The sequence below is a fragment of the Nycticebus coucang genome, chromosome 18 (assembly GCF_027406575.1).
Source record: "Nycticebus coucang isolate mNycCou1 chromosome 18, mNycCou1.pri, whole genome shotgun sequence".
Taxonomy (NCBI): Eukaryota; Metazoa; Chordata; class Mammalia; order Primates; family Lorisidae; genus Nycticebus; species Nycticebus coucang.
The window spans coordinates 10,813,564-11,101,921 of record NC_069797.1 but is presented as its reverse complement, the minus strand read 5'-3'; the positions used below and the strand labels follow the sequence as shown (position 1 = coordinate 11,101,921).

General features: G+C 44.1%; 3 protein-coding genes, 1 non-coding gene and 1 pseudogene across 8 annotated transcripts in view; 4 read left to right on the top strand and 1 right to left on the bottom strand.

Moving 5' to 3' along the window:
• Positions 1–179, top strand: part of RNF112 (ring finger protein 112) — a 5,707-nt gene extending 5,528 nt beyond the window's left edge. For both annotated transcript variants that reach the window (XM_053568603.1, XM_053568602.1), the window contains one exon: positions 1–179. This exon is cut by the window's left edge and continues 1,196 nt beyond it. The gene's annotated coding sequence lies outside the window, so the exon portion shown is untranslated.
• Positions 180–116,336: 116,157 nt separating this feature from the next.
• TRNAW-CCA (transfer RNA tryptophan (anticodon CCA)) lies at positions 116,337–116,408 on the top strand. Its single transcript has one exon. It is a non-coding gene; the product is annotated as a tRNA-Trp (tRNA).
• Positions 116,409–164,674: 48,266 nt separating this feature from the next.
• Positions 164,675–209,631, top strand: LOC128569911 (multidrug and toxin extrusion protein 1-like). 4 transcript variants are annotated; one of them, XR_008375482.1, is made up of 17 exons: positions 164,675–164,934; positions 176,467–176,568; positions 179,262–179,330; positions 181,738–181,886; positions 183,539–183,581; positions 185,266–185,310; positions 188,089–188,186; positions 188,431–188,528; positions 188,634–188,747; positions 188,831–188,898; positions 194,360–194,468; positions 194,578–194,653; positions 195,735–195,804; positions 196,041–196,173; positions 196,268–196,394; positions 199,635–199,729; positions 205,994–206,015. XR_008375482.1 is itself a non-coding variant. In XM_053568606.1 (17 exons), the coding sequence occupies exons 1-17, from the start codon at positions 164,800–164,802 to the stop codon at positions 208,929–208,931; spliced, it is 1,710 nt and encodes a 569-aa protein (XP_053424581.1). In that variant the 5' UTR covers positions 164,694–164,799; the 3' UTR covers positions 208,932–209,631. The 4 variants fall into 4 exon arrangements, 3 of the variants coding, with proteins under 3 accessions (XP_053424583.1, XP_053424581.1, XP_053424582.1); XM_053568606.1 differs by lacking the exon at positions 196,268–196,394 and adding an exon at positions 208,705–209,631 and having other exon boundaries at positions 164,694–164,934; positions 205,994–206,072; XM_053568608.1 differs by lacking the exons at positions 199,635–199,729; positions 205,994–206,015 and adding an exon at positions 197,888–198,161.
• Positions 209,632–225,386: 15,755 nt separating this feature from the next.
• LOC128569907 (multidrug and toxin extrusion protein 2-like) lies at positions 225,387–284,706 on the top strand. Its single transcript, XM_053568601.1, has 17 exons — positions 225,387–225,701; positions 225,853–225,954; positions 233,616–233,684; positions 235,032–235,180; positions 236,651–236,693; positions 237,331–237,375; positions 238,535–238,632; positions 246,173–246,270; positions 249,606–249,719; positions 250,707–250,774; positions 261,285–261,393; positions 262,523–262,598; positions 268,050–268,119; positions 269,739–269,871; positions 277,916–278,010; positions 279,319–279,373; positions 279,664–284,706. The coding sequence occupies exons 1-17, from the start codon at positions 225,501–225,503 to the stop codon at positions 279,900–279,902; spliced, it is 1,764 nt and encodes a 587-aa protein (XP_053424576.1). The 5' UTR covers positions 225,387–225,500; the 3' UTR covers positions 279,903–284,706.
• Positions 243,044–243,708, bottom strand: LOC128569932 (glutathione-specific gamma-glutamylcyclotransferase 1-like; annotated as a pseudogene).
• Positions 284,707–288,358: the final 3,652 nt, after the last annotated feature.

Below are 288,358 nucleotides of genomic sequence, written 5' to 3'. Positions count from 1 at the left end.
TCTGCTCTGCTGCAGAAGAAGCCCCTGATGCCGTTCCCCAGACACCACACCCTGAAGGAAACTCGGGGTGGGTTGTTTCTCTCCAGGGGACAGAAAGTCCTACTAGGAAGATTTGTAGGCTATTAAGCTGTGAAGGATAGGTGGGCACATTATTCTTTATTTTATGAAAAATAAAATATGTAAACGTGAATGTCAGTTTCCCAGTACATTATTGAAACAGGGTTCAACCCCCAGAGGGCTTCAGGGTCAGAGGACGTGAGCCGTGGAGTTCCAGCACTGGGTGGGGGAGACTGGCACTTCAGAATGATCTGAGAGGCTGAGTGTCAGGGGTCCACACTCGGTGGTTCAGAAGGGCTCAGGCCAAGACCAAGTGCATGGCCACCTTTGTACACTCAATCATGAAGATTGGGGGTTCTTTCCCTCTTGTCTCTGCTCTGAGAAACACCTGCAAAGACCCAGTCAACAGGCAGTCAGTGAGCACCTGTTCCAGCAAGAGGACAGAACAGAGGCGTGAAGGGGAGGCCCTGGTAAAGCTGTGGGGAAGGAGGAGCCCAGGACCAATTCCTCAGGGCTCAGCCAGCTGGGAGCTCACCTGGCCAGCTCAGAATTACAACAGCAGCCACTGCCACGGCGTGCAGATCCTGCATTTGTTTTATGAGGGGAAATCTTAGATGAGGCTATATAGCTGGCTGACGGCAGAAGCAGGGGAACCCCAAAGTCCTGGTCCCCAAGCTGCTTCTGTTCCACAGATCCCAGAGATATTTCATTGAGGTCAGCTGTGCTAAAACAGAGCCCCTGCTTCCCACCAATAAGCTCCAGGAAACAGTGTGTTGGGGGAAGGGCCACAAGTGGGGGGCCACAGTCAGGGACAGATGGTTCAACAATAGCAGTTAACAAGCTGGGGACAAAATACATATTGCAGAGAAATCCCAAAGCCAGGGTGAGGATGAGGGGGTTAAGGACAGATGAGAGTGACTCTCTTATGGGGACTGGGCCAAGGGTGGAGACAGGGTCTTAACTTTGTGTAGTGTTTGAGGAGAAAGGCTTTCTGAAAGTATCTTTCCAAGTCCTTCCATTGTCATCTGGTGAACACATGAGCTACACAACCTTCCAGACTTTGGGGCTAGCAGGCTCAGAACTTGGGGGCCAGTTTGTGTGGCACTGAAGGAGTATCCAGCTCTTCAGACAGGTGAGGAGAGGTTGGCCCAGCGGGGGCGTTTCTGTAGAGACAAGATGTTAAATGGTACTATCTTATACCTTATAGAGTTCAAAGCATTTCCCCAAACATCATCTCCCTTCGGCCTTAGAACCATCTCCTGTAGGGTGGCGCCTGTGGCTCAAAGGAGTAAGGTGCCAGCTCCATATGCCGGAGGTGGTGGGTTCAAAACCCAGCCCCGGCCAAAAACTGCAAAAAAAAAAAATAAATAAATAAATAAATAAATAAAAAATATATATATATAAAAAGAACCATCTCCTGTAGTACATAGAATGCACATTTTTACAGAAGATTCTGAAGCTCAGAGAAATTACTTGTCTCTGTTGAAACAACTGAGCCAGGATGTGCACTCAAGATTTCTGAGGCTAAATTCCCTTGCTCAGTCTCTCCAGACTGTACGACCAGGCCTTTGGGTCCCAAACCCACTTTGGTGGCATCCTGGGCTTCCAACATTGATTTTATAACTCAAAAAGCATGAGTGACTCTCTGACCAAGGTTAGCAGTGTGCTAAAGCATGGTGGCTTCCCTTTGTGACCTGTTAAAGGTCATCAACTGCAACATTTTGTTTTCTGGGTTAGAGATTTGGTAACTTACCTTGCGATTCCTATTTCTGAGGCCTCCATCCTGTTGAACTTGGCAGTACCACAAGACAAAAGGAGGCTGAATCCTGAAGCCCCTTGGCTGCTAGGTGTCCCCTGTTGTGAGCAAGAAATAAAATTCTATGACATTAAAAGTTTAGGAGACAGAAACATCAAAGTGAAGGAGACACCCCTGCCCTACCCTAGCTAACACAGAAAGGGGTTCCTCGAAATGGGGCGATGTTGTAACAAGCACCTAAAGTGTCTCTAGTTAAGTGGTGGGCAGTAAGCAAAGGGCTGGGCTCATTTTATGTCATTATGGAACATTTGCTAAAACTGTCACTTGCAATAACTTGGAAGGCAGATCTTGTGCTATTGAGGAAAAAAATTATACAAAATGTCCTACCAACCCAGAATTTTCTCTCCACAAATATGGAAAAGAAAGAAAATACTAGTTCTATTATTGAATAAGCATTAAACCAGACTGGGACGTATCACATGTAATCTGCTTGTGTTCTAAGAAAAGGGAGGGAAGGAAAGATTTCTTTCCCTTTTGGAAACAAGGAAAATGCAATTTTATTTTTATTTACCCTTACAGTTTCCCCCTCTTGTTACTATTTTATCATTACATTACAATTTATAATCTACACTGCTGTTTTTATCATTCTCTGGGCAGTTTACAGCCTTTTCTTTACATTTATTTTTTCTCTTTTTTTTGAGACGGAGTCTCACTCTGTCACACAGGCTAGAGTGCCATGGTGTCAGCCTAGCTCACAACAACCTCAAACTCCTAGGTTCAAATAATCCTCCTGCTTCAACCTCCCAAGTAGCTGGGACTACAGGTGCACACCACAACACCCAGCTAATTATTCTATTTTTTTGTAGAAATGGGGTCTTGCTCCTGCTCAGGTTGGTCTTGAACTCTTGAGCTCAAGGGATCCTTCCTCGTCGGCTTCCCAGAGTGCTAGGATTATAGTGTAAGCCACAGCACCTGGCCTGAAGCCATTTAAATGTTCAGCAAGACGAATATAACTCAAAGCTGCTATAATAACTTATAATCGTCCATTCAGACTATTATAGCAAAATACCATAGCCCAGGTGGCTTACAAACAATGGAAATTTATTTCTCACAGTTCTGCAGACTGGAAGTCCAAGATGGAGGCTCCGGTAGATCTGGTGTCTGGTGAGGGCCCCTTCCTCACAGGTCACCATCTTACTGTAAACATAGATGGGGGCAGGGTGAAGGGTCTCTCCGAGGTCTCATTTATAAGGGCACAAATCTCATTCATGAGGTCTCTGCTCTTCTGACCTAATCACCTCTCAAAGGCCCCACTTCCTGACAGCATCACTATGGGCTTAGGATTCCAACATATGAATTTGTGGACAAAAACATTCAGTCCATTGCAAAAGTGATGCTCAATATCCTCAAGGGATGAATTTCAAAAGTCAGTACAAGGCCAGGTGTGGTGGCTCACACCTATAATCCTAGCACTCTGGGAGGCCAAGCCAGATGGATTGCTTGAGCTCAGGAGTTCGAGACCAGCCTGAGCAAGAGTGAGACCCCATCTCTACTAAAAATAGAAAAAACTAGCTGGATGTGGTGGCGAGCACTTGTAGGCCCAGCTACTTGAGAGGCTGAGGCATGAGGGTAGCTTGAGCCCAGGTGTTTGAGGTTGCTGTGAGTTGTGATGACACCACAGCACTCTAGCCTGGGGCAATAGAGTGAGATTCAGTCTCAAAAAAAAAAAAGTTTTTTTTTTTCCCAGAGGTTTTCTTTTAAGGCCCAATACATTTCTCCCAATTTCCCATCAAACATGTAAGTGACCTCACTCTTTGTTAATTGTTCTACCATCCTAAATAATATTTCCCAGATGCAAAGTGCAAAGATACCCATGGCTGTTATTTAATATCAAAGCCTTCTCATGAGGCACTTGTGGAAGGGTACAGATTTGTTTCCATAGTTTAAAGTCCATGGTGCTAAATGTGTTAGGTCTTGAGGACAAACCCATCCATAGTCCGTTTTTCACAGTCTCCAAATCAATAGTTACATTATTATAGGAGTGTTATACATTCATGATAAACTGCTGATGAAATCTCAGAACTTTTTGGTAGCTAATTGCTAAGCTGTTTTATTGCTGAGTGCCTCTGAGAGCTTTATAGTGAGTTTTGGGGCATTAAATTACTTCCAACAGCATGATTCTGAATTTTTGACCATTTCCATTGCAATTGTATAATATTAGATGTCTTTTTTTTTTTTTTTTTGAGACAGAGTCTCACTATGTCACCCTTGGTAGAGTGCCGTGGTGCACAGCTCACAGCAACCTCAAACTCTTGGGCTTAAGCGATCCTCTTGCCTCAGCCTGTCAAGCAGCTAGGGCTACCGGTGCCCGCCATAATGCCTGGGGCTATTTTGTTGTTGTTGTTGTTGTTGTTGCAACTGTCATTGCTGTTTAGCAGGCCTGGGCCAGGTTCGAACCTGCCAGCCCCAGTTTATGTGGCCAGCTCCCTAGCCACTGTGCTACTGGTGCTGAGCCTAGCCTCAGACATTTTGTGTCAAATTTAGGGTGTGAGTATTGGTATGCATATTAGTTTAGGCTTACTTTAGTCTTACCAAAAATCACTTGTAAAGATGAACTTGCCTTCCCTCTGGTGACAGACTGTTGAGCTTGTGAGAACATAGATCACCTGGGAACACAATATGGAGTGGATGGGAAATATGGAATTGTGGGGTACACTGGATGTACGGAAATGAAAAGCAGTGTCACAAATAACACCTTTGTTTCTAGTAAATTTTGAGTCTTACAGTAATTGAAGTCATTACTACTGTGAATAGGCCACGGGGCTGTCCATGATAATATCAAGTTCATAGAATAGCTCTTTCCAGCTGAGTTCAGTACCAATGTCAGTGAACCAGAACATCTACGTTTCAAGTCCTTTGGGAACCCCAGTCCATTCTTTCTGAGGTGCTGGCTTCACCTTGAAAGCATCAACCCAGCTGGATTTTTCTTTTACTTTGATAGTCACATCAGAACACTTAAAAGGGTCCCTCCTGGTGTTGTGATAGTCATCCTTCCTTTAGAACACCTTTATGTACGTAAAATCTCCCAGTGGTCGATACGGGTGGTGGACTTGCTTTGGCGGTCCTTCTGGGTACTTATGACTTTATGTCTCTGGGTTTTCAGGGATGAGAGAAATCCTTTTAAGTATTGAACATTATTATGAGAGGGTTCAGCTAAATTGGGCACCGCAAATGGTGTCAGACCCAAATTCATAGGCCTGCCAAACAAAATCTCAAAGGGAGCACTACTGTGCATGCTTGCAGGGGTTGCTCTCAATGTTAGCATTCCAGCCTGACCAACCGAGCAAGACTCTGTCTCTCTCAAAAAAAAAAAAAGAAAGAAAAGAAAAAAGGAAATAATTGTATGTCTCAGGTTTCCAGCCATTTTCAAACTGGATTCCTGACATGACCCAAAAATCACACCCCCTGGGACACAGACACTGAGAATGCTCCCACGTGGGCATAAGGGAAGCTCTCAAGGACATAAAGAGGAGAGGGGAGCCACATCCAATTTTCATTTTGGGGGCCTGCAGCCAGTCTGATGGGAAGCTCAGAATGGACCAGTCTGCCTGGCTGGCTTGATCAGTGGGCTAATGGGTGTTCCAGGCTTGTTTTCTACCCTACAAGAGACAGAACAATACAAAAGGACAAAGAAAAGGAAAAAACTATTCAAGGAGGAACAGGATCAAAGATACGTAGATTTTACGAAAAAGTGCATAGAGTGGCTATGACCACACAAGTCCTTTTTGCCCAGTCATCACAACTTTGCAGAGGAACAGTAATTTTTACCATCTGCTGGACCGAATCCACAGAAGGAGGGGCAGGGAGTCTGGCTGGTACTCACTTCCTGCCCTTCTGCCAGCCTGTCTGGTCCTGGCCCCCTTCACTGCAGCTCCTAGAAGAGCAGAGTGGCTCTGGTGATCCTGCTCACAGCCCAGAACGTGGGGGCCAGTGCAAAGAGTCCTTTTTGCCCTCTGAAGAGTCACTGAAAAATTAACTCACAAAAGGAGATTAATTGGAGAAAAGACATGCAAATTTATGAACGTGCACACTGGGGAGAACAACAGAGGATTCCCCCAGTGGAATTCAGAAACTTATATACCATCTTGAGGTTACAGAAAGAACGGAGGCTTAGATCAAGTTAAAACAGGTTATGGGTGTTGGGGGTCTACACTTTTCCCCTTCCTCCTCTCTTCAAGTCCTATTGGACCTTGCCCCAAGAGTTCCATCGGAAAGACCCTAGCCCACCAGAAACTTCCACCAAGTTGTTTAACCTTCCTCCCCCTATGCCCAGTATAAAAACAAGCCTCCAACCACCCTCAGCACAGATGCCATCTTTGCCCAGATGGGTCTCTGTCCCCTTTCATTCAACTTGGCCTGAACCTCTGGCTACACCACCCAACCCCAGAGATGGTTATAGAGATGGGGGGTGGGGGAGGTGGGAACTTGCCCTTTTTCCTTAGCTTGGTTCACTGAAAAGATCAACTCACAGTTATGGTAGATTAGTAAGAGAAAGGTTTATGTCTAAATACCATGCATATGGGGGAGACTCACAAGAATGATTATCCAAAGTTTCAGATTTTTTTTTTTTTTTGTAGAGACAGAGTCTCACTGTACCGCCCTCGGTAGAGTGCCATGGTGTCACACAGCTCACAGCAACCTCTAACTCTTGGGCTTACGCGATTCTCTTGCCTCAGCCTTCCAAGCAGCTGGGACTACAGGCGCCCGCCACAACGCCCGGCTATTTTCTTTGTTGCGGTTTGGCCAGGGCTGGGTTTGAACCCGCCACCCTCGGCATATGGGGCCGGCGCCCTACTCGCTGAGCCACAGTGGCCGCCCTTTTCTTTTTTTTTTTTTAAAGACAGAGTCTCGAGCTGTCATCCTCGGTAGAGTGCTATGGCATCACAGCTCACAGCAACCTCATACTCTTGGACTTAAGTGATTCTCTTACCTCAGCCTCCCAAGTAGTTGAGACTACAGGTGCCTGAAACAATGCCTGGCTATTTTTTGGTTGCAGTTGTTGTTTTAACAGGCCTGGGCTGGATTCAAACCTGCCAGCTCCGGTGTATGTGGCTGGTGCCCTAAACACTGAGCAACAGGTGCCGAGACAAAGAAAACGGCCTTTTAATTTAAGATATTCTTTATACCAAGGAACCATATTTTGGGATGAAATTTCCTTTGCTCTTTCATTCCCTTCATCTGGAACTTCCTTAGAAGTTTTATACATTAAGAGCTGAGTTGTAAGGTGGAGAGAGTGGGTTAGTAATCTAGTAATAAGATGGTTGAAAGAGATACAAGAACATAAGCTAAGATGAGAATGAATAAGCAGAAAAGAATAGTTTTTTTTTTTTTTCTTTTTTTAGAGACAGAGTCTCACTTTGTTGCCCTTGGTAAAGTGCTGTGGCAAAACAGCTCACAGCAACCTCCAGCTCTTGGGCTTAGGCGATTTTCCTGCCTCAGCCTCCTGAGTAGCTGGGACCACAGTCACCTGCCACAACACCTGGCTATTTTTTTCACTGCAGTTTTTGGGGGGCTGAGTTCAAACCTGCCAGCCTTGGTATATGGGGCCAGCGCCCTACTCACTGAGCCACAGGCGCCACCCAGAAAAGAATTGATTTAAGCACATTTTTCTACATTTCATTAAACCAGTTTTCTATTCTTGGGAATAGATTAGTAAAAGAGTTTTATCTTCATGGTGTGGGTGCACAGATCACATTTTTTCCCCTCCTTTCCCAAAGTCTAAAGTCTAGAGTCTAATTAAGACAAGTCCTACAAGGAATTTTTTTCAGGTTTCAGCCATGCATTGATCAGCCAGCTCCCAGTATGTGGCTGGAGCAGGGCATGTTGACCACCTCAAAACTTATCTTGCAGGGGTTGGCTGGACCTGTTTTTGTTTCTCACAGCTCTCTTTAGCCTGTTGTGATGGATCTAGGTGAGGATCTCTTTTACTTTCGCTGTTGTGGGTGTGGTCTAGATGATGGTGTGGGGTTCTTTCTACTTTGGTTTGAGGGGGACTGGTTCTGACCTTTGATCTAGACTTGATTTTTGGAGAGAAAGGGTGTGCAGACACAAAAGACTGAACAGAACAGTTAATTACTTAAGTGGAGTTTGTTTTGTTTTTCTACTTAGGGCTTCTAACTGCCTGTTCAATTCAATCTCTCCCAGTTCTTTTAGGAGGCTCTGCTAAATTGCAGAGGATTGGTGGAGGCCTGTTATATATTATTTCATAAGGGGAGTATTTTAATATTTTTTAGAAGGGGTACATTTAATATTCAACAAGACTAGTGGCAAGGCCTATACTCGATTAAACTTTGCTTCCTGGAGAGGGGAATGTAGAAGTATTTTTTCATAAGTTTCTTAATTTTTTCTTTTATCTTAAGTGTATGTCTCATGCATACAACTTCTGTAATTAACCTTGGATTTTTACACAGTAAGCTTTGATATTCGGTGAGGCATAAGTTGGTCAACTAATGGTGTCTTTTGGTTTCCATAAGAGTGACCACTGCATACGGTACCTAGACTCTTGACTTTGTTCCCCAAGTCAACTTATCAGTCTCTTGCACCAGCATGGCAGTGTCTGGAAGTGTTTATCTGCTTTTGCAGTTCTGGCTTTCTTATACTGACACGGATGAAGTCAAGGTTAGGTCTAGGGCAAGAGAATACAACTATTTAGCAGTCACCAATATCTGCAAGTTCTGGATCTTAAGGTTGAGGCTTGTACAATGAGAATATTAGTATTTTTATTTACAGCTTTAGTATAGTTCTTAAGATAATACTTAGTTTTAAGAGTCCCTACAGAATTGATCTTAAAGTTCTGGGTAATTTAAGTGAAATATTTTTGAACATCAGTTGGGTGTGGGGCTACCTATGAGGCTTTGTTACAGTCACACCATTTACTGGGAAATTCTCCTTCAGGTTCTAATTTTTCTTGAGGTATCTATATAGAAACAGCAAATAGCATTTAATAATGCACAAATTTTCTAGTGTAGCCAACAGATGACCTTTGTTGAGCAAATATAACTACTGTATATAATTGTATATGTTTTTATTGGCCAGTCTTTTAGTTCCATTTATCATATTAGTCTAGTGAAACGGTTATGTTTCACTTTATGATCTGGCATTGCACATAAGGCTGGAATCTAATACAGGTGGGCCACAGTTTTTCTGGGGTGAGGGGGTTGGACTATTTTTCTTTCTCTAATTTTTTATTTTACTAAAAAGTAAATTATAGCAGAGTTAATTTAATTGCCAAAATAAACTGTATTTTCAGTATACTGAGTATGATTATTTGCATAAAATGCAGCAATAATAATTATTAGCCATCTAGGCTTTTTTTTTTCTTTTGAAATTAGTTTGTTAGAACCTTTTATAAGGAATGTCAGGTTAGACTTGAAAGCCTTTCACAAGCCCAGGTTTAATCTGTGCCATTATATACATTCTATGCATTGGTAAATTACTCTTCTCTTGAAGTTCCAAAGCAAATTGTCATTTTCAGACTTGTCAGAAAGGGACTCTTTCATCACTGCAGATCAGGAAATGTTATTGGTGAGGTATTTGGCCAGTTTTTCCAATGGGCTTTTTATTGGCCTTATAAAGTCAACTTTAATTCTTTAACACAGTCTGGACACTTCTGAAAAAATTACTTCAATCAAAGCCTCGGTAAAATAGCCAATATCTTTTATCATGTGTTATACAACAAAACAGATTTTTATTGAACTTATGCAAATAACTGTATTGTCAGAAATTAAGAATACTTACAAATGGTTTTCAAATTCTGGAGAAATCAAGGAGAGAGAAAAAAATAAATGTTTCAAATTTTGCTCATAAGTACATACATTGCTGAAAGCTACAAATAGCACAAGAGACAGAAAATGGTTTTCTTGAAGATGGCGGCCAAGTAACAGCTTCCCTGCAACTGGGCATGGTGAGTCTGGGGAGATAAGACTCCAGGCATCTCTGGCTGGTGGGAGCTGCCTATAATCATCCCTTTGAGGATACAGGGAGTCAGCAAGGGACTTCTGGACCCCAAGAGGAGGACAAAAACAGTGGAAAACTGGCAAGTGGTTGCGTGTGTTCGATCGACCTAATCCCGCCAGCAACCGTAAGTACAAGCAGCAGTGAGACTGCAAACCGGAAAGGCCTTACCTATGAACTGTTTCAGTGTTTTTGGACTTGGCACTCAGTTGAACAGCCTAGGGGAGAGCTTGAGTAGGAGAACTCTGGGCATTGTCTAGGACCCCAGACGGAGCCGCTGAGCTTGGCTGCAGGAAGCCATTGTGAGAGAACTGCCCCAGCAAGCTCTGCCCTCAGGATCCCAGAGCAAGGATCAGGCGGGAGCTAGTAACCTAGTGACTAAGCAGCCTAAAAGCGGGGACTGAGCTGCCTTACAGCCTTAACGCTTAGGGGCAGAGTGAGACTGGTTTTGGCAAACTGGAGCCTCAGGCTGTTGCCCTATGTAGAGTACCGTGGCGTCACAGCTCATACCAACCTCAAACTCCTGGACTTGGTGCCGCCCAGACCTCCATAAGAGCTGTGCCGTGACCCCTGACCCGTGACCCATGCCAGCCAGGCTTCCGCATGGCCTGACCAAAAACTGTGGGAGCCGCACAACCCTACTTTATAAACCCTTTTTATTGGCCTTATAAAGTCAACTTTAATTCTTTAACACAGTCTGGACACTTCTGAAAATATTACTTCAATCAAAGCCTCAGTATCCTCCCTGCCTCCACACTGGCCTGCTTGTCTGCCAGGGATACTGGTAGCCACATGCCCTCAGAGCCCTCCCTGCCTCTGCACAGAGCCCTTCTCCTGGCCAGAGACTGCTGGAGCCTTGGGCGCTCTGTGCCAAAGTTGCTGAGCACCAGGCACTCCCAGAACTGTGCGCACCACCTTCTGCCCTGTTGCTGGATCTGAGTGTGTCACACGCCAGCGCTGCTTCCACAACCAGAACTCCCTGGCTGGGTCAGCCCCAGAGGAACTACACAGGGTCACTCCAGCAACAATACAGTGATCCTGCTGGGGTCTAATCTTGGAGAGACACCTCCCCAACTCTGAGGATGGCCAGAGGCAATGGTGAAAAACAATCATGAGGTGAAATCAACAGAAAAATTCTGGCAATATAAATAATCAGAGTAGATCAACTCCCCCAAGGATCAATGGGGCAGACACAGCACAAGATCCCATGCACAAACAAATAGCTGAGATGTCAGAAATCGAATTCAGAATCTAAATAGCAAATAAGATTGAATTAGAATTTCAAGCAGTAACCCAAAAGATATCTCAAGAATTCAACGAATTCAAAGACCAAATGACCAAAGATTTTGACACATTGACACAAGAAGCTGCAGCCCTCAAAGATCTGAGAAACACAGTAGAACCCCTCAGTAACAGAATGGAACAAACAAAAGAAAGGATTTCTGACATTGAAGACAAAGCTTTCCAATGCTCCCAAACTCTCAAAGAGGAAGAGAAATGGAGGGCAAAAACAGACCACTCTCTCAGAGAGCTCTGGGATCATTCAAAGAAAACCAATATTCGTCTTATAGGTATCCCCAAAAGTGATGAAGAGGCTTTACAAGGCACAGAGTCTCTTCTGTATGAGATTATGAAGAAGAACTTTCCAAACATGCGAAGACATTCTGAAATTCAGATAGCAGACAGTTTCAGAACTCCAGCAGGACTCAAACCAAATAAGACATCCCCCAGACACATCATAATCAATTTCACTAAAGTTAATATGAAGGAGAAAATTCTGAAAGCTGCCAGATGAAAGAAAACCATCACCTACAAGGGGAAGAATATTAGAAGAACTGTAGATCTCTCTGCTAAAAACTTTCAAGCTAGAAGAGGATGGTCATCAACTTTTGATCTCCTAAAACAAAATAACTTTCAACCAAGATAGATCCTCCAAAAAGAAGCTAAGCAAAGAAATTTTAGATTTAAATTAAACCATTCAACATCTGGACTTAACAGACATCTACAGAACATTTCATCCCAAAAAAACTGAATACACATTCTTCTCATCAGCCCACGGAACATACTCCACATCCTAGGCCACAAATCTAACCTCAGCAAATTAAAAAAAAAAATCCTTAATGAATACTACGAGAAACTCTACTTTCAGAAATATGAAAATCTGAAAGAAATTGACCAATACCTGGAAGTACGCCACCTACCAAGACTTAGCCAGAATGAAGTGGAAATGTTGAACAGGCCTATATCAAGTTCTGAAATAGCATCAACTATACAAAATCTCCCTAAAAAGAAAAGCCCAGGACTAGATGTCTTTATGTCAGAATTCTACCAAACCTTTAAAGAAGAACTAGTACCTATACTACTAAACCTCTTCCAAAATATAGAAAAAGAAGGAATATTACCCAACACATTCTATGAAGCAAACATCACCTTGATCCCCAAACCAGGGAAAGACCCAACAAGAAGAGAAAATTATAGACCAATATCACTAATGAATATTGATGCTAAAATACTCAATAAGATCCTAACAAACAGAATCCAACAACACATCAAAAAAATTACACACCATGACCAAGTGGTCTCAAGGCTGGTTCAATATACGTAAATCTATAAATGTAATTCAGCACATAAACAAACTAAAAAATAAGGACAATATGATTCTTTTGATTGATGCAGAAAAAGCTTTTGATAACATCCAGCATCCCTTCATGATCAGAACACTTAAGAAAATTGGTATAGAAGGGACATTTCTTAAACTAATAGAGCCCATCTACAGCAAACCCACAGCCAATATCATATTGAATGCAGTTAAATCGAAATTATTTCCACTTAGATCAGGAACCAGGCAAGGTTGCCCATTGTCTCCATTGCTCTTTAACATTGTAATGGAAGTTTTAGCCATTCCAATTAGGGAAGAAAAGGCCATCGAGGGTATCCACATAGGGTCAGAAGAGATCAAACTTTCACTCTTCACAGATGATATGATCGTATATCTGGAAAACACTAGGGATTCTACTACAAAACTTTTAGAAGTGATCAAGGAATACAGCAATGTCTCAGGCTACAAAATCAACACCCATAAATCTGTAGCCTTTATATATACCAACAATAACCAAGCTGAAAAAACAGTCAAGGACTCTATTCCTTTCACAGTAGTGCCAAAGAAGATGAAATATTTGGGAGTATACCTAACGAAGGACAAGAAAGATCTCTACAAAGAGAACTATGAAATTTTAAGAAAAGAAATTGCTGAAGATGTTAACAAATGGAAAAACATACCATGCTCATGGCTTGGAAGACTCAACATTGTTAAAATGTCTATACTACCCAAAGCTATGTATAATTTTAATGCAATTCCTATTAAAGCTCCATTGTCATATTTTAAAGATCATGAAAAAATAATACTTCATTTTATATGGAACCAGAAAAAACCTCGAATAGCCAAAACATTACTCAGCAATAAAAACAAAGCAGGAGGAATCACGCTATCAGACCTGAGACTGTACTATAAATCAATAGTGATCAAAACAGCATGGTATTGGCACAAAAACAGAGAATTAGATGTCTGGAACAGAATAGAGAACCAAGAGATGAATCCAGCTACTTAACCGTTACTTGATCTTTGACAAGCCAATTAAAAACATCCAGTGGGGAAAAGAATCCCTATTTAACAAATGGTGCTGGGTGAACTGGCTGGCAACCTGTAGAAGATTGAAACTGGACCCACACCTTTCACCATTAACTAAGATAGACTCTCACTGGATAAAAGATTTAAACTTAAGACATGAAACTATAACAATACTTGAAGAAAGTGCTGGGAAAACTCTTGAAGGAATCGGCCTGGGTGAATATTTTATGAGGAGGACTCCCTAGGCAATTGAAGCAGTATCAAAAATATACTACTGGGGGGCGGCGCCTGTGGCTCAGTCCGTAGGGCGCCGGCCCCATATGCCAAGGGTGGCGGGTTCAAACCCAGCCCCGGCCAAATTGCAACCAAAAAATAGCTGGGCGTTGTGGCGGGCGCCTGTAGTCCCAGCTACTCGGGAGGCTGAGGCAAGAGAATCGCTTAAGCCCAGGAGTTGGAGGTTGCTGTGAGCTGTGTGATGTCACGGCACTCTACCGAGGGCCATAAAGTGAGACTCTGTCTCTACAAAAAAAAAAAAATACACTACTGGGACCTGATCAAACTAAAAAGCTTCTGCACAGCCAAGAACATAGTAAGTAAAGCAAGCAAACAGCCCTCAGAATGGGAGAAAATATTTGCAGGTTATACCTCCAATAAAGGTCTAATAACCAGAACCCACAGAGAACTCAAGTCCCTTGCCACGTGACCCCATCTCAGCGTGGGCAAGGGACTTGAAGAGAAACCTCTCTAAAGAAGACAGACACATGATCTACAAACACATGAAAAAAAGCTCATCACCATTATTCATTGGAGAAATGCAAATCAAAACTACTTTGAGATATCACCTAACCCCAGTAAGAGTAGCCCACATAATAAAATCCCAAAACCAGAGGTGTTGGCGTGGATGTGGAGAAAAGGGCACACTTCTACACTGCTGGTGGGAATGCACACTAATATGTTCCTTCTGGAAGGATGTTTGGAGAATACTTAGAGATCTAAAAATAGACCTGCCATTCGATCCTATAATTCTTTTACTAAGTTTATACCCAGAAGACCAAAAATCACTATATAACAAAGACATCTGTACCAGAATGTTTATTGCAGCCCAATTCATAATTGCTAAGTCATGGAAGAAGCCCAAGTGCCCATCGACCCACGAATGGACTAGAAAATTGTGGTACATGTATACCATGGAATATTATGCAGCCTTAAAGAAAGATGGAGACTTTACCTCTTTCATGTTTACATGGATGGAGCTGGAACATAGTCTTCTTAGCAAAATATCTCAGGAATGGAAGAAAAAGTATCCAATGTACTCAGCTCTACTATGAAGCTAAATTATAGCTTTCATATGAAGGCTATAACCCAACTATAGCACAAGACTATGGGGAAAGGGCCAAGGAAGGGGAAGGGAGGGGGGATGTTAGGGTGAAGGGAGGGTATTGGGTGGGGCCACACCTACGGTGCATCTTAGAATGGGTACAGACAAAACTTACTAAAGGCAGAATACAAATGCCTACATACAGTAACTAAGAAAATGCCATGAAGGCTACGTTGAACAGTTTGATGAGAATATTTCAGATTGTATATGAAACCAGCACATTGTACCCCTTGATTGCACTAATGTACACAGCTATGATTTAACAATAAAAATAAATTAATTAATAATAAGAAAAGAAAGAAAATGGTTTTCTTGACTTCCAGAAAACATAATACAGAAAAAAAAATCACTAATGTTTTATACAAAAGGCCATAACAAACTATCTCAGTTCCATGTAACTGATTTCTGTTCTGTTTGAAGTTAGGTTAGCAATACTCAATATGTTAACTTTTTAGTTAAAGTCTTGGAAGTTTGTTTTTAGTCTGATGGTATTTAATTTCTTTTCTTTCTTTTTTTTTTTTAATTGAGACAAAGTCTCGCTTTATCACCGTTAGTAGAATGCTTTGGTGTCATAGCTCACAGCAGCCTCAAACTCTTGGGCTCAAGCGATTCTCTTGCCTCAGCCTCCCTAGTAGATGGGACAACAGGCATTTGCCACAACACCCGGCTATTTTTTGTCTATTTGTTTAGCAGGCTTGGGCTGGGTTCAAACACATCAGCCCTGGAGCATGTGGCTGTCTCCCTAATCGTTGAGCCATGGGCACCCAGCCAGATGGTATTTGATTTCTAAAGTCATCAGAAATTTAAATTTGAGAGAATTCACTAGACTCTTCTACTATTTTCTTTGAAGGACAAACTTTAGATTCAGCCAGTTGCAAAAAAAATTTTTTTTCTGAGATGAATTAAAATTATTACTGATGATATACACTAAGATAGAACAATATTTTATAATGTTGGAACATATATAAAATGTAATTTACAGAAAATCAGCTACTATTTCATATTTACAGTATTTCTTATACATTTTTAACATACAAAATAAGCCTAATAATATGTCTTTCTCAGACTTTTAGTGGTCTTAATATTTCAAAAAGATCAAATTTAGAGTTTCGATTTTGGAAGGTTTGTCAAATATCAAAGGCTTAAAACATTTGTTCAAACAGGATTACAAGTGAAAAAACTTTAAAGGTGATACCTAGTTGACTGGATCACATGCAAATTCCTTTACAAATTTTTTTTTTGAGCTTTATTCAACCTGCACAGACAATTTACAAACATTCTAAACCTTTCATTTTTGCTCTGCCTTTCATTTTCTTAAATAACTATTTCATTCCAGGACAAAATTTATCACATAAGATCCTTTTGTACACAATGCCATTTTCTTTTCTGTCTAATTTTTCTTACACTCAAAAAAACACTTTTCACAAAACAGGATCACGGTTCACTAAGAAGTTAATTATTTACTTGGCTAAGCTGATAATTAGAAGGTTTAAAAGGTAATATTATTTTTTTTGACAGAGATTCAGTTTTCTAAACAATTGAAACAACTAAATTATTACATTTTACGGATGAGAGACATTCTATGGACTATAACATTGATACAGGATTTTCCTACTCAGGGCTGGACAGGGACCCGCCATTCTTTTTTTTCTTTTTCTTTTTTTTTTGCACAAACAGGCTGCTCTCTCCAGGCCACACACCCCCAGACTCTAGTAAGGTTATGGACAAAGCAGCCTGAAACACCTTTGGGCAGTTCTAACTTGGTTAGGGAACACATACTTCAGTCTTTTCCCCGAGGGGAAAAACTGCAAAGACTTAACAACCTTGCCCCAGGGAAGGGACTGCATTAATTTATTTGCTAAGACACTTATTAAGTTAGTAAAGGTGTTTTTCATCTACTATGTTTTGGCCAAAATGTAATATATATCTCCAGACAAGGATCTATGTAGACTTCCGACTTGGGTCTTCTCCTTTGCCAGAAGCTCCGGCACTTTCTACTACCTCTGCATTCTTCTCTACCTAACAAAATCTTATCTTATCTTATCTTATCTTATCTTATCTTATCTTATCTTATCTTATCTTATCTGTGGTCCATGGGCTCGCCCCCACCCCCAAATTCCTAAGACCAAGGACCCACCGAAGAAGAAATTTGGTAACAACATGACTTTAAGGTTTTAAGTTACTAAAAAACTTTTGAAACTAGAACATAGGCATCATTTCTGATGTCTTTTCATTGTCTCTCTAAGTCTTGCATGGCCACGTGGCAGCAAAGATGGCCACAAGAACAGGACCTGTGCCCTATACCAGGTGCTGAATTCAAGACAGAAAGCAGGTTTGGGGCCTGTGGCTCAAGCGGCTAAGGCGCCAGGCACATACACATGAGCTGGTGGGTTGGAATCCAGCCTGGGCCGGCCAAACAACAATGACAGCTGCAACCAAACAATAGCCAGGCATTGTAGTCCTAGCTACTTGGGAGGCAGAGGCTGGAGAATCGCTTGAGCCCAGGAGTTGGAGGTTGCTGTGAGCTGTGATGCTACGGCACTTTACCCAGGGTGACAGCTTGAGGCTCTGTCTTAAAAAAAAAAGGACAGAAAGCAGGAAACTGGAACATCTACTTTCTTTCAGAATAGCCGGGGGGGCAAAGTTAGAGCAGGGAAGAAGGGGCCATGTGGGCTAGACTGTGCCCTGCAGCTGCTGGCCTAAGTATGGGGAACATGCCCTTAGGCCTCACAGAATTCAGAGTCTTAAAATCAAGGCCATAAGCTTACAGTTGAATCTAGCAAACTTAGAAAAATATTACAGAGGTAGCAGTTTTATAATCTTCAAACACTTGAACTTTAATAATAGGTTTAAAACTAATTTTATCTCAAGGGATACCACAATCACCTCAACAAGGCATTTGAGTCATTTCTGCTCACACAAAGTTCTCAATCTCCCTGGAGACATAGTTACCACATAATCTCCTGTAAACCCTTTCTTAAAATGTTTCAGCACAGTTTCCAACAGGGTGGGCTTCCCCGTGTGTTTCCCATTTCTTTCCCTCAGACAAACCACAAACATGTCACAGATGGCATAAAAACAGGGGCCATAGCTGGGGTAAAAACAGGGATATAGACAGGGCCCACTCACACCATTGTTTTGCCTTGTGAAGGGAGGGGGCCAGGGCCCTGCCTATTGTCCAGATCTTCTGGAGGTTCAGGGACAGGTAATTGAGGCTGAGAGGAGTATAAATTGGTGGGGGCAGGGGCTGGGGATGGGCTTAAGGTCACACAGCTCACAGCAACCTCAAACTGCTGGGCTTAAACCTCCCAAGTAGCTGGAACCACAGGTGCGCTCCACAGCGCCCGGCTATTTTTTGTTTGTTTGTTTGTTTTTTTAGTGACAGAATATGTCACCCTTGGTAGAGTGTTATGGTGTCACAGCTCACAGCAACCTCCAGCTCTTGGGCTTAGGCGATCCTCTTGCCTCAGCCTCCCAAGTAGTTGAGACTGCAGGCGCCCACCACAAAGCCTGCTATTGTTTTTAAAGGCAAGGTCTCACTCTGGCTCAAGCTGGTCTTGAACCTCTTGAGTTCAGACAATCCACCTACTTCAGCTTCCCAAGTGCTGGGATTACAGGCGTAAGCCACCAGGCCCAGCCTCCTATTTTGAATCTTTTATTAGGTAATTTACAAATCTCTGGGGTTTTTTTTTTTGTTGTTGTTGTTGTTGTTTTTATTTTTTTGAAACAGAACCTCAAGGTATGGCCCTCGGTAGAGTGCCATGGTGTCATAGCTCACAGCAACCTCCAACTCTTGCCTGGGCTTACGAGATTCTCTTGCCTCAACTTCCCAAGTAGCTGGGACTACATACAGGCCCCGGCCACAATGCCCAGCTATTTTTTGGTTGTAGTTGTCATTGTTTGGCAGGCCTGGGCTGGATTCGAACCTGCCAGCTATGATGTATATGGCTGGCACCTTAAACCCTTGAGCTACAGGCACCACCTAAATCTCTGTTTCTTTGGAATTGGTTTTTAGAAATCCATTTTGTTTCTTTGATTTGGCCATATTTCCCTGTTTTATTGTGTGCTTAGTGATTTTTTTGCTGAGGTGAATGCATTTGAAAACACAGCGACCTCCCCCAGTCATTATAGATTAGCTCCATACTGGGTAGATATTCACCATCAGCCCAGATAGAGATTCTGGGGTCCTCTGAAATCTTTTTAAGGGGTGCAACTTCTTTGGGCTTTGCCTGTGATTTTCCAATCAGAGAGAGGTTTGTAATCTTTGTCTCCATCTGGTGTCTGTCTTTAGTACTGGGGCTCTCTAGAGTAGCAAATCACTGCACTCTTCTTTTGTGGTCAGTGCCTCCAAGGCATCAGAAGCCGCCTGCTGGCTCCTGGTCAGCCCCCTAAATCAGATGAAACAGATACCAGTCCTTGGGCAGCTCTCTAAAAATCCAGAAGGCCAAAGAGTCCACTCTTCTACCTCCCACCCAAGGGAGAGGCCACGAGTTGAGTGCCTTCTCTCAATTACACTGAACCACTCCAGCCTCTGTGTGCAGCATTTCAGGCCTCTGGTGCCATAGCAAGCCACCCCCACTCTCCCTTGCTTTCACTGCTGCCCAGACTAGACATCCAAACGTCAGTTCCATTACTGCTCTGAGTTAGGTGGGACAGAAATTAGTCCTTTGGGCAACCCTCTGATGAGCTGGAATGTTGAGTGCACGCTGCACTCTTTTACCCTCTCTGCCCAAGATAGACACCAGGAGCCATGCGGAGCTGTGCCAGCTTAGGAAAGGGGCAATTGTGGATAAAGTGAAATGGCTCCTCTTACCAATTTCAATATGTTGTGTTTAGCTTGGTCTCACTTGGGGGTAGTGCAACTTCTTCACTGGTTTCTGGAAGTGTCATAAAGATTTTTTGGTCTGTATGTTGTTAATTCAATGTCTTTATTGAGGATGAAGGCTGGGGGCTTCCTATTCTGACATCCTGCTGATGTCACTTTCTTCCCCTCCATTCTTTTTTTTTTTTTCTTCCTCTCCATTCTTTACCCTAAGATGTCACATTGGGTTGTAAGATGTATCAAGCCCAGTGTCTAAAAGGTGCTCAACAGGGGCAGCACCTGTGGCTCAGTGGGTAGGGCACCGGCACCATATACCGAGGGTGGTGGGTTTGAACCTGGCCCCAAACTGCTGCTCAGAAAGGTGGCACCTCTCCTTGTGTGCCAGAGTGCACACAAACAACAAACAGCAAAGAGGGGTGTCTGCAAGTTTCTGCCTCCAATATTGCAATTAGAACATGAAGGAATAATGAAAGATGAATTGAGGTGAAGACGTTTTACTTATTTTCCCATCACAACTAACCATTCTAACTCTATCTTTCTTCCTAACAGAGTAATGATGATAATAGCAGTAATCAAGGTACTGTTCTGAATACATTATAAAGATGATCTCCAAATGACATCTCTCTGAAGAAGGCTCTCTCATTAGCCTTTTTCTATAGTGAAAGAGTGTGGTGGGCGCCTGGAGTCCCAGCTACTTGGGAGGCTGAGGCAAGAGAATTGCCTAAGCCCAGGAGTTGGAGGTTGCTGTGAGCTGTGACGCTACAGCACTCTACCGAGGGTGATAAAATGAGACTCTGTCTCTAAAAAAATAATAATAAAAGGTGCTCAACAAATGCGGGACACAGTGACTCACCCCTGTAATCCTAGCACTCTGGGAGGCCAAAGTGGGCAGATCCACTGAGCTCATGAGTTCCAGACCAGCTTGAGCCAGAGTGAGACCTCATGTCTAAAAATAACTGGGTGTTGTGGAGGACACCTATAGTCCCAGCTATTTGGGAGGCTTATGCAAGAGAATCACTTGAGCCCAAGAGTTGGAAGTTGCTGTGAGTTGTGACGCCACAGCACTCTACTGAGGGTGATAAAGTGAGACTCTGTCTCCAAAAAAATAAAAAATAGGTAAAAGGTGCTCAACACAGATTTTTTCAATGAAAGGCCAACTGAGTGAGGCACATTGCTTTGTCCTTTCAATGTTGTTATACAAGAATTCTAAAACTGGGTAGTTTATAAAGGAATGAGATATATTTGGCTTAGGATTTTGTTGGCTGGAAAGTTCAAGATTGGGCATCTGCTTCTGGTGAGGGGCTCCAGCTGCTTCAACTCATGGCAGAAAGTGGAAGGGGAGCAGGTTTGTGCAAAGGGATCACACAGGGAGACAGGAGGCAAAGGAAGTGGGGGAGGTTCCAAGCTCCTTTAACAACCAAATTTCTTGGGAACTAATAGAGTAAAAACTCATTTACTTAGTCAAGGGTGGACATTAACCTATTCACGAGGGATCTGCAGAATCCACCCCCATATCCCAAACACCTCCCACTGTTAAGCCTAGACTAAAGTAGAAAAATACCAGTTAACTCCAGACAAATTTCTGGGTCGCAAGCCCTCAACAAAATGAAACAAGTCTAGTTCACTCCCAAGATAGATGGAAAAGTATTAATTTCTTGCTTCTAGTTTACTCCAAGTTTCTTGCTTGGCTAACTCCCAGGGAAACAGACCAGGAGGTACCAACTGTTCCTGGACTGACTTTTAAATAATACCAGGTGGGGAAAATACCGAAACTAAGATGTATGGGGAGAAAATATTAAAACAAAGATGTATAATGTATGACTAACCACAAAATTCTGCTTCTGTACAATGCTTGCTTACTACCTTACCCAGATGCACTTGGATAGCCTGCATGCCAACCAGGATGCAGACCAAGCCTTAAAAACCTGACCCCTTAAGCACTCAGGGCTGCTCTCAGAAACCCTATGTTGGGACACTGAGGCTGTTGCCAGCTGGCTCTTCAATAAAGGGACTCTGCTATGAATTCGGCTTGTTTAGCAGTGTGGTCTTTGTGGAAATCCTGAACACAACACCACCAGGCCATATTGCCACATGGGGGTCAAATTTTCAGCATGAGGCCATAGGGGACAAACACCCAAACCATAGAAGCAGAGCAGACAAAGATTACACCTTTATCTACTGAGAAAACTGAAGATCAGGCCAGGCCAGGAGAGGTGCAGTGGCTCACACCTGTAATCTCTTTGGGAGGCTGAGGCAGGTGAATTGCTTGAGCTCAGGAGTTCAAGAATAGCCTAAGCAAGCCTATCTCTACTAAAAATAGAAAAAGTAGTCAGGTGTGGTGGGTGCCTGTAGTCCTAGCTACTTGGACGCTGAGACAAGAGGATTGCTTGAACCTAAGAGTTTGAGGTTGCTGTGAGCTATGACACCACGCCACTCTATCCAGGGATGAGAGTGAGACTCTGTCTCCAAAACAAAAACATATTAAAGATCAAATCTGCTCTCATAGACCCAATACCAAAGTCCTTATTAGCAGAGCAGCAGAGAACCAGACACTGCAAATGGGAGATGAGTGGGTAGTGAGCTGTACAGTGTCCCCCCAAATACCATGCCCACCTCCAAATGTAAACTTACTTGGGAATAGTCTTTGGAGAGGTCATTAAGGTAAGAATCTCAAATGAGATCATCCTGGGTTTAAAGTGGGCCCCAAATCCACTGACTTGTGTCCTTATAAAGAACAGGAGAGGAAGACTTGGGAGACACAGGAGTAGAATGCCTTGTGAAGACGGAGGTGGAAACTGGAGGGACGTGCCTACATGGCAGGGAATGCCAAAAATTGCCGGCCACCCCCAGAAGCCAGGAGGGAGGCATGGAAAGAGTCCCTCTTAGAGCCTCCAGAGGCAAACTCTGCTGACACCTTGTTTTTGGATTCCAGACTGTGAGAGAATACATTCCTGATGTTTGAAGCAAGGCGGGACACTCATGCAGGGTGTAGCTCCACCTCTCAGAGCCATGACTTCCACCCCCAGTCATGGCAGGCTTTGAGAAGGGGCTCTAAGGACTCTTGCACCATGTTGATGGGGAAGGAAACTTATAAAGGCATTTTATAGGGCAATTTAACTGTACATGTGAAATGTAAATCTTAGTTTGTTTATTATAACCAACAATTCTAGAAATTTCATTAGATGCAACAATAAAGGACCCAGCTCTGCAGGAATTTTTATGAAATCATGTTCTGAACCTGTAGGCTGCCCAGACTTAGTGGGCTTGGGATTTCTCTGTCCCCTAGTTTTACATTTGAGGGGGCCTGCTCTGAAACTCGATCATTCTGAAATAGAGGCTGAATTTTGTCAAATTCAAGAGAAAAAAAATAAAAGTAGTGTTCCATCTTGAATTAACACCCTCTCTTCACAAGAGAAAGGTAGTAAAACTACAAAGAAAGAATAGTCAACAATGAACAACAAACAGAGAAATTGGTGTCAGAAAAGTAATCCATGCTCTAGTGTAGTCATAAATACTTGTGAAAATTGAAGACCTGCTCATTGCTAGTGGATTGTTTCATCATTAGATTAAAAACCTACGGCTCGGCACCTGTAGTTCAGTGGCTAAGGGCGTTGGCTACATGCACCAGAGCTGCCCAGACCGGGCCTGCCAAACAACAATGATAACTGTAACCAAAAAATAGCTGGGTGTTGTGGCGGGCACCTATAGTCCCAGCTTTGGGAGGCTGAGGCAAGAATCGCTTAAGCCCAAGAGTTTGAGGTTGCTGTGAGCTATGATGCCATAGCACTCTACTGAGGGTGACAAAGTGAGACTCTGTCTCAAAAAAAAAAAAACCAACCTACAGAGAGGCAAGACACGGGATGTGGTCTTCTAGGTAATGGCTCCATGGAAAACTATCTAGGGGAAATTTCTCTAACACAAATAATGCAAATATATATTTTCCATTAACAATTATATAAACAGATGTTTGGAAGAGTGAAAGTTTACCTCCCAGAACTATGTAGCCCTCTCTAGAGATACTGTTAGCATTTCTGTCTATATGACTCTGAGTCTCAGGGTGGAAAACTCAGTAGGTGCTCTATGTGGGATGAGAAAAGAATTTCCCTAGACCAAGATTAGGATATAAAAGTATAAAGTTTATTTTATCTTCTTAGAAGGAGCGAGGGCATGAGAAAGAGAATGGGAACAGAAAGCAGGGAGATGGTGTGGCACCCAAAGAAAGAAGGAAGTGCCCGCCACAAGGTCAAGCCAGCTGAAGGTAAGGAGGGCAAAGAAAAAAAATTAACTGCAACCAAATTCACAGGGTGTTGTGAAACGGGAACATCTGCTTTTCCTCCGCAGGAGGAGGAGCAGCTACCTTCTACCTTAGCAGCTGGCTGACGTCCTCAGAGTTTCTGATTCTCTTGTTGGTTCTGCCCTGAGGTGACAGTGTCTGCAGGATTTGAGGCCTAGAGTTTGTCCCCCTGCTGTCAGTCTAGGAGCTTTTCAGGAACCCCTTGAAGCTATGGGAACAAATTCTAAAAGGCAGATTTAGTCAACAAATCTAGTGATTATAAATGGACTTTACATTTCCTTTCTGTCTGCTCTTTACAGTGGTTTGTGAAAACAAAAACCCACAGGGGGCCTGCTAGCAACAGAGGGCAGAGCAAGAAAGCAGGCAGAGACTGATTCAGTCCTTATTGAAAAAGTACGAGTTAATAATTTTTCTGTCATTTCACTATAAAGACCAACCATCTTTACACTGATCATTTCCCAACATTTAACATACTTAAAACATTCATAAATACAGGCGGCACCTGTGGCTCAGTAGGTAGGGCGCCTGCCCCACATACCCAGAGTGGTGGGTTCAAACCTGTCCCTGGACGAACTGCAAAATAGCCAGGCGTTCTGGCAGGTGCCTGTAATCCCAGCTACTCGGGAGGCTGAGGCAAAAGAATCACCTAAGCCCAGGAGCTGGAGGTTTCTGTGAGCTGTGTGAGGCCACGGACCTCTACCGAGGGCGATAAAGTGAGAGACTCGGTCTCTTAAAAACACACACACACACAGATACATAGTTTAAAAGCAGCATATATTATATAGTTCTCCTCTAAAAAAATCTTTTTCCTTTTATTTTGGTAAGAACATTTAGTATCAGATCTATTCTCTTAACAAATTTTTAAGTATTCGGTACAGTATTGTTATCTGTGGGAACAAAGTTGAACAGCAGATCTTTACAACTAATTCATTTTGCATAACTAAAACTTTATGCTCATTGAATAGCAACTCTCTATTTTCCCCTTATCTCAGTCCCTGGTCCATGTTTTGCTGCTATCAAAGAATAAATACCATATATTAGGTAATTTATGAAGAAGAGAAGATTATTTGGCTCACGGTCTGAAGCCTGGAAAATCCAAGAGCACATCAGCATCTGGAGAGGGGTTGTGCTGGGGCAGAAGGCACCACATGGTGAACAAAAGTGAGTGTGACCCAGAGAGAGACAATGGGGCTGAACCCTTTTTATTAGAACCCCAGTTCTGGAGTGACTAACGCACCCCTGCAATAATGGCGTTGATCCATGAAATATTTTCCCATTCATTTAGTACATGTAAAACTGTACTGAATCACTTATTAAAAGTTCCACCATTTTTTTTTTTTGAGACAGTCTCACTATGCCACCCTCAGTAGAGTGCTGTAGCATCACAGCTCACAGCAACCTCAAACTCTTGGGCTTAATCAATTCTCTTGCCTCAGCCTCCCAAGTAGCTGGGACTACAGGCACCCACCACAACACCCGGCCATTTTTTTGGTTGTAGTTGTCATTGTTGTTTAGCAGGGCCAGGCTGGGTTCAAACCTGCCAGCTCCAGTGTATGTGGCGGGCGCCCTAACCACCGAGCTGCAGGCGCTGAGCCCTGCTTCCCTTTAAATTATAAATTCCATCTTTATGCTATTCTTGTCCTTTTACATCTCATTGTATGTGGTTAAAAGTAGCCATGCAGCTTTCAGCTTTCTGCTTGGAGGAGGCCAAGGTGCAACTTTCTTCGGTTGTCCCAAATCTGGGTTCATCTGATACCAGCTGCCTCTACCACGCTGCCTAAGTTCAACGTCAAGGACATCAAAATCGTGTGCCTGATGTGCACTGGTGGCGAAGTCGGTGCCACATTTGCTCTGGCTCCCAAGATCGGCCTCCCGGGTTTGTCTCAAAAAAAGGTTGGTGATGACATTGCCAAGGCAACTGGTGACGGGAAGGTGGATTACAGTGGAACTGACTCTGTAGAACAGACAGGCCCAGACTGAAGAGGTACCTTCTGCCTCTGCCGTCATCATCAAACCCCTCGAGGAACCACCAAGAGACACATTAAACACAACAGGAAAATCGCTGTTGATGAGATTGTCAACATTGCCAGACAGATGTGACACGGATCTTTTGTTCTTTTTTTTTTTTTTTTTTGAGACAGAGTTTTACTTTGTCACCCTCGGTAGAGTGCCCATGGCATCACAGCTTCCTGCAACCTCCAACGCTCGGGCTGAAGCGATTCTCTTGCCTAAGCCTCCCAAATAGCTGGGACTACAGGCACCTGCCACAGTGCCCGGCTATTGTTTATTTTTATTTTTCTATTTTTTGAGATAGAGTCTTAAGCTGTTGCCTTGGGCAGAGTGCCATGGTGTCATAGCTCACGGCAACCTCAAACTCTTGGGCTTAAGCGATTCTTTTGCCTCAGTCTCCCAGGTAGCTGGGCCTACAGGCACCTACCACAATGTCTGGCTATTTTTTATTTTTATTTTTATTTTTAGAGACAGAATCTCACTATGTCACCCTTGGTAGAGAGCCGTGGCATCACAGCTCACAGCAAGCTCCAACTCTAACTCTTGGGCTTAAGCAATTCTCTTGCCTCAGCCTCCCAAGTAGCTGGGACTGCAGGGGCCCGCCACAACGCCCTGCTGGTTTTTTTGTTGCAGTTATCTCTGTTGTTCAGCAGGCCCAGCCCAGGTTTGAACCTGCCAGCCTTGTTGTATGTAGCCTAACCACTGAGCTATAGGAGCCAAGCCATGGCTTTTTTTTTTTTTTCCATAGACAGAGTCTTGTTTTGTCACCCTTGGTAGAGTGCTGTGGTGTCCCAGCTCACAGCAACCTCCAGCTCTTGGGCTTAGGTGATCTCTTCCCTCAGCCTCCCGAGTAGCTGGGACTACCGATGCCCGCCACAATGTACGGCTACTTTTTTTTAGTTTGGCTGGCACTGGGCCCGAACTTGCCACCCTCAGTATATGAGACTGGCACCCTACTCACTGAGCACAGGTGCTGCCCAAGCCCCAGCTATTTTTTAGAGACAAGGTCTCTCTCTGGCTTATGCTGGGTCTCGAACCTGTAAGATCAGGCAATCCACCCACCTTGGCCTCCCAAATGCTGGGATTATAGGCGTGAGCTACCGTCCGGCCTGCTGCATGGATCTTTAGCCAGAGAACTCTCTGGAACCATTAAAGAGATCCTAGGGATGGCCCAGTCTGTGGGCTGCAATGTTGATGGCCATCATCCTCATGACATCATAGTGACATCAACAGTGGTGCTGTGGAATGCCCAGCTAGTTAAAATATACAAGGGAAAATGTTTCAATAAACTTTATTGAATAAAGGATCATTTGACATCCCCCCCAAAATGTAGCCATGCAGCAGCCTGTTACTTTGCTGTTTAGATATTTCCAGATATGCTAATATGCTCTTAAACTCTGCATTCCATAAAGTCCTAGGACCTGGACACACTTCCAACAAGTTCTTTGCAACTGTATAAGGGTGGCCTTTATTCCAGTTTCCAATACCTTGTTCTTCATTTCCATTTGAGATCTCACAAGATTGCCTTTATTGCCTTTACCAACATTCTTGTCATGACCACTTAATCTCTAAGAAGATTCAGACTTTCCCTACAGCTCTCTTTTTCTGAGCCTTCACCAGAATCACCCTTCATGCTCCATTTACAGTAATAAAGGGTTTTTCTAGCCCACTCCAACTTTTTCCAGCCTCTACTCATTACCAAGTTACAAAGCCATGTTCAGTTATTTGTTAAAGCAACAAACCCACTCTTCTATTGCAGTCCATTGTCTGCTGCAATTATAGAATATCACAGATTAGGTGATGTATAAGGAAAACATGCTTATTTGGTTCATGGTTCTGGAGGCTGGGAAGTCCAAGATCATGCTGCCCACATCTGGCGAGGGTCATGCCATGGCAGAAGGCATCAGATGGTGAGGGAATGTGAGTAGAAGACAGAGAAAGGAAATCAAGCCAAACCTTCTCCCATGATAACTAATCCACACCTGTGATAACAGCACTAATATGAGATTGGGGCCCTCATGACCCAATCACCTCTTACAGGCCCCAACCCTTAATACTGTTGCAATGACAATTAAGTTCCCAGCACATAAAATTGAGGGGCTACATATTAAAATCATAGCACATGATAACAACTATTCTCTCTGCTTCATTGAGTTTGGCATGATAGAAGTGGAGTCATGCTGGATTGGTCCTTATGGCTTGCTTTGTTTATTGCAATGTCTCCCAGATTCATCCATCTTGTCATATATGGCAGTATTTCCTTTTTTCTAAAGGCTGAGTAATATTCCACTGCATGTACATGCCACATTTTTTTCTTTTATTTTCTTTCTTTTTTTTTTTGAGACAGAGTCTCACTCTATCACTCTGGGTAGAGTGCCATGGCATTATCATAGCTCACAGCAACGTCAAACTCTTGGCCTCAGATGATCCTCCTGCCTCATCTTCCCTAGTAGCCAAGACTACAGGCTCCTGCCACAATGCCTAGCTAATTTTTTTTTTTAATTTTTAGTGGTGATGGGGTCTTGCTTTTGCTCAGGCTGGTCTTGAATTTCTGAGCTCAAGCAATCCACCTGCCTTGTCCTCCTAAAATGCTAGGAATACAGGCATGAGCCAATGTGCCTGGCCTTGAGCCACTGTACCTGGCCTTATACCACATTTTCTTTCCCCATTTATCTGTTAATGGACACTTGGGTGGCTTGCACCTCTTGGCTACTGTGAATAATGCTCCAATGAACCTGGGAATGAAAATATCTGATTTCAATTCTTTGGATAAATTCCAGAAGTGGGATTGCTGGATCATGTTAGTTCTGTTTATTTATTTATTTGTTTAGAGTAATCTCCGGATTGTTTTCCTTGGAAGCTGCATATTTTACATTCCCACCAACAATGCTCAAGGGTTCCAACTTCCTCAGATTCACCAACACTTATTATCTTTTGATTTGGCTATTCAAGGATTTTGTGTGTGTGTGGGGAGCTCCATATGAATTTTAGGATGGTTTTTCCATTTCTGTAAAAAATGCCATTGGGATTTTGACAGAGATTGCACTGAATCTGTAGATGGCTTTAGGAAGTATTGTTATCTTAACAACATTCAAGAACACAAGATGTCTTTCTGTTTATTTAGGTCTGCTTTAATTTCTTTCAGCAATGTTTTATAGTTTTTGAGATGTCTTTCACCTTCTCAGTTAAGTCCCAGAACTCTTCATTTTGTTAAATTGCAGCAGCTCTATACCCTTACAAAATAATTCTTCATTATGCCCTTTCTCCAGCCCATGGCAGCCATGTTTCTACCTTCTGTTTCTATATGTATGACTGCTGTAAGTTCCTCATGTAAGTAGAATCATGCAGTATTTGTCATTTGTGACTGGCTCATTTAATTTTGGTATAATGTCCTTAAGTTTCATCAGCGTGGTGATATGTCAAAATTTCCTTCCTTTTTTTTTTTTTTTTTTTTTTGTAGAGACAGAGTCTCACTTTATGGCCCTCGGTAGAGTGCCGTGGCATCACACAGCTCACAGCAACCTCCAACTCCTGGGCTTAGGCGATTCTCTTGCCTCAGCCTCCCGAGCAGCTGGGACTACAGGCGCCCGCCACAACGCCCGGCTATTTTTTGGTTGCAGTTTGGCCGGGGCCGGGTTTGAAACCACCACCCTCGGTATATGGGGCCGGCGCCATACCGACTGAGCCACAGGCGCCGCCCAAAATTTCCTTCCTTTTAAGGCAGAATTATGTCCCACTGTGTATATATAACACATTTTGTTAATCCATTCATGTGTCAATGGGCACTTGCGTTGCTTCCATGCTTTAGCTATTGTGAATGGTGCTGCTATGACCATTGGTGTACAAATACGTCTTTGACACACAAACACAACTGACTTTTGGTATCATACAACTTTAGTGAATTCATTTATTAGTTCTAATAGGTTTTTTAGTGGAATCTTTAGGATTTGCTACATATAAGATCATTTCATATGCAAACAGAAATGATTCCTTTCCAATTTGGTTCCACTGTTCTTTTGTTTGTTTGTTTTTAGACAGAGTCTCACTTTGTTGCCCTTGGTAGAGTGCTGTGGCATCATAGCTCACAGCAACCTCTTGGGCTTAAGCGATTCTCTTGCCTCAGCCTCCCGAGTAGCTGGGACTATAGGCGCCCCCCACAACGCCCGGCTATTTTTTTAGAGAAGAGATCTCATTCTGGCTCAGGCTGGTCTGGAACTCATGAGCTCAGACAATCAATCCACCCACCCCTGCCTCCCAAGTGCTAGGATTACAGGAGTGAGCCACTGTGCCCAGTTGGTTCCACTGTTCTTAAAAGCATGTTAGGTCTTAGGGATATCATTAGGAAAGGAAACACCTTATTTCAAAGTGATAGAGGTAAAGGTAATAATAAACAGTCACCTAAAAAAGCAAGAAAAGGAAAAGGTGGGGAAAGGGGTGAAGAAAAAAAGGAAATAACAAGAATAAAGCAAATAAATAAATAAATAATAAAGAAAAAAGCAAGAAGAAGAAAGAAAGCAGAAAGATCAAGATAAGTAAAAGAAGATTTTTTTTTTATTAAATCATAACTGTATACATTGATATGATCATGGGGTATCATACACTCGCTTCATAAACCATTTGACACATTTTTATCACAGTGGTTAACATAGCCTTTCCGGTGTTATCTCAGTTACTGTGCCAAAACATTTACAATCTACCTTTACCAAGTTTCGCAAATACCCCTGTAATATGCACCACAGGTGTGATCCCACCGATTCCCCTCCCTCTACCCACCCCCCCCCTTTCCCACTTCCCCCTATTGTTAAGTTGTACCTGGGTTATAGCTTTCATGTGAGAGTCCCAAATTAGTTTCATAGTAGGGCTGTGTACATTGGGTACTTTTTCTTCCATTCTTGAGATACTTTACTAAGAAGAATATGTTCCAGCTCCATCCATGTAAACATGAAAGAGGTAAAGTCTCCATCTTTTTTTAAGACTGTATAGTATTCCATGGTATACATATACCACAATTTATTAATCCATTCGTGGATCGATGGGCACTTGGGCTTTTTCCATGACTTAGCTACTATGAATTGGGCTGCAATAAACATTCTGGTACAAATATCTTTGTTATGTTGTGATTTTTGGTCTTCTGGGTATATGCCCAGCAGTGGAATTACAGGATTGAATGGCAGATCTATTTTTAGATCTCTGAGTGTTCTCCATATATCTTTCCAAAAGGAATGTATTAATTTGCATTCCCACCAGCAGTGCAGAAGTGTTCCCTTTTCTCCGCATCCACGCCAACATCTCTGGTCTTGAGATTTTGTGATATAGGCTAGTCTCATTGGAGTTAGATGATATCTCAAAGTAGTTTTGATTTGCATTTCTCTGATGATTAAAGATGATGAGCATTTTTTCATATGTCTGAAGGCCATGCACCTGTCTTCTTCGGAGAAGTTTCTCTTCAATTCCCTTGCCCAGCCTGCGATGGGATCCCTTGTTTTTTTCTTGCTGATGTGTTTGAGTTCTCTGTGGATTCTGGTTATTAAACCTTTGTCAGAGATATACCCTGCAAATATCTTCTCCCATTCTGAGGGCTGTCTGCTTGCTTTGCTTACTGTGTTCTTAGCTGTGCAGAAGCTTTTTAGTTTGATCAGGTCCCAGTAGTGTATTTTTGAAGCTGCTTCAATTGCCCGGGGGGTTCTCCTCATGAAATACTCACCCAGACCAATTTCTTCAAGGGTTTTCCCTGCATTCTCCTCTAGTATTTTTATAGTTTCTTGTCTTAAGTTTAAATCTTTAATCCAATGAGAGTCTATCTTAGTTAATGGTGAAAGGTGTGGGTCCAATTTCAGTCTTCTGCAGGTTGCCAGCCAGTTCACCCAGCACCATTTGTTAAATAGGGAATCTTTTCCCCACTGAATGTTTTTAATTGGCTTGTCAAAAATCAAATAGCGGTAAGTAGCTGGATTCATCTCTTGGTTCTCTATTCTGTTCCAGATATCTACTTCTCTGTTTTTGTGCCAATACCATGCTGTTTTGATCACTATCGATTTATAGTAAAGTCTGAGGTCTGGTAGTGTGATTCCTCCTGTTTTGTTTTTATTTCTGAGTAATGTCTTGGCTATTTGAGGTTTTTTCTGATTCCATATAAAACAAAGTAATGTTTTTTCAAGATCTTTAAAATATGACAGTGGAGCTTTAATAGGGAGTGCGTTGAAATTATATATTGCTTTGGGTAGTATGGACATTTTGATAATGTTGATTCTTCCCAGCCATGAGCATGGTATGTTTTTCCATTTGTTAACATTTTCAGCTATTTCTTTTCTTAGAGTTTCATAGTTCTCTTTATAGAGATCTTTCACGTCTTTTGTTAGGTAAATTCCCAAATATTTCATCTTCTTTGGTACTACTGTGAATGGGATAAAGTCCTTAATTGCTTTTTCAATTTGACTGTTGTTGGTGTATATAAAGGCTACCGATTTATGAATGTTGATTTTGTAACCTGAGACGCTGCTGTATTCCTTGATCACTTCTAGGAGTTTTGTAGTAGAGTCCCTAGTGTTTTCCAGATACACAATCATATCATCTGCGAAGAGCGAAAGTTCGATCTCTTCTGACCCTATATGGATACCCTTGATCGTCTTTTCTTCCCTAATTGCAGTGGCTAAAACTTCCATTACAATGTTGAAAAGCAATGGAGACAATGGGCAGCCTTGTCTGGTTCCTGATCTGAGTGGAAATGATTCCAATTTAACTCCATTCAATATGATATTGGCTGTGGGTTTGCTGTAGTTAGCCTCTATCAGTTTAAGAAAAGTCCCTTCTAGACCAATTTTCTTGAGTGTTCTGATCATGAAGGGATGCTGGATATTATCAAAAGCTTTTTCTGCATCAATTGAGAGAATCATATGGTCTTTGTTTTTTAATTTGTTTATGTGCTGAATTACATTTATAGATTTACGTATATTGAACCAGCCTTGACACCCTGGGATAAAACCAACTTGGTCATGATGTATAATTTGTTTGATGTGTTGCTGGATTCTGTTTGTTAGGATCTTGTTGAATATTTTTGCATCTATATTCATTAGTGGTATTGGTCTATAATTTTCTTTTCTTGTTGGGTCTTTTCCTGGTTTGGGGATCAGGGTGATGTTTGCTTCATAGAACGTGTTGGGTAGTCTTCCTTCTTTTTCTACATTTTGGAACAGGTTGAGTAATATAGGTACTAATTCCTCTTTAAAGGTTTGGTAGAATTCTGACGTGAAACCATCTGGTCCCGGGCTTTTCTTTTTAGGGAGGTTTTGTATAGTTGATGCTATTTCTGAACTTGATATGGGTCTGTTCAACATTTCCACTTGATTCTGGTTAAGTCTTGGAAGGTGGCGTGCTTCCAAGTATCGGTCTATTTCCTTCAGATTTTCATATTTCTGAGAATAAAGTTTCTTGTAATATTCATTAAGGATTTTTTTGATTTCTGATGAGTCTGTGGTTATTTCGTCTTTGTTGTTTCTGATTGATGATATTAGAGATTTTACTCTTTTTTTCCTGATTAGGTTGGCCAGAGGTTTATCTATTTTATTGACCTTTTCAAAAAACCAGCTTTTTGATTTATTGATCTGTTGTATTATTCTTTTGTTTTCAATTTCATTTAATTCTGCTCTAATTTTGGTTATTTCTTTTCTTCTACTGGGTTTGGGGTTGGAATGTTCTTCCTTTTCCAGTTGCGTGAGATGTCCCATTAAGTTGTTAACTTCCTCTCTTTCCGTTCTCTTGAGGAAGGCTTGCAGTGCTATAAATTTCCCTCTTAGAACTGCCTTTGCGGTGTCCCAGAGGTTCTGATAGTTTGTGTCTGCATTATCGTTTTGTTCCAAAAAATTGGCAATTTCTTTCTTAATCTCATCTCTGACCCAGCTATCATTCAGCATAAGGTTATTTAACTTCCATGTTTTTGTATGGGTATGCAGATTCCTGTTGTTACTCAATTCAAGTTTTATTCCATGATGGTCCGAGAAGATGCATGAATAATTTCTGTTCCTTTAAATTTACTGAGGTTAGACTTGTGACCTAAAATGTGGTCAATTTTGGAGTAAGTTCCGTGGGCTGATGAGAAGTATGTGTATTCGGTTTTGTTGGGATGAAATGTTCTGTAGATGTCTGCTAAATCTAAATATTGGATGGTTAGATTTAAATCTAAGATTTCTTTGCTCAGCTTCTTTCTGGAGGATCGCTCCAACACTGCCAAGGGAGTGTTGAAATCTCCGACGATTATGGAGCTGGAGGAAATCAAGTTACTCATGTCTGTTAGAGTTTCTCTTATAAATTGAGCTGCATTCTGGTTGGGTGCATAGATATTAATAATTGAGATCTCATCATATTGAATATTACCCTTAACAAATATGAAGTGACCATTCTTGTCCTTCCTTACTTTTGATGGTTTAAAGCCTACTGTATCTGCAAATAAAATTGCAACACCTGCTTTTTTCTGATTACCATTTGCCTGAAATATGGATGACCATCCTTTCACCCTGAGTCTGTATTTGTCTTTTAAGTTGAGATGTGACTCTTGTATGCAACAAATATCTGGCTTGAGTTTTTGTATCCAGTCAGCTAACCTATGCCTCTTTAGAGGACAGTTTAAACCATTCACATTGATGGAGAGTATTGATAAGTCTGGTGGAATTTTGGGTATCGAGTTTTTCAAAGGTCCAGTGGACATTTTTAATCCTTTCACCAGTGTGGAAGTTGGAGTTTGATCCGAAGTTTCTGAGTGAGTTTACTTTTGTGGTATAGGATTGGGTTGGTCATTGTGAAGGATAGGTCTGAGAATATCCTGAAGAGCTGGTTTACTTATGGCAAATTTTTTCAACATATGAATGTCATTGAAGTATTTAATTTCTCCATCATAGATGAAACTCAGTTTAGCTGGATACAAGATCCTGGGTTGAAAGTTTTTTTGCTTTAGGAGATTAAAAGTTGATGACCACCCTCTTCTGGCTTGAAAAGTTTCAGCAGAGAGATCTGCAGTTATTCTAATATTCTTACCTTTGTATGTTATAGTTTTCTTTCGCCGGGCTGCTTTGAGAATCTTCTCTTTCATGTTAACTTTAGTGAAACTAATTATGATATGTTTGGGGGATGACTTATTGGGGTTGAATCATGCTGGGGTTCTGAAGCTGTCTGCTATCTGAATTTCAGATTCTCTAGGCATGTCTGGAAAATTTTCTTTCATAATTTCATGCAGAAGGGCCTCTGTGCCCTTGGAGGCCACATCATCGTTCTCAGAAATTCCTATAATCCTTATGTTGCTTTTTTTCGAATTATCTGAGAGTTCTCTGAGTGAGTGATCCGTTTTTGCTCTCCATTTCTCTTCCTCTTTGAGAGATTGGGAGCGTTCAAAGACTTTATCTTCAATGTCAGAAATCCTTTCTTCTGCTTGCTCCATTCTGTTACAGAGGGATTCTACTGTATTTTTCATATCTTTGAGGGCTGTAAGTTCTTGCTTCAGTGTGTCTAAGTCTTTGGTGGTTTTGTCTTTAAGTTCGTTAAATTCTTAAGACAATTTTTGAATTTCTCCTCGGATTCCTAATTCCATTTTATTAATCTTGTCTGCCATCCAAATTATGAATTCGATTTCTGACATTTCAGCCAGTTGTTTATGAATGGGATCTTCAATCACATCTGCCGTATCTTTTCTTGGGGGGGTTGATCTATTCTGGTTATTCATGTTACCAGAGTTTTTCCGCTGATTCCGCCCCATGGTTATTTTACTCCCTTTGGTTTTTCCCCTGGGGTTTTATCGAGGGCCTGTACAGTGTTGTGGCCTGAGAAACTGGGGCCCTGTCTGGTGTGGTGGAGCAAAGTGGTTCTGTCTTATTTTCAGCTGGTTTCTGTTCGATCCTATTGCAACTTCTACTCTGGCTTGAAGTCTCAGCTTTTGTTTGCGTCCTTGTGATCGCAGCTTGCCTCAGCGGTGTTGATGTGCGTTCTTCAACCTTCTCTCTTGGTGAGGCTCAAGTCCACCAGGATACTTACTAAATTCCTGTCCCTTAACTCTCCTTCTGGACGGGAGCCTCTGTTGAAAGCTGGCTTCAGTCCGCCATCTTGTCTCTCTCCCCCAAGTAAAAGAAGATTATGTTGATTATTTGAAGATTGAAATTGTCCATTTTTAAATTAACAGATAAATTATAAGCTTTGCATGTACTTATGTCTATGTGTTTCTATATTTAGTAGCTAAATAAGCAAATGCTAGTGACCCAACATAAGGAGTTAGTAAGTTAATCATGGTACATCTGTAGTACCCAGCAAAAGGATCCCTAAAGACCCCAACTGTCTCAGCCTGCGTCCCCGCATGTCCCCCCACCAATGAAATGATAGTCTAGACACAAAAGACAAATACTGTGCAATTCCACTTATATGGGGTACCTTAGTAGTCAAATTCAGAGACAGAAAATAGAAAGTGGTTGCCAGGGATTGGGGGGAAGAGGGAATTGGGAATTGCTGTTATGGATACAGAGTTTCAGTTTTGTGAGATGAATAAGTTCTAAGGATCTCAGAATTAAGGGGTTAATTCTGTACACACCTTTCTAAACCAAGAATATCTTGTTTAGAGATAAACAACAATGGAGATGAACCACAAAGGGCTGGGGTGTCTGTTCTGTTTGCCCACTTCTATATATGATTAACTAAAAGTTTTTGTGTAAATAGAGGTGGGGGATTAAGTGCACCGGTCCATTGCCCGAGGCAGATCCTCTGTCTCCAGCTACGACTTGGCGAGAGCCCTCCAGGATATTCTTTCCTTAAAGGAGTGACTGCCTGCATTTTTTCAGCAAAGCCGCTTATGTGAGCTGGGGGAGAATATCCCCCAAAACTCACATCTAGCCCAAGTACTGGAAATGTCCCTTCTCAGGGTCTCGTAACTTCAAGGAGCACAAATGAGACTGATTGACCTACAAGGGTGCAGTGGACTGTGCTCCTTCAAAAGGCAGCCTGCTTTTCTCTCCAGCACCATTTGCCCTTCGGGGCTGCGACCCACCTGCACAGGTGTAATAAATCACCATCTGATTGATACCTAAAGTGGGGCCCGAGTTGTTCTTCAGGTGGCATGAATACAACACATCTGTGAAATAAAACACAACACAGCCATTAAATTCTACTCTCATCTCTACTCTAACAGTCGCCAGCCTTTTTTTTTTGAGACAGAGTCTCACCTGTCACACTCAGTAGAGTAATGTGACGTCACTACTCACAGCAACCTCAAACTCTTGGGCTGAAGAGATTCTCTTGCCTCAGCTTCCCAGGTAGCTGAGACTACAGGCACCGGCCAAATGCCTGGCTATTTTTTGTTTGCAGTTGTCATTGTTTTAGCTGGCCCAGACCGGGTTTGAACCCTCCAGCCTAGTGTACTGTGACCAGTGATCTAGCAGCTGAGCCACAGGCGCCAAGCCTGCCAACCTCATTTTAATGGAAGTGATTCTACATAAAGAATTTAAGTACTGTTAATGGGATTGTAAAATGGTGTAGCCACACTGGAAAACAGTATGAAGGTTCCTCAAAAACTTAAAAATAGCTCATGCCTGTAATCTTACCACTCTGGGAGGTTGAGGTGGGTGGTTTGCGTGAGCTCACAGGTTTGACACCAGCCTGTTAAGAGCAAGACCTCGTCTCTAAAAATAGCCGGGCATTGCAGACTGCACCTGTAGTACCACCTACTTGGGAGGCTGAGGCAAGAGATTGCTTGAGCCCAAGAGTTGGAGGTGTGAGGTGTGACACCATAGCACTCTACGGAGGGTGACAAATTGAGACTCTGTCTCAAAAAAGAAAAAAAAAAACTTAAAAAATAAAACCAGTATGTAATTCAGCAATTTCAGTCCAGAGTATATAGCTGTGTGTGTGTGTGTGTGTGTGTGTGTGTGTGTGTGTGTGTGTGTGTGTGTATGCATATATTCTGGATAATGCCAAAAAGATATATATACCAGGTATGTATCTTTGAAATTCATATACAAAAATGTATACCAGGGAGGGGAGGGGGGAGGATGGGCGGACGGAAGCTGATTGGTGGGATCACACCTATGGAGCATCTTACAAGGGTACATGTGAAACTTACTAAATGTAGAATATAAATGTCTTAACACAATAACTAAGAAAATGCCAGGAAGGCTATGTTAACCAGTGTGATGAAAATATGTCAAATGGTATATAAAACCAGTGTATGGTGCCCCATGATTGCGTTAATGTACACAGCTATGATTTAATAATTTAAAAAAATGTATACCAGGGAATATAGTTCAGCCTTTATTCATTTATTTTTTTATTTTTTTTAGAGACAGAGTCTCACTCTGTCACCCTTGGTAGAGTGCTGTGGCATCACAGCTCACAGCAACCTCCAGCTCTTGGGCTTAGGTGATTCTCTTGCCTCAGCCTTCCCAGTATCTGGGACTACAGGCACCCGCCACAACGCCTGGCTATTTTTTTTTTATTGTTGCAGTTTGGCCAGGGCTGGGTTCAAACCTACCACCTCGGTATATGGGGCCAGCACCCTACTCAGTGAGCCACAGGTGCCACCCTGATCAGCCTTTAAAAAGAAGGAAATTCTGGGCGGTGCCTGTGGCTCAGTGAGTAGGGCGCCAGCCCCATATGCCTAGGGTGTGGGTTCAAACCCAGCCCCTGCCAAACTGCAACAAAAAAAAAAATAGCCGGGCGTTGTGGCGGGCTCCTGTAGTCCCAGCTACTCGGGAGGCTGAGGCAAGAGAATCACGTAAGCCCAAGAGTTAGAGGTTGCTGTGAGCCATGTGACGCCACGGCACTCTACCGAGGGCGGTACAGTGAGACTCTGTCTCTACAAAAAAAAAAAAAAAAAAAAAAAAGAAGGAAATTCTGTTACATGCTATAGCATGAATGAAATTTGAGCACATTTTGCTAAATGAAATCATAGTCTAGACACAAAAGACAAATACTGTGCAATTCCACTTGTATGGGGTACCTTAGTAGTCAAATTCAGAGACAGAAAATAGAAAGTGGTTGCCAGGGTTTGGGGGAAAGAGGGAACTGAGAATTGCTGTCATGGGTACAGAGTTTCAGTTTTGTGAGATGAATAAGTTCTAAGGATCCCTTGTGCAAACATGTGAACGTAGTTAACACTACTCATGGCTCAGCGCCTGTAGCTCAGCAGTTAGGACTCCAGCCACATACACTGCGGCTGGCAGGTTTGAACCTGGCCCAGGGCTGCCTGCCAAATAACAATGACAACTATAACAAAAAAATAGCCGGGTGTTGTAGTGGACACCTGTAGTCCCAGCTACTTGGGAGGCTGAGGCAAGAGAATCGCTTAAGCCCAGGAGTTGGAGGTTGCCTTGAGCTGTGTCTACTGAGGGTGACATAGTGAGACTCTGTCTCAAAAAAAAAGAAAAAAACCACTGAATTGTACACTTAAAAATGGTAAATTTTATGTATTTCTTTTACTACAATTTAAAAAATTTAGTCAGTAGGCACTATTAATTAAACATATCGTTATTTGAAAAAGAAATTCAATATGAAGTTGTAAGTTATACTTTCATGTTATATTGGGAGTAAGTGATTAACAAACAATATAAAAGCCAACAATGGGCTCCATGCCTGTAGTTCAAGCGGCTAAGGTACCAGCCACATACACCAGAGGTGGCAGGTTCGAATCCAGCCCTGGATTCTGGATTATATACACCAAACGACAATGACAACTACAACCAAAAAATAGTCGGGTGTTGTGGCGGGTGCCTGTAGTCCCAACTACTTGGGAGGGTGAGGCAAGAGAATCGCTTAAGCCTGGGAATGAGGCTGTGTCTCAAAAAAAAAAAAAAAAAAAGCCAGGATGCTGGCCCCATATACAGTGGGGGTATGGGGGGGACGGGTTCAAGCCCAGCCCTGGCCAAAACTGCAAAACAAACAAACAAACAAAAAGCCAATAATGATCTCATTCTAATTAAATGTAAATTTCTCTCAAATTCTCACTTTCATAATTCTAGGGAAGAGCTTTATTTTAATAATTTCTAATAATTTTTAATAATTTTAATAATTTGTTTAGTTTGAAGCAATGTCCAATTTTTGTTAATGGTAAACATGAGAATTTGAACAATGTGTGATTTTTATTCTCATTTCTTAGTTTTTTTTTTGAGACAGAGCTTTGTTGTCTTGGGTAGAGTGTGGGGGAGTCACAACTCACAGCAAACTCTTGGGCTTAAGCAATTCTCTTGCCTCAGCCTCCCAAGTAGCTGGGACCCAGCACCTGCCCACAATGCTTGGCTATTTTTTTGTTGCAGTTGTCATTGTTGTTTAGCAAGCCCAGGCCGATTTCAAACCCACCAGCCCAGATGTATGTGGCCGGCACCCCAACCACTGAGCTATGGGTGCAGTACTTTGGATTATTACATGTAAAAACTGTTAAAATAAATCTGATCTCCCTAAAAGATAATCTCTAAAGATAAAGTTTGGCTGGATATAGTGTAGTCAATCCTTAGAGTAGATCTTCACATATTATCACTTGTTCCTAGGTCTATAATTGCTAAATGAATGCAACTCATTTGTTTTAAAAAAGGATTTTCTTTTGGCTTGGTGCCCAGAGCTCAGTGGTTAGGGCACTGGCCACATGCACCGGGGCTGGTGGGTTTGAATCCTGCCCAGGACGGCTAAAACAAAAAATAGCCAGACATTGTGGCAGGCACCTGTAGTCCCAGCTACACCTTGTATCAGATCATCTACTACCTTCAAATTAGATTTGAGTTCATTGGATTCTTGCTTCTCTGTTTTTCTGATGCTTTACTTAGAAGAATGTGTTCCAACCCAATCCAAGTTAATACAAAACATGTAAAGTATCCATCTTTTTTAGTGACTGAGTAATACTCTATGGTATACATATACCACAGCCTGTTAATCCATTCCTGGGTTGGTGGGCCTTTGTTTCCACATTTTTGGTGATTGTAAATTGAGCTGCAATAAATAGCCTAGTGCAAATGTCCTTATGATAAAATGATTTTTTTCCTCCTGGGTAGATGCCTAGTAATGGTATACAGGATGAAATGCGAGGTCTAGTTTGAGTTCTTTGAGGATTCTCCATATTTTCTTCCAAAAAGTTTGTATTAATTCTCAGTCCCACCAGCAGTATAAAAGTGTTCCCTTCTCTCCACAACCACGCCAGCATTTGTAGCGTTGAGTCTTTGTGATGGGGACCATCACATTGGGCTTAGGTAATATCTCAGGGTGGTTTTGATCTGCATTTCTCTGATGATTAGGGATGATGAGCATTTTTTCATGTTTGTTAGCCATTTGTCTTTCTTAGAGAAGGTTCTTTATTCATGTCTCTTGCCCAGTGACATATGGGATTGTTGGCTGTTTTTTTTGTTGTTGCTTAATTTGAGTTCTCTCTAGATCCTAGTTATCAAGCTTTGCTTGATTCATAATATGCAAATATCTTTTCCCATTCTGAAGGTTGTCTATTTGCTTTGGTTGTTGTCTCCTTAGTTGTACAGAAGCTTTTTGGTTTATTATTTTTTTTTTTTTAATTTTGAGACAGAGCTTGACTTTTGTCACCCTGGGTAGAATGCCATGGCATCATAGCTCACAGCAACTTTAAACTCTTGGGCTCAAGCGATTCTCTTGCCTCAGCCTCCCAAGTAGCTGGGACTACAGGCATCCCACCACAATGCCCAGCTATTTTTTGGTTGCAGTTTGGCCAGGGCCAGGTTCGAACCTGCCACCCTCATTATATGGGGCCAGTGCCCTACCCACTGAGGCACAAGTACACCCAGCCTTTGCCTTTCTCATTTGGGCAGTCTCCACTATGGCCACTCCTTCCTCCCACAGGTACTCCAAACTCAGTTGGAGCCACAGGGTAAAGATCCCACTGATGGATCCACAGAGGGGTCACGTGGGAGGGTCACATGCTGGGTCACACACACAGGAGGGCTATATATGGGGATGTCACAAACAGGGGACCCCTGAAAGAAGTCACATTAAGAAGGCTGAGCACAGGGTCAGAGACAGTGAATTTCACTCTCAGAGGGACCTCTGACTCCAGCACCTCCCCACAGAAGCCACCAGGAGCATCCCTTTCTGGAGCCCTTAGATACTGATGTCAGGGATGTTGTTCTAGAAGCCTGTTCTCTGCCTGTCCCTTTCAGGCTCACAGACACCTCAGTCAAACTCCTTGGTTCAAGTGATTCTCCTGCCTCAGCCTCCAGAGTAGCTGTGTCTGGAACTACAGGCATGACACCTGGCTCATTTTTCTATTTTTAGTGGAGATGGGATTGCTCTTAATCAGGCTGGTCTACAGGTACCTGCCACAATGCCCAGCTATTTTTTGTTATTGTTGTTGCAGTTGTCATTGTTGTTTCAGCTGACCCCGGCTGGGTTCGAATCTGCCAGTCCTGGTGTATGTGGCCAGCACCTACCCACGGAGGTATGAGCACCGCCTTCCCCACATATTCTTCAAAGATTTTTATTGTTTCAAGCCTTAGATTTAAATCTTTTATCCATCTTGAATCAATTTTTGCAAGTGGTGAAACGTGTGGGTCCAGTTTCAGTCTTTTACATGTGGTTAATCCAGTTCTCCCTGCACCATTTATTGAACAGGGATTCTTTCCCCTAGTGTATGTTCTTGTTTGACTATAAGGTGGCTATTAGATGTTAGTCTCATCTCATGGTTTTCTATTCAGTTCCAATTGTCTATGTCTCTATTTTTGTGCCAATACCATGCTGTTTGATCACAAGAGGCTGTTTGATGGCCTCTTAATACAGCCTAAAGTCTGGTAGGCTGATGTCCCTGGCTTTGTATCTATTACTAAGAATTGCCTTGGCAATACAGGTTTTTTTCTGGTTCCATACAAAATGAAGAATTATTTTTTCCAAATCCCTAATTTAATTTTTTAATTGTTCATTGCTAGTATATAGAAATACAGTTGATTTTTTAGATGCAAGATTACGTCATTATAGGCTCGGCGCCTGTGGCTCAAGCGGCTGAGGTGCCAGCCACATACACCTGAGCTGGCGAGTTCAAATCCAGCCTGGGCCTGCCAAACAACAATGACGGTTGCAACCCAAAAATAGCTGGGCATGATGGCGGGCACCTGTAGTCCCAGCTACTTGGGAGGCTGAGGCAAGAGAATCGCTTAAGCCCAGGAGTTGGAGGTTGCTGTGAGCTGTGATGCCATAGTGCTCTACCCAGGGCAACAGCTTGAGCCTCTGTCTCAAAAAAAAAAAAAAAAAAAAAGATTATGTCATTATAAATAGGGATAGTTTACTTCTTTTCCAATCTAGATGCCTTTTATTACTTGTTTTTGTCTAAAATCTCTACTATACTGTTTCATAGAATGGTGGTCTTTGTTTTGTTTTGTTGTTTTTTTGAGACAGTTTCAAGCTATTGGCTGGTAGAGTTCCATGACATCACAGCTCACAGCAACCTCCAACTCGGGCTCAAGCGATCCTCTTGCCTCAGTTCTTCTATTTTTAGTAGAGACAGGGTCTCACTTTTGCTCATGACCTCAATCCACCCACCTCAGCCTCCCACAGTGCTGGGATTACAGGCAGAATGGTGGTGCCCAGCCAGAATGGTGGTCTTTTATGTTCCTTATCTTAGAACTGGGATAAAGCATCCAGTCTTTCACCATTAAGTCTGATTAGTTCTGAGATTTTCTTACATGCCCATTTGTCATGTTGAAGTTACGTTCTTTCCTGAGATTACTGGGGTTGATTTCCCTTCTATTCCTGGATGTTGTTATGAAAAGATGTTGGATTTTGTCACATGTTTTTTTCTATGTTTATTAAGGCGATCATGTAGGTTTTGAAAATTCTATTAATGTATTACATTAATTGATTTCGGGTTGTTAAACCAACCTTGAATTCCTAGTACAAATCCCACTTAGGCATATTATACAACTATCCTTATCTGTAGCTGGATGTCGTTTGCTAATATTTTAGTGGATTTTTGCTGTATATTCATATTATATATTGATCTTTATCTCCCTTTTCTTGTAATATCTTTAGTTTAGTTTCAGTAGCAGGATAGAACTGGCCTCACAGAATGAGCTTGGAATTGCAAAAAATCCTCCTCCTTCTAGAAGGATTTGTAGAGCTTGTGTTAATTCTTCTTCTCTTCTTCTTCTTCTTCTTCTTCTTCTTCTTCTTCTTCTTCTTCTTCTTCTTCTTCTTCTTCTTCTTCTTCTTCTTCTTCTTCTTCTTCTTCTTCTTCCTCTTCCTCTTCCTCTTCCTCTTCCTCTTCCTCTTCTTCTTCCTCTTCTTCTTCCTCTTCTTCTTCTTGTCTCAAGCTGTCGACCTGGGTAGAGTGCTATGGCATCACAGCTCACAGCAACCTCCAACTCTTGGGCTAAACTGATTCTCTTGCCTCAGCCTCCCAAGTAGCTGGGACTATAGGTGCCCCACAACACCTGGCTAGGTGTCAATTCTTTATATGTTCAGTAGAATTTGCCTGAAAAGCCATCTGGGACTAGGCTTTTCTTTGGGTAGTTTTATGATTACAAATCATAGAAGATTATATTCCATAGTAATTTCTTATAAATTTATTCATATTTTCTTTATCTTGTGTCAGTTTGGTAATTTGTATGTCTCTGGGAATTTGTCAATTTCATCCAAGCTATCTAATTTATTAGTTCATAATATTCCTTCATAATCTTTTTTGTTGGTAGTAATGTCCCCTGTTCACTTGAGAAAAATATGTATTTTGCTGTTGAGTGTGGTGTTCTAGGTATGGCTGTTAAGTCTAGTTGGTCCACAGTGCTGCTCAGGTCCTCTTTGTTCTTACTGTTCCTATGTCTAATTGTTCTGTTAAGAGGAGGGCATTATAGTTTCCAGCTGCTATTAAGAGCTTTACATTTACCTCTTCAGTGTGCTAGTCTTTGGCCTCTTTAGCTAAGTTTATGTATACATATTTTATTCTTTTCATTGCTATTTTGCATGGAATTTCTTTCATAGTTTCCTTTTCAGATCATTGTGTATGGAAATGATTGATTTTTGTATTTTTTTTTTTTTGTATCTTGCAACTTTACTGAATTTTCTTATTAGTACTAACAGGTTTTTTGTTTTTGTTTTTTGAGACAGAGCCTCAAGCTGTTGCCCTGGGTAGAGTGCTGTGGCATCACAGCTCACAGCAACCTCCAACTCCTGGGCTAAAGCAATTCTCCTGCCTCCGCCTCCCAAGTAGCTGTGACTACAGGTGCCCACCACAACACCCAGCTATTTTTTGGTTGCAGCCATTGTTGTTTGGTGGGCCCAGGCTGGATTCAAACCTGCCAGCTCAGGTGTATGTGGCTGGCACCTTAGCTGCTTAAGCCACAGGTGCCGAGCCAACATGTTTTTTTTTTTTTTTTTTAATTGTTGAATCATTAGGGTTTTCTACAGGTACAAGACCTGACAATTAAGTTCATGAACTTGCCACTGTGGGCTTATGTTGGCAGCATTGTACAAACACCTTGGTAAAGTCTCATAACTTCAGTATATCAGTGTCTCACAGCTGTGTTCATATCAACGTGTGGTGGTGTCTTGCTGAGTGATGTTTATTATTGTCATTGCACATTTTTGTGTGCTATCTCAAGAAAACTGAAGATTAAATTAGAACAATGAGAAAGGCCGGGCGAGGTGGCTCATGCCTGTAACCCTAGCACTCTGGGAGGCAGAGCGGGGTAGATTGCTTGAGCTCACAGGTTCGAGACAAGCATGAGCAAGAGTGAGAACCCTTCTCTAAAAATAGCTGGGCACAAGAGTTTGAGGTTGCAGTGAGTTGTGATGCCACAACTCTACTGGGGGCAACAAAGTGAGACTCTGTCTCAAAAACAAAACAAAAGAAAATGGCAGTGTACGAATGGACTAAATGCTTTTCTAATGAAGAGAGGATGGCCAGTAATGAGCAGAACTGAAGAAAACATTGCAAAAATTTGCCCAATTATGCATGAGAAGCATAGCAGACCAAGTAAACATCAGTAGAGAAAAAGGAAAACCTTGGCCTGAGAAGGGTATGGGCAAAAATGGGCCCAAAATTGCTCACTGATGAAGAAAAGCAAAAGAGAGTCAGTTTTTCAAGACATTTTGAAGAGCCTAGATTACTTTTTGGTCTATGTTATCACTGGTGATAAAACATGGGTGTGCCAATATGACCCTGAAACAAAGCATCAAAGTGCACAATGGAGGTCAGCAAATTTTCCATGACCCAAAAAGTTCTATCCAAATCAGTAGTCAAAGCAATGTTGCTAACCTTTGTTTTGACATCAGAGAGATTATTCAGTATGAATTTGTACCAACTGGAAAAACAGTTAACCAAGTTGAAAGGGCTGAAAAGGCTGTGTGGAAAAGTTAAATGAAAACGACCTGAACTTTTCACCATCAGCTTGTGGCTCTTATATCTCAACAAAGCACCAGCTCACACGGCACTGTCCATGAGGGAGTTTTTAGTCAGTGAACAAATAACTTATTGGAACACCCTCCTTACTCACCTGACCTGGCCCCTAATGACTTTTTTCTTTACCCAAAGATATAGGAAATATTGAAAGAAAGACATTTTGATGACATCCAGGACATCAAGGATAATATGACAATAGCTTTGATGGCCATTCCATCAGAGTTCCAAAAAGTTCCAAAATTACTTCAAAAGGTGGACTAGGTGCTGGCATCAGTGCATAGCTTCCCATCAGGAGTACTTCAAAGGTGACTATGGTAATATTCAGCAATGATGTATGTTGTACTTTTTCTAGGATGAATTTGCAGACATAATTATCAGACCTCATATAATCATGCTGTCTGCAAGGAGAGATAATTATTTTTTCCTTTCATACTTGGGTGCCTTTTTTTTTTTATTGTCGGGGATTCATTGAGGGTACAATAAGCCAGGTTACATTGATTGCATTTGTTAGGCAAAGTCCTTCTTGCAATCATGTCTTGCCCCCAGAAGGTGTGGCACACACCAAGCCCCCCCCCGTCCCTCCTTCCCTCTCTTTGCTTTTCCTCCCCGCCCCATGTCCTTAATTGTCATTAATTGTCCTCATATCAAAATTGAGTACATAGGATTCATGCTTCTCCATTCTTGTGATGCTTTACTAAGAATAATGTCTTCCACTTCCATCCAGGTTAATATGAAGGATGTAAAGTCACCATTTTTTTTTAATAGCTGAATAGTATTCCATGGTATACATATACCACAGTTTGTTAATCCATTCCTGGGTTGGTGGGCATTTAGGCTGTTTCCAGATTTTGGCGATTGCAAACTGAGCTACAATAAACAGTCTAGTACAAGTGTCCTTATGATAAAAGGATATTTTTCCTTCTGGGTAGATGCCCAGTAATGGGATTGCCGGATCAAATGGGAGGTCTAGCTTGAGTGCTTTGAGATTTCTCCATACTTCCTTCCAGAAAGGTTGTACTAGCTTGCAGTCCCACCAGCAGTGTAAAAGTGTTCCCTTCTCTCCACATCCACGCCAGCATCTGCAGTTTTGAAATTTTGTGATGTGGGCCATTCTCACTGGGGTTAGATGGTATCTCAGGGTGGTTTTGATTTGCATTTCTCTAATATATAGGGATGATGAACATTTTTTCATATGTTTGTTAGCCATTCGTCTGTCTTCTTTAGAGAAGGTTCTATTCATGTCTCTTGCCCATTGATATATGGGATTGTTGGCTTTTTTCATGTGGATTAATTTGAGTTCTGTATAGATCCTAGTTATCAAGATTTTGTCTGATTCAAAATATGCAAATATCCTTTCCCATTGTGTAGGTTGTCTCTTTGCTTTCGTTGTTGTCTCCTTGGCTGTACAGAAGCTTTTCAGTTTAATGAAGTCCCATTTGTTTATTTTTGTTGTTGTTGCAATTGCCATGGCAGTGTTCTTCATGAAGTCTTTCCCCAGGCCAATATCTTCCAGGGTTTTTCCTATGCTTTCTTTGAGGATTTTTATGGTTTCATGCCTTAAATTTAAGTCTTTTATCCATCTTGAATCAATTTTTGTGAGTGGGGAAAGGTGTGGGTCCAGTTTTAGTCTTTTACATGTGGATATCCAGTTCTCAAAACACCATTTATTGAATAGGGAGTCTTTTCCCCAAGGTACGTTCTTGTTTGGTTTATCGAAGATTAGGTGGTTGTAAGATGTTAGTTTCATTTCTTGGTTTTCTATTCGATTCCAAGTGTCTATGTCTCTATTTTTGTGCCAGTACCATGCTGTCTTGAGCACTATGGCTTTGTAGTACAGACTAAAATCTGGTATGCTGATGCCCCCCGCTTTGTTTTTATTACTAAGATCTGCCTTAGCTATACAGGGTTTCTTCTGGTTCCATACAAAACGCAGAATTATTTTTTCCAAATCTTGAAAGTACGATGTTGGTATTTTGATAGGAATGGCATTGAATAGGTAGATTGCTTTGAGAAGTATAGACATTTTATCAATGTTGATTCTGCCCATCCATGAGCATGGTGTGTTCTTCCATTTGTTAAAATCCTCTGCTATTTCCTTTCTGAGGATTTCATAATTTTCTTTATAGAGGTCCTTCACCTCCTTCGTTAGGTATATTCCTAGGTATTTCATTTTCTTTGAAACTATGGTGAAGGGAGTTGTGTCCTTAATTAGCTTCTCATCTTGACTGTTATTGGTGTATACAAAGGCCACTGACTTGTGGACATTGGTTTTACATCCTGAAACATTACTGTATTTTTTGATGACTTCTAGGAGTCTTGTGGTTGAGTCTTTGGGATTCTCTAAGTATAAGATCATGTCATCAGCAAAGAGGGAGAGATTGACCTCCTCTGCTCCCATTTGGATTCCTTTATTTCCTTGTCTTGCCTAATTGTATTGGCTAGAACTTCCAGCACTATGTTGAAAAGCAAAGGTTGCAGAGGACAACCTTGTCTGGTTCCAGTTTTAAGAGGAGAAGCTAGGGCAGCACCTGTGGCTCAAGGAGAAGGGCACTGGTCCTGTATGCTGGAGGTGGCAGGTTCAAACCTAGCCCCGGCCAAAAACCAAAAAAAAAAAAAAAAAAAAGAGGAAAAGCTTTCAGTTTTACTCCATTCAGTAAAATATTAGCTGTGGGTTTGTCATAGATAGCTTCAATCAGTTTTAGAAATGTGCCACCTATGCCTATACTCTTCAGTGTTCTAATTAGAAAAGGATGCTGGATTTTATCAAATGTTTTTTCTGCATCTATTGAGAGGATCATATGATCTTTATTTTTGCCTCTGTTAATATGGTGGATAACGTTTATGGACTTGCGTATGTTAAATCAGCCTTGCATCCCTGGGATGAAACCTACTTGATCATGATGAATGACTTTTTTGATGATAAGCTGTGATCTATTGGCTAGGATTTTGTTGAGAATTTTTGCGTCTATATTCATGAGTGAGATTGGTCTGAAATTCTCCTTTTTGTTTGGGTCTTTTCCTGGTTTTGGTATCAGGATGATGTTTGCTTCATAGAATGTGTTGGGGAAGATTCCTTCTTCCTCGATTTTTTGGAATAATTTCTGCAGTACAGGAATAAGCTCTTCCTTGAAGGTTTGATAGAATTCTGGTGTGAAGCCATCTGGACCAGGGCATTTTTTGGTTGGAAGCTTTTTTATTTCTTTAATCTCAGTGCTTGAAATTGGTCTGTTCAGGAGCTCTATTTCTTCCTGGTTAAGTCTAGGGAGAGGGTGTGATTCCAGATATTGATCCATTTCCTTCACATTGTCAAATTTCTGGGCATAGAGTATTCAGTATTCTGGTAGTATTCAGAGATGATCTCTTGTATCTCTGTGGGATCAGTTGTTATTTCCCCTTTATCATTTCTGATTGAGGTTACTAGAGATTTTACTTTTCTATTTCTCATTAGTCTGGCCAATGGTTTATCTATTTTATTAATTTTTTCAAAAAACCAACTCCTCGTTTCATTAATTTTCTGAATGATTCTTTTGTTTTCAATTTCATTGATCTCTGATTTGATTTTGGATATTTCTTTTCTTCTACTGACATTAGGCTTAGATTGTTCTTCTTTTTCCAACTCCTTATGATGGCTTGTGAGTTTGTTGATGAGCTCTCTTTCTGTTTTTCGAATGAAGGCATCTAAAGCGATAAATTTTCCTCTCAAAACTGCTTTTGCAGTATCCCACAGGTTTTGGTAGCTTGTGTCTTCATTGTTGTTATGCTCAAGGAAGTTAATAATTTCCTGTCTTATTTCTTCCTGCACCCATCTGTTATTCAACAGAAGATTGTTTAATTTCCATGTCTTTGTGTGGGGTCGAACGTTTTTGTTAGAGCTGAGTTCCACCCTTAGTGCCTTATGGTCTGAGAAGATACAAGGTAAAATTTCAATTCTTTTGATTCTGTTGATATTTGTTTTGTGTCCCAGGATATGATCAATTTTGGAGACCGTTCCATGATGAGAACAGTCTTTATCTTTGGGATGGAGCGTTCTATATGTGTTTATCAAGCACAGTTTTTCTAGGGTCTTATTTAAATCTCTTATATCTTTGTTAAATTTCTGTTTAGAGGATCTGTCCAGCTCTGTAAGAGGAGTGTTAAAGTCCCCTGTTATGATGGTATTATCAGATATCATATTGCTCAGAATGAGTAAGGTCTGTTTCAAGAATCTGGGAGCATTTAAATTGGGTGCATAAATATTTAGAATTGAAACGTCTTCTTGTTGTATTTGTCCCTTGACCAATATAAAGTGACCATCTTTGTCTTTTTTGACTTTAGATGCTTTGAAACCACATGTATCTGAAAATAAGATTGCAACTCCTCTTTTCTTCTGAATTCCATATGCCTGAAAAATTGTCTTCCAACCCTTGAGTTGGAGTTTTAATTTGTCTTTTGAAGCCAAGTGTGTTTCTTGCAGACAGCAAATGGATGGCTTGTGTTTTTTAATCCAGTCAGCCAATCTATGTCTCTTCAGTGGAGAATTCAAGCCATTAACATTTATTGAGATAATTGATAAGTGTGGTAGTGTTCTATTCATCTTATTTTGTGAATGTCCATTGCTTAGTTTTATCTTTTGCATCAGTGTGGAGGTTAGGTTCTGTCCTTTAATTTCTGAGTTTTTACTTTGCTGCTGATCCATTGTGATGGTCAGTGTGTAGAACAGGTTGAAGTATTTCCTGTAGAGCTGGTCTTGTTGTGGCGAATTTCCTCAATGTTTGCATATCCGTAAATGATTTGATTTCTCCGTCAATTTTAAAGCTTAGCTTAGCAGGGTACAAAATTCTGAGCTGGAAATTTTTCTGTTTAAGTAGATTAAAGGTAGATGACCATTGTCTTCTTGCTTGGAAAGTTTCATTAGAGAAGTCTGCGGTCACTCTGATGGATTTGCTCCTGTAGGTCAACTGGCACTTACTCCTAGCAGCTTGCAGAATCTTTTCTTTTGTCTTGACTTTGGACGGGTTCATCACAATGTGTCTTGGAGAAGCTCGGTTAGAGTTGAGGCACCCTGGGGTCTGATATCCCTCTGAAAGAAGTGTGTCAGAATCTTTGGTGATATTTGGGAAATTTTCTTTTATAATATTCTCTAGTATGGCTTCTATTCCTCTGGGGCATTCTTCTTCCCCTTCTGGGATTCCTATAACTCGTATGTTGGAACGCTTCATAAAGTCCCATAATTCTGACAGTGAGTGTTCTGCTTTCTCTCTCTTCTTTTCCGCCTCTTTTACTATCTGAGTTACCTCAAAAACTTTGTCTTCTACCTCTGAAATTCTTTCTTCTGCATGGTCTAACCTGTTGCTGATACTTTCTATTGCATCTTTAAATTCCCTAATTGACTGCTTCAGTTCATTCAGCTCTGCTATATCCTTTCTATATTCTTCATATCGTTCATCTCTTATTTGATTCTGTTTTTGGATTTCCTTTTGGTTATTTTCCACTTTATTAGCAGTTTCCTTCATTGTTTCCATCATTTCCTTCATTATTTTCATCATGTGTATTCTAAATTCCCTTTTTGTTATTCCTATCATTTCTTTATTAGCTCTGTAATAGCTACCTCATGGTCCCCTGGAAGGGTTGTTCCGGACTGGTTCTTCATGTTGCCTGGAGTTTTCTGCTGATTCTTCCTCATGAGTGATTTCTTTTATCTGTTTCCTTGCCCTAATTTTCCTTTCACTTCCTCTTGCTCTTTAAGTTCCCATGCCTGTGGACTAAGGTTTCGATGAGTTCTTTTGGTATAGGACCAGAAGGATGAGAAGGTTGAAAAGCAAGAAGGGATGAAAGAAAGAAGGAAAGAAGGAAAAGAAAATAGAGAAAGGAGAGGGGGTGGGTAAAAGGAATATTGACAAAAAGAAGAGAGGCACAGAAAGAGGGAGACAGAGCAATATAGGTGTATAGTAGGGTACTTTGACACAACCTTAAAAAACCCCAACCTCTGGGGGTGCCTGGTTGGGTGGTTCCCTTGAGGTCAGCAGCTCTTTGCTAACCTGATCAGACACAGTATCCCACCTCCACCACGTAGAGAGGAAAGACAAAAAAGCTATAAATCAAACCAAGCAAACAGAAACAAGCAAAACAAGCAAACAGAAAACTTTACGGGATAAAATTGGGTGAAAAAACAAATAATAGGGGTAGAAACACTAGCAAAAATGAAGTTCTAGTTATTGGAAATGGCAGCAATAGGAAATTGTATTTATACTAGAAAACTGGAGAAAGAAAAGAAAAAATCTGTATGGAAAAGGTTGAAATTAAAAAACAAAACAACAGCAACATCAAAATAAACAAACAAAACAAAATAAAAAACAACCAAAAACAAAGCAGTGTATATATCCTGTTGAATATTGTCTGGGCAACGGGTGGTCTTCTGGAGTATGAGATGCTAATTACAATGCTGATACAACTGGAGGCCTCAGCTGATTTCTCAAACCCCACAGGGTAGACACCCTAAGTCTCTCTTCAGCCCTCTTAAAAGGCATTTTGAGCTTCTAAACTTGCTAAGCAGAAGCTTTCCCAGGAAAGTGCTTGTCACTGGAATCACTGCTGAAGTGGCTATCCACTTACCCAGTGTGCCAAAACCGGTCTCACTCTGCCCCTGAGGGTTAGGGCTGTAAGGCGGCTCAGACCCTGCCTTTAGGCTGCTCAGTCACTAGGTTACTAGGTCCCACCCGATCCTTGCTCTGCAACCCCTAGGGTGGACCTTGTTGGGGCAGTTTTCTCACAATGGCTCCCTGCAGCCCTCAGCCAAACACTATTAGCTCTGTCTGTCTGGCTCAGCAGCTCAGTCTGGGGTGCCAGACAACGCCCAAAGTTCTTTGCTCTCCCGCTCAACCTCTCCCCAAGGCAGTTCAACTGAGTGCCAAGTCCAAAAACACCAAAACAGTTCACAAGTAAGGCCTTTCCGGTTTGCAGTCTCTCTGCTACTGCACTTACAGCTGTCGGTGGGATTAGACCGATTGAACATACATGATTACTTTCCAGTTTTCCACTGTTTTTGTCCTCCTCTTGGGGTCCAGAAGTCTCTCGCTGACTCCCTGTATCTTCAAAGGGATGATTATAGGCAGATCCCACCAGCCAGAGATGCCTGGAGTCTTATCTCCCCAGAATCACCGTGCCCAGATGCAAGGAAGCTGTTACTCGGCCGCCATCTTGCTCTCCCTCCCCACTTGGGTGCCTTTTATTTCTTTTTCTTATTGCTCTGACTACAGCTTCTAATTTTATATTAAGAAGAAGTGATGAAAGGGGCATCCTTACCTTGTCCAGTTCTTAGAGAAAAACTTTCAGTTTTTCCTGACTAGCTTTTCATATATGGCCTTTATCCTGCTGAGATGAGTTTCTTCTATACCTACTATGCTGAGTATTTTAATCACGACAATATGCTGGACTTTGCCAAATGCCTTTTCTGCCTCTGTTGAGATGATCCTGTGGGATTTCTTTCTGTCATCTTATTAATGTGGTTTATCATTGATTTTATTTTGAACCATCTTTGCATTCTAGGGATAAATTGCCTGGTTATGGAGTATAATCCTTTTAATGTGTTGTTGAATTGGTTTGCTAGAATTCTATTGAGGATTTTTGCATCTATGTTTATCAGGAGTATTGGCCCGTAGTTTTATTTTCTTGTGCCTTTATCTGGTTTTGGAATCAGGATGATGCTTCTCAAAGAAGTTTCCTACTCCTTCTATTTTTTGGAACAACTTAAGAAGGATTGGTATCAATTCTCCTTTGAATGTTTGGTAGTATTTACCTGTGAAGCCATAGGTCCTTGGCTTTTCTTTGTTTGACAGTTCTTGATTATTAATTCTTTTTTTTTTTTTTTTTTTTGTAGAGACAGAGTCTCACTTTACCTCCTTCGGTAGAGTGCCATGATGTCACAGGACTCACAGCAACCTCCAGCTCCTGGGCTTCCGTGATTCTCCTGCCTCAGCCTCCTGAGCAGCTGGGACTACAGGTGCCTGCCACAATGCCCAGCCATTTTTTGGTTGCAGTTCAGCCAGGGCTGGGTTTGAACCTGCCACTCTCAGTATATGGGGCCAGCACCCCACTCCCTGAGCTACAGGTGCCACCATAACCTTTTCTTATCAATCTAGTTCTTCATGATTCATTTTTGTAGACCATTTCTAAGAATTTATCTTTGATTTGTACTATTGATTATGATATGTATCAGCAGTCTTCTTTGGGTTGATTATACATGGATTCCTTTGAGATTCATGAATCTGGATACCTATTTCCCTCTCATATTTGGGAAGACTGCAGTCAGCAAGATCTGTTTTTTCTATGCTTTTCTTTCTTGTTTCCATTTCTGAAACTTCCATGATGCAGCATATATTAGGTCACTTGATTGTGTTCTATAATCTTGTAGACTTTCTTTAGTCTTTGATATTCTTTTTTTCTCCTCTGACTGGAAAATTTCAAATGACTTGTCTTTGTATTTGTACATTATTTTTATTTTATTTTATTTTATTTTTTGAGACAGAGTCTCAAGCTGTCACCCTGGGTAGAGTGCTGTGGTGTCATAGCTCACAGCAACCTCCAACTCGGGCTCAAGCAATCCTCTTGCTTCAGTTTTTCTATTTTTAGTAGAGACAGGGGTCTCATGCTCAGGCTAGTCTTGAACTCATGAGCTCAACAATCCACCTGCCTCAGCCTCCCAGAGTGCTGGGATTACAGGCATGAGCCACCACACCTGGCCTGCAAATTTTTTATACTGCTTGAGTCTTCTGTTGAAGCGATTGATGTTTTTCTTATTCAATGTGTTCTTCAGCTCCAAAATTTTTATCTCTTCGTTGAACTCATTTTGCTCATGTATTTTTTTAAATTTTGTTGAAATGTTTGTGTTGACTTGTAGGTCAGTGAGCTTCTTTAAAACAATTATTTTGAATTTTTTTTTTTTTTTGGTCTGGCTATTTATATACATCTCTATTTGGGGGAAATTTATTGTGTTCCTTTGGTGGTGTCATGTTTCCTTGACTGTTTATGTTCTTTTGTAGCCTTGGATCAATGTCTGTGCATTTGAAGAAGTAGTCCCCTCTTCCGGATTTTACAGACTGGCTTTGATGGGGGGAAAAAAACCTTCATCTACAGGTTAATGTGAGGGTGCTGTTTTCTTGGGGTACAGTGGCTCCAGCCTTCTTTAGGGGAACACTGAAGGTTCATGGCCTGGGGGTAGGAGCAATGTATAGCTAGGGTCAGTGTTGGCAAAAACTGTGGGAGTTCTAAGTGTTGAAGGCTACAGGTGTCCTTGGCATTAGCCTGGGCTCCTGATGTCCTCAGTGATGTGTACAGCTATCTAGGGTCTTTCTGCTGCCTTTTCTCCTATGAGAGGGTATGGTAAAGAGGATCTCCCTTTGTGCTGAGCTGGGCTAGGGGATGGGGTAACACAGGTAAAATTCTTCATATGGTTTTCCATGTAGCCATCTTCAGTTTTTGTGCTCCACATGGTTGCTACAGATTCTCAGTTACATTCTGGAGTTCTCCCAAGGTTAATTTTTATTGGTAGATATTTGTTAAATTGTTTTGTTTTTTTTTAATTTCAGCTTGCTTGTTCATTCTTCTTCATTTGAAGTACTCTTTTTTCTTGTTCATTTTCTTCTTCCTCTGGCGATGCTGTTTTCCATTGTCTCCCCAGTAGCTGGGATTACAGACACCCACCACAATGTCAGACTGTTTTTGATGTTGTTAGTAGAGACGGGGTCTTACTCTGGCTCACTGCTGTTCATACTGGTCTCAAACCTCTGAGCTCAGGCAATCCACCTGCCTTGGCCTCCCACAGCACTGGGACTACAGGCGTGAGCCACCATGCCCGGCCAAATTGTTGCTTTTCTGGTAGGACAAAGGCTGAGTTCTCTGAGTCTGCCATCTTGTTGACGTCATTCTCCTACAGTTCACATCTTTCTTAATAACTTCCTTCTTGATATATTCCTTTTACTTGTAGCTCACTAGTGTACTATTTTGATTTTGCTTCTCATTTCTCTTTCTATACATTTTATAATTTTTCCTCCTTGATTATCTTGAGGAGTACAATTAATATTTTGGTATCATGTTGTAGATTGATACAAACTCAGTTTCAATATTATACAAAACCTCTGTTCTTTTATAGCTTCATTCCCCAATTCATTTTGTTAATGTCACAAATTATATCCTTTTACGTTGTGTACCCATTAACATCAATTTATAATTATTGTTTTATGCTTGTCTTTTAAATCTTACAAGACAAAGAGAAGTAACAATACAAATATACAATTCTACTATCTTAGTATATTTGTCTATATAGCTATTTTTTACCATTGTTCTTTATGTATTTACAGAATTCTGAGTTACAATCTAGTGCCCTTTCATTTCAGTCTGGAAGAACCCCTTTACCCTTTCTTATAGGGCAAAGCTGAACTGCCTTAACTTTTGTATATTTGCTAATCTTAATTTCATTTTCATTTTTGAAAGTTTTCTGACTATAGAATCCTTGGTTGACACTTAAAAAATTTTTCATTGCCAAGCACAGTGGCTCATAACCTGTAATCCTAGCATTCTGGGAGGCCAAGGCAGATGGATTGCTTGAGCCCAGGAGTTCAAGACCAGCTTGAGCAAAGACCCGTCTCTACTAAAAATAGAAAAACTAGCTAGGCATTGTGGAGGGCACCTGTAGTCCTAGCTAATTGGGAGGCTGAGGCAGAAGGATCACTTGAGTCCAAAAGATTGAGGTTGTTGTGAGCTATGATGACACCATGGCATTCAACCCAGGATGACAGAGACTGTCTCAAAAAAAGAAAAAAAAACTTTCAAGAGGGACTTTACCTAACAAAGGCATTCAATGTAACTTGGTTCTCTGTACCCTCAATGAATCCCCAACAGTAATAATAATAATAATAATAAACTTTAGCACTTAAGTATGTATGTCATCTGCCTTCTGCCTTCATAATTTCTGAAGAGAAATCAGTTGTTAATGTTATGGAGTATTACTTGTATGTGATGAATTGCTTCTCTCTTTGTTTTTATTTTTATTTTTTAATGATTAGAACAAAATATGTCTTGGTGTGGATCTCTTTGAGTTTATCCTATTTGGAGTTTATGAGCTTCCTGAATGTGTGGACTTACATCTTTCATCAAACTTGGGAAATTTGAAGTCAACATTTCCTCAAATAGTCCTTCTGTCTCTTTCTCTTCTCTCCTTCTGGAACTCCCATTATACATACATACTCTTATGTCCCATGGTTCTCATGGGTTTTGTTCATTTTTCTTTATTCTTTTATTTTTCTCCTCCACAGACTGGATAATCTCAATTGGCCTGTCTTGAAGTTCACAGATTATTCTCACCACTCAAAAGAGAAGAATCCCTATAGTGAATTTGCAATTTTAGTTACTTATTTTCAGCTCCAAAATTTTTATTTAGTTCATTTTTATACTTTCTGCCTCATTCTTGATAGTCTTTATTTGGTGAAATATTATTCCTCAGGCATCCTTTAGTTTTTGTTCATGGTTTTCTTGAGAATATTTAAGACAGCTGACTTAAAGGGACAGCTTCTTTTTTTTTTTTTTTTTTTGAGACAGAGCCTCAAGCTGTTGCCCTGGGTAGAGTGCTGTGGCATCACAGCTCACAGCAACCTCCAACTCCTGGGCTCAAGCAATTCTCCTGCCTCCGCCTCCCAAGTAGCTGAGATTACAGGTGCCTGCCACAACGTCAGGCTATTTTTTGGTTGCAGCCATCATTGTTGTTTGGCAGGCCCGGACTGGATTTGAACCCGCCAGTTCAGGTGTATGTGGCTGGCACCTTAGCCACTTGAGCCACAGGCACCGAGCCGAAGGGACAGCTTTTTACTGATTTTTTTCCCCCTATAAATTGTACTTCCTTATTTCTTTTCATTTTTCTTAATTTTTGGTGAATACTGAACATTTTGAGTATTATAATGTGTTAATTCTGGAAAACAGATTTTCCTTCTTCTCCAGGGTTTGTTTTTGCTGCTTATCAAGGCTGTTTTTTGCTTATTTATTGGCTTTTCTAAACTGCTTTTATAAAGTTTATTATTATTGCTTGTCGGACTTTTGAGTAAGATCAAGGGTATTAAATCTATCATTTTTCATATGGCCATTGAAGTCTGTCTTTCTTTAGTTTAATGGTCTATCGTGTTTTGTATAAAGTTTCCCTAAATGCCTGGAACCAAAGAAAGAAAAACCACAAAGGAAGGGAAAAAGTACTCTGTAAACCAGGTACATGTTGGACATGAACTTTCTCAGTGCTTAGTCAGGTCATTCCCAATTCTGTCTTAGCCTTCACTTACTGCTGTGTGGAGAGTCTGAAGGATAATCATAGGTAAATGCTTAGGGTCTCCTTAGGCCTTTTCTGAGTGTGCATCCAGCTTTGGGCATTCATGTGGTATTCTCAATTACCTGTTCTTATTCCTGCACATCTCTCCTTTCCCAGCTTCTCCTTTCCTAGGCTTTTCATTCTGTACATTGCTTGTCCTAAGTGTGTCGTGGCCCACTGTCACTGAAGCCAATACTTGTGCCTTTAAATGTTTTTAGCAAAAGCCACCCAGCCAGTCACCCTAACTCTGAGATGAGTAAAACAAAGGGAAGCTTTGTTTCTGCCCTTCATGAGATCCCAAGCAGGTTCAGACCCACAACCACAATTCTTTGAGAGTAAGATATGTATTTCTCTTTCTGTCTGCTGCAGATCTATGGTGTGGGCACTTGCAAATGGACAATTTAAAATGTATCAGCAATATCTCACTGCAAAGCAGCAGCTTTTTCCTGCACCAAGTCTTCCCTTGGTGATTTTGAGTTTCTTACTAGATTTCAGAGTTCTAAAAAACAATTTTGATGGATTTTGCTGGCTCATTGGCTACCTTTGTGGATGAAGGGAACCCTGAAGTTCACTGCTCTGTCATTTTCAGTGATGTTACCCTTTACACTGCTTTTTTTAAAAGAAGTTTGCTTTCTGGGCGGCGCCTGTGGCTCAGTGAGCAGGGCGCCGGCCCCATATACCGAGGGTGGCGGGTTCAAACCCAGCCCCGGCCAAACTGCAACAAAAAAATAGCCGGGCATTGTGGCGGACGCCTGTAGTCCCAGCTACCCGGGAGGCTGAGGCAGGAGAATCGCCTAAGCCCAGGAGTTGAGTTGGAGGTTGCTGTGAGCTGTGTTGACACCACGGCACTCTACCGACGGCAATAAAGTGAAACTCTGTCTCTATAAAAAAAAAAAAAAAAAGAAGTTTGCTTTCTGGTGCAGATCCTTTTGGCTGCCACTCAGCTGTTCTATTCATTGAGATAATTGCACCCACATGGTTTGGTGCTGCCAGCTGTTCTCCAGGACTTCAGGGCCCTCCTAAACGCATTGCACAGTGTGTAGAAAGACATCTCCCAAATCTGCCCTGGCCCACACAGGAGAGCTGCTCTGACACTCCTGTGGTTCTGAGATTCCTCCCTGGCCCATTCCCTGCTGCTTTGATAGGTGGTGAATCTTCTGGGACCTCTGTGGAGCAACATCATCTGGTGGGTTTTCCAGCCTTGCATATATTGTCCATGCGAATGTGCCCACGCTGCTGACACCATCTGACATGGCAGTCCAGGTCTTTTAAACCTCACATTGTTTGGGTTATTCCTTTTACTGGGTGCCACTATCACCACATTGCACCATCCTCCTGGAGTCCTTTTTAGGATGACAAAAATATTCTGGGCAAATGCTTCCAAACTGAGGAACTCTCATTTTCCAACTATGTTTCTCCTAGCTTTTGACTCAGACCCTCAGATTCAGTCCTATGAACGCTTGCCCAGTTCCCGTTGGTCCACGTGGTCTAGGTCCAGCATCCCCAACAGGGCATTGTCCCATTCCTCCTCTTCAGACTGGCACATGTTGTGGATCATGTAGACTATGTTGTGGCTTAAGCCCAATGATTGGCCCACTGACCAGACTGTAAAGTGGAGGAAGATCCTAGGAGGGTGAAGTGGCTCTGCAGGGGAGTGGCCTTTGTTTCATCTGCAAGAAGAGAAGAGTGATAGATCTTAAGCATGGAGCCAATTCTGCAGACTCAGAGGTTCAGGGAAATATGATGATTCAAGATTTGGGGGCATTCTAGCCCCACCCACGTGTCGTGGTCCCACTGTTTCCCAACAAGCCCATGACCTTGGAGTAGTAGACCTATTTACATGGGGATTCCCTTCTTTGGGCTCTGTTATGTGTAGGTGCTGGGCCTGGGCCTCAGCTTTCCTTGTCCTCCAGCCACATTATATGCTACCAAGGAGATCCTCTGGCTTTCTTATTTAGCTTTTAATTGCTGATTAATTATGCTCAGCTTAGCTGCAGGCACCCCAATCCAGTGTCCTGACAATGACTAACTCCCTCACATTCATCAGACACTTTCTGTGCATTCCCTCCTGCCTGGATGCCTCTGCACCCAGTGACAGTGGTGACAAATGTACCCTCCCCTATTGACCACCAGTGATGAGGTCCTTTGTGCCAGCCAGGCAATCAGTACCCAGAACCAGAATCCCATTTTCACATCTCTCTCAGAACCCTCCCTCCTGGAACCAGCTATCACAGGTTGGGTTTTCCAGAAGCAGTCTCTGAAATGGAGGTTAGTGTGCAGCCTTGCCAGGAATCCTCTGAGATCACCATTCACAGAAGAGAAGGGAAGGGGGGGGGAAGAGGGAGAAACTGGCTGCATTCAGCAAAGGCCTCAGCTGACCCCATAGGTTTCTCTGAAACCAAGAAGGCCCTTTGGAGTTGGCCTGAGTTGGTGGAAAGGGGCTTGGAGTTTATGGAGTTTATCCCCACACTGGACTTGTGTTGCTGAAGAAAACGAGTGTGTGGTTGGGTGGAGACACATCTGAAGAAGTCTGACAGTGAAGGCTGTCTGCCAACAGCATTCCCAGCAGCTCAGGCAAGAAATGCTTCTTTTCCAGATGGGGATCTGGATGGCATATAACAGTGTCCACTGTGGAGAGGGTAGAGGAAGAGTGATGGCCAGGACTGCAAGCAGTCACCTGAGACGGCAGCCAAAATCTTCCTGTCAGTACTTAGTTTGTGGAGGTCCCAGGGACTTCTAAGTATAATCGTGGGCTCAAGGAATTCCCAGGCTGGAAAAGCCCCCAACATGGGCTCGAGAGGACAGGCTGGAATTCAAAAACTGGAGAGTGCAGGACTTCTGATCAGGCTAGTGGGCCAGGAGAGGAGTGGGGCTCAGCAGGGGCTCAGGGAGAACAGCAAGACAGAAAGGCAAGGAGGGTGGTGTGAAGCAGGGAAGGGAAGTCCGATGGGGGTGTGGGGGGTGCGGGCTATGGCCCTGAAACCCCAGACAAAGAATTAGGGTTGTAAATGCGTTTGTGACTTGGACTGGAGTCAATGCGGACTTGTGGGCTTACAAAATGGCTTCTGGGGACAGGCATGGTGGCTGGGTGGATGGAAGGCTGAGGTTTGGAGTAAGAGAAAGGTGGCAGAGTGGCTCTGGTGTTCCACGAGGGCCCCAGTACTTTCAGAGCTATCACCAAGATTTGCTATATTGAAACATGAAGAGGAGGTCTGGTTTCTTCCCAAGATGGTGCATTAGCAGAGACTGCTGGCCTCTGCCCATAAAATCTGTGCCTGAAAAAACTACTAAAGAAACCATGGACCCCAGGGACCAGCAGACCCACAATTATGAGCAACTTCAAGAAGGAAGGTCATGTGTGCCCATGGGCATGTGCGTGCACGTATGTGTAGCTGGGGGGTATCCATGGCTCACAGCACAGGGAAGGACCCGAGGCCCTGAGGGGGAAAGAAAAGCAAAGCCCCCACCCCAGGTGCTGCTCAGTGGTGCCTTGGGACAGTCACTGCCTGCCCTCACCCTAGCAGCAGGAATCAGCCACACAGGGCCATGCCACTAGTGTGGTATCAAAAGGGATGACATCTGAGCAGCACCCAACCCCTGTGGGTGAAGGTCGAGGACAGCAGGCAGGACTGATGCTCAGAGACAGTGGTGTCTCCCTTCCCATCTCTGGGCCTCCAGGCCTGGTAGGCTCCAGCCTAATCCCAGGTGTTGTCCTTGTGGGATGCTCAAAGCTCCCAGCCCAGAGGCTCCCCTCCACCCGCATCTTCCTTATATAATTTGGTGTGGATTAGCTATAAATGGGGATAATAAAAAAAAATTTGGTGTGGGTTACCCTCCGAAGACCAGGCAAGTGTTGTGACGTTTTCTTCTTATGCTCATCCCTGTCTCTCATAAAGGCTTTCCTGGGACGTGTCATGGTCCTCGGTTGTCTCCTCATGTTGAAGAGAGGAACACACAGCTGGCTGGAAGCTTTGCATATGAGAAGCTATCAGTGTGTGGATTTCACCCTGGCCTTGAGGATCTTCTGATATAATTAGGCCTTGGGTTCCAAGGCCAATGCCCGGACATCTAGTGAGATGCACCTCCTGCCAGCCCTGCTCCCACCAGGGTCAGGCTCAAGTGATAGTCCATTGTAGGCAGGATGCCTTTGTTGTTTAAGCTCCCTTTTCACAAGAGAAAGGAACTAAATAAAGGAATAAATAGCACAAAGTAGAATTTCAGATGCCAAAAAGGTGAGGACAACTGTAGAAGTTAAGAGCATGAGTTAGAGACAGATGGATTTGAGTTCAGTCCTCAACACTGGTATCTAGCTACAGAAAACGCTTAAATTTATGTTATGGGCTAAATTGTGTCTCCCCATCCTCCAAATTCATATGTTGAAGCCTGAACTCCCAGTACCTCAGAAAGTAGCTGTATTTGGAGACGGTCCCTTTATACCTGTGGCCCTAATCCAATATAACTGGTGTCCTTATAAGAACATCATCCTGGCTTGGCGCCTGTAGCTCAAGTGGCTAAGGTGCCAGCCACATACACCTGAGCTGGCGGGTTCGAATCCAGCCCAGGCCAGCCAAACAACAATGACGGCTGCGACCATAAAATAGCCGGGTGTTGTGGCGGGCTCCTGTTGTCCCAGCTACTTCGGAGGCTGAGGCAAGAGAATCGCTTGAGCCCAGGAGTTGGAGGTTACTGTGAGCTGTGATGCCACAGCACTCTACCTAGGGCGACAACTTGAGGCTCTGTCTCAAAAAAAAAAAAAAAAGAACATCATCCTTCCACCCACAGAATCCACTACCGGAAAACCAGAATTGTATCAGAATTAGTGACATGGGATATGGACTAGAATGTGGGGAGGGGGATATTTTATTACTTAGTCTATCCACCTGTAGGGAAAAATTGATTGTCAGTGAACATATCACTCAAGAAAATATATTGTCTATAAAGAGATAGTTTAAAAAATGATGAATGTATCCCCCAAGTTCATGTGTTGGAAGATGGTCCTCAAAGCGGCTGTCATGAGGTGGGGCCTGATGAGAGGTGCTTGGGTCATGGAGGTGTTGCCCTCACCAATAGATTAATGCTATTGTATTGAGAGGGAAATTTTTTTTTTTTATTAAATCATAGCTGCTCATTAATGTGATCATGGGGCATCATACACTAGTTTCATAGACCATTTGACACATTTTCATCACTCTGGTTAACATAGCCTACCTGGCATTTTCTTAGTTATTGTGCTAAGACATTACATTCCTCATTTACTAAGTTTCACATATACCCTTGTAAGATGCACTGCAAGTGTAATCCCACCAATCCTCTTCCCTCTGCCCACCTCCCCCGTCCCTCTCCTTCCTTTCCCCCTGCCCCCTATTCTTAGGTTGTAACTGGGTTATAGTTTTCATGTGAAAGCCATAAATTAGTTTCATAGTAGGGTTGACTACATTGGAGAGGGAATTCTTTATAAAGAAATAAATTCGGGCGGCACCTGTGGCTCAAAGGAGTAGGGCGCCAGCCCCATATGCCGGAGGTGGCGGGTTCAAACCCAGCCCTACCCAAAAACTGCAAAAAAGAAAAACAACGAATTTGGCCCTCTCCTGTGCTCTCTTGCTCTCTTTTGCTCTCTCTTTGCTCTTCCACCATAAGACAACACAGGAAGAAGGCCCTCACCAGATCATTCAGGCCCTCCGGAAACACGAGCTAATAAATTTCTGTTCATTATAAATTACCCTGTCAGTTGCTTTCTGTGGTAGCAGCACAAAAAGGATGAAGACATATGAACACAATTATTTGAGGAGCGGAACATAAATTACAAATCAGAGCCTTCAATACAGAATGAGAAATACAACCTTGAAGGAATTATCAAATATGTAGCAAGATTCACCTACATGTAAAAATGGATGATGTAGAACTTGACAATATAAACTTTCTAACTCATTGTGGCAAGCTGAATGAGAGACCTCCCAAGATGTCCACATCTAATGCCCAGCACCTGTGGATGAAGAGGTTACCTTCCATGGCAAAAAGGACTTGGTAGATACAATTAAGAAGCTTGAGAAGGGAAGATTATCCGGGATTATCTGGATGGATAAAGAAATATGACCATGGAAACAGGAGGATGGAGTGATGTGAGGAAGGGACCACAAACCAAGCAACGAAGGGGCCTCTAGAGTCTGAAGGCAAGGAAACGGATTCTCTGTCCAAAGGAACCTAGCTCTGCCCATACCTGTTGGACTTCAGACCTCCAGAAAAGTATTAACTTGTGATAATTTCGTACTGTAGCAACAAAACTGTTGTTTAGCTGGCCGTAGTGTCACAGCTCACAGCAACCTCAAACTCTTGGGCTTAAGTGATTCTCTTACTTCAGCTTCCCAAGTAGCTAGGACTATAGTCACCCACCACAACACCTGGCTATTTTTTGTTGCAGTTGTCATTGTTGTTTAGCTGGCCCAGGCCGGGTTTGAACCCACCTTGGTGTATGTGGGCCACCGCCCTAACCACTGAGCAATGGGTGCCAAGCCAGCAGAATGTTTTCTAATTATTAAGACTTAAATATAAAACAGCATTCTACTTCAGTGGCTATTAAACTTGGTTTAACACTCGGAGAGCTTTTGGGACCTGTACTGGAAATGCTGCCTTATAGGCCTGGAATCAGAAATTTATTCTTTTAAATGTTTCCCAGTTATTTTATCTTGAAAGTGGTTGGCATTAATTTGGTTTTTCCACTCCTCTTTTCCCAAGTCCATTGAAAGCAACAAGGAAATTCAGAAACAAATGCAGATCCACAAGCTAAATGGAAAAGATGGAGCATAAAGTGAGGAAGGTAAGAGAGAAGATGTAGGAGACAGAGCTCAGAACATCCTCCAAGTTCACTGTTCCAAGAGGAGGCCTAGACATCCCACGCAGCAATCACTTGAAGGGGCAGGGGTGGAGGGAAGAGTGCCTTTGGACTCTGGCTCTGAAAGGGGAAATTAGGACAAATGTGAATCACACTATCAATCCATAGATGTAGGACATCTGTGCAGGAAACTGTCAGATACAGGAACAAAAAGACTTAGCACCAGTGACTGCGTAAGAAATAAAAGCCAAAAATAATCATCAAAACAGGATGCATATTCAAGGGCATGCAGGCAGCTCTCTTACTCTCAGATTTAGGTTGTATGTTGCTGGAAATATGTTGGAATGCATTTAAAAATAATCTACTATATGTGGGCATGCTCATCAATACACTCCTTTGTGCATACAACAGGACCACTCTGCTTAAAGAAGCATTGTTTTTATTGCCAAAAACTGGAAACCAACCTAATGTTCATTAAAAGACATGAAAAGAAGAAAACAACTTTTTGAGACTCTCTTGCCCTAAGGCAGTGGTTCTCAACCTTCCTAATGCCACCATGTATTTTTATTGTTACAAAGGGGTCGTGACCCACAGGTTGAGAACCACTGCCCTAAGCAGAATGTCCTGGCATCATCATAGCTCACAGCAACCTAGAATGCTTGGGCTCAAGTGATCCTCTTGCCTCAGCCTCCTAAGCAGCTGGGACTACAGGGGTCTGCCACAACACCTGACTATTTTTTTCTATTTTTAGTACAGACTGTGTCTCACTTTTTCTAAGGCTGGTCTCAAACTCCTGAGCTCAAGCAATCCACTCATCTTGGCCTCCCAAGGTGCTAAGATCACAGGCACGAGCCCCCAAGCCTAGCCCGAGAAGGAAATTTTGTTACATGTACTTCGTGCAGCAGTGAAAAGAAGAATCTCCCAAGTCTAAATCAGGAATAGAAACAAGTCCCAGGCTTAGCGCTTGTAGCTCAGGTGCCTAGAGCACCAGGCACATACGAATCCAGCCCAGACCAAAAAATAGCTGGGTGTTGTGGTGGGCACCTGTAGTCCCAGCTACTTGGGAGACTGAGGCAAGAGAATCGCTTGGGCCCAGGAGTTTGAGGTTGCTGTGAGCTGTGACGCCACGGCACCCTACCCAGGGCAACAGCTTGAGACTCTGTCTCAAAAAAAAATAAAAAGAAACAAGGCCCAGAAGTCATAAAGCATGAACCATTTGTGTTAATTTGAAGGCATATCAAAAAATTCAATGTATTGCTGTGTATTTTGTTGTGGCTGGTTTGTGTATGTGTGTGTGTGTGGGGGGGTTGGTCTTGTTTTTGAAACAGGGTTTTTTTGTTTTTTTGAGGTAGAGTCCCTCAGTAGAGTGCCAGGTGCCAGAGCATCATAGTTCATAGCAACCTCAAACTCCTGGGCTCAAACGATCCTCTTCATTTACAGGCTGGGACTACAGGCGCCCGCCACAATGCCTGACTACTTTTATAGACGGGGTCTCACTCTGGCTGAAGCTGGTCTCCAACCCATGAGCTCAGGCAATGCACCTGCCTCGGCCTCCCAGTGTTGACACAGGGTCTTGCTATTGCCCAGTCTGGTCTCAAATTCCTGGGCAGAAAAGATCTAATCGCCTCAGCCTCCCAAAGTGCTAGGATTACAGGGCTATTTAAAAATGATTACTTCTAAAAAATAGCAAGCAACTGATTCACAAAATTAAGGATAATGTGTGCACATGGAATGCGTTAAAAATACTGATGGGTTTGTTGTTGTTTGTTTTTTGTTCTTTGGGTTTGTTTTTGAGACAGATTGCTTTGTCACCCCAGGAAAAGCCCAGTGGTGTCATCATAGTTCACTGAAGCCACAATCTACAACCCTGTTTCCCCGAAAATAAGACATCCTCCGAAAATAAGACCTACTTACAGGAAAGATAAGGCGTCCCCTGAAAATAAGACCTAGCGCATCTTTGGGAGCACACCTTAAAATAAGACACTGTCTTATTTTCGGGGAAACAGGGTAGGATAAAGCAATTCTCCTACCTCAGCCTCTCTACCTCAGCTGGGACTACAGGCTTCCACCACCTCTCCTGGCTAATGTTTGTACTTTTAGTAGAGACGGAGTCTGGGGGTCTTACTCTTGCTCAGCTTGTGGAGCTCCCAACCAAGCGATCCTCCCACCTTGGACTTTCAGAGTTCTAGGATTACAGGCTGAGCCAAGCCAGGCTGTTGTTCTGTTTCTTAATGAGAATGAAGGAACTGTTCTTAACATTATTTTTCATATACTCGCTTGAAATACGTCAGAGCTGGGCTGAGGTTGTTTACCGTTACCATGGAAACGCAATCCCTGCTGGGTGGGGCTCTTGGAAGGGCGTGGTCTGAGATATGTGACAGTCCCCGCGAAGGGATTCCAGACTCTTCCAGACGAGGCTTCAAACGTTGGACCTCCGGGCTTCTTGGAAGCTGAAGTTCCTGGGAAGCAGCTCGGTGCTGGAGAGGGGACTTCGAGGAGCTACCCCCCCCCTCCAAGGGGTGGCTAGTGATGGCCAGGTCACTGTCTCAGAGTTCTAATGCTTTCCTGTGAGTCGTGGGACTTATGATTCCAAAATGGACAAAGGAGAGATGTGACCGGGTAGGAGGGAGACCTGGCGGGGGCTGGAGGCAGAACTGCGAAAGGATGAGCGGCTCCGCAGCCTGGCGTCAGGCAGGGGTAGGTCAGCGCCACTGCCGCCCCGAGCGCGTGGGCGGGGCCATGTACGTCACAGACGTCCCCCTGTGACGCAACCCTCCCCCGGCTGACGGAGATCGGCTCCTTCTGCTAGGCGCTTCCTCCCAGACGCCCACAACCCCGGACCTGGCCCAGGAGACCGAGTCCGCCTGTCCTGGGTCCTGTAATTACTGCACTTGCTGCGGGGATCAAGGATGCGGTGTGTCCCTGTCTCATTGCCACCGGTCACATGTCAGGAATTTCGGCGGAGTGAAAATCCCTCACTCTTGGGGTACTGGAAGAAATTCCTACGACCCACTGGACAGCAGGAAACAAAGATCAATGGAGTTGAACTGAAAACAGAGAATGAAATAAACTGGGCTCATTGCCCTGCGGAGGAAAAAATAAATACCAAATATTGAAGTTGCCTAAATTTCAGACTGAAATCTTTCTTTTCTTTCTTTCTTTTTTTTTTTTTTAGACACGAAGTCTCTCACTTTATCGCCCTCGGTGCTATGGCATCACAGCTCACAGCAACCTCCAGCTCCTGGGCTTAGGCGATTCTCTTGCCTCAGCCTCAAGAGTAGCTGAGACTACAGGCTACCGCCACAATGCCCGGCTATTTTTGTTTGTTGGTTTCAATTTGGCCGGGGCTGGGTTTGAACCCGCCACCCTCGGTATATGGGGCCGGCGCCCTACCCACTGAGCCACAAGCGCCGCCCATGAAATCTTTCTTATTTCTGGTGAAAAAATTCAGGCATTTGCCGAAGGATGGGCCTCCATTTGGTCCGATGGTGTCACCCGAGGTAGCCCCCTCTCAGAACTGGTTCCAAAGCAGTTCACCTATGAGGAAGAAGTCTTTGCTCTCCTAGAAGGAAGAGAGGCCTCAGGCTTGTGGCACACATCAAGCAAGACCTCACAATCCAGAGGATGTCCGCTTCCACCTGGACTATTTGGACCACCTTCCACCATCCCCAAGTGTATTACTACACCCCTTCTTTGAAAGATTCCGAACCCAAGGATAAAATCATACCGAGACGCAAGATGAAAGGAAAACAGAGATCCAATTCATGCAGTTAAAGTGACCTTTATTCCACCAGGAGTGCAGGTGGGGTGAGATTCCTAACCAGGGAGAAATCCACATGTGGGCTATAGAGGACAGGAATTTAAAGGGTTAGGGCAGCCAGGACTGGTAGCATTCCTGTCTCCCAGGAGAGACTTAGTCTGACCCTCTTTGGGCGGGCCATGAACCTGACCCTGTCTGGGCGGGGCAAATTTATTTAGGCAGGTACACCAGATCTATCATTTTTTTTTTTTTTTTTAAGGGACAGGGTCTTTATCGCCTTCAGTAGAGTGACAGCTCACAGCAACCTCCAACTCCAACTCCTGGGCTTAGCCGATTCTTTTGCCTCAGCCTCCCGAGTAGCTGGGACTACAGGCAGCCGCCACAACACCCGGCTATTTTTGCTTGCAGTTTGACCGGGCCCGGGTTTGAACCCGCTACCCTCGGTATATAGGGCCAGCGCCCTAACCAATGAGCCACAGGGTCCACCCCAGGTCCATCATTCTTGATTTGGGGTTTCATACTGAGTCTCAGTCTTACAAGTCTTTTCTCCCCATTAACATCAAATGTAGGACATTTTCCCGACCTAGATTGTACTTCAAGATAATCTGAGAGCTACATCTCTGAAAGTTGTGCTTAAAAACAAAACCTGGATTCTTTTTTTTTTTTTTTTTTTTGGTGTGTGTGTGTGTGTGTGGTTTTTGGTGGGGCCTGGGTTTGAACCCGCCACCTCTGGCATATGGGGCCGGTGCCCTACTCCTTTGAGCCACAGGCGCCACACAACCTGGATTCATCTTAATGAAAATTACCTCAAGGCCTGCTCTACGAATTGATCTGCATGTTTGGTTTATTTCTTGTTCATATAGTTATTACTATATAATTATATAATGTTTTGATTCTGTTTCCAGGCAGGATATAGAAAGTAGAAAGAGACTTACACTCTTATTATGAAACCATTATAGTAAAATCCACCAGAGAGCTGAGAACACTTAAGTTAAGGAATTTTAGAGAGAGGCCTTTCCTGGGAGGGAGGAGTCTCACCACTGCTTTTCTGTCTGGAGACACGATGGAAGAAGCAAATGAGGCGCAGCCATGTGCAAGGTCTCACTTCATCCTGAAGAGGTCTCTCAGTTCTGAGGATAAGTATGTGATTATACAGGGCTGAGGTTCACATTACTGTTGGACATTGTGGAATACACACACACACACAGCTGGCCCCCCGATTCTGTGGGTTCCACATTTGTGGATTTAACCAACTGCAGATTAAAAATACAGTGTTTGGAAGAAAGCATCTGTACTGAGCATGTACAAACTTTTTTCCTTGTCATTATTCCTTAAACAATACTGTGTAACTATTTACATAGCTTCTGTGTTGTATTTGGGCTTATAAATAATCTGGAGATGATTTAAAAATGCTATATATATAGGAGGATGTGCAGTGGTTGTGTGCAGATACTGTGCTATTTTATATCAGGGACTTGAGCACGCATGGATTTTGATACTTAAGGTTTGGAGTATCCCAGAACCAATCCCCGTGGATACTGAGGGAATGTGTGTGTACACAGTTCCTGACACAGAGTTCCTAAAAACACTTACAAATAGGAGCGCTAGAACATTTTGTTCTAATATTTGATCTTTGATCCTGGTTCCTAACACAGAGCTCCTAAATCCCTTGGAATTCTCTGAATGATAGGAGCATCTTTTGTACCAATGAAGTGGACTCCTGGATAAGAGCTGGCCACTAGAAAGACCAAGCATGATTAGAAGCTCCACAACCCTGCCTCTCATTCTCCAATGAAAATGGAGTTAATCAATGATGTCTACATGCTGAAGCCTCCATAAATTCCCCTGAACTGTGAGAGGCAGAGAGCGTCTCAGTTGGTGAACACGTTGATGTGCCAGGAGGCTGATGCAACATCCAACCCATGGGTAGGGAAGCTCCGGCACTTGGGATCCTTCCAGACCTCACCCTACGTGCTCTTCATTGGGCTACTCATTTGTGTCCTTTAAAATATCCTTCATAACGAATTGAACAATAGTAAGAAAACTGTTTGCCTGGCTTCTGTGAGCCACTCTAGCAAATTATCAAATCTGAGGAAGGGGGATCATGGGAAATTGGGATTTGTAGCCAAGCAGGACATAAATTGTGAGTAATCTGGGGACCTATTATTTGCGATTGATGTCTGAAATGGGAGACAGTTTTGTGAGACTGAACTGTGTGCGATTTAACTCTATAGTGTCAGAATTGAGCTAAATTGTAGGGCACCCAGCTGGTGTTGGAGAATTGCTTGGTGTGGGAAAAAACCCAACCATCTGTTTTCTTAAGTGAAGTGTGGAGAGTGGTGTGAGTATATAAGAAAAGCAGTTTGTTGGTCTTCTCCCCCATATGTGCATACCCCTAAGGCCACACAGTCCTGCCAAACTCTGATACCAACAAAACGGAACATCCCAAAGAAAGGAAATTACTTTTTCAAGGTAGAGGCTCAGAGTGGATCATAGAGGATGAGGCTGAATGCCACAACTCAGTTTCTGATCCTGGGAGGGTGGGGTGGGAAGTGTGGAAATAGACCCAGATACAGACAAGGATGAGGCAGAGGCAGGGACCCTTTAGATTCTGCCTACAAGGCTATTCCTGGCAGATGTTGTCATAGGGTACAGCCTGTAATTGACAGTAGGCGCAGCAGCCAGTGGACGGAATTGAAGGGACCTCATCTTGGGGCCTTAAAATCTTAGATGAAAAGCTTAGAGGTTTAAACACAATCAGGGATGAATTATAGGGAAATCGCAGGCTTGGGAGATCAAGTAAGTGGGGCATTTGAGCTGACTTTCACGGGATCCTTGGAGTTTTTGCTAGACTAGAATAAAAAGAATCCCATATGCCATAGGTGGTGGGTTCATATCCAGCCCCTGGTCAAAAACTGAAAAAAAAAAAAAAGATTAAATGTCAGCAGGATCAATGATTCATCTTAGATACTTCTTTTCTAAACTGCCTTTCTTCTGCCTTCTGTCCAATCCCAGTGGACCTCTGAACTCTGCCTCCTTATTCCTTAATATTATTGGAGGCTGAAGAAAAGGCCACACTTGATATGTGATGCCAAGAAATTTGGCAACACTATTGCATCTGGAAACACACGGAAAACAGAAAGGGGGCCGGGTGAAACCGTGTAACTAAATTTAAATGCAATGTGAAGGATGGGGACTTTCTGTGTATAAAACTACATAATGTCATTTCCCATCTCCAAACATCACAAGTCTCTCAATGTACTAAATATCCTTGGAGAAGACACTAAATATCCTCGGGAGGACGGGTATGGTGGCTTATGCCTATAACCTCAGCACTGTGGAAGGCAGAGGCAGGAAAACTGCTTGAGCTCAGGAGTTCAAGACCAACCTGAGTTCAAGAGTGAGACCCTATCTGCGAAAAATAACTGGGAATTGTGGTGGGTGCCTGTAGTCTCAGCTACTCGGGCGGCTGAGGCAAGAGAATTACTTGGGCCCAAGAGTCTGAGGTTGCTCTGAGCTATGATGTCATGGCATTCTACCCAGAGTGGCAAAGTGAGACTCCATCTAAAAAAATAAAATAAAGTGATATAAAATAAAAGTCCTCAGAGAAGATACTAAATTCAAGATACTACCTGTAATGCAGTGATTTTCAACCAGTATGCTATGGCACACCGGTGTGCCGTGAGAGGATCTCATGTGTGCTCCAAAAAATGTTAAAGGAAATTAGTAAATCATTTGCGAAAGTTCAAAGCACTGTAACTATATTCTTTTTATTAGTATTATTATTATTATTATTATTTTGAACAACATAATTTAAGTGTGACACAAAGGTTTAACTATAGGTTCAAGTGTAGCATGAGATAAAAAAGGTTAAAAAACACTGCAAATGCATGGCAGTGGCCACCAACGTATGGGTGTAAGACCTTTCACTGACACCCCAAAATGATGCATGGGTGTGACTAGGAGGGCTTTTAAGAATGCATAGGAGGCTCAGTATCCATAGCACAATGGTTATGGTGCCAGCCACATACACCTAAGGTGGTGGATTCAAACCCGGCCCAGGCCAGCTAAAACAACTGCAACCGAAAAAATAGCTGGGCATTGTGGCGGGCACCTGTAGTCCCAGCTACTTGGGAGGCTGAGGCAAGAGAATCACTTAAGCCCACGAGTTTGAGGTTGCTGTGAGCTGTGATGCAATAGCACTCTACTGAGGGCGACATACTGAGACTCTGTCTCAAAAAAAAAAAAAAAAAAAAAGCATGCAAAAGGAGTGGCATTGAAAATGGGAGAATTGAGAATTTCTTTTTTTTTGCCGGGGCCGGGTTTGAACCTACCACTTCCGGTATATGGGGCTGGTGCCCTACTCCTTTGAGCCACAGTTAGCAACATTAACCTGACAAAAAAACTATCATCATTTACTTTTTCTGAACTCTGTAATCTAATTAAAAAAAAAAAAAGCTTACAATAACAAGGGGGATTGCTTAATGAAGAAAGAAGATGCTAAATTTTGGTGAGAGGTATTATATAATAGCATCATATCTTTTTATTTTTTCTTTTGAGACAGAGTCTCACTTACTTGCCCCTGGTAGAGTACCATGGCATCACAGCTCACAGCAACCTCAAACTCTTGGGTTGAAGAGATTCTCTTGCCTAAGCCTCCCAAGTAGCTGGGACTATAGGCACCCACCACAATGCCCAGCTACTTGTTAGAGATGGCATCTGGCTCTTGCTCAGGCTGGTCTCAAACTCGTGAGCTCGAGCAATCCACCTACCTCAGCCTCCCAGAGTTCTAGGATTATGCTCATGAGCCACTGTGCCAGCCCAATAGCATTTTATCTTAATCTCCAACCACTGCCTAGTCCCAGCTCAGAGAGCAGCTGTGGAAATGGTGGTCCACATTCCTAGGGCAGTTTGCTTGTGCCAGAGGGGCTTATAATATCATTCTCAAATTGTGGTATGTTTTGATCGGTCTGGCAGCAACCTAAGGGACTAACTCAAAGGCTTGCCTTTGTTTCACTGCCTTGAATTTTTCAGAAACAGAGCAACCTTCCTAGCAGTGTTTGTTAAAAGGATTTAAAGGCATATACCAACTGTGGCCACCTGGAGCAAACATAACAGATGGGGCCAGCAGCAGACACACCAGAATACCTAAGAAGGAAGAGGCTGGAGAAAGAGACACGTGAGGGAATAAAGATTTTGATAAGTTCCTGCATGTACCAGGAAATCTAGGATAACTGTATAAGTAAGAAACATGCTCGGAAAAGACCTGAAAAGACACTTTTCCTTTGGGTGATCTTTAGACTCTGTTCCAGCAAGGGTAAATAAAGGCTAAGGCAGAGTTGTAGGTGGTCTGGCTAAGTGTTGAGGGAGTGCCTCAACTCACAGCCAATCTGCAAAGATGGGAAGAGTAGTTTTATTCTTTTCATTTGTGTTTTATTTTGTTGTTGTCATTGTTGTTGCAGTTTGTCTAGGGCCATGTTTGAACCCACCACCCTCAGTATATGGGGCTGGGGCGGGCGCCCTACTCACTGAGCCACAGGTGCCACCCTTCATTTGTGTTTTATTTCTTGGTTTTATGGCTATGATTTTTTTTTCATTGATGATTTTTATATTTATTATTAACTGTAGGATACCATAATAATTTTTTTGCATCTGTCAGGTTAAATAAAATACAACTCCATATGGCTACAATTTTAAAAAATTGTCAAATTACTGGTGCTGACCAGTAAGCTAAAGGAACAGAGACCAGTGACCACACCAGCAAAGAATATAGTCTTTACAAAAACTTTTTAGAAAAGGTACTGAATAGAGGCCAGGCATGGTGGCTCACGCCTATAATCCTAGCACGCTGGGAGGCCAACGTGGGTGGATTGCCCTAAGGTCATGAGTTCGAGACCAGCCTGAGCAAGAGCAAGACCTCATTTCTAAAAATAGTGGTGTAGTGGGCACTTGGAGAGAATCACCTCAGCCCAAGAGTTTGAGTTTTTGAGTTTGCTGTGAGCTGTGATGCCACAGCACTCTACCGAGGGCAACAAAGTGAGACTCTGTCTCAAAAAAAAAAAAAAAAAGAAAGAAAGAAAAGAAAAGAAAAGAAAGAAAGAATAGGCACTGAACAATTCCTATAACCCACCACAACAAATCCAGCTAAGGGAAGGAAATTGGATTTCCAGAGTTACCACATTACAATATTTAAAACATCCAATTTTCAATAAAATAAGAAAGTATGCTCCAATCAAAGAGAAAAGAAAAATTCACTGAGGAAACCCAGGTATTGGACTTAACAGACAAAATATATTAAATCAACTGTCTTTAATATGCTTAAAAAGCTAAAAGATCAGGCAGCGCCTGTGGCTCAAGGAGTAGGGCACCAGTCCCATATGCCGGAGGTGGCGGGTTCAAACCCAGCCCTGGCCAAAAACCACAAAAAAAAAAGCTAAAAGATCACTGGAAATGGGTGCTATAATTTCAGTGCTTTGAAAGGCCAAGGATTGCTTGAGGCCAGGGTTCAAGACTAGCCTGGCAACATAGGGAGCTCTATTTCTTAAAACAAAACAAAACAAAAAAAGCCAGGTACAGTGGCACATGCCTGTAGTCCTAGCTACTTGGGAGCCTAAGACAGGAGGATTGCATGAGCCCAGGAGTTCCAGGCTAGGCCACAGGGTGAGACCCCTGTTAAAAAAAAAAAAAAAAAGACTAAAGGAAACTATGAACAAAAAACTGAAGGGAACTAGGAGAATGATGCCTAACCAAATAGAAAATATCAACAAAGATAAATTATAAATATAGCAAAATAGAAAATCCAGAGCTGAGTTGTACAATGAGTGAAATTAAAATTCACTTAAAGGGCTCAACAACAGGTTTGAACAGGCAGAATAAAAGAATCAGACTCAAAAATAGGTTAAATGAAATTAATCAGTATGAAGGACAGAAAGGAAAAAAATAAAAATAAACGGAGTCTTAGGACTGGTGGTAAACCATCAAGTGTACCCATGTTATCATAATATAAAAAACAGAAAAGAGAAAGAAAATGGCAAAAAGATTATTTGATGAAATAATGACCTAAAACTTATAAAATTTGATAGATGACATGAATCTAACACATCTAAGAAGCTCAATAAATGTTTGGCAGTTAAACTCAGAGACCCATGCCAAGACACATTATAACCAAACTTTGTTAAAAGCTAAGGTAAAAAGAGAATCTTGAAAGCTGCAATATGTGACTTGTGACTTGTCATGAATAAGGGATCCTCAGTAAGATTAGCAGCTGATTTCTGTCAGGACCATGGAAGCCAAAACACAGTGGAATGAGATATTCAAAATTTTAAAGATGAAAAAAACCTGTCAACCAAGAATTCTAAATCTGGAAATACTATTCTTCAAAAATTTAAGAGAAAGTAAGATGTTTCTAGATAAGCAGAAGCCAAGGGAGATTGTAGAGAGTTTAACTGCTGTATACAAAACGCTGTGGAATCCTTCAGGCTACCATGAAAGGACACGACAGTACCTCAAAGCTATGTGAATAAATAAAACTGGCAAGGGTAATGACAAAGGTAAATGTAAACTTCAGTATTATTGTATTTTTGGCTTATAATTTCTTTTTTTCTATAGATTTGCAGTGCAGATATATAAAGCTATAATTATAAATCTGTGTTAATGGGCACAACATCTGTAGAGAGGAAATCCGTGTCCATACAATAGAAAGGGGGAGGATAGAAATGTATAGGAGCACAGTTTTTATATACTATTAAAGCTAAGCTGATATTCCTCAAACTAGCTTGTTACAAATTGTACAATGTCAATTATATACCAGTGGTAAACTCCTAATAACTAAAAAATATGCAAAAAAGAGGGAACAAATAAGGGAATCCAGGTGGTGCACTATAAAAAATATGATAAACACAAAAGACAATAATGAATTTGTTAAAAAAAAAAGAGAGAGATATAAGATACATAGAAAACATAGTAAAATAGAAGCTATAAGTCCTTCCATTTTAGTAATAACTTTATATGTTAATATATTAACCTCAAGAAAAAGGGCAGAAATCAAAAAGTCAGAAATTAGCCAAATCATTTTTTTAAAAAACACAATCCAACAATACTCTGTTTACAAGAGGCTCAAAAGACACAAAAGAGGGCCAAACATGGTGACTCATGCCTTTAATCCCAGAACTTTGGGAAGCAGAGATAGGAGGATTTCTTGAGTTCAAGAGTTTGAAGTTGCTGTGAGCAAGGCCCTAGTACTCTAGCCTGGAGGACATTGTGAAACTCTTGTCTCAAAAAAAAAAAAAAAAGTTCAAATCCAGAGCCAATCTTTTCCTCATCAGAACCTTAAAAAAAAAAAAAAAAAAAGTAAATCCAAAGCTAGCAGAGAAAGGCAATAATGATGATTAGAGCAGAAATAATGAAATACAGAATAGAAACATAATAATAATAATCAATGAACCAAAGATGTTTCTTTTTAAAAAATTGACACTTTATCTACACTAAGAAAAAAGTGGGAAGACTCAAATTACTAAAATTAAAATGGAAAGTGAGGGTACTGTTACTGACCCTACAGAAACAAAACATACAAGAATTACATACCTGGAGAATTCTGGGAAGATGGCTGACTAGTAGCAACCCTCGACAGAGGCTCCTGAGCAAAGGAAGAACAACTGGATGGAATCGGATTCTATGAAGCCAAAGACGGGGAGCTGAGCCAAGAAAGAAGTTCAGCAAGCTGTAACTCCAAGGAAGAGCATTCAAGAAAACAAATTACAGGTACAAAGCCTATCGACTAGAGGATGGGAGACCCCTTCCCCAAGCCAGGGGCCTGCTGCAGACTATCTGCAAACAAGAAGGAAACAAAAAACCTCTCATTTTACCTTGCTGGAGAGAACCACTAAATTCCAGGTCTCTCTCCGGGGAGGTCCCACTTATATACCTAGACACCACCCCACCAGGCATAAAATTGAACAGATATTTTACCCCACAAGTCCAAACTCCCAGTCCAGCCTTTCCCCCTCTCATGGCAATCTGAAGTTATGCCCCCTGCAGAGCACAGAGTGGTTCATCTTGTCCTGAAAGAACTGGCCATAGTGTGGACCGCCAAGCATCAGGACAGATTCTGTGACAAACAGGGAAGAAAGAGGGTGTGGGAAGAAAGGGACACTCAGCAAGAGGAGGAGCAGTCCCCTGGTTATGACTATGCCCAGCCAGTGGTAGTGTTGACCCTAGGTTTGGGCTGTGTCTGGCAGGATGGGGTGCAGAACCCCCAGCTCTGATAGCACCCACAGCCAGAGAATGGCTGTCCCACGTGGACTGAGTTCAGCAGACAGGGCTGGTCCCAGCCCCTGCTGGGCCTGCAAGCAGAGGCTTGATAGGCATGGACTATGACCTGAGAGCAAGGGCGTGGTCTCCTGATTCCAACAGAACCCTCCAGCAGTGGCTTACTGGGTGTGAACAATGACCTGAGGGCGAGGGCATGCTCCTCTGCCTGTAGTGGGGACTGGTGAGCAGAGGCTTACCAGGTGAGGACTGAGACCTGTGGGTGAAGTGCAGTGCCCTGACTCTAACAGAGCCTGTGAACAGAGACTTGACAGGCAGTGGACTGAAACTGGCAGGTGGGGGCATGGTCCCCTGACTCCAACTGGTCTGGCAAGCAGAGGCTAGCTGTGTGGCTGTGTGTGGATTAAGACTGGAGGGCAGGACCTGGGGCCCTGACTCCAACAGAGCCTGCAAACAGAGGGTTGCCAGACTGAGACTGGCAGGCGGGGGTGTGGTACTCTGACTCCAACTGGTCTGGCAAGCAGAGGCTAATTGTGTGTGGACTGAGACTGGTCGGTGGGGGTGTGGCCCCTGGCTCCAGCTGGGCCTGTGAGCAGAGAAGCAAACAACAGTGTGGACTGAGTCTGGCAGGCGGGAATGTGGATTCCTGGCTCCGGTTGTGCTGTTGGAGACCCTTGAATCCTTCTCAGTTGGGCAGGGTTTGCCAGAGACAATTTGGTTGGAACCCGTGTCTGGGGCTGTCCACTTGGGGACATTCTGAGGTTGACCTTTGAGTTCTGTAGTGGAAAAGAACTGAAGTGTAGGGGCTGGGTGCTGCAGATGTTTGTATCTCTTCACAGTTAAGATTTAAACCTAATACTGTGGTTTCTTAGGATAGGGTAGAGGTTGGCTGATATCAAACAGAGCTAGCTTATGCTATCTCACCAAGTAGGTCCTCAGAGTCTCTGGGTAAAACTCTGAAAGAGGACTTTGTAAGGTTGTAAGCCTAGCGCTTTGGTAACGTGCTATCTCTACTACATGGGAACCCCAATTCAATCTCACCCTACCAGTTCTAATAACCAAATGGTGGAAAATTAACATGGTGCAGACCCAACAGAAGAACTCTGGCAACATCAATAACCAGAGTAGATCAACACCCCCCACCTCCAAGAAATGACAAAGGAGATACAACTGAAGATGTCATGCATAAACAAATGGCAGCAATGTCAGAAATCAAATTCAGAATATGGATTACAAATAAAATAAATAGAATGGAAGAAAAGATAGAAATTGAATTCCAAAGAGTGGTTCTAAAGTTGTCGCAAGAAATTAATGAATTCAAAGCCTAAGTCACCAAAGATATGGACATAATGAGAAAAGAGATAGCAGAGCTCAAGGAAATGAAAAAGTTAGTTGAGGAGCTTCAAAATACAGTAGAATCCCTCAGTAATAAAGTTGATGAGGCAGAAGAAAGGATCTCTGAAACTGAAGACAAAGCTTTTGAATTGTCCCAAACACTCAAAGAGGCAGATAAATGGAGGGTAAAAATTGATCATTCCCTGAGAGAGTTGTAGGATCACTCCAAAAGATTAAACATTCATTTTATAGGAATTCCCAAAGGAGAAGAGGATGGTCCTAAGTGATTTTGGAGGAGAATTTCCCAAGCATTGCAAGAGATATAGAACTTCAGATAGCAGACAGTTTCAGAACTCCAGCAAAATTCAATCCAAATAAAGCATCTCCTAGACACATTGTTATTAACTTTGCCAAAGTTAAGACAAAGGAGATAATTCTGCAAGCAGCCAGATTCTTAAGAAAAGCATCACCGTTTTCGTTTCCTGATCTGGGCACTGAGCGGTTGTCTCAACTTCAGCAGTTCCATCTGGAGATACCAGTTGTCTCAGTAGCAGTCTCTGTCACGCTGTGAACCTGTAGGTACTGGGAGATCTGTAGGGAGGACACCGGGACATCTCTGAAGCTGGGAAATGAGGCGAGCAAGATGGCAGCCGAGTAACAGCTTCCTTGCATCTGGGCACCGTGAGTCTGGGGAGATAGGACTCCAGGCATCTCTGGCTGGTGGGAACTGCCTATCATCACTCCTATGAGGATACAGGGAGTCAGCGAGAGACTTCTGGACCCCAAGAGGAGGACTAAAACCATGGAAAACTGGCAAGTGGTCGCGTGTGTTCAATCCGTCTAAACCCGCCCACAACTGCAAGTTCAGTAGCAGCGAGACTGCAAACCAGAAAGGCCTTACCTGTGAACTGTTTTGGTGTCCTTGGACTTGGCACTGAGTTGAACTGCCTTGGGGAAGGCCTGAGCGGGAGTGCGGAGAACTTTGGCCGTTGTCTAGGGCCCCAGTCTGAGCCGCTGAGCCAGACAGAGCTAATAGTGTTTGGCGGTGGGTCACACGGATCCATTGTCAGTGATCTGCCCCGGCAAGCTCCACCCTCAGGGTCGCAGAGCTAGAAACGGGTGGGAGCTGGTAACCCAGCAACCAAGTAGCCTAAGGGTGGGGTCTGAGCCGCCTTGCAGCCCTAACCCTCAGGGGCAGAGTGAGACCAGTTTTGGCACACTGGGTAAGTGGATAGCCACTTCAGCAGCGATTCCAGCGAGAAAGCTGGGAAAGCTTCTGCTCAGCAAGTTTACAAGTTCAAAGTGCCTTTTAAGTGGGCTGAAGAGAGATTTAGGGTGTCTACCTGCTGGGGTTTGAGAAATCAGCAGCCTCCAGTCGTATCAGAACTGGGACTAATATCTCATACCCCAGAAGACCACATGTTGCCCAGACAATATTCAATAACATATACAAACTGCTTTGTTTTTGGTTGTGTATTTTTTTCTTTTTTTTTTTTTTTGTTTGGTTGTTTTTTTTGTTTGTTTATTTTGACGTTGCTAATGTTCTTTTGTTTTTTTAATTTCAATCTTTTCCACACAGATCCCTTTTTCTTTCTCAATTTTCCTAGTTTAATTATAATTTCCCATTGCTGCCTTTTTTAATAACTTCAACTTCATTTTTGCTAGTGTTTCTACCGATATAATTTGGTTTTTCACCCAATTTTATCCCTGTAAAGTTTTCTGTTTGCCTGTTTTGGTTTGATTTATAGCATTTTTGTCTTTCCTCTCTACTTGGTGGAGGTGGGGTACTGTGTCTGACCGGGTTAGCAAAGAGCTGCTGACCTCAAGGGAACCACACAACTGGGCACCCCCAGAAGGTGGGTTTTTTTAAGGTTGTGTCAAAGTACCCTACTGTACACCTATATTGCCCTGTCTCCCTCTTTCTGTGCCTCTCTTCTTTTTGTCAATATTCCTTATACCCACCCCCTCTCCTTTCTCTATCTTTCTCTTTTTCTTATCACTCGGTCCTCCTTTCTTTCATCCCCTTTTTTTTGCTCTTCAACCTTCTCACCCTTCTGGTCCTGTAACCCTTAGTCCACAGGCACAAGAACTTAAAGAGCAAGAGGAAGTGAAAGGAAAATTAGGGCAAGGAAACAGATAAAAGAAATCACTCATGAGGAAGAATCAGCAGAAAACTCCAGGCAACATGAAGAACCAGTCTAGAACAACCCCACCAAGGGACCATGAGGTAGCTACTGCAGATGATTCCACCAGTATAGAAATGTTAGGAATGACAGAAAGGGAATTTAGAATACACATGTTGAAAACAATGAAAGAAATGATGGAAACAATGAAGGAAATTGCTAATAAAGTGGAAAATAACCAAAAGGAAATCCAAAAACAGAATCAAATAAGAGATGAACGTTATGAAGAATATAAAAAAGATATAGCAGAGCTGAAAGAACTGAAACAGTCAATTAGGGAACTTAAAGATGCAATGGAAAGTATCAGCAACAGGTTAGACCATGCAGAAGAAAGAATTTCAGAGGTAGAAGACAAAGTTCTTGAGATAACTCAGATAGTAAAAGAGGCAGAAAAGAAGAGAGAGAAAGCAGAACGTTCACTGTCAGAATTATGGGACTTTATGAAGCGTTCCAACATACGAGTTATAGGAATTCCAGAAGGGGAAGAAGAATGCCCCAGAGGAAGGGAAGCCATACTAGAGAATATTATACAAGAAAATTTCCCAAACATCACCAAAGATTCTGACACACTGCTTTCAGAGGGATATCGGACCCCGGGTCGCCTCAACTCTAACCGAGCTTCTCCAAGACACATTGTGATGAACCTGTCCAAAGTCAAGACAAAAGAAAAGATTCTGCAAGCTGCCAGGAGTAAGTGCCAGTTGACCTACAGGGGCAAATCCATCAGAGTGACCGCAGACTTCTCTAATGAAACTTTCCAAGCAAGAAGACAATGGTCATCTACCTTTAATCTACTTAAACAGAACAATTTTCAGCCCAGAATTCTGTACCCTGCTAAGCTAAGCTTCAAAATTGACGGAGAAATCAAATCATTTACGGATATACAAACATTGAGGAAATTTGCCACAACAAGACCAGCTCTACAGGAAATACTTCAACCTGTTCTGCACACTGACCACCACAATGGATCAGCAGCAAAGTAAGAACTCAGAAATCAAAGGGCAGAATCTAACCTCCACACTGATGCAAAAGATAAAACTAAGCAATGGACTCTCACCAAATAAGACGAATAGAATACTACCACACTTATCAATTATCTCCATAAATGTTAATGGCTTGAATTCCCCACTGAAGAGACATAGATTGGCTGACTGGATTAAAAAACACAAGCCATCCATTTGCTGTCTGCAAGAAACACACCTGGCTTCAAAAGACAAATTAAAGCTCCGAGTCAAGGGTTGGAAGACAATTTTTCAGGCAAATGGAATTCTGAAGAAAAGAGGAGTTGCAATCTTATTTTCAGATACATGTGGATTTAAAGCAACTAAAGTCAAAAAAGACAAAGATGGTCACTTTATATTGGTCAAGGGAAAACTACAACAAGAAGACATTTCAATTCTAAATATTTATGCACCCAATTTAAATGCTCCCAGATTCTTGAAGCAGACCTTACTCAGTCTGAGCAATATGATATCTGATAATACCATCATAACAGGGGACTTTAACACACCTCTTACAGAGCTGGACAGATCCTCTAAACAGAAATTAAACAAAGATGTAAGATATTTAAATGAGACCCTAGAACAACTATGCTTGATAGACGCATATAGAACACTCCATCCCAAAGATAAAGAATATACATTCTTCTCATCACCCCAGGGAACATTCTCCAAAATTGATCATATCCTGGGACACAAAACAAATATCAACAGAATCAAAAGAATTGAAATTTTACCTTGTATCTTTTCAGACCATAAGGCACTAAAAGTGGAACTCAACTCTAACAAAAATGCTCAACCCCACCCAAAGGCATGGAAATTAAACAATCTTCTGTTGAATAACAGATGGGTGAAGGAAGAAATAAAACAGGAAATCATTAACTTCCTTGAGCATAACAACAATGAAGACACAAGCTACCAAAACCTGTGGGATACTGCAAAAGCAGTTTTGAGAGGAAAATTCATCGCTTTAGATGCCTACATTCGAAAAACAGAAAGAGAGCACATCAACAATCTCACAAGAGATCTTCTGGAATTGGAAAAAGAAGAACAATCTAAGCCTAAACTCAGTAGAAGAAAAGAAATATCCAAAATCAAATCAGAGATCAATGAAATTGAAAACAAAAGAATCATTCAGAAAATTAATGAAACAAGGAGTTGGTTTTTTGAAAAATTAAATAAAATAGATAAACCATTGGCCAGACTAACTAGAAATAGAAAAGTAAAATCTCTAATAACCTCAATCAGAAACGATAAAGGGGAAATAACAACTGATCCCACAGAGATACAAGAGATCATCTCTGAATACTACCAGAAACTCTATGCCCAGAAATTTGACAATGTGAAGGAAATGGATCAATATTTGGAATCACACCCTCTCCCTAGACTTAGCCAGGAAGAAATAGACCTCCTGAACAGACCAATTTCAAGCACTGAATCAAAGAAACAATAAAAAAGCTTCCAACTAAAAAATGCCCTGGTCCAGATGGCTTCACTCCAGAATTCTATCAAACCTTCAAGGAAGAGCTTATTCCTGTACTGCAGAAATTATTCCAAAAAACTGAGGAAGAAGGAATCTTCCCCAACACATTCTATGAAGCAAACATCACCCTGATACCAAAACCAGGAAAAGACCCAAGCAAAAAGGAGAATTTCAGACCAATCTCACTCATGAATATAGATGGAAAAATTCTCAACAAAATCCTAGCCAATAGATTACAGCTTATCATCAAAAAAGTCATTCATCATGATCAAGTAGGCTTCATCCCAGGGATGCAAGGCTGGTTTAGCATACGCAAGTCCATAAACGTTATCCACCATATTAACAGAGGCAAAAATAAAGATCATATGATCCTCTCAATAGATGCAGAAAAAGCATTTGATAAAATCCAGCATCCTTTTCTAATTAGAACACTGAAGAGTATAGGCATAGGTGGCACATTTCTAAAACTGATTGAAGCTATCTATGATAAACCCACAGCCAATATTTTACTGAATGGAGTAAAACTGAAAGCTTTTCCTCTTAGAACTGGAACCAGACAAGGTTGTCCTCTGTCACCTTTACTATTCAACATAGTGCTGGAAGTTCTAGCCAATACAATTAGGCAAGACAAGGAAATAAAGGGAATCCAAATGGGAGCAGAGGAGGTCAAACTCTCCCTCTTTGCTGACGACATGATCTTATACTTAGAGAACCCCAAAGACTCAACCACAAGACTCCTAGAAGTCATCAAAAAATACAGTAATGTTTCAGGATATAAAATCAATGTCCACAAGTCAGTAGCCTTTGTATACACCAATAACAGTCAAGAGGAGAAGCTAATTAAGGACACAACTCCCTTCACCATAGTTTCAAAGAAAATGAAATACCTAGGAATATACCTAACAAAGGAGGTGAAGGACCTCTATAAAGAAAACTATGAAATCCTCAGAAAGGAAATAGCAGAGGATATTAACAAATGGAAGAACACACCGTGCTCATGGATGGGCAGAATCAACATTGATAAAATGTCTATACTTCCGAAGGCAATCTACCTGTTCAATGCCATTCCTATCAAAGTACCTACATCGTACTTTCAAGATTTGGAAAAAATGATTCTGCGTTTTGTATGGAACCGGAAAAAACCCCGTATAGCTAAGGCAGTTCTTAGTAACAAAAATAAAGCTGGGGGCATCAGCATACCAGATTTTAGTCTGTACTACAAAGCCATAGTGCTCAAGACAGCATGGTACTGGCACAAAAACAGAGACATAGACACTTGGAATCTAATTGAACACCAAGAAATGAAACTAACATCTTACAACCACCTAATCTTCGATAAACCAAACAAGAACTTACCTTGGGGGAAAGACTCCCTATTCAATAAATGGTGTTGGGAGAATTGGATGTCTACATGTAAAAGACTGAAACTGGACCCACACCTTTCCCCACTCACAAAAATTGATTCAAGATGGATAAAGGACTTAAATTTAAGGCATGAAACAATAAAAATCCTCCAAGAAAGCATAGGAAAAACACTGGAAGATATTGGCCTGGGGGAAGACTTCATGAAGAAGACTGCCATGGCAATTGCAACAACAACAAAAATAAACAAATGGGACTTCATTAAACTGAAAAGCTTCTGTACAGCTAAGGACACAATAACCAAAGCAAAGAGACAACCTACACAATGGGAAAGGATATTTGCATATTTTCAATCAGACAAAAGCTTGATAACCAGGATCTATAGAGAACTCAAATTAATCCACATGAAAAAAGCCAACAATCCCTTATATCAATGGGCAAGAGACATGAATAGAACTTTCTCTAAAGACAATAGACGAATGGCTAACAAACACATGAAAAAATGTTCATCATCTCTATATATTAGAGAAATGCAAATCAAAACAACCCTGAGATATCATCTAACCCCAGTGAGAATGGCCCACATCACAAAATCTCAAAACTGCAGATGCTGGCGTGGATGTGGAGAGAAGGGAACACTTTTACACTGCTGGTGGGACTGCAAACTAGTACAACCTTTCTGGAAGGAAGTATGGAGAAACCTCAAAGCACTCAAGCTAGGCCTCCCATTCGATCCTGCAATCCCATTACTGGGCATCTACCCAGAAGGAAAAATATCCTTTTATCATAAGGACACTTGTACTAGACTGTTTATTGCAGCTCAATTTACCGTTGCCAAAATGTGGAAACAGCCTAAATGCCCACCAACCCAGGAATGGATTAACAAGCTGTGGTATATGTATACCATGGAATACTATTCAGCCATTAAAAAAAATGGAGACTTTACATCTTTCGTATTAACCTGGATGGACGTGGAAGACATTATTCTTAGTAAAGCATCACAAAAATGGAGAAGCATGAATCCTATGTACTCAATCTTGATATGAGGACAATTAATGACAAGGTTATGGGGGGGAAGCAGAAAGAGGGATGGAGGGAGGGGGGTGGGGCCTTAGTGTGTGTCACACTTTATGGGGGCAAGACATGATTGCAAGAGGGACTTTACCTAACAATTGCAATCAGTGTAACTGGCTTATTGTACCCTCAATGAATCCCCAACAATAAAAAATAAAAAATAAAAAAAAAAGAAAAGCATCACCTACAAAGGAGAAATTTCAGAATGACTGCAGATCTCTCAGCTGAAACATTTCAAGCCAGAAGAAGATGGTCATCAATCTTCAGTCTCCTAAAACAACTTCCAGCCCAGGATCTGTATCCAGCTAAACTGAGTTTCATTTGTGATGGAGAAATCAAATACTTTAATGACATAGACATGTTGAAGAAATTTGCCATAACTAAACCAGCTCTCCAGGATATTCTCAGACCCATCCTCCACAATGACCAGCACCATGCTCTACCTCCAAAGTAAACTCACCCAGAAATTTTTGAACAAAACCCAACTTCCAGGTGAAAGGAAGTGAAAGGATTAAAAATGTCCACTGGACATCCAAAATTCATGACACCCAAAATACAACCAGGCTTATCAATTCTTTCAATTAATGTGAATGGTTTAAATTGTCCTCTAAAGAGGCACAGGCTGGCTGCCTGGATACATAAACTCAGACTGGATATCTACTGTATACAAGAATCTCATCTTACCTTAAAGGATAAAAATAGACTCAGAGTAAAGGGATGGACTTGTATATTACAGGCAAATGGAAACCAGAGAAAAATGGGGGTTGCAATTTAAAGCCAAATACAATTGGCTTTAAAGCAGCGAAGATAAAGAAAGATAAGGAAGGTCACTACATATTTGTCAAGGGAAACACCCAACATGAAGAGATTTCAATAATCAACACTTATGCACCCTATCACAATGTTCCTCAATTCATAAAGCAGACCCTAAAGGATATGAACAACTTGATATTTTCCTGCACTGTAATAGTTGGAGATTTTAACACCCCTTTGACAGGATTGGATACATCCTCCAAGAAGAAACTAAACAAAAAAATATTAGACTTACACCTGACCCTAGAACAAATGGACTTTACAGACCTCTACAGAAAATTTCACCCTAATAAAACTGAATATACATTCTTCTCATCAGCCCACAAGTCATCCTCCAAAATAGATCATATCCTAGAACACAAGTCTAACCTCAGCAAATTTAAAAGTGCAGAAATTATTCCTTTTATCTTCTCAGACCACCAGGGAATAAAAGTTGAACTCAATAGCACCCAACAGCACTCAACAGTTCATACTCAAACAAAGTCATGGAAGCTAAATAATCTTAGGCTGAATGATAGCTGGGTCAAAGACTAGATTAAGAAAATTACCAAATTTTTGGAACAAAATAACAAAGACACAAATTATCAAAACCTGTGGGATACTGCAAAGACAGTCTTAAGAGGGAAATTTATAGCATTGGAGTCCTTCATCAAGAAAACAGAAAGAGGCTCGACGCCTGTGGCTCAAGCAGCTAAGGCACCAGCCACATACACCTGAGCTGGCGGGTTCGAATCCAGCCCTGGCCCACCAAACAACAATGATGGCTGCAACCAAAAAATAGCCAGGCATTGTGGCTGGCACCTGTGGTCCCAGCTACTTGGGAGGCAGAGGCAAGAGAATTGCTTGAGCCCAGGAGTTTGAGGTTGCTGTGAGCTGTGATGCCATGGTACTCTACCCAGAGTGACAGCTTGAGGCTCTGTCTCAAAAAAAAAAAAAAAGAAAGAAAGAAAGAAAACAGAAAGAGAGGAAGCCAACAACTTAATGGATCATCTCAAGCAACTGGAAAAGGAAGAAGAGTGCAACCCCAAACCCAGAAGAAGAAAAGAAATAACAAAAATTAGGGCCGAATTAAATGAAATTGGAAACAAAAGAATCATTCAGAAGATCAACGAAACAAAAAGTTGGTTTTTTGAAAAGATTAACAAAATTGATAAACCTTTGGCCAACCAAAGTAAAATAAAGATTTTACTTTATATGAAAAGTAAAATCTCCAATATTGTCTATCAGAAATGATAAAGGAGTGGGGCAGTGCCTGTGGCATAAAAGGGGTAGGGCGCTGACCCCATATGCCAGAGGTGGTGGGTTCAAACCCAGCCCTGGCCAAAAAACGCAAAAAAAAAAAAAAAAAAAGAAAGAAAGAAAGAAATGATAAAGGAGAAATAACAACAGACACTTTACAAATTCAAAAAATCCTCAATGATTACTACCAAAATCTCTATTCCCAGAAATATGAAAATCTGAAGGAAATGGACCAATACCGGAAAGCATGCCACCTTCCTAGACTCAACCAGAAAGAATTAGAAACCTTGAATAGACCTATATCACTCACTGAAATAGCATCAACAATACAAAATCTCCCTAAAAAAAGTTCAGGACCAGATGGCTTCACATCCGAATTCTAATCAAACCTTTCAAGAGGAACTAGTACCTATATTATACAATGTTTTCCAAAGCATAGAAAAAGAAGGAATACTTCCCAACACATTCTTATGAAGCAAGTATCACCCTGATACCCAAACCAGAAAAGGATCCAACAAAGAAAAAATTATTGACCTATACCATTAATGAATATCAATGCAAAAATATTCAATAAGATCAACAACACATCAAAAAAATTATACACCATGATCAAGTTGGTTTTATTGCAGGGTTACAGGGTTGGTTCAACATATGCAAATCTATAAATATAATACATCACATCAATAAAATTAAAAAAAGACCATATGATTCTCTCAACTGACACAGAAAAAGCCTTTAATAATATCCAGCATCCTTTCATGATCAGAATTCTTAAGAAAATGGGCATAGATGAGACATTTCTGAAACTAATAGAGGCCATCTACAGCAAACCCACAGCCAATATCATATTGAATGGTGTAAAATTGAAAACATTCCCACTCAGATCAGGAACAAGGCAAGGATGCCCACTGTCTCCACTGCTATTCAACATAGTAATGGAAGTCTTAGCCATCACAATCAGGCAAGAGAAGGTAATCAAGGGTATCCAAATAGGGTCAGAGGAGATCAAACTCTCACTCTTCACTGATGATATGATCCTATACCTGGAAAATCCCAGGAACTCAACTTCAAAACTCTTAGAAGTGATCAAGTAATACAGCCGTGTCTCAGGATCCAAAATCAATACTTACAAGTCAGTAGCTTTTATATACGCCAACAACAGTCACGCTGAAAAAAACAATGAAGGACTTTATCCCTTTTACAATATTGCCAAAGAAGATAAAATATTTGGGGATTTACCTAACAAAGGATGTGAAGGACCTCTATAAGGAGAACCATGAAACTCTGAGGAAAGAAATAGCTGAAGATGTTAACAAATGGAAAAACATACCATGCTCATGGCTGGGAAGAATCAACATTGTTAAAATGTCCATACTACCAAAGCAATTTACAGATTTAATGCGATTCCTATGAAAGCACCATTGTCATACTTTAAAGAACTTGAAAAAATAGTACTTCATTTTATATAGAATCAGAAAAAAATTCAAATAGCAAATATGTTACTCAGAAATAAGAACAAATCAGGAGGTATCACATTACCAGACTTCAGGCTGTACTATAAATCTATAGTGATCAAACACCATGGTACTGGTACAAAAACAGTGCCAGATTTATGGAACAGAATAGAGAACCAAGAGATGAACCCTGCTACTCATTGCCATTTGATCTTCGACAAGCCTATCAAAAATATTCAGTGGGAGAAAGACTCCCTATTTAACCAGTGGTGCTGGGTGAACTGGTTGGCGACCTGTAGAAGACTGAAACTGGACCCCCATCTTTCACCATTAACAAAAATTGATTCTCACGGGATAAAAGATTTAAACTTAAGACATGAAACTATAAAAATTCTAGAAGAGAGTGCAGGGAAAACACTTGAAGAAATTGGCCTGGGAGAATATTTTATGAGGAGGACCCCCCACCCCACAGGGCAATTGAAGCAACACCAAAAATACATTACTGGGATCTGATCAAACTAAAAAGCTGTTGCACAACCAAGAGCACAGTAAGTAACGCAAACAGACAACCTTCAAAATGGAAGAAGATTTTTGTAGGTTTTGCTTCGAACAAAGTCCTGATAACTAGAATCTACAGAGAACTCAAACTAATCAATAAGAAAAGAATAAATAACCCTATTTCTATGTGGGCAAGAGACTTGAACAGAAACTTCTCTGATGAAGATAGGTGCATGGCTTAGAAACACATGAAAAATGCTCCTCATCTTTAATCATCAGAGAAATGCCAATAAAACCACTTTGAGATATCATCTAACTCCAGTAAGATTAGCCCACATCACAAAATCCCAAAACTACAGATTGTTGGTGAGGATGCGGAGAGAAGGGAATGCTTCTGCACTGCTGGTGGTAATGCAAGCTAAGGTGAGGATATGGAGAGAAGGGAATGCTTCTGCACTGCTGGTGGTAATGCAAGCTAATACGACCTTTCTGGAAAGAAGTTTGGAGAACCTTCAAGGAACTAAAAGTAGACCTACTGTTCAATCCTGCAATTCCTCTACTAGGTATATAGCCAGGTGATCAAAAATTATTTTACAACAAAGACATTTGCACCAGAATGTTTACTGCAGCCCAATTCATAATAGCCAAGACATGCAAACAGCCCAGGTGCACATTGACCCATGAATGGATTAACATATTGTGCTATATGTACACCATGGAATACTATATAGGCATAAAAAGGAGACTTCACATCTTTTATATTTACCTGGATGAATCTGGAACATATTCTTCTTAGTAAAGTATCTCAAGAATGGGAAAAATAGTATCCAATGTACTCAATACTACTATGAAATCAATATATAACCACCTACACTCTCATATGAATGGCAAAACATAACAATAGTCCAGAAATTAGAAGGGAAGAGGAGAGAGAGAGGAGAGGAAGGAGGATCTGAAAGGAGGGAGGGTATTCAGGGGAACCTCACCTAATGTGCATGATGCAATGGTACATTTCAAAACAATTAAGAAATGAGTATAATTATGATGGATGTGTTACTTTGTTCAACATAATTATTTCACATTGTATACTGAAGCAGTACCCTGAACCCCATAAATGCATCAATGTACAAAGTTATGATTTAATAAAAAACAATTTAAAAAATAAAAAAATAACAACAAATGAGATCACCCTACATGAAATGGATAAATTCCTAGAGACACACAGATTGCCTAAACTGACTCAGAAAGAAGCAAAATCTGAAAAGACCTGTAATAATTGTAACAATTACCAGATTGTAATACATTTTTGTAATAAAAAAAAAAACAACCATCCAACAATCAGATGGTTTCACTGGTAAATTCTAATAAGGATCCAGCAGCATATTAAAAGTATTTATGATAGAACCAAATAAGATGCGTCCCAGGAATGCAAGGTTGGTTCAACATATGAAAATCAATTAAAAAAAAAAAAAAGGCTGGGCAAGGTGGCTCATGCTTGTAATCCTACAACTCTGGGAGGTCTAGGTGGGTGGATTGCCTGAGCTCACAGGCTGGAGACCAGACTGAGCAAGAGCGAGACCCTGTGTCTAAAAATAACCAGGCATTGTGAGAAGCACCTATAGTCCTAGCTACTCAAGAGACTGAGACAAGTGAATCACTCAAGCCCAAGAGTTTGAGGCTGCTGTGAGCTATGATGTCACAGCACTCAAGGGTGACAAAATGAGACTCTGTCTCAAAAAAAAAAATTAGTGTAATACACCACATTACTGCAATAAAGAAAAAACTAAAAACATCACCTCTGTTCATGTATAAAAAGGTTTTGGTATAATACAACAAACTGCACCTGTGGCTCAGTGAGTAGGGCGCCGGCCCCATATGCCGAGGGTGGCGGGTTCAAGCCCAGCCCCGGCCAAACTGCAACAAAAAATAGCTGGGCGTTGTGGCGGGCGCCTGTAGTCCCAGCTGCTCGGGAGGCTGAGGCAAGAGAATCGCTTAAGCCCAGGAGTTAGAGGTTGCTGCGAGCCGTGTGACGCCACGGCACTCTACCCAAGGGTGGTACAGTGAGACTCTGTCTCTACAAAAAAAAAAAAAAAACACTCAACAACTTAAGAATAGACTATCCTCAGCCAGATAAAACACACAGTTAACATCACACTTAGAATATCCTCAGCCAGATAAAACCCACAGGTAACATCACACTTAGCAGTTAAAAACAAAAGCAGCAAATGGGCTGGGTGTGGTGGCTCACACCTGTAATCCCAACACTCTTGGAGGCTGAGGTGGGTGGATTGCTTGAGCTCAGAGTTGGAGACCAGCCTTAGCAAGTGTGACACCCTGTCTTTAAAAATAGCTGGGTGTGGTGGCAGGAGCCTATAGTCCCAGCTACTCAGGAGGCTGAGGCAACAGGATCACTTGACACCAGGAGTTTGAGGTTTCTGTGAGCTATGATGCCAAACAGCACCCTACTGAGGGTGACAAACTGAGACTCTGTCTTAAAAGAAAAAAGAAAAGCAGCAAATACATATACAGAGATGTATTCTCTTGCTATTTAAAGTTCTAGCTGGAGCAATTAGGCAATAAAAAGAATAAAAGGGCAGGTACTGGTTCGGCCCCTGTAGTTCAGTGGCTAGGGCACCAGCCATATACACCGGAGCTGGCAGGTTTGAACCCAGCCTGGGCCAGATAAACAACAGTGACAACTGTAACAAAAAATAGCTGGGTGTTGTAGCGGGCACCTGTAGTCCCAGCTACTTGGGAGGCTGAGGCAAGATAATTGCTTAAGCCAAGAGTTTGAGGTTGTGAGCTGTGATGCAATGGCACCCAAGGGTCAAGGGTGACATAGTGAGATGCTGTCTCAAAAAAAAAAAAAAAAAGGAGGTGGAGCAAGATGGTGGCTGAGTAACAGCTTCCCTGCAACTGGGCCTGGTGAGTCTGGGGAGATAAGACTCCAGGCATCTCTGGTGGGATCTGCCTATAATCATCCCTTTGAGGCTACAGGGAGTCAGCAAGGGAATTCTGACCCCAAGAGGAGGACAAAAACTGGAAAATTGGAAAATGGTTGCGTGTGTTCGATCGACCTAATCCCGCCAGCAGCCTTAAGTACAAGCAGCAGTGAGACTGCAAACCAGAAAGGCCTTACCTGTGAACTGTTTTGGTGTTTTTGGACTTGGCACTCAGTTGAACTGCCTTGGGGAGAGCTTGAGCAGGAGTGCGGAGAACTTTGGGCATTGTCTAGGGCCCCAGACTGAGCCACTGAGCCGGACAGAGCTAATAGTGTTCGGCAGTGGGCCACAGGGAGCCATTGTGAGATAACTGCCCTGGCAAGCTCCACCCTTAAGGAGTTGCAGAGCAAGTAACCTAGTGACTGAGCAGCCTAAAGGCAGAGACTAAGCTGCCTTACAGCCTTAACCCTCAGGGGCAGAGTGAGACCAGTTTTGGCACACTGGAGGCTTGGGCTGTTGCCCTGAGTAGAGTGCCATGGCATCACAGCTCACAGCAACCTCAAACTCCTGGGCTTGGTGCCACCCGGACCTCCATAAGAGCTGCACCGTGACCCCTGACCTGCGACCCGTGCCTGCTGGGCCTCCACATGCCGTGATCAGGAACTGCGGGAGCCACACAACCCTGTGTCCTCCCTCCTGTACCCTCCCTGCCTCCACACGGACCCACTCATCTAGCCAGGGACTCTGGTAGACGCGTGCCCTCTGGAGCCCTCCCTGCCTCTGCGCAGAGCCCTTCTCCTGGCCAGAGACTGCTGGAGTCTTTGACTCTCTGTGCCAAACTCACTGGGCACCAGGCACTCCCAGAACCGTGTGCACCACCTCCCGCCCTGTTGCTGGATCCAGGTGTGCCACACTCTGGAGCTGCGTCCACAACCAAAACTCCTCGGCTGGGGCAGTCCCAGAGGAACTACACAGGGTCACTCCCTACAAAGATCCAGCAACAATAGAGTGATCCCGCTGGGGTCTAATCTTGGAGAGACACCTCCCCAACTCTGAGGATGGCCAGAGGCAACGGTGAAAAACAATCATGAGGTGAAATCAACAGAAAAACGCTGGCAATATAAATAATCAGAGTAGATCAACTCCCCAAATGATCAATGGGGCAGACATGGCACAAGATCCCATGCACAAACAAATAGCTGAGATGTCAGAAATCGAATTCAGAATCTGGATAGCAAATAAGATCAAATTAGAATTCCAAGCAGTAACCCAAAACAATCTCAAGAATTCAACAAATTCAAAGACCAAATGACCAAAGATTTTGACACATTGAGACAAGAAGTTGCAGCCCTCAAAGATCTGAGAAACACAGTAGAATCCCAGAGTAACAGAATGGAGCAAGCAGAAGAAAGGATTTCTGACATTGAAGACAAAGCTTTCAAACGCTCCCAAACTCTCAAAGAGGAAGAGAAATGGAGGGCAAAAAACAGATCACTCTCTCAGAGAGCTCTGGGATAATTTGGAGAAAACCAATATTCGTCTTATAAGGATCCCTGAAAGCGACGAAGTGGCTTCACAAGGCACAGAGTCTCTTCTCCATGAGATTATGAGCAGAACTTTCCAAACATTCCAAGAAATTCTGAAATTCAGATAGCAGTTTCAGAACTCCAGCAGGACTCAACCCAAATAAGACATCCCCCAGACACATCATAATCAATTTCACTAAAGTTAAAATGAAGGAGAAAATTCTGAAAGCTGCCAGATGAAAGAAAACCATCAACTACAAGGGGAAGAATATTAGAATAACTGCAGATCTCTCTGCTGAAACCTTTCAAGCTAGAAGAGGATGGTCATCAACTTTTAATCTCCTAAAACGAAATAACTTTCAACCCAGGATCCTGTACCCAGCTAAACTGAGCTTCACTTATGATGGAGAAATTAAATACTTCAATGACATTCACATGTTGAAGAAATTTGCCATAACTAAACCAGCTCTCCAGGATATTCTCAGACCTATCCTCCATAAAGACCAGCATAATCCTCCACCACAAAAGTAAACCCACCCAGAAAATTTTGATCAAATTCCAACTTCCACAGTCACAAAAGGATTAAAAATGTCCACTGGACTCTTCAAAGGCTTATCAATATTCTCAATTAATGTGAATGGTTTAAATTGTCCTCTAAAGAGACACAGGTTGGCTGACTGAATACAAAAACTCAAGCCAGATATCTGCTGCATACAAGAATCGCATCTTACATTAAAAGACAAGTATAGACTCAAGGTGAAGGGATGGTCATCTATACTCCAGGCAAATGGAAAGCAGAAAAAAGCAGGCCTTGCAATCCTATTCACAGACGCAATAGGCTTTAAACCAACCGAAATAAGGAAGGATAAGGATGGATACTTCATATTTGTTAAAGGTAATACTCAATATGATGAGATTTCAATTATTAATATTTATTCACCCAACCAGAAATTAATTAATATTAATTCTTAATATTAATTAATTAATATTAATTTATTTATTAATTCTAAATATTAATTATTAATATTTATTCACCCAACTTCAATTTATAAGAGAAACTCTAACAGACATGAGCAACTTGATTTCCTCCAGTTCCATAGTAGTTGGAGATTTTAACACCCCTTTAGCAGTGCTGGATAGAACCTCCAAAAAGAAGCCAAGCAAAGAAATTTTAGATTTAAACTTAACCATTCAACATCTGGACTTAACAGACATCTACAGAACTTTTCATCCCAACAAAACTGAATATACATTCTTCTCATCAGCCTACAGAGCATACTCCAAAATCAACCACATACTAGGCCACAAATCTAACCTCACCAAATTTAAAAAAAATAGAAATTATTCCTTGCATCTTCTCAGACCATCATGGAATAAACGTTGAATTCAATAACAACAGGAACCTGCATACCCATACAAAAACATGGAAGCTAAACAACCTCATGCTGAAGGATAGATGTGTTATAGATGAGATTAAGAAGGAAATCACTAAATTTTTGGAACAAAACAACAATCAAGACATGAATTACCAGAACCTCTGAGATACTTCAAAGGCAGTCCTAATAGGGAAATTTATAGCACTGCAAGCCTTCCTCAAGAAAACGGAAAGAGAGGAATATTAATAACTTAATATTATGATGGAGATTAATAACTTAATCGGACATCTTAAGCAACTGGAGAAGGAAGAACACTCCAACCCCAAACCCAGCAGAAGAAAAGAAATAACCAAAATCAGAGCAGAATTAAATGAAATTGAAAACAAAAGAATTATACAACAGATCAACAAATCCAAAAGTTGGTTTTTTTGAAAAATCAATAAAATAGATAAACCTTTGGCCAACCTAACCAGAAAAAAAAAAAGGAAAATCTCTAATTTCATCAATCAGAAATGGTAATGATGAAATAACAACAGACTCCTCAGAAATTCAAAAAATCCTTAACGAATACTACAAGAAACTCTACTCTCAGAAATATGAAAATCTGAAAGAAATCGACCAATACCTGGAAGTACGCCACCTACCAAGACTTAGCCAGAATGAAGTGGAAATGTTGAACAGGCCTATATCAAGTTCTGAAATAGCATTAACTATACAAAATATCCCTAAAAAGAAAAGCCCAGGACTAAATGGCTTTACATCAGAATTCTACCAAACCTTTAAAGAACTAGTACCTATGTTACTAAACTTCTTCCAAAATATAGAAAAAGAAGGAATATTACCCAACACATTCTATGAAGCAAACATCACCTTGATTCCCAAACCAGGGAAAGACCCAACAAGAAAAGAAAATTATAGACCAATATCACTAATGAATATTGAGGCTAACAAACAGAATTCAACAACACATCAAAAAAATTATACACCATGACCAAGTGGGATGTATCCCAGGGTCTCAAGTCTGGTTCAACATATGCAAATCTATAAATGTAGTTCAGCACATAAACAAACTAAAAATAAGGACCATATGATTTTTCAATTGATGCATAAAAAGCTTTTGATAATATCTAGCATCCCTTCATGATCACAACACTTAAGAAAATTGGTATAGCAGGGACATTTCTTAAACTAATAGAGCCCATCTACAGCAAACCTACAGCCAATTTCATATTGAATGGAGTTAAATTGAAATCATTTCCACTTAGATCAGGAACCAGGCAAGGTCGCCCATTGTCTCCATTGCTCTTTAACACTGTAATGGAAGTTTTAGCCATTCCAATTAGGGAAGAAAAGGTGGATCAAGTGTATCCACATAGGGTCAGAAGAGATCAAACTTTCACTCTTCGCAGATGACATGATCGTGTATCTGGAAAACACTAGGGATTCTACTACAAAACTTTTAGAAGTGATCAAGGAATACAGCAATGTCTCAGGCTACAAAATCAACACCCGTAAATCTGTAGCCTTTATATATACAACAATAACCAAGGTGAAAAAAGTCAAGGACTCTATTCCTTTCACAGTAGTGCCAAAGAAGATGAAATATTTGGGAGTATACCTAAGAAAGAACGTGAAAGATCTCTACAAAGAGAACTATGAAACTTTAAGAAAAGAAATAGCTGAAGATGTTAACAAATGGAAAAACATACCATGCTCATGGCTGGGAAGAATCAACATTGTTAAAATGTCTATACTACCCAAAGCTATATATAATTTTAATGCAATTCCTATTAAAGCTCCATTGTCATATTTTAAAGATCTTGAAAAAATAATACTTCATTTTATATGGAATCAGAAAAAAACCTCAAATAGCCAAAACATTACTCAGCAATAAAGACACAGCAGGAGGAATCACACTATCAGACCTGAGACTGTACTATAAATCGATAGTGATCAAAACAGCATGGTATTGGCACAAAAACAGAGAAGTAGATGTCTGGAACAGAATAGAGAACCAAGAGATGAATCCAGTTACTTACCGTTATTTGATCATTGACAAGCCAATTAAAAACATTCAGTGTGGAAAAGATTCCCTATTTAACAAATGGTGCTGGGTGAACTGGCTGGCAACCTGTAGAAGATTGAAACTGGACCACACCTTTCACCATTAACTAAGACTCTCACTGGATAAAATATTTAAACTTAAGACATGAAACTATAAAAATACTTGAAGAAAGTGCTGGGAAAACTCTTGAAGGAATTGGCCTGGGTGAATATTTTATGAGGAGGACTCCCTAGGCAATTGAAGCAGTATCAAAAATACACTACTGGGACCTAATCAAACTAAAAAGCTTCTGCACAGCCAAGAACATTGTAAGTAAAACAAGCAGACGCCCTCAGAATGGGAGAAAATATTTGCAGGTTATACCTCTGATAAAGGTCTAATAACTAGAATCCACAGAGAACTCAAACATATTAGCAAGAAAAGAACACATGATCCCATCTCAGGGTGGGCAAGGGACTTGAAGAAAAACTTCTCTAAAGACAGACACATGATCTACGAACACATGAAAAAAAGCTCATCATCCTTATTCATCAGAGAAATGCAAATCAAAACTACTTTGATATATCACCTAACCCCAGTAAGAATAGCCAACATAACAAAATCCCAAAACCAGAAGTGTTGGCGTGGATGTGGAGAAAAGGGCACACTTCTACACTGCTGGTGGGAATGCACACTAATACGTTCCTTCTGGAAGGATGTTTGGAGAATACTTAGAGATCTAAAAATAGACCTGCCATTTGATCCTATAATTCCTTTACTAGGTTTATACCCAGAAGACCAAAAATCACAATATAACAAAGACATCTGTACCAGAATGTTTATTGTAGCCCAATTCATAATTGCTAAGTCATGGAAGAAGCCCAAGTGTCCATCGACCCACGAATGGACTAGCAAATTGTGATACATGTATACCATGGAATATTATGCAGCCTTAAAGAAAGATGGAGATTTTACCTCTTTCATGTTTACATGGATGGAGCTGGAACACATTCTTCTTAGCAAAGTATCTCAGAAATGGAAGAAAAAGTATCCAATGTACCCACCCTACTATGAAGCTAAATTATAACTTTCACATGAAGGCTATAACCCAACTATAGCACAAGACTATGGGGAAAGGGCCAAGGAAGGGGAATTAAGGGGGGAGGTTAGGCTGGAGGGAGGGCAATGGGTGGGGCATCTTAGAATGGGTACAGGGTAATCTACGGTGCATCTTAGAATGGGCACAGGCGAAACTTACTAAAGGCAGAATACAAATGTATACATACAATAACTAAGAAAATGCCATGGAGGCTACATTGAACAGTTTGATGAGACTATTTCAGATTGTATATGAAACCAGACATTGTACCCCTTTGATTATACTAATGTACACAGTTATGATTTAACAAAGAAAAAAAATAAAGTTAAAAGAAAAGGCAGGTACTGATCTCTGAAACAAACAAACAAACAAAAACACACATAAACAACAAAAAATAAAAGGCATTATCAAGAAGAAATAAAACTACTATTTCTACTTGCAGATGACATAGTCATATATATAATCCTAAATAAAACACAAAAAACCTATTATATCTAATAAATTAATTCAACAAAATTGTAGGATATAAGATGAAAACACAAAAATCAATTCTATTTCTACACACTAGCAATGAGCAATCTGAAAAGAAAATTAAGAAACCAATTCTACTTACACCTGTATGAAAAAGAATTACATATTTAGGAATGCAATTAGCCAGGGAATTATAGGATTTGTGCCATTAAAAACGTTGCTGAATGGAATTAAAGAAGATCTAAATAAATGGAAAAAACATCTTATGTTTCCAGAGAGGAAATACCACCCAAAATGATGTACAGATCCAGTGCAATCCTACTAATATCCCAATGACCTACTCAGGAGGCTGTTTTTTCCCCCCAGAAACAGAAAAACTGATCCTCAAATTTATATGGGGCCTTAAATAACCAAAAATCTTGAAAATAATAACAAAGTTGAAGGATTCGTACTTTCCAATTTCAAAACTTATCACAAAGCTGCACTAATCAAACTTTTCTGATAATGACATCAGGATAGACATGGTATCAATGGAATAGAATTGAGAGTCCAAAAATAAACCTTTACATCTATAATCAATTGATTTTTGACAAGGGTGTTGAGACCATACAATGGGGAAAGAACATTCTCTTCAACAAATGGTGCTAGTACCACTAGGTTTGCACATGCAAAAGAATGAAGGTGGACCTCTACCTCATGTAATATACAAAAACAAAACAAAACAAAACTCAAAAAGGATCAATGACCTAAACACGAGTTTTAAAACAAAACTCTTAGAGGAAAACATAGGGGAGAATCTTCATGACCTTAGAATTGGCAGTGACTTTTGATGTGATGCCAAAAGCACAAGCAACAAAAGAAAAAAGTAGATAAAGCTTTACTTCATCAAAATAAAAAAGTTTGTGTATCTAAGGACACTATCAAAAAAGTGTAAAGACAGGCGGTGCCTGTGCTCAGTGAGTAGGGCGCCGGCCCCATATACCAAGGGTGGCAGGTTCAAACCCAGCCCGGGACAAACTGCAACAAAAAAATAGCTGGGCGTTGTGGAGGGTGCCTGTAGTTCCAGCTACTCGAGAGGCTGAGGCAAGGGAATCGCCTAAGCCCAGGAGTTAGTTGGAGGTTGCTGTGAGCTGTGTGACGCCGCAGCACTCTACCGTGGGCAATAAAGTGAAACTGTCTCTACAAAAAAAAAAAGTGTAAAGACAAACCACAGAATAAGAGCAAATATTTGCAAGCATCTGATAAGTATACAACACAACAACAAAAAGACAAAGAATCCAATTTAAAAATTGACTTCCAAAGAAGATACACAGATGACCATCAAACACATGAAAAGATGCTGAATGTCATTAGTTGTCACTGACTGAATTGTAATGCCCTCCCCCAGTTTATGCGGTGAATTCCTAATCCCCAATGTGACTGTATTTGGAGTTAGGGCCAGCCTTTAGGGAGGTAGCTGAGGTTAAACGAGGACCTGCTGTGAGCCAGGGACGGCAAGGCACTTCTTGTGTCTCCCCTTAAGACTTGGTATCTCCAGCTGGGCATGTGTGGCTCAAGCGGCTAAGGCACCAGCCACATACACCTGAGCTGGTGGGTTCGAATCCAGCCCTGGCCCACCAAACAACAATGATGGCTGCAATCAAAAAATAGCTGGGCGCCTGTAGTCTCAGCTACTTGGGAGGCGGAGGCAGGAGAATCGCTTGAGCCCAGGAGTTGGAGGTTACTGTGAGCTGTGATGTCACAGCACTCTACCTCGATGCTGTGTCTCATAAAAAAAAAAAAAAAAAAGACTTGGTATCTCCTACAGCAACCTTGTTTGTTCCCCTTCTTACATTTTGGTCTCTTTAATTCCCAGGCCTTCAGATTTCAAGAATCATTCTCAAGGAAATATCTTGAAGACCCTCTTCTGCACTTAGACTTAATTTAGATGATGATATCCTAAAGGTCAAGCTCATGATATTCAAGCCTGGTGCTTTCCTGGGATTAGCATTTTCACTGCCTTGGGAGAAGGTGTGTCTATCTTGCATGTGGAGAGAAAGTAAGTCATTTATGACCATAAAGTACTGTGGAGGATTAAAAATGGCCACACATTTTTCGATGTCTCCCATTGAGAGGTGGCAGTCTATGATTCTGCTCCTTGGCACTAGGCACTTTGCATCTGCTTTGACCAATGGAATAATGGGTCAAGCGATTCTCCTGCCTCCACCTCCCAAATAGCTGAGACTACAGGCTCCCAGCTATTTTTTGGTTGCAGCCATCATTGTTGTTTGGTGGGCCCGGGCTGGATTCGAACCCACCAGCTCAGGTGTATGTGGCTGTCGCCTTAGCCGCTTGAGAATAAACCCTGCCAGTTTCCAGGCATGAGACCTCAAGAAACTAGCAGTTTCCCTTTCTTAACTCTGGGACCACTCTGGGATCCCTGACCGAGCTTGTGTAAAGTCCAACTACTCTGAGACCACTGTGCTGGAGAGGACACACATAGGTGGTCTGACTGACACCCCTCCACTGTCAGACCCAGCAAAGGGCCTGACATATGAGTGAAGCTGTGTCAGACCCTCTGGACCTTCTTCTTGGCCTATCACTTAGTCAATACCATGTGACTAAGGGGTTACAGCTGCACAAATTTTGGCAGGTATTCCTCTATCTTTAGTCCCAAATGGATCATGGCATAGGCATCTATGGTTTTTGTCACTAGTAGGAACAAAAGTCATAGTCACTAAATCCCTCTCAATGTATATGTAGGTATATCTGTTAAATAGGGCTCATAATTCTTTTTTCTTTTTTTTTTCCTTGAGACAGTGCCTTAAGCTGTCACCCTGGGTAGAATGTCATGGCATCACAGCTCACAGCAACCTCCAACTCCTGGGCTTAAGCGATTCTCTTGCCTCAGCCTCCGAAGTAGCTGGAACTACAGGCGCTCACCATGCCCAGCTATTTTTTGGTTGTAGTTGTTGTTTGGCAGGCCCAGGCTGGCTTTGAACCCGCCAGCTCAGGTGTATGTGGCTGGCGCCTTAGCCCCTTGAGCCACAGGCGCCAAGCCTCATAATTCTTTCTTTCTAGGATGTTTGTGAGGATTCAGTTATCAAATGTAGGATAAGGGCCAGCCCAGAGCAGGACCAATTGATGCTATAGCTCTGCCTTCCTGCCTTTGTGCCCTGAATCCACAGACACAGACAGGGTTGAGTGGTCTTGGTGTGAGCACCTCCTCACATCCAGTGGCAGCCCACCCACTCCAGGAAAAGAGTCATTCAGGTCATTTTGGGGAGGACTATGTTTATTTACAATGTTTTTTTTTTTTTTTTTTTAGGCCAGATCTGCTTTTCCTATTACTTTTGCAAAAAGATAGCTTAGCTCCCATAGTACTGGTTTATCTTATGGTATATGGCAACCAAGGTTGTATGAGATTCAATGCAACATCCTTGAAAACTGTATATATAGGGTGAGGAGGCTCATGCCTGTAATTCTAGCACTCTGGGAGGCTGAGGTGGGTGGATTACTTGGGCTCACAAGTTTGAGACCAACCTGAGCAAGAGTGAGATCCTGTCTCTACTAAAAATAGAAGAACTGGGGCGGCGCCTGTGGCTCAGTCGGTAGGGCGCCGGCCCCATATACCGAGGATGGCAGGTTCAAACGCGGCCCCAGCCAAACTGCAACCAAAAAATAGCCGGGCGTTGTGGCGGGCGCCTGTAGTCCCAGCTACTCGGGAGGCTGAGGCAGGAGAATCTCTTAAGCCCAGGAGCTGGAGGTTGCTGTGAGCTGTGTGAGGCCACGGCACTCTACCGAGGGCCATAAAGTGAGACTCTGTCTCTACAAAAATAAAAAAATAAAAATAAATAAAAATAGAAGAACTGAGGCAAGAGGATTGATTGAGCCCAACAATTGAGGTTGCTATAAGCTATGACGCCACGACACTCTACCCAGGGCGACAGCTTGAGACTCTGTCTTAAAAAAAAAAACTGTATATATAATCCTTTAGGTTGTTTCTTATTTGGGACAGTACATTTTTCTAGTTTTTATCATGAATAACAGTTTGAAAACCCCACTTTTGACATCATCTTGGTTTTCTTTTAGTATGTAAAATAATGTGTAAGTATGATGTATAAACTCATTGTGACAACTCAATTAAAATACAAATAACCCAATTAAAAATGGGCAAAGGATCTGAATAGACTTTTCTCCAAAGATAAACAAATGGCCAAGCACATGAAAAAATGAAAAACATCAGTAATCATCAAGGCAATGCATTTTGAAACCACAGTAAAGTTCCATACCATACCCATTAGGCTTGATATAATAAAAATGACAGGCAATAATGTAGAGGAATAAACATCATGCTTACAGGGACAGTCACCGGTTCGTAACACATCAACGGAAACAGTAAGAGCAAGACATTCTCCTGGCAAGCCTACAGAAATCTTGCAACTTGGAGGCAAGCCCCAAGTAACTCAGTATTCCGGAATGAGATAAGATCAGTTACTCAATAGTAAGCAGGTGTTAAACCTTAAACATCTTATGGCACTTCATTGTGGGAGTTGTGGAGAAAGTCTATAGTTTCCTTTATGTGGTCTTTAAACATGTAGCTCCTGTAGTCATTACTCAGCACTTTCACACCTGTTATCCACTCAATAAATAGCCATTGCAAGGGTTGTTTGGGGGCTCTCCTGCACTTCTGGTGAGCCTCACCTCTTGCAAGCTTGTACTTTCAATCCGCATCCTGGCTGTTTCCTTCATGCAGCTCTGACACAGTAACAAGAAGGATGTAGAGAAACCGGAACTCTCAGGTTCTGGTGGTGGGAGTTCCGCCCCAGGGAAGACTGAGTGAGGCTCTGTCTCAAAACAAACAAACAAACAATAAATAAATAGTGGTATTATACAATGGAATATTATTTGGTAATAAAATAATACATACTTAGTTGGGTGTTGTGGCAGGCACCTGTAGTGCAGCTACTTTGGAAAAGTCTGGTAGTTCTGCAGAAAGCTAAACAAACTGAGCAAGAGCAAGACCTTGTCTTTACTACAAAAAAAAAAAAACAAAAAGAAAGAAAGAAAGAGGGCAGCGCCTGTGGCTCAGCGGGTGGGGTGCCGGTCCCATGTGCCGGAGGTGGCGGGTTCAAACCCAGCCCTGGCCAAATTTAAAAAAAAAAAAAAAAAAAAGAAAGAAAGAAAAGAAAAGAAAAAAAAAAGAAAAGTTAGGCAGGCATTGTGGTGGGTGACTGTAGTTCCAGCTACTTGGGAAGCTGAAGCAGGAGGATCACTTGAGCGCAAGAGTTTGATCTTTGATGATGCCATGCACCCAACCCCAGGGAGACTAAACATAGAATGACCCAATGGTTCCCCATTAGGTATAAACTCAAGAGAAATGAAAACTTATGTTTGCAACAGTGTTGGAAGATGGGAGAAAAAAAAAACAAACTTATGTCCAGACAAGAACTTGTACACAAATGTTCCTGGCAGCTTTATTCATAATAGAATATGGAAGCAACTCAAATATCTTACAACTGATGAATGGAAAAATAAATTATGGTAGGTGGCACCCATAGCTTAGTGGGTAGGGTGCCAGCCACATACACCAAGGGTGGTGGGTTGGAACCCGGCCCAGGCCAGCTAAAAAAGAAAAGAAAAGAAAAATAAATTATGGTAGGCCAGGCATGGTGGCTCATGCCTGTAATCCTAGCATTCTGGGAGACTGAGGCAGGTGGATTGCTTGAACGCAGGAGTTCAAGAATAGCCTGAGCAAGAGCAAGACTCCATCTCTAAAAGATTAGCCAGGTATTGTGGCGGGCACCTGTATTCTCAGCTACTGGGGAGGCTAAAGCAAGAGAATCACTTGAGTCTAAGAATTTGAGGTTGCTGTGAGTTATGATGCCATGGCACTCTGCCCCAGGGAAGACTGAGTGAGGCTCTGTCTCAAAACAAACAAACAATAAATAAATAAATAGTGGTATTATACAATGGAATATTATTTGGTAATAAAATAATACATACTTAGTTGGGTGTTGTGGCAGGCACCTGTAGTCCTAGCGACTCGGGAGGCTAAGGCAAGAAAATCACCTAAGCCCAGGAGTTGGAGGTTGCTGTGAGCTGTGATGTCACAGCACTCTACCAAGGGTGATAAAGTGAGACTCTGTCTCTAAAAAAAAATAATAATATATATATTTATATATATGATACTAACAACATGGATGAACCTTGAAAACATCACGCTGGCTCGGTGCCTATGGGCTCAAGTGGCTAAGGTGCCAGCCACATACACCAAAGCTGATGGGTTTGAATCCAGCCCAGGCCTGCCAAACAACAACTGCAATCAAAAAATAGCTGGAAGTTGTGGTGGGCACCTTGTGGTCCCAGCTACTTGGGAGGCTGAGGCAAAAGAATTGCTTAAGCCCAGGAGTTGGAGGTTGCTGTGAGCTGTGATGCCACAGCACTCCACCCAGGGTGATAGCTTGAGGCTCTGTCTCAAAAAAAAAAAAAAAAAGAAAAGAAAAGAAAAAGAAAACATCATACTAAGTGAAAGAAGCCAGTCACAAAAGACCACAAATTGTATACTTCCATTTATATAAAATACTCAGAATAGGTAATGTATCAAGGCAGAAAATAGACTAGTAATTGCTTAGGACTATGGAAGATGGGGAATACAATGGTTAATTTTAATGTCAGCTTGACTGGGCCACAAAGTTCCCAAATATTTGATCAAACAGTATTCTGGGTATTTTGGGAAGAGATTAAAATTTAAATTAGTGGACTGAGTAAAGCAGATTGCCCTCCCTACTGTAGGTGGGCTTCATCCAATCAGTTCGAAGGCCTGAATAAAACAAAAAGCATAACTTTCCCTTGAGTAAGAGAGAATTTTTCTACCTTTGTACTCAAACAGAAATGTCGGTTTTTCCCAGGTCTTGAGCCTACTGGTCTTCAGATGGAAATTACACCACTCTTCTACTTCTCAGGCTTTCAGACTTAGACTAAACCGTAAGCTCTCCTTGGTCTCCTCCAACTTGCTGACTGCCCTTGCAGGTCTTGGGACTTGCCCACCTCCATAATTACATGAGCCAATTCATCTATACTCATATATTTTTTCTTTACATATGTGAAATACGTTATTGGCTCTTTCTCTGGAGAACTCTATTACAAGAGAACTGGGAGGTAACAACTAAGGGATTTCTTTCTGGGGTGATGAAAATACTCTACAATTGATTTTAGTGATGGTTGCACAGCTCTGCGAATATATTAAAAGTCACTGAATTATATGGTCTATGAATTATGCCTCAATATAACAGTAGCTATTTTTGTATGGTATATGAATTTTCTCTCAACATTCGCTATATTTTTGTACAGCATGAGTTATATCTGTATGCATCTCATAACATATAGCATTTTTAAAAGTGTGCTTTTTAAGGCCTTTGTTATCAATATTGTATAAATTTCATTATGTGAAGATTAAGACAGATTTCTTTCAGCGTTCCCATTAATGCCTTGTATACAAACTTGTTGTGATGGAAATGTACACCACAATTTATTGTGAAGATCTTAGCATGTGTACATAAACTAAGTTTCCTTTTGTTACTTTATTCATTTTGTGATAAATTCCCTCCATGCCATATTTATTGTTCCAAAGTACACAGTTTTTGAAAGCGATGGGCATTTTATTGTCTCCAGCCGACCCTCATCAGGGAGACACATCTCTGCGTGCCCCCAGACCACCGTTCCCCAGCGTCTGCTTCTCTCACCTTGGGACTCAGTATCCCCTTGTTTTTTCACCACATCTGAACTTCTGATCTAGAACGTTACTCCTGGCCCTCTAGGTCAGCGAGGCATCGTGGGGCCAGCTCCGTTGGGGTTAGGACTACTAAGATTACTATAAAATTGGCTCGGCGCCTGTGGCTCAGTTGGCTAAGGCGCCAGCCACATACACCTGAGCTAGCGGGTTTGAATCCAGCCCTGGCCCGTCAAACAATGACGGCTGCAACCAAAAATATAGCCAGGCGTTATGGTGGGCGCCTGTAGTCCCAGCTACTTGGGAGGCGGAGGCAGGAGAATCGCTTGGGCCAAGAGGTTGGAGGTTGCTGTGAGCTGTGACGCTACAGCACTCTACCCAGGGCGACAGCTTGAGGCTCTGTCTCAAAAAAAAAAGCTTACTATAAAATCAACAGCCACACGCCCTGGGCGAAGCTTGGAGGGGGTAGAGGAGCCAGGGTCCTCACCCACCCGGAGACTCCCCGAGTCCTTCTCCTGCTAGGGTTCACGAACTCAGGTCATCTGTACGCTGGGGCCTCTTGTAGAGCGTAGCGGGTTTAGGACGTTTCTCAATTTCCAACTAGCGAGGTGATCCCGGGCAAGCCATTGTTCCCGGTCCCCAGTATGTCCCCGTAAAGTGTAGGACATCTCCTGGCTCTTCAGAGGACGGAGTATTTGGGCAGGTGAGGAAATCGATTGGTAGGAAGAATGGTGGCCGTTCCAGGGGCTGGAACTGAGACCCAGCAGCTAGACCCAGGTATCCCAGGACTAAGACTGTGGGGCGGAGCCCATACACGTCACAGGCGCCCCTTTGTGACGTCTACGGAGCCCCAACCCGGGTTGGCGGGTGGGCGCGGGGCGGGGTCAGAGCGCGGGCTCCGCGAGGGCCGAGTCTGCGCACTTGGAGATGGTTCCATCCCTGTCCTGGCTCCCGACGCCTTCCCGACGCCCCCGACGCCTGCCTGGCTGTGTTGGGTCGCTTCTGGAGCCGGGGAGGGAGCTGTGTTCCCGCTCTTGAGTCTCCCAGTCTCTGCCCCTGACTGCGGCCGAGGCCTCCCGCGGCCGTGTCGCTCCGAGTCCGGGTGGGGCGGCAGCCGCCTCAGGGGGCCCCGTACTGCGAGAAAGGTGGCTGCCGTGTTCGGTGCCTCGAAGCGACGCCATACCTCCAGCTCAGCTGTACTGCTAGCTCTAGAGCAGCGGTTCTCAACCTTCCTAATGCCGCGACCCTTTAATACAGTTCCCCATGTTGTGATGACCCCCAACCATAAAATTATTTGAAACTTCCACAACATGAGGAACTGTATTAAAGGGTCGCGGCATTAGGAAGGTTGAGAACCGCTGCTCTAGAGCCTTTGGAACAAATTTAGTCTGAAGCCTATGGAGCATCTAGGCAGTGTCATCACCGAAACTGAAACGGGGTGTAGGAACTCAGCTGTGCCTTCCAGAACCGTAGCAATGAGAATGAGGAACTAGGTCATAGAACAGAAGCATCTAAAGATAGTTTGAACAGGTGCAGAGGCTGTCTTCTTTTGACCTCGTGTTAAACACAGAATATCAAAATAAGGCATAGCAGGACGCTCCCTCCCCAAAGGTGAGGGCTACAGCTCTATCCTTTAAAGGTTCTCCTGGAGATAAGGGGTCCTAAATCCTGAGCAGAATTTCTTGAGATTGGAAGCCTATAATCAATGCTATTTCATTCTTAGGAACGTTTCCCATCAATTGACTGAACATGTTAAAATATTGAATATTTAAACATGTTGAAAAACATCTCCGTAAAGGTACGTGTACGAGAATCCTTCCAATGTTGTCAAAATATGAATGGAAGCCCAAAGCAGAAAATCTCTTGAGTGGGGAGTAGTGGGGCAAACCAAAGGCTCTTCAGAGGAATTGTTACATATACAAAAGAATGGAGGAAAATGAATAAAACCATAAAAGAAGGTGAAGTTACACAGCAAGTGAATTCAAGAGTAGATTCATTGCGAAGATTATATGAAACAACTTATGTAAAATACAGCACAGTGCTCAGTAAAAAGTAACTGATAAAATAACAAAAATCTGAGTTTCCAGACCACTCAGTAGGTTTGTGAATTATTTTTTTGTGATGATTCACCAATTTACAAATCCATCAAATACTATAAGAAGTTTTTATGAAATGTGGCTATTCTCGGTATGTAATTAGGGTGTTGATTGGACTCCAAGTGGCCTATTCAAAGAGGAACAGTATGTATTATAGAGAGGAGAAATGAGAACTGGAAAAAGAAAACCACAGTATTAGAAAGTAATTTAGAAAAAGGGACCCACCCACACTATGTTTGTTTTCTAGCTTATATGACTCTACTTAAGTATTAACAGCAAATTTAGTTCCTCCTAATGTTTGGAGAGAAGCTAGGATTAGGTTAAATTATATACCTTACTCCTACAGCACTGGTCAGCTGTACTCCCTGAAATGGAGGGAGGACTCCCAGGAAAAAGTAAAGTCTGAAAAAACAAAAGTCTTTTTACGAAGGCTCAAGGACACTCCTGCAAGGTCCTTCCCATGGTAACCCAGCCCTTAGGAATTTGTATAAACTTCTGGGTCCTTGAAACTACCACTTGCTGCTTACTTCTGCTTCTGTAAACCTTGCACATGCTTTGATGTTTCTAACGAGAGGTAATATGGTAATTCCTTTGCTTGGGAGTCCAATAAGGGGGCAGGGACAGAGCTGATGGGGGAACTCGGCCATTTTTGTACTAGCGTCCACTGTGGCTCCACTGGCTAAAATAAAGCCCTTCCTCTTTTAAACACTGGTATTCGGGTGTTTCTCTCTCTCCACCAGGCCTTGTTTTCCTGCATCAAAATTAAATTCTGACACATCTGTGGGTATGGTTTAAATGGGTCCCCCAAATTCCATGTGTGGTAAACTTAATTCCCAAATTCATATGTTGATTGGAATTGGGGCGTTTGCGAGGTGATTAGGATTACATAAGTCATCAGAGAATGAAACATTAGTGAGCATGGCATCATTACATATGGTATACATATTACATAAGTCATAAGAGAATCTCCCTTTATATTAATAAGAGGAAGAGAGACCTGAGAGAACCCCACCATCTGATGCCCTTCACCATGTTATGACACAGCAAGGGGCCCCTCACCGGATGCCATGCTCATTAACGTTTCAACTTCTGGAACTGTGAGCTAAAGAAACTTCTTTTCTTTATAAGGTACCCAGTGTCAGGTATCCTATTAGTAACAGAAAGCAGACTAAGGTGTCTGTGAAAGCCTAGTAGTCACACTAAATATTTGGAAACCACAGTCATTCTCTCTGGAACCTATTTCCATACATTAATTTCCTTAATCCTTACAGCAACCTTTTGAGAGAGGACCTTTTTTTGTTTGTTTTCATTTCTGTTTTTTTGTTTTCTTGTGACAGTCTTATGCTGTCACCAGGCAGTGCAGTATCATCATAGCTCATGGCAACCTCAAATTTCTAGGCTTAAGGATCCTCCTGCCTCAGCGTTCTGAGTAGTTGGAAATACAGGCCTGTGCCAGCACATCCAGCTAATTTTTCTGTTGTTTTTTCTTTTTTTAGAGATGGGGTCTTGATCTTGCTCAGGTTGGTCTCCAACTCCTGACCTCAAGTGATCCTCCTGTCTCAGCCTCCCAAAGTGCTAGGATTACAGACATGAACCACTGAGCCCAAGCTGAGCTAGGTTATGTTATAAACATTTTAGAGTTGAAGAAACTATGACAAAAGTTGGATAACCTATCCAACATCATAAAAATTTGGACTATCATATAAGTAACAAGGACAGGACTTGAGCTCCTGTCCTCCCAGTACCTTGTCACACACTTGCACACTCTCACATACTTGCTACTTCTTTCTTGGTAGAGTGTACCAGTAAACCTTCCCTACTTGAATTGCTGAAGACAGTTAAAGCTCATAAGTAAATTCTTATTAACAGTAAGGACCAGACTCTCCCTTTTACTACTGATCACACACCAGATTGGAAGACAGCAGTTGGCCAGAAAAACCCAGCTTCATATATTCATCTTGCTGCTCATGACAGAGCTGTCTGCCATTGAACATCTCTGTAAACAGCTCTAACCACTAAGCCATACTCATCATCTATGTCAAGAAACAAGCCTGGCCTTTGTGTTTAGAAAGTACTGAGTCTTGGCTGGGCGCTGGTAGCACAGTGGTTATGGCGCCAGCCACATACACCGCGGTTGGCGGGTTTGAACCCAGCCCAGGCCTGCTAAGCAACCATTACAACAGCAACAGAAAAATAGCTGGGCTGTGGCAGGCGCCTGTAGTCCCAGCTACTTGGGAGGCTGAGGCAAGAGAATCACTTAAGCCCAAGAGTTTGTTGGTTGTGTCTACCAAGGGCGACACAGTGAGACTGTCTCCAAAGAAAGAAAGAAAGAAAATGATAAAGGAGACAGGCAAAGGAGAGCCATAAAAATATGCATAATTGGAGTCCTAAAAGAAAAGAAAAAGAAGAAGAAGAAGGTGGTACTGAGTCTATATCTCTAGGGAAGAAGGAGAAAGAGAGAGAGAGAAAGAAAGCAAAACATTTCCAGAGAAAAGTTCAGCCAAAAGTGCCAAAGAGGATAAAGATAAACTCAAAAGATAACATTTATTGTCATATAGGGACTGGTTGTGTGTGGGGGGGTGTGTCCTTGTCCTTTGCTGACTGACAGAGAACCTGATCAGCTATAGCTGTTCCCCCAACAGACAACAGAACTTTCCACATTCAGCATTCCATTTCTCCGTGTAACAGGCATCCAAACTGCGCCAGTCTCTTTGGACCACTGAACATATGTGGCAGTCATCTCATCAGACAGACCATTGGAAAACTTTCAGGGCCCTCTATGGATTTAAACTCAGAACCACATCCTCAGAAAACCAGGTCACAGAAGGCTTCAAAGAGAGACAGACAGAAAAGGAAGAAGAAGCAATTGTCTCTACTTATAAACCTTTTGGATTTTCCCATTTAAAAAAAAATGTCTTTCCTATTTGAGGGTTTTGAGGCACAACACATGAAATGAATGAAAACCTGGGATCAAAATCATCATGAAAACCTAAATGCCTAAAGTTCATAAACTCCCTAAATCTGTTTTTGTTGTTGTTGCAGTTTCGCTGAGACCGGTTTCAAACCTGCCACCCTCGGTATATAGGGCCTGCGCCCTATGCCCCGAGCCACAGGTACCACCCCTAAATCTGTCTTTTTTTAAGTCCTATATAGTAGCCAGACTCCACCTGGCTCTCCCTATCACAGCCTTCTGAGTTGCTCCCACCACCCCTTTGCCAAGGGCTCCCGTGAAGCAGTGACTCCCAGGGAGTGTTTCTGTGGAGATTTAAAATATTTCATCAGTTTCCACAGTATTTTTCATTCTGAAGAGTGGAGTACTTAGTTGGTGTTGGGACTTAGAAGAAAGATTCTGTCATGGTGTGGAAAAGAAGTTCCTTTTATTTCCTTTGGGCTAAATTTCTGTCAGGAAGGAGTTCAACAGTGAAAGTAGGAGAAGCTGCTCCAAAGACTTTGTTCCCAGGAATATAGAGTTGTTTCTGGAATCTGGAGTTATCTGTTGGTTCAGCTCACTCACAGAGATTGGTGCTTGAAGTAAGACATCAGGGACTGTGTAAAAAACAAAGGGGGGGGGAACATGCATATGAGGTGTGTGTTGCACACGGTAGCAGACTGCAGATGCACTTCAGACCCTCCTCCAAGGGAGATCTGTGGGAAAGAAATCCTCACAGCCCTGACAAGAGTACAGCCATCTTGGAGGACAGCTAGCGATAAAAAACAGGTCAGGGGCCAAATATCATAACCACAGCCTCCCTCCCCACACTCCTAGAATGCTTCAGGGCCAGTGTTCCTGGGAAACATCAGAACAAACAATCTCCTACCCTGGTCCTGGCTGACAAGGTCCTGGTGCAAGATTAACACTTCTGTGGAAAGGAGTAATTCTAAGATCGGTCCCTGACACAGCATCATTCACTCTCCAGAATAAAAATGACTTCCCTCACCTCTCATAACCCCCACCCGCATTCCAGCTACACAAATGAAAGTCTTTTGAAACTGTATGAAATCCAGCTGACTCCTGGCCAGACTCCACTCTGCTGGTTTTCTCTCTTTTCTCTAACAAAGCTTCTCCAATGCCTGGACTGGCTGGACTGGCCTCTTCTCATTTTCACAGATTTTCTCCCCAATTCTATCCCTGGTCCCCCCAAGAACTTGCCATCCAACCACAGGAGGGAAGTTAGTGGTGAGCCTCCAGTTAGCTTCACTCACCTCAGCTTTCAAGCCAATGTCACCATCCTCTAAGAGTGGACCAGGCCTGAGACTCAGTAAGGCAGTGGTACGAGGTGCACCATTTCCCTGGGACATATTCCTCTAATCATACTCCCCACCAGCTGGCAGAGACTGGGCAGTGTCTGCGGCCCAGCCTGCAGGCTCCTGCTGCCAACTTGGCCACCTCCCATGTCCTCTCACATGAGTTATTCCCCAAATACACTGTTTCAGCAGATGCTTCCCAAGAACCCAGCCTGCAGTAGTACAGCTGCCCCCACCCAGTCAGCGTGGTGGTGTAGACAACCCACTCCACACAGAGGCTGTGAGCTTTCCCCACCTCAGGGTTTAGTGTTCAAGTCCCTGGTTGGAATTTGTCAGATAAGAAACGTGTAATCTGAATGAAAGGGCATCTTCCATAGGCTTTGGGGAGTTGGAACATTTTTTTGCCCTTTAGAAAATAAGAGCTGAGTAAAGACTTGTTCTTGACGAACAAATTCAGCCATTACCCAGGCACGAGATGATGCTAAACTAAGCAAAGATATACTGTGTGCTTTTCTCTGTGATGGGGCAGCCCGGTGAAGAGTCAAACCACAGGGGTGCGATCCCTGCATCTCGCTGCCTCCTCTGACTTCTCACCACCACACCCCCTTCTCCAGGAGCGATGCACGTTCATTCACACAGGCAAGCACTCACCAAGGTCAGTTTCCCCGCCTCACTGCCCTGGAAATCTAGATTGAACTTGTACAAAGATGGCTTGAGGCTTCATTATTCTAAACAAATTTTGTTAAAGCAAATAAACAGGCAATGTAGCAAGCGAAAAAATTAACAAAATGTTAATTATATGTTGTGTGCAATATAATCCCTTCTTAAAAGTGACTTTGAAGTTACTGGAAGGGTGTGTAAATGCTCTTGATCTGGAGGCTACATGCACCCATATTTTTCCATATATGTGCAATTCATCACTGGAAAATTCAGAACTATACTTAGGGCATATATATAGCCAGTAAAAATCCAGAAGGAGAAATACAGCACAACAAAATATCAGTACTCTCTGTGGAGGGCGGGATTGTCAATGATTCTAATTTTCTTCCTTATACTGTTTTGGCTTTCCTCAAAGAAATGTTTGCTTTTATAGTTAACAAAATTTGGAGGCGCGGTTCCTTGAGGGCTCAAAGGATTAGGTTACATTGATTGCATTTGTTAGGTGAAGTCCCTCTTATAATTGTGTCCTGCCCCCAAGAGCTGTGTCACACACCGTGACCCCCCATCCGCCTCCCTCCTTCCTCCTCCTCCCTCATTCTCCTGTCCCCCACTTTGATTTGAGTTTTTGTCTTATGAGGGTATGTCTTAGATCGTCTACTGCCTTCTTTCATATTAGAATATAGTTAACAAATTTTAATGGCTGCGTCTTTCAAGTTGGTTTGTCAGCCCAGCGTCTGTGCGGTTCCGGGAGAGGAGGACGCGGCCCGGCCTGGCCCCGCACCGCCGGGTCCGGCCGCCGAGTCCCGCAGACCCGGGCAGCCGCCATCTTCCGAGGAGAGGGCGGGGACCGCCGAGTCGCCACTGCTGCCCGCAGCCCGGCCCCACAGTGTCACCTCGCCCGCCTGCCCGCGCCCCGCCGGACCCCGCCCCCTCCTCGTCCCCCTCGGGTGTCCCCGAGCCCCCAGCGCCCCCTCGCCCAGTCACTCGGCGACACGGAGGAGGCGGTGCCCGAGTCGCTGCCACCGGGTGCCTGCTCTGCAGTAGAGGCTGAGGTTCCCCAGAGACATCGGTTTCCCAATACTCAAAAAGCGAGAGTTCGGAGCTCTTCCCCTTTTAAATCCGAGCTGCAGTGCAGGAAGGGGAGCGTCTTCCACCCTGTATCTCCGGAGCCGGGGGAACCGTACTGGCGCAGTGAGGTCTTTAAAAACGTACAGTTAGCAGCTCACTGTGACCTCGTGGCGCAATGGTAGCGCGTCTGACTCCAGATCAGAAGGTTGCGTGTTCAAGTCACGTCGGGGTCAACGTTGGTTTTTTTCTTCCTTGGCTATATAGAGAAATGGAATAAGCGGAATTAAAGTCATAAATGAGAAATTAGGCCTCATACAAGAGCTATCGTCCTAACTCACCTTTTGGGAATATAAACTGCAACGGCCAGTTTCTTTCTGGTAACCAACGGGAGGCTCCTCCTCCAGCCTCAGGGTCACCTCAGGGAGTCGGGACCGACCCACCCTCGCTCTCGGCCCCTCGAGGCCACGCCCACTCCTGCCCTTCCGGTAGCTCACCTGACCCTCGTCTGGAAGGGCTCTCTGTGGCCCCAGACGTGGGCTTCTACTGTAATCCTAGCCCTCTGGGAGGCGGAGGTTGTGGTCACAAGTTGGAGACCAGCCTGAGCAAAATCGAGACCCTTCCCCCCCCCACTCCCACTAAAAACAGAACAACTGAGCCAAGAGAATCGCTTGAACCCAAGTTCGAGGTTGTTGTGAGCTACGACATACAGCACTCTACCCAGGGCGACAGCTTGAGACTCTGTTTCAGAAAAACAAAATCTCTACTTATCCATCAGTAAAAGGATATATAAACACAAAAACATATTATATGTTAATAAATAGCATACTTAATATGTATCTATGTTAAAAATATGCATAACAATTATAGACACCAACTCTAGGATAGTGACTGCCTTTGAGGAGTGAAGAAGGGATGGAGGTGGAATCTTACTTTTGCACTTTTCATTAAATATAGCCAAAACGTTGACGTTAAATCTGGTTAGAGAGGTCATAGGATTTAATGTTATAAAACATGGCTTTCAGATCTGAATTCATTCCACCTGTATGGTTCAAACCCCCCAGGCAAAGAAATTATAGTTTTTTAAGTTAGTAGACCCGATATGACACAGAGAAGTTGAGGTAAATTCTCTCTGAAAGAAATACACCTTCACAACAGGCTTTCTAGTTTCCATATGTATATGAAGTTCCAATCCATGCCCGGCGCGGTGGCTCACACCTGTAATCCCAGCACTTGGGAGGCCCAGGCTGGTGGATCGCCTGAGCTCAAGACTTTGACACCAGCCTGAGCCAGAGTGAGACCCCGTCTCTAAAATATAGCCAGAGGTGGTGGCGGGGCCCTGTCATCCCAGCTGCTCTGGAGGCTGAGGCAAGAGAATCGCTTGAGCCCAAGAGTTTGAGGTTGCTGTGAGCTAAGAGGTCCCAGCACTTTACCCAGGGCAACAAAGTGAGACTCTGTCTCAAAAAATAAATAAAATAAAATGAAGTTCCAATCCAAATTAACTTAATTCCTCATTAGTATACTGGTGAGTAAAAAATATATAAAAAGTTCTTTCATAATACATTTTAAAACAAAATAAGACCTATGAGCAGAAACAGCAAAATAGTAGAAAGCAGATTCATACCCACAGACTTCAGATAAGATTATGAGATACAGAATGCATAATGATATGTTTAATCTATTTTTATAAAGAGAGGGACAAAAAAATGACCACGGAACCCCCCCAAAAAATTCTAGCAATGAAGGATTTAATATTCAGAATTAGAAACACGATAGCTGTGTTAAATAGCAGATTGGATAGCTGAAGAAATAAATGAATGAAATGAAATGTGGTGGTTCAAAATATGTCCATGAATTCTTTGGTACTTCCTTTGAACAGTGGAGCCTAATTCTCTTTGCCACAAACGTGGGCTGGACTTACTGATTTGTATGTAATAAAAAGCAGAAGTTGTGATGTGTGAGCTTAAGATTAGGTCATAAAAGTATGACCTGCTTGGTCTCTTGGATTGCTCACTCTGGAAAGACCCAGTTGCCATGCAGTGAGAGCACTTATGAAGTTCTTTAGAAAGTTCCCAACACCCAAAGAGTGAGACTTTCAAGCCTCTAGCTAAGAGTAAGCCCAATCTGAGCTTTCAGACTGTAGCCCCAGCCAACATTTTGTCTATATTCTCATGAGAGATCATGAACCAGAACCAACCAGCTAAGCTACACCCAAATTTCCGATCCTTAGAAACTGTGTAAATCATAGTGTTTTGCAACCTTTTTTATCTCCTGCACACTTGAACTTATAGTTAAACTTCTGCAGCACACTTAAACTGTGTTGATCAAAAAAAAAAAGAGTAAAGAAGGGGAATATACTTACTATGCCTTGAGCTTCTTTCAAAAATAATATAATTAATGATCTTTAAAAAATTTTCATAGCACACCTAGGATCCCCTCATGCCACATCATTGTGTCATGACACACTGGTTAAACATCAGTGGTATAGGGGCAGCACCTGTGGCCCAATGGGTAGGACACTAGCCCCATATACTGAGGGTGGCAGGTTCGAAACCTGCCCTGGCCAAATTGCAAAAAAAAATAAAAAATAGCTGAGCGTTGTGGCGGGCGCCTGTAGTCCCAGCTTCTCAGGCAAGAGAATCGCCTAAGCCCAGGAGTTGGAGGTTGCTGTGAGCTGTGATGCCATAGCACTCTATGGAGGGCCATAAAGTGAGATTCTGTCTCTAAAAAAAAAAAAAAAATCAGTATTGATGAATCAAGATTTTAGGTGAGGGGAGCATTTGTTATGTAGCAATAAATAACTAATACAAATATAGAATTTAAGAAGTTACATAGCAGGAAGATAGAGAGGCTCGGTGCCTGTAGCTCAGTGGTTAGGGCACCGGCCACATGCACCAAGGCTGGCAGGTTCAAACCTGGCCCGGGGCCTGCTAAACAACAATGACAACCACAACAAAAAATAGCCAGGCGTTGTAGTGGGCACCTGTAATCCCAGCTACTCAGGAGGCTGAGGCAAGAGAATAGCTTCAGCCCAAGAGTTTGAGGTTGCTGTGAGCTGTGACATCATGACAGTCTACTGAGGGTGACATAGTGAGACTGTCTCAAAAAAAAAAAAAAAGGGTGGTGCCTGTGGCTCAAAGGAGTAGGGCGCTAGCCCCATATATCAGAGGTGGCGAGTTCAAACCCAGCCCTAGCCAAAAACTGCAAAAAAAAAAAAAAAAGAAAAAAGAAACAGGAGATATAAAATGTAAAAAACTATTGATAAAATAGAATGTAAAGGTCTAAAATGAGGCTAAATGGAGTTCTCTGAAGGAGATAAACAGCAGTGGAGAGGTAATGTTTGAAGTGATGATGGGTAATAATTTTTCAGAATTGATGACAGGTGAGTCCTCACTCTGAAGAAGCATAATATTTCCCAAGCATGATATATAAGAAAAAGAAATCCACGCCTATATATGGCACAAGGAAACTGCACGATATAGAAAATGGTAAAAAAAAGATTTGAAAACAGTCAGAGGGGAAAAATATCAGATTATGTACCAAAAAACACCACTTAGCCTGAAGCAGAATTTTCAGCAACAGCAATGAGGAAAAGCATACTAATAATTTCAAAGTGCTCACAGTTGGCTGCGCCTGGTAGTTCACACCTGTAATGCTAACAGTCTGGGAGGCCCAGATGGGTGGATCACTTGAGCTCAGGAGTTCAAGACCAGCCTGAGCAATAGTGAGACACCCCCCCCCCGCATCTTTACTAAAAATAGAAAAACTGAGGCAAGAGGATAGCTTGAGCCCAGGAGGCCACCAGAGTGAGACTGCCTCAAAAAACAAACAAACAAGAAAAAAAAGTGGTCACAGAAAATTATTGCCCAGCTAGAAGTATATACTCAAGAAATCCTTTTTTAAGAATAGAGACAGTTTTTTTCTTTTTTTTTTTTTTAGAAACAGTCTCACTTTGTCACCCTCGGTAGAGTGCAATGACATCACAGCTCACAGCAACCTCCAGCTTTTGGGCTTAGGCAATTCTCTTGCCTCAACCTCCCCAGTAGCTGGGACTACAGGTGCCTACCACAATGCTCGGCTATTTTTTGTTACAGTTTGGCCAGGGTCAGGTTTGAACCTGCCACCCTTGATATATGGTGCTGGCACTCTACTCACTGAGCCACAGGCACTGCCCCAAGAATAGAGACATTTTCAAACAAATTAAATCACCAGCATGTTTCTCCCTGATGGACTGTCTAACGGATGTGCTTCAGGAAGAAGGAAAATGATCCCAGACACGTCTGAGATACAGGAAGGACTGGGAGGCAAAGAAAATGGTAACCATAGGCCAACCGCGGTGGATTACACCTGTAGTCTTAGCACTGGGAGGCCAAAGCAGGTGGATTGCCTGAGATCATAGGTCTCATGATCATAGATCATCTGAGCCACAGCAAGACCCACCTCTAAAAATAGTTGGGCATTGTGGTGGGCACCTGTAGTCCCAGCTATTTGGGAGGCTGAACCAAAAGGATCACTTATTGGGCATTGTGGTGGGCACCTGTAGTCCCAGCTATTTGGGAGGCTGAACCAAAAGGATCACTTGAGTTTGAGGTTGCTATGAGCTATGACACCACAGTACTCTACCAAGGGTAACAAAGTAAGACTCTGTCTCAAAAAAAAAAAAAGAAAGAAAGAAAAAGAAAATAGTAACCATGTGAGTGCAGCCAAACAAATCTTGACAGTTACAAACAATAATAATAGATAGGCCAGGCACAAGTGGCTCATGCCTGTAATCCTAGCACTCTGGGAAGCCGAGGCAGGAGGATCATCTGAGCTCAAGAGTTTGAGACCAGCCCAAATAAGAACAAGACCATGTCTCTACTAAAAATAGAAAAATTAACCAGGCCATTGTGGGGACCTGTAGTCCAGCTACTCAAGAGGCTGAAGCTGGAGAATCGCTTGAGCCCAAGAGTTTGAGGTTGCCGTGAGCCATGATGACACTATAGCACTCTACCCAGGGTGACAGAGTGAGACTCTGTCTCAAAAAATAATAATAATAATTACAAACTTGTTTTCATGTGTTTTGTGTTGCTACAAAGGAATACCTGAGGTTGAGTAATTTATCAAGAAAAGAAGTGTATGTGGCTCCTGGTTCTGCAGGCTGTGCGAGAGACATGGCTCCACCATCTGCTTCTGGTGAGGACTTCAGGCTACTCCACTCCCGGAGGAAGGTGAAGGGATCCACTGTGTGCAGAGGTCACATGATGCGAGAGGAGGCCAGGGAGAGAGAGGAGGGAGGTTCTAGGCTCTTTTTAACAACCGGTTCTTGGGAGAGCTCTGATGGGATCTAAGAGAGCAAGAACTCACTCATTACCACGAGAAGGGCACCAAGCCGTTCTTGCTCCTCCACCGCCACCCCAAACACGTTCCTTTAGGCCCTGCTTCCAACATTGGAAATCAAATTTCAACATCAGATTTGAAGAGGTCAAATTTCCAAACTGTATCACTTACAGAGTTAAAAAATAGAACTAAAATACAAATAAAATTTGAGAGCAAAGCTTAGCAAGCTGATTATATTGTTTAAAAGGAGGAGTGGGCTTTTTATTAACCTGAGACCACGTTAAGTATGTAAAATATAAACTATATCACTAAAAGAGTAGAGATAGTATCAGTGATTGATTACCTAAAGGTATCAAGATTTGAATATTAAAATTAACAGCATTGATTAAATGGACATATCATATGTAAAATTCCATATGTCACAATTAGAGAACAATGTTCTTGAGTTTACATGGACCATTTTATAAAAACTTGACCACATGATGGGCCTGGACTTGGTGACTCATGCCTATAATCGCAGCACTTTGGGAAGCTGAGATAGGAGGATCACTTGAGCCCAGCAGTTTGAGGTTGTAGGGAGCTATGATGATGCCACTGAATTCTAGCCAGGGAGACATAACAAGACCCTGGCCAGCCATGGTGGCTCATGCTTGTAATCCTAGCACTCTGGGAAGCTGAAGGAGGATCTATTGAGCTCAGAAGTTCAAGACCAGCCTGATTAAGAGCAACCCCATCTCTACTAAAAATAGAAAATGAGCCAGGTGTCATGCCTGTAGTTCCAGATACAGCTACTCGGGAGGCTGAGGCAGGAGAATCACTTGAGCCAAGGAGTTTGACTGAGGTGTCTGTGAGCCTGAAAGGGACAGGCAGAGAACAGGCTTCTAGAACAACATCCCTGACATCAGTATCTAAGGGCTCCAGAAAGGGATGCTCCTTGTGGCTTCTGTGGGAAGGTGCTGGAGTCAGAGGTCCCTTTGAGAGTGAAATTCACTGTCTCTGACCCCGTGCTCAGCCTTCTTAATGTGACTTCTTTCAGGGGTCCCCTGTTTGTGACATCCCCATATATAGCCCTCCTGTGTGTGTGACCCAGTGTGTGACCCTCCTACGTGACCCCTCTATGTATCCATCAGTAGGATCCTTATCCTGTGGCTCCAACTGAGTTTGGAGTCCCTGTGGGAGGAAGGGGTGGCCATAAGTGGAACCAGCCAAATGAGAAAGGCAAAGGCAGTTTGTGCAGAGTTTGCTCTGGTGATGGGGTCAGCCACAAGCTCTGGACATGACAGAGACCAACGGCTGGCGGAAGAATAGGGGAGCTTCATGGTGCGCAAGCAGCAGCATCAGGCAGGCGGCCCCCAAGTGGAGGCAGCTGATTGTTTCTGCTGGGCTTCTTGGGCTATCACTAGAGGTAGAGACCTGACTTCCAACAAGGCTGCCTTCAGGCTGGGTCCTAAAGAGGACGGTCAGCTTCCTGGTCTGGTTGCTGCAGATTGTGGGGCAGAGCTCTATTGGTATATGCAGTCAGGTCGTTGTCCATTTATATATTTAGTTTCGCTAAGAGTACCCGTAGCTGCCTCCTTACAGGGCCTCAACAGAGGTTGACAGTTCCTCTCAGGGACAGTGGCCTCAGGGCTGCTCTGCAGGCCTCCAAGTGGCCCCAGGGCATCGCACCATCCTGGCCACTCCTGGCAGGGCTTTCCCTATGGGGAGCTATCTGGTGAGGCCACGGCATTGCAGGACCCTTGGTTGAAGGTGAGGCCTGGAAATTCTCAGGGTTCCACTTATGGCCATCCCAGAGTGATGTGCCAGCTGAGCTCCAGTATGAGAAAGACTCATACTGGCATCCTTGGCTCCAGAGAGGTGGAATGAGCTTGGCGTTCAGAATTCAGAATGTTCCTATCAGAATCTGCTCCTCCAGAGTGCTAAAGCTGAGCGCGCATCTCCAAAGATGGAGAACTAAACAGCACAAGCCAAGATCTGGAAACTGCTTCTGTTTCCTCCCACATTGGCCATCTGAACTTGCTGCTCAGCACAGAAAACTCCTGACCATCAGACCCACCCACACCTCAATGGACAGGGAGATTTCCTGGGGGGCACAGATTTCAGCCCTGGGGGACATTGCCTGACTCCAGTCACCTCCTTGAGCTGCCCATAGAGAGAGAACTCTAGATGCTGAATGTTAGAAAGAAACCAAGTGATCCCGGCCTAGTTCATGCTCCAGGGGGTAACAAAACTGATAGTGGCTGAAAATAGAGATGAAAAGTGACCAGGAGGAATCTGGATATATCTTTAAGTGTCCAGAGCGGATTACAGAACTAGGAGATCTCCTTTGTACAAAACAGAACAATAGAGACCCACACACTCCTACCCACATACAGGACTAGAAAGGCATGCTCCAAAACATAAACTTTGATCATCTCCGGGTGGCCAGATAACAGATTTTTCTTTTTTACTTTTTTCCTGTGTTTTCTTGTTTTTATGCAACAAATGGTAAAGAATAATGGTAAATATACAACCTACGTGGAAGGGCCTGCTTCTAAATCCTGACTCCGCAGCTGATCTGTTACCTTGGACAATTAATGGAACCTTCCTCATCTGTAAAATGAGAATGACGGTTCCTATCTCACAGGGCACATGAGAGAATTCAGTGAGTGAATTAGTGTTCACACGAGTGAACGCAGGGCTTCAAACAGTGCTTGGCACACAGCAAACACCCGGGCCAGCAAGGTGATTATTATTGTTCTGCAGGAATTACTGATGTTTCCAAGACTGAGAAACTCCTCATTAACTCAATCAGTAAAAGAAGATGTGTATGCTCAGACTATGAATGTGTTCTGTCACCCACCCCAAGACTCTCTGACCCAGTCATTCTGTGATCTGCTTGCTGTGAAAGGACCGTTTGAATCCATGGCAGGTTGGGCTAGGGAGGCTCAGGCGGCTTGCTCTTGTCAGGCCCTCCCAAGTGGGGCGATTTTGACCACAGTTAGGGTGAGAAAAAAGGACAGTGTCGCCTTCTTAAAAGCAAAATCTAGGACTACCAGCAGAGGGCGCAAGCGGCCAACCCAGGAAAGACTGGGCTGTCCACTGGAACATCTTTTTCCTCTAACAGAGTACTAATAAACTTTGCTTGAGTAACCTGTAAGTGAATTCTAGAAAACTATGTAACCCTTACACATTTTCCAAGTAGACATATTTCCTGGGGTTGTATCTCCCAATCTTGTCAAGTGGGCATAGGACATTTTCACCATAATTAAAAATAGTTGCAAGGGCTGGCATATCGCAAACAGTAACATTTAAAAATAAAAAGACTATATCACATCTTAAATACATAAATTCTCTGTAAGTTGACAAGCCCAGGGACTGTAAAAACTGGTGACCTGGGGGGTGGTCAGCATAAGGAACTAGGCCCACTGTACTGATACGTACATGTGGTCAACTGAAGGAGGAAGTTCCTCAGTGCAGAGAGGAAGTCAGCTATGGAGGTTCTACTGCATAGTACAAGTTTTGATAATATATTGGAGGTTTTGAAATTGTCTGATAGGCACTTGAGAAATGTTTATACCCTGGGGCAAGGTGCTCTAGTAAAAGGCAATGTGGGTGAGAAGGTGCCTTTCTCTGATGACAAAGACACTGACGAGAGAAAGTGGAAGGAACCACCCACAGGCTCTTTCTCAGGCAAGGCAGTTTTAGCAAGGAATTTGAGGATCGGGAACATCCTGAAAACTACCCTTTTCACATATAGTATTCACTTGGAAAGTCTCCCCCTGTCCTGGGGTATGCTTACTCCAGTTAGAAGAATCAGTCAAAACCCACTGTGGGCCAGATACAGTGGGTCACACTGGTAATCCTAGTATTCTGGGAGGCAGAGGTTGGAGGATCCCTAGAGCTCAGAAGTTTAAGATCAGCCTGAGCAAGAGCAAGACCCCACCTCTACTAAACATAGAAAAACTACCTGGTTTCTCCGAAAGTAAGACATCCTCCAAAAATAAGACCTACTTACAGGAAAGATAAGACATCCCCTGAAAATAAGACCTAGCACATCTTTGGGAGCACACCTTAAAATAAGACACTGTCTTATTTTCAGGGAAACAGGGTAGTTGAGTGAGTTGGTGGGTGCCTGTAGTCCCAGCTACTTGGGAGGCTGTGGCAAGAGGATCTCTTGAGTTTGAGGCTGTTATGAACTGCAACACCATGCCACTCTACCCCAGGGCAACAGAGTGAGGGACTGTCTCAGAAAACAAACAACAACAAAAACAAATCCTCTCTATATAGAATGGGAAAGCTGACTGAACCAAGTGGCCACTGGGCTGACCAGGCAGAGGAACACATCCTAGAAGCCCAGGCAAAGTACACACTGGGGCTCTTTCATGGGCCCAGAGAGCAGGGCCAGAAATCCCTGATCAAAGTCAACCCAAAAGAGGCCTGGAGACTGACTCACAGATGGAATTCATGCAAAGGGATGAATAGAAATTCTAAAAAGATAAAAGACAAATGGATTCTCAAATGACGTAATTACTAGGAATAACAGAGCACAGTCAGCAGGTAGTGTTCTGTTTTAAATGTTCTATGTTAAATTGTTTCTATTTTAAGTGTTATATATGCCTATATTTTATTTGACTGCCTTGCTTTGCAATAAGACACTGAAATGATTTACAGCTCTTTAAATTCCATTGTTAGCAAGCCCTATAAAAAGAATTTGAATGTGAAAAAATTCAAATATTTGAAAACCACCTAATTGATTTTTAATTTAAAAACAAAACAGACCTAGTTTGTACTTGAATGCAGCTCATGTGGTCCGTTTTTGTTTTTTCCTTTGAAACAGAGCCTCACTTTGTCTCCCACAGTAGAGTGCGCTGGTGTCATAACTCACAGCAACCTCTAACTCTTGGGCTCAAGTAATTCTCTTGCCTTAGCCTCCTGAGTAGCTAGGGCTACAGGCACCTGCCACAATGCCCTGCTAGTTTTAGAGATGAGGTCTTTCTCTGGCTCAGACTGGTCTCGAACTTGTGAGCTTAGGCAAACTGCCCACCTCACCCTCTTGTGCTGGGATTATAGGCATGAGCCCCCATGCCTAGCTGAGTCCTTTGAAATGGCATAACATGAATATACCCTGGAAGAAAGAACAGGTTTTGAAGTTGGACATATTTACATTCAAATCCTGGTTTGGCCAGTTGCTTTTGTATAGGCTTCAGTTTTCTCATTTACAAATAATAATAAGAAGAAATAATAATGCCTATCTTGGGCAGTGCCCGTAACTCAGTGGATGGGCGCAGGCCACATACACCCAGGCTGGCTGGTTCAAACCCAGCCCGGGCCAGCTAGACATCAATGACAACTGCAACAAAAAAATAGCCAGGCCTTACGAAACAACTGAAGATGTTAACAAATGAAAAAACATACCATGCTCATGGATGGGAACATTGTTTACAGTGTTAAAATGTCCATACTACCCAAAGCAATATACAATTTTAATGCAATCCCTATTAAAGCTCCACTGTCATATTTTAAAGATCTCAAAAAAAGAATACTTCATTTTATATGGAATCAGAAAAAAACTCAAATAGCCAAGACATTACTCAGAAATAAAAACAAAGCAGGAGGAATCACACTACCTAGACCTCTGACTATACTGTAAATCAATAGTGATCAAAACAGCATGGTAGGAGGGGAGGGGCAAGATGGCCGACTGGAAACAGCCTCTGACAGAAGCTCCTATCCAGAGAGAAGAATAACGTCCAGAAAATATCCAATTAAGCTGAAGACAGGGAGCCCAGCCAAGAGAGAAGTGAGATAACTCCAGGTCACCCCTGCTGAGACAAACTGGGACTCCAAGACAACAATCTTCAGGTACAAAACTCAACCAAAAGGAAAAGTGCCCAACCCCTCCCCCAAGAAAGCTGCAGGTTCTTTTTTCCTTTTCCTTTCGCTCCTCATTTGCTCCTGTGGGTTTTCTACAGGGGAGCAGTGAACTGAGGATCTCTTGTCTCAACCCATGGGTGTGAGCAGTAGGAAGTGGGGACTACTTCCTCCAGAGGGACCCTGAGGTGACTCTGAACATTCTCTTACCAGGCAGAAAAAAATGAACTAACATTATCCCTGCCATTCTGAATTTCCAGTTCACCCTGCCCCCCTCACAGGATAAACCAGATCCCTAACACCTGCAGACACTGAGGGACGAGGCTCATGAGCAGTGTCTCCCCCTCCCAGCCTACCTGACCGAGTGCCCAGCCCTCCACCCAGACTCACCTGGAGCCCTGCGCCCGTCCCCTCCCCCACCCTCCCTTTCTCCAAGCCGCACCAGGGGCGCCGAGCTGCGTGCCTCGCTCAACCTGGCTGAAGACCAGCTGAAGCCATGCCCCGCCTGGCTGAAGACCCACTGAGGCCATGCGCCCAACCTCACCCAGCCAGAGACCCGCTGAGGCCAAGTGCCAGGCCCACCCTGCCTCTGTGCCAGGCCCCCAACTGACCAGAATTGCCAGTGGAGTAGTGTTCTCCTTGCTGAAGTCACTGGGCGTTGTACACTGCCAGAATTGTGCGCAGCGTACCCCTGCTGCCAGATCCGTGTGCAGCACACTCCTGGAACTGCTCCTACAGCCAGAATTCTCTGGCTTTGACAGTGGCAGAGGAGCTGTGCAGGGGCACTTCCCACAAAGATTCAGCAATACTAGAGTGATCACACTGGGGTCTAATCTTGGAGAAACACCCCCCCAACTCTGTGCACTACCAGAGGAAATCAGAACCCACCCTATAGGGATACTGGTGCTGCAGAATGGCAAGGGCAAAGGCATGGTGGGTGAGAGAGATAAGGATTTGCTGGCCTGGTACCCCCAGGATTAGACTGAGCCCAAGTGGAACACTCGCCAGTGGCTATTGAACGCCAAGCCAGGCAGGCCTCAGCTCTCCAGCTAGGTGGTAGCAGAGGGCAGTGGCCAGGCCTCAGGGACATTGACCTTCCTTTGACTCTGACAGGTGCTAAACCCTGGCGCTTCGCATTATTGGAGGGAGCAGGACTGCAGCCCTGCAGGGTCACCAGTGATTGGGTGTGAAAAAGGAACAAAGTGGAGAAAGAGACTCAGGCCCCTGGTCCTACTGTGCTACCAGGCAAGCCTTTCTGACTCCATAGAGCACTGGAGAGAGCCAAATCTGAGCAGCCAGTAGACCTCTGCTATCTAGCTGCTGGAGACATTTCAAACTCTCCCACCTAAGAGTTCTTACTGACTGGGTCAATTGGTTCAGAACCCCTAACTTGGAACAATCACCCAAGGACCCTCTCGGGTGATACCCTGGCTGTGTAATAACAGGAAGGGTCAATTTTCCCATTCCAGTTGTTGTCTGGGGAGGTGGGGTTTCTTAATTGCTTCTATTTCTTCACAGCTAAGACTTGACCAGAATCACTGATCCACCAGGATCGGACAAGAACCAGTTGTATACAAGACTGAACCACCTAACCCCACCACACCAAGCAGGTTTCCCCAGCCTCAGACTGTAATACTGTACAGGTCCTTTGCAAAACTAAAGGGGAAAAAGTTGCAGTCATCAGTCCCAGATCCTTTAACAAAGGGCTGGTTAACCACAACTCCAGGAAACCCCAATCCAATCTCACCTTACCAGACCACCTAGCCAACAGTGAAAAACAATCATGAGGCAGAATCAGCAGAAAAACTCTGGCAACATGAACAATCAGAGCAGATTAACTTCCCCAAGAAACAATAAAGCAGACACAGTACAAGATCCTATTCACAAACAAATGGCTGAGATGTCGGAAATCGAGTTCAGAATTTGGATAGCAAATAAGATCAACAACATGGAGGAAATGATGAAATTAGAATTTAAAGCAGAAATTCAAAAGATGTCTCAAGAATTCAAGGAATTTAAAGATAAAATGACCAAAGATTTTGACACATTAAAACAAGAATTTGCAGCCCTCAAAGATCTAAAAAATACAGTAGAATCCCTCAGTAACAGAATGGAGCAGGCAGAAGAAAGGATTTCCAATATTGAATACAAAGCTTTTGAACACTCCCAAACACTCAAAGAGGAAAAAAAGTGGAGAACAAAAACAGATCATTCTCTCAGAGAGCTCTGGGATAATTCGAAGAGGTCTAATATTCGCCTTATAGGAATACCTGAAAGTCATGAGCTTGCTGCAAAGGATACAGATGCTTTGCTTCATGAAATAATGAAAGAGAATTTTCCAGACATGCCCAGAGATTCTGAAATTCAGATAGCAGACAGTTTTAGAACACCGGCACAACTCAACCCAAGTAAAAATTCTCATAGACACATTGTAATTAATTTCACAAAAGTTAATATGAAGGAGAAAATTCTGAAAGCTGTAAGATGGAAGAAAACCATTACATACAAAGGGAAGAAAATTGGAATGACTGCAGATCTGTCTGCTGAAACCTTTCAAGCTAGAAGAGGGTGGTCATCAACCTTTGATCTCCTTAAACAAAATAACTTTCAACCCAGGATCCTGCACCCAGCTAAACTGAGTTTCATCTATGATGGAGAAATTAAATACTTTAATGACATTCACATGTTAAAGAAATTTGCCACAACTAAACCAGCTCTTCAGGATATTCTCAGACTATCCTCCAAGATGAACAACACAACCCTCCACCACCAAAGTAAAATCACTCAGAAACTTTTGATCAAATTCTAACTTCCATAGTGGTGAAAGGATTAAAAATGTCCATGGGACTTTCAAAAAATTCAATACCCAAAACTCTGCCTGGTTTATCATTACTCTCAATAAATATGAATGGCTTAAATTGCCCTCTAAAGAGACACAGATTGGCTGACTGGGTACAAAACCTCAGGCCAGACATCTGCTACATTCAAGAATCTCACCTTAATTTAAAAGATAAACATAGACTCAGGGTGAAGGGATGGTCATCTGTAATTCAGGCAAATGGAAAACAGAAAAAAGCAGGTGTTGCAATTTATTCTCAGATACAATAGGCTTTAAGCCAATCAAAGTAAGAAAAGACAATGATGGTCACTTCTTATTTGTTAAGGGCAACACTCAACATGAGATTTCAATTATCAACATTTTGCACCCAACCAGAATGCACCCTAATTTATAAGAGAAACTCTATCTGACATGAGCAACTTGATTTCCCCCAGCACCATAATTGTTGGAGACTTTAACACTCCTCTGGCAGTGTTGGATAGATCCTCAAAAAAGAAGCTAAGCAAAAATTTTTAGAATTAAACTTAACCTTTCAACATTTGCATCTAACAGACATCTATAGAACATTTCATCCTAACAAAATCGAATACACATTCTTCTCATCAGCCCATGGATCATCCTCCAAAATTGATCACATCTTAAGTCACAAGTCCAACCTCAGCAAATTTAAAAGAATAGAAATCATTCCTTGTATTTTCTCGGACCACCACGGAATAAAAGTTGAACTCAGTAACAATAGGAATCTCCGCACGCATACAAAAACATGGAAACTAAATAATCTCATACAGAATGATAGCCGGGTCATAGATGAGATTAAGAAGGAAATTACCAAATTTTTGGAACAAAACTATAATGAAGAAAGGAACTATCAAAACCTCTGGGATACAGCAAAGGCATTCCTAAGAGGAAAATTTATAGCATTGCAAGCCTTCCTCAAGAGAACGGAAAGAGAGGATGTCAATACTTTAATGGGTCATCTCAAGCAACTGGAAAAGGAAGAACGTTCCAACCTAAACCCAGCAGAAGAAAAGAAATAACTAAAATTAGAGCAGAACTAAATGAAATTGAAAACAAAAGAATCATACAATGGATCAACCAATCAAAGAGTTGATTTTTGAAAAGGTCAATAAAATAGATAAACCACTGGCTAACCTAACCAGAAGCAGAAGAGTAAAATCCCTAATTTCATCAATGAGAAATGATAAAGGCCAAATAACAACAGACTCCTCAGAAATTAAAAAAATCCTTAATGAATACTACATAAAACTCTACTCTCAGAAGTATGAAAATCTGAAGGAAATGGATCAATAAAACATGCCACCCTCCTAGACTTAGCCAGAAAGAAGTGGAAATGTTGAACAAGCCTATAAAAAGCTCTGAAATAGCATCAACTATAGGAAATCTCCCCAAAAAGAAAAGCCCAGGACCAGATGGCTTCACATCAGAATTCTACCAAACCTTTAAAGAGGAACTAGTACCTATATTACTTAATCTTTTCCAAAACATAGAAAAAGAAGGAATACTTTCCAACTCATTCTATGAAACAAATATCACCCTAATACCCAAACCAGGAAAAGACCCAACAAGAAAAGAAAATTATAGACCAATATCTCTAATGAATATTGATGCAAAAATATTCAATAAGATCCTAGCAAACAGAATCCAACAACACATCAAACAAATTATATACCACAACCAGGTGGGTTTCATCCCAGGGTCCCAAGGATGGTTCAATATACGTAAATCCATAAATATAATACATCACATAAACAAATTAAAAAACAAAGACCACATGATTCTCTCAATTGATGCAGAAACAGCTTTTGACAATATCCAGCACCCTTTCTTGATCAGAACACTTAAGAAAAAAGGTATAGATGGAACATTTCTTAAACTGATAGAAGCTATCTACAGCAAACCCATAGCCAATATCATACTGAATGGAGTAAAATTGAAATCATTTCCACTCAGATCAGGAATCTGGCAAGGATGCCCACTGTCTTCACTGCTTTTTAACATTGTAATGGAAGTCTTAGCCACTGCAATCAGGCAAGGGAAGGCAATCAAGGCGATCCAAATAGGACCAGAGGAGATCAAACTCTCACTCTTCACAGACGATGTGATTATATATCTGGAAAACCCCAGGGTATCAACTACAAAACTCCTAGAAGTGATTACGGAATATAGTAACATCTCAGGATACAAAATTAACACTCATAAATCTGTAGCCTTTATATACACCAACAATAGTCAAGGGGAAAAAACAATCAAGGATTCTATTCCCTTTACAATAGTGCCAAAGAAGATGAAATATCTGGGAGTATATCTAACTAAGGACGTGAAAGATCTCTATAAAGAGAACTATGAAACTCTGAGAAAAGAAATAATTGAAGATGTTAACAAATGGAAAAATATACCATGCTCTTGGTTGGGAAGAATCAACATCGTTAAAATGTCTATACTACCTAAAGCAATTTACAGATTTAACATGATCCCTATTAAAGCACCTCTCTCATATTTTAAAGACCTGGAAAAATTAGTATTTCATTTTATATGGAAACAGAAAAAAACCTCGAATAGCCAAGACATTACTCAGAAATAAAAACAAATCAGGAGGAATCACTCTTCCAGACTTCAGACTACATTATAAATCAATAGTGATCAAAACAGCATGGTACTGGCACAAAAACAGAGAGATAGATGTATGGAACAGAATTGAAAACCAAGAGGTGAACCCAGACACTTATCGTCATTTGATTTTTGGTAAGCCTATTAAAAATATAAATTGGGGAAAAGATTCCCTATTCAATAAATGGTGCTGGACGAATTGGCTGGCAACTTGTAGAAGACTGAAATTGGACCCACACCTTTCTCCTCTAACAAAAATTGACTCTCACTGGTTAAAGGACTTAAACTTAAGACATGAAATTATAAATATTCTTAGAGAGAGTGTGGGGAAAACGCTTGAAAAAATTGGCCTGGGAAAATACTTCTTGAGGAAGACACCTGGGCAATTGAAGCAACATCAGAAATACATTACTGGGATCTGATCAAATTAAAAAGCTTCTGCATTGCCAAGAACACACAAAGTAAAGCAAATAGACAGCCCTCAGAATGGGAGAGGACTTTTGCAAGTTATACTACCAACAAAGGTCTAATAACCAGAATCCACAGAGAACTCAAACTTATTACTAAGCAAAAAACAAGTGATACCATTTCATTGTGGGCAAGAGACATGAACAGAAGCTTCTCTGAAGAAGACAGGCACACAGTCTACAGACACATGAAAAAATGCTCATCATCTTTAATCATCAGAGAAATGCAAACCAAAACTACTCTGAGATACCATCTAACTCCAGTAAGAGTAGCCCACATCACAAAATCCCAAAACCACAGATGTTGGCGTGGATGTGGAGAAAAGGGAAGACTTCTGCACTGCTGGTGGGAATGCAAGCTAGTACGTTCCTTTTGGAAGGAAGTTTGGAGAACTCTCAGGGATCCTGCAATTCCTCCTCTAGGTGTATATCCAAAGGTCCAAAAATCATTTGGCAATAAAGATATTTGCACCAGATTGTTCACTGCAGCTCAATTCATAATAGCCAAGTCATGGAAGAAGCCCAAGTGCTCATTGACCCATGAATGGATTAATAAATTGTGATATATGTATGCCATGGAATATTATGCAGCAGTTAAAAAAATGGAGACTTTACCTCTTTTAATTTTACATGGATGGAACTGGAAAATATTCTTCTTAGTAAAGTATCTCAGGAATGGGAAAAAAATATCCAATGTACTCAGTACTACTGTGAACCAATTTATTATAACTCATACTTACATATGAAAAATGAAACACAATTTTAGCCTAAGATGAAGGAGGAAAGGGAAGGGAGAAGGATGGGGAGGGGGTTGGAGGGATAGTACAGGATAGTAGGGGGACCACAACTATGGAGCACATTGCAAGTACAAGTTGAATCTATCATGTCCTAATGTTATAATTGGGTAAATTAGGAGAAAGCTATGCTGATTAGTATGATGTAAACACTCCAATTTGTAGAAATAATCAACACACTGAAATTAGCATAAATGTATTTATGATCTATATGCAAAACACTTAATTAAAAATAGTATAATAAAAACAAAACAAAACAAAACAGGGCGGCGCCTGTGGCTCAGTAAGTAGGGCGCCAACCCCATATGCCGAGGGTGGTGGGTTCAAACCCAGCCCCGGCCAAACTGTAACAAAAAATAGCTGGGCGTTGTGGCCGGCACCTGTAGTCCCAGCTACTGGGGAGCCTGAGGCAAGAGAATCACCTAAGCCCAGGAGCTGGAGGTTGCTGTGAGCTGTGATGCCACAACACTCTACCAAGGGCGATAAAGTGAGACTCTGTCTCTACAAAAAAAAAAAAAAAAACAGCATGGTACTGGCACAAAAACAGAGCAGTAGATGTATGGAACAGAATAGAGAACCAAGAGATGAACCCAGCTACGTACCGTTGTTTGATCTTTGACAAGCCAATTAAAAACATTCAGTGGTGGCTTGGCGCCTGTGACTCAAGTGGCTAAGGTGCCAGCCACATACACCTGAGTTGGCGGGTTCGAATCCAGCCTGGGGCCCGCCAAACAACAATGACGGCTGCAACCAAAAAATAGCTGGGCGTTGTGGAGGGCGCCTGTAGTCCCTCTACTTGAGAGGCTGAGGCAAGAGAATCGCTTAAGCCCAGGAGGGTTGGAGGTTGCTGTGAGCTATGATGCCACGGCACTCTACCCAGGGTCACAGCTCGAAAAAAAAAAAAAAAATTAAGTGGGGAAAAGATTCCCTATTTAACAAATGGTGCTGGGTGAACTGGCTGGCGACCTGTAGAAGATTGAAACTGGACTCACACCTTTCACCATTAACTAAGATAGACTCTGGCTGGATTAAAGACTTAAACTTAAGACATAGAACTATAAAAATACTAGAGGAAAGTGCAGGGAAAACTCTTGAAATCGGCCTGGGTGAAGATTTTATAAGAAGGACCCACCGGGGCAATTGAAGCAGCATCAAAAATAAACTACTGGGACCTGATCAAACTAAAAAGCTTCTGCACAGCCAAGAACACAGTAAGTAAAGCAAGCAAACAGTCCTCAGAATGGGAGAAGATATTTACAGGTTATGTCTTCGACAAAGGTTTAATAACCAGAATCCACAGGTAGCTCAAATGTATTAGCAAGAAAAGAACAAGTGATCCCATCTCAGGCTGGGCAAGGGACTTGAAGAGAAACTTCTCTGAAGACAGATGCATGGCATACAGACATATGAAAAAATGCTCATCTTCCTTAATCATCAGAGAAATGCAAATCAAAACTACTTTGAGATATCATCTAACTCCAGTAAGATTAGCCCAATCACAAAATCACAAAACCAGAGATGTTGGTGTGGATGTGGAGAAAAGAAAACATTTCTACACTACTGGAATGCAAACTAATATGTTCCTTTTGGAAAGATGTTTGGAGAACACTTAGAGAACTAAAAATAGACCTGCCATTCGATCCTACAAGTCCTCTATTAGGTATATATGCAGAAGACCAAAAATCATACTTTAAGAAAGATATTTGTACCAGAATGTTTATTGCAGCCCAATTCATAATTGCCAAGTCATGGAAGAAGCCCAAGTGCCCATCAATCCATGAATGGATTAATAAATTGTGGTGGCGCCTGTGGCTCAGTGAGTAGGGCACCGGCGCCATATACCGAGGGTAGTGGGTTCAAACCCGGCCTCAGCCAAACTGCAACCAAAAAATAGCCAGGCGTTGTGGCAGGCGCCTGTAGTCCCAGCTGCTCGGGAGGCTGAGGCAAGAGAATCACGTAAGCCCAAAAGCTGGAGGTTGCTGTAAGCCGTGTGATGTCATGGCACTCTACGGGCGGCAAAGTGAGACTCTTTCTCTACAAAAAAAAAAAGTAAAAAAAAAAAATTGTGGCATATGTACACCATGGAATACTATGCAGCCTTAAAGAAAGATGGAGACTTTACCTCTTTCATGTTTACATGGATGGAGCTGGAACATATTCTTCTTAGCAAAGTATCTCAAGAATCGAAGAAAATGTATCCAATGTACTCAGCCCTACTATGAAACCAATTTATAGCTTTCATATGAAAGCTATAACCCAATTATAGCCCAAGAATATGGGGAAAGGGGAAAGGGAGGGGAGGAGAGGGGCGAGAATAGGGAGAGGGAGAGTAATTGGTGGGACCACACCCCTGCGGTGCGTCTTACAAAGGTACATGTGAAACTTACTAAATGTAGAATATAAATGTCTTAAAACAATAACTAAGAAAATGCCACTAAGGCTATGTTAACCAGTGTGATGAAAATATTTCAAATTGTATATAAAACCAGCACATTGTATCCCCTGACTGCGTTAAGGAACACAGCTATAATTTAATAAAAAAAAAAAAAAATAGCCAGGCCTTGTGGCAGGCGCCTGTAGTCCCAGCTACTTGGGAGGCTGAGGCAAGAGAATCGCTTAAGCCCAAGAGTTGGAGGTTGCTGTGAGCTGTGACACCACAGCACTCTACCGAGGGTGACATAGTAAAACTGTCTCAAAAAAAAAAAAATGCCTATCTTGATATTTTTGTGGGTTAGAAACCAAATGAGATACTATACTATCATTGTGAGATAAATGAAGCAATGAGATAATGTGTCACAGGGCCTGCCACATAGAGGTGTTCAAACACGGTGGTTGTTCTTGTGGTGATGTTGAAAAGTGGTATTTTCATACGTTGATTGCTCTGGGGACCATGTCTTTTAGGTCTAGCTTTTTTTTTTTTTTGAGACAGAGCCTCAAGCTGTGGCCCTGGGTAGAGTGCTATGGCATCACAGCTCACAGCAACCTCCAACTCCTGGGCTCAAGCAATTCTCCTGCCTCCACCTCCGAAGTAGCTGGGACTACAGGTGCCCGCCACAACGCCCGCCTATTTTTTTTTTTTTTTTTTGGTTGCAGCCGTCATTGTTGTTTGGTGGGCCTGGGCAGGATTCAAACCCGCCAGCTCAGGTGTGTGTGGCTGGCGCCTTAGCCGCTTGAGCCACAGGCACTGAGCATAGGTCTAGCTTTTGCCCTAAATTCCTGTGTGACCTTGGGCATGTCCCTTTACCCTCTTGGGCCTAGTGACCCAGTGTGTCCAGTGCGAGGATTACCCTGGATGCTCGGGAAGGTCCAGCCAGCTTGGCCACTGTCATGCTAACGTTCTCCAGCCCACCAGTCAGAGGTGGCCCTCAGACCCGCAGCAGACACATGTGGGGGGCAGCCGGGCAGACTCTCAGACCCCACCCAGACCTACTGACTCTGAAGCGTATTTCCACAAGATTTCCAGGTGACTCTCATCCACGTTACCACAGGAGACGTTCTTGAATCCTGATTACGTTGACTTGAGGCACCTTTGAGGAAGAGCCAAACAACCAGAATGACTAGAAATATGGAAATTTTGTTGACTCTAGTGGCTGGGCTGCTCCGAGAGTTTAGAGACAATGTCCTTCGCTTCTGGCCCCTCACATAGGAACACAGGGAATTTATTCATTTTGAATGTTTTGTTCCTGGGGATAGCAGATGCTCTCTGTGCATTTGCTATGAATGATGAGCAAATGTATCAAGCTGGATATTCCTGTCTCTTAATTATCTGATGTTAAATGATGACCTTTTATTCCCACTCTCCTTCTGAATCAGGCAGAAATAATTTCCAGTCCTCTCTCTGCCACTCGTTAGGCAGTGAGCTCTGGACTAAAGGAAAGAGAGTGTGAAGAACGAGAGTAATAATTCCCTCTTGGATGTGGTGAGGATTATGAGCTATAGTGGAACACACTTAGCACAGCCCTGAAAAAGGGCAGCAATTAATGATATTATAAAAAGGAAATGCCAGGAAGTGCCTGTGGCTCGATGGAGTAGGGCACCGGCCCCATATGTTGGAGGTGGTGGGTTCAAGCCCAGCCCTGGCCAAAAACTGCAAAAAAACCAGGAAATGTCACATTAATGGCAGGTAGATAATGCACAATGATATTGTGTTACCATGGTTGTCGCCTAGACTAAAAGTGTATCCAGGTGTTATCCCTCAGATAATACTCAGGTTATCTATTTCTGGAATGGTGAAACATTTGGTTCACAGATATGGCCATGCAAATGCTCTTCTCCAAAGACACCTTAGAATCTGAGAGTCTGGTGGCACCTGTAGCTCTAGCAGCTAAGATGCCAGCCACATACACCAGAGCTGGCAGGTTCGAATCCAGCCCGGGCCTGCCAAACAATGACAACTACAACCAAAAACAAAATAGCCGGGGTTGTGGCAGGTGCCTGTAATCCCAGCTACTCGGGAGGCTGAGGCAAGAGACTCACGTAAGCCCAGGAGTTGGAGGTTGCTGTGAGCTGTGACATCACAGCACTCTACCCGGGGCGATAGCTTGAGGCTCTGTCTCAAAAAAAGAATCTGAGAGTCCTTGTGATTCTTATGCACACAGTCCCTCAGGACTCCAGGCTGCCTTTGTAGCTGCACAGAACTTTCCGGACTAGAAGGGTCGACAATAGATATCCTCTGCCTTCATGGTCAATGCCATGTTTTCTGCCTCTTTCAAACTTCTCCCAAACCTGTGTGAAATTCTTCTGCCCTCAGGTGCTGACAATTTAAAGGGCGTGGAATTGTATGTTATATGAGAAGGTATCACCTTCCTTTTCTTGTAGAACTTACTTTCCATAAGCTTTGGATTCTTTGCCTTTAAAGCCAGCAAATCTACTAAATAAAGAGCATGAGAAGCAACCCTGAGAACAGGAGCACATGCTGCAACACACACACTCCACAAAGGATTTGTAATCAAAAAGAAAAACAGGTAGCATTCAACCCATCCAATAGAAATATATTCAGAAGAAAAAAATGCTCATCATCCTTAATCATCACAGAAATGCAAATCAAAACTACTTTGAGATATCATCTAACTCCAGTAAGATTAGCCCATATCACAAAATCCCATGGATGGATTTGGAGATGTTGGCATGGATTTGGAGAAAAGGGAACACTTCTACACTGCTGGTGGGAATGCCAATTAATACATTCCTTTTGGAAAGATGTTTGGAGAACACTTAGAGATCTAAAGATAGATTTGCCATTCAATCCTGTAATTCCTCTACTAGGTATATGCTCAGAAGACCAAAAATCACATTATAACAAAGATATTTGTACCAGAATGTTTATTGCAGCCCAATTCATAATTGCTAAGTCATGGAAAAAGCCCAAGTGCCCATCAATCCACAAATGAATTAATAAATAGTGGTGTATGTACACCATGGAATATTATGCAACCTTAAAAAAGATGGAGACTTTACCTCTTTCATGTTTACATGGATGGAGCTGGAACATATTCTTCTTAGTAAAGTATCTCAAGAATGGAAGAGAAAGTATCCAATGTACTCAGCCCTACTATGAAACTAATTTATGGCTTTCACATGAAAGCTATAATTCAGTTATAACCTAAGAATAGGGGGAAAGGGGAGGAGAGGGAGGGGGGAGGATGGGCAGGGGGAGGGTGATTGGTGGGATTACACCTGCAGTGCTTCTTACAAGGGTACATGTGAAACTTAGTAAATGTAGAATGTAAACATCTTAACACAATAACTAAGAAAATGCCAGGAAGGCTATGTAACCAGTGTGATGAAAATATGTCAAACGGTCTATAAAACCAGTGTATGGTGCCCCATGATTGCATTAATGTACACAGCTATGATTTAATAAAAAAAAATAAAAAATAAATTTGAAAAAGCAGACAAAAAAAAAAAGAAATATATTCAGAAGATTTGAATGTACCCTTTAGATAGAAGATTGTCAAGTGGTCAATTACATGAAAAGATGCCCACCTTTTTAGTCCACATGAGAATGCAAGTTAAAGGCACAATATAGGCTCCGTGCCCATAGCACAGTGGTTACAGCGCCGGCCACACCAAGACTGACAGGTACAAACCCGGTCTGGGCCTGCTAACCAACAATGACAACTGCAACAAACAATAGCCAGGCATTGTGCAGGCGCCTGCAGTCCCAGCTACTTGGGAGGCTGAAGCAAGAGACTCGCTTAAGCCCAAGAGTTTGAGGTTGCTGTGAGCTGTGATGCCAGGCACTCTACTGAGGGTGACATAAATAAATAAATATAAAAGCACAATATACTATCACTGTTACTACATACATACCAGAATGGCTAAAATGAAAAACACCAAGTGTTGGTAAGACGGTGTAGCAAATGGAAGTTTCCCACACTGCTAGAGGCTTGTCGGTTGGGACAACCACTTTGGAGAATTTTTGGAACACTCCATGTCCTAGGCACGTACTCCAGGATATATACCCCATAGAAATGTGTACATCTGGGCGGCGCCTGTGGCTCAAAGGATTAGGGCACTGGCCCCATGTGCCGGAGGTGGCAGTTTCAAACCCAGCCCTGGCCAAAAACTGCAAAAAAAAAAAAAAGAAAAAGAAATGTGTACATCCGTTTACTAAAAGACATGCACCAGAATGCTGGTAAGGCCACATTGATAAAATCCTCAAACTGGAAAGGACTCAGTGTCCCTCTGCAGAATGGTGCATGAATTCTGAGGCATAGCACACAGTGGGTTATGTGGTACCATGCAGCTATAAGGGTGAACAGTAACAAACTTCACCTACACATGTTAATTCGGATGAAACTCACAGTTGAGATAAGGTTAGAGAAAAGAAGCCACACACAAAACGTGTACTGTATAATTCCATTTGTATAAAGTAGAAAATAGGCAGAGTCAATTCTGCTTGTACCTGCTATGAGTTTCCTAGGGCCACCATAAAAATTGTCAACAACTTCATGACTTGGCTTGGCACCTATAGCTCAGCGGCTAGGGTGCCGGCCACATACACTGGGGCTGGTGGGTTCAAACCCGACAACAAGGACAACTACAACAAAACAATAGCCGGTGATACCTGTAGCTCAGTAGGTAGGGTGCCGGCCACACACACCAGGACACCCAATAGCTAAAACAGTTTATTCACAGAACCCAAGAGAAAATGTCACTGTGATGCTGTGAACAACACAGGAGATCTGGATTCAGAGGTAGCCAAGTTGGTGAAAGTCCTGGTGGTTGTTTGCTAGTGAATGACTATCTTTGGGTTTTTTTGTTTGTTTGGTTGTTTTTTTTGAGACAGAGTCTCACTTTGTCAGCCTCCGTAGAGTGCTGTAGCATCACAGCTCACAGCAACCACAAATTCTTGGGCTCAAGCAATTCTCCTGCCTCAGCCTCCTAACTAGGTGGGACTACAGGTGCCAACCACAACATCTGGCTATTTTTTTGTTGCAATTGTCATTGTTGTTTTAGCAGGGCCAGGCTGGGCTTGAACCTGCCAACTTCAGTGTGTGTGGCCGGCGCCCTACCCACTGAGCTGCGGGTGCCTCCTGAATGACTGTCTTTGGTTGAGCTGAGGAAGCATGTGAATGTGTCGAGAAAGGCCCCAGGAAAAGTGGAAGGAAGGGCTGCCTGCAGACACAATCTGTGGGAATACCTAACTCCAAGGATAAAGACAATGTCAATTATCTACTCATGAAGGGGGAAAAAAAAAATGCCTTTTATACCAGTTAGGGTGTTTCCCTCAGGAGGTAGGGTTTAAGAGGTGTGATTTCTCCAAGCTAAAGCTCTATTTTCCTCTGTGGAAACAAAACCACACTCGGGACAACTACCGTAACAACTACTGTAACAGCATACAACCACATCTCACAGGTAAGAAAAAATTACAGATCAAAGACTCTGGACCCTCAGATATGCTCAACCAAACAAACAAAGAACGCCAGCCACATACACCAAAGTTGACAGGTTCAAACCCAGCCCCGGCCAGCTAAAACAACAGTGACAATTGCAACAAAAAATAGCTGGGTGTTGTGGCAAGTGCCTGTAGTCCCAGATACTTGGGAAGCTGAGGCAAGAGAATCGCTTAAGCCCAAGAGTTGGAGGTTGCTGTGAGCTGTGATTCCACAGCTCTCTACTGAGGGTCACATAGTGAGACTCTATCTCAAAAATAAATAAATAAATAAAAACCCCAAGGTCGCTCTGTCAAGTTCTGGTATCCCAAATCAGTGAAACTTCAGTCCTGCCTGTAAACTGTAAACTTTCTGAGCTTATGAGAATTTTGCTGTTTTTTCACGTGGTGAACAGACAGACTTAGAGACTTTGGTATGCTTGCCTTTTGTTTTCCTTCAGAAACCTGTAGTGTTTTCTTGTTTGGTAATCCTCTCGCTGAAGTCTGACCTTGCAACTGTTTTGCAGATAACACTTTTTTCTTGTCTAAAATGGATCCGTGTCTGGGTTGTCTCCCGTTGCTGAAGGGTCCAGCAAGAGGGCCTGCAGGTACTTACCTACCGGAAACAGGAAGACTGTGCCTGGGGCTGGTTTATCCCGGCCTGCCCAGGGAACTTCATGAAGCAATAAAGTTCCAACTCTCACTGATTCTGTGTCTTTGTTATCTCTTGCCTGTGTTTGCTGTCTCTGCTTCTGCTTTTTTTTTCCTTTTCTTTTGAGACAGAGTCTCGCTCTGTCACCCTGGGTAGAGTGTCATGCCATCATCGTAGCTCACAACAACCTCAAACTCTTGGGCTCAAATGATCCTCCTGCCTCAGCCTCTCAAGTAGCTAGGACTTCCAGTGCCCACCATGATGCCCGGCTAGTTTTTCTATTTTTAGTAAGACGGAGTCTCACTCTTGCTAAGGCTGGTCTCGAACTCCTGAGTTTAAGGCATCCTCCTGCCTTCGCCTTCTAGAGTACTATGAGTATAGACACCTGGCCTGGTGTATTTTATTTAAAAATAAGAAAAAGAAAGTTTAGTATTTCTTCTGAGGACTTTGTTGTTGCTGTTAAGTCTTCTTGAGTCAGTTTTGGTCATTTATGATAAATATTTATAGAGTTAACAAATTGTGGCAATTTGTAGTTGTAACAAATCGCCACAAACTTACTGGCTTAAAACAATGTGAATTTACTATCTTACAGAGGCCAGGGTCTGAAATGGGGTTGTAAGGCTAAAATCAAGGTGTGGCAGGGCTGTGCTCCTGCCAGAGGCTCTGGGCAGAGTCTATCCCCAAAGTGGAATGATGCACTTTGAAGAAAAAGGAAGAGGCTGAGAGTCAAGACACATAATAAACAAACAAACAAATAAATAAAATACACCTTGGTCTCTCTTACCCCCAGGAGAGGACCATTTCCAACCCCCTTTGGAAGTGCTCTGAATTTTCTCTTTGTTCTTCCTAAATAAAATCTCTCTTTGTTACCCTGAAAAAAAAATACACCTCCCCAAACAGAATCACATGGTCTTCTAAGTAAGAGCATTCATATCTTCAAGGAATAGATCATTTTATCATAATTGAATAATTACAGAGTATAAAAACAGAAAGTTTCCCAACTGATCCCACAAGGTTATACATGACCTTCACAATTTAAGTTGGTCCAAGACAGTAAGTCCATATGCAAATTTGTCTTACCTAAGAGCATAATAGATACACAAAGCTTGAGTAAAATGGCAATAAATCAGCCGCGTGAGGTGGCTCATGCCTATAATCCTACCAGTATGAGAGGCCGAGGTGGGTAGATTGCCTGAGGGCACAGGTTCAAGACAAGCCTGAGCCAGAGTGAGTAGAGTATGCCTCTAAAAATAGTCAGGCGTTGTGGCCGGCGCCTGTAGTTCCAGCTACTTGGGAGACTGAGGCAAGAGCATTGCTTGAGCCCAAGAGTTTGAGGTTGCTGTGAGCTATGATGCCACTGCACTCTACTGAGGGTGACAAAGTGAGACTCTATCTCAAAAAAAAAAATAGTGATAAATGCACCAGTATATACCAATTACACCACATTACAACGAAGGTCAGTTTATAGCAGGAATCAGTGATGGCTAAACATTAGGAAATCTATAACAAACTTAAATTAGAATCCTTTATAAAGAGAAGAAAAATGTTATTTCAATTAATACTTTTTTTTTTTGCAGTTTTTTAGCCAGGGCTGGGTTTGAGCCTGCCACCCCCGGTATATGGGGCCAGCACCCTACTCCTTTGAGCCACAGGTGCCACCCTCAACTAATACTTTTTTAAAAATCTGTTAAAACTCGGCGGTGCCTGTGGCTCAAGGAGTAGGGTGCCGGCCCCATATACTGGGGGTGGCGGGTTCAAGCCCGTCCCCGGCCAAAACTGAAAAAAATAAATCTGTCAAAACTCAACTTCAGGGAGGCACCTGTGGCTCAGTTGGTAGGGCGCCGGCCCCATATACCGAGGGTGGCGGGTTCAAGCCCGGCCCCGGCCAAACTGCAACCAAAAAATAGCCGGGCGTTGTGGCGGGCGCCTGTAGTCCCAGCTACTCGGATGGCTGAGGCAAGAGAATCGCTTAAGCCCAGGAGTTGGAGGTTGCTTTGAGCTGTGTGAGGCCACGGCACTCTACCGAGGGCCATAAAGTGAGACTCTGTCTCTACAAAAAAAAAAAAAAAAAAAACTCAACTTCAATGCACGTTTTTAAAAATGTTTGTTGGCGGTAGCACCCGTAGCTCAGTGGGTAGGGCCATGGTCACATATACCGAGTCTGGCAGGTTTGAACCTGGCCCAGGCCTGCTAAAAGAACAATGACAACTGCAACAACAAATAGCCAGGTATTGTGGTGGGTGCCTATTGTCACAGCTACTTGGGAGGCTGAGGCAAGAGACTTGCTTGAGCCCAAGAGTTTGAGGTTGCTGTGAGCTATGATGCCATAGCACTCTACTGAGGGTGACATAGTGAGACTCTGTCTCAAAAAAAAAAAATAGATTCAGGTTCGGTGCCTGTAGCACAGTAGTTATGGCACCATGATGGGTTCAAACCTGGCCTGGGCCAGCTAAAAAACAATGACAACTGCAACCAAAAAATTGCTGGGCATTGTGGCAGGCACCTGTAGTCCAGCTATTTGGGAGGCTGAGGCAAAAAAATTGCTTAAGCCCAAGAGTTGGAGGTTGCTGTGAGCTGTGATGCTACAGCACTCTACAGAGGGTGATATAGTGAAACTCTGTCTCAAAAAAAAAGAAAAGATTCAGCATGTTAATGAGGTGCGTTCCTTCTGAATAAATTTGCAGATATGATGCAGTGTCACTCAAAATACAAACACTTTCCAAGTCAAACAGGTTTTTGTCACAGCCATTTCTGAGGCAATCCTTTTGTTCTTCATGAATCCCAATGAGTCTTCAGCATTACATTTTAGCAAAACATAAGACCTATCAATAGGGTCCTTTTTTTTTTTTTTTTTTTTTGTAGAGACAGACTCTCACTTTTCCACCCTCAGTAGAGTGCTGTGGTGTCACACAGCTCACAGCAACCTCCAACTCCTGGGCTGAGACGATTCTCTTGCCTCAGCCTCCAGAGTAGCTGGGACTATAGGCACCTGCCACAATACCAGGCTATTTTTTTGTTTTTGCAGTTTGGCCGGGGCTGGGTTTGAACCTGCCATCCTCGGTATATGGGGCTGGCATCCTACCCACTGAGCCACAGGCACCACCCAGGGTCCATGTTTCACTGCCTGCTGTTTCCCTGACCTAGCTGTCAGGCCTGGTGCTAACTACACATTGTTTTAAAAACTATTTATCAAGCTGGGCACAGTAGCTCACATCTGTAATCCTAGCACTCTGGGAGACCGAGGCAGGTGGATTGTTTGAGCTCAGGAGTTGGAGACCAGCCTGAGCAAGAGTGTGACCCCATCTCTATTAAAAATAGAAACAACTAGCCAAGCATTGTGTCAGGTGCCTACAGTCCCAGCTATTCAAGAGGCTGAGGCAGGAGGATCATTTGAGCCCCAGAGTTTGCGGTTGCTGGGAGCTATGACACCACAACCTTCTCCAAGGGCAAAAAAGTGAGACTCTGCCTCCAAAAAAATAATAAATAAATAATAAAAATAAATTTAAAAAAAATTATCAACCAATACAGCTACTTCCTACCTCTTTACTTTCCTTATTTGGATTTTTTTTTTTTTTCATATCTTTGCTTGTTTACACTCTCAAATGTTTTTGGAATAATTCTATTACCTTTTTTTTTTTTTTTAGACTATGTCGCCCTTGGTAGACAACCTCAAACTCATGGGCTTAAGTGATTCTTTTGCCTCAGCCTCCCTAGTAGCTGGGACTACAGGCACTTGCCACAACAGCCGGCTATTTTTTGTTGATGTTGTCATCATTGTTGTATAGCTGGCCCAGGCCGGATTCAAACCCTCCAGCCTGGGTGTTTGTGGCTGGCACTGAGCCACCATTTTCTTTTTGAGACAGAGTCTCACCCTATTGCCCGGGCTAGAGTGGCGTGGCATCAACGTAGTTCATAGCAACCTTAAACTCCTGGATTCAGGCAACCCTCCTGCCTCAGCTTCCTGAGTAGCTGGGACTACAGGTGACCACCAAAACACTCAGCTAAATTTTTGTTTTAATTTTCAGTAGAGACAATATGTTGCTCTTGCTCAGACTGGTCTCAAATTCCTGAGCTTAAGAGATCCTCCCACCTCAGCATCCCAGAGTGTTAGGAATAGAGGTTTGAGCCAATGCACTGGGCTCATTCTATTACTTTTTTTTTTTTGAGACAGAGTCTCACTTTGGGTAGAGTACTATGATGTCATAGCTGACAGCAACCTCAAACTCTTAGGCTCAAGCGATGCTCTTGCCTCAACATCTCGAGTACCTGGGACTACAGGCACCAGCCTATTTTTAGAGATGGGGGCTCATTCTTGTTAGGCTGGTATTGAATCTGTTTCCCTGATCTAGCTGTCTCTCCCAGCCTACCATTCTATTACATTTTAAAAGAATGAAAAGTAGCCTTTAACCAGTTGTTGTATTTCAAATTGTATGTAAACCCAGCACATTGTACCCCATAAATGCATTAATGTGCACAGCTATGATTTAATAATAAAAATAAATACAAGAATAAAAAATGTTGGGGCTGGGCATGGTGGCTCACACCTATAATCCTAGCACTCTCGGAGGCCAGCCCAGGTAGATTGCTTGAGCTCATAGAGTCCAGACCAGCCTGAGCAAGAGCAAGACCCTCTCTCTAAAAATAGTCGGGCATTGTGGCAGGTGCCTGTAATCCCAGCTACTCAGGAGGCTGAGGCAAGAGATTTGCTTAAGCCCAAGAGTTTGAGATTGCTGTGAGCTGTGACACATGACACTCTACCAATGGCAACCAAGTGAGACTGTCTCAAAAATAAGAATGAGGCAGTGCCAGTAGCTCAGTGGGTAGGGCACTGGCCACTACACTGGGGCTGGCAGGTTTGAACCTGGCCTGGGCCTGCTAAAACAACAATGACAACTGCAACAAAAAACAGTAGCCGGGCATTGTGGTGGGTACCTGTAGTCCCAGCTTTACTGGGGAAGCTGAGGCAAGATAATTGCTTGATAATTGCAAGGTAAGCCCAAGAGTCTGAGGTTGCTGTGAGCTGTGATGCCACAGCACTCATGAGAGGGCCACAGCTTGAGACTGTCTCAAAAAAAAAAAAAAAGAATGAAATATGTTGGAATTAAAACCTGATATATTAACTGAAAAATAGTGGACAACTGCAAGAATACATGTGCTCTGAACCCCTAACATATGTGCTTCTAATTCAAAACTTGTCTAAAATTCATAAATAAGTATCACATATATTTTATATTAAAAGTATTTCTAGGCAGGTGGCACCTCTGGCTCAGTGGGTAAAGTGCTGGCCCCATATACTGAGGGTGGCAGGTTCAAACGTCATAGATGGACGTTGTGGCAGGTGCCTGTAGTCCCAGCTACTTGGGAGGCTGAGGCAAGAGAATCCCTAAGCCCATGAGTTGGAGGTTGCTGTGTTGTGCGAAAGTTGCATGGTGCAGTACTGCATAGATTAAGACCTGCAATGAAATTGTATGGTGAATAAGGAAGGCTGTAGCTCTCTCATGGCATGCAGCAACTTTATTTCTTCCACCAAAGCTTATATAGGCAATATGACACGTACACCCAATTAATCAATAAACATATGACTCAAACCTTAGCCCCAGGCCTCTCACTGCCTGGTGCCTACAGGTCTATGGATTAACCCATAACCAGCTCATTTAACATTATCTAAAGTTATTCTTATGCTAAGTAAAACAAAACAAAACAAAACAACACAAAAACAAAACCACAAAACAAGGTTCTGGAGGAATAAGCTGTTTCAATGCTTGATCTTTAACAGACCATCTGGAGGCAGTCATTCATCTTAAGGGAGTAGTCTGGAAATTCCTGAGATATACAGGTACCTTCCTGCAGACCTGCTCCCACGAAGCCAGGCCCTTAATCACTTCCATGTGACCAGGCCTTTAGCTACATATGGAGTTTTATCCAGGTTTTTTTTCCTTTCTAACTCACCAAAGATTTCAAACTTGCCGTCACAAAATGGAACCATTTAAAGGCCTATTTATAGGCTTTCCACCTATAATTCCCCCTTTCTTTTTTTATTGTGGTTTTGAGCATTTATATCACTCATCATTAGTGTGAAAATCACAGCATGTCTTTCATTTTCCTGCTTAGCTTGATTAATTCTCTTACACACAATATATAAAATCAAACACAAAATTAATAACAACGCAAATGACCCCACGGAACTTCCAATTAGACCATTAATTTTTGGCAATGGATTTAACTGTTCTATTCCATCAGCAATTCCCTTTAAAATCACATCTCCATCCACTTCTTCCAATTTATGCTGAAAAGTGTAATACATTTCGTGTTGTAAATTAACAATATCAGTGGTTAAATTTTCGTGGTTTAACAAATGTTTTTTCACTTTTTCCCAAGGGAACTTAGTTTCATTGTACATAACAGGGGCAATACAAAAAGATGACATATTCCAATCACATTTCAATTTTATCTATTTTTTTAAACTGACCAATTCATCACCTGACATAACAACAGCTTGTTCTAACTCTGATAATTCATTATATATTTCAGTATCAATCTGTTTTGGGGCAGTCCATAATTTTCAGAGTTCTTATGTCAATTGGCTACAAAGTTTTGAATCTTAATATTTTCAGTTAATGCAACGCCAGCAGTAGCAGTGGCAGCAGTAACAGGGATAATCCCTAAGATGGCAGCAATCAGCAGACCAAGGAAACATCTGCTTCTTTTCAGGATCTTATGAGCTACAAGTTGCAGAATGGACAATGCTGGGGACTCCTGCCAAGGTCTGTTTAAGTTGATCGGTAGCCAGACTCTGTTGTGAGCTCTCAGCAAATACAATTGTTCCTTAGATGGATTAAAACTCAAAGAATTGTTAATACAAAGTGAACAATTGGCAAGTAGAACAAAATAATTCTCCTGTTACTTTATTCCAAGTAACATTTCCTTTTAGCCATACAAAAGGAAGTTATAAATAGGCTTGAATGTACTTGGTGTCATTTACCACAAACTTCATTTCAAATTCTTGGAGGTTGCTATGGAAAAATAATCCTCCAGTCCAAGCCTCAAGAGGTTGTAAAGCTACAGCAATTATCCACAAATGCATTTGTTTAGAACATGTGGCAATTCCAGGTTAACAGGGCGGAAAACCCTCTGTTCATCCATGAAATATACTCAGAAGCTGAAGCTGATGCTTTACTTTCATTATATAAAAATTTTAAAGACAGAGCTGATTCTAAGTCTGATCTTAAGTAAGCCTTAGGTCCCCAATCCATGACTTCTCCACCTGTGGTATTAATAAGCATATGTGCAAAATCTCCTTCACATTTGGTCCAATGTACCCATTCATGAATTTCTGAAAACATATGCATTTTACAAGGTGGTAATTCAGGATTGGAAGAAATCTTATCAATCTAGATCTTGTCTAGAAAGTAGGCATTTAACATAAACATTTCAGATATTTCTTCTTTGTTTTCAGGTTTGTGTTTATACAAACTAGCCCACATTTGAATAGACATGTTAAGGCAATGGGAGTGGTTTCCAAAACATGTGGGAGGACCAATCACTCCAGTAGTATAGTTAGAAATTCCCATGCCTTCTTTATTAGGCCAGAAAGGCCCGCTGGTGTCATAAGGACCGGAAAGCCAAGAAGAATCATTAACATAAATAGGAACGGTAGGCTCCAGCCAGCTAACACCTCAAAGTAAACCAATATTCATATTTTTTTCCTTGAGTCTGGACAGTCAAAAGGGCCATCATTACCAGAAATAGATTGGAGGTATTCATCTGCTGGTGGATGTAATTCACCAGTTCCTCTACTTGATGGCATAATTTCTTTACCTCACCCCAAGTCATCAGGGGTGCTTCCTTTGTCCAAGGAAGCAGTGATCATCTCTCCTTCCGTGTTGCTGCCAGTTTTAGTCCATTCAAGTGGGACATTGTTTGTTTCTCCGATTTCCGGGTGTGTGTCTGAGAGGCCATGTCAGAGTTTCAAGAGCCTCTTCCCCAATGTAAAACCATACATGAGTTTGTTAGAGTATCCTTATAATAAATAGGTTGATTTAACGGAGGAGAAATAATTTTGATCCAATGCTTATGAACTGGAGTCTCATTTTTGTCATTCCTATTCAAAAAAATTAAAGTAAAAAGAACTAAAGATAATCTATTTCCTGGGGTGAAATTATACTGTTCTTCCCCTTTCTTTTGTTTTAACAGCATTTCTTTTAAAGTTCTATTTTGTCTTTCGATAATGGCCTATCCTATACTATTACCAGGAATTCCAGTAATATGCTTTATATTATGTAATTTTTAAAAAGCTTGACATTTGCTAGAAATATAAGCAGAACCATTATCTGTTTTTATAGTCAAAGGTTTACCCATGACTGAAAAGGCTTCTAATAAATGAGAAATTATAACATCAGACTTCTCAGATGTCATTGCTGAAGCCCAAGAAAAATGAGAATAAGTATCTACAGAATGATGGATTTATTTTTATTTTCCAATTTCTTGAAATTGAGTAACATCCATCTGCCATAATTGATTAGATAATAATCCTCTAGGAATGACTCCCATAGGTAAATGTGGAGCCGTTAAAGTCTGACAAGTAGGGCAAGAGAATATTATAGCTCTTGCAGTATGCCAAGAAATGTCATGTCTTTTTTTTTCTTTTTTTTTTCAATCCACCACATCCTTTTTTAATAAGAGAAACATCATAGTCTCACAATTAACAATTGGGTGAGGGAAAGAAAAAAAACACATTGGGTGAGGCAGCATTCTAATCTGGGGAGGTCTAAAACCAGAAGCTGTGCTCTTGACCACAGAGCTATACAAACCACAAGATGAGGCTGGAAGGCCAGATGACAAAGGGTCTTGTCTCCTTGCTATTCTGTTGAGAAGCAAGGTTGTGCAGTAGTTAGAAAACCCGAATTCCATCCCAACTCTGCCACAGACTGGCAATGTGACCTGGGGAAAAACCATATCCAGCTGGTTTGCTGTTCAGATAAAAGCTTCAGTAAGTAAGGAAGATAGTAGCACCTAAGGAGTGCTACTATCCTATGAATTCATACCTGAATTGCCCTAAAATATTTGTGGAGCTGGGCACCCAGCCAGACCTACTCATGAGCACAGAAAAAGAAATCAGTTATACAGGAGCAAATCCTCCCAGCTAACCAAAGAACAGACACCACCAAGGAGGCCTGGGACCCAGGTAGAATTCCATTGACACAGAAGGCAAGGCCCATGAGCTATCAGGCTTTGCTGTACCTCAGCAGTCAGGCTTTGGGGGGCACTGCCAAAGAGTGCTGCCCAGCCAAAAGTTCAGGACACCCGCCAGAAGGTTTTGGGCAATTTCACACAGGAGCTGAGTCTGAGACCCTCTTATTGGAAGGTGTTCTGGTGCCACCTAGCATCGTTGGAGGAGGCATCTCATTGACAGTTCTTGCTGCAGCAGGACAGGGAAGATGGGCAGACTGAGTCATGTTTTCTTTTTAAAGCTTGAGCATTAGTATGATGTAATGTATACCCATGTTGAGCAGATAAAACTAAACCCACTAACTAATCAATAGTTTGATTGCCCAATGAAATGGGTCCTGGTAAATTAGAGTGAGCTCTACCATGAGTAATATATATAGGATAAGATCTATTTCTAATTAACTGCTGAAGGCATGAAAACAATAAGGTAAGTTCTTGTGAATTAAATGGCAAAGTAACAGTTTCAATAGTTTTTACAATATGAGTAGAATACTGTGAATCAGAAATAATGTTACGGGAACGATCAGGAAAATCTGTTAGAGGTAATATAATAGCAAATAGCTCTGCTTTTTGTACAGATGAATAAGGGGATTGTTGTACTTTATGAGTATGAGGACCTAAATATCCAGATATTCCCATTTTATTTGCATCTGTGTAAAACATTTCTGCATGTGGGATGGGTTCTAATCTTACTATTTTAGGTAAAATCCAAGTTTTAAGAAACTGTTTTAAGAAATTTAATTCTTTTATCTGGAGGAAAATGATTGTCTATTATTCCAATATAATCTGATAATGCAATTTGCCATTAAGTATTCAACATAAGTAAATCAGAAATTTGATTATCAGTTAGAGGAACAATTTTTTTCAGGATCTCTTCCTATTAATTGTCTTAAGTGCTGTCTTCCTTTTAATATTATAAAGGCCATTTTTTGTATGTAGGTTTCCATCCTTTTGGATGCTTTATTAGGTAAAAAGCACCATTCAACAAAAGCTGTTTCTTGCACAATCAGTCCTGTAGGAGAGTGCATTTATGGAAAGACATAGATATAAAAATTACGAATTTGAGAGATTCAGCTTAATTGAGCATCCTGAATATGTTCCTCAACCCACTGTAATTCTTTTTCAGCCTCAGGATTAGCTGTCTAGGGCTGCGAAGATCAGGATTCCCTTCCAAAGTGGAAAATAAATTGATAAGAGAATAAGTGGGGATTCCTAAAGTTCCATACCCAATTAATATCTCCTAATAATTTTTGAAAGTCATTTAGAGTTTGAAGAGAATCTCTTCTAATCAGCACTTTTTGAGGAACAATATCCTAATGCGATATCCTAAATATTACCAAGGTTCCTGAGTTTGAACTTTATCTTCTGCTAATTGAAGACCATATTCTTTGAATTTGGAACATGTTAATTGGTATAATTCTTGTAATTTATTAGGGCATGGATGAGCCAACAATATATCAGCCATATAATGTAAACACATGGCCTCTGGAAAAGATTTCCTAAGTTCTTCTATAGGTTGATCTACAAATAGTTGACACAGATGGGGCTGTTAAGCATACCTTGAGGCAATACCTTCCAGTGGAACCTCCAAGTAGGTTTTCCATTGTTTAAAGCAGAAACAGTAAAAGCAGCTCCTACCTGCGTTCCGCATCTTTTGGTTGCAAATGAATATTTAAAAAAGCAATCTTTAAAGTCAATAATAATTATAGGATAATGTTTTGGTATTAAAGTTGGATTAGGAATTCTGGGTCGCATTAATTTTTCTTAAATCTGTTAACATTCTCCATTTGCCTGATTTCTTTTTAATTACAAATATTGGAGAATTCCATGCACTGGTAGTGGGTTCTATATATCCAGCTTATAATTGTTCATCAATTAATTGATGTAGTGCTTCTAATTTTACCAAAGGAAGAGGCCACTGCTCCACCCAAACTGGTTTATCTGTTTTCCACTGCAAGGAAGCACTGGGCAGAGGCCCCTAAGAAAAATCCTCTGATAAAGAAGGAAGCCCCAGGTCTTTTTCATCATGGCCAATTCAAGTTGTTTCAGGCTCTCTAGAAGAGCTGGGCTGAGTTGGATTGTAGTCCATATTAAACATTATATTTTTAGCAGCCTTTGAAATTGGGGGATAGTGAGCATAGCTCCCCATTGTTGTAATAGATCTCAACCCCACAGGTAATGGCTGTGGGTGCCACATAAGGGCGGATATGAGCTGCTTGTCCTTCAGGTCCTTGACAATGGAAATCAGAAGTACTTTGTTCAATACTAGTCATTGTTCCAAGCCCAACAAAAGTAGCTTTTACTTGAGCTTTTGACCAACATTCAGGCCACATGTGACAAGCAATAATGGAGACATCTGCTCCTATGTCACTAGCCCCTCAATTTGAATATTATGTTCAAAAGTCCCCTTACATTGAGGGTGAGCATCATTTAGGAAAGTATGCCAAAATACATGTTTTCCTGTGCTTCCAAAACCACCTTCCTTGGTAACAGGAACTGTTTGACTTTATGATATGGTAAAATTAATATTTGAGCCATATGATGTCCTACAGACAATTGGATAGTTTTTGTGGCTGAAGCCATTATTAAAATTTCTTCCTTATATGTCAGAATTCATGTTTTTAACACTTTTTACATTTTTGGATGAAGGTTGAAATAAAGTGCTGTGAGGTTTTTGCAAAAAAAAAAATTATTTTTTTTCTTCCTTATAGTCTTCATCAATTATTCCTGGGTGAACGCAAAGTCCTTCCATAGTAAAACTGTTTCTTCCTAGTATTGATCCTACAGTCCCTGAAGGAATGGGACCATAAACTCCAGTGGGTAATTTTTTAGGAGATTCCCCACTGTTAAAGTTAACATCTGTTAATAAAGGGAGATCCAAGGCTGCACTTCCTTGAGTGGCATGAAATAAATCCTGGACATGGACTTTGTTAACAGAACCTACTTCTGATTCATTTGAGTGTGAACCTGGCCATCGCTCACCCGAAACTGCTGAAGAAGAGAGCTCGACTTGTTTGTTTGGGGGCCATGAGCTAGCCCCACATTGGAGTTTCCATGATTCTGGGTAGAAAGCAAAATACTGCTGCCTTTGTCCTTAATTGAGCAACATTCATTTGTCCAATGTCTGCCTTTACCACACCGGGGACAAACGCCTGGCATCTTGGTCTCAGTTTTAGTTTCACTTTTACCTTTTCTACATTCTTTCTGAATGTGGCCAAATTTTCCACAGTTGTAACATTTAGATCCCGTAGTACTGGGTTGCAAAGCTGAGGCTAACAGATTAGCTTAGACAATGCCTGATCCTACCTCGCAACAAACACGAATATATTGATCAATGGTGACATTATCCTGATTTTTGAATCTGGCCGTGGCTTTTTTGCAATCAGTGTTAGCATTTTCGAAAGCCAGCTGCAGGAGCAAAATTTTTGGGGCATCTTCTCCAGGCACTGATCTCTCAATTGCTGATTGTAAATGAGCAATAAATTCAGTATATGATTCATTGTTTCCTTGAAATATTTTTGTAGAAAATTATTTAATCTGCCCCTTTTCATTGAGATGTTGCCATACAAATAAGACAATTATCTCGAATTTGAGCAGTAATTCATTAGAATACTGTGAGCATTTATACCATCAAAGGCTCCAGTTCCTGTTAACTGATCAAAGTTAAAAGTAGGAGGATTTTCAAGTCTAGTATGGCAAGCTTGTTTCTTCACTTCCTCCATCCACTAGGACTTAAATTGAATGTATTGTCCAGGACTCAAAGTAGTCTGTGCTAGAGTATCCCAATCTACAGTAATAAGTCAATGGTTTGCACAATAGGATCTTAAAATCCCCATAACATACGGTGAGTTAGGGCCATAAGTATAAACAGCATCTTTTAATATAGTTAAAACTTTTAGTTGAATAGGAATATGGCTAGTTTATACCTGCCCATCCTCAAGCACTTCCTTAAGTAGTGGGAAGGCGAAAGCACTGGTGGATTGAGCATTAGAAGCTTGGGGCAGTGCTGAGGAAGACTCTGCATTTTGGACGATATTAAAAGTTGCCAGATCAACAGGAAAATGGAGTTTAGTAAAGAATTGAGAATCCAGAGGATTTGGTCACACGGGATAGCAACCTGGAGGAGCAGTGCGGGTCAAAGGTTTATCTTGTAAAGTCGGAAAATACTTACTTTTGGGAGGTTTTGAATAACATTTCTCAATGGCCTGGCAACACTGGGTTAACTTTTTCTTAATTTTAGTCATGTCCTCACTATCATAAAAATTGGTTATAGTACAATCTGAGTCACTTTCGGTTTGATCTTTCTCTGACTCTTTCTTAACTTCTGGATTTTCTGGTTCATTATACACAGGCTCTTCTACAGTCTGTCCCTCTTTCAGAGGCAGGGGAGGGAAATTTTCGAGATTTTCTGCATCAGAACTAGATTTTAAGGGTTTCGGTGCCGCAGTTACCAAGTGACAGGCTGCCCAAATATCTCTACTTATACATCCTCCCCTCTGATGGGTGTGTTGTGTGAAGTTCTCATATGTGGGCAGTACCACAGAGTATGGGTCATGCTTTTGAAATCGTATATTAATAAAGGGGGCCACAACTCTCTCTTGGTATGTGACAAACTATTTCTTCCCAGCTTATATAGCCGGTGCTGCACGTACACATTCTAATAATAATACTTAATTGGCAGCCAATGGTTAATATGATAAGAGTACAAAGAATCCATGCAGAGTGACCACAAAAACTTATTCATCCTTCTGTCTGGGAAAACAGGTGCATCACGTAACTAAAATGCACACTAACTTACCTTGTTTTCCACTTCCAAGGTCCCTTCCAGGACATTCCACAGACGACCAGACTCTGTTTGCAGAGTTTGCCTCCTGTTAGACTAGTTTGCTAATCCGCTCAGAGGGTCTTAAAGGAACATCCCTTCATATGGACTCTAAGAAAGCTTCTTTAAACGTAAGTTAATGGCACTTGAAGTTACATTGAGACTACATGGTTGCACCTAAGAGCTTTGCCTACACTCTTCCAAACTTTTAAATTTAATTGATTTTTTTTTTCTGGGGTAAACCAGAAGCAATATTTAGCTACTACCTGAAACAGTCCTTGCAAGGTTTTTGTTTTAACAGTGGTACCTGTAGACTTTAACAGGGCCACATAATGGTCCTGCAAGGACTGAGAATTTCCCATTATTTCTTTATTCTATTGCTGGAAGTCTCACGTACTTACGGCACGACAACATTCCTTTCAGTTTTAAAGTACCAGGCTTACCTTAAGCTGACAACCACTGAAACAGAGAAGCGATCCCAAGGAAGCAGGCCCATGCTGTCCTTGCGAAGCTCACCCTGCTCACTGCATCAAAATGTTGTGTGAAAGTTGCGTGGTGCAGTGCCACAGAGATGAAGACCTGCAATGAAATTGTATGGTGAATAAGGAAGGCTGTAGCTCTCTCATGGCATGCAGCAACTTTATTTCTTCCACCAAAGCTTATATAGGCAGTACAACACGTACACCCAATTAATCAATACATATATGCCTCAAACCTTAGCCCCAGGCCTCTCACTGCCTGGTGCCTATGGTCTATGGATTAACCCATAACCAGCTCATTTAACATTATCTAAAGTTATTCTTATGCTAAGTGACCAAAAACAAAACCACAAAACAAGGTTTTGGAGGAATAAGCTGTTTGAATGCTTGACCTTTAACAGACCATCTAGAGGCATTCATTCACCTTTAGGGAGTAGTCTGGAAATTCCTGAGATATACAGGTATCTGCCTGAAGGCCTGCCCCCACGAAGCCAGGCCTTTAATCACTTCTATGTGAACAGACCTTTAGCTACATATGGAGTTCTATCCAGGTTTTTTTCCTTTCTAACTCACAAAAGACTTCAAACTTGCCTTCACAAAATGGGTCCTCAAACTTTTTAAACAGGGGCCCAGTTCACTGTCCCTCAGACTGTTGGAGGGCCAGACTATAGTTAAAAAAAAAAAAACTATGAACACATTCCTATGCACAGCACATATCTTATTTTGAAGTAAAAAAAAAAAAAACAGAAACAAATACAATATTTAAAATGAAGAACAAGCAAAGTTAAATCAACAAACTTACCAGTATTTCAATGGAAACTATGGGCCTGCTTTTGGCTAATGAGATGGTCAATGTCCATATTTGTCACTGCTAGTCTTAACAAGTGATGCAAGTGTGCATCAGTTAGTCTAGATCTGGTTGAAGATTTCAGATGTTTCATTCTGGAAAAAGTCTGTTAACAGACATAAGTGCTGCCAAAGATGGTTGCGATTTTGAGTGCATAGTCCCTGAGATTAGGATATATCTCAGAGGGGAGAGATGCATAGAAATTAGGAAGGCTGCTTGACTTGAATACGTCTTTCAAAGAGTCACAATTCTGCAGTTCAGCCAGTTCCATTTGGTAAATTGTATCCACATTTTCAATGTCAATAGAAAATGGGTTACGGAAAAGCTGTATGTCCTGTTCATGGAGATGAAGCTCTTTAAATCTAAATTGGAACTCCTTTTGCAACTTTTCCAATGAATCCACACATGTTTTGTTTGGGAATGCAACAAATGGCTTTTCCGCTAACAGATTTTGAGTTGTGGGGAGATAGCAGAAATTTTCCTCCTTCACTTGTTTGATGAGGAGGCCTAATTTTACTTCAAATGCTTTAACATGTGATTGCATATCACAGATGAGTTTCCCTTTCCTTGAAGTTGCACATTGAAACTGTTGAGTAGCTCTGTTACATCTGTCAGAAAGGCAAGGTGCCATTTCCATTCTGCATCATTGAGCTCTGGTACTCCTTTGTTTTTTGAAAGCAGAAAAGCTGTAATCTGTGGAAGTAAGTCACAGAAATGTTTCAAAACTCTCCCTCAACTCAGCCAATGGACTTTTGTGTGCTACAGAACATCTTCATAGGCAACATTTAGCTCAGACAGAAATTCCTGAAATTCTCTGTGGTTTAGTGCATTAGCTCTGATGAAGCTAACACAAGATACCACAATTTTCATAACAGAGTCCCACTTCAGCGATTTACTACACAGTGCTTGTTGGTGGATGAGGTTTGGCAAACCTTTTCATAGATATCCTCTCCTGTAGTTGTTCCTTTGATGCTTTGCAGTACAGCAAGCTTTTCTGTGACTTCGAAATAGTCATTCGTCCCACAAATAAAAATTAGAAGCTGTGCAGAATCACGAACATCATTACTTTCGTCGAGTGCCAAGGAAAAATAGGAAAGTTTTTTTGCAGAGTTTTGCAAATGCTGATGCAAATTGTCTCCCATTTCTTCAATCCTTCATATAATTGAGGGTCCTGATAGACTCACTATACTAAATAAATTGGCCTTCTCTGGACACATCTCTTTGGCAACAGAAAGAAGGCATTCTTTAACAAATTCTCCCTCCACAAATGGTCTGCTAGTGCACACTATTAGCTTGGCAACTTGAAAACTTGCTTGCAGTGATGAAATATTTAGCTGCTTCCACTTCACGAAAGTATTTTTCTGAGTTGTCAATGTATTTTTCAGTTTTAATATTTTATCTTTTCTCACTTCTCTGACCAAACAATCATATTTATCTTTATGTTGAGTTTGATAATGTCAATGCAAATTGTATTCTTTGAACACAGACACTATATTCTGGTACATCAAACACACAGCTTTTTCCTTCTACTGCATGAAAAAGTAATCATAAGTCCACTGTTCTTTGACTATCCTACACTCCAACTCAATTTTTCTCTTTCTTGATATCATTGTTTCCTAGGGAGTCCAAATTGCTATTAGTAAAATACATATATATATATGTATACAAAAACAATATACCAGCAATAACTTTGCCCACACAGAGATATATAGACTACACTGCCCATCAATGCAGTCTGATTGGTGCCCATCAATGCAGCCTTACCAGTCCACATCATTTCAGCCTCACCAGTGCCCATATTGGTGGAAGTCCGCTTTTACCTCAGGCTCACACTGGTGCAGTGCGGGAACTGGTGTGATTACAGAGCCGGTTCCTCCACCACCTTTCTAGTTCACACTACCCTGTGCGAACTGCACTGCAATCTGTGAACTCACAGAAGACCCATGTGATCAGATTCCACTGCAGGAAAAAAGAAGGCACATATGCCTTTTTTCTTCTGAATCTAATGCGAGTTCAGCCATACAAGCATATGGCTGAACTCGCACTGCTCATAGATCGCATCAATGTGAACCGGAGCCTACACAGCACACAACATACAACATCATACACAACTGAATAGCATTCAGAATATAAATGCACTTACTATCAATTAAATTGGGTTTCCTACTCCTCGGCTGTCTGCAGAGCCAGATTAAGTTCCCATGGGGCCCTAGGCAGATTACCAGTTTGGGGCCCCAATGCAATAATACTGAGCACCAACCATTTGCTATAACACTGACCACTGACCATTTGCATTAACACTGAGCACTTACAATTATCATTACCACTGAGCACTGACAATTTGCATTACCACTGAGCACTGACTATTTCGTTATGACTGTGATGCAACCCCCCTAGAACCAACCAACTAACCAACTTTTAAAAAAAGGCTCTCATAACTTCATAGAAAAGGCACCCACTATCTGCAAAAGAAAAAAAGACCTCCTAACTTCAGGGAAAAAAGTCCCCCCTTAACTGTAAAAAAAAAGGCCCTACTAACTGCAAAATAAAAATAAAAAAAATAGACCTCCTAACTTCAAAAAAATAAATAAATCCTAACTTGTTCTTACCTCAGTCCTCAGGCAGCAGCAGGCTCTGCACAGGCAAGCTCGTGACTTGTCCGATCACACCCAAGACTGAGAGGAGGAGTCGAGAGACAGAGAGAAGGAGCGGAGTCAGAGAGTGCGGCTCACATTCCACACATGCGCACTGTGGGCCCGGGACAAGTCTGCTGCTAAGCAGGACAGGTGGCAGCGGCAAAAACACCCAGCGAGCCAGACAAATGTCCTCGGCAGGCCCTATGTGGCCCATGGGCCATAGTTTGAGGATCCCTGATTTAAAGGCTTATTTATAGGCTTTCTGCCTGTATTGCTGTGAGCTGTGATGCCATGGCACTCTACTAAGGGCAATAAAGTGAGACTCTGTCTCTACCAAAAAAAAAAAAAAAAAAGTTATTTCTAGGCATAATTTGGGGATCTGCCTGCACTGTGGCCTGACCACACTCAGATCTGATGTTTTTAATCCCAATGAAATGAAAATTTGAGAACACTAAAACACAGAAACAGTTCAAACACCTTCATATGCATTTAGTCCTTATTAAATATAACCTCCAGACCACACTTAAAGCTACAAGCATTGCTCTCACCCCTCTGCAAGTAAAAATGTCAAAGTTTTACAAAAATCACAAATTTCATATTGGTTTTGGTTGCTATGGAGTGTTGAATTGTTTAGTTATTTGTTCCAACAATTGGAGCCAGTTATATTTAAACAACTTTCAGAGAAAAAAGTAAATAACTTTCAGAAGCTGAATTGATATTGTTAGGTTATTACTAAGTGAAGCCCATACATCACTCAGATTTCCTTAGTTCTTACCTAATGCCCCCCACCATTTTTTTGGTGGTCCCAGGATCCCATCTAAATCACTACCTTGCATTTTATCATCATGTTTCCTAGGTTCCTGTTGGCTGTGACAATCTTTCAGAATGTCCTTGTTTCTGATGACCATGACCATTTGGAGAATCCTGGTTAGTTGTTTTGAAGGATGATCCTTAACTGAGATTTATCTGACTTTTTCTCATGATTAGACTGGAGCTGTAAGAGGAAGACCATAGGCATAAAGTGCCATTTCAATATATCAAATAAAGGGTACTGTGCTCTGTTGAACAGTGTCCCCTCCAAATCCCTGTCTACCTGGAACCTCAGGATATGACCTGATTATGGAAATAAAGCCTTTGTGGATGTAATGAAGTTAAGATGAGGTCATACGGATCAGGGTGGCTGTTGACCCATGACAAGTCATTGTCATGAAGGGTGAGGAGGAGAGGGGTGTGGGAGACAGGGAGAGAGGAACACCAATGTCTTGTCTTTTTTTTTTTTTTTTTTGAGACAGAGTTTCACTTTGTCCCCACCCTCCGTAGAGTGCTGTAGTGTCACAGCTCACAACAACCTCCAACTCCTGGGCTTAGGCAATTCTCTTGCTTCAGCCTCCCAAGTAGCTGGGACTACAGGCGCCTGCCACAACACCCAGCTATTTTTTGTTGCAGTTTGGTGGGGTCCAGGTTTGAACCTGCCACCCTCGGTATATGGGGCTGGTGCCCTACCCACTGAGCCACAGGTGCTGCCTCAATGTCTTGTCTAAATCCCGGCATCCAGGGACAATGGTTATATGAGCATGCTTCCTTATATGAAGGGTGAACAAAAGCAGACACAGAGGGAGCACCTCATGAAATGACCGAGGCTGAGACTGGAGTTAGGCTGCCACAGACAGAAGATTGCCAAGGGTTTTGTGGCAACCACCAGAAGCCAGGGGAGTCATGGAACAGAGTCTGTCCCTGAGTCTCCCCATCCTCCCCAGAGCCAACCCTGCCATCTGGTTGCTGTCAGACTTCTGGCCTCTAGAACTGTGAGAGAATTAAAGTTCTGTTGTTTCATCATCAGCTTTGTTAATTTGTTATGGCAAATTTGTGCCATAATTTGTTATGGCAGCCTTAGGAAACAAAGTCAGGCACATCCTATCAAGGTGATTCATCACCATTTGTATTAACCTGGGTCAGCTGGCTGAAGCAGTGTTCGTGAGATTTCTCTGCCATGAGTTACTATTCCCCACTTTCCATATAGTGCTCTTTGGAAGGAAATCACTGTGTACAACCTGACTTTCAAGAGTGAGGAGCTGTGCTCCATATCACAAGGAACTTTTACTTGTTGCTATTGTGAAAGAAATTTCTTTTAATATTTTCATAGACATTACTTCCCACATAAAGGACTTACATGATTTGTTAAAGAACTTGTATGCAGAAACTTTTTTTTTTAATTGAGACAGAGTCTCACCATGTGGCCCTTGGTGGAGTGCTGTGGCATCACAGCTCACAGCAACCTCCAACTCTTGGGCTTAAGTGATTCTCTTGCCTCAGCCTCCTGAGTAGCTGGGACTACAGGTGCCTGCCACAACACCTGGCTTTTTGTTGTTGCAGTTTTTACTGCTGTTTTAGCTGGCCAGGGCCAGTTTTGAACCTGCCACCCTTGGTATATGGGACCAGCACCCTACCCACTAAGCCAAGGTGCTGCCCCTTCTATGCAGAAACTTTACTAAACTCCTTTATTTATTCTATTAGCTTTTTTCCAATTTGATTTGTTTGTATTGCCTGGAATTATAACTCAGGCAGTCCCTGAGTCACAGACATCGACTGATGTACAACTTGTACTTATGAACAGAGGCTATTACAGTTACAATAATAGGTAAATGTACTTTTTCCAACTTACGTTCTATGTACAAATTGAACTTAAGAACAAACCTGTAGAACCTATCTCATTTGTAACCCGGGGACTGCCTTTAACGCTTTTGTCTTTTCTTTCTAAATATTTACACATTGCATTTCTGTTTCATATCTGATTACATTGGTCAGGATTTCCAGAAGACTGTTCAAGAAGAGCATGATGGGAGATCTAGTGCCTATCTTAGGGTGTTTGTCTGTTGGGGCCCTCAGTTCTTCTGGGTCCTTTCTCTATGCCATGCCTTCAATTCTAGTGTGACGATTACAGTTCAAGGATAGTACCTGGCCCCTTTGAGTGCCTGGTCCAGGTCCTGCCAAACATAAGACCCTGTTTCCCTGGCCAGGGTCATTGTTCCAAAGGTGGGCAAGAAACTGAAGCAGGGCCAATCAGGTTTTCTCCCAGTGTTTTGTTTGCTAGTTTGGAGCCAGAAGAGGGGAGGGTCTTATTTTCTGGCTTATCAGGTGGGAAAGACAGGAAGGAGGCTGTGGAAGAGAGAGGCTGCCTACAGAGGAGGAAGGAAATGAGGAGAGAATCACAAGGGTGAGAAGAAGCAGGGAGGGGAATACTAATGGTCTTGTTTTTAAATCCCTGCATCCAAACTTCCTGGTTATGTGAGCCAAAAACAATGTCTGTTTTCCATTTTCTCTGCTTATGTTGAGTCACCTACAACAGGATGATTTTGACTATTAGGGAAATCATTCTTGTCCCCATAACTAACATTGTTAGGCAATGGTCCCAGGCTGAAAGCGCGAGGCGTGACGCAGGCCCTGCACCTGTGCAGCCCCAGTCTCCACCACTGGCCATGTAGAGGACACTGAGGCTCTGGGAGGCAACCAAGTTGCCCGTGCTCCAGGTAGATCGCAGCAGACGTCTCTTGAACCCATACTCTCCCACACCAGGCTGATGGATAAACATCCGAGAAGACCAGGGAACGCCAGTGGTACTACTTGGAGAACGTGAGCTTCCTGTCCTATCCTTGTTGCTCTTGTAACGGGGTTTGATCCGGGTGCAGGCCGCAGTTGCGTCCTGGGTGTGCCTTCCCTGGGCGCTGCTTCCAGCCAACGAAGAAGTTATGTGAACTTCAGAATACTAGGAAACTTGGTTTCTTTGAAAATAAGCTATAAAGTCCAGGAGCTCAGGTAGCTAAACAAGACTGAGGCGAGGAGGTGGGAGGTGAGTAGTCTATGCCCATCCAGGGACATCCTGGTATCTGTGATGGAACAACGGGCGGGGTTAAGAGTATTCCCAACTCCAAACCAGTCCCCGAGCGCGTGCCGAGCGCCACCTGCAGAGCGCGGGCGTCAGAGACAGAGGACCGGTCCCCAGAGCGCTTCCCGTTAGTTTCCAGAGGTTTTTCAAACTTTGCCCTCCAAGTGTAGGAGCTCTCCGGCCTCTGCAGGCCCCGCGGGCTCCCGGCGCGGGGCGGGGTGGGGGCGGCGGCGGGGCGGGGACTGGAGCGCGGGCCGCCCTGCGCGGTCCCAGCCGCCGCGTCCGTGCCGCTCCGCACCGACACATGGAGGCTCCGCGGAACCCCGCGCCCGGGCCGGGAGGCCCGGAGGCCGCCCCCGGGCGTCGCGGGCCGCGCCGCCTGCGGCTGTCCGACATCCGAGAAGAGCTGCGGGCGCTGCTGGTGCTGGCGGGCCCCGCGGTGAGTACAGCGGCCCGAGTCGGAGGCCGGTCCCGGTGGGGTGGAACCCGGCGACCCCGTGTGACTCGGCGGAGGTCCGGGACCCGAGCGCCTGCCCGGGAGGCCGCTGCGGAGCGGGGACCCGAGCGCCTGCCCGGGAGGCCGCTGCGGAGCGGGGACCCGAGCGCCTGCCCCGGGGGGCCGCTGCGGAGCCGGACCCGAGCGCCTGCCGGGCGCGATCCGCTGCGGCTGCAGGTGCGCCCTGGGGGCCTCCTCGGGGGCGCTGACTCCAGCCAAGGAAGCCAAAGTCCCCTGAACTTCAAAGCGCTGGGGAACTCGGTTTCTTTGACAACCAGCGGTAAATCCGGGAGCCCGGGTATCTAAACAAGCCTGAGGCTGGAGAAGGGAGGCAAATTGTCTATCTTGGATTTAGATCTCCCAAATTATTTTCAGAAGCTAGAGCCAACTTTTTTACACACGAAGACAAAGGCACCCTTTGCCACATCCCCTCCCCGCCAATAATTATGTTTTTTTAAAAATGAGGTTTTTTTAATTTTTTAATTTTTAATGTGATTCTTTTGGGAGTTGAGGTGTTCTTATCTGTGTAATATTTGTTGATTTATCCTTAGGTTAGGGTTCTTTCTGCTTTGTCTCTTAAAAGTAATGTGGGTTGTTTAAACCACAAAAATATAATCTGATGCATATTTTGAAGCGGTTTGGGTGGTTTTCAAACCAAGGGGGTAGGAGAGCCGCTTCACTCGCCAAGAAGCAGCCAGTGTGTGTGTGGTTGTGAATAAGCTTTTGGGCTTGGGGGAGACATTCTGCACCTGCCAAAGCTAAGGTGGGCAACTGGGAACCGTGGCGCTATTGTCTGTGGGGTACTGCGATGCCCACAGTGGCGTGCAGGGCAGCTAAAATAATGCCCAGGTTAAAGCCACGAAACGGAAGTCCATCTAGAGTGCAGGACGTGGGGAACGCCATCTCACAGACTGAAAAGAACGCAGTTGGTCTCTCCCGATGCGGGTGCAGCGCCCCACTTTGATCTCCCAAGGTGTATTAAAAGACAGCTGGGAGAATTTGAGCAGTCTCTTAACCTCTCCTCTTCTCTGCTTATTCATCCATAAAATGAGGCTAAAAGGCTTCATAAGGCAGTTACTGCTTTGCTAGTACAAAGACAAAAAACAGGGAAGCTTTTCCAGACCCAGCCCCTCCCAGTAACCTGATCCCCTGATCCAGGGACACCGCCGTCTCCGGGGGAGCTCCCTTGCCCTCTCTGTGTGCTCACACATTTATATGCATTTATGAGATTGTGTGCAAACGCAGTGCATAGTCACTGCAGAAAAAATAAAAAACCTAGACCAGGGCAAGGTGCATGGCTCATGTCTATAATCCTAGCATTCTGGAAGGCCAAGGTGGATGGATTGCTCGAGCTCAGGAGTTCAAGACCAGGCTGAACAAGAGTGAAACCCCATCTCTACCAAAAATAGAAAAACTAACCAGGCAGGCTGGGCATGGTGGCTCATGCTGGTAATCCCAGCACTCCGGGAGGGTGAGGCGGGTGGATTGCCTGAACTCACAGGTTCCAGACAGTCTAAGCCAGAGCAAGGCCTCATCTCTAAAAAATAGCCAGGCATCGTGGCAGCAACCTGTGGTCCCAGCTACTCCAGAGGCTGAGGCAAGAGAATTACTTGAACCCAAGAGTTTGAGGTTGCCATGAGCTATGACCCCATGGCACTCTACTGAGGATGACAAAGTGAGACTCTGTCTCCAAAAAGAAAAAGAAAAGAAAAGAAAAACTAACCAGGCATTGTGGTGGGCACCTGTAGTCCCAGCTGTTAGGGAGGTTGAGGCAAGAGGATCATTGAGCCCAAGAGCATGAAGTTGTTGTGAGCTATGACTCCACAGGACTCTACCCAGGGTGACAGAGTGAGACTCTGTCTTCAAACCCTGTCCCTCAAAAAACCTCTAAGGCCAATGAAAGGAAAAAAACTCTGAAATCTCAATACTGGGAAGTAATTTGGGACCTTTCCTTCCAATCCTCTGTCTGTGACCCTGACTGTTTTGCAAAAATGTGATGTTAGAATTCTGGCACTTGTTTAGTCATTTATTAATTATATGTAATGTCTTTCTTGGTTTCTCTCCAATCTCCCGTCTGCCTGAGTTTTCTGTTTCCCCAGGAGCACATGGTAGCAGGGGATTACCACCTTCTTTTCCCATACTCAAAGTCCAATCATTTCTTCTCCAAGCTCCACCATAAAGTGAATAGGGCCCTGCCCAGCCCTCCTCTCAGGCTTTTTTTTTTTGAGACAGAGTCTTACTTTGTCACCCTCGGTAGAGTGCCATAGCATCTTAGCTCACAGCAACCTCTTGGGCTCAAGTGATTCTCTTGCTTCAGCATCTCAAGTATCTGGGACTACAGTTGCCCTCCACAACACCCAGCTATTTTTATTTTATTTTTACTTATATATTTTTTGAGACAGAGTCTCACTTTGTCACCCTTGGTAAAGTCCCATGGCATCAAAGCTCCCAACAACCTCAAACTCTTGGGCTTAAGCGGTTCTCTTGCCTCAGCCTCCTGAGTAGCTGGGACTACAGGAGCCTTCCACAATGCCCAGCTATTTTTTTGTTCCTGTTGTCATTGTTGTTTAGCAGGCCCAGGCTAGGTTTGAACCCACCAGCCCTAGGGCATGTGGCTGGCTCCCTAACTGCTGAGCTACAGGTGCCAAACCAACACCAGCTATTTTTAGAGATGAGGGTCTTGCTCTGGCTCAAGCTGGTATCAGACCTGTGAGCTCAGGTATCCACCTGCCTTGGCCTCCCGGAATGCCAGGATTACAGGCGTGAGCCAGTGTGCCCGGCTCTCCTTTCAGGCCTCTTGAGTTTCCCTAACCTTTGAGGGGTGATTCTCTCCCAGTAGGCTTTAAATGAGGCCTCTATAGAGAGAACAATCCATACCACAAAGTAAGGTGTGAGATGAACAGTGCTCCTTATTTTATCCTGCAGAAAGCTTTAGGGAAAAACAAATACCCAGCTTTGCGCCTTCCAAACATGTTTTCTCTTTGTCATTAACATCTCATCACAAGAATGGGAAGTCAAGCACCCCGTGTACTTAGTACTAAGTTGAACCTTGTAGATTAACAACAACATGCTCACATGCGAGAACTCAATTAAATTCAAGAGTGGGAGAGAGGGTTTAGTAAGCTGCCCCCTGAAGGGAACAATGCTCAGGGTGAATAGCACACTTTCTAGGTGAACATCACCACTACAGCTCGGACCTGACTTTATAAATGCGAGCAATGTAGCCTAGTTGTATGTACCCTCACATTAATCCCAAATAAGTATTTTTAAAAGACTCTTTTGGCGGGTGTGGTGCTCACGCCTATAGTCCTAGCACTCTGGGAGGCCAAGGCCGGTGGACCGTCTGAGCTCACAGGTTCAAGACCAGCCTTAGCCAGACTGAGACCCTATCTCTAAAAATAGCCAGGAGTTGTGGTGGGTGCCTTTAGTCCCAGACAGTTCCTCTGGGAGGCTGAAGCAAGAGAATCAGTTAAGCCCAAGAATTTGAGGGTGCTATGAGCTGTGACGCCACTGCACTCTACCAAGGATGACACAGTGAGACTCTGTCTCAAAAAAACAAAAAAGACTCTGTTAACTCTCATGCCAAAGAATATTTGTTCATGTCAATTATATTAATATTTACTGTATTGCACATTAAAATTGAGAATTAAGGCTCGGCGCCTGTGGCTCAAGAGAAAAAATGATCCACCAAACTTTCTAATTGAGTCACATCCTGGGTTTATCTTTGTCAACTGATGTTTATGTTATAAAATATATATTTATTTCAAATTAAGTAATCAGATATGCTAGGGAAGTGCCTTATTTCTGTATGGGTATCTGTAGCAAAGGCCAACCCTTGTATATCTGCGTGCAGTCAATGGCTGCCATTGTGACAGCTTGTCATTCATTTTTTAACATTCAACCACTTATTGTGCACCAGCTGATCTTGTTATACTGACCCGCCTTAGAAGTCCATATTACTCTGTAGTCTAAATGTAGCCAGCTGATCTTGTTATACTGACCCGCCTTAGAAGTCCATATTACTCTGTAGTCTAAATGTAGCCACATACACCTGAGCTGGTGGGTTTGAATCCAGCCCAGGCCCACCAAACAACAATGACGGCTGCAACCAAAAAATAGCCAAGCGTTGTGGCTGGGCACCTGTAGTCCCAACTACTTGGGAGGTAGAGGCAGGAGACCCGCTTGAACCCAGGAGTTGGAGGTTGCTGTGAGCTGTGATGCCACGGCACTCTACCCAGGGCAACAGCTTGAGGTTCTGTCTCAAAAAAAATGAGAATTAAAAAATAAATATTTTGGGCGGCGCCTGTGGCTCAGTCGGTAAGGCGCCGGCCCCATATACTGAGGGTGGCGGGTTCAAACCCGGCCCCGGCTGAACTGCAACCAAAAAATAGCCGGGCGTTGTTGCGGGCGCCTGTAGTCCCAGCTACTCGGGAGGCTGAGGCAGGAGAATCGCTTAAGCCCAGGAGTTGGAGGTTGCTGTGAGCTGTGTGATGCCATGGCACTCTACCGAGGGCCATAAAGTGAGACTCTGTCTCTACAAAAAAAATAAATAAATAAATATTTTTATTTAAAAAAATCTCATCACTTGGCAAAAGTGCAAGAGACATAAAAAATAACCCCAAAGATGGATTCCCACTTCCAGGGAGCACGGGCTGTGCATGGTGTTGTCTGGGGCATAACAAAGGCTAGGCCCCAACTCAGAGAACTGTTTTCCATCTACACAAGGGAGAAACACCTGGGAAGGGGCTCAAGAACCTTCTGGGGCTGTAAGGAATAAAGATCAAGGGTGAGGGAGTGGGGAGAGTGTCTGGAGAGACTGGAATGACCCGGGACACACAAAGAAAAACATGCAGACTGACCACTGTGTCCTGCGGGCAGTGGTGCAAATATTTATCCGAGTGGTTAGTGACATCAGGTAACTAACTAAGAGGTAGCTTAGGCCTAAGGTGAGGAAGACCAAGTGCAAGATGGTTCCTCTGGGAGGAAGGACGTGTCCATGGGTGGTGGCAGCTGGGCAGAGGAAGCCCCTCTTCCAATCCCTTTCTCACCAAGACCTTTCATTTTAGTGCCCTAAATATCTCCCAGCGGGATCAACTTCTTGGCATCTCCATCCTTAAAATCCATGCTGCCCGGATTGCTCCATGTGGAGCATGTCACTTCCTGCTCAAAACCCTTTCCTTGGCCCCAATAGGCCCCCCTATGTCCTGGCCCTGCCCAGCCCTCCATCCTTATTATGTTCTGCTATTTCCCGACTTGTGGCCTCCACCACCTGCATCTCAGTGCCTCCTGCTACACCTCTTCCCTCTGCCCGGAATGTCCTCCTGACAAGACGGCCACTTTCACCTGCCTGTTCATCTCAGGTTTCAGCTCAGCTTCATTTCCTCCAGGCACCTTCTGTGACCCCTATGCTGTGCTCTCACACTCCTCACATGGGTGAGCCATGTTATTTATTGCATCGTGAACATCTTTCCGTGCTCTGCAGATGAAAATATTAAGTCAAAAATGCACCTAAATGCTTCTACACTACCCAGAGAGGGTCCACACAGCATTGTTCTGGATTGCCGTAGTAACTTAAAGGGAAACTTTCACACTGTCCAAAGTGCTTGATGTCTTGCAAATGAAGGAGGAGGATGTCTTCAAATTCTTTGCAGCAGGAACCCACTTAGGTGGCACCAACCTTGACTTCCAAATGAAACAGCACGTCTACAACAGGAAAAGTGATGGGTGCCTATGTCAGAAATCTGAGAAGGTCCTGGGAGAAACTTCTGCAGGCAGCTCATGCCATTGTTGCCATTGAAAACCCTGCTGGTGACAGGGTCACATCCTCCAGGAATACTGATCAGCGAGCTGTGCTGAAGTTTGCAGCTGTCCCTCAAGCCAGTCCTGGGGCTGGCTGCTTTGCTCCCAGAACGTTCACTAACCGGGCACAGGCAGGGTTCCAGGAGCCTCTCGCAGAGGTGTCTTACAACAAGGGAGCTCAGTCAGTGGGTCTGGTGTGGTGGGTGCTGGCCCAGGAAGTTTTCCATGTGCCGGGGCCATCGTCCGTGAACTCCTGTGGACGGGCAATTGTCCTGAGCTTCAGCTTGAGAGTAATTGCCTTCTTCTTCCTCTCACCAGAAGCAGGAAACACAGATGGGCGCCCTATAGACCAGAAAGGACAGTGAAAACAACAAAACATATACCCCCAAAATGCCACCACACAGTGCACTGCAGAGTTCTGGGCGCTCACTGTGCCACCTCGGGGCCGACCTGGGGCTGTGGCAGACTCTCACTGCCCCTGCCAAGCACAGTGAGAGTCTGAGACTGCAAATGGCTGGGAAGAGACCCAAATTTTGAAACTCAAAGCGTAGCTTCTGAGGAATGCATATCACTTTTGCACCACCATAAGGTGGAGACTGTCTGCACTGTGGATTCCCCGGGGTAGGAACGGCGTGATGGTGTTTGTCTAACTCACATCTGTACCCCCACTGTGGGTGTACTTTGTGCTCCAAAGATGTTGGCCCTAACTGACCTTCTGAGCCAAGAGTCAGGTGACTGGGCTGGTTGCTACGCCTTGCAGCCTGTGCTTCCTCATGTGTAGAGCAACCTGTCCCACATGCCCCCTCTGGTTCCTGCCGGTGGTTAGCTTCCTTCAGGTGTCCAGGGCAGGGAGTGGGGCGGATAAGAAAGGCCCCTCCTGGAGGCATCCGGCTCTGGAGAGCGCTACTGCAGCTGTGAGGTGGTGAGAGTCTGTCTTTTTTTTTTTTTTTTTAAACAGTCTCACATCTCACTTTGTCGCCCTCAGTAGAGTGCGGTGGCATCATAGCTCACAGCAACCTCAAACTCTTGGGCTCAAGTGATCCTCTTGCCTTAGCCTCTCAAGTAGCTGGGATTACAGGTGCCTGCTACAATGCCCAGCTGTTTATAGAGATGCAGTCTCGCTCTTGCTCAGGCCGGTCTTGAACCTGTGAGCTCAGGCAATCCACCTGCCTCAGCCTACAGGAGTGCTAGGATTACAGGCATGAGCCATAGCGCCTGGCCTGAAAGTCTATCTGCCAAGTTTGTTTATTACTGCCCAAACCTGAGCAGGGTCCCTGTGACAAGAAAAAAGGACAAATCCAGTCAGTCTAGAAATTTCTGTCTGGCACTGTCCAAGCCTCTGCTAGTTCAAGCTGTTGTCCAGACAGCAGCCATTGAAACATATAGGGGATGGCTTGGCACCTATAGCTCAGTGGTTAGGGTGCCAGCCACATATACCTGGGCTGGCGGGTTCAAACCCAGCCTGGACCTGGTAAACAACAATGACAACTACAATTAAAAAAAAAAAATAGCTGGGGCACCTGTAGTCCCAGCTACTTGGGAGGCGGAGGCAAGAGAATTGCTTCAGCCCAAGAGTTTGAGGTTGCTGTGAGCTGTGATGCCACGCACTCTACCGAAGGCAACATAATGAGACTCTGTCTCAGAAAAGAAAAATCTAGGGGAACACGGCTTTTTCCAGGATCGTTTAGTTCCCTGAGTGCGGCATTATCCTCTGTGGTGGCATGCTGTGGTGTCGTCATAGCTCACGGTAACCTTAGTCTCCTTGCCTCAGCCTCCCTGGTAGCTGGGATTACAGGTGCCTGCTACGATGCCCAGATAGTTTTTTTTATTTTTAGTAGAGACGGGGTGTCATTCTTGCTCAGGCTAGTCTTGAACTCCTGAGCTCTAGCAGTCCCCCTGCCTCAGCCTCCCACAGTGCTGGGATTGTAGACGTGCGCCACCATGTTTGCCCGTAGCATTCTCAAAGCATGGTCTTCACTTGCATCTTACTAGGTATGTATGGGGGGGAGGGGGTGGTATTGAAATGTACACTCTTCAGCCCTGGGGCCTCGTGAGATGGGCCAGGACATAGGCATTTTGAACAACCTCCCCAGGTGACCCTTATGTACATAAACCACAGTCTATGGCCCAAGAGTTCAAACCCAAAGGGCTCAAAACCAAGAACCAAGAAGAAGTTAGCAAATCTGACCTCCAGGGCTGTGATCTTGAGACTGAGGCTCGGCACAGACTGGCTGTTTGGCTGCCCAACTCGGGCAATAGGAGCTCAGAGTTATCGCCATAACCCTGCAAAGCTGCAGCAGTCCTCACAAAGAAGCTGTTTTTGCTGGCACTGACTCGGAAGGTGGCTCTCAGATGGGTTAGTTTAACTCACATTGACTTCCTGGCCTTTTGTATCTGAGACATCTAACTATTCCCACCCTCTGCCTGGGCACTCACCCTAAGAAAATGGCCATCCCCCACCCAGGTGAAAAAGAGGCTCAGGGCAATGTGATTTGTGATAGTAAAATATGGGAAATTTTCCAGAGAATTTCCCCTATGTTCTCACATGAAGCTGTGAGAAAGGAGACAGGGACCTCTGACAGGGAAACATGATGGTCCAAGGGGAAGGAGAAATAGGCAGTGAACACGATGGTGTATGTGCACAGAGGCTTAAAGGACAGTGATCTGAAAATATTTGGAAGTGATGCTGAGTTTACAGATAAAAAGGATCCCACGGCTGTTAAAGGGACATTGAAGGTACAATTTAAAGAAACAGCAAGTTCCACTTCATACTTGGTTTCTGTGTGGTGAGAGAGGTACTCGGGTCACGGTTTGGGGGTTGATGCAAGAAAGGTGTGTCCCTTGCAACACACGAACAACCCCCACCCCACTGCCGCCACAACCCCCCCAAGGTTAGGAACAGGCTTTTCACGTGAAGGTCCAGGCACCTCAGAGGAGCTGAAAACTGTCTCCCCCCAGATAGAGATTCTAGGGAAGGAAAGAGGAAGGTCATGGGAACCATCTTAGCACAGAGGCCTGGCCAGATCCTGATGCAGCAATTTGAGGGAAGCTGCAACCCTGGCAGGTGGGCTGAGCACTGGAAGCCGTGTCACTAGAGCCCGAGGAAGAGGGAGCCCTGTCTGAGCCCAACACAGAAGAGTCCACTTCCCTTGAACGGCTGTGAGAGGTGGCATCAGGGCTGGCCAGTGGCAGCATCACCAGTCCAGGGCCCTTATGGGGCAGCAGTGGGTGATGGTGGTGGGCCCAGCAAATCCTTAGGCACCCGTTCTCTCCTTCTAGGGGAAGGAGGTCCAAGGAATCCACCTCTTGGACCACATATGGCTCCAAGGGGAGAGGGCTTTCCCAGGGGCAGACTGGCCTGCCTGGGTCTGGCAGGCACCCTACTCCTTGAGCCACAGGCGCCGCCCTGGAAGTGGTTTTAAATTAACCTCAAGAGGGTGGCACCTGTGGCTCAGTGGGTAGGGTGCCGGCCCCATATACGGAGGATGGAGGGTTCAAACCCTGCCCCAGCTAAACTGCAACAAAAAAATAGCTGGGCGTTGTGGTGGACGCCTGTGGTCCCAGCTACTTGAGAGGCTGAGGCAAGAGAATCGCTTAAGCCCAGGATTTGGAGGTTACTGTGAGCAGTGTGACTCCATGGCACTCTACCGAGGGTGACATAGTGAGACTCTGTCTCTACAAAAAAAAAAGTAAGGGTGGCGCCTGTGGCTCAGTCGGTAAGGCGCCAGCCCCATATACCGAGGGTGGCAGGTTCAAACCCGGCCCTGGCCAAACTGCAACCAAAAAATAGCCGGGCGTTGTGGCGGGCACCTGTAGTCCCACCTACTCGGGAGGCTGAGGCAAGAGATTCGCTTAAGCCCAGGAGTTGGAGGTTGCTGTGAGCTGTGTGAGGCCACAGCACTCTACCGAGGGCCATAAAGTGAGACTCTGTCTCTACAAAAAAAAAAAAAAAAAAAAGTAAATTAACCTCAAGAGGTAAGTTCATCGTCCAATCGTGCAGCAAAAACATTGTGGAGCAATTCATTGTAGTCACTAGAATTATGACAAGTGGCTCAGTGAAGCTGAAGTTGCCCACATATCTGAGGCTTCATAGAATTAAAAAATGCAAAGTGCAGCTCGGCGCCTGTAGCTCAGAGGCTTGGGCACCAGCCACATACACTGGAGCTGGCATGTTTGAACACAGTCTGGGCCTGCCAAACAACAATGACAACTACAACCAAAAAATAGCCAGGCGTGAGTGCCTGTAGTCCCAGCTACTTGGGAGGCTGAAGCAAGAGAATCACTTGAGCCCAAGAGTTTGAGGTTGCTATGAGCTGTGATGTCATGGCATTCTACCAAGGAGGACATAGTGAGACTCTGTCTCAAAAAAAAAAAAAAAAAAAATGCAAGGTACTCAGCAGACCACTAATGCTTCACCCAGAGAGTTCGGATCCTACCGGCCTTCCAGTGAGGTGAGTTCATTTCTGCCTCCACGCCTCCTTCCTGTGGCATTCCTTGCTGGCTGGAGTGAGTTCTGTCTGTGGAGGGCTGTATTCTCTCCAGTCCTTGCTAAGAATCACATGAAACAGAGCTGGGCACAGTGGTGGCTCATGCCTGTAATCCTAGCACTCTGGGAGGCCGAGGTGGATGGATTGGTTGAGCTCAGGAGTTCAAGACCAGCCTGAGCAAGAGCGAGACCTCATCTCTAAAAAATAGCTGAGCACTGTGGCAGGCACCTGTAGTCCCAGCTACTTGGGAGGCTGAGGCAAGGGGATCACTTGAGCCCAGGAGGTTGAGGTTGCTATGAGCTATGACTCCACAGTATTCTACCCAGGGTAACAAAGTGAAACTCTGTCTCAAAATAAATAAATAAATTTGCTCGGTGCCCATAGCACAGTGGTTACGGAGCCAGCCACATACACTGAAGTTGGTGGGTTTGAACCCAGCCAGGGCCCGCTAAAACAACAATGACAAGTGCAACAAAAAATAGCTGGGTGTTGTGGCGGGCACCTGTACTCCCAGCTTCTTGGGAGGGTGAGGCAAGAGAATTGCTTGAGCCTGAGAGTTTGAGGTTGCTGTGAGCTGTGATGCCATTGGACTCTACCAAGGGTGACATAAGGAGACTCTGTCTCAGAAAAGAAAAATCTAGGGGAACACAGCTTTTTCCAGGATTGTTTCGTTCCCTGAGTGCAGCAATATCCTCTATGGTGGCATGCTGTGGTGTCATCATAGCTCACGGTAACCTTAGTCTCCTGGGCTCAAGTGATCCTCTTGCCTCAGCCTCCCCCATAGCTAGGATTACAGGTGCCTGCTACGATGCCTGGCTATGCTCAAAAAAACAAAAATCACACATAACAAGGGGGTTATCTCTGAAGGCAGCTTCTGCAAATTTCAGAGGAAATTTAATGCAATCTATGGCATGAGAAATTGAAGTGAAAAAATAAACTGGAAAGGCTGGGAAGTTCTGAAAACCATGATTCTGACCCAGTGGTCACAAATAAACATTTTGATATCTCATGAAGCCCCCCCGGGATGGCACGATTCCCCCAGGAATGGTGGCCGAGGCTCGTTGAACACTGGGTCTCTTCACCTCCAACTGGAGTTGAGGGGAGGGTTTGCCCCCTGGCAGGGCCTGGATCCCTCATGGCAATGGTCTAGGGGGCACTCACCTCACCTCCTGTCACCCTCTCCTCCCAGTTCCTGGTCCAGCTGATGGTGTTCCTGATCAGTTTCATAAGCTCCGTGTTCTGCGGCCACCTGGGCAAGCTGGAACTGGATGCTGTCACCCTCGCAATCGCCGTATGTATTGGGCTTTCTAATCCTAATTCATTTCCTTCTGCTGCTGCAACAAATTACCAAAATGTAGTGGCTCAAATGCTGAAAGTCTATGTGCTGCTGAAGCAAGCACTAGTACTGAAAGTCAGAAGTCTGAAATAGGTTACACTGGGCTAAAGTCAAGGTGCCAGCAGGCTCACAGCCTTGCTGCTCCTTTGCCGTATAACCTCACAGGGTCCCATGTTCTGGGGATCAGGATGGGGACATCTTGTAAGGAGGCAATATCCTGTCTGCCATCTCATGTAGTTTATTTCTGTTTTTTGTTTTTTTTTTTCCAGACCTGCAAAGTCTTTTTTTTTTGGAGAGACAGAGTCTCACTTTATCACCCTCGGTAGAGTGCCGTAGCATCACAGCTCATAGCAACCTCCAACTCTCCAACTCCTGGGCTTTAGGCGATTCTCTTGCCTCAGCCTCCCGAGCAGCTGGGACCACAGGTGCCCGCCACAACGCCCGGCTATTTTTTTGTTGCAGTTTGGCCGAGGCTGGGTTTGAACCCTCCACCCTCTGTATATGGGACCAACACCCTACCCACTGAGCCACAGGCGCCGCCCATATCATTTAGTTTCTAATCCATGAAGCCTGGTTCTCACTCCTGGGCCCACATCTGGGAGTAGGGAATTGTAGAAATCTGACTTCATCAGGAGAAACCCAGTCTCCTGTGCCCCACCATCCTCAGCATCTGTCTCACTGACAGTCCTTCTTCCAGAAACGGAACTGGAAGGCCAAACCTAACATCCTGATGTCCAAGCCTAAAATTGGGCGGAACCCCGGATCCTCTCTCTATTGTAGCTGTAAACCCCCAAATCTCTGCCGTAAATTGTCAACTGGCCACGCAAGATGGAAGCATTTGTCCAGTTAGATTATTGCTAGAAAAATGGATTCAGTGCTCTGGGCAAGGGCGTGCGCTCCTGTCCCCAAAGCCTCCCCTCCCCTTATCTGCCGCCCTGGTGGAGACATTTTCTCTTTACCTGCCTTGTACCTTCAGGCATTTGAGTTTGCTACCCTTGAACTATACAAGACTTCTCGGAACTGATCACCAACTAAATACAGAACTAGTTTATTTTGCCTCAGGAAGCACTTAGGGAGCCTAGGCAGATTGTCTTTGGCTAAGGAATTGGAGGCTGTAGCCAAGATTTAGCAAAGCTGCTGCTAGGCTGGGCCTTATTTGGGCTGCTGTCCATGGGTTCCTCGCTGTAGACTTGGGGAGATACAAGGCTGCAGATGTGGAAAGGCACCAGATACTCTACGATGCTACTCTTGGTTTGGGGGGCATTGCTCTGGGCTCCTCCAAACTCTGGGAACTGCAGGATTTTGTGGCTGACCCCAGTTAAGAGGAATACCCCTGAAGAGGCTCTGGTACTAGCCTGGACTTCAGACTTGCCCCAGTGTCTTTTAGGATAGGGACACAGTCCTACTAGGTCTTGAGCAAGTGGCTTATCCAAAACTGCCATGTGCCACGTTGCATTCCCTCAGTAAGGGCTCCTGATCCACAAATGGAAGAGCAAAATAACTAAAACTTAAAAAAAGAGGGTAGTGCCTGTGGCTCAAAGGAGTAGGGTGCCGACCCCATATACTGGAGGAGGTGGGTTCAAACCCAGCCCGGGCCAAAAACTGCAAAAAAAAAAAAAAGAGAGAGAGAGAGAAAGAAAGGCTGGGCAGTCACCTGTGGCCTAAATTGTCTTTTTTTTTTTTTTCTTGAGATAGAGTCTCACTATGTCGCCCTTGGTAGAGTGCTGTGGTGTCACAGCTCATAGCAACCTCAAACTTTTGGGCTCAGTGATTCTCTTACCTCAGCCTCCCAAGTAGCTGGGACTATAGTTGTCCACCACAAAGCAGCTATTTTTTTTTGCTTGTAGTTGTCATCATTGTTGTTTGGCAGGCCCGGGCTGGATTCAAACCCACCAGCTCTGGTGTATGTGGCTGGCGCCCTAGCCGCTGAGCTACAGGTGCTAAGCCTGTTGTCTTTGTTGTTTGGCAGGCCAGGGCTGGGTTTGAACCCACGAGCTCTGGTGTATGTGGCTGGCGCCCTAGCCACTACAAGCACTGAGCCTGTTGTTGTCATTATTGTTTAGCAGGCCCGGGTCAGTTTAAACCCGTGTGTATGCGGCTGGCACCCTAACCACTGAGCTACGGGCACCCAGCTGCTGTGGCCTAAATTTTTCTTCCTCCTTTGAACTTGTGCATGTCCTTTAAGCTGGCCCAGCTTGTCTGAGCAGAGGGTTCCAGGCAGTTAACTGAGCTGATTTTTTTTTTTGGAGACAGACTCTTACTCTGCCACCTAGGCTAGAGTGTTGTGGTGTCAGCCTAGCTCATAGAAACCTCAAACTCCTGGGTTCAATGAATCTTCTGCCTCAGCCTGCCAAGTAGCTGGGACTACCAGTGCCCACCAAAATGGTTGGCTAATTTTTCTTTTTTTAGTAGAGACCAAGTCTTGCTCTTACTCAGGCTGGTCTGGAACTTTCGAGCTCAAGGGATCTTTCTACCTTGGCCTCCCAGAGTGCTAGGATTACAGGTGTGAGCCACCTCTTGTGTCCCTTAGTTGAGGTTAAACTGACTTGTGAATCCTGAAGGAGGAGCTTGACTCTGATCATCACAGAGAGATTGTCTTCCTTTCCTCATTTAACTCCGCGGAGCTTTACCTTTGGGTTTATTTACAGGTCATCAACATCACTGGTGTTTCCGTGGGGTTCGGCTTATCCTCTGCTTGTGACACCCTCATCTCTCAGGTAAATGGAAGCAATCACACTTTCACAGGGGTCCTGGATATCTCTCAAGCGTAGGTGGAAAAATGCCACTGGCAAGAGGGGGAGTCATTGCACAGAGGAGGAAATCCACGCCAGCGAGCGTTACTCCACCATCAGTTCCACTGCTCCTGGCTGCTGTGAACTGGTGCTGATTGGTGTGGCTGTCTAACACTATGCCTTGACCAAACAGGGAGCATTTTGTAAAAGTCCTTTCTGTCACCCACTGCATGTTGGATTCTGGTTAGTCCTGTGGTTCTCACACTTGAGAATGGCCTGGAGGACTTGTTAGCACACAGGTTGCCAAACCCCACCCAGTTGCATGCTAGTAATTATTCACCAACCAGTAATTATTCACCAACCAGGTCTTCAGGGAAGGGGAAGAGGGAAACATCTGACTTGGTAGTGTTTGCCAATTCCAGAGGTGTAAGCATTCCCTCTGTGGTTAATTTCAAGCTACTGAGGAGAATGTCACTGAGCACACAGCTGTGCACAATACACAATTTGGCTTTTGTAAGCCAGTGGGAGTGGGTTCCAGCACACCATTGTCCCTACCCCAAGAATTTATGCTTTACTAAGTCTGGAGTTTGTTCAAAGAATTTGCATTTCTAACAAGTTTCCAAGTTTCCTGACTGCACATTGGAGTCATACCAGGAACTTTTTTTTTTTTTTTTTTTTGTAGAGACAGAGTCTCACTTTATGGCCCTTGGTAGAGTGCCGTGGCCTCACACAGCTCACAGCAACCTCCAACTCCTGGGCTTAAGCAATTCTCTTGCCTCAGCCTCCCGAGTAGCTGGGACTACAGGCGCCTGCCACAACGCCCGGCTATTTTTTGGTTGCAGTTTGGCCGGGGCCGGGTTTGAACCCGCCACCCTCGGTATATGGGGCCGGCACCCCACCAACTGAGCCACAGGCACCGCCCCATACCAGGAACTTTTAAAAATTCTTAATATCTGGCGAGTTTGAATCTAGCTGGCAAGTTCGAATCCAGCCTGGGCCTGCCAAACAACAATGACAACTACAACCAAAAATCCAGCCAGGCGTTGTGACAGGCGCCTGTAGTCACAACTACTTGGGAGGCTGAGGCAAGAGAATCACTTCATCCCAAAAGTTGGAGGTTGCTGTGAGCTGTGATGCCACAGCACTCCATCCAGACGACAGCTTGAGGCTCTGTCCCCCCCCCCAAAAAAAATTCTTAATATCTGATAGGCCAGGCGAGGTGGCTCACACCTGTAATCTTAGCACTCTGGGAGGAGGACTGCTTGAGTTCCGGATTTGGAGACCAGCCTGAGCAAGAGTGAGACCCTGATGTTTACATGGATGGAGCTGGAACATATTCTTCTTAGCAAAGTATCTCAAGAATGGAAGAAAAAGTATCCAGTATCCCTACCATGAAACTAATTTGTAGCTTTCATATGAAAGCTGTAACCCAGGCTCTGCACCTGTGGCTCAAGTGGCTAAGGCGCCAGCCACATACACCTGAGCTGGCAGGTTCGAATCCAGCCCGGGCCTGCCAAACAACAACGATGGCTGCAACCAAAATTTAGCTGGGCATTGTGGCGGGTGCCTGTAGTCTTAGCTACTTGGGAGGCAGAGGCAGGAGAATCACTTGAGCCCAGGAGTTGGAGGTTGCTGTGAGCTGTGATGCCACAGCACTCCACCCAGGGTGACAGCTTGAGGCTCTATCTCAAAAAAAAAAGAAAAAAAGAAAGCTATAACCCAATTATAGCCCAAGAATATGGGTAAAGTGGAGGGAGGGTAATTGGCAGGACCACACCTAAGGTGCATCTTACAGGGGTACATGTGAAACTTACTAAATGTAGAATATAAATGTCTTAACACAATAACTAAGAAAATGCCACGAAGGCTATGTTAACCAGTGTGATTAAAATATTTCAAATTGTATATAAAACCAGCCATTGTACCCCATGACTGCATTAATGTACACAGCTATGATTTAAAAATAAAAAACAAACAAACAAACAAAAAAAGACCAAGACCTCTGTTGGGCGTTGTGGCGGGCTCCTATAGTCCCAGCCACTTCAGAGGCTGAGACAAAAGGATTTCTTGAGCCTAAGGGTTTGAGGTTTCTGTGAGCTATGATGCTACAGCACTCTACCAAGGGCAACAACAACAACAAAAAATTATTAATGTATGAGTCCCACCTTGGAACAATTAAATCCAGGAAATCTTTAGCGGTACTCTGTCATCAAAGTCTTAAAAATGTTCCCCCAGGTGACTCTTATGGGCAGCCAAGTTTGAGAATCCCTCACCCTTTTCACTATCTAAAGACTGTGGTAAAAATCTTTATGAGGCATGACTGGAGGTGTTGGGGGGACAGTGACGGTTCCGCATCTATGCTGATGGGTTTGTCTTGGCTTGTGCACCACAGACGTTCGGAAGCCAGAACCTGAAGTACGTGGGGGTCATCCTGCAAAGGAGCGTGCTCATCCTGCTCCTCTGCTGCCTGCCCTGTTGGGCACTCTTCCTCAACACCCAGCACATCCTGCTGCTCTTCCGGCAGGACCCTGACGTGTCCAGGTAAGATGGGGCCCGTCAGGACTGGGTGTCCATCCCCCCAGAAAGACCGTCTGTCCAGGTTCAGCCTCTGGGAGCTACAAAGGCCAGGGACCACACACCAACTCGGTTTACACTTTCTTTCTTTTTATTTATTTATTTTTGTAGAGACAGAGTCTCACTTTATGGCCCTCGGAAGAGTGCCATGGCCTCACACAGCTCACAGCAACCTCCGGGCTCAAGCGAGTCTCTTGCCTCAGCCTCCCGAGTAGCTGGGACTACAGGCGCCCGCCACGATGTCCGGCTATTTTGGTTGCCCAGCTATTTTTTGGGTTTGAACCCGCCACCCTCGGTATATGGGGCCCGCGCCCTACCGACTGAGCCACAGGCGCCGCCCCCTCGGTTTACACTTTCTTCAGCCAATGTCCTCGGAGCTCGGTATTCTCCACACCTGAGCTCTAGATCTCTCCTTTCCTGCTTGACTCCTGGGGTTAAGGGTTTTAAGTGCAATTACATTTGCAAACCTCCTCCCTTCGGGGTGGTGTAAGATTGTGGTGTTTGTTCATAGTTCAGTTATTCTTGAACTTGGTTGATAATAAAATCACCTGGGTGCTTTTCATTTTTTTTGAGACAGAGTCTCACTTTGTTACTCTTGATAGAGTGCTGTGTTGTCATAGCTCACAGCAACCTCAAACTCTTGGGTTCAAGTGATTCTCTTGCCCCAGCCTCCCAAGTAGCTGGGACTACATGTGTCCACCCACAGCACCCGGCTATTTTTTTTTTTTTTGAGACGTAGTCGGCTATGTCGGTCTCGGTAGAGCGCTGTGGCATCACAGCTCACAGCAACCTCAAACTCTTGGGCTTAAGCGATTCTCTTGCCTCAGCCTCCCAGGTAGCTGGGACTACAGGTGCCCACCAGAACGCCCGGCTATTTTTTGTTGCAGCTGTCGTTTAGCTGACCCAGGCTGGGTTCAAACCCACCAACCTCAGTGTATGTGGCTGGCGCCATAACCACTGTGCTATGGGTGCCGAGCCAGCACCTAGCTATTTTTAGAGACAGGGGTCTTGCTCTTGCTCAGACTGGTCTCGAATTCATGAGCTCAAGCAATCCACCCATCTCAGCCTCCCAGAGTGCTAGGATTACAGGCGCCAGCCAATGTTCTGGACGCCATCCCCTAGGATTCTGTTTTAATTGGTCCAGGGTGAGGCCTGGGCATCAGTAGCTCTCACAGCACCCCAGATGATTCCAATGTGCTGCCAAGTTCACCACCCACTGGTTGAATTCATTAAGACCTTTAAACAGTCCCTACCCTAAACCAGTGGCTCTGAGTGCAAAGGACTTTTGGCAATATCTGAGGACATTTCTGGTTATCATAACTGGTAGTAGAGGGGCTGCTCCTGGTCGAAGCCAGGAAGGCTGTGTGAGTCAGCTGGCTTTCATGCCAAGGTCGAAAACCCCTGTCCTACCCCTACAGACTTAAAAACTAAGAAAGTTCAGCTGGGGTATAAGATGACAAGCTCTACGTGCCAGTTTTTACATTTGCTCCAACAGTGTAAACCTGTTAATTTAGAAAGAGCTAAGAATGCAAAAGGCAGTTTTAGTTACTTTATTCTGCCTACCTTTCCCTTGAAACAGAGGCCCCTCTTACTGTTTTCCTTTTTTTTCTTTAATGCAGGCTGACCCAGACCTACGTCATGGTCTTCATTCCAGCTCTTCCTGTAAGTGTACAAGAGGAAAGAAGTTCCCTTCTTGGAGTCTGCCGCTGAGAAGTAGCTTCACTATCTGAGAACCCAATGTAGTGGTTCAGCCTTAGCTGATTCTAGGAAGTGTGGCCCATTAAGTTTGTCTCAAAGAAACACCAAGATCAAGGTGACTCAAAAGGGCCGAACTGTAGCTAGAGGGACCTCCAAGACTGTCTGTGAGGAGTGCAGACTTTTTGTTTTGTACAGGGGGAAAGTCTTGTCTTTTCTTTTCTGTTTTTTTTTTTTTTTTTTTTTTTTTTGAGACAGAGTCTCACTATGTCACCCTTGGTAGAGTTCACAGCTCATAGCAACCTCAAACTCCTGGGCTCAAGCGATTCTCTTGCCTCAGCTTCCCAAGTAGCTGGGACCACAGGCGCCCGCCACAACACTTGACCATTTTGTGGGGGGTGGTGGTTGCAGTTGTCATCGTTGTTTAGCAGGCCCGGGCCAGGCCATCCACCTTTGGTGTATGTGGCTGGTGCCCTACTCACTGAGCTACAGGTGCAGAGCCCAGGGGGAAAGCCTTAACCAACTCAGAACCCCTGAGGGTATCACCTTTAGACCACTTTTTGTCTGCTGAGTGTGATCACATGAAAACTGTCAGTTCACATTAATATTTGACAAAGCAGTGTGTAGTCAATGAACTATAAAGGCTAAGTGTTATTCAGTTGGAAAGTGTAGCTGAATTAGTCTGCTTGGGCTTCCATAACATAATACCACAGATTGGCTTAAACAACAGAATTTTTTCTCCTGGATTAAAGCGATTCTCTTGTCTCAGCCTTCCCAGTAGCTGGAACTACAGGTGCCCGTCACAACACCCATCTAGTTTTCTATTTTTAGTAGAGACAGGGTCTTACTCTTGCTCACGAACTCATGAGCTCAGGCTTTCTACCCGCCTCAGCCTCCCAGAGTGCTAGGATTACAGGTATAAGCCACCACACCGGCTCCCTAAACAACGGAAATTACTTCTCAGAGTCTGGAAGCTGGGAGTCCAAGGTCAAGGTGCCAAGAGGCTTGGTTTCCCCTGCAGCCTCTTTTCTTGGCTTGCGGATGGTCTCCCTCTTGCCACCTCTGTACACGGCTGTCCCTTGGCCCATGCCACACTCCTGGTGTCTCCTGTCTTCCTGGAGACACCAGTCCTCTTGGGTCAGGGCCCCACCCTAACGACCTCATTTTAATTTAATCACCTCTTTGAAGACCAGTGACTCCAGGTACAGTCACATTAGGGGTCAGAGCTTCAACGCAGGGATTTAGGGGACATAATTCAGTATTTGCCCTCCTCATTGGCACTGTGCTCTTTAATTTATCCTGAAACCTTTCAAGTGTGATATACTTTAATTATCTACCAAGGAGGGCTGTAGCCTGGTCTGCGGGGAAGTGCCCGCTTGGAGTTTGTCCCGGGACCTGCTTCCATGTCAGTGTCCCCAGAAAAGCACTTGCCATGCTCCCAAGGAAACTGCACCTCCTTTTGCTGGGTGAGGGGTTGCCTGGATTATGTTCGTCCATGAAACAGATGCAGGAAACACCTAGGCCATGGCTCCCCTGCCCTTGCCCCCACCCTGAGATAACGACCTCTGTGGCTCCCAGTTCTGGGCTATGTGACCTCACTGTTGTGTGGCAAGGCTGAACGTTAATATTTATCTCTCTTGTTCTCTTGTAGGCAACCTTTCTTTACATATTACAAGTTAAATATTTGCTCAACCAGGTAATGCTGTCTTTTTCTCTGGGAGGCTAATGGGAGTTCGTACCTTTCTGGGATGAGGGCCCCTGAAAACCTCCAGGGCCAGGGCTACTTGGCAGGGTAAGGGGACCTCACCTACCAGGAACCACTGGAAGACACTGTTTGGTGTTGTACACATAGGACTTTGATGTTGAAAGGTTTGTTAACTGATATCAAGGAAGGAACACATTTTTTTTTGGCTCTGGAAAATTCTTATCCAATTCCCACTTATAAATATTGTCATTGGCAGGGTGGGATCAGAGCCTCGGTGTTCTTTGGCTCTGCACTTGAACCCAGCTCCCCAGGAGGAAGGGTGCATCCCTGTCCACTCCCCAGACAGAATGGAGTGTCAGAGCGTCCTGTCTGGCTCCAGGGAGCTGACCTCTGCTGTGTTTTGTCTGAAAGGTCCCATTTTCCTCAGTGGGGACATGAAAGCTCAAATTGTAATGATGCCTAATGTTAACCAGAGCTCTTCACATGAGGTTAACAGTCATAGCCAAAGGCCCCAGCGTGGTTGCCTTGACTTGGTGGGTATGGACTTATGAGGCCAACATCTGTGGGACTGTCAGCTTCCTTCCAGGTAAATTCAGGCAAACAGGGCGGCTCCCAAGAGATGGGCTGGCCCCTGGTCAGTACATGTAGGGCCTTGTGTTCTCTGCTGGTGGGGAGGGCGTTAGTTTTGGAAACAAACTAATTAGCAGGGGGAAGACAGCCCCTAGAGAAACAGCTAAGTGTAATGCCTACGAGAGGCACCTGGGTTTTGGAGACATTTAGTACCCAGGAGAGGGTGTAGGGTGAGTAGAGAGCCAGGCAAGGCCTGGGGGCAGGGAATACTCACACTTGCGGGGGAGAGTGAAAGGCCTTGGAGGGACGGTGACTCCAGTGACTCACTGTGAGGTTGCCATCTCCTCACTTATCTTCAGATTCTGTCTTTGTGCCCTGACAGTCACGTTCACCTCGCTGACCCTCATCATTTTTTCCAGCCGTCTTTAGGAGATGCCCACCTTGTAGGCCAGGCCTCTCCGCTTGCCCTGCTCCTCTGCCCTCCTGCATTCCATCAAGGGGAGGGGCCTTGGCCCTCATCTCTCCCAGGCAACTGACCTTTTTGGCCCTGTTACTTCCATCTCTCCATCTTTCCTTCCCTCTGGTCCTGTGGCTTCTGCCTGGCCCTCCCCGCTCTGTGCATGGCCTAATTCACTTCCTGTCATTTGTCCCTCTGTGTCATTTCAGAGGCCTTTCATGCAGCTCCCTGCTGCCATCTGCCTGAAACACAAATCTGATCACAGACTCCCTCACTAAAACCGACCTGGGTCTCCTGGTAAATAAGTGGCCCACATGAAGGGTCGGCCAAGACTTTGGTCCCTGCCCCATCAGCCCGTGACCACCGAGACACACCTGCAGTCCAGCTGCGTAGGCAGCTGGGCTTATTGACCCATCGCACTGACAGAGATTGGAGTTGAGGTGGCTCAGCAGACAGAGGAAGAGGAGTTATGAGTCTGGAGAAGTGTGGGGTTCAGGTGACATTTAAGGAGGCCATGGCCGGTAGGTGCAGAGCAAGCCTGGAGTAGAGGTGTGAACATCAGGTCTGGACTGCAACGCAGACGCAGTTCCTCTTCCTTGGCAACTGGAAGGCTGAGTGGCTGCAGGAGGAGGAGAGAAGCAGAGCCCCGCAGCTCTGTGCCCAGCTGGAAGCGGAGGCTGCTCTTCAGTGCTGAAGTGACTTCCAGCCTCCAGCCAAGAGCAACATGTGTTCTTTTTACCAATATGATTTCAAACAGCAAAATTTCTTACCGTCCACGATTTTAGACGACAAAGTTTCTCAGTGAATAAGGAAGCTATGGTCATTCCAAAAGTGGGCTGGTGTGACTATGGGAGAAACAGCTGTTCCTCTTACCTTTGTAGCTGACTTTATCTGTGTCTGTTTTTCTACCCTGATGTGTGCTGGTCCAATGCAAGTTTACTCTTTTTCTTGAGTCAGAGTCTGACTTTGATGCCCTGGATAAAGTGCCATGCATCACAGCTCACAGCAACCTTAAACTCCAGGGCTCAAGCAATCCTCTTGCCTCAGCCTCCCAAGTAACTGGGACTACAGGTGCCCACCACATCACCTAGCTAATTTTTCTATTTTTAGTAGAGATGGGGTCTTGGTCTTGCTCAGGCTAGTCTTGAACTCCTGACTCAGGTGATCCACCTGCCTCGTCCTCCCAGCGTGCTGGGATTACAGGTGTGATCCACTGTGCTGAGCCTTACGTGATTTTACTTTCATGCCCTAAGTCTTACTTGGAGATTCCAAAAGGTCTGGATGTTTCTTCTGCCCCTGTACTCACAAGAGTCAGATCTGATGGGACCATTCCACACTCCAGAAAAAAACACGAGCTTCTTAAGATTTTCATACATCAATTTTCTGAATTTCAATTTTGTTCAAGAAAGTATTGTCATTTTCTCCCATCATCCAGTGCTGAAAATGGCTTACTGAACCCCTTTAATCTCTGCCAGTCCTCCCACTACCTGGGTCTGTGCCATTGCTCTTCTTTCCTGTCTGCTGTCTTCTCATTTTCTGCCCATATCTCACTGTGGCCAGAACTCTGCACTTCACACCTCAGAGAGAAGAGGATGGGTGGGGGTGGGAAGTGGGAGCAGCAAGGCTGTGTTTTCCCCAGTTGAGCCTTCCTTACAGGCCTGTGACACCAAATGTGTTTGGGTAGCCGAAAGGCAGGGAGGCTCTGCCGGTCTCAAGGATGGCCTGCCATGTCCTTGTTCCAGGGAATCGTACTGCCCCAGATTGTAACCGGAGTTGTGGCCAACCTTGTCAATGCCCTTGCCAACTATCTGCTTCTCCATCAACTGCATCTTGGGGTGATGTGAGTCCATCCTACTCTTGGGACAGGGAGAAAGGTGACTTGCATGTGGCTTTTCCAGGGGGGAGAAGAATGAGTGGGCCCTTTAGCTGGTTCTTGCACCACTCTGGAAAGCACTGTCAGGGATGGAGGGCGACGCTGCTCAGGGAAGAGGAAGACTTCAGGGCCTGCTGAGGATGGCATAGTCAAATGGCCCAGTCCCCTCCTCATCTAGGGAGTGCCCCCTCACTGGGACCGTTCTTTCCAGAGGCTCTGCATTGGCCAATACGATTTCGCAGTTCACCCTGGCTCTATTGCTCTTTCTCTACATCCTTGGGAAGAAACTGCACCAAGCTACATGGGGAGGTAAGGACTGCCTTTAGTCTTCCAACTTGGACATGGGTTTTGTCTCGGGTTGACTGTGGCCTGACTGCCAGATGGATGGGAACCGTGTGTGTTGCCCACCTGCAGGGTGGTCCCTCGAGTGCCTGCAGGACTGGGCCTCCTTCCTCCACCTGGCCATCCCCAGCATGCTCATGCTGTGCATCGAGTGGTGGGCCTATGAGGTCGGCAGCTTCCTGAGCGGTCTGTATGCACACGGATGACGGTGACTGGTGGGAGCATAGGGCCCTATCCAAAGGCAGGTGTCAGCTGTCTTTCTTCACCAGGTATCCTCGGCATGGTGGAGCTGGGAGCTCAGTCCATTGTGTATGAACTGGCTGTCATCGTGTACATGGTAAGGGTCAGAGGGCCAGGTGTGCAGAGACCCTAACTGTCTCCCTCGCTTGATACCCGAGAGAGTCCTATGGATGAGCACAAGGTTCATACCTTACGTGGTCATTTATGAAATGATGGATGAAAGTAACATCTCATCCTGGAGCCTGAGAGAGGGCTTCGGTGCAGTTGGATCTTCCCACTCAGCAGAAGGGGAGATGCTGGGCAGAAACTCCAATTGACCTGTAGGTCCCCTTTCTCCTAACAGCTCCAATTGGCAAGGTTTGATTTTCTTTCCATACTTCTAGAATCTCTTTCAGTTGTCACAACACGGATGTCTTGGGGGGACAGGTGGGCAACATAAAGGAGAGATGAGACCGGGTGTTTGGCAATAAACACCAAGCCACCTGCCCACATCGTCCTGCCTGTTGTGAACCCGGGAGAAGTGAAGGCAGGGTCTCAAAGAGGTATTTGTTCACCTGTGTTCACAGCAGCATTATTCACAACAGCCACAAGGTGGAAGCAACCCACTGGCCATGGATGGATGAATGGCTAAGCCAAATGGGGCATATGCATACAATGGAATAGTGTTCAAACTGGAAAGGAAAAAATTGATGTGAGAGAGGAGAACCCCTGTCATTAGAAGCTTTCCTTTGATTTTGTTTTACTGAAAAGGTCAACTGGAAATTCTGAAGGACTCTCTTCTATAAATGCCACTTGAAAAATATAAAATTGGGTGGCGCCTGTGGCTCAGTTGGTAAGGCACTGGCCCCATATACCGAGGGTGGTGGGTTCAAACCCGGCCCCGGCCGAACTGCAACCAAAAAAAAAATAGCCGGGCGTTGTGGCGGGCGCCTGTAGTCCCAGCTATTCGGGAGGCTGAGGCAAGAGAATTGCTTAAGCCCAGGAGTTGGAGGTTGCTGTGAGCTGTGTGAGGCCATGGCACTCTTACCGAGGGCCATAAAGTGAGACTCTGTCTCTACAAAAAAAAAAAAAAGAAAGAAAGAAAAATATAAAATTAAAGACAGAAAAGGGAATTTAGAATTTGTATTGTAGGAAGAGACTAAAGCCAGCAGATGTGGTATTAAAACTTAGATCTCCCGGGCGGCGCCTGTGGCTCAGTGAGCAGGGCGCCGGCCCCATATACCGAGAGTGGTGGGTTCAAACTCAGCCCCAGCCAAACTGCAACAAAAATAAAAAGCTGGGCGTTGTGGCGGGCGCCTGTAGTCCCAGCTACTCGGGAGGCTGAGGCAGGAGAATCGCCTAAGCCCAGGAGTTGGAGGTTGCTGTGAGCTGTGTGACGCCACGGCACTCTACCGAGGGCAATAAAGTGAAACTCTGTCTCTACAAAAAAAAAAAAAGAATGCTTAAAAAAATAATAATAAAAAAATAAAACTTAGATCTCCCTACTCGATATTGATTACATTTTAAAGGTACATACAGTGTACATTTCTTGTCTTTAAGAATAATTCTCTGGGAGGCCAAGGCAGGTGGATTGCCTGAGCTCATGGGTTCGAGACCAGCCTGAGCCAGAGTGAGACCTCGTCTCTAAAAATAGCCAGGCATTGTGGTGGGCGCCTATAGTCCCAGCTACTTGGGAGGATGAGGCAAGAAAATCACTTGAGCCCAAAGGTTTGAGGTTGCTGTGAGCTAAGATGCCACAGCACTCTACCGAGGACAACAAAATAAGACTCTTGTCTCAAAAAAAAAACAAGAATAATTTTCCTAAGGACCTGTGTTTTTTGTTTTTGTTGTTTTTTTTTTAAACCCATGGTGGAATTTTTTAACCTATATTTTTCACTTCAATGCTTTTTACATTTTGTTTTGGTAAGTTCAGTAACTACATCTAAAATAAATGTGTAACATACATAGCATTCCACTATATGAAAGACAATCTTTTTTTTTTTGAGACAGAGTTTCACTTTGTCACCCTGGGTAGAGTGCTGTGGCATCACAGCTCACAGCAACCTCCAACTCCTGGGCTTAGGTGATTCTCTTGCCTCAGCCTCCTGAGTAGCTGGGACTACAGGCACCCACCACAACGCCCAGCTATTTTTGTTGCAGTTTAGCTGGGGCTGGGTTCGAACCCGCCACCCTTGGTATATGGGGCTGGTGCCCTACCCACTGAGCCACAGGCGCTGCCCAAAGGACAATTTTTAAACCAATCTCATTGTTGAACATTTGGTTTATTTCCAACGTTTCAAAAAATATATATATATATTTTTTTTTTTTTGATGCAGTCTTACTGTGTGGCCCTGGGTTGAGTGCTATGATGTTATATCTCACAGCAACCTCAAACTCTTGGGCTTAAGAGATCCTCTTGCCTCTAGAGATCCTCTTGTCTTAGACTTCCAAGTAGCTATGGGACTACAGGCACCTGCCACAACACAGGCTAGTTTTTCTATTTTTAGTAAAGATGGGTTCTTGCTCTCGCTCAGGCTGGTCTTGAACTCCTGAGCTCAAGAGACCCATCCACCTGGGCCTCCCAGAGTGCTAGGATTATAGGTGAGAGCCACTGCACCTAGCCCATTTCAGTATTATTAATAGACTTCAATTCGAACCCAGCCCCAGCTAAACTGCAACAAATAACTTCAATGGACATGCTAGGATAAATATATGTTTGGTTATTTAATAAATTTTCTAAAAGTGAAAGAATTACAATATTATGTCTTTTTGCATGTTTCTACGTGATTATTTATTTATTTATTTTTGAGAGTCTGTCTGTCACCCTGGGTAGAATGCCACGGCAATATCATAACTCACAGAACCTCAAACTCTTGGGTTCAAGAGCTCTTCTTGCCTCAGCTTCCCAAGTAATTTTTATATTTTTAGCAGAGACGGGGTCTCACTCTCGCTCAGACAAGTCTTGAACTCCTGAGCTCAGGTGATCCACCTGCCTCAGCCTTGAAGAGTGCTAGGATTATAGGTGTGAACCACCATGCCCAACGCACATAATTTTTCAACAGACTCATACAAATTTACAATTAGGACAGGCATAGAGGCTTGAAACTGTAATCCCAGCACTCTGGGAGACCAAGGCAGGAGGTTCAATTGAGCTCAGGCACTCATGACCAGCCTGAGCAAAAGCCAGACTCTGTCCCCACTAAAAATATAAGAATTAGCCAGGTGTTGTGGCAGAGGTCCGTAGTTCCAGCTACTGGGGAGACTGAGGCAGGAAGATCCCTTGAACTCAGGGGTTTCAGGTTTCTGTGAGCTAGGCTGATGCCAAGACACTCTAGCCTGGGCAAGAGTGTGTCTCAAGAGGAAATTTATACTTTTCTCCTTTTTTTTTTTGTGGTTTTTGGCCGGGGCTGGGTTTGAACCCGCCACCTCCAGCATATGGGACCGGTGCCCTACTCCTTGAGCTACAGGCGCCGCCCTATACTTTTCTCCTTAATGAAAAGAAGAATATATACCTTTTCCTCAGATTCACCAGTCGTTTATATTTTGGCCAGCTGCTCTGTCTTACTATCTGTCCATATTCAAATTCTATCAATTGTTCTGGCCTTTATAACTATAAGCATTCAGGCTTTCCACTTGGGTTCCCCCCTTGGTGCTGGAGGTTCTCGTCCCCCTTTTTTGCTCATCAATCTTTCTGTCAATAAACTCTATCCTGTCACTTATTGGTTTAAAATATATATATATATAATATATATAACTATAAGCATTAAGATGTCAATGTTTCTTCAGTGCCCTTTAATCTGGAGCAGATCTTTAGTCTTTTTTGACCTTGGCAGTTCTGTATGCAGCATTTCCCTCATCAGGAAAACCACAGAAGTGACGCTGTGTCCTCCTTGGGGCCTCGTGTCAGAAGGCACATCATGTTGACCTGTCCCGTTATTGGGGATGTTGAAGTGGGTGGTTAGGGTGGTGTCTGCCAGGTTTCTCCCTGTCAAGGTACTGTCTTTTCCTTTGGCATGAAGAAATCACATGTTGGGAGAGCTCTTTGCTTTTCCCTACTTGTGGCTTTCTAAGCAGGGACTCAAGCTTTCATTTCTTTTATAATTTATTCCTCAGTCTGTATATCAGATTTTCCTAAAGCTGGTCCTTACCCATCCTGATTGTAAAGCAACATTCATTTCTCTCTCTCTTTTTTTGAGACAGAGTCTCAAGCTGTTGCCCTGGGTAGAGTGCCGTGGGGGCATCATAGCTCACAGCAACCTCCAACTCTCGGGCTCAAGTGGTCCTCTTGCCTCAGTTTTTTTTTTTTTTTGTAGAGACAGAGTCTCACTTTATGGCCCTCGGTAGAGTGCCGTGGCGTCACACTGCTCACGGCAACCTCTAACTCTTGGGCTTACGCGATTCTCTTGCCTCAGCCTCCCGAGCAGCTGGGACTACAGGCGCCCGCCACAACGCCCGGCTATTTTTTTGTTGCCGTTTGGCCGGGGCTGGGTTTGAACCCGCCACCCTCGGCATGTGGGGCCGGCGCCCTACTCGCTGAGCCACAGGCGCCACCCTTGCCTCAGTTTTTTAAATTTTTAGTAGAGACGGGAATGGGGGGCGGGGCAGAGGGGGCGGTCTCCCTCCGGCTCAGACTTGTCTGGAACTCCTGAGCTCAGGCAATCCGTCCATCTCAGCCTCCCAGAGTGCTGGGATTACGGATGTGAGCCACTGCGCCCGCCGAACATTCATGTTTAAATTGAGTGATGAGGCCGCCCGCCGTGGCTTACACCCGTAATCCCAGCACTCTGGGAGCCGGAGGCGGGTGGATGGCCTGAGCTAACGGTTTTGAGACCAGCCTGAGCCAGGGCAAGACCCTGTCTATGAAAAATGGCCGGGCGTTGTGGCGGGCACCTGTAGCCCCAGCTACTTGAGAGGCTGAGGCGAGAGAATCGCTTAAGCCCAACCGTTTGAGGTTGCTGTGAGCTGTGACGCCACCGCACTCTACTGAGGGTGAAAAAGTGAGACTGTCTCAAAAAGAAAAATAAATTGAGTGATGCATTCTTTCTCCTTACGAATGCTGACTTCTCCAGTAGCAAATTCTTTTTGGGTAATTCCTGCGCGTGAGGCGCTAGTCTAAGCAGTTAGTTTGTGTGACTCATTCACCCCCGACTGTGACCCGTGAGGTAGGTTCTGTAGCACACTCAGGAAACCCCTTGTAGGGGTAAAACAACATAAGAGAGTAAGTGACTTGCTCGGGGTCGTGCAGGCGGTTTGGCTTCTGGGTCCCGAAGCCCAAAGCGGCGCTGCTCCCCTCAGTTCCACTCCTCTCTAAACCGGGTTCCTCCCCCGTCTTTCTAGCAGACACGAGCGTAGGGTCCGGGCCCCACGCGACCCCCAGAGAACCAGGTGACGGAGCGGGAGCTCTGCGGAGCAGCGCAGACCGGACCCGCCTCGGGTTCCGCGGTGGCCCCGGCGCGCCCGGTGGACAACGCGGCTGCCGCACATCGTGTCTTTTAGCACCAAGTTTTACCACTAGGCGGGAAGCGGGAGCTGCTGCTCCGCGTTGCAGTCCCGTAGCGCAGGTTTCCTTTTCACTTTAGATCCCTTTGGGCTTCAGCGTGGCTGCCAGCGTCCGGGTGGGAAACGCGCTGGGCGCGGGAGACGCCGAACAGGCGCGGAAGTCGTCGGCGGTGGCGCTGCTGGTCACAGGTGCGCGGCCCCGCGTGCGACCCCGCCCCCGCGCGCGCCCCCCTCCGCGCGCGGCCCCGCGGCGCGTTCTCAGCTCACCGCGTTCCTCCCTCCACTGTTTTATCTGCAGCGCTCTTTGCTGTGACATTCTGTGTCCTGCTGTTATGCTGTAAGGATCTTGTGGGGTACATTTTCACTACTGACCGGTGAGTGCTGGGGGGTTTCTTGATAAAGAAATAGTTAATCCACGGTCGGGAGCGGTGGCTCACGCCTGTCATCCCAGCGCTCTGGGAGGCCGAGTCAGGTGGATTGCCTGAGTTCACGAGTTCAAAGCCAGCTCAGCAAAGCGAGACCCTGTCTCTATGAAAAATAGAAAGGGTCCTCAAACTTTTTAAACAGGAGGCCAGTTCACTGTCCCTCAGACGATTGGAGGGCCGGACTATAGTTTAAAAAAAAAAACAACTATGAACAAATTCCTATGCACACTGCACATATCTTATTTTGAAGTAAAAAACAAAACAGGAACAAATACAATCACACCGCCTCGTGTGGCCCGCGGGCCGCAGTTTGAGAACCCCTGATAGCTGGTTGTAGTCTGTAGTCCCAGGTTCTTGGGAGGCTGAGGCAGGAGGATTGCTTGAACCCAGGAGTTTGTGGCTGCTCTGAGCTAGGCTGAGTCCATGGCACTGTACTACCCAGGGTGACAGAGCAAGACTGTCTCAAAAAAAAACAAAAAAAAAGGCTAAGCACAGTAGCTCAGTGGTTAGGGTGCGGGCCACATGCACTGGGGCTGGTGGGTTCGAATCCAGCCTAGGCCTGCTAAACAACAACAACAACAAAAGTTGGGTGTTGTGGTGGATCCCTGTTGTCCCAGCTACTTGGGAGGCTGAGGCAAGAGAATCTCTTAAGCCCAAGAGTTTGAGGTTGCTGTGAGCTGTGACGCCAGGCACCCTACCCAGGGTGACAGCTGGGCAGGGGCAGACTATGTCTCAATTAAAAAAAATAAAATAAAAAATGGGTGAACAGGAAAAACACAGTGTATACAGAGTTGGCACTATCCGATTTCAGGCAACATATCCCCTGAGGATATGTCGGGGCTACTGCATATTTTTTATAAAAGTCGTTAGACACAACTGTGCAGTGAGATTCCTGGACAGGCAGAGCAACAGCGGGATTGTCTGTGAATGGGCTGGAGTGCACACCTGGGCAGGTCACACCCAGACGCAGTATCATTGTTTTTTCCACGTGTTTATGTTCTAAACACCACATGCTTTGTTTTCCTAACAGGGACGTCATTGATTTGGTGGCTCAGGTGGTTCCAATTTATGCTGTTTGCCATCTCTTTGAAGCGCTTGCTGTAAGTATTACCTGATTCCCCTAAGCACTTCTGTAATCTATGCATTTCTTCCATGGTCAACTTCACCCAGAAGAGGGGCTAGAGTAGGTGGTGATAGTGAATGTTATATTTAGTTAGAAGAATACTTGCACCTGGCCATGGGTTTTTAAGCCAGAGTCCCCCAGAATGATGAGTGCTCAGGAAATGAGCGTCTTCAGAAGCCAGGTTGACATGGATGGGATGTCATCTGCCCACAGTGCACTTGCAGTGGCATTCTGAGGGGAAGTGGAAATCAGAAGGTTGGAGCCATTGTGAATGCCATTGGCTACTACGTGGTTGGCCTCCCCATTGGGATTGCGCTGATGTTTGCAACCAAGCTGGGAGTGATTGGTAAGCTTCAACCCTCATCACCCCCATCCCACCCCAGCCTCTACCTCCTGCCTGGTAGTTTTCTCACTGTGTATCTTGTGGGTCTCTCCACAAGGGCATGGGTTTAAAGGGCATGAACAGCACAGAAGGAAGGGGCCTCGGACTTCTTCCCAGTCACCTTGTTGTAATTGGAAGAAAGAGCCACAGTATCTGAAATTACCAGAGCTAATCACTTCTTAAAAGTAGGGAAATAAATGATCCGCCCTGCTTTGGTTTCTAAAATAATAATTTGGAATATATTGGCAGTTAATAAATGATTATATTAAAACCAGGCCCTTATCTTTGGGGTGAAGTAGTGACCAACTTAAGGATGGTTTGTTAGGACTTGGCCAGCTTAGAAGTGGTGAGAAAATTGATATCTTAAGGGCACATAGAGTTCACTATGTTCCATTATGTTGCATGTTTTTCTCAATTTCAATAATATTTTAATTAAAAATACAGGAGTTCTTCAGTGAATTGAATTGCCAATGCAAAGTTCATTGGGCTTGCAACATGGTTCAGAAAAGTATTTAGCTGAGTTTCTGGTATCACTCATATTTTAGATTTTCCATGGTATTTCTAATAAAAATGTTAGAGGAATCTATCTTTTTTAAAAAGTATTTTATTCAGGGCGGCGCCTGTGGCTCAAGGAGTAGGGCGCCAGTCCCATATGCCAGAGGTGGTGGGTTCAAACCCAGCCCCGGCCAAAAAAAAAAAAGTATTTTATTCAAGATAATATATCTAAAATGTTATCATTGTGGCTCAGCACCTGTAGCTCAGCAGCTGGGGCGCCAGCCACATATACCGGAACTGGTGGGTTCAAACCCAGCGTAGGCCTGCCGGACAACAATGATAACTACAGCCAAAAAAAAAAAACAGCCACACATTGTGGTGGGCGCCTGTAGTCCCAGCTACTTGGGAGGCTGAGGCAAGAGAATCGCTTAAGCCCAAGAGTTTGAGGTTGCTGTGAGCTGTGACACCATAGCACTCTACTGAAGGTGACATAGTAAGACTCTGTCTCAAAAAAATAATAATAATAATAAATATGTGTGTGTGTAGATATAGGGGACACACATATATCTTCGAATGAGACACACACACATATATATCTTCATCCATCTCCAGTGACTCACTCATTCATTCACAAAGCACAAAGTATACACACACAGAGGAAGTTGAGAATCACTTAAGAGAAATGTCGGGGGTCCTGAGGAGGTGAAGGGTAAGGACTGTGAGAAGACTGAAGTCAATCACTCCACTCACCTCATAGAACAAAGTGTGGTCTGTGTCTGTTTTCAATACTATGTCTTTTCTGTTAGGGTCTCCCTGCATGTGTCCAGGAGAACAGCAGAATTCTGCAAGTTCTCAGGAGCAACCTCAGCAAATCATAGTGGCCATTGGAATTCCCTGGGAGGCTTTTCAAATACATAAATTCCTCTGGCCTCTCCCAGGGGAATCTAATGATCATCAACCCCAATCTAATGTTTGGGGTTCCTAAGTTGAGTGAAACAGAAATATTTTATGTGCTGTATGGTAAAATTAATGGAAATCTAACTGATGATCTTCAAATTTATAGCTAAAGGTAGCTGGTTATTTTCTGTTGAAGATGGTTTGATCGAGCTTGTAATCTGTATAAACTGGGGACACTGCCTTCAGATAAGGAAGCCAGTGGTTTGCTTTTACTAATTCTGTACAGGAATAGCCCTAATTTTACTATTCTAAAGAGTGGGCTGATCATATCTGAGAAGCATGATATGAGGATGGTTGGTACCAAGGAGCAGAGCTGTAAACTGCGCTGAATCTGGTCATTTGAACCTGTGAGCCAGGAACCCAGTCTGGTTACCTTCACCCTTACACAGACCTGGACAGCTTGGAAATAAAGAAGAGCAAGCAGATAAGGCAAAGGCTGTGCCTTCTGAGCCAGCAGGGCAAGGTTGTTGATCACCATCACATGCGTTTGGGCAGAGATTCAAAGGCAAGCAGAGGCATGGGAAAGCTTTACCGTGGGAAAAAGGGAAGGCTTCAGCTGTGCCCTGAATGGAAGCTGTTGGCCTGGGGACACTGGATGTAGCTGACTAGAAATGGGGCCTCCTGCAGGACTGATTAGAAATATGTATTTTACTTTTTCTGGTTGATCCTAAATTGGAAGTGGGGATCAAAATTAGGGAAGCTGTTGGTTGTTAATTAAATTCTGGCCATTTGAAGCCAATTGTTACAGAAGTTACTGTTTAGCTTACTGGATTATCAGTAGACACTTCCTGTAAGTCTGGTTTATAGCAGGCTGGCTTCCTGGGCTGTTTTTACCAGGTAAGGGGGTTGGCTTCCTGGGCAGGGTACTGCAGGTTATGGGTCAGAGATCTATTGTGTTTTGTGGTTTTTTGTTTGTTTGTTTTTATTTTTTGAGACAGAGCCTCTCTTTGCCCACGCTAGAGTGCCATGGTGTCATAGCTCACAGAAAGCTCAAACTCTTGGGTTCAAGCAATCCTCTTTCCTCGGCCTCCCGAGTAGCTGGGACTACAGGCGCCTGCCACAGTGTCTGGCTGGTTTTTCTATTTTTTACTGAAGATGAGGTCTTGCTCAGGCTGGTCTGGAAATCCTGAGCTCAGGGGATCCTATCTTGGCCTCCCAGAGCCCTAGGATTATAGGCATGAGCCACCACCATGCCTGGCCAGAGGTCTATTTTTATATATGCCTGAGGCTTTGTCCATCTGTATTTCAGTCTCTCTCAGCTACTGGTGGAGCTCTTGATTCTGTCAATAGTTCACTGTTGACAAAAAGGCTTCATCATTTGGAATCTCCCTGTCCCTGTGTGGATTTGTCAGGTGCTGTCTACACGGTACTTTGAGATCCATTCCCACTCACACTCCGTTGTTGTTGTCTGATTAGCTCTGGTTCATGACCCTGCTCTGGGAGCTTCCAGCACAGTCTGTGCCAGAAACAAGTCAAGGACCAAGGGCTGGCAGAATGCTCTAGAAGAGGGAGCATCACTACTTTAAAGGGCTAGTGATTCTGCCTTTAATTTAGTTTTTTGTTTGTTTGTTTTTAATGTTAGTCTCCTTCCTTGAGGAAAATAGGGCAAAAATAGTTTGTTCTGGGAAATTTTATTTCCTCCTTCCTTGAGGAAAATAGGGCAAAAATTGTTCTGGGAAATTTTATTTCTTTATGACTGTCACTACCAACGTATTATAATCACGAAGGCCAAAATAGCATCTGCACGTTTGTTCTGACATTCTGAACCAAAAGAGGTGGCTCCTAAGGGGATGGCCTCCAGAACTTTCTGGAAAGGCAGGGAAAGAGCAGAGAAGCAGTCTCTGGCACACTGTGGGGTCCCCCTCTGCCACAAAAACAGGTTTTCATGGCTGACAGAAGTGAGACAGGAGAAACACACTCCCCATGGGTGGCTGATTTTCCACTGAATTAACCTCTATTGTTTCCATTTCCAGGTCTGTGGGCAGGGATGATCATCTGTGTGGTCTCTCAAGCTGTGTGTTTTCTAGGCTTTATTGTTCGGCTAAACTGGGAAAAAGCCAGTCAACAGGTAACTCTACTCATTGCTGTAGAAAACAAGCAGGATCCACTGGCTCTCTCTCTCCTTTTGTAAGGTTCTTTGCTTTTTTTCTCCCTTCTTTCATCACAAATGCTGTTTTCCTTATTGTAGTTGTAAGTAGACTTAATTCAGATGTGAAGGGCTGGATGGCTTTGGCTTTATCTGTTGCCCTTTTGTTTATTCCTTGAATAGAAAAACAGGGACCCTTTCTGCCTATTAGGCCACCGGGCTATCACCCTTATGTAGGGAAAGACAGTTTCAGGGTAGGAATTGGAACTGGAAAGAAAGATGGGATGCATCAAATTCATCCTACTATTGCTTTTTATGATACCAGAATATTTCGTTAAGAGACTTGTGGGCAGACAGGGCCCCAGTTTCTCAGGCCACAACACTGTACAGGCCCTTGATAAAGCCCCAGGGGAAAAATAAAAGGGAGTAAAATAACCATGGGGCGGAATCAGCGGGAAAACTCTGGTAACATGAATAACCAGAATAGATCAACCCCCCCCCAAGAAAAGATACGGCAGATGTGATTGAAGATCCCATTCATAAACAACTGGCTGAGATGTCAGAAATCGAATTCAGAATTTGGATTGCAGACAAGATTAATAAAATGGAATTAGGAATTCGAGGAGAAATTCAAAAGTTGTCTCAAGAATTTAACGAATTTAAAGACAAAACCACCAAAGACTTAGACACACTGAAGCAAGAATTTACAGCCCTCAAAGATATGAAAAATACAGTAGAATCCCTCAGCAACAGAATGGAGCAAGCAGAAGAAAGGATTTCTGACATTGAAGATAAAGTCTTCGAACGCTCCCAATCTCTCAAAGAGGAAGAGAAATGGAGAGCAAAAACGGATCACTCACTCAGAGAGCTCTCAGATAATTTGAAAAAAAGCAATTTACGAATTATTGGGATTTCCGAGAATGATGAAGTGGCCTCGAAGGGCACAGAGGCCCTTCTGCATGAAATTATGAAAGAAAATTTTCCAGACATGCCTAGAGAATCTGAAATTCAGATAGCAGACAGCTTCAGAACCCCAGCACGATTCAACCCCAATAAGTCATCCCCCAGACATATCATAATTAGCTTCACTAAAGTTAACATGAAAGAGAAGATTCTCAAAGCAGCCCAGTGAAAGAAAACTATTACGTACAAAGGTAAGAATATTAGAATAACTGCAGATCTCTCTGCTGAAACTTTTCAAGCCAGAAGAGGGTGGTCATCAACTTTTAATCTCCTAAAGCAAAAAAACTTTCAACCCAGGATCTTGTATCCAGCTAAACTGAGTTTCATCTATGATGGAGAAATTAAATACTTCAATGACATTCATATGTTGAAAAAATTTGCCATAAGTAAACCAGCTCTTCAGGATATTCTCAGACCTATCCTCCACAATGACCAACCCAATCCTATACCACAAAAGTAAACTCACTCAGAAACTTCGGATCAAACTCCAACTTCCACACTGGCGAAAGGATTAAAAATGTCCACTGGACCTTTGAAAAACTCGATACCCAAAATTCCACCAGACTTATCAATACTCTCCATCAATGTGAATGGCTTAAACTGTCCTCTAAAGAGGCATAGGTTAGCTGACTGGATACAAAAACTCAAGCCAGATATTTGTTGCATACAAGAGTCACATCTTAACTTAAAAGACAAATACAGACTCAGGGTGAAAGGATGGTCATCCATATTTCAGGCAAATGGTAATCAGAAAAAAGCAGGTGTTGCAATTTTATTTGCAGATACAGTAGGCTTTAAACCATCAAAAGTAAGGAAGGACAAGAATGGTCACTTCATATTTGTTAAGGGTAATACTCAACATGATGAGATCTCAATTATTAATATCTATGCACCCAACCAGAATGCACCTCAATTTATAAGAGAAACTCTAACAGACATGAGTAACTTGATTTCCTCCAGCTCCATAATCGTCAGAGATTTCAACACTCCTTTGGCAGTGTTGGATCCTCCAACAAGAAGCTGAGCAAAGAAATCTTAGATTTAAACCTAACCATCCAATATTTAGATTTAGCAGACATCTACAGAACATTTCATCCCAACAAAACTGAATACACATACTTCTCATCAGCCCACGGAACTTACTCCAAAATTGACCACATTTTAGGTCACAAGTCTAACCTCAGTAAATTTAAAGGAATAGAAATTATTCCATGCATCTTCTCGGACCATCATGGAATAAAACTTGAATTGAGTAACAACAGGAATCTGCATACTCATACAAAAACATGGAAGTTAAATAACCTTATGCTGAATGATAGCTGGGTCAGAGATGAGATTAAGAAAGAAATAGCCAATTTTTTGGAACAAAACGACAATGAAGACACAAACTATCAGAACCTCTGGGACACCGCTAAGGCAGTTCTAAGAGAGAAATTTATAGCACTGCAAGCCTTCCTCAAGAGAACGGAAAGAGAGGAAGTTAACAACTTACTGGGACATCTCAAGCAACTGGAAAAGGAAGAACATTCCAACCCCAAACCCAGTAGAAGAAAAGAAATAACCAAAATTAGAGCAGAATTAAATGAAATTGAAAACAGAAGAATAATACAACAGATCAATAAATCAAAAAGCTGGTTTTTTGAAAAGGTCAATAAAATAGATAAACCTCTGGCCAACCTAATCAGAAAAAAAAAGAGTAAAATCTCTAATATCATCAATCAGAAACAACAAAGATGAAATAACAACAGACTCATCAGAAATCCAAAAAATCCTTAATGAATATTACAAAAAACTTTATTCTCAGAAATATGAAAATCTGAAGGAAATTGACCAATACTTGGAAGCACGCCACCTTCCAAGACTTAACCAGAATCAAGTGGAAATGTTGAACAGACCCATATCAAGTTCAGAAATAGCATCAACTATACAAAACCTCCCTAAAAAGGAAAGCCCGGGACCAGATGGTTTCACGTCAGAATTCTACCAAACCTTTAAACAGGAATTAGTACCTATATTACTCAACCTGTTCCAAAATGTAGAAAAAGAAGGAAGACTACCCAACACGTTCTACGAAGCAAACATCACCCTGATCCCCAAACCAGGAAAAGACCCAACAAGAAAAGAAAATTATAGACCAATATCACTAATGAATATAAATGCAAAAATATTCAACAAGATCCTAACAAACAGAATCCAGCAACACATCAAACAAATTATACATCATGACCAAGTTGGTTTTATCCCAGGGTGTCAAGGCTGGTTCAATATACGTAAATCTATAAATGTAATTCAGCACATAAACAAATTAAAAAACAAAGACCATATGATTCTCTCAATTGATGCAGAAAAAGCTTTCGATAATATCCAGCATCCCTTCATGATCAGAACACTCAAGAAAATTGGTCTAGAAGGGACTTTTCTTAAACTGACAGAGGCCATCTACAGCAAACCCACAGCCAATATCATATTGAATGGAGTTAAATTGGAATCATTTCCACTCAGATCAGGAACCAGACAAGGCTGCCCATTGTCTCCATTGCTTTTCAACATTGTAATGGAAGTTTTAGCCACCGCAATTAGGGAAGAAAAGGCGATCAAGGGTATCCATATAGGGTCAGAAGAGATCAAACTTTCGCTCTTCGCAGATGATATGATTGTGTATCTGGAAAACACTAGGGACTCTACTACAAAACTCCTAGAAGTGATCAAGGAATACAGCAGCGTCTCAGGTTACAAAATCAACATCCATAAATCGGTAGCCTTTATATACACCAACAACAGTCAAGTTGAAAAAGCAGTTAAGGACTCTATCCCATTCACAGTAGTGCCAAAGAAGATGAAATATTTGGGAATTTACCTAACAAAAGACGTAAAAGATCTCTATAAAGAGAACTATGTAACTCTAAGAAAAGAAATAGCTGAAAATGTTAACAAATGGAAAAACATACCGCTCATGGCTGGGAAGAATCAACATTGTCAAAATGTCCATACTACCCAAAGCAATATATAATTTCAACGCACTCCCTATTAAAGCTCCACTGTCATATTTTAAAGATCTTGCAAAAACAATACTTCGTTTTATATGGAATCAGAAAAAACCTCGAATAGCCAAGACATTACTCAGAAATAAAAACAAAACAGGAGGAATCACACTACCAGACCTCAGACTTTACTACAAATCGATAGTGATCAAAACAGCATGGTATTGGCACAAAAACAGAGAAGTAGATATCTGGAACAGAATAGAGAACCAAGAGATGAATCCAGCTACTTACCGCTATTTGATTTTTGACAAGCCAATTAAAAACATTCAGTGGGGAAAAGATTCCCTATTTAACAAATGGTGCTGGGTGAACTGGCTGGCAACCTGCAGAAGACTGAAATTGGACCCACACCTTTCACCATTAACTAAGATAGACTCTCATTGGATTAAAGATTTAAACTTAAGACATGAAACTATAAAAATACTAGAGGAGAATGTAGGGGAAACCCTTGAAGAAATTGGTCTGGGTGAGTATTTCATGAGGAGAACCCCCCGGGCAATTGAAGCAGCTTCAAAAATACACTACTGGGACTTGATCAAACTAAAAAGCTTCTGCACAGCTAAGAACACTGTAAGTAAAGCAAGCAAACAGCCCTCAGAATGGGAGAAGATATTTGCAGGGTATATCTCTGACAAAGGTTTAATAACCAGAATCCACAGAGAACTCAAACGCATCAGCAAGAAAAAAACAAGGGATCCCATCGCAGGCTGGGCAAGGGATTTGAAGAGAAATTTCTCTGAAGAAGACAGGCACACGGCCTTCAGACATATGAAAAAATGCTCATCATCTTTAATCATCAGAGAAATGCAAATCAAAACTACTTTGAGATATCATCTAACTCCACTGAGACTAGCCTATATCACAAAATCTCAAGACCGGAGATGTTGGCGTGGATGCGGAGAAAAGGGAACACTTCTGCACTGCTGCTGGGAATGCAAATTAATACATTCCTTTTGGAAAGATATATGGAGAACAATCAGAGATCTAAAAATAGATCTGCCATTCAATCCTGTAATCCCTCTGCTGGGCATATACCCAGAAGACCAAAAATCACAACACAACAAAGATATTTGTACCAGAATGTTTATTGCAGCCCAATTCATAATTGCTAAGTCATGGAAAAAGCCCAAATGCCCATCGATCCATGAATGGATTAATAAATTGTGGTATATGCACACCATGGAATACTATGCAGCCTTAAAGAAAGATGGAGACTTTACCTCTTTCATGTTTACATGGATGGAGCTGGAACATATTCTTCTTAGTAAAGTATCTCAAGAATGGAAGAAAAAGTACCCAATGTACTCAGCCCTACTATGAAACTAATTTGGGGCTCTCACATGAAAGCTATAACCCAGTTACAACCTAACAATAGAGGGAAGTGGGAAAGGGAGGGGGGGTGGTGGGTAGAGGGAGGGGGATCGGTGGGATCACACCTGTGGTGCATCTTACAGGGGTATTTACGAAACTTGGTAAATGTAGAATGTAAATGTTTTGACACAGTAACTGAGATAACGCTGGAAAGGCTATGTTAACCATTGTGATAAAAATGTGTCAAATGGTCTATGAAGCGAGTGCATGATGCCCCATGATCATATCAATGTATACAGTTATGATTTAATAAAAAAAAAAAAAAAAAGAGACTTGTGGGCATTGCTCTCTTCAGCTTTCCAGGGTCAATATGGAGTCTGAAAAAAGAGACAAAAAGAAAAAAGAGAAAAAAGAGGTGAAATAGAGGGTGGCACCTGTGGCTCAGTTGGTAAGGGGCCAGCACCATATACTAAGGGTGGCGGGTTCAAACCCGGCCCCAGCCAAACTGCAACCAAAAAATAGCTGGGCGTTGTGGCGGGCGCCTGTAGTCCCAGCTACTCAGGAGGCTGAGGCAAGAGAATCGCCTAGGAGTTGGAGGTTGCTGTGAGCTGTGTGAGGCCACAGCACTCTACCGAGGGCCATAAAGTGAGACTCTGTCTCTACAAAAAAAAAAAAAAGAGGTGAAAGAGAAAATTCTAAATGGTCTTGGTGCTTGTCTTCCTCATCCTGAATTGTTCCCATTCAACACCTTGCCCAACCCTCACTGACCCCATTCCAATCTTTATGAAAGATGGTTTCTTACCTGTGAACTAAAGAAGATTCAGGTACACATGCCAATGTGGGCTTTTCCTAGAGGGGGCAGCCTTTGTGAAATATCTAGTTAACACTATTGTAAAGCATGTGGACTTACTTTGGTTTCATTTTCTAGGCTCAAGTACATGCCAACTTGAAAGTAAATGTGGCTGAGAACAGGAACTCTGCTCTTTCTCCAGATGCGCCGTGCCCAGGTACGACAGGCATCCTTGCTCATGGCCAAGCCTGTCCAAGTGGGAGTGGGGGTGGCTGCCTCTGGGACACAGCCAGGCTTGCTGCTGAAAGACTTGGGGCAGGACCCCCGACTCTGCCCTGAGCTCTGACGACCCCCCAATCAACCGCAAGAGACGGCGCTTGATGCAAAACGCAAGAGGATTTTATTCCAGCATGCTGGGACTTGACTCACAACTCTTTTAGGAGCCGAGAAGTCAAGCCCTGAACAGCAGTTTTTACAAGCTTATAAAGGCAAAAACCATAAAGTAGGGAGGGGCAGCAGACATAGCAGGGGCTTTAGGGAGGGGTAGCAGATATAGGGGCTTTTCCAGATAAGAAGAACTCTGGTTCATTACTCATCTATCTTAAGACAAGATCAGCAGTCAAACATTTGCTTAGTTTTTTTCTTTCAGAACTAGTTACCGGTTATCTGCTTCAGCTCAGGGCTATTTCCTAGGACAGTTACAAAAGGTCACATTCTTATGGTAGGGGGGAGGGGTGCTGCTACATATCTGGTCCCCCTCCCCCTTTGGATTTGGTAGTACTTTCGTTCACTGCCATGAGCTCCCATTTAAATAGGGCAATATTGGGTAGCGCCTGTGGCTCAGTGAGTAGGGCACCAGCCCCATATACTGAGGGTGGCGGGTTCAAACCCAGCCCCTGCGGAACTGCAACCAAAAAATAGCCGGGCGTTGTGGCGGGCGCCTGTAGTCCCAGCAGTTTGGGAGGCTGAGGCAGGAGAATCGCAAAAGCCCAAGAACTGGAGGTTGCTGTTAGTCCTGTGACATCATGGCACTCTACCAAGGGTGGTAAAGTGAGACTCTGTCTCTACAAAAAATAAATAAATAAATAAATAAATAGGGCAATATGTAGCCGGTCATTGAGGCGGGCGCAGTTAGTCCCAGTTACTCTGGAGGCTGAGGAAAGAGAATCGCCTAAGCCCAAGAGTTAGAGGTTGCCATGAGCTGTGATGCCACAACACTCTACCGAGGGGGATGAAGTGAGATTCTGTCTCTAAATAAAGCAGTATAGTTCTGAGGCAAATGATACAGTCAAGGAACTCAATTCTGGGTCACTTCAAGCTTGTTCGCTTTAATTCTATACATAGCACATTGCTATGGATGACCACAAGGTCCCTAATTCCTCTGCTAACTCAGTGGCACTTCTACAAGCCTTCCACAGGCATTTCTGACACTTGGGTATCTGGTGCTTCCCAGAGTTGTGGTGAGGTCTTGGAAACTGATCATTTGTGTGTTTGTTTCCATGAAGTCCCTGCTGTCCATCAAACAGACACCTGTACACTTTAAACAGGTTCTTGGGTCTGACACAATTGCTCACACTTGTAATCCTAGCACTCCGGGAGGCCAAGGCTAGAGGATCACTTGAGCTCAGGAGTTCAAGACCAACCTAAGCAAGAGCAAGACCCCATCTCTACTAAAAATTGAAAATGAGCCAGGTGTTATAGTGGGTGCCTGTAGTCCCAGCTACTTGGGAGGCTGAGACAGGAGGATTGCTGTGAGTTAAAATGATGCAGCCACACTCTACTCAGGCCGATGGAGTGAGACTCTGTCTCAAAAAACCCACATACACACATAAAACCAAACAGTTTCTTGCTTGGGCCATTAATTCTGACGGTCATCATACAAATATGCTCATGTCTTTGTCTTCTGTCAGTTGAGTAACTGCTTGGTGTTCTGGGCCCTTGAGGCAGTTGGTCATGCACTCACAGTTATGTCTGGGTCCTTTGTGATTTAAACCCTTTGATGTCATGGAATGGCTACCCTGCAGTCAGTGGTCAATGCCGTGGCTCCCGCCGGGTTGCTTGATGTTGTCTCAACTCCTGTGAGACAACAGGACAGCTCCTGTCTGGTTGTCTTGGGTGTGTTCCAGACTTTATATTTGAAAATTGTTTGTAGAAAATAATTTGAGGGCTCAGCTCCCATAGCGCAGTGAGTAGGGTGCCAGCCACATACACTGAAGCTGGTGGGTTTGAGCCCGGCCCAGGCCTGCTAAACAACAATGACAACTGCAACTAAAAAATAGCTGGGCATTGTGGCAGGCACCTGTAGTCCCAGCTACTCGGGAGGCACAGGCAAGAGAATCACTTAAGCCCAAGAGTTTGGGGTTGGGCCATTACATTTGCTGAAAATGAATCGTCTATAGGCAATTTGCTGGGACTATAGGCACTGGCCATACAACACCTAGCTAGTTTTTTCTATTTTCACTAGAAACGGAGTCTTACTCTTGCTCAGGCTGGTCTTGAACTCCTGAGCTCAAGCAATCCATCTGCCTCAGCTTCTAAGAGTGCTGGAATTACAGGTGTAAGCCACTGCACTGAGCCCTCCCCGTGAATCTTAACTGAGAGAGCTAACATATTTCTGTATCTCTTGGGAAAACCCCCTGGAGCTCCCAAGCCAACAACAGTAGGATCGCCCAGTGTATGTGAGGGAGTGAATGGAGAGGCCCTCTGAGACGGGATTTCTTCTATGTATTTACTGTAGCAACTGCTTCCTGAATTAACTTTCTCCCAACTATTAGCACATCTGCATCACCTTTTATACCAAAGGGAAAAAATTCCTTTAATCTGCTAACTGAATTCCTTTTTTCTCTCAGGGGGCCCTGAAAACCATGAAGGAATTTTAATGGAAGATGTTGGGAAAAAAGGCCAGATTCAGTGGGATCAGCAGATGCACCAAGAAGAACCTTTGCCAGTCCATCCACAGGACAGCACTAGGTTGTCTGGAAAACAGCTGGTGATGCGGCGAGGGCTCTTCCTCCTGGGAGTTATTTTAATCTTGCTGCTGGGGATTTTTGTGAAATTATATGTCAGAATTCAGTGACATGACAAGAGAGAAAGAAAGTCACTTCCAATCGTACTTTTGAGCTTACAAACAAATAGGCCCAGTAGTGACGATTCATTTTCAGCAAACGTAATTCAGCTATGCCATAGACTTGAAGAATTGGGAATTCAAAGATATATTTTTCTTGTAACCTCACCACCACGAGTCCACTTGCTCCAGGCTTCTTGGGATTGGCTCCAGTCATGGTCCACAAATTTGGCTCAGAATAAACCCCTTCAAATTAAAAAAAAAAAAAAAAAGATATATTTTTCTAATGAAGAAAAGGAACTAAGGTAAAAGTATATTCTGTGAGAGGTTAAGGACTGAAAATGAGAGATTATTCCAAGACATGAACGAAGGCAATCCAAGTCCAGGCTCTGTGTGGGAGCATGGCCTGTATTCACTTGGTGAGGAGCAGGCTGAATATGAAAAAGAAATCAGCATGTAGGTTAAAGTGGAGGAGAATATAAGAGTTTGGAGGGGTAGGGATTGGTGCATTCATTCCTTCTTGGGCGGGATGTTTCTATTTGGGTGAGTCCCTACATTAGACCCTATCATCCTGATATTTTTTTTAGAGACAGTCTCACTTTGTTGCCCTTGGTAGATTGCTGGGGCATCACAGCTCACAGCAACCTCCAGCTCTTGGGCTTAGGCCATTCTCTTGCCTCAGCCTCCTGAGTAGCTGGGACTACAGGTGCCTGCCACAACACCTGGCTATTTTTTTTTTTTTTTTTTGAGATAGAGCCTCAAGCTGTTGCCCTGCGTAGAGTGCTGTGGCATCACAGCTCACAACAACCTGCAACTCCTGGGCTTAAGCGATTCTCCCCAAGTAACTGGGACCACAGGCGCCCAACACAATTCCCGGCCATTTTTTTGGTTGCAGCCGTCATTGTTTGGAGGCCGGGCTGGATTCAAACCTGCCAGCTCAGGTATATGTGTCTGGTGCCTTAGCTGCCTGAGCCACAGGTGCCGAGCATTTTATTTTTTTTTTTATTTGAGACAGAACCTCAAGCTGTTGCCCTGGGTAGAGTGCTGTGGCATCACAGCTCATGGCAACCTCCAACTCCTGGGCTTAAGCGATTCTCTTGCCTCAGCCTCCCAAGTAGCTGGGACTACAGGCGCCTGCCACAGTGCCCGGCTATTTTTTGGTTGTAGTTGTCATTGTTGTTCAGCAGGCCCAGGCTGGATTCAAACCTGCCAGCTCTGGTATATGTGGCTGGCACCTTGGCCGCTTGAGCTATAGGCACAGAGCCCAGCTGTTTTTTTGTTGCAGTTTGGCCAGGGCTGAGTTTGAACCCGCCACCCTCGGTATATGGGGCCATTGCCCTACTCACTGAGCCACAGGCACCACCCCATCCTGATCTTTTTAGTCTATTATAAGGAGGCAGAGTGGGGTGCCTGTAGCTCAGTGATTAAGTCAGTGGCGACATGCACTGGGGCTGGTGAGTTTGAACTGGGCCTGGCCCTTCTAATAAAAAAAAAAAAAAAAAACAGCTGAGCATTGTGGCAGGTGCCTATAGTCCCAGCTACTAGGGAGGCTGAGGCAAGAGAATCACTTGAACCCAAGAGTTTGAGGTTGCTGTGAGCTATGACGCTATGGCACTCTACCGAGGGCAACAAAGTAAGACTGTCTCAACAACAAAAAAAAGATAAGGAAGCAGAGTGATGGGAGTGTTCTCTTTGACTGCTTCCTGCAGATTGAGGGTTGGTGTGGGCTGCCTATAAGGAAAAAAAAAGGGTGGGGGAAGGGAGTGGTACAGGAACACTCTTGGGTCTTTGGTCTGAACTGGTTGATATCCAGGTAGGGCAAAGATATGAGTGGTTGTTTTTTGGGGTGACTTCCCAAATTAGAAGATGAGGTGGAGGACTACTGGTCCAAAACTGAGAATGACAAAGATCATAATTAGTGGCCCTAAAATAGGAAATAACCAAGGAGGCCAGGAGTCAAATGAGGACCAGGGATTAGATGATTCAAGATCTGTTTGTCTCTGTTTATTTCGTTCTTGGAGTTCATTTACTTTGTCCATGATTATTCCTGACTGAGTAGGAATAATCTTTGTTCACAAAGAAACAACATTCCTTTTCCACAAAACCTCATGTGCCGGCTCGGCACCGGTAGCTCAGCAGTTAGAGCACCAGCCACATAAACCAAAGGTGGTGGGTTCAAACCCAGCCCGGGCCTGCCAAACAACAGTGGCAATTATAACAAAAAAATAGCCGGGCTTTGTGGTGGGTGCCAAAGTCCCAGCTACTTGGAAGGCTGAGGCAAGAGAATCTCTTAAGTCCAAGAGTTTGAGGTTGCTGTGAACTGTGACACTGTGGCACTCCGAGGGCAACATAGTGAGACGCTGTCTCAAAAAAAAAAAAAAAACCAACCCAAAACAAAAAACAACTCATGTGCCTCCTTTTTCTGCTTTGATTAAATCTGAGGTTCAGTGATTTTGAAGGACTATTGCAGCTAAAGAATTAATTTGGGATTGTAGGGTGACTAAAGAGTCTGCTACTTTTTCCATGTCTTCATTAAGGTCTAGGGAGAGTTGGTGGTAAAGTGAGTTGATGTACTGATGCCTGCAATGCCCAGGCCAAGTCCAGCCACTATGCCTGTTCCCAGGAGTACAGGGAGGAAGGCGGCTCTTTTCTTGAAGTAAGGGGATGAGTCAGGACCTGAGTTAGGGAGAGTCATTCACAAATGAGACTTGGCGGGTAAGGAAAACTCAAGTGCAAAGACTGGAGTGGTTAGCATACAGGCACCAAAAGAAGGAGCGGCCGCAGAGGAAAAATATTCCCGAGAGGCACAGGAGGAGCCAGATAAGGGAAAAGTTGAGTTGAGGGAACAAAGATCAGGTTTTATAAACCCTACAGAGTCTCCTGTACTGGTGAGATTGAAGCTGGTTAAATTAGGGTAGGCTAGGGGTGGGAAGCCCATGATTATGGGGCCAAACAGAGCTGTGTTCTTGTCTTTTCTTTTTTCTTTCTTTCTTTTCTTCTTCTTTTTTTTTGAGACAGAATCTCACTATGTGCCCTCTGTAGAGTGTAGTAGCATCACAGCTCACAGCAACCTCTAACTCTTGGGCTTAAGCGATTCTCTTGCCTCAGCCTCCCAAGTACTACAAGCGCCCACCACAATGCCTGGCTATTTTTTTGTTGCAGTTTTCATTGTTGTTCATCAAGTCCACCTGCCTTGGTATATATGGCTGGGCCCCAACCACTGAGCCATGGGCACCGACCCAGAGCTGTGTTATTTTCTGCTAGCATGGAAGTTATATGTGTCAGGTACGGGTATGGGATTGAAAAGATTTTGGTATGGAGAAAGGCACATCCAGCACCCTGAGGGGGAGAGGAGAGAGAAAGAGTTCAGGGCAGCTGAGAAGGAGGTGTTTATTTATTTATTTTTTTGTAGAGACAGAGTCACACTTTATGGCCCTCAGTAGAGTACCATGGCATCACACAGCTCACAACAACCTCCAACTCCTGGGCTTAAGCGATTCTCTTGCCTCAGCCTCCCGAGTAGCTGGGACTACAGGCGCCCACCACAACGCCCAGCTATTTTTTTTTTTTTTTGGTTGCAGTTCAGCCGGGGCCGGGTTTGAACCTGCCACCCTCCGTATATGGGGCCCGTGCCTTACTGACTGAGCCACAGGCACCGCCAGAGAAGGAGGTGTTTAAAAGCTGGGGAATAGGAAGTATTGTAGGTCTTGCAGGACAGTGGACTCTAATCCTTTATAAGATGGAGGGGTTATGCTGGAATGTTACACATTTATGGGGAAGTGTTTTCTTTGGGGATCCTGCTGACTTTTAAGTTTGTAGGGGATAGTACTTGGGATTTCCAGTGGGGGGTCTTCCAGTGCTGGAAGTTTTTCTGTAGGACACAGATGTATTCGGGATTGGTGGATCCAGACTGGGGGTCTAAGAGGCGAATGGCCATGGGGGTGCTGTAGAGAACGGCGTGAGGGCCTGTCCAGGGAGGGGATAGCATCCTTCCAGGCAAGGGAGATTTGAGGAAAACTTGTCCTGCCAATTGGTCTCTGACTTTCTCTGCTGAGGGTGGGGGTAGGAGCTCATTCATTGTTTTTCTAGTTTGTCCCTGGTTTCCTGAAGGATGGGAAAATAGTTTCCCATGATGGGGTCTGGAGGGAGTCCAGGGCCCGGAATAATCATTCTGCTGTACATTATTTCAAAAGGGCTGTAAAAGAGGAGTTTCTGAGGGGTAGAGCGAATGTGGAGTAAAGTGATGGGGAGGAGCTTAATCCAATTTTGTTTGTGCTGGAGTACTAATTTGGTGAGATGTTGGTTTAAGGATGTTGTTCATTTCATGTTGTCCCTGATGATTGGGGCCTATAAGGCACACGTAAGTGCCACTGGACTCCTAGGGCTTGTGAGGTTTGGGAGGAGGTCTGGCTAATGAAAGCTGGGCTGGGGCGGCACCTGTCACTCAGTGAGTAGGGTACCGGCCCCATATACCGAGGGTGGCAGGTTCAAACCCGGCCCCGGCCAAACTGCAACAAAAAAATAGCTGAGCATTTTGGTGGGCTCCTATAGTCCCAGCTACTCGAGAGGCTGAGGCAAGTGAATCTCCTAAGCCCAAGAGCTGGAGGTTTCTGTGAACTGTGATGCCACAGCACTACCAAGGGCGACAAACTGAGACTCTGTCTCTAAAAATAAAGAGAAAAGTGGGCTATTATCACTCTGAATGGAGTTGGGGAGGCCGAATCTAGGAATAATGTGGTGGAGGAGGGTGGAGACAACTTCATGGGTTTTCGTGCCTGTTGTGGGGAAGGCTTTGACTCACCCTGAGAAGGTATTGACCCAAACCAATATAGTGTATACATACATATATATATATATATATATATATATACATATAAGGATGTATACACATACTAGAGAGCCGTGGCATAAAAACTCACAGCAACCTCCAGCTTCTGGGCTTAGGCAATTCTCTTGCCTCAGCCTCCCAAGTAGCTGGGACTGGAGGCACCTGCCACAATGCCTGGCTATTTTTTGTTGTAGTTTGGCCGGGGCTGGGTTCAAACCCACCACCCTCAGTATATGGGGCTGGCGCCCTACCCAGTGAGCCACAGGCACTACCAAGAAGAAGTTTGTATTTTCATACAGTAGGCATGTGGGTGAAGTCGATCTGCCAGTCTTATCCAGGGTTTGGGCCCAGGCCTGATGTGTAGAAAAAGGGGGTGTTTTTATGGCTCCCTGGGGGTGAGGCCTGGGTGCAGATTATGCAAGACTGGGTTATCTGTTTTAAAAGGAAAGATAGTTGTGGGTCAGACAGGAACAGAGGAAGAAGGGTGTGAAGAGCCCTGAAGCCAATGTGAAGGCTATTGTGGAGGGAAGAGAGGATATTCTGTGCTCGGGAGGAAGGAAGAATAAACTTTCCCTGTTGTAGGAACCATCCTCCCTGTGTGAGAAGGTGCCAGTCATTGTCCTGTTCCTAGCTTGTATATACCGGAGAAAATTTATCAAAGGACAAGTACTGGCCTTCTGGGGTGGGGGGTGGTGTAAGGGCTCTGAGCTGTTCCTTTGACTTCTATTCAGTTTTTTGGTTGCCTTTAGAAATTGGATCTGTTTTATTCTGGTGGCCTTTACAGTGGATGATGCTGCTTCCTTGGGGTTGTGCCTGCATTCGGGAGGATTTAATGAGTGTGGCGTTGACGATAGAGGAGCCTCCAGTGGTAACGAATCCTCTTTCTTGCCATGTGGCTGTGTGGTGATAGACTGTGTGGAAAGTATACTTAGAATCTGTGTATATGTTTTTTGTTTTTTTTTTTTGTACAGACAGAGTCTCACTTTATGGCCCTCGCAACCTCCAACACCTGGGCTTAAGCGATTCTCTTGCCTCAGCCTCCCGAGTAGCTGGGACTACAGGTGCCCGCCACAACGCCCAGCTACTTTTGGTTGCAGTTTGGCCGGGGCCGGGTTTGAACCCGCCACCCTCGGTATATGGGGCCGGCGCCTTACTGACTGAGCTACAGGCGCTGCCCAGAATCTGTGTTTATGTTAATGGAGCAGCCTCCTGTAAGTTGTAAGGCTTTAGTGAGAGCTAAGAGTTCCACCTGCTGTGAGGAGTGTCAGGGCAGAGTAGTAGAGGCGATCATGCAGGAAGAAGACAAAATAGCAAAGCCTGCCTTGGCCATGGAGTGGGCAGTGGGCTTAGAAGAACTGCCGTCTATAAACCAGGGGTCTTTGGGGTCAGGTAAGGGAAGGAGGAGGATGTTGGGGAAAAGGGTGCAGAGTTACTATGACTAAAGGCCAGCAATCATGGAATGCAGTCTGGGAAGTGTCAGGGTCATGTGAGTGGAGAGCGGCCAATGGAGATGAGGGGTTATATGTTGGGCCAGGAAGAAAGTGGAAGTCTGGGTTTTCTATAAAGAGGATTAGGAGCTGGAGTAAATGAGGTGCTGAAGGTAAAGATGGTAAGTATTGGTGTTTTAAAAGGGATGGAATGTTAGGAGGGGTAAGTAGATATGGGGGAGCGTGGCAGGTAAGTTTCTGGGCCTCCAGGAAAAGGAGGGATATGGCTGCCACTGCTCAGAGGCAAGGGGGCCAGCCAAGGGCTGTGAACTCTGTCTGTTTTGAGAGGAATGCTATTGGGAGGTGGTTATTGTGAGGTTTCTATGTTAGGACCCCTACTACACATCCTTGGTAGGCAGAATGGATACAGAGGGTCAGGGAGATGGAGGATGCATGGGATGAGAGGACTGTAGGGAGTGACAAGACCAAAGTCTGTACGGGTCTAGGAGGTTGGTGGGGGACCTTTAGCAGCAGTGTATAGAGGTTTAGCCAAGGCCACGAAATTGGGAATCCAGGCTCTAAAATATCCTAGCACTCCCAGGAAGGAGAGAAGGTCATTTTTGTTCAGGGATGGGGTAAGGAGAAGATGGCCTGAACGCAATCATCAGGGATGAGTTTTTCTCATTCCTGTAAGAGAATGCCGAGGTTTTGGACAGAGGGAGAGGTTAACTGGGCTTTGGAAGGGGACACTCCATACTTTCTGGGGGTGAAGAAGGAGAGTAAGTGAATGGGGTCTTGCTAGGAGGCAGTGGGGGCGGGGCTATATAAGAGAAGGTCATCTATGTACTGAAGAACTGTGGAATTTTTCGGTAAAGTTAACTGCTGGAGATCAGCCTGAAATGCCTGACCAAAGTAATGAGAACTGTCTCTAAATCCTTGTGGGAGAACTGTCCAGGTGAGTTGTTGGCTGGTGGAGGAATCAGGGTCGGTCCAGGTGAAGTCAAAGAGGGGTTGGGAGAGCTCCAGGATGGGGATGGTAAAAAAGGCGTCTTTGAGATCTGAAACTGTGTAGTGGGAGGTATTGGAAGGAATGGTAGATCGGAGGATATAGGGATTAGGGACTACTGGGTGAATAGGCTGAACAATTTCATTGATGGCCCATAAGTCTTGCACTAACCAATACGAACCATCGGGGTTTTTTACAGGAAGAATGGGAGTCTTATAGGGGGAGTTAGTAGGTTGAGAATACCGGCCAACAGGAGTTTGAGGATAAGTGGTTAAGGCCCCTGATGGCTGCTGTGGGGATTGGGGATTGTTTAAGGGAAGGATATGAATGTTGGGGTTGGAGGGCAATGAGAACGGGTGAATGATGGGAGGCTATAGAAGGAAGAGCTGTATCCCACACAGTGGGGACTAGGGGGACGTCGGATTGAAAGAACAGAGAGGGTGTAGGGGAGGGGTTAGAGAGGAGCAGGATGGGTACTGAGAGGTGGGAGCTGGTGGGAATCGTCAGGGTTGCTTGTAATCTTGAGCGGATATCTCTGCCTAGTAGGGAATGCTGCATGAAGGAATGATGAGGAATGAATGTGAAAAATAGTGTCCAGAAAGTGAGCACCACAAGGGTGGGGTAGCGTGAGGATATAGCAAATTGCCATCAATACCCACCACTGAGATCTCTGGTTATTGTACAGGAAACTTATAATATGGCAATGTAGAGTAGGTGGCCCCCATATCAGAAAAGAGATCAGCTTACCTTCCACTAGCAAAGACACCTGGAGTTCAGCCCTCATGATTGTCTAAGGTGCCTGCTGACTCTCTAGGGACCATCATTCTTCAGTGGCTTAAGCCCAAGAGGTCGAGGAATTCAACCAGCTCCCAAGAGTGACTGCAAACTAGATCCTCAGAAAGACCTGGGCAGTCAGACTTCCAGTGAGGGTTGACATGGCTTAGGCAAGGGGGGAAGTTTGGATTTGGGCACTCCTTGGCCCAGTGGCCAGATAGCCCTCACTTGAGCACTATGAAGCACAGTCCCAGAGGAGGTTTTCTTTTCCTTGACTGCCCAGAGAAGTTTCAAGAAGTAGCCAGGGTTTGTCTTATGGTAGAAGCCAATAATTGGAGCTCTAAGAGATGCTGCTGGTTAAAGGCCTCTTCTGGGTTGTTAAAGACCTTGAAGGCCAGGTCATGAGATCTTGTTGATGAGGGCGAGAGATTTTTGGAATTGTTTCCAGATATCAAGTACGACTGAGAGATAAAATGCATGTTGATAATGAGTCCGCCCTCATTTCTGTCTGGCAATAGAGTGGCATTGGGCAGGATTTTCATCCTGTTTCTCAGTTATTTCTTTTAATTTGTCATAATTGATGGCCTTACAGGCTGCTTTTTTTTAGTTTCTCTAAGAGACGCTGGACCAGGTAGTTACAGAGGCAGACCCCAGACATGTTAGTTTGGTAATTCCAATTGGGGTCTTGATGGGGGATGGCCCTAGTGCCCTCCAGCTGGGTGTGGTCTGTCCCCTATAGATCTTCAGCATGAACCTGGCCTGGGCCCAGACCTGCTCCCTCTCCTCTGAAGTTAGGGCAGAGGTGAGGATGACACATAAATCATGCCAGGTCAGATCATATGATGGGGTTAGATATCTAAATTCGTAAGAGTATTTTGATTTGAGGATTTGAGGAGAACAAATGTAGTTTCTGACTTATGTGGAACAGTCTGAGAGAGAAAAGCGTACATGAACCCTGACTTCTGTTCCCACAGCCTCTTGGAGGGGTTATAGGGGTTATGGTGGTCTGGAAGTAGAAGGTCCAAAGGTGTGGTCAGATCTAGTCCGAGGTGGGGAAGTAGGGTCTGCTGTCTTTCCTTTCCCACCACCCAGGGATGCCATCTTTTCTATTTTGCCCAAGTGTGGCAGTAGGCAGGTGTGGGGCAATGGAGAGCAGGGGAATGGGTGGAATTTTGCTGATATGGAGGAGATTGAGGGTGGGGGTGTTGTGGAGGAGCAGAAAGGGGGACAGTTGTCTGTTGGGTCAAAGAAAGAAAATGGATATTCAGGGGGCTCAGGGAGGGCTGGTTTGGCCCATGCAAGGAAAATTTGAGAGGGTTCACAAGACGAACAAAGAAAGAATGTTTCGGAGGAGGAAGGCCTGGATGTGAGGGATTTCCATTTGCCCAGTTTCTGACAGTGATTGTCAAGGTTAGTGAGGATGAAAAGGTCAAAGGTGCCATTTTTAAGCCACTGTGAGCCATTGTCTAGTTTGTACATAGGCCAAGCAGTGTTACAGAAAAAGATGAGACGTTTAGGTGTAAGATCAGGATAAAGGTGCAGAGGCTTGAGGTGAGTTAAGAGGCAGCTTAAAGGTGAAGAAGGGGGGCCGGGCGTTGTGGCGAGCGCCTGTAGTCCCAGCTACTGGGGAGGCTGAGGCAAGAGAATCGCTTAAGCCCAGGAGTTGGAGGTTGCTGTGAGCTGTGTGAGGCCACGGCACTCTACCGAGGGCCATAAAGTGAGACTCTGTCTCTACAAAAAAAAAAGAAGAAGGGGGAATCCATGAGTGAGCAGTTCCCATATCGGAAACTGGAGGTAGAAAATAAATGAGGTTAAAGCAAGGATGTAAAAGGAACTTACAAGGGGGAGGAGGATGTAAGTGGCTGAGGCTGGGGTGAGGAGGTTACTGGGCCTCCCTGAAGGACCTTTAACCAGCCAGAAAAGAGTGGTCAAGGCCCACAGGAGGGTATCCCTGAAGGGGTCTTTCAGAAACTTGCCCTGTTCCCGTAGGTTGGTTTTGCTGAAAAGATCAACTCACAGTTATGGTAGATTAATAAGAGAAAGGTTTATTTCCAAATACCATGCAAATGGGGGGGAACCACAAGAATGATTTCCCAAAGTCTCAAGAGATAGTGGCTTTTAAAGATGCCTTTTAGAAGGGAGCGGGGAGAGTGGGGAAAGTGTACGTGCAGAATTTGGTTGCTAGAGGGAATGTGTGTTGATGGGTGGAAACAGATTGATTTGCAGATTAACCTGAGACAGGTCTCATGCTTCATATGACCTTCAGATGACCAGGTCTATGTGATAAGGAGTCCAGCAGCCCCACTTCTGATTCTAAATCAGGTTACTCAGGTTTTATAGAGGAGAGGCTGGTCCTTTCTAATCAAAAATGGCCTTTTCACTGAAAATATTCTTTATACCAAGGAATCATATTTTGGGGTAAGATTTGCTTAGCTCCTTCATTCCCAGGCACGAGGCACTGAACGGGTGAGTCTGACTGGCAGGGCTTAGTCTGTGACTGGCACCGGATTTAGGAGGCACAGACTTATCAGAGTTTTTTGGCCCAGAGTGGAGAAAGAGAAGAGAAAAAAAATTGCTCAGAGAAGAGTTATGTATGAATACTTAAGAGGCCTAGAAATGGAGAAAGAGGGAGAGAGCAGTTGGAGTTGGGAAAGGGAAGAGAAGTTAAAAAAAAGCTCAGTAAAGAGTTCTAGACAAATGCTCACCTCACTATTTAATGAATGAATTCTGGGGAGGTAGGGGTCAGAGGGGTTCCCCCCTTTTCCCTTCATGTTGTCATAACAAGATTCTGTCTAGCTGAGGGTGGGTCCCACGGGGGGTATCTCAGCCTCCCAAGAGGGCTTCTCCCTGTCCCAGGTTCTCAGCACCAAAATGAGAGGTTAAGGACCAAAGATGAAAGATTATTCCGAGACGTGAAGAAAGGAATTGGGAGTCCAGGATCTGCATGGGAAATGTGGCCTTTATGTCACGCAGGTGCAAACAGGGTGAATCCGAAAAAGACGTCAGCATGTGGGTTAAGGTGGATGGGAATACAAGAGTTTGGAGGGGTAGGGATTGGCATATTCATTCCTTCCTGGGTGGGTCCCTACATTTGGCCCTATCATTCTGGCTGAAGACAATGTCTGAAGGATGACATTTAAATAGTAATTCGTGTACCACTGCGTTGGCCAAGAACCACTGTTACTGACTGACTGCATTGACCTATGGCCTTGATATTTCTTCTGCTCATTGTTTTTTTTTAGAGACAGAGTCTCACTTTATGGCCCTCAGTAGAGTGCCGTGGCCTCACACAGCTCACAGCAACTTCCAACTCCTGGGCTTAAGCGATTCTCTTGCCTCAGCCTCCCGAGTAGCTGGGACTACAGGCGCCCGCCACAACGCCCGGCTATTTTTTGGTTGCAGTTTGGCGGGGGCCGGGTTTGAACCTGCCACCCTTGGTATATGGGGCCAGCACCTTACCGACTGAGCCACAGGCGCTGCCCTGCTCATTGTTTTTTTTTTTAAGACACAAACCAATAAACTGGGACCTTAAGGATCCTTACTATCTGAATTAATTAAAATATATTTTACAATATAATTTTCCATATGTTTTAGATTATTATTCCCTGAGCAAAGGACATTTGTCAATCTTCATTTGCAGTCTAGATCTCAGGCCCTGTGGCCACCTGGAAAATTGCTGGGAAGTCTTTGGAGCTGTGAAAATGCTGTAGGGATCATGGCGAAACCTGCCCTTTTCCCTTGGTTGGTTTGCTGAGAGATCAACTCATAATTTTGGTAGATTAATAAGAGAACGGCTTATTTCCAAATACCATGCTCATAGGGGGAACACCAAGAATGATTTCCCAAAGTCTCAGTGATGGTCAGGGGCTTTCATAGATCCCCAGAAGGGAGGGGGGAGAGTGTGGAAAGTATAGGTACAGTGGGCTCAGTGCCCGTACTCGGTGGTTAGGGCACCAGCCGCATACCCCAGTGCTGGTGGGTTTGAACCCAGTCCAGGCCTGCTAAAAACAACAACAACAACAACAATGACAACTACAACAAAAAAATACCTGGGTGTTATGGCAGGTGCCTGTAGTCCAGCTTCTTCGGAAGCTGAGGCAAGAAAATTGCTTAGGCCCAAGAGTTTGAGGTTGCTATGAGCTGTGACACCTCGGCACTCTACTGAGGGTGACATAGTGAGACTCTGTCAAAAAAAATAAAAGAAATAAGGGGCAGCGCCTGTGGCTTAAAGGAGTAGGGTGCTGGCCCCATATGCCAGAGGTGGCGGGTTCTAACCCAGCCCTGGCCAAAAACTGCAAAAACAAAAACAAACAAAAAAGAAATAAGTGTAGGTGCAGCAAGTGTTTGCTAGGGGAGTGTGAGGATGAGTGGAAACAGATTGATTTATAAACTAACCTGAGAGACAGGTATTGTGCTTCAAATGACTTTTCAGCATGTAAAAAGGAAGTCAGCAGCCCCTTTTGATTCCCAATCAGGTTTTATGTAGAAAGAGGAAAGGCCTTTTTCAATGTGTCCTCATCATGAATGGTCTTTAATTCAAAATATTCTTTATACCAAACAGTCATATTTTGCGGCAAAATTTCCTTAGCTACTTCAATGCAAACAAGAACCTGCTGATTGTCAGGGGACAAAGTTTTTTTTGTAGAGACAGAGTCTCACTGTACTGCCCTCGGTAGAGTGCCGTGGCGTCACATGGCTCACAGCAACCTCTAACTCTTGGGCTTACACGATTCTCTTGCCTCAGCCTCCCGAGCAGCTGGGACTACAGGCGCCCGCCACAACACCCGGCTAGGGACAAAGTTTTAACAAAGCTTTAGATTAAGTAGGGACCCTACTTCAGTAAGCCTCCCGTTGGCTAAGTATACTGTTTAGCAAGGTGCAGTGTACACTAAGTATGCCCAGTGCTGTGAAAGTTGATCATTCCAGTTGGGTCATCTTGTATACCTAACTAATACAAAGTCAAGAAGCCACAGGAGTGGGTGGGTAGGTGAGAGCTATCAGGACACACAGTATTGCTTTAAACTGCAAACGTGAGAACTGCGACCAGTTTTCTCTGCTGAAATAACTTGCTGCAACTCTAGGATTGCAGTGTGCCAGCTCCCAAGAACGTTACCAGTGCCATCTGATGGGTGTGGAATGCTCAGATGGTGCTGCTCTTGGGTCAAGAAAAGAATTTCTCTAGGCCAAAATTAGGATTTAAAAGTATAAATTTATTTCATGACTGGGCGCGGTGGCTTATGCCTGTAATCCTAGCACTTGGGTGGCTGAGGCAGGTGGATCGCCTTGTTGCAGGAAAACGAGGCCCAACAGAAAGAGCACCCAAACACCATGTTTATTAGAAGAGGGGCTTTATTTCCGCTGGTGGAGCAAACTGCATAGAAGAATTCGAAGTGGCCACACTCCCTGACTGGTTTGGTCTTTCCCTTTTTATCTCTAGTCAGAAAGTTCCAACCCACAGGTACCTTTCTATTGGTCAGTTTGAATCAAGCGGGAAAAGCTGTTCCAGCCCCCACAGAACTATAGGATTACACAGAAGCAGAAATTTCCAGGTCCCAGGAAGTTAAGTTTACAAAATCCTAACAGCTGAGTCACCATGGAGAGGACCCTGCAGGTGTACCCTTGAAGTCTCCAGAGAAGACCTCTTTTCTCCTAGACCTCACCCTTCCTGGGTATCCTTGCTCAGCCTGAGCTCACAGGTTCCAGACCAGCCTGAGCCAGAGCGAGACCCCATCTCTAAAAATAGCCAGGTGTTGTGGCGGGCTCCTGTAGTCCCAGCTACTCAGGAGGCTGAGGCAAGAGAATCACTTGAGCCCAGGAGTTTGAGGTTGCTGTGAGCTATGATGCCACGGCACCCTACCAAGAGTGACAAAGTGAGACTGTTTCAAAAAAAGAAAAGAAAGGGGAAGAGTGTGAGTTAGAGATGAGAGAAGAGAGCAGAGACTGACAGAAAGAAAGATGAGGTGGGAGGGAGGGAGAGAAGGGTACCATCCCAAAGAAAGGGAGAACACCAGCACTGAGGTCCAGTGGGAAGCCAAATCTGAGGTGTGTGGCGGGGAGGTAACTGCAACTGAATTTACAAGGTGTTGTGAATGTGAATGCTGTGTCCAGTTTTTTTCTCAGAAAGGTTGAAGACAGACATTATTCCAGGTGTTTGCAATTCTGAGGCCTAATTGTTTATATTCCATTGTTTGTTAGTCCAGGACACTCAGAGATCACTTGAAGCTTAAAGGAACAAATTCTAAAAGACAAAGGAGCTGGGGAACTGGAAAGAGAATTTACATTTCCTTTTGGTCTGTTGAATCCCTCAATGGTTTGTGAAATCAGAAATCCTGACAGTGGAGGGCTGCTGGCAAGACAAAGAAAGTAGGCAGATTTAAAAACTATGCATTATTAATTCTTTTTTATTATTTCACTATAAAGGTTGATCATCCTTATACCAATGAACTTTCTCAGAGAGCCAATACATCGTAACCATTATGTTAGATAGCTAGAAATCTGGCTCTCCTAGGGAAAAAGGACAAGAGTGGGTCCCCAGCCCCCATCTCCCTTAATCCTATCTGTGATCGCTGGGGAGGAGGATACATTCCATCAACCTACTACCCAGAGTTCAGTGTCCAACTGCAGGAGGAGGTAGGAGATTCTCTAGTCCAAGGGCTTAGCCCCAGGGACAATAAGTCCTGAAGGTGACTGAGAATGCCTTTAAGACTATCGTTAGTTTAAATCTACATTGCCGTCCACACCCTCCCCCACGGGCTCTCCGAGAGGCTTCTGGGAAGTCCACGTGTGCAGAATTCTGGTTCCAAGGTGACCTCTCCACCTTGAGGTAGGCCTGATCCTGACATAAAACAGAAGCACCACCTTAACACAGGCCTCTTTGCCAAAACATCAGGGTTAACAATAGGGTTGACAGTTGCCCGTCTATGGCCAATATATCTTGCTCTGTAAGCCTGTTTTTTTTTTGTTTGTTTGTTTGTTTTTTGCAGTTTTTGGCCGGGGCTGGGTTTGAACCTGCAACCTCTGGCATATGGGGCTGGCACCCTACTCCTTTGAGCCACAGGTGCCGCCCCAAGCCTGTTTTTTTACTTCCTCAACAACCTTCGTTTCAGGCTTGGGGTGTCTGGCTAGTTTTGGCCAAGAGTACCTCTAAGAACCAAGGACACAGACAGCTTCCTGAAATTCAGACATTCTTAGGGTGCAGGCAGCCTGCAGAAAGCCCGACAATAACATTTTCTTTTTTATAAAATCTCCAATCTCCTGTGTTCTTGAGGCCCACCCCAAAGACCTGCGTGTATGCCCTGAATTGCAATTTTCTTCCCAAAATGTTACATTGAGATATTCAGCTGTACACATTGTATTTTGACTTCTACAGCATGAGGGTGGATACAAGGTCTGAGAAATAGTCTTTGCCCTGAAAGAACAAGATAAGAACACCCAATTGCTGATTTTGGTGAAGGCCACTTTAAGGCATTTCCATGGCGGGGGGGAGGAGGAGAGGGCATAAATTAAATCTTCTTTTATTTATTTATTTATTTATTTATTTTGAGACGGAGTCTCATTTTGTTGCCCTCAGTACAGTGCCGTGGCGTCACAGCTCACAGCAACCTCAAACTCGTGGGCTCAAGCCATTCTCTTGCCTCAGCCTCCCAAGTAGTTGGGACTACAGGCTCCTGCCACAACGCCCGGCTATTTTTAGAGACCGGGTCTGGCTCTGGCTCTGGTTCGGCTGGTCTAGAACCGTGAGCTCAGGCGATCCATCTGCCAGGGCCTCCCAAGTGCTGGGATTAGAGGCGTGAACCACCGCGCTGGGCCAATTAAATCTCTTTCTCCAGGGAGGCCGCTAAAGGCTTGGGCTGGCTGCCCATGTGGCCTATAAGATTGAGCCTGGGGGCAGGACACAGTCCCCCAAGCTTAGGAGGGAAGCCCTCAAATCCTCTCCTCATTCCCTGCCACCCTGGACGTCCCCAGCTTTCCAGAGGTTTTTCACACTCCCTACCCTTCCTCTAGCCAGGTAGGAATCCCAAGCATAACGAAGTTCCTTCAGCCACCAGTCCCAAATAGTTGCAGCCCTCGAGCCTGGAAACCCTGGGAGCGCCCCCCCCAACCTAGGAGGAAATACCTGAACACCCCCTAAACCCAGGCCAGGAACAAGCCAGACAAGTGCTCTGCGGGGCGGGGGTGAGGTTGGGACCACCTCTATCCTCTCTGCCCACCCTGCACACTTTTGCTTTTCTGACCTACAAAGTCTCCTTATAAAAAAAAAAAACACCATTTTATCCCAGAATGACCCCGACGAGGCGTCCGCCCCCAGCCCACGAAGACCCCACGTCTCCTGCCACCCGGGTCCCTCCGAGCACCGCCCCCAGCTTCTGAATGCGGTGTCGGTTGGAGGGGGCGCATTTGGGGCGGGGGCAAGGGCGGGCGGGGGCGGCCTGGGGGCCGTCGGCGGGTGGGGCCAGGCCTCAGCCGCCTCCCCCTCCGCCTCCGCCTCCGCCTCCGCCACCGCCTTGCACTCCAGACCCAGCCACTGAACCCCTCCCGGCGCCAGCATGGAGACCCCGGCGGTCGCCGTCGCCCATGCCAAGCCCCCAGCTGCTGCCCCAGACAGCCCGGGCGCCGCCGCCCTCGAGCAGTCCCCGGAGCGGCCCCGCGGCCCCGGCTGGCTGGGCGGCCTGCGGAGTCTGCGGGCCGCGCTGCCCCCAAACTTTCGGCGGGAGGCGGTGGAGCTGGCGGCTCTTGCGGGCCCCGTGGTGAGTGCGGCGCTCCCTGTGCCCCCCGACGGCCCTGCAGCGCTCCGGTCCCGCCGCGCCGAGCGGGGCGCGCGTCTTCTCGTGGCGGCGCGAGCGGGGCGCAGCGGCGAGGGCTGGGGTCAACTCGCTTTGCTTTCTCGTCCCCCTGCAGTTCCTTGCACAGCTGATGATCTTTCTTATCAGCCTCGTCAGTTCCATATTCTGTGGCCACCTGGGCAAAGTCGAGCTGGACGCCGTTACTCTCGCTGTCACGGTAGGTCTTTAATTTTATATTTTTGTTTGAGCAGACGGCACAGTCAAACCTCAGAAATTGAACTGTATCATGTCAGGTATAAATTCCTTTAGGGTCTGGGCTTGACCTACAGGTTACCATGATCTGTCTGATGTTTAGATTTGGAAGGAGATTGTGTCTTGTTCTGTGCCTGCGCTACTGACGCAGGTTTACAAGGAGTCTGTAGATACCTCGTGTGTGCCTGGCTGTGAAAGTAAAAGAACTGCACTTTTTTCTATTATGAAATTAAGCCAACAAACGTTTCGGTAATTTAAGTTTGCCATTAATCTAATTACCTACTTACTATTCAGCTCAAACTTTCACCTTAACAGTAAAGCCTCTCCTTTCTGCTATGGGTTGAAATTACACCTCTTTTGAAGTATTTTGTCCCGGGGTTCTTGTTAGTGATATAGTGGAAAGTCGCTTCTTGCATCTCATCTAAGCTTTCAAAGAAGGAGAAAAATACTTTTGCTGCTGGTGGTGGTGTTAAAATACTGGTTCAGGCTGGCACAGTGGTGCCCACCTGTAATCGTAGCACTCTGGGAAGCCAAGATGAGAGGATTGCTTGAGGTCAGGAGTCCTAGACCAGCCTGACCAAAAGCAATAGAAAACAAAGTTGGTGGGTGCCTGTAGTCCCAAGTACTTGGGAGGCTGAGGCAAGAGGATTGCTCAAGCTCAAGAGTTTCAAGTTGCCTTGAGCTATGATGATGACTCCATGGCACTCTACCCAGGGTGACAGCAAGACTCCATCTCCAAAATAAATAAATAAGAAAATGTCTCTTCTGTGCCCCTGTGAGGGCTCTCTTAAGATCATGGAGGGACACAGAAGTTGCCCGTTCAGCTCTGTGGAACAGGACGTTTTATTTACAGTCCTGTTATTTGGTGAACTAATTCAGGTTGAGGGACAGTTCTCTTCCTTTAACATCTTAAATTGGGCCTCTAGGAAGTGTCAAGAAGGAAGAGGAGATTGATATACACTGGCTGCTCCAGGAGAGACAAGCTGGCCCCCTGCCATGCACATTGAACTTCCACTTGGGCTGTGAATGTGCAGTACCAGTGGTGATGAGCTGAGATTTGTGGGCATGTTTTTTGCTGCTTCTCTGCAGGGCCCAGGATTGGAGTCCACCTTTCCCAGTCTCTGCTTTTCAGCCTTTAAGGACCATCTAGGTAGATGGTCCTGCTCTCTTCCTGCTGAGGACATCTCAGGTAGTGACCTTCTGCATGGAAGACCTCTGCATCCTCCTGTCTCTCGACCTCCCTCCATCTCACTGACTTCCAGGCCCCACTGAATCCACTTCAGGCCCCACACCTGGCACATTTTAATTTTTGTCTTTCATTGTGGACTTAACACAGAAGTTTTAAGCTTTACTTCCCCATCTGTCTTTTTTTTTTTTTTTTTTGAGATAGAGTCTCACTATGTTGCCCTCAGTAGAGTGCTGTGGCGTCACAGCAACCTCAAACTCTTGGGCTGATGTGATTCTCTTGCCTCAGCCTCCCATGTAGCTGGGACTACAGGCGCCCACCATAATGCCCGGCTATTTTTTGTTGCACTTGTCGTTATTTAGCTGGCCTGGGCCGGGTTCAAACCCACCACCTTCTGTGTACGTGGCTGGTGCCATAACCACTGTGCTACAGGTGCCGAACCCCCCCCCCCCTCTGTTCTTAACTGTTTATCCCTAGAGCCTGTCAAATCCCCATGCCCAGCTTACCTGCTCTTTGACCTTGTGAGTTTGTTCCAGGCCATGGCTGCTGCATCTTCATCTCTCACTCTTGCAGTCCTCCCTGAACGCCAAGCCAACCCTCACTTCCTCTCACCTACTGTTCCTCATGCCACCCCAGACCTCTCTTCCAGATCAGCTTTCCACCTGGGCTCTGGAACCTTCCTTTCACCTCCAGCTCCCTTCCCTCTAAGTGTTTCCACTGCATTATAAACAAGTCTCTCCTTTTTCATAAAAGCATCTCCGTCGACTCATCTCCTTGCCCAGCCTCCCTGTGGCTTCTTTCCACCCATGCTTTACCCAGCTCATGCCTGCATTTCTTCTCACTGGTCCATTTAACCTGCTCTGGGAAAAGTTGTCAGTGACTCTGTTCTGCCCACTTTGCTGTCTCCAGAGGACTCATCCTTAACCTGGTTGACTCTTGGCCGTCTAGCTTCCCGTCCCTGGTCCCCCAGCCCTTCTCGGCTGTCCTACCAACCTCTGTGACAGTTGCAGCCTCTCCTCCCCTTTGTCCTACGTGCCCGCCTCCCTTTGTTGGCATCTCCCAAACACTTCTTTTATCTTGCAGATCTCTATCAGACAGCAAGCCCTACTGGCTTTATCTCCCACATTCTTTAAAATTCCTCCCTTTCTTCTGATTCCCACTACTGCCCCTCCAGGCCAGCCTCCAGCCTCCCTGCCTGCCCTTCTCTGGCCTTGGCTCTGTCCTGCCGTCCTTGCTTGATTCAGCAGCCAGAGTCCCTCCCCTGTGCCCTCTCAGCCTTGGCCTGTGCCACGCTGTGCTGACATCTTCTGTGTCTGAGTAGTGTCTGGCTCCTCTCTCTCATACATTCAGTTTCACCAAGCTTGGCTCCTCACATAGATCTGACCTAACTAAATATTTCAAAGAAACTTCTAGCTCGGATGTGCTGCCGTCCCAGCCAGCTCTCACCTGGTATCTCCTGATGTCCAACCCTAGTCCTATACATTCTATTCTGAGCATGGTAAGGGCTTAAAACACTACGGTTATGCATTTGCATATGATCTTGTTCTTTCATGTATTTTATTAAAATTATTTTAAAATATATCTTGAAGAAATATAAGATTTTATATGTGGTTAGTGGTGATTTCTTTTCTTTTTTTTTTTTTTTTTTGTAGAGACAGAGTCTCACTTTACTGCCCTCTGTAGAGTGCCGTGGAGTCACATGGCTCACAGCAACCTCCAGCTCTTGAGCTTATGTGATTCTCTTGCCTCAGCCTTCCGAGCAGCTGAGACTACAGGCGCCTGTCACAACGCCCGGCTATTTTTTTGTTGTTGCAGTTTGGCCGGGGCTGGGTTTGAACCCACCACCCTCGCTCGGCATATGGGGCCGGTGCCCTACTCACTGAGCCACAGACGCCGCCCAGTGGTGATTTCTTTTTCTCTTTCTGTTGAGACTTAGTATTTCATTTATTGTTGTTTCGGATTTTTTTGAGACAAAGTCTCACTTTGTCACCTTTGGTAGAATGCCATGGCATCACAGCTCACAGCAACCTCAAACTCTTGGGCTCATGTGATTCTCTTAAGTGATTCTCTTGCCTCAGCCTCCCTAGTAGGTGGTACTATAGGTGCTGCTCACCACAATGGCCAGCTATTTTTTTAGAGACGAGGTCTCGCTCTGGCTCAGGCTGGTCTCGAACTCATGAGCTCAGGTAATCCACCTGCCTTGGCCTCCCAGAGTGCTAGGATTACAGGCTTGAGCCACTACACCCAGCCGTTTTTTATGTAAAATAATAGGAATAGATTAAGGAGGACCTATCCAAAATTTTACAGAAAGGCCTAAAGACGATATGTGGGAAGGTTGGTATGTTGCAATTGCAGGAATTTGTGTAGATAAGGTTCTAGGTAAGGGAGTATGTTCTAGATACATACTCCTCCATCTGCCCTTGGAAAGTGGTGATATTTTGCTTTTAATCAGCTAAGTTGTAACTAACTGCTAGTAAGACAATTTGATGTTAAGATGCCCTTTTTCTGAGCAAATACATTTAAAATTTTTTACCTTATGAAAAATTGTATGGCAGGCACCTGTAGTCCCAGCTACTTGAGAGGCTGAGGCAAGAGAATTGCTTAAGTCCAAGTTTGAGATTGCTGTGAGCTGTGATGCCACAGCACTCTACTGAAGGTGGCATACTAAAACCCTGTCTCAAAAAAAAAAAAAAGGGCAGTGCCTGTGGCTCAGTGGGGAGGGTGCCAGCCCTATATACCGAAAGTGGCGGGTTCGAACCCAGCCCTGGCCAAACTGCAAAAAAAAATAGCTGGGCATTGTGGTGGGCACTTGTAGTCCCACCTACTTAGGAAGCTGAGGCAAGAGAATTGCCTAAGCCCAGGAGTTGAGGTTGTTGTGAGCTGTGATGCCACAGCACTCTACTGAGGGCGGTAAAGCAAGACTCTGTGTCTTAAAAAAAAATTGTGGGGCTGCACCTGTGACTCAGTGGGTAGGGCACCAGTCTTATATACCCAGGGTGGCGGGTTTGAACCCAGCACCGGCCAAATTGCAACAAAAAAGACCCGAGCATTGTGGCGGACACCTGTAGTCCCAGCTACTCAGGAGGCTGAGGCAAGAGAATTGCCCAGGAGTTGGAGGTTGCTGTGAGCTATGATTGCCACAGCACTCTACTGAGGACAATAAAGTGAGACTCTGTCTCTAAAAAAAGAAAGATTGTAAAAGGTATGAAAAGATAAATAAATGTGTCCTTTTTTTTTTTTTTGAAACAGAGTCTTAAGCTGTCGCCCTGGGTAGAGTGCTGTGGTGTCATGGCTCAAGCAATCCTGCCTGAGTTTTTTAATTTTTAGTAGAGATGGGGTCTCGCCTTTTCTCAGGCTGGTCTCAAACTCATAAGCTCAAGCTATCCACCTCGGCCTCTCAGAGTGCTAGGGTTACAGGCTTCAGCCACCGTGCCTGGCCAAGTGTCTGGTTTTTAAAAAAAAGAACATTTATGTTCTTCCATGTTCCTCAAAGCTTTCTAACTAGTGGAAAAAATACATTCACTACAGAAGAATAAAACAATGATAGAACTGAGTCAAAGGAAAGCCGGGAGTGAGGGCCGAGGTTAGCATCAGATAGGCTGCAGGTTCTGCTGTGAGCTCCCTGCTTGTGTAACTCTGCATGCTTCAGATTTTATCATACTGTTTATTCAGGGGAAGGGCAACCTCTCTTGATTCTGAGGGATAGAGGAATTTCTCCTGGCAATTCTCACAAAGTGAACTGTGAGATGTAGAACACGGTGTCCTGGACAACTTGCCATGAGCCAGAGAGTAGCAATTGTTGTACCATCTTTTATCATAATGTCCATTGTGATGTCAGAGCTCAGTTTGGTAAAAGTTTGTGACAGCCAAAGCAATGGGAGTCCAAGGTCTGGCTAGCTGACTTCAAGCGGGGATAAAATGTGAGTGGGAGAGAAGGAATGACATCCTAAGCCAAACAGTCAGTCGGTTTACCAAAAAAATTGTGACTTTTGGGGTTTCAAAACATGTAGTGATCAGATCTTAGTACGTTCATCATCTCAAACATTTATTATTTCCTTGTGTTGAACATTCATTATCTTCTGACTATTTGAAGCTGTGTTCACCCTGCAATGGTGGAGCCCTAGGGCTGATTCCTCCCATAGTTTGGTATCCTCTCACAGATGTCTCCCTGGCCCTCAGTCCCTCTGGTGTGACTTTTTATTTATTTATTTATTGTGTGTGGCAGGGACAGAGTCTCACTCTATCTTCATGAGCAGAGTGCTGTGGCGTCACAGCTCACAGCAACCTCAAACTCTTCTGCTTAAGCGATTCTCTTGCCTGAGCCTCCCAAGTAGCTGGGAGTACAAGCGCCCGCCACAATGCCTGGCTATTTTTTTTTTTTTTTTTTGTAGAGACAGAGTCTCACTGTACTGCCCTCGGGTAGAGTGCCGTGGCGTCACACGGCTCACAGCAACCTCTAACTCTTGGGCTTACGCGATTCTCTTGCCTCAGCCTCCCAAGCAGCTGGGACTACAGGCGCCTGGCTATTTTTTGTTGCAGTTGTCATTGTTGCTTTAGCTGGCCCGGGCCAGGTTCAAACCTGCCAGCCTCTGTGTATGTGACCAGTGCCCTACCCACTGAGCCAAGGGCCCCGCCCTGGTGTGACTTTTTTAAAAAAGATGCAGCTTTCCTGAGATTGAAAGGAATTCAATCTCAGGAACTTCTGTTCATCTTCCTCTTTTCCTGGAAGACTGATAGATATGTTTTGGGAGTTTTAGTCTTGCCCCTCCCCCGGCATGGCATTCAGTGTTGTGGTGTGGGCGCATCATACCCTGGACTCATTGGGCCAGGTTGCATTCAGATGGAGGCCTTTGCCTCGTGGGGTGACCACTGGGTACTGGATGTGTGGCCTGGTCCTTCCTGGGGGCTGGGGTTTGTGTTTACTGAGCAAGAGTTGTGAAAAACTGATTCTCCTGGGGTTTCCATGGCTGCTAACTATGAAAGGCAGGATGAAAATGAGGACCTTCAGGCTCCTGGCCCTGCTCTGTGGCACAGCTGCACACAGCACCTCCCCTGCAGGCTACTGTAAATGTTGGGGTGCTGAAGTCCCATCAGGAAGGTTAAGCAGTTATTCTCCTTCCTCACTGGAGGACCAAAGCCTGTGACCTGAAGCAGGTTAAGTGACATAAACTCTCTGCAACATAGGTTACCAAAAAATGAGAACCATGATCACAACTTGTACATGATGGGTTTAGGACAATGTCCGGCACACAGTACGCCCTCAGTGCATGTTTTCTGTTGGTATTATTATTTTTATTGTTGGGGATTCATTGAGGGTACAAAGAACCAGATTACACTAATTGTGTTTGTCAGGCAGGGTCCCTCTTATAAATGTGGGGGCAGAGGGGTCCTGCCCCTCCATTATTATTACTAAATGCACATCCTACTGACAGGTCAGGGTCAGCTCCAATAGATACTAATCACAACTTAAAAAAAAAAAATTGAGACAGGTCTTTCCCTGTCCCCCTGGCCTCAAGTGATCTCCTGTCTCTAAACGCTAGGATTATAGGCATGAGCCACTGCACCCACCACAACTTTTAAGAAATTGTAGGCTTGGTGCCTGTAGCACAGTGGTTACGGCACCAGCCACATACACCAAGGGTGGCAGGTTTGAACTGGGTCTGGGCCAGGTGAACAACAATGACAACTGCAACAAAAATGGCCAGACGTTTTGGCAGGCACCTCTAGTCTAAGCTACTTGGGTGGCTTACGCAGGGAGAATCACTTAAGCCCAAGAGTTTGAGGTTGCTGTGACCTGTGATGCCATGGCACTCTACCCAGGGTGACAACTTGAGACTCTGTCTCAAAAAAAAAAAAAAAAAAAAAAAAATAGAAATTGTAGGCTCAGCACCCATACCTTGGTGGTTAGGATGCTGGCAACATGCAACAGGGCTGGTGGGTTTTAACCCACCCTGAGCTTGCTAACCAACAATGACAATAACAACAAAATAGGCAGGTGTTGTAGTGGGCTCTTGTAGTCCCAGCTACTTGGGAGGCTGAGGCAAGAGAATCACATAACCCCAAGAGTTAGAGGTTGCTGTGAGCTGTGATGCTACAGCACTCTACCAAGGGTGACATAGTAAGACTCTGTCTCAAAAAAAAATAGAAATTGTAATATGCTGTGCTATTTAAGAAAAACTAGTTTTTAAGTTTCCCCAGTTGACACAAGGTACTTTTAGTTAGTTATTTAGTTAGAAGGTACAGATTTGTACCTTCTAATAAATGAGAATAGGTGAGGACAGCCATTGGTCTGAAAGGTAGAGGCTTACACACAGACAGTTGGACTTACTCTTGAGACAAACTTGCCTCAGTTCTTTCATGTAAAGGGAGCCACCTGGCAGGGACAGGGTTCTGCCATCCTTCCCTAAGCTTCTGCCACACTAGCTCTGTTGTTCTTGCAGGTGGTGAATGTTACTGGGATTGCAGTCGGTACCGGCTTGGCCTCGGCTTGTGACACGCTCATGTCTCAGGTGAGGACCAACTTACCCCACAAACCTCTTGGCAATTACCTGATAGAGGCTGTCTAGGGGACTGTCTGCCCTATGGGTTTTGTTGCCTGGTATTTGTCATGTACAGATGGTCCCCAACAGAGATTTGTTGACTTTACAAAGGCGCCAAAGCAGCATGTATTCAGCAGAAACTATACTTCAAGTCCTCATACAGCCGTTCTGTTTTTCACTTCCAGTTCTGTATTTGATAAATTACAGTGAAGTATCCACCACTTTCTTATAAAATAGAGATTATGTCAGTTGTAGGCTAATGCAAATGTTCTGCATGGGTTTAAGATAGGCCAAGCTAAGCTATGGTGTTTGGTAGTTTAGATATATTAAAAGCATTTTGACTCATGGTTTTTCCAACTTAGAATCAGGAGGTAGCCCCAGTTGTCAGTCTAGGAACATTTTTCTTTTTTAATTTCTATTTTTTTAAGAGGTTGGGTCTTGCTATGTTGGACTCAAGGTTGGACTCAAGATTCTGGACTCAAGTGATCCTCCTCAGCCTCCCAAGTAGCTGGGACTGCGGTGTGCACTGCCGTGTAAATACAGCAGATTTAGCTTTCTTCACTGTCTGTCTTGGGGTCACATGAGATGATGTTCTTGTTTCTCCCTGGCTGCTCTCACCCACAAAGTGCCTTAAAGGCTAACGCACCTAAACCCATCTTCCCTTATCCACCACTCCTTCCTCCTCCTCCCTCCCCTCCCCACTTTAAGCCCAGCTTCTTGGAAGTGTTCTCTGCACTCCGGGCCTGGCCCTTACTTTCGACTCAGCCCCCATGGAAGCCTTATCCATTCCCACCTGTCCCACTGGGGCTGGTGTCTTCTGGGCCTTTCGTGGTGAAATCCTCAGGTGAGCACTTGGTCATCCCCACTTCCTAAAACATTCCCGCGGCCTCCAGCAAAGGTGGACCCTCCAGATGTTCCTGCCTCCCGCTGCCCTTGTCAGTCTGCCCCTGAGATGTCCCTTGGCCTCGGAGCCCCACCCATCCTGCACCACTGCATGTCCGCTCCTGTGGCTTGTGCCCTTCCCTGCCCTGTGCTGAAGACTCTTGAGCTTCAGTGTCTGCTGCTAGTACTCTCCATGTCAACAGTCCCGGTCCTGGGAGCAGGGACATCCCAGGACATGTGTCCAATGACTGGCTGCCCTGGCTCAAAGGCTCCCCGCTCAGAGGCTCCCTCCATGCCATCAGCTGTGGTGGGGGCAGCAGGTGACAGGGAGTGGATGGTGGGGGACTGGGCTGCAGGGACAGGGGATGTGGCACCCCCAGAGGGGCGCAGCACCTGGCCTGCCTGGTATGCTGCTGCTTATTCTGTTTTCTCAAGTCCTTTGGAGCCAAGAACCTAAAGCGCGTGGGAATCATACTTCAGAGAGGAATCCTGATCTTGGCACTGTGCTGCTTCCCGTGCTGGGCAGTGTTCGTCAACACCGAGCGCATCCTCCTGCTCCTGAGACAGGACCCAGAAGTCTCCAGGTCAGGTCTCCATTTCCAAATCCTAAGTCACCAGTAAGAGGTGTTTGGTCATTGTATGTGGAGATTTTCAGCCGATTGATCTGGTCTGAACCCTTTCAAAAAGGAAAGCTGTGACTGGGCCCCAGAGCGTGACCAGAGTGACCTGACACAGCACCAGGGAGTCCTGCAGCCTTTCACATAGTCCCTCTGTTTTGCTGTCTTACCTTCATTGTGTTGTCTGGGATATGTTCCTTTGGTTATGTGGTCCTTTCTAGAAGACAGTCTTGCTCATTAATGAGGTAGCCCTGACACATTCAAAAGGTTTCTGAATTTTGCCTAAGTTGTAGTTCATTTTGCTGTGTTTATTCCACCTTTTTTCTTTCTTTCTATTTTTTTTTGAGTTGGAGCCATCCTGGGTAGAGTCCCATGGCCTCAACTTAGTTCACGGCAACCTCAAACTCCTGGGCTCAGGCAATCCTCTTGCCTCAGCCTCCTGAGTAGCTGGAGGTGCCCAACAGGTGCCCACCACAATGCCCAGCTAATTTTTCTATTTTTGGTAGAGATTGAGTCTCACTTTTGCTCAGGCAGTCGTCCCACCTTGGCCTCCCAGAGTGCTGGGATTATAGGTGTGAGCCACTGGCCTGGCCTCTATTCTACATTTTATGCTAAGAATGAGCTAAAAAATGTAAAGTGGGCAGGCTTCCCCTTAGGAAGTAGATGTTTAGCAGTCTTCATGTCATGTTGATATAGGATGTATGTAGAAAAACACTTAAAATTGTTCTTAGATCTCTTCCATATAAATTACTGTTAACTATTATTATTTTTTTGAGACAGAGTTTTACTTTGTCACCTTTGGTAGAGTGTGGGGTGTCATAGCTCACAGCAACCTCCTCAAACTTTGGGGCTTGAACAATTCTCTTGCCTCAGCCTCAGCTATTTTTAGAGATAGGGTCTAACTCTTGCTCAGGCTGGTCTTGAACTCCTGAGCTCAAGCAATCTACCTACTTCAGCCTCCCAGAAGCTAGGATTACAGGCATGAGCCACCGAGTCCAGCCTCCATGTAAATAATTTTTTTTTTTTTGTAGAGACAGAGTCTCACTTTATTGCCCTCAGTAGAGTGCCATGGCGTCACACAGCTCACAGCAACCTCCAACTCTTGGGCTTGTGTGATTCTTTTGCCTCAGCCTCCCGAGTAGCTGGGACTACAGGCGCCCACCACAGAGCCCGGCTATTATTTTTTTTGTTGTTGCAGTTTGGCCGGGCTGGGTTTGAACCCGCCACCCTCGGCATATGGGGCCGGCGCCCTACTCACTGAGCCACAGGCGCTGCCCTCCATATAAATAATTTTAATTTTAGTTTTTTTTTTCAGTGCATATATAGGATTAATAGTTACTTCTAATTTTTAGAAAATACTCAGTGGGTTCAGTTTGAAGACATTGTGCCAGCAATTGTTTTAATGTTAACTGAAGACTCTTTTGTTGTTTATTTCAGGATAGCCCAAGTTTACGTGATGATTTTTATTCCTGCCCTCCCTGTAAGTTTTGCTGCTATCATGTGCTGTATGTGAAGCAGCTCTGAGTGTTGGCCTGTGCATGCCTCTGACCTGCCTTTGTTTTTGTCTTTGTCATAGTGCTGTTATTACATGAGCCCAACATACATTTTGGGGACTACCGTCCCCATTCACTAATTCACAGACACTGATGAGGGGAGGAAATGTCCCTCCTGGGGCCTGATTCTGTGGTTACCTCTGAGTGCAGATTAATCAGGGTATTTCCCAGAATCATGTGGGATTCAGGGAGGTGCTGCCAGTAGGCACCCTCCAAGCCATTGGAAGGTCAAGGCCAGGGCACCTGCTCCAGCCAGTTAGACTTGGTTGTGTTATTTCTTTAGGAAGTAAGTCTGTCATCTACTCTGGAGAGAGCCACATAGTGTCCTGGCATTATTTAGTGCGGATCTGGTTCTCCGAATTTGAGGTCACACATCAAAAGACAGTATCTTATTAAAAACCAGAACTGACCTGGAATTGAGAACAGTGTAACCTAAATATTGTATGTATCCTCATATTAATTTGAATAAAGTTTAAGGAAAAAAACAAAACTGAAATAAACTGTTGGAATTATATTTTTATGCTAATGAGAAATTTTATTTATTTTTTCTATTTAATTGTATAGGCAGCATTCTTGTTCCAGCTGCAGACAAGATATTTACAAAGCCAGGTATAGATTCTTTTTATATTTTTACTCCATAATTAGAAATGTATAGTAGGGCAGCGCCTGTGGCTCAAGGAGTCGGGTGCCGGTCCCATATGCCAGAGGTGGCAGGTTCAAACCCAGTCCCGGCCAAAAAAAAAAAAAAGAAATGTATAGTAAATCTTCTCAGAGAATGTTCTGTACAAGTAATTCGCATATCTCCCCCCCCCCCCCCACAATTCTGCCTCAGAATTCCTTGCCTGGGAGATGCAGGGCCTTAGTGGTAGATTTTGTCCTGCCCAGGAGAGGTGTCTATGCCAGTCCAGTCTGTCCTGTTCTTCTCAGTCACCTCCGTTCCTCTCTGCAACCCCCAAACTACCCCTCACCTCCTCTGGGCCTGGTGCTGCAGATGGGACCTAGGGCCTAGCTTCCATGTGCCTGTTTTGGAGGAGGGGGGCCCAGAGATACAGCAGCCAAGTTTCTGGAGGTGCACAGGGCCCAGCAAACCCTCAGGCTACCTGAGGCAGAGGGCCACTGGTGGTGGGCAGTGGGGAGAGGCTGAGTGCACCACCTGGTGTGTCCTCCTAGTCCATTATAGGCAAGCAGCCACCTGGAAAATAAAGGCATTGTCTATTGAAGCCAGAAAGGGACCCATTGTGTTTTGATAGTCAACTCTCTGTTTCAATGCTGGGGAAAAAAAAGAAACTGACTCAGGTAAATGTTTCTCTGAGTACTGGTATAGGTGTGCAGCATAAACAAAGAAAATAATAACTGGCACCTAAAGCAAAAGGCTCACCATGTTCTGCACAAAGTGGGCGTTGCTGGGCATCTTGACCGTAGGAACCTGACCTGCATCACAGCCCAGCAGAGAACTTAAGCTGTGTGGCCCAAGTGTCCCCCAGGCCATCTTTCCTTCACCCCTCCTGTTTGCCCTTCATGAGATTATTCACTCTCTTTTTTTCTCTCTGCTGCCATCTGGAAACTATGGCCAACCAGGTGGTTCAGAAGTGGCTGCAACCTTCTGGTTGGCTTAGCTAGAAGCTGTACAAATGGAAGTTGCTTCACTCCTGCTGTTCCTGTCTTGTGTAACTTTGCCAGCATTTGTCTGTTTATGACAGTGTAGCTTGACAGCCTAGCTAGTTAGCTTTTGGAAATGCTAATTTTTCCTGTTTATTTGGGATTTTAGGGCATCATCATGCCTCAGGTTCTCACTGGTATTGCTGCAAACATCATCAATGTGGGCATGAATGCCCTGTTGCTGTATGCTCTGGACCTTGGAGTGGTGTAAGTCACAAACACGGTGTTCACAGCATCCCGGGGTGTCCTGGGGGCTGGCAGGAGGAGCCTGGAGGAGAGGATGTGGCACGGGTATAAGGGGCTGCAGGGAGAAAGAGGGACAGGGTCTGCGGATAAGCATCTGATTGGAGTCAGCCTGAGAAAGGAAACACCATGGTCCATGAAGGCTGAAATGGGCCACCTGGGCAAAGGCAGAGGAGGCAGTTATCTGTGGTGTTCTCCCGGGGTCTGAGCTGTGAGAGATTGATCTTAATTCCATCCTCATGACACCTGAGGAGATAAGGGTCCCGCAGAGGAAGCACGTCTGCCTGGAGTCCCTCAGTGGGTGTCATTTGGTCCAGCCCTTCTGCAAATGTGTTTCTGAGCCAGCTTCCTCACAGGTGACTAGGAAGTGGGCAGGTGTAGACTGAGCCCCAGAGATTTTTAGGTGCTTAGGGCAATGTGTTTCCTCCTAAATGGAAATCCGTTTCCTGGGTCTTGAGCACTTAACAAAAAAGGGAAATATATTATGAATGGAATAGAATTGAAAATACAAGATGGGTATTAACTATTATGGGGGTATTTTTCATGAGGCTTTGTTTCAGGTATGTATGAGGGTATGCCCTCGGTGTGTTCATGCACCTGTTGGTAATGTAGTACTGGGTGGTGCTGGGAAATTCATTTACTACTGTTTAAAACTATTAATTAAAGGATAGCGGAGGTTTGGGTCATAAGAAAACACCAATGAAAACCTTACCTTACTTCTGCCAAGAAGTGCAAAGAGGCCTTGGCTGGGGGTTGTAGGAGACTGAGCCACTTAAATACCTGAGGGGCAACCAGGTTCTGCTGGGAGCTGTACCTCAGGGACGTTCCTCAGAAGTTCCCCCAGCAGACACACACAGGACAGTTTAGGGGTGGGAGGTAGAGAAGAAGAAAATATAGGAATTAACACGATAAAATATAAGAGAAGAAAATGCAGGACAAACAAATCATAAAATGTGAGGATAGACAGAGAAATGGTAGGGCGCCGGCCCCATATGCTGAGCGTGGCTAGTTCAAACCCAGCCCCTGCCAAACTGCAACAAAAAAATAGCCGGGCATTGTGGTGGGTGCCTGTAGTCCCAGCTGCTCAGAAGGCTGAGGCAGGAGAATCGCGTAAGCCCAAGAGTTAGAGGTTGCTGTGAGCCATGTGACGCCACGGCACTCTACCCGAGGGTCGTACAGTGAGACTCTGTCTCTACAAAAAAAAAAAAGACAGAGAAATGAAATGAAAACAGAAAAGAAAGCAGAGTTCCTGGCTCTTCATGTGAGAATGAAGCATCATTTATCTGTCATGATAAAGTGTGACCTACAGAAAATGGTCTAGGGTTATTTTCTATCACAATTACTGTGACTAGATCAGTATTTTGAATACAGTAGTTGTTTCATAATATCCCTTTTAACTATGTTTGAGGAGTTATTGATGGATTATTTAGGGTTGTCAGGACAAGGGATGGTCATAATCTTTGTAAGTCGTTTTCTTTTTCCATTGCTGAATAATATTTGATTCTTCCACAAAATTCAATGTTGGTGGAAAATATAATAAATATTCAGTGTTTAAAATATTAAAAGAAGAATGTTATAAAAACACCTGTACTAGACTGTTTATCGCAGCTCAATTTACAATCGCCAATATGTGGAAACAGCCTAAATGCCCCTCAACCCAGGAATGGATTGGCATCCTGTGGTATATATATATATATACCATGGAATACTATTCAGCCATTAAAAAAATTGAGATTTTTGCAGCATTTGTATTAATCTGGATGGAGGTGGAACACATTATTCTTAGTGAAGCAGCACAGGAATGGAAAAGCATGAATCCTGCTACTTGGGAAGCTGAGGCAAGAGAATCACTTAAGCCCAGGAGTTGGAGGTTGCTGTGAGCTGTGTGAGGCCACTGCACTCTACTGAGGGCCATAAAGTGAGACTCTGTCTCTACAAAAAAAAAAGGAAAAGCATGAATCCTATGTATTCAACTTTGATATGAGGACAATTAATGACAAATGACATGTGGAGGGTGGAGGAAGGGGAGAGCAGACAGAGAAGGAGGGAGGGGATGGGGGAAAGGAAAAGAAAAAGTAGTGACTAATTCTCATATAAGTTGGATTTAATTTTGACTAAAGTACATTATTTGAACAATAATTTTTTTTTTTTTTTTTTTTGTAGAGACAGAGTCTCACTTTATGGCCCTCAGTAGAGTGCCGTGGCATCACACAGCTCACGGCAACCTCCAACTCCTGGGCTTAAGCGATTCTCTTGCCTCAGCCTCCCGAGTAGCTGGGACTACAGGCGCCCGCCACAACACCCAGCTATTTTTTTGGTTGCAGTTCAGCCGGGGCCGGGTTTGAACCCGCCACCCTCGGTATATGGGACTGGCGCCTTACCAACTGAGCCACAGGCGCCGCCCTGAACAATATTTTTTAATTCAACTTGTTTTTTTTTTGTAGAGACAGAGTCTCACTGTACCGCCCTCGGGTAGAGTGCCGTGGCATCACTCGGCTCACAGCAACCTCTAACTCTTGGGCTTACACGATTCTCTTACCTCAGCCTCCCGAGCAACTGGGACTACAGGCGCCTGCCACAACACCTGGCTATTTTTGTTGTTGTTGTTGCAGTTTGGCCGGGGCTGGGTTTGAACCCACCACCCTCGGCATATGGGGCCAGCGCCCTACTCACTGAGCCACAGGCGCCGCCCTAATTCAACTTGTTAATATGTTGTTTAGAATATTGCACCCTCATTTATAAGTGAAATATATTTGTAATTTCCCTCTATAATAATATATTTTTTCCTATTTTATTTTATTTTAATGGTGATAACTTTTAATAGTTTTATAGTGCCAACATACCAATTTTCATATGTGTACATACATTTAAATATAGTTATAGACCATAAATACCCATATGGCAAAATATCCACCTCGAGGCAGAAAAAAAATCTTTCCAACTAAATAAACAGCAGTAAGTAATACTGAGAAAAACAGATGTGAGGTAATTTTTCATCAAAAGTGACTATACCCTATATTATTTTTACTGTAAAAATTCAAGTAGTTATAAAATCCTTGTCTCATAACTCAAAAATGGAACTTTAATACACATCTTCAAATGAAACAAAAATATTTTGATTTATAAACAGATAAAATAAATAGTTACATCTGAAATTCAGTCATGCCATTATTTTCATGTATGTCTACATGGGATTTTCATTGTGAATAAGAAATATCTGTTCCTTTAAAGTATATTCTAATTATGAAAATATTTATTTCCTTTAAAAGATCGCTTTTCATAGGATACACACTGATTAGTATTTTAATTTTTAGGTACATCTTTAGAATGTATACTGGTTTTAATAAGTTTTAACTGCGTCAGTTGAAAAGTCAAGTTCTATTTTTTTCATTTTCCCTAGTTATACAAAATCCTCTTTTCTCATTTTATGTTCAATGTGCAAGAGTTTGGCACCAAGTAATCCTATAAAATCCAATTTTTTTCAAAGTAATTTTCCAGTTTTCCACACTTTCTAGTTAACCCCACAGAACACATTTAATGAAAAGTCATCTGAACAGAAGCAATACAATTCGAATCAGAACAAACAAATTAACTTATTTTACGTTGTGTAGTGACCTATGCAATCAACATTCAGTATAACATTCAGTGTTCTCAGAATGAAGTTTGTCTTTTTTTTTTTTTTTTTTGCACAGATAGCCTGGCTTATGGATAATAGTATAGGACAGACTGGGAAGGTACCAGGCTCTGTAGTGATGAGCTTTCAGGGAATAGACAGACAGGAGTGGCCCTGACAGACCAGCAGACAGAGGGAAAGGGAAGCAAAACAAATGGGTAAGCAGTTTTGTCCAAGCATGAGATACACCTCTGCCTTGGGGACTCAGTAGAGGAGCTGGGCTGATGGGGGCCTCCCTCCTGGTAGGGCCCCTTCTCCTCACTCTCTGCTGCCCCTCATCCAGCATGTTGGGGCCTTTGGCAGGTGTTATTTCCAGGGCTATGGAATGGTTGGTTTGGGAGGACAAAGGATCAAGGCTCTTGGAGATTCCCTGGAGAGGTGGAGGTGGGGTTAGCAGCATATGGGAGAATCTGGTCAGGCTCCAGGTGCCTAGGGTGAGGCCACTGCTCAGCAGGGCCCCTGTGTCCAGGGCAGGCCCCCACCCTGCCCACCACATAAACATGGTGCATTAAATAAAGTTTCAAGTAGTAAGTCAGTGTCAAAAAGGAGAGCTGGAGGCTGGCACATAGGCAGAGGCTTTGAGAAGCTCCAGCCACCCACCATATCCTCTTAGTGGGATAACTGTTTAAGTCAGTCTTGGGCACTGGAGTGGGTATCTGGCCCCAGTGTCCATATGGGCACTCCCTGCAGGGGCCTAGTCCCTTAGACCAGTGCCAAAGCCTGCTCCATGGGGCAGAAACGGCAGCATGCTGCCCACAGCGTCGACAGTGGCTGCCAGGTGCTCATCCTGCGCCTGAGGCCCTCAGAGCTTCATGAAGTCTGCCAGGCAGCAAGTACTCAAGATTGTGGTCAGAGAAGCCTCGGCAGGCCAGGATTTGCTTAGCAATGGCCTCCTGAGGTGCGGGGCCCAGATAGCCAGGGTTCTGTGGGGTGGCCACATAGACCAGTTCCTTGAGTGGTTGTTCAGGGGCATCTTGGAGATAGATAGTGACTTCCTTGGTATCATAGCCACTGAGAACTGCCTCCGTACATTCAGGTACTTTAGAGCCTCACTCACCTGCTCACCTTGCACTTGGTATGCCACACCCAAGTGCAGCCCTTATGATCTTCAAGGAGAGTCACTACTCGGCTGAGCATCTTGTCACTCTCCCGATGGAAGGTGTCTCCCTGCCAGAAACAGCGGCTATAACCGTGCACGAAGCCCACTTGGCTGTCGCTGTAAGGAAAGTCGGGCCTCCGCACCAGGGAGCCATACCCGAAAATCCACAGAGAATCGCTGTCCTCCTGGGGTGCAGGGAGGAAAAGAGGGGAGGTCAGAGGGGACGGTGATGTGGGCAGGTGTTCGGGGCTGCGAACTCCTGCTTCATGGTGCCGGGCTCAGGAATGGGTCCAGGCCGCCTCCGGGGCCGGTCTCCGGTGTGGGCACAGAAGGACCCACGGACGCTCACACCTGGCCTGGCACCTCTTGGTCGCGTCAGCTCAAAACTTGTCCTTTTAACAAGACAATATATATAAAGCAAATAGTATACAGTGCTCGGGAGTTGGCCCTGAAAAGCAAAACAAACAACCAAAAAACAAACCAACACTGAACTGTTTCTTTCAGCCTTAATCTTATTTTCAACTCCTTTTATACAAGGCTGGGCAATGACCTTCAGCAAAATTAACAGAATAATTCTCTAACTAAAAACAGTGTTATTATGTCCCTATTTTCAAGATTATTTCATTCTTGTTTTCAAACAAAGTCGTTTTACAGTGTTCTCACATCCCCAAAAATGACATATGAAAACCCCCCCACAGAAATTCTTTTGAGGTATTCCAGCTTCAGTTTTCAAGGGCGTCCACAAGCGAGGGGACGCTGCTTGCTCCTTCTCATTCCTCTCAATTACAATGAGACCTCTTCAAATTGAGGAAATTTGTACCACTTGTACCTATTGTGGGAAACTTCCCTTTCAAAGGAGTCCCCTTATGCAAAAGTTTTTGTTGCAGCCAGGTTCCTGAGCAGAAGAGTTTGGTTATGAGATTCAGAACTTTCTGCGGGAAATTCAGTTTGTCTCCCAGTCTCCTGAGCTGAGCGGTGCGCTCCTCTTGGAGCTCCGTTGGTGAACTGTGCTGCGGATCCCGGGGGCTCAGTCTACCTGAGACCCTGGGGCGTCTGCAGGATGCCAAGTGTGTGGCAGCCGGGCAGGACGGGAAAAACGAGAAGCATGAAGCTGCCAAGCGCCCACAGTCGTGCTGGGAACCTCTGAGGCCCCCATTTTTTCCAATTTTATTTTACATTTTTATTTTTTGGGGGGGGAGGGGGGTGGCAGTTTTGGCTGGGGCCGGACTTGAACCCACCACCCCCGGTATATGGGGCTGACGCCCTACTCCTTGAGCCATAGGTACCGCCCTCCATTTTTTCCAATTTTAATATCAGGTATATCCAGATGAAATAGAATGAATTTGAAGTATTTCTTCTTTTTCTATTGTGTATAAGATTTGGCATGATCTGTTTTTTGAAATTCTATTTTTATTTATAAATATTATTTGTCTATTTTTTGAGACTTTGGGGAACAAAATGAGTATTCCCGGAAATAACTCTCCTCACTATTTAGAGGTCTTTTTGGGGGATTTGTTTCTTCTCTCTTACTATCAAAGTTTCCATAATTCCAGTAGCTGGCGTTTCATGTGGTTTCTTTGCTTTCTTGCTAGAATTTTACCTTTTCACAATTTCAAATTTAATGGTATCTGGGATTGAGGCAGAACTTTTTTTTTTTTTTGAGACAGCCTCAAGCTGTCACCCTGGGTGGAGAGCTGTGGCATCACAGCTCACAGCAACCTCCAACTCCTGGGCTCAAGCGATTCTCCTACCTTCGCCTCCCAAGTAGCTGGGTGTACAGGAGCCTGCAACAACGCCCGGCTATTTTTTGGTTGCAGCTGTCATTGTTTGGCAGGCCTAGGCTGGATTCTGACCCACCACCTCAGGTGTATGTGGCTGGCGCCTTAGACGCTTGAGCCACAGGCGCCGAGCCACATAGTGTTCTTTTTGATCATCTGTAGTTGATGCTATGACGCGCTTCCCAGATTCTCACAAATCCCCCAACCCTTCTGAGACTGAAGCACTCCTTCCCTCAGCTACTGGGACTGTTGGTAGTTGGCTGCTCTCTGCTGAGTTCTTCTCTGGAAATTGCCCCTGGCTAAAGAGAGTCATCTCATTCAAGATTCATGTTTGTGGGGCAGCAGATATCCAAAGACTGGCCATTGCCTCAATTCACACATCTTTGAAGGGCTTTCCCAACTTCAGAGGTTCCTCAAGGAATCAACTGAGTTATTTCTTTGATAGAGTTCACCTTCTTGCTCTGTCTGTCCTGCTTCATTCTTCCACTCTCTCTGGTCCTCACCTGGACAGCACTGCCCAGTAAGTACACTTCCTGCTTGTATATTTCTATCTCAGAGTCTGCTTCCCAGGAAACCTACACTGCATTATTACCACTGTATGTTATTTAATGTATATAATATTTTGCATGGAAAATATATTTCATTATCCTTGTGTTTGGACATAAAAATTAACTCATGTAAAAAAAATAGGGGTGGCGCCTGTGCCTCAAAGGAGTAGGGTGCTGGCCCCATTTGCTGGAGGTGGTGGGTTCAAGCCCAGCCCCAGCCAAAAACTGCAAAAAAAAAAAATAATAATAATAAATAAAATAAAATATTAAAAGAAGATAGTCAAGAGTCCCAGGCTCATTTAATAGTTGTGGTTCTTACCCCAGAGCAAGAGCTTGTCAAGGATGGCCTGTGCATTTTTCTTTGGAAGGAATAAACTCATGAGTAATGATTTCTTTTCTCCTTCAGAGGATCTGCCTGGGCCAACACCACTTCTCAGTTTCTCCTATCTGCTCTGCTGTTTCTCTACATGTGGTGGAAAAAAATGCACGTCAAGACATGGGGAGGTAATGAAGGCATTGCTTCTTTCGTTATGTGATTTGATATTCAGAAAGATGTAATTCTGGTTCCTGGATTTTTTTTTTCCTAGAGCATTTTTTGTTTTTCTGTTTTGGGAGATCTAAAAATTATTTTAAAAAGTTTAAATTACTGAAAATAGGCTCAGCACCCATAGCACAGTGGTTACGGAGGCAGCCACATACACCAAGGCTGGCAGGTTAGTACTCCGGCTGGACCAGCTAAACAACAATGACAAATGCAACAAAAAAATAGCCGGGTGTTGTGGTGCACCTGTGTAGTCCTAGCTACTTGGGAAGCTGAGGCAAGAGAATTGCTTAAGCCCAAGAGTTTGAGGTTGCTGTGAACTATGATGCCACAGCACTCTACCAAGGGTGACATAGTGAGATTCTGTCTCAAAAAAAAAATAATAAAATTAAATTATTGAAAATATAAAAATTACAGGGTCAATACGAGATTATTATTATTTTTTTTTTGTGTGACAGATTCTCACTTTGTTACCCTCGGTAGAGTGCCGTGCCATCATAACTCACAGCAGCCTCAAACTCTTGGGCTCAAGTAATCCTCTTGCTTCAGTTTTTCATTTTTGGTAGAGACGGGGTCTCACTCTTGTTCAGGCTGGTCTCAAACTCCTTAGCTCAGGCAGTCCACTCACCTCGGGCTCCCAGAGTGCTGGGATTACAAGCGTGAACCACCGTGCTCAGCTACAATATGAGATTTTTTTTAAAGTTTCTATGAAAGCAGCTTTTATTCTGATAATAGCTACTGGGTATTAAGATTTATTGATAATACATGTATCTAATGAATTAAAATGTTTAATATAAAATCGTAGTGGTTCCTTGCATATTAGTCTGTTCTATTAAAGTGATGTTTGAGGGCGGCGCCTGTAGCTCAGTCCACATACACCAGGTTCACAGGTTCGAACCTGGGCCAGGCCTGCTAAACAACAATGACGACTGCAACAAGATAATATAGCCAGGCATTGTGGTGGGCGCCTGTAGTCCCAGCTGCTTGGGAGGCTGAGCCGAGAGAATCGCTTAAGCCCAAGAGTTTGAGGTTGCTGTGAGCTGTGCTACCCTGGCACCCTAGCCAGGGTGACAGAGTGAGACTCTATCAAAAAATAAATAAATGAATGAATAAAGTGAAGTTTGATTAATGTCTTGTCAACTCAAGGGAACAGATTGAATAATCAATACTACTTACAATTAACTAAATTCTTTTAAATATTTCAACATGTATTAGTATGTTTAAGAAATTAGACTTGGGTGGCGCCTGTGGCTCAGTCGGTAAGGCGCCGGCCCCATATACCAAGAGTGGTGGGTTCAAACCCGGCCCGGCTGACCTGCAACCAAAAAATAGCCAGGTGTTGTGGCGGGCACCTGTAGTCCCAGCTACTGGGGAGGCTGAGGCAAGAGAATCGCTTAAGCCCAGGAGTTGGAGGTTGCTGAGAGCTGTGTGAGGCCACGGCAGTCTACCGAGGGCAATAAAGTGAGACTCTGTCTCTACAAAAAAAAAAAAAAAAAAAGAAATTAGACTTGTGGGCGGCGCCTGTGGCTCAGTTGGTAAGGCGCCGGCCCCATATACCGAGGGTGGCGGGTTCAAACCCGGCCCTGGCCAAACTGCGACCAAAAAATAGCTGGGCGTTGTGGCGGGCGCCTGTAGTCCCAGCTACTTGGGAGGCTGAGGCAAGAGAATCGCTTAAGCCCAGGAGTTGGAGGTTGCTGAGAGCTGTGTGAGGCCACGGCACTCTACCGAGGGCCATAAAATGAGACTCTGTCTCTACAAAAAAGAAATTAGACTTGTTTTTTATTTTTTCCAGCTTTATTGTGGTATAATTAACAATTAAAACCTGTGTATGTTTAAGGAGCACAGTGTGATGTTTTGATATGTGTATATTTCTCAAGGGTGTCCAGCCTGTGGCACACATGCTGAGTTTTTTTTTTTTTTGAGACAGAATCTTACTCTGTCACCCTAGATAGAGTGCCGTGGAGGTCACAGTCCACAATAACCTCCAACTCTTGGGCTCAAGCGATCCTCTAGCCTCAATTTTTCTATTTTTTGCAGTAGAGACGGGGTCTCACTTTTTTGCTCAGGCTGGTTTCAAACCCATAAGCTCAAGCTGGCCTTGGCTTCCCAGAGTGATAGGATTACAGACGTAAGCCACCGCCCCTGGCCTAGATCTTTTTTTTTTTTAATTTGAGACAGAGTCTTACTCTGTGCCCTGGATAGAGAGTCTTGGCATCATAGCTCGCAGCAACCTCAAACTCCTGGACTCAAGCCATCCTCCTGCCTCTGCCTCCTGAAGAGCTGTGACTACAGAGGCGCCCACAACAACAACCAGCTAATTTTTCTATTTTTAGTAGTGATGGGATCTCACACTGGCTCAAACTGGTCTTGAACTCTCATGCTCAAGCAATCACCTGTCTCAGCCTCCCACAGTACTGGGATTATAGGCATGAGCCGCTCCACACAGCCATGGCCTGTATTTTTAGATCTGTCCGCATTGCCATATGTACATCCATTATTTAGCTTTTAAGCATCATATGCATCTGTCAGAATCTACTTCTCGAGTTCCTTAGTGAAGGTACCCTGGATTAACCTCCTTGTTTTTTTATGGAGCTCTACAAACCTTTTTAAAACTGTTTTTAGGGCGACGCCTGTGGCTCAGTGAGTAGGGCGCCGGCCCTATATGCCGAGGGTGGCGGGTTCAAACCCAGCCCCGGCCAAACTGCAACAACAACAAAAAAAAAAAATAGCCGGGCGTTGTGGCGAGCGCCTGTAGTCCCAGCTGCTCGGGAGGCTGAGGCAAGAGAATCGCGTAAGCCCAAGAGTCAGAGGTTGCTGTGAGCCGTGTGACGCCACGGCACTCTACCCGAGGGCGGTACAGTGAGACTCTGTCTCTACAAAAAAAAAACCAAAACAAAACTGTTTTTACCCAAGAATAGAATGAGTGGGTAACTGCATATAGAGACTTAAGTTTTCACTAAGTATTTCCAGCTTAGCAGCTGCCATCTCAAACTCTGGTCCTATTTGACATCTTTTTGTTTTAATTTATTGTAGAGATTTATTATTTATTATTTATTGTCTTGACTATGTTGCCCAGGCTGGTCATGAACACCTAGGTGCAAGCAATTCTCCCACAAGTTCTGGGATTACAGGTGTGAGCCACCATGCCTGGCTCTGTTTGACATGTTTATAATATATTTTGCTGGAAAACTGAGGTTATGCATAGTCTTTAGCCATTTGGATGATGCAAATATGTGAAGTTGAATTTTTGGGGTCAGACACTGTTGTAAAGCAAGTGCCTGTCTTCTCATTTTTCTAGGTTGGACTAGGGAGTGCTTTCAGGAGTGGGACTCCTATATCCATCTGGCTGTTCCCAGCATGTTCATGGTGTGCATTGAGTGGTGGACCTTTGAGATCGGGACCTTCCTTGCAGGTTTGTCTGCAGCAGGAGTCGCCCAGGGCCTGGCTGGTCACAGCTCCAGGCCTTCCCGTTTATCAGGCTCTCTAGAGCAGTGATTTTCAACCTGTGTGCTGGGGCACACTGGTGTGCCCTGAAAATTTTTGAAGATCATTAATTAAATTATCTTCAAAAGAATTTCAGAGCATAGTAAGTGTATTTTCTTTTTTACTCTTTTTTTTTTTAATCAACATGATTCAAGTACTTCAGAAGTTTACCTATAGGGTCAAGTGTGCCAGGAGATAAAAAAGCTGAAAAACACTGTTCTACAGGTTTCGTTGTAGGTTTATGAAAGTCCTCACCAGCCATGATTTGTTCAAGTTGGGTGGGGCTTCAGCCCCATTGCAGCACCCTCATAATAAATGAGGAAAGAGACTGCTGGTTTCCCAGAGGTTGTAGACTGGGAGGTTGGAGCCCCAGTGGCCTTCTCAGAGCAGCCTGTGCCTCAGTTGAGTTTTACCAGGCTCCAAACCAAGTTTCTGAAGCGTTTGCAAAGGGCCTCATTTGGCCCTGGTTTAGCCACGATGTGTATTTCTTTAGGAACTAATAATCTGGTCATAGTTGTTCACCTCCGCCATCCTGTTGCTATGAAGTAAGAGCAAACAGCTGAGATGGAGGAGAGGCATGAATGGCTGGGCCAGGGCGTTTGCGTCCCCTCCCACCGTGTGACACCTGTCTCCCTGGGAAGTGACAGCACCTCCAGGAGCCTGCTTGTTTTGACTTTGAACTTGACATCTGTCCCCTGGTAGAGTCGGTACTTGCAGATGGGCTTGTGCTACCTCTGGGCTGCCAGAGACTAGGTAACTCCAGGGGGAAAGATGTCTGGGGTTCTGCTGAGCACAGGTGGTGAATCTCCCATCAGGCTGTGCCTCTGGGGAGCATTCTTCTCTTATATGGAATAAATTCTAGTTTTATGAAGAAATTGTTTGTTCTAGTTTCCTGTGTCTGTTTGTGGCATTTCAGGGCTCATTGATGTGACGGAGCTGGGAACCCAGGGCATCATCTATGAGCTGGCATCCGTGGCGTATCTGGTAAGAACTTGGGGAGAGACCTGGCTTACACTCTGCTGGGCCACTGTCACTGCATTTGCTCAGCAGATGGGCACCAGGGAAAAGGGAGGATCCTAGCTTAGTGGGAGAGGGCAGATTTGGGGCCAGATGCACAAGGCTGAGCTCCGGCCAGGCCTCTCCCCAACTGTGGGCTTGTTACTTAACCTTTCCAAGCCCCAGTTTCCTCATATAGAAAATGGGGGACAAATACCTACTATCCAGGTGAAGACTGAGTGAGAACGCATTAAAAAAAAAATCCTGAGCACAATACCCGGCATGTTCATTCCACCATCGTGGAGTTGGTGGAGATGCAATGGTGTGTGAGATGGGGACAGTTCCTGCTCTCTGTGATCCTGGAGAGAGGGAGAGAAAAACAGAAGAGTATCGTGTGAGATAAGTACCATAACAGAGCAAGCATGGGTCTGGGATGGGTCAAAACAGAGATGGATGGATGCCTTTTAATCATTTATTTATTCATTTTGAAATGGGGATCTTGCTGTATTGCCCAGGAGGTCTTAACTCCTGGCCTTGCGGGATCCTCCCACAGCCTCCCAAGTAGCTGTGGTTATGGGTAGGAGCCACCGCGCCCAGATAGGGCAGTCAAGGATCATCTTTCTGTGTTGCTATTTAAGCTGAGACTTGAAGGGTGAAAGGAGCTGACGGCGTAGAGCCCGGGCCAAGGCTCCGCGACGGGACAGCACCTGGTGCAGCGGAGGTGAGGGGCCAGTGAGGAGGAGGAGGAGGGGAACTGGGAGGTTGGAGGCAGCTCGCAGGGCAGTGGGCTGGGAAGAACACAGGTAACGGATGGGAGCAGGGAGGGTGGACAGAGGCAGTGGGAATGGTCCTGGTGAGCAGTGAGGAGGCCCCTGGTGGGGGATGAGAAAGGGGAGGAAGCAGTCCTGGGTAGAGGCTGAATAGACAGGCCCTGGGTAGGGTTTGACTGTGGAATGTGAGGCAGTAAATGGAAGGGCCGCAGAGACTCCAGATTCTGGGTGAGCCCCCTGTGGTGGTGATGCCTGTTAACCTTTGATTGGGATGTTCCTTTCCTTTTGTTTGTTGCTTGTTTTTCTTTATTGTTTCAGGTTAATTTGAGAATACAGAGAATTAGATTACAGTGTTTGCATTTGTTAGGTAAAGTTCCCCTTATAATTGTGTCCTACCCCAAAGAGGTGTGCCAGATGCCCTCGTGTCCTTTAAGCACCCCATCCCCCTCCTTCCACCTTTTTCCTCTTTCCCTGCTCCCCACCTTGAATTGATTTGAGTTTTTTCTTATGTGAGCATCTGTTAGATCCTCTGCGTCTTAAATTTAGTATTAAGTACATTGGATTCTTGCTTCTCCGTTCTTGGGTTTTTTTTTTTTAAGAACACAGAAGCCATCTGAGCAGTGAAGTGTTAGGCCACTTTTGGTTTCCACGTATTGATTTTATATATATATGTACTTGGTGGTGGTTGTTGTTGTCAATTTTTATTTTCCTTAGAGATGGGTTCTACCCTCTGTTGCCCAGGCTGGACTTAAACTCCTGGGCTCAAGCGATCTTCCTGTCTCTGCCTCCTGAGTAGCTGGAACTATAGAGGCCCACTTTTTTTTTGAGACAGAGTCTCCCTCTGTTGGCCTGAGTAGAGTGCCGAGGCATCAGCCTACCTCACAGCAACCTCGAACTCCTAGGGTCAGGTGAGCCTCCTGCCTCAGCCTCCCTAGAAGCTGGGACTACTGGCATATGGCACCGCGCCCAGTTTTAGAATAGAATAGTTTTTCTATTTTTAGTAAAGACGAGGGTCCTGCTTTGGCTCAGGCTGGTCTTGAATTCCTGAACCCAAGCAATCCACCAACCTCGGCCTCCCAGAGTGCTAGGATTACAGGCGTGAGCCTCTGCACCCAGCCCATTTTAATCTTAAAAATGAAAAAAAGTTTTAATGAGACTGATGCAATCACCTAGAAATAAAAAGAATGAGTGCCTGGGAGCAGGCCCCAGCCTGTGAAGCCAGAAGGACACACCAGTGTGGAAGGAAGAAAATCCAGAGAATGTGGAGGAGGAAGCCGGCGGGGAGGAAGGGTATTTCCAAGGGAGGAGAGCCTGGGCCCGGGGCGACAGGGAGGTGGTATAAGTAAGGTAAGGGTGGATTTAAATCAGTAGAGACCTCATGGAGTGACAGGGAGCGGGGCCTTGGGGGGCCAGAGCCCAGAGACTGACTTGCCGGGCTGCTACCCCAGAGCTGTGCAGAGGTTTGGGGGCCGGTGGTGGGACGTGCAACCCGGGAGGGGAGGTTCTGGTTTTGCTTCTGTTTTTAAATGGTGACACTAGAATGTGCCCACAGGCTTTGATGAAAGTCACTTTCCACTAACTGTATCTCATGTTCAAATCTCCTGTTTTTCTACCTGTCTCAGACGTTTTTTAAATTTTTAGTTTTGTTTTTTTTAATTAAATCATAACTGTGTACATTGATGCATTTAGGGTTCAGTGTCCTGATTTCATATACAGTGTGAAGTGATTATTTTGAACTGAGTAAAATTATACTCTTTTCTTGATTAATTTTTAGTTTTAATCATAATAAAATACACATAACCCAAATTTTACCATCTTTTTTTTTTTTTTGTAGAGACAGAGTCTCACTTTACCGCCTTCAGTAGAGTGCCATGATGTCACAGGACTCACAGCAACCTCTAGCTCTTGGGCTTCCACGATTCTCCTGCCTCAGCCTCCCGAGCAGCTGGGATTACAGGCGCTTGCCACAACGCCCGGCTATTTTTTGGTTGCAGTTCAGCCGGGGCTGGGTTTAGAACCTGCCACCCTCAGTATATGAGGCCGGCGCCCTACTCACTGAGCCACAGGTGCCACCCTTTTTTTTTTTTTTCTTTTCTTGCAGTTTTTGACCGGGGCTGGGTTTGAACCCACCACCTCCAGCATATGGGGCCAGTGCCCTACTTCTCTGAGCTACAGGTGCCGCCCCAAACTTTACCATCTTAACCATTTTCAGTATCCAGTTCAGCAGTGTGAACTGTATGTCCCTTGATGTGCAGCCTGTCTCCAGAACTTCTCATCTGGAAAAACTGAAGCTTTGTCCCATTCAACAACCCCCATCCTCCCTCCAGGGCCCTGGTGGCCACTGCTTTCTGCTTCTAGCCACAGCCTCCCTTTTGTTAGAGGCAGTGAGGCAATAATTCTTTATTCTCATGGAAAAATCAAGCCCTCCTTGTGGTGAGTTTACAGTAACAATTACAAAACATGAAGAAATGATCCACCATAAGTAAGAGTTAACAAGCAAAATTAACAGAAATTGGAGCTCAGAATTTGAGATAATGACATCATAATCAGAAAGAGAATAGAAATTGTTCTGTTTAAAATCATTTCACATAAAAGAAGGAATTAAGGCAGGGCGTGGTGGCTCACACCTATAATTCCAGTACTTTGGGAAGGCTGGGGCAGGAGGATTGCTTAAGGTCAGGAATTCAAGACTGGCCTGGGCAACCTAGTAAAGACCCCATCTCTGGTGTGCACATGTAGTCCTAGCTATTTGGGAGGTTTAGGTGGGAGGATCCCTTGTGCTCTAGTTCAAGGCTACAGTGAGCCATGATCTCACCACTGTACTCTAGCCTGGGTGACAGAGCAAGGCCATTTCTCTAGAGGGAAAAAAAAGTGGGGTTTGGAAGATTGAAACCAAAAAGCAGTATCTGGAAAAGAACCAAGTAAAACTCTCAGAAGTTGAAAAAATAGTCATTGAAACTTATAATACTTGGTAGGCTAAACTGCAAATTAACAACTGAAAAATCAAGTAGATATGTGGAAATTCCTAGAATAAAACAAAAACATGTAGAAAGATGGAATGTATGAAAGATATAGATCATTATATATTTAGTAGGAATTCTACAGGGAGAAAATAGGAAGGTAGCAGGGATTTAGTGTTCAGAAATGTTTGACATCAGATAACCCAAGTAAGAAACGAATCTTAATTTTTAGAAACCTCATGAGCGTTGTACTGGAGATTATAGCTTGGGCAAGAAAAAGAAATAAAAGGCATCCAGATTGTAAAGGAAGAAATAAGACTATCTGTATTTGTATATGACATGATTTTTCCTGTAGAAAACCCCAAGGAATACACACACACACACACACACACTCAAAAAAACTTCTAGTAGAGTAAGTTCAGCAGAGTCGAAAGACACGAACGAAACTCAGTTGTCTTTTTTTTTTTCTTTTTTGAGACAGTCTCACTTTGTCACCCTTGGTAGAGTGCTCTGGCGTCACAGCTCACAGCAACCTCAAACTCTTGGGCTTAAGCTATTCTCTTGCCTCAGCCTCCGGAGTCACTGAGACTACAGGCGCCTGCCACAACATCCAGCTAATTTTAGAGATGGGGTCTCACTCTTGCTCAGGCTGGTCTCAAACTCCTGAGCTCAAGCAATCCATTGCCTCAGCCTCCCAGAGTGCTGGAATTACAGGTGTGAGCCACCATGCCCAGCCTGTCCTTCACTTGTTAATCAGTTTGAGGGGTGGTCGGATTCTTTTTCAATTTATATGATCTCTTCATAACTAAAAGATTGTTACTAGTTTTCTATCAGTTGTATCGGTGACAAGTTTTTCTCACCATTTCCTTTTAAATTTGTATGTATTCTTTAAAATGTTTTATTGTTAAAGCTAATTATACTAAGCACATAACCACATAGTTCAGAAGGTAACAAAACTGAAGATAAATTTGCTTCCTCTTTTTAGTGCAGTTTCCCACTTTTTAACCACTTCTGTCCCACCAGAGCTTTTAAACCTACATTTCTTATCACCCTTTACCCAGTAACTGTTCACTCTCTGCTAGAAAGATGAGGGATACTTTCATAGCATGATGAGCTCACTTTCCATAGCATCTTCCTCTGCCTTGTATTTTTTGTTACTCTATTAATAATTCTCTTAGGGGTCGTATTACTTCTGACTTTAAATAATAAGCATAGACCTGACACTGGCCCCATATATTGAGGGTGGTGGGTTCGAACCCGGTGCCGGCCAAACTGCAACAAAAAATAGCCAGGCATTGTGGCGGGTACCTATAGTCCCAGCTTCTTAAGAGGATGAGGCAAGAGAATTGCTGGAAGTTGCTGTGAGCTGTGATGCCACAGGCACTCTACTGAGGGCAACAGAGTGAGACTCTATCTCTAAAAAAAAAAAAATAAATAAGCATAGACCTCTCATTCTTAGCCACCAACTTTATTGACTTTATAACAACCCCTCCATTGTGTCTTGACGTTTGTTTCCATCTCTCCCCCTCATTGCCCCCCCCCAAAATTTCTTAATTTTTTTAGCAACTACCCACATGCTGGGAACCAGACACTATTCAAGACACTGTACAAACAGTATCTCAGGAGCTCCTCATTACGACGCTGCACGAGCCGTTCACTCTGTTTCCCACATCTTTAGGAAACTGGAGCCTGTAGAATATCATTTGTCCAAGTTCAAGGAAGTAATTGGCTAGGGTCTGAGTCCGGGGTCTGGCTCCAGAGGTCATGGTCTTACAGTGTTATGTTGTTCTCAGCTGTGTCACTGTGTTTATTTTGTAAGGTTATAACGTGAATTGTGTTTCATAATGACAATTATGTCTTTCATGTTTTAGGGGCTTCTGAAAAAACCAACATTTATAATATCATGATGACCTTTGTAAATATGATTGTTTACAGATCCAAGCGATGGTCTTGCATCCGATGAGAAGGAAATGCAATCTCAAGGGTCGTCAAAGACTCTGCCACTTCAAAGAGACTTTTTCAGCTAAAAGATGACGTGGATTGTTTTTTTCTTGCTTTCTTCAGTTGGCCAAAATTGCATCATATTTTAGTTTGCTTCATGTTTAGACTATGCCTTTTCTTGTATAGCTCTTCTTTTTCTGGAATTTCCGGTAGCCTTCATTTCCTGTTGCTAGAACAGCACGTGCCCCTCATCCTACTGGGGCCTTCCATCGCATACCACTCAGTATGAGTCCACTGTTTGTGCAGATACCTCAGGGCTTTTTGGTTCCTTGATGAATTTGAATCCATTGCTTTCTGGACTAGCGTGTTCCACAGTTCCTTTCTAGTTTCTTTTATTGTCATCCTGAATCAAGTCTATGGTTTCCTCATCGCATTTCTTCCTCTTTTTTAGATTCCTTTAAACAATTTTTTTGAGTATTTAGTCAAATAACTTGTTCCTAAGATTATATGGAAGGTGAATCATGAGCCATGTGCATTTGAAAGAGTGTTAATGTTTCCCTTAAATTAGAATAGGGAAAAATAATCTGTTTAATAATTTGGCCAAGGATAGAATTCTAGGTTCAAAATAATTTCCCTCAGAATTTCGAAGGCCTTGCCCTATGCTCGTGTGGCATTCAGAGTTCCTAACGTGAAGTCTAATTAAAATCTGTTCTTTGTAGACAACATGGTTTTTCTTTTTGAAAGTATTAACATTATTCTTTATCCATATAGTCCTAAAATCTCACAAAAAAATGTATTTCTCTGAGGCACCTTTCTTCTGCTTAGTACGTGGTATATCAGTCTGCAGACTTGGGGGAAAGACACCTTTTTCTTCAACTCTGAAATTTAAAAAATATTCTTTCTTTTCTATAAAATTTTTTCTATTCCGTCTTTTTAAATTTCCTATTAGGTAGAGGTTGCCTTTTGGATTCATCTCCTTACTTTTGATGGATTTTACATTTTTAAAAAATCTCTTTGTCTTTTTACTTCTATTGCTGTTAAATTTTTTTCAGGTTCTTTTTTTTTTTTTTTTTTGGTAGAGACAGAGTTTCACTTTATCACCCTCAGTAAAGTGCCATGGTGTCACACAGCTCACAGCAACCTCCAACTCCTGGGCCTAGGCGATTCTCCTGCCTCAGCCTCCGGAGTAGCTGGGACTACAGGCGCCCGCCACAAAGCCTGGCTATTTTTTTGTTGCAGTTTGGCCGGGGCGGGTTTGAACCCACCAGCCTCAGTATATGGGGCAGGCGCCCTGCTCACTGAGCCACAGGCGCCGCCCTCAGATTCATTTTTTATTTCTAAGAACTCTTTTTCTCTTTTAATCTCTTCTTCATAAGAACCTGTTTTTATGGGCGGCACCTGTGGCTCAAGGAGTAGGGCGCCGGTCCCATATGCCAGAGGTGGCGGGTTCAAACCTACCCCTGGCCAAAAACCAAAAAAAAGAACCTGTTTTTATGCTGAATTATCTTTTCTAAATCTTAGAGGATACAAAATTGAACCTTTTCCTTTTTTTTACATTGAACATTTTCCAGGAGTGTCCAACCTGTGATTTATTTGAGGACTGTTTTGCTTATCTGTGGTGTTCATACCGCATATCTTTTGTTAGTGTTTGTGTATTTAATGTGTGGCCCAAGACAATTCTTCCAATGTGTGGCAGAAAACTAAAAAGGCTGGACACCCCTGATCCTTGTGTTCTTTTTTTTTTTGAGACAGAGTCTCAAGCAGTCACCCTCTATAGAGTGCTGAAGTGTCACAGCTCACAGCAACCTCCAAATCTTGGGCTTAAGTGGTTCTCTTGCCTCATCCTCCCAAGTAGCTGGGACTATAGGTGCTTGGCACAACGCCCAGCTATTTTTTTGTTGTTGTTGCAGTTGTAATTGTTTTTAGCTAGCCAGGGCTGGGTTTAAACCTGCCAGCCTCGGTGTATATGGCCAGTGCTGTAACACTGAGCTATGGGCACTGCCCTCCATTGTGTTCTTTTTTTATTTTTGAGACAGAGTCTCACTGTGTTGCCCACAGTAGAGTGAGGTGGTGTTACAGCTTACAGCAACCTCAAACTCTTGGACTCAAGTGATCCTTTTGCCTCCTCAGCCTCCCAAGTAGCTAGGACTACAGGCGCCCACCACAAAGCCCAGCAATTTTCTTGTTCTTTTCTTTTTTTTTTTAGAGACAGAATCTCACTTTGTTGCCCTTGGTAGAGTGCTGTGGTATCACAGTTCGCAGCAAACTCCAGCTCTCGGGCTTGGGCTATTCTCTTATCTCAGCCTCCCAAGTAGCTGGGACTACAGGCGGCCGCCACAACACCTGGCTGTTTTTTGGTTACAGTTGTTTAGCTGGCCCCGGCCATGTTCCAACCTGCCACCCTCAGTGTCTATGGCTGGCGCTGTAACCACTGTGCTACGGGCACTGAGCCCCCTTTGTGTTCTTGAATCGTCTGTTCTGTTTCCTCTGAGATTGATTGGCCGTCTGTATGTCTTGATCTTTTGGGGAATGTGTGTTTTGGTTTTCCTTGAACCTCTAGTGATCTTATTAGTCTGTTTATACTTATGAGTCAGTACAGTGATTGATAAAATAAATGGCCAGTATGTCTTTCCTGTTCTGTTATTTGGAGACTAATGTTGCAGACCTCTCCCCTGAATGGGAATGACCCATGGGGACCCAGCACAATGGTGGTATGCTTCTGTCATGTGACATCTTCATTTTAAGGTTTATGGGTGAGGAGGTCAGGCAGCAGGCAGCCTGACCTCCTCACCCTTGTCCCGCCCTGACCCCCATGTCCCATGTGTCTCCTAAGTTCCACTTGTCCCTTAAGACCAACAAAGAGGGTTTGGCTCAGACACGTGGCTTTTCTGGGTCAGCGCAGCCTTTCTGGGTGCGTGAGTCTGAGGGAGGCCTGGGTGGCAGTGGGGTCTGGCTGTCCTGTGTGTGCCTCTGCTACATCTCCCTGACTGCCGCTCCTCACTGTATACACCGTGGCCCGGGGTGCCCCTGAGAAGAGGGGGTGTGATCTGCTTCCTATATGTTCTGGGCTGCGGCTGCCTGTGCTCTCCCGAGGACCACAGTGATTCCTCTTGTTCTCGACCTGCTCTCTTGTTCCCAGTGTTGTCGACAAGTTTATTTCCCATTAAGGGTGTTTTGGGAAAGAAGGGAATTAATCATGGGGGCCAGTCATTCATCTTGAACTGGAAGCTAATTATGTACACTTGGAGCACACAAGTCTTAGAAAGTTTTATATAGTCAAGTCTATTGAGTTTTAAGGTTTTTTTGTTTGTTTTTGTTTTTGAGACAGAGCCTTAAGCTGTCACACTGGGTAGAGTGCTGTGCGGTCACAGCTCACAGCAACCTCAAACTCTTGCGCTTAAGTGATTCTCTTGCCTTAGCCTCCCAAGTGGCTGGGACTACAGGCACCCACCACAACGCCTGGCTATTTTTTTGTTTCAGTTGTCATTATTGTTTGGCAGGCCCAGGCTGGATTCGAACCCGCCAGCTCTGGTGTATTACCGGGCACCTTAGCCTCTTGAGTTACAGGCACTGAGCCATGTTGTGAGTTCTTTTTTTTTTTTTTGTAGAGACAGAGTCTCACCTTATCGCCCTCAGTAGAGTGCCATGGCGTCACACAGCTCACAGCAACCTCCAAATCCTTGGGCTTAGGCAATTCTCTAGACTCAGCCTCCCAAGTAGCTGGGACTACAGGCGCCCGCCACAACGCCCGGCTATTATTTTTTTTTTTGTTGCAGTTTGGCCGGGGCCGGGTTTGAACCCACCACCCTCGGCATCTGGGGCCGGCACCCTACTCGCTGAGCCACAGGCGCCGCTCCATGTTTTGAGTTCTTAATCTTAACAATTTTATATATATATATATATATGTATATATATATTATTGATATATATTTTTTTTTCTTTTTTTTTTTTGCGGTTTTTGGCAGGGGCTGTGTTTGAACCTGTCACTTCTGGCATAGGGGGCTGGTGCCGTTTGAGCCTTTGAGCCACAGGCGCCACCCTTGAATATATATATTTTTATTAAGTCAACTTAGGTTAGTTTTGAAAACAGTGGTCAATTCAAAGGCTGTTGAGAGGATGCTGCTGCTTGTTGGAATGCAAAGTTAAATTGACATATAGTTAAAAGCAGACAGGAGAACCCAAACCAAAGTTGTCCGAGGACAGCACTGCTTTATAGGTTGACAATAGCGAGTAAAGGATGTCCCTGAAGATTGAAAGATGGCCAGTTTAAGAGGCAAAGAAGCTTCATTATCAGTGATTAAAATAAAGCTTTGGCATTTGTAGGGCCATCTTTCAGTTTACTGGATAATCAGATGTACTGAGTGTTTCATCTGCCCCACTGTCAGTGAGACGTTTGGAGTCAGATTTCATCGTTTACAGAGTTCTTACTCTGCCCCAGGCCTTGTTCTACGTGCTATTTTCACTTGATTCATTTAATTTTTACAAATTATATATTTATATGTTAAATCTTATTTTCTAGAATTAAGGTTAAATTAAGTCTTGATAGTATGTGTACAGCCAGTAAGGGAGGGGCGTTTTGCCCTCCGGTCCAGCTTTCTTATGAGGCCTGCTGGGATGTATCTGACAGAGGAAGTAGTCAGGGCAGCGGTGATTTTTCTTTACCGGAAGAAATTTGGCATCAGGCAGCTGAGCAATGAGGTGTCCTACAGCCAGTTCTAAAACTTACGGTCCTGAGTCCGCCGCAGTTTTCCATGTGCTTGGACTCCAGTGTACCAGTGCTCCGATTTTCATGATTTGTGATTGTAATTTATGCTTGTTAATTCTCAGGTGCCCCTGGGCTTTGGGGTTGCGGCCAGCGTCCGAGTGGGCAATGCTCTGGGGGCAGGGGACATCGAACAGGCTCGGTGTTCCTGCACCACCGTCATCCTGTGTGCTGGTGAGTGCAGCGGCTCCGTTCCCCCTGTTGCAGTTTCTCTAGGAATGCAGTCACATATGTGCACTCAACCGAAACCTCTGTTCTTTCTGCTCTTTCTCATTTACTATGTTAATAAAGCTTAGTCATGATTTTCTCTATTATACCCATACCAACTAATAATATTATACCTGGTACTATTGAAAATTTTTTTCTTTTTTTCTTTTTTTTTTTTTTTTTGAGACAGAGTCTCACTATCTTGGTAGAGTGCAGTGGCATCACAGCTCACAGTGACCTCAAATTCTTGGGCTTAAGCGATTCTCTTGCCTCAGACTCCCAAGTAACTGAGACTACAGGTGCCCACCACAATGCCCAGCTATTTTTTGGTTGCAGGTGTCATTGCTGTTTAGCTGGCCAGGGCTGGGCTCGAACCCACCAGCCTGGGTGTATGTGGCTGGTGCCCTATTCATTGAGCTATGGGCACCGAGCCGCTATTGAAATAATTTTAAAGGCTATTGTTGTCATCCACAATCTTATTTTATGACCACAGTCTGAGTGACCTGTTCTCCGTGCTCCTGGACTTCTGCCACCTCTGGAAGTTCTAATGTTCTACAATCTGAGCAGTTAGAAAAGATTCTGATTGTACTGATACCATATCGACTGTCTTTTATGTAAGTCTCCCTTGAAAAAGAAGTCAGAATCATCTGACCTTTATCAATCTCTACATAGACAATAAGAAGAAACTCTGTTCACAGGCTGGGCACAGTGGCTCACGTCTGTAGTCCCCGCCTACTTGGGACCCTGAGACAGGAGGGTCACTTGAGCCTAGGACTTCGAGGCTGCAGTGACTTTTGATGATATAATGATAGTGCTGCACTCTAGCCTGGGCAGCAGAGCAAGACTCTGTTTCTTTAAAAAAAACAAAAAGGCTATTTTCGGACATATATAGTCCTACCAATAAAGGTTTGCACACACATACACACAAACACTTTCTAAAAAATAATAAATTTATTCACATATTTATAATTAAACAAGAAATACTATTTGCCTTACTACATTTCTCAAATCATTGAAACAAGTATTTCACAAGAAGTCAGCGCTGGGGCTGTCCTCGGAGAACCGTCATTTCCATCACTTCTTCTGTGTTTCCCAGGAGTCTGTGCACTTGTGCTGGGATTGCTACTCGCAGCTTTGAAGGATGTGCTCGCCTATGTGTTCACCAGTGACAAGTATGTATTCATCTAGGAAAATGCCTTTAGTTTTGTACTTTCTTCATCATATTTTTGTTATCTTGAGAATCAAGTAGCATTTTACTTCCCAGGAAGACCTGTCGTGCAGCCAGAGTTGAGAAGCACAGCGCTGAATTTGAGTGAATTTTTTTTCTTTTTGCAACAGTCTCACTGTGTCGCCCTCAGTAGGGTGCTGTGGTGTCACAGCTCACAGCAACCTCAGATTCTTGGACTGAAGCGATCCTCTTGCCTCAGCCTCCCAAGTAGCTGAGACTATAGGCGCCCGCCACAAAGCCCGGCCAATTTTAAAGATGGGGGTCTCACTCTTGCTCAGTCTGGTCTCGAACTCACAAGTGCAAAAGATCTACCCATCTTGGTCTCTCAAGGTGCTGGGATTACAGGCGTAAGCGACAACACCCAGCTTTGTTTTCTTATTTTTTTTTACCCATCTCTTCATTTTTGGTGCCTAGTTCTTTCAGTGACTAGGCATTGTAGCTTCTGGCATCTGCACAGGTAATGTATACCTTTATATCTCCATTTCCTTCTCTTCTAAAACTCTGGCACCTTCATCCATCTTCCCTTCTCCCCCCCACATCCTCCCAGCATCCTTGGTGAACTCAGTCCAGTCCTCCACTGCCCCAGCCCTTCACTCCAGCACCCTAGTCCTCACCTGGGTGATCGTCTTTGTCTGACCTCGGTTACATACGCCATGGGCATGCTTTGGGCCTTTTCATCTCCCACACAATTCTTCCACTTCTGGTCCTTCCAGATTTTGCAGCTGTGTCTGTTTAAGAGGGTTCTTCAGCTACATGGGCTTCCATCAGTTCACAGCTCTGGTCCTGTTCTCTTCCCCCACTCCATCACCACATTTCCTGGCTTTACTTCCTTATGTAGCTTAGGCCTATCGTTTTAGTAACTCTCTGGGCAGTAACCTGAATTCCTTTGACCCTCCCGAATATTAAAGCCCCACTCTGGAGGAACCCAGCTGCACATTGTTTGTGCCAATAACTAATCATTTTTGGAAAAGTCACACAACAGGGAAGACATGTTGGTTCCACTGGAAACTACAACCAGCAGCCACCACTGGACTCTCATTGCTGCTGGTCCAGCCTCTCTCTGGCCATCTCACCGTCCACCTCTGCAATCCCTAGTAAACCTGCTCTACCCTTGTCAACCCACTACACCTTCCTAGCAAATGACCTTGCATCCTCCCCGAGTTTACCTTGCTTGGTGTTTGCTGGGTTTTTTGATATATAGATTTATGTCTGTTATCAACTTTGGGAAGTTTTCAGCTATTCTTTTTTCAAATATTTTTATAATTTCTAACTCTGCATTGGTAGCATCTAGTTGATGAGACATTATTCTCATACTTTTCTTTAGTTCTTAAGATAAGGTTTTCTTTAACTCTTTCAACATATTTAAAATAGCCAAATTAAAGTCTTTTTTGGTAAATCCAATGTCTTTCTCAGAGACTATTTTTATTGATTGCTTTTTCCCCTTCTCTGTATGAGTTATACCTTCTTTCTTAGCATGATTTATAATTTTTGAAAACTGGACATTTTGAAAACTGTAATGTATGTGGCAGTTCTGGAAATTGGATTCTCCTCCCCTTTCCCTGGTTTTTTTTTTACTGTTGCTGCTTATTTGCTTAGTGGCTTTTATTGTTTATTAGTGACTAATTCTGCAAAGTCTGTCTTCTTTGTCAAGTGTGGCCCTGTAAGGTCTCTGTGTCATTAGCTAGTGGTCACAGAGATTTCCTCAAATGCATGGATCTCAGACACCCCCCATTCTTTGCTGAGGGACTCTGCATTTTAGGGAACATATCCAACACTCAGTGAGGCAGTTTACAGCTTGCTTTTAAATTTTTGTTTTTGTAGAGCCTCAGGTTCAGCCACAGGTGAGTGCTGAAGGCCTTCCCTGGTCTTTCTGGAGCATGTCACAGTCCTGTGTATGCGTATAGCTTTCTGCATGCCTGGGAATGTATCAGAGTTTTTAAAAGCCTCTATAGGCATGTCATTCCCCAGTCTTTCCTACTAAGCATTTTTGTTAGTGTGTCGTTTGCCTCCGCTGTTGTCTCTTGCAGCAGTTAAAACTTTAGCCCTGCCAGGCACAGTGGCTCATCCATGTAACCCAAGCACCCTGGGAGGCTGAGGTGGAGGGATTGCTTGAAGTCAGGAGTTCAAGATCAGGAGCAGGAGTGAGACCCCTTGACCTCGTTTCTACTAAAAATAGAAAAAATTAGCCAGGGGCTGGGCATGGTGGCTCAGATATGTAATCCCACAACTCTGGGAGGCCGAGGCGGTAGATTGCCTGAGCTCACATGTTTGAGACCAGTCTGAGCCAGAGCTTGAGACCTCATCTCTAAAAATAGCCAGGTGTTGTGGCAGGTGCCTGTAGTCCCAGCTACTTGGAGGCTGAGGCAAGAGAATTGCTTTGAGCCTAAGAGTTTGAGGTTGCTGTGAGCTGTGATACCCGGGCATTTTACTGAGGGTGACAAAGTGAGGCTCTGTCTCAAAAAAAAAAAAAAGAAAGAAAGAAACAATTAGCCAGATGTTGTGGTGGACTCATATAGTCCCAGCTAATCTAGAGGCTGAGGCAGGAGGATCACTTGAGCCCAGGAGTTTGAGGTTGCTGTGAGCTATAATGATGCCATAGCACCCTAGCCTAGGGTGACATAGTGAGAACAACAACAAAAAATTATCCTGTACAAATTTTCAACAAACATCTCTCAGAGATCAACTTTTAGCCCTGGGCAGATGTGAATCAGGTGAAATGAAGATAGGGTCTCTTGTCTTCTGGGTCCACCAGACAAGAGATCTCTCTGTGAAATACTAACTGTTCTTTGGAAATGTAGCTTTGCAAAGGTTCAGCCCATTTTTCTTCCTCAAGTCTTGGAAGCACAGGCTGTTATTTTTCAAGGTTGCTGCTGAACTGGGAGCGTGGGCATGATACTAGGGTAAGTTAAGACACTATAACGCTTGCTGTTCTCACCACCATTTAGCTGTCTTTCTTGAATAAATGCTCCTCAGTTTAACTGCCAGCCTTTGGTTTGATTCTGACAATATTTGTGAGTTTCTGACAGTTTCTCTTTCTGCTGTGAAAGGGCCATACTTTCATGTGTCTTTTTTGCTTTGTAATGTTTTGTCGAGAACTGGACATTTTGAACTTTGTGATGAGCTGACTCCGGAAACCTTGCTTTTTTGGGGGGGAGGGGGGAGTGGCTATAGTTGTCCCTTTGCTTAGTAACCTTTCCAAATTATTACAAAGACCAAATGGCCTGACAAAAATTTCCTTTAATGCCTTGATCCAATAGAAGAAGTTATGGGTTTTCTAAATTCTTTGGTGCTGCCTGGGAAGCTACTTCAGCCCAAAGGGCCTCAGGTGCCGGACCCTCAGTGAACTTCCAGGTAGATCAGATGTACAACCTTACTTTTTAGAGGACAGAGTCCTTATTGTCCCACCTGGCACTAGAGAGCTGCACCAGGCCGTCCTTCAGCTGCCTGCCATGCAACTGAGAAATGGGAAAGGTGGCTGCCATGTGAAATGCCAGAACCCAGAACATGTCCAGTCGCATCACTGCGAGCTGTGGCTGGACTCCAGATTCTGGGTTCTCGGGTCACTCTGGTGGTCTGGTGGAGAGACTGATTCCTGAACTGCTGTTTTCTGTGATGTGGCTGGGTGGAGGCTTTCGTGCTGAGTTGCCCCTCAATCTTTTGTTAGAAATCTTCTGAACCTTATTTTTGCCCTTGGCTGTGCTTAGGTGTGGGTGAATCTTTTTTCTTCTATTCTGCTTGTCACTTTGTAGACCTTTAATCGGAAACATTGAATTTTTCTTTCTCTCTGGGAAATTAACTTTTTTTCTTTTTCTGTTTCTTTTTTTTTTTTTTTTTTTGAGATAGAGTCTTACTATGTCGCCCTCAGTAGAATGCTGTGCTGTCACAGCTCATAGCAACTTCCAAGTAGTCCCAGGGCACTACAGGTACCTGCCACAATGCCCGGCTATTTTTTGTTGCCGTTGTCATTGTTGTTTAGCTGGCCCAGGCCGGGTTTGAACCCGCCCACCCCCATGTATGTGGGTGGCACCATAATCACTGTGCTATGGGTGCTAAGCCAACCTTTTCTTTTTTTTAATCCTTCCATACATTTTCTCTTTTGGAAATTCATGTTAGATAAATAACAAGACTTAAGGATTACTCTCACATATCTGTTTTCCCTCATCTTCCAGCTCTTTTTATGTAGGGATATTTTCACAGCTTTATCTTCCCCCTTGAAATTAGTCTTCAGCCATGTTCATTTGTTACTTAGACCTTTAATGTTTCATTCTAGTGTTTATATATTTTTTTCCAATCACCCTTTTCCCAATTCCTTTGCCTGTTGTTAGCTTATGAATGTTTCTGAGTAATTATAATTTAAAGATATTTTTTGCTGGGGCAGCGCCTGTGGCTCACTGGGTAGGGTGCCAGCCCCATATACCGAGGGCCTCCACCAAACTGCAACAAAAAAATAGGGGGGCGTTGTGGCAAGTGCCTGTAGTCCCAGCTACTCGGGAGGGTGAGGCAGGAGAATCGCCTAAGCCCAGGAGCTGGGCTGTGACACCATGGCACTCTACCGAGGGCAACAAAGTAAAACGTTGTCTCTAAAAAAATAATACTTTTTGCTCGTGTTTCTTGTACTCCTTGTGCTTCCTTTTGTGTCCGCATGTTTATTTGGGTGTTTTCTTTTCCTGTACTGTTGATTTTCCTCAGCATCTGGTGCACATTGGTTAAATGTTTGTATTTCTGAACAAGGGAGCATATTGTCATATTAACTAGTAGGGACGGTGGCCGTATTAGGTGACTTTGCCATCCTGCGAGTCTATTCCAAAGAGGTCCTCCTGCAGGCTCTCAGTTGGTGGCCCTGCTGACCTCCAGCTGAGTACCCCAGGGAGGGCACTGTGGCCTGTTCCACGTGCCCCGTCCGCGCTGGCTCCGTCATGCAGGCCTTTGGTCACCTCCGCCTCTGCTGTGTCTCCTCAAGGCTACAACAGCCCTTCTGCAAACCTTCCTGGGCGGGTCTTTCCCCAACAGACTTCAGGGGGGTGGGGAGCACGCGTTTCCCTTGTGAACCCTGGCCTCCGGCTGCATCCTTAAGCAGGACTCCCGTTCACAGAGGACGTCCCCGCACCACACACAGGCAAAAGCTGCTTCTTGCTCTTCTTGATCCCATTACATCTCCACAAACAGAGTTGAGGAATTTCCCTCTGGTGGCAGGCTAGACCGTGTCCCTTTTTAACCTCAGTTCTATATAATAATAAGTTTTACATTAGTGGGATTTTACTGTATACTTGATGAGAACGGAATGTACTGTTTTGAGTGACTGAGCCATGTCTCAGGCTGGTCAGCGCAGTGGTTCCGTGCTGCTCCTCTCAGATGTGACTTTTAGATCACTGACTGCTTTCTTTTCCTCCAACAGAGATATTATTTACCTTGTGAGCCAAGTGATGCCTATTTTTGTTCCTTTTCATCTATTTGATGCACTTGCAGTGAGTATCTGGAGTGGTTTTATCCTAATAAACATAGCACAATTTGTTTTTTGTGTTTCTAGCTTTTTAATCAAAAATCATCTGTCTATGATTTCATTTTTAAAAAGAGAGAGCTCTTGGGTGGTGCCTGTGGCTCAGTCGGTAAGGCGCCGGCCCCATATACTGAGGGTGGCGGGTTCAAACCCGGCCACGGCTGAACTGCAACCAAAAAATAGCCGGGCGTTGTGGCGGGTGCCTGTAGTCCCAGCTACTCGGGAGGCTGAGGCAAGAGAATCGCTTAAGCCCAGGAGTTGGAGGTTGCTGTGAGCTGTGTGATGCCACGGCACTCTACCAAGGGCCGTAAAGTGAGACTCTGTCTCTACAAAAAAAAAAAAGAGAGAGAGAGCTCTTGCTTTCAGCAGTCTGAGCCCTTTGGGGGAAGACGGGTTCCTTAAGAGTATAGCCTTTCCAGATGGAAAAGACCTGAATTTCCCACCACCTCTCACTTTATCAGGTGCCCAGACACAGTTATGTGCTGTCCTGGCCAAGTGGGGAGGTGACCTCCCTGCATCCTCAGCCGTCCAGGCCTCACTGCCTCTGAAGCCCTGTCTGGGCCATGCTTCTGTGGGTTGACAGGTATTCGAGGACCCTTCTGCTCCACCCGAGAACCAGCCCAGTGGCCTGTTCCCTTGAGCAGTTATTCCGCATGATGGGATTTCTGGGCCCTTTTGTCATCTTGCTTGCTCCCCAGGGAATTTCTTCCCCTCTGGCCTTAGTACCTTAGAGGTATTTGCACCCACAATTGAACACTGGCCGTGGTAAGAATAGTGAAGGAGAAGCCCACAATTGCATTGATATTTTCGACTCTTCCCTGATAACATCAATGAACTCTCTATCTTTTTTTTTTTTTTTTTTTGTAGAGACAGAGTCTCATTTTATGGCTCTCGGTAAAGTGTTGTGGCATCACAGCTCACGGCAACCTCCAACTCCTGGGCTTAAGCGATTCTCTTGCCTCAGCCTCCCGAGTAGCTGGGACTACAGGTGCCCGTCACAACGCCTGGCTAGAACTCTCTACCTTTTTAAACTTACGCTTTTACAAAGTATTCTTTTTTTTTTTTTTTTTGAAACAGAGCCTCAAGCTGTTGCCCTGGGTAGAGTACCATGGCTTCACAGCTCACAGCAACCTCCAACTCCTGGGCTCAAGCAATTCTTCTGCCTCTGCCTCCCAAGTAGCTGGGACTACAGGCACCCGCCACAACGCCTGGCTATTTTTTGGTTGGAGTTGTCATTGTTGTTTGGCAGCGCTGGGCTAGATTCGAACCCGCCAGCTCTGGTGTTTGTGCCTGGCGCCTTAGCTGCTTGAGCTACAGGCCCTGAGCCATTTAGAAAGTATTCTTTAAACAGTCAAGATCAATAGAGATTTAATAATGTTACTGATAGGTTTCTGATGGAAGCCTCCACTGTTTTCATTGCTGTTGTTAGCATAACTTTAGAAACAAAGTGCTCCCTTTATTCTTACTTGAGGCTCTGTGCCTGTTCAGAGGCAGAGCTGTCGGACCAGATCCAGACTGGAGAGACAGTGAGGCAGTTCTTATGACAGCTGCACCACTACAGTGTCGGTTTGGTTTTCCTCTCCTTAGGGCACCTGTGGAGGAGTCCTCAGAGGCACAGGAAAGCAAAAGATCGGTGCTGTCATGAATGCCGTTGGTTACTATGTGTTTGGTTTTCCCATTGGAATATCTCTGATGTTTGCTGCTAAACTTGGGATAATCGGTACGTGTTTGATTCCTCAGTGATTCGCCTCAAATCTCACTTGCAGGCTCAGCACCTGTGGCTCAAGCAGCCAAGGCGCCAGCTACATACACCTGAGCTGGTGGGTTCGAATCCAGCCTGGACCCGCCACAACAACAATGACTGCTGCAACCAAAAAATAGCTGGGCGTTGTGGCGGGCGCCTGTAGTCCCAGCTACTTGGGAGGCGGAGGCAGGAGAATTGCTTGAGCCCAGGAGTTGGAGGTTGCTGTGAGCTGTGATGCCACCGCACTCTACCCAGGGCGACAGCTTGAGGCTCTGTCTCAAAAAAAAAAAAACTCACTTGCATTATTATTAAGGTAAAGTGCTTGAGATGTAAAGTGATGGACTGGAAAGTTGTCCCTGTGCTGTAGGAAGTAGCACTTCTTCCTCTGGTGTTTTTCAGCACAGTGGTTCTCAACTCTGGGTCGCGACCCACAGGAACTATATTAAAGGGCTGCAGCATTAGGAAGGTTCAGAACCTCTGACTCAGCACCTTCTCTGTACACACACACACTGGAGGCCTCATAATGAACAAAATAAACATGGTCCTGCACTCAGGGCAGGGACACCCACATTAAGTAGTCATGTATACAGCTTGGCAGGAGCAAAGAAAATACGAGGATGCAGTAAGAGCCTGGGCTGAGCTGTAGGGAACATCTGTGCCCAACTGGCTTTTTCAGAACAGCTCAGCGCAGGTGGAATGACCTGGGTGAAGGGAGCAGCACTTACTGAGAAGACTGTGCTTTCTCCACTGAGTGATCTTGGCGGCCTCCCTGAAAATCAGCTGGCTCACTGTAATCCTATCACTCTGGGAGGCTGAGCCAGGTGGAACACTTGAGCTGAGGAGTTCAAGACCAACCTGAGCAAGAGCAATACCCCGTCTCTGCTAAATAGAAAAAAATAGCTGGGTGTTATGGCAGTCGCCTATAGACCCAGCTACTTAGGAGGCTGAGGCAAGAGAATCATTGAGCCCAAGAATTTGAAATTACTGTGAGCTATGACACTACGGCACTCTACTGAGGGTAACAGAGTAAAACTCTGTCTCAAAAAAAAGAAAAGAGGGCAGCTCCCGTGGCTCAGTGGGAAGGGCGCCGGCCGCAAACACCAAGGCTGGCGGGTTCAAACCCAGCCCAGGCCAGCTAAAACAATGACAACTGTAACAACAACAAAAAAATAGCTGGACGCTGTGGCAGGCACCTGTAGTCCCAGCTACTTGGGAGGCTGAGGCAAGAGAATCACTTAAGCCCAAGAGTTTGAAGTTGCTGTGAGATGTGACACCACGGCACTCTACCCAAGGTGACAGCTTAAGAGTCTGTCTCAAAAAAAAAAAAAAAAAAAAAAATTCTTACAAATGGGGAATAAGGGAGCTAAGAAAAGCTTTATCTTTCTTTTCTACACCTTTTTAAATAAAAGGATTTATTCCATAAAATTTGGATTCAGACAGTCAGAAGGCTGTAGTCAAGGACCGAGGGGCCACATGTGCCTTACGGCCCCAGGTGCCCCTCCCCTTTGTCCATATTCCTGCCGGTGCAGTTGGTGACGCAGGCATCTAGCCCAGGCTTCTGACTCCGGAGCCGTGCTGTGCTCCTGTGTTGTCCCTGTCTGTTTGGGTTTTGCAATCCCCTTAGTTGTTCAGCAGACATTCATGGAGTGCATCCACGTGTCAGGCCCGGATTGTGTTAGAGTCTGGGCATGTAAAGAGAAGCAGGCGAGGTCTGTGTCTTCTGTGAGTTTGCACTTCCTGCTCTTGGTTTTTAATTTTCCCTTGTTCTTGAGTCCTTTTCCCCACTTTGCGCTCTGGAATGTTGGCCTTCGCCAGGGCTGGGAGGTGGTCAGCCCTCTGCTTTTATTGCTCTGCACAGAGTCTCAAGGCCTCACTCATAGGTGCTGGGGGTGCTCAGACCTTTGCCTCTGGGACTGAGCTTGTCCCTGAGCTCCACACTGCTTTTCCAGTCATCCGGCTATTCCTAGCTCCTTGCCAACATCTCTGCCTCCTGGCCCCTTCTTTCTCCGTCTGGTTCAGTCATCCCAGCTTAAAAGCTCTGCCCCAACCACACTGCCAAGTCTGACCCATTTTGTCTCTGTCATATCCTTCATCTCTATGAGGAGTTTATCCAAATTTCAAGAAGGGAAGAGTTGAGTTGGGAGTTCACTGTTGCCATGACAAAAACTAGCCAGGTATAGTGGCCCTTGCCTGTAGTCCCACCTACTGTGGACACTGAGGCAAGGAGGATTCCTCAAGTCCAAGAGTTGGAGGTTGCAGTGAGGTGTGACACCAGGGAATTCTACCCAGGGTGACAGAGTGAAACTCTGTTTAAAAAGAAAAACAAAAAGTGGTCCTCTTGGTGTTTGTTATCTCCAGTAAACTCCGGGCCTCAGCTGATAGTTGGCTTCCTCCTTAGGGTGTGCCACGCCTCACCTGTGCGCCTATGGAGTGAGTGGTGGTAGTTTCTATTTTTGCAGACACCTCAGTTCTCCCTCGGGGTAATTCTTTGTTAGGTTTCATCTCAAGATGGTATCGACAGCTCTGTCTGAGGAGAGTAAATGCAGTCTTGCTATAGACTGGGCAGCTGGCTCTGAAATCCATTTGCTAGTCCGTCCAAAACCTGGAGGCCACCTATGTTTTTGTGAAACAGGTGCCTCTCTGACACTCCCAGCTTCTGCCCAGACATGTCTTTATCATTTTCCTTATGAAGCTTTTACACTTTTACATATTTTTAAAACTTATATCTAGACATTTTATCCTTTTGTTACTATTGTAGGCGAGGCCTTCCCTTCCATTGTGTAAAGCATTTGTTTATATATAAGAAGGCTGTTAATTACTATGCGTGAATATTGTGTCTTGTGACGATTCTGAATTCATCCTGTTGTTTACAGTACTTTTCAGTTCCAGGTATAAAATCTTATCATGTGCAAATAATTTTATATTCTCCTTTTCAGTTTTTATATCACTAATTTTTCCCCTACTACTGTAGTAATAAATAAATTATTATGGTATTAGTGGAAATTCTTGGTTTTGTTTTCTTAGTTTCAATAAATTTAGGGGGGTGGTGCCTATGGCTCAAGGAGTAGGGCGCCTGTCCCATATGCCGGAGGTGGCGGATTCAAACCTAGCCCCGGCCAAAAACCAAAAAAAAATAAAATAAAATAAAAAATAAATAAAATAAATTTAGGGGATGCATAATACCAGTGGTATTATGATGGTATAGATGTTCCATAGGTGAATTGTATAGTGCTCAAGTCTCAGAGTCTCACTTTGTCCCCCTTTGGGGACTTTGGGTAGAGTGCTGTGGCGTCACAGCTCACAGCAACCTCTAGCTCTTGGGCCTAGGCGATCTAGGCCTCAGCCACCCGAGTAGCTGGGACTACGGACACTCATCACAATGCCCGGCTATTTTTTTGTTGCAGTTTGATTGGGCCCAGGTTCAAACCTGCCACCCTCAGTATATGAGGCTGGTGCCCTACTCATGGAGCCACAGGTGCCACTGGCGCCACCCTACTTTACTGTACTTTTACTTTACCTTATTTTATTTTTTGAGACAGTCTCAGTTGCCCTTGGTATAGTGCTGTGGCATTGTAGGTCACAGGAACCTCAAACTCCTAAGCTCAAGCAGTCTACCCACCCTGGCCTCCCAGAGTGCTAGATTACAGGCTTGAGCCACCGTGCCCAGCCTTCATTTACCATTTTAAAAATTCTAATTAGAAAACTGAGGCCAGGCACGATGGCTCAAGCCTGTAATCCTAGCACTTTGGGAGGCTGAAGCACGAGGATTACTTGAGGCCAAGAGTTGAAGACCAGCCTGAGTAAGAGGAAGATCCATCTCTACTAAAAATAGAACAATTTGCCAAGTATGGGAACCCAAATCTATAGTCCCAGCTTCTTAGGAGGATCCACAAGTTTGAGGCTTCAACAAGCTATGTAACACCTCTGACTCTACTGGGGCAATAGACCAATGCCCTGTTGGGGGCGGAAAAAGATAGAAAAAGTAAGAAAGAAAACAGAATGAATAAATTCTTTCATAGAGATGGAGTCTTACTGTGTTCCCCAGGCTGATCTCAAACTCCTGTGCTCAAGCAAGAAGATGGAGTTCTTGTCTGCCAACCACTATGCTAGACACTGGGGAAATGTTATTTGACCAAAGCAGTCGTCCTTCCTTTCTGAGCTACTGGGGTTTTATAAGTCAACTTTATTAAAAAAAAAAACGAAGAAACACTCCCTTTTAGTCTGTAAGCTCCTTTAGAATAAATGGGCCAGGCACGGTGGCTCGCACCTGTAATCCAGCACTCTGTGAGGATGAGGCAGATGGGTCATTTGAGCTTAGGAGTTCAGACCAGGCTAAGCAAGAGCAAGACTCCATCTCCACCCCACCACCAGCAGCAAAATAAGCTAAATTAGCTGTGCACCGCTGCAGGTGCCTATACTCCCAGCTATTCAGGAGGCTGAGGCAGGAGGATTGCTTGGGCCCAGGAATTTAAAGTTGCTGTGAGCTATGATGCCACAGAACTCTAGCTTGGGGCAACAGAGTGAGATTTTGTCTCCAAAAAAAGAAAGAAAAAAAAAAGAGTAAATTGCAGGTCAAATTTCTCACTTTACCCAAAAATGCTTCTTGTTATTGTACTTGCTCAAATTTGTTAAATAACATTTTTAGATTGACAAATAAAAATTCAAGATATTTATGGTATATACCATGTTTTAATATTTGCATACTGGGCAGCGCCTGTGGCTCAGCGAGTAGGGTGCCGGCCCCATATACCGAGGGTGGCAGGTTCAAACCCAACCCCGGCCAAACTGCAACAAAAAAATAGCCGGGCGTTGTGGCGGGCGCCTGTAGTCCCAGCTGCTCGGGAGGCTGAGGCAAGAGAATGACGTAAGCCCAAGAACTGGAGGTTGCTGTGAGCCGTGTGACGCCACGGCACTCTACCAAGGGCAGTAAAGTGAGACTCTGTCTCTACAAAAAATATATATATATATATATATTTGCATACTTTGTGGAATGGACTAAGTCAAGCTAATTAGCTCACATACTTATCATTTTTTAAGAGGTTGGTTTTTTGTTTGTTTGTTTTTTTAATTGAGACAGTCTCACTCTGTCCCCCTGAATAGAGTGCCATGGTGTCATGGTTCACAGCAACCTCAAACTCTTGGGCTTAAGCGATTCTCTTGCCTCAGCCTCCCATGTAGCTGGGACTACAGGCGCCCACCACAGTGCCCGGCTATGTTTTAGAGACAGAGTCTTGCTCTTGCTCAGGCTGGTATTGATCTCCTGAGCTCAGTCAATCCACCTGCCTTGGCTCCCCAGAGGGCTCAGATTACAGGTGTGAGCCACTGCGCCTGTCCCTTTTTAAGAGATTTTAAAATCTTAGTAATTTTCACATGGTATTTTAGTAATTTTCAGCTAGGTGCAAGCATTCTGGAGACCGAAGAAAGAGGATCCTTTGAGCTCAGGAGTTCAAGACCAGCCTGAGCAAGTGACCCTGTCTCTATTAAAAATAGAAAAAAAAAATAGCTGGGTGTTATGGCAGGTGCCTATAGTCCCAGGTACTTGGGAGGCTGAGGCAGGAGGATCAGTTGAACCCAGGAGTTTGAAGTTGCGCTGAGCTGGGCTGGCACCATGGAACTCCATCCTGGACAACAGAATGAGACTCCAGAAAATTCTATCTTAGTAATTTTTAATTATACAGCACGTTAACTATAGCCACCAGATTGCACAATATATCTCCTGCCTAACTGGAATTTGTACCCTTTGACCAACACCCCTCCAGTCCAGCCCCTGGCAACCACCATTCTGCACTCTGCTTCTGCGCTTACATTCCACATATACTGAGGTCATGCGGGGTTTGGTTTGTTTTGTTTTATAGGCCTGACTTATTTCACTTAAGCTTAATGTCCTACAGGATAGGAGTTAAGTAACATTTGAATTATGGAAGTATACATTGACAGTTTAGAATCTGGGGAAAGTGCTTAAAAATTGAAAGACGAAGCCCAATGCCTGTAATCCCAGCACTTTGGGACCATGCCACTGCGTCCCAGCCTGAGCAATAGTGAGACCCTGTCTGAAAAAAAATTAAAAATAAATATATGTTTGTAAGAAAATCAAATCACCTATAATTTCACTTTTCTGCTATGAAGGCTGAGGCATCTCAATGTATTTTATTCCCATATGTTGTCTGTTATTCACGAATGTGAGGTTAAACTGAACATGCAACTTCTCCCCATGTAGAAGACATGGTTTCTAGCATCTTGTTAACATCTGTACCATATATTTAACCCCTCCCTGGTAGTGGATATTTAAGTTATTCCACCTTATAAATACCATTGTAGTGAGCCTCGAAGGTACCATTTCTGTTCTTTCCTTAGAACTGAATCTTACAAATGGAACCACTCAATCAAATGGAATAAACTGTCAATCCATCTACTTCTAAACTGGAGGGATTACTTCAATTTTTATTTATTTATGTTTGACACAGAGTCTTACTCTATCGCCCAGTCTAGATTGCCGTGGTGTCATCAGAGCTCAGAGCAACCTCAAACTCTTGGGTTGAAGCAATCCTCCTGCCTCAGCCCCTGAGTAGCTGGGACTACAGACACCTGCCACAACACACAGCTGATTTTTCCATTTTTTAGTAGAGATGGAGGTCTCACTCTTTTTTTTTTGTTTGTTTGTTTGAGCCTCAAGCTGTCGCTCTAGGTAGAGTGCTGTGGCATCACAGTTCACAGCAACCTCCAACTCCTGGGCTCAAGTGATTCTCCTGCCTCCACCTCCCAGGTAGCTGGGACTATACATGCCCACCACAACGCCCGGCTATTTTTTGGTTGCAGCCATCATTGTTGTTTGGTGGGCCCAGGCTGGATTCAAACCCACCAGCTTAGGTGTATGTGGCTGATGCTTGAGCCACAGGCACAGAGCCAAGGGGGTCTCACTCTTGCTCAGGCTGGTTTGATATCCTCAGCTCAAGCAGTGTACCTGCCTCGGCCTGCCAGAGTTGGAGGGATTATAGGCGTGAGCCGCAGTGCTTAACCTCAATTGTTTTTTGATTACCAAGAATCAATGTGAGGAACTACCTCAGGGTTCCTTTGCCAACACAGGGCCCCAGACAAGTTATGAATGGATCAGGAAACCACTAATTGATAGCTATCCCAACTGTAGCCTAATTAGCTTGCTTTGCAGTGCAATTATTGATATTTAAGTGGTGAAAACCAGTTTCTTCTCAAATTCTTTGTGGCCCTTTCCATGTCAGCAATTGATGACATCAGGTCTCACATCAGCATATGCAGAGTCCAGCCTGAGACCCTCCGGTGTGTCTCCATGGATTCAGAATAATATACCCTGGGTCCTCCACGGCCTGCTTCCTTCCCCTGGTCCCCTGGACACTCCCTTGCCACCGTGCCCCTTCCTCACTGGGCTGCTCTTCTGGCATGGGGAACACGCTTCCTGCCAGTGTCTATCCTGGATGTGTTCATGGGGGTCCCTCTCCATGTAGGTACCCGCTTCCACAACCTGGCCTTCTGCCATTTTAATCCCCCCCCCCCGCAGTTTTGGCCAGGGCCGGGCTTGAACCCGCCACCCCCAGTAAATGGGGCCAGTGTCGTCCTCTTTGAGCCACAGGCGCTGCTCAGACAGCTTGGCCTTCTGGTTCACACTCTCAGGCTCAGGTCCTTATAGCCACATGGCTCTGCCTCGAAAATTATCTCCTTGCTTCTTCTTGTCCCCAGGGACTCCTCGCTTGTCTGTCTTCTCAGTTCTTTATCTCAACCACTAATAACAATGCCTGGCACAAAACTGGAGTCAGTAAATATTTGTTAACATGAAGCAGCAGAGACTTTTGCAGGTGGTGTTGATTGATGAATTGCCATTTGGAGCTCAGCGGTAGACTTCAGTCTCCCTGCTCCATAGTTACCTACAGTTTGAGGGAATTGAATTTAACTGAGATTTCACTCTTGATACATACGGTAGGTAGTTAGGAAAGAATTGTAATGACCACGGGAACAGGATTAAAAAAACTCATTCATTTTATCCCCACAGGTCTCTGGTCGGGATTGATAGTTTGTGTCTTCTTTCAAGCCCTTTTCTACTTGGTGTACATCTTGCGGATAAACTGGAATACAGTTGCAGAGCAGGTAACTGGTAATATTAGAAATGTGTCTCTAGGGCGGTACCTGTGGCTCAAAGGAGTAGGGTGCCGGCCCCATATGCCAGAGGTGGTGGGTTCAAACCCAGCCCCAGCCAAAAACTGCAAAAAAAAAAAAAAAAAAAAAAGGAATGTGTCTCCACATGAGCCTGTGATCCCAAGGCAGAGTACAAAAGCTCTTAGGGTCAGAGTGATAGCAGTGCTCTTGGCAGTGTGACTTGCTGTGAAACATGAAATCTATCTAATATTGAGGGGGGGAGGAGGGAGGAAAAAAATCACATTTAGTATCTACTAACTAGGGACTCAGAATAAAAAAGGAATGAAGTTGAAAACCATTTTGCTGTTTTGGTGTAATAGTCTTGGAGGCTGTACTCTTTACAGCCTTTTCTTTTTTGTCCGTGGTTTACTAAAATGCAGTACATTAGGTGTCTGATTTGTGGGCAGAACCACATCTGTGCATTGAGTTGAGGCTCTTTTTTACTGTTCCGGGCTTGAGATGAGGTGGATGGGTAGGGGCTGGTAGTAGTTTAGGGGCTGAAGGGTTGTAATAAGGTCAGGTGGCCAACTGTCACTGTTTCAGCTTTGAGCAGCCTAGGTTTCACATCCTACTGGAATTTGCCCAATTTTGATGCATGATGTCTTTTCTATCTTCAGTTTGATTTATTAGGACTGAAGTTTATAGGAGATTAAGGTGGACTATAAACTACCCGTAAGATAGAGGACACCACTGACCTAAGACTTTATTGCTTTTATCTACATGTAGGGCCACTAAAGGGCACAAGTGCGAACAGTGTGTCAATTCTGCAACTCCAGTAACAAGGAGGTTTGTTTTTTTTTCCTCACTTCATTGCCCTCTGTAGAGTTCCATGGCGTCACAGCTCGCAGCACCCTCCAACTCCTGGGCTTAGGTGATTCTCTTGCCTCAGTCTCCCGAATAGCTGGGACTACAGGCACCTGCCAGAACACCTGGCTATTTTTTTGTTGCAGTTTGGCCGGGGCCGGGTTCAAGCCTGCCACCCTCGGTATGTGGGGCTGGTGCTCTACCCACTGAACCACAGGCACCGCCCAGCAAGCAGGTTTTTATATCATTGCAAGCTCAGCATTGGGAGGGAATTTGTAGTTTTCTGGTGTTAGGTTCTCTTGGCCTGTGCGATTTTCAGGACACAGAAGGAATGCACTGGGTATTGTAACCCATTAGCAGTAGTTTCATCAGCACCTCTAAACTGAACCTTTAACAAATGACTGCTATTGATAGTTTGACTTGCACTTCACTTACTCATGTGATGCACGTTTCTAGGCACAGGTTCGAGCTGGGCTAAAAGGGATGAAGGAGCCCATACCTACTCCAACAGGTAAGGGAGGCCATTCTCTAGTATACTACGTGATTTGCATTCTGTCACACGGTGCCTGAACTGTAATGTGGCTGGACATCCTTACTCTCCTACTTAGTAAAATTTGTCTCAGACCTAACAATTGGCAAGATCAACTCTGGGATCTCCTGTGGAGTATGTTTTCTGTAATTCATGTTTACCAAGCTATGGGTGATGATTACTGTTTGTAATGTATTCTTCTGTAAACTCGGTAATCTCCCTTTACTCAACCCAGTACATAAGTAAACATCCCCGCTGTTCTCTGCCAACAGATCTGCCTATCCTGGGCAGAGAAGGAACTGAAGGAGTGATTTTACCTGACATCATCAGACCAGAGAGCCAGACCCTCCAGCTGATGGTACTGGAAGAAAACTCCCAGAATGCGGTGTCCACGGTCGGGGATGTCTTGACCCTGAGACAGCTGATTTTCTACCGGGGAACGGCTCTGGCTCTTGCTGTTGCAGTGCTTGTAGCAGGAATTTTCATAAGAGTCCTCAAAGACAGTAGCTAGGATGGAACAGTTATCACTACTCTACAAACTGGAAGTGATAATTATATGCGGCACATTAAGGATCAAAGGTGTAAACTTTTCTCTGTTTACAGTATTGTGGTTTCAAATATGGAAATTTGATTTCCCTGCTATTGATGTTCTTTACTCTTTCTTAGATTGAATATAGTTCTTTATCCAGGAAAGTGGTTCATTGTTCTACGCAATATTATTGCTAACCTAGTTTTTTTAATTCATCTTTAATGGACTTAACCTTGCCAGTGAGTGCACACTTAATGCCTATCCAAGTCCTGTCTCAGGTATTACCACCTAAGCGCTTATAAAATAGGCACTTTAAAATTTAAAAACTATGCAAATAACATGTGGGCTATAACGTCAATCTAGCCCCCAATATTATTAATATTATTTTATTTTTTGAGATAAAGTCTCACTATGTTGCCCTCAGTAGAGTGCTATAGCATCATAGCTCACAGCAACTTCAAACTCTTGGGCTTAAGCCATTCTCTTGCGTTAGCCTCCCAAATAGCTGGGACTACAGGTATCCATCACAATGCCCTGCTATTTTTTTTCTTGTAGTTGTCATTGTTGTTTGGAAGACTCGGGTGGATTCAAACCCACCAGCTCCAGTGTATGTGGCTGGCACCCTTAGCCATTGAACTATAGGTGCTGAGCCTATTAATATTATTTTACACCCAGCACAGTGGCTAACCCTTATAACCCCAGTATTTTTGGAGGACAAGGCAAGAGAATCACTTGAGGGCAGGAGTTTGAGACCAGCCCAGGTAATACAGCAAGATCTCATCTCTACAAAAAAATTGAAAATTTAGCTGAGTGTGGCTCAGTGCCGTAGCCTAGTGGTTAAGGCACCAGCCACATACATCACAGTTGTCAGGTTCGAGCCCAGCCTGGGCCAGCTAAACAACAGTGACATCTGCAACAAAAAATAGCCAGGTGTGCTAGGCGCCTATAACTCAGCGGCTAGGGTGCCAACCACATACACCAGACCTGGCAGGTTCGAATCCAGCCCAGGCCTGCCAAACAACAATGACAACTACAATAAAAAAAAAATAGCTGGGTGTTGTGGCGGGCACTTGTAGTCCCAGCTACTTGGGAAGCTGAGGCAAGAGAATCACTTAAGCCCAAGAGTTTGAGGTTTGCTGTGAGCTGTGAAGCCATAGCACTTTACTCAGGGTGACAGCTTGAGACTGTGTCTCAAAAAAAAAAAAAGCCGGGCATTGTGGCAGGCACTGGTAGTCCCAGGTACTTGGGAGACTGAGGCAAGAGAATCACTTGAGCCCAAGTGTTTGAGGTTGCTGTGAGCTGGGACACTGTGGCACTCTACTGCAGGCAATATAATGAAACTCTGTCTCAAAAAAAAAAAAAAGTTTAGCTAAGTGTGTGGCTTGGTGCCCATTGCTCAGTGGTGAGGGCGCCAGCCACATGCACCAGGGTTGGTGGGTTTGAACCCAGCCAGGGCCTGCTACACAACAGTAACCAAAAAAAAAGAAAAAAAGCCAGGTGGGTGTTGTGGCAGGTTCCTATAGTCCCAGCTTCTGGGAGCCTCCTGTAGTCCCAGCTCCTGGGAGGCTAAGATAAGAGAATTGCTTAAGCCCAAGGGTTTGAAGTTGCTGTGAGCTGTGACACCACAGCACTCTACTGAGGGCAACATAGTGAGACTCTGTCTCAAAAAAAAAAAATTAGCTGAGTGTAGTGTACAGATCTGTAGTCCCAGATACTTGAGAGGCTTAGGACAGAGGATGGCTTGAGTCTAGGAGTTTGGGTTTACAGTGAACTGTGATTGTACCACTGCATACTACCCTGGACAACAGAGGAAGATCCTGTCTCTGTTTGAGGGAAAAAAAAAGGCTGGGTGCACTGGCTCACACCTGTAATCCTAGCACTCTGGGAGGCCAAAGTGGATAGACTGCCTGAGCTCACAGGTTCCAGACCAGCCTCAGCAAGAGCAAGACCCTGTCTCTAAAATAGGCAGGTGCTATGTTGGGTGCCTATAGTCCCAGCTACTTGGGAAGCTGAGAAAGGAGGATCGTTTGAGCCTAGGAGTTTGAGATTGCTGTGAGCTGTGATGCCACGGCACTCTACCCAGGGCAACAGAGTTGGACTGTCTCAAAAAACAAATTGAGATAAGATGATAAAGAGGGCTAGGTGCAGGGGCTCACACCTTTAATCTCATCTCTTTGGGATGCTGAGGCAAGAGGATCACTTGAGGCCAGGAGTTTAAGATTAGCCTGAGCAACAGAGCAAGACTGTCTCAAAGAAATAAAAAAGAAAAGAAGAAAAAAGATAAATTTGTTGCCTTTTTTTTTCCATGACAAATTTCACTCTGTTACCCTGGGGTTGAGTGTAGTTGGCATCATCACAGCTCACAGCAACCTCAACTCTTAGGCTCAAGCTATCCTGTTGTCTCAGCCTCCCAAGTAGCTGAGACTACAGGCGCCCACCACAATGCCTGGCTAATTTTTCTATTTTTAGTAGAATGGGGTCTTACACTTGTTTAGGCTGGTCTCAAACTCATGAGCTAAAGCAATCTACCCACCTCAGCATCCCAGAGTACTAGAATTATAGGTGTGAGCCACAGTGCCCAGCCACTTTTTTGCCTTTTAACAAATTTACATGGCAACTTTCATGTTAATTAGAAAGTAAATTTATCAGGCAGTGTCCATAGCTCAGTGAGTAGGGCGCTGGCCACATACACCGGGGCTAGTGGGTTTGAGCCCAGCCCAGGCCTGCTAAACAACGATGACAACTGCACCCCCCCAAAAAAGAAAATAGCTGGGTGTTGTGGTGGGCACCTGTAGTCCTGGCTACTCAGGAGACTGAGGCACGAGAATCGCTTAAGTCCGAGGTCTGAGGTTGCTGTGGGCTGTGACTCCATGGCACTCTACCGAGAGCAACATAGTAAGACTATCTCAAAAAAAAAAAAAAAAAGAAAGTACATTTATGTTCTTTTCTGCTATTTAAACTCCCAGAATGTTGGCAGCTCTGGTGACTTCATCTTCCCAGCAGAAGATTTTTATTTATTTGTTTAAATATATTTTTGAGACAGGGTCTTGGTGTGTTGTTCAGGCCTTGGCATCATCACAGCTCACTGCTACCTCACACACCTGGCTCAAGTGATCCTTCTGCTTCAGCCTCCAGAGGAGCTGGGAGTGTAGGCAAGCACCACTATGCCTAGCTGCTTTTTTAGTTTTTGTAGAGATGGCGGCTCACTGTGTTGCCCAGGCTGGTCTTAAACTTTTAGGCTCAAGCCATGCTCCTGCCATAGCCTTCCAAAGAGTGGGATTATAGGCGTGAGCAACTGCCCAGCCCAAGTAGGATATTTTAGAACCATTTGTAAAGAATTGGAGCAGCCCAAAAAGAAAATCCACTTAGAAAAATCCAAATGTTAGATATCCTTTCATGCCAAACCTCCTAGATTATAGTTCAGAGTCAGTCTCACCAGGTGACCAGAATTTCCTCTAGTTTAGTTATCTCTCTCTCTCACACATGTAAACAAGCAACACAGTCTTAACAGATATTTGTGAAAATCTAATTATATAAAAAACTAATGGAAATAAAACAGACTTCGTAGAAGAAAACTTATATCCTCAAAGAGGTAGTACAGGCTCGGCGCATGTGGCTCAAGAGGCTAAGGCACCAGCCACATACACCTGAGCTGGTGGATTCAGATCCAGCCCGGGCCCGCCAAACAACACTGACGGCTGCAACCAAAAAATAGCCAGGCGTTGTGGCTGGCGCTTGTAGTCCCAGCTACTTAGAAGGTGGAGGCAGGAGAATCGCTTGAGCCCAGGAGTTGGAGATTATTGTGAGCTATGATGCCACGGCACTCTACCCAGGGGGACAGCTTGAGATTCTGTCTCAAAAAAAAAAAAGAGAGAAATAGTACAGAAAGCATATCACGATTGCTATTATTTTCAACAACTAATATAATAATATAGTCTATAACATATTGTGATTCTATATTAAAGGATATATTATTATAACTATATTATAGAATATTATTATAATACAGAATTGGTGATAATATAGAATAAGAAGCTATAGAACAAAATACTCAGATTTTATTGCAGTAACATTGACACAACATAAAATTAACCATTTTTAAGTGTACAATTCATTGGTATATAGTACATTCACAGTGCTGTGCAACCACCACCTCTATCTAGTTCTAAACATTTCTGTCACGTTAAATGGGAGTTGTCACTCTGCTGTGGTGTCTGTGGACTTACCCGTTCCATAAGTAATCACACAAGAGGGGCCTTTTGAGTCTGGCCTCTTACCATGACATCCATCCATGTGTGACATGTGTCAGGACCTGATTTCTTTTTTTTTTTTTGTAGAGACAGAGTCTCATTTTATGGCCCTCGATAGAGTGCCGTGGCCTCACACAGCTCACAGCAACCTCCAACTCCTGGGCTTAAGGGATTCTCTTGCCTCAGCCTCCCGAGTAGCTGGGACTACAGGCGCCCGCCACAACTCCCAGCTATTTTTTTGGTTGCAGTTTTGGCCGGGGCCGGGTTTGAACCCGCCACCCTCGGTATATGGGGCCAGCGCCCTACCAACTGAGCCACAGGCGCCGCCCAGGACCTGATTTCTTTTTATGAGTAAGGGGTGTTGTATCAGTTGATATGCTACATACCAGGTACATGTTGATACTTGTCAGTTGATGGACATTTAGGTTGTCTCTACTTTTTGTCTATTGGGAATAATGGTGCAATGAACATTTGTGTATAAGCTTTAGCGTAAACACCTGTTTTCACTTCTCTTGAGTATGTAAGAGTAAAACTATTGGATCATGCAATCAGTCTCTATTTTCCTTTTTGAGGAACTGCCAGAAATGTCGTCCACAGTGGCTGCACCATCCTGCATTGCTACCAGCCATGTCTGAGGTTTCCAATTTTTGTACATACTTGATAACAAGTGTGATTTTCCTTTTTCTTTTTTAATTTTTGTATCATACTAGTAAGTGTAAAATGGTAGTAATCTCATAGTGATTACTAGTGATCACATATTGCTAGTGATGCCATGCCTCGTTTCTGACATCTATCAGAAACTCAGATAACACATGAAGAAAGGAAGAGCATTAGAAAAGAAGTAACAGTGGGGCGGCGCCATATACCCAGGGTGGCAGGTTCGAACCCAGCCCCAGCCAAACTGCAGCAGAAAATAGCCGTGTATTGTGGTGGGCGCCTATAGTCCCAGCTACTTGGGAGGCTGAGGCAAAAGAATTGCCTAAGCCCAAGAGTTGGAGGTTGCTGTAAACTGTGATGCCACGGCACTCTACCAAGGGCAACAAAGTGAGACTCTGTCTCTAAAAAAAAAAAAGAAAAGGAATAACAGTAAAATTATTCTTAGTTGATCTAACAGGTAAATATTGCTGAAAATAATAACAGCAATAGTGGCATTTGGCTATTACAGTTTATGAATAGCTAAAATGTTATAAGGGTTTGGAGGAAGAAATTGATAATATTCTGTTTAAAGGCAATTGCACTACCCATGAAGAGAATGGTGTTCCTCAAAAGTGGGATTAGAATAGTTGTAAACAGGGTGGCGCCTGTGGCTCAGTCGGTAAGGCGCTGGTCCCATATACGGAGGGTGATGGGTTCAAACCCAGCCCCGGCTGAACTGCAACCAAAAAATAGCCGGGCGTTGTGGCGGGCGCCTGTAGTCCCAGCTACTGGGGAGGCTGAGGCAAGAGAATCGCTTAAGCCCAGGAGTTGGAGGTTGCTGTGAGCTGTGTGAGGCCATGGCACTCTACTGAGGGCCATAAAGTGAGACTCTGTCTCTACAAAAAAAAAGAATAGTTGTAAACATATATTACAAACTCTAGGGCAACTATTTAAAAATATAAAAAAGGGCTGGACACAGTGGCTCACACCTATAATCCTAGGACTCTGGGAGGCTGAGGCAGGTGGATTGCCTGATCTCACAGGTTCAAGATCAGCCTGAGCCAGAGCAAGACTCCCATCTCTAAAAATAGCCAGACATTGTGGCAGGCACCTATAGTCCCAGCTATTTAGGAGGCTGAGGCAAGAAGATCACTTGAGCCCAAGAGTTTGAAGCTGCAGTGAGCACTCTACCAAGGGCAACAAAGTGAGATTCTGTCTCAATAAATAAATAAAAAGAAAAGAGCAAACAACTCCATTTTTATGGGGGCAAGAGACTTGAACAGAAACTTCTCTGAAGATGACAGAAAAATGGCCAACAAACACATGAAAAAAATATTCATCATCTTTAATTATCAGAGAAATGCAAATCAAAACCACTTTGAGATATCACCTAACCCCAGTAAGATTAGCCCACATCACAACGTCCCAAAGCTACAGATGCTGGAGTGGACGTGGAGAGAAGGGAGCACTTCTAAATATGAATATCATACGATTCTACTTGCATGATGTACCTAGAATATGACAAATTGCCAAGTCATAGAAGCAACCCCAAAGTCCTTCAACCCATGAATGGATTAACAAATTGTGTATATGTATACCATGGAATACTATTCAGCCATAAAAGTGATGGAGATTTTACAACTCTTATATTTACCTAGATGGAGTTGCAATACATTCTTCTTTGTAAAGTATCTCAAGAATGGAAAAAAATTATCCAATGTACTCACTACTATTATGAAACCAATATATAAACACACACTCACATGAATGATAAAACAACGCCCGGCTATATTTTTGTTGCAGTTGTCATTCTTACTTGGCTGGCCCGGGCCACGCTCAAACCCGCCAGCCTTGGTGTATTTGGCTGGCGCCCTACTCACTGAGCTACAGGCGCAGAGCCCATTTTAACCTTTTTTTTTTTTTTTTTTTGGTTTTTGGCCGGGGCTGGGTTTGAACCCGCCACCTCTGGCATATGGGACTGGCGCCCTACTCCTTGAGCCACAGGCGCCACCCAATTTTAACCATTTTTAAGTGTACAATTCAGTGTCATTTCATCTATTCACATTCTTGTGCAACCATCACCACTATCCACCTCCAGAACTTTTTTGTCATCCCAAATGGAAGGAAACTAGTAGCCTCACCACTGCTCCTTACCCAAGCCCGTGGTAACCACTGTTCTAAGGACGCGACTGTTCAAGGTACAGCATGTAAGTAGAATCACATGACATGTGTTTTCTTTTCATTTTATGTAATTTTATAAAATTTCTTTTTCCATAGCTCTTATTTACTCTGCCTTCTGCTGTTTCTCATGAGTTTCGTCTGTTAAGGTGTGCTTTTCCATTTCTTTCTTGAATTTTAATTGTTAGTCTTCTGTGATTTTATCATCTATTCTTTAATCTCTTACAGTTTTTCTTTGTTTTTTTTACCCCCAAGGATCATGTTTCACCCTCTCAAGAGATTGAGACTCATCTAGTGAGAAGTAACTCACTACTATTCAAAGATTAATAGGAGCTGCATCGTTTGTACAAAGTTTTCATCTCCTTTTCCCTCAGAATTCTGTGTTTGTTCTTTTCTGGCTATTACTAATCTGTGGACACAGCTGTATGGAGTGTACCATGTGCTGAAGATGAGTGTGGAGAACATAAGTAATAAATAGGTAAAAATGTAACGTTAGTTACCAACGCGTCTCTGGCCTACATGCAGGTTTCCATCTCAGCTGTCAGTAGGGAGAGGTTTCTCCAAGGCAACAGTGAAATAGAGGCTTTCTTTTTTTTTTTTTGAGACAGAGTCTCACCATATCACAGCTCACAGCAACCTCAAACTCCTAGGCTTAAGTGATTCTCTTGCCTCAGCCTCCCTAGTAGCTGGGCCTACAGATGCCTGCGCAACACCCTGCTATTTTTTTGTTGTAGTTGTCATTGGTTAGCAGGTTGGGGCCAGGTTCAAACCCACCAGCCTAGGTGTATGTGGCTGGCGCCCTACCCACTGAGTATGGGCACCACCCAACACTTTTATTTTATTTTTTTCAGAAAATCACAAGTTTAATAAAATAGCTCCTATTTGTTTTTAAATCAATTTTACACAATAAGATACCACTAAGAAATACAGAAATTATAACATAAATTGTATTGCAAAATATTGAGCATGGCATTACGTTTTAGAGGAAGTGAAATTGTAACTGTAAGAGACAGGTAGAGACATGTTAATACCACAAAACTTTGCACAGAAATTTTAAATGTCACATCTTCTTCTAGCATTGTTGTGCCCAGATCTCGAAAATCCCCCACAAAGACCACGGGGGAGCCGAGTCCGATGCAAAAGCAAAAGGGCCGTGGGCGGCGCCTGTGGCTCAGTGAGTAGGGCGGCCCCATATGCCGAGGGTGGCGGGTTCGGACTCAGCCCCCGCCAAACTGCAACAGAAAAATAGCCGGGCGTTGTGGCGGGCGCCTGTAGTCCCAGCTGCTTGGGAGGCTGAGGCAGGAGAATCGCGTAAGCCCAAAAGTTAGAGTTTGCTGTGAGCCGTGTGAGGCCACGACACTCTACCCGAGGGCG

Coding starts and splice junctions, on each gene's coding strand:
- LOC128569911 (XM_053568606.1), top strand. CDS start 164,800: ATGGAGGCTCCGCGGAACCCCGCGCCCGGGCCGGGAGGCCCGGAGGCC. Junction 183,582..185,265: donor TCTTCATTCCAGCTCTTCCT/GTAAGTGTACAA, acceptor GTTCTCTTGTAG/GCAACCTTTCTTTACATATT. Junction 194,654..195,734: donor TACATTTTCACTACTGACCG/GTGAGTGCTGGG, acceptor TTTTCCTAACAG/GGACGTCATTGATTTGGTGG.
- LOC128569907 (XM_053568601.1), top strand. CDS start 225,501: ATGGAGACCCCGGCGGTCGCCGTCGCCCATGCCAAGCCCCCAGCTGCT. Junction 261,394..262,522: donor CACCGTCATCCTGTGTGCTG/GTGAGTGCAGCG, acceptor TGTGTTTCCCAG/GAGTCTGTGCACTTGTGCTG. Junction 268,120..269,738: donor ATCTATTTGATGCACTTGCA/GTGAGTATCTGG, acceptor TCCTCTCCTTAG/GGCACCTGTGGAGGAGTCCT.